At 36.2% G+C, this 254,165-nt stretch overlaps 2 protein-coding genes across 9 annotated transcripts; both read left to right on the top strand.

Annotated features, from left to right (window-relative positions):
- Positions 1-7,880: 7,880 nt before the first annotated feature.
- Positions 7,881-37,128, top strand: LOC149784457 (clathrin light chain B-like). 4 transcript variants are annotated; one of them, XM_089932535.1, is made up of 7 exons: positions 7,882-8,072; positions 11,201-11,259; positions 12,945-12,977; positions 16,952-16,987; positions 24,042-24,156; positions 25,073-25,184; positions 35,437-37,128. In XM_089932535.1, exons 1-7 carry the CDS (start codon positions 7,916-7,918, stop codon positions 35,606-35,608), a joined length of 684 nt encoding a protein of 227 aa, XP_089788661.1. In that variant the 5' UTR covers positions 7,882-7,915; the 3' UTR covers positions 35,609-37,128. The 4 variants fall into 4 exon arrangements, with proteins under 4 accessions (XP_089788664.1, XP_089788665.1, XP_089788661.1 ...); XM_089932538.1 differs by lacking the exon at positions 16,952-16,987 and having other exon boundaries at positions 7,881-8,072; XM_089932537.1 differs by lacking the exon at positions 12,945-12,977.
- A 58,919-nt stretch (positions 37,129-96,047) lies between these two features.
- LOC149784456 (pumilio homolog 1-like) lies at positions 96,048-235,080 on the top strand. Of its 5 annotated transcripts, none has more exons than XM_089932531.1 (23): positions 96,048-96,124; positions 96,337-96,571; positions 112,376-112,432; positions 124,640-124,702; positions 127,669-127,801; positions 129,778-129,884; positions 132,125-132,139; positions 136,107-136,252; positions 145,321-145,588; positions 150,657-150,726; positions 155,356-155,433; positions 162,029-162,253; positions 162,693-162,830; positions 180,035-180,154; positions 184,986-185,147; positions 196,367-196,522; positions 199,097-199,229; positions 203,617-203,751; positions 204,173-204,431; positions 206,589-206,726; positions 208,955-209,202; positions 216,031-216,114; positions 221,641-235,080. In XM_089932531.1, exons 2-23 carry the CDS (start codon positions 96,359-96,361, stop codon positions 221,882-221,884), a joined length of 3,192 nt encoding a protein of 1,063 aa, XP_089788657.1. In that variant the 5' UTR covers positions 96,048-96,124; positions 96,337-96,358; the 3' UTR covers positions 221,885-235,080. The 5 variants fall into 5 exon arrangements, with proteins under 5 accessions (XP_089788657.1, XP_089788656.1, XP_089788660.1 ...); XM_089932530.1 differs by having other exon boundaries at positions 162,029-162,277; XM_089932534.1 differs by lacking the exon at positions 112,376-112,432.
- Positions 235,081-254,165: the final 19,085 nt, after the last annotated feature.

The raw sequence follows: 254,165 nt of genomic DNA, 5'->3' as shown, positions 1-254,165 counted from the left end.
GCTAATTTGTAAAACTCTATCTCTCACTACAACCCATATTACTCATAAGGTCTTCCTCCACCATTAATACTGCCCGCCATGTAGGCCTATAGCCTATCGCGTGCTGAAAAATGGTGTTAAACCCTACAACAACAATAACAACAACTCATAAGGTCAAAAGTCGAAGATAATGTCATTTAAAGAATGCAGGTTCTTACCAACAAATGTGTACACAACTGATTTATGAATTATTATTTGTTACATCATAGTTCGGCTTGGCCCTCAGATTAATGATATATCTCATTATTTTAAATATAAATTTCATACATTTAAGATCGATATGAGTGAAGGAAGTAAAAGAAAGTAACATCGTTGAGATATTTTTAAAAAATTGCTCTACATGCCATACCATAATATAAAATTCAGTGTTTCACTAAGTTTATCGTGATCTTCTTTATATTTACTTATGTCTGCAACTCGTCCTCAACGTCAGCACCAGTGGCGTCACGTGGGTTGGTGTCACCCAGTGCGGTAGCTCATGGTGTCACCCCCATGGTCCTCCTTCCATAACAGACCATACAGAATCCTTAGTAATATCATTTTGGTGTCACCCCCTCTGATGGTGCAGTCCGCACCCCCCGCGTCCCCCTAGCGACGCCACTTCTGTGCCTGCTATTCATGTATTTAACTATGATCGGTTATCCGCTTATGAAATCCGACTAGACCGAGCAGTGTGTGCTCTGTAAAATTTGCAATTTTTCATTTTGGTGTCACCCCTCTGAGATGGTGTCACCCGGTGCGGTCCGCACCCCCCTAGTGACGCCACTGGTTAGCACAAAGAATTTTTTTAATTTAATAATAATAAGAAGAAGAAGAAGAAGGAGAAGAAGAAGAATAGAAAATCAAGACCAGTTATGCACACATATTTTTGAAACTCCATATTATTATTATTATTAGTAGTAGTAGTAGTAGTAGTATACCTGGATTAATATGATAGACTTTGTTTAAATATGAGCAGAAACTATAAACCAGTTTGATATTAATGGTTTATAAACTGACATGGCAAGAATGCAATTACAATAGCAAAAAAATCAGATGTGATATCGGTTTTTGTTCGCGAGTCTCTTTTTTAGTTTTTATATAGGTTTTATGTTCATTTTACGCGAATACTTTTCGGTATACTGTTAGGAAATTACGGTTGTAGAAAATGAAGTAAAATATTAATTTCCAGTCTTATACAGGTACTGAACAATTTTGTCATATATGACTGTGTAAATGGTCTTTTTTTTATATCAGTTCATCAATATAGACGAGACGAAGATGATCACGCTAATCTATACATAAGAGACATAAATCATTATGGTTTGACGAGCTTGGGTACTTTACGGCAGCGAAAGACAAGTAGGTTATTTAATGCCAAGGCAATTGATGTGCATGGACACACCTCTCTAGCTGACCGTGACTCGTCCGATGGTATGATTCCAACCTGCACCCTTTCGGTCGTGAGTAAGGCTCGCTAACCACTGAGTCACCACAGCTCCTAAATCATTGTGGTGACAAAAATCTAAGCGAAACCAATATGAAATAAAACCAACAAGTCAGTCTTTTTTCATTATAATACTCTAAAGGTATATAACATTTTTAGCGGTTTTTTTAAAGACTCCCTTTATGTATACAAAAATTAGAACTAAGCGAAACCAATATGAAATAAAACCAATAAGTTAGTCTTTTTTCTTTATAATACTCTAAAGGTATATAACATTTTTAGCGGGTTTTTAAATACTCCCTTTATGTATATAAACGGTAGCATCACATCTGAAGCTTATAAGAAACATTTTGAAAGAATTATTTATGCTTACTCCTGCTCTGTTGATCACGTACAGATGAATTATTGAATAGAGTATTATAGTAGCTGATGAGATTTTAAACAGAATAATTTCTTATGAGGAGGTCGACTTAGCATTTAGTAAACTGGATTATGGTAAAGCTGGTGTGTGTGTGTGTGTGTGTGTGTGTGTGTGTGAAATCTTTAAGTTAGTGGTAAATTTAATAGCACCTATGTTAATGTTATTGTTCAAGAAACTATTCGACACTGGCTATCATCTAGAAAACGTACAAACAGCTATCAATAAACCAATCCTGAAGAGAGGTGATGCAAAATGAACTTTCATGTTATAGAGGCCAAAATTGTAATAGCTGTACCAAGCCAAGTTCTTAGGTCGATTCTAAGTATTAGCATAAACGAGTAGGAGTGAAACAAAATTAATTAGTTGGCTAAGAACAAGTTGGTTATTCTGCAGTTTAAAATATGATGACACTATATACGTGAATTCATTAGTATTTAAGAAAACAAAAGGGAAGATTATATTCAATATTTATAGGCAATAGAAAAATCTTTGACAGAGTTGAGGGGAAGTAATTATATCATAAGAGTTGTTAAGGCAATCTTTAAGGATGTAAACGCATACGTAAGTCTAAAAATTAAATTATGATGCGTTTGATCTTCTCTGTGGGTGTATGCTAACGCTATGCTTTATCCCCTTTACTTTATCGTCATTTTTCATGCTTTGAACCCCAACATAGCAGGAGGTGTGTGTGTGTGTGTGTGATTTGGATTTTTAAAGTAATTTTTTTGTTAAAAATCATACCAGGAGGAAATGGGAGACTTTGTATTAGAGTCATTAGTACAATATTTATTGGTGTATGCAGATGATTTAATTGTCTTTGCTGAAATTGTGAATCAGTTACAAAATATTTTCAAAGCGCTGTATAAATAAGTATTAAAGTGGAATGACTGTATAAATACTGCTTAAAATGGAAGAACTGTATTAATGTCGTTTTCAGTGGCAGACAACATGAAATATGGACCAACAAAACTGAGTGTATTTCATAGAAGTAGTGATCTCAGAAGTTACGAAATATGGACCAACAAAACTGAGTGTATTTCATAGAGGTGGTGATCTCAGAAGTTATGAAATATGGACCAACAAAACTGAATGTATTTCATAGAAGTAGTGATCTCAGAAGTTATGGTATCATGCTCATATAGAGGCGCAACACCGAATTATTTGCAATTGTCATGGGCACATTTTTTAAGCCATGACATACGTATATAATAAAAAAAACATCTTTAGCTCTGGAATTACTGATGGAAATGCATATTTTGAAGTAAAGTCTTGTCATAATTAGTAAAATGCATGTAACTGCATATTTTTTAAATGTTGGCTTAGAATGCTAGAAATGCTAGCAAAGAGATTTCCAAACAATATTATACTACACAGCTGAAACGTGTATATAATTATAAGTAGGCTAGCAAAGTTATAAAGTTTTTATTTACGTGTGGGTTAGGCAATATTTGGTGCAGTCAGTCTAGCAGTGTTATACAAAAATTTTATGTACGTGCGGATTAGGGAATATTTTGATGTAATCAGGCTAGCAATGTTATAAAGCTTTTATGTACGTGCGGATTAGGGAATATTTATTGTAATCAGGTTGCATTGTTACAAAAATTTTAGTTGCGTGTGGATTAGGGAATACTTTGATGTAGTCAGGCTAGCAATGTTATAAAAATTTTATTTATGTGTGGATTATACATTATTTCAATATGACGATGCAATTTAACCAAGATTAAGTCACTGAGAATGGATGACACTTATCAAAGACGTATAGAATTGTTCGTGGATAACGGTTATTGCTACATAATTACTATGCTCAGAGCGAGTAATTTGCAATTCAGAGGTAATACAGGAAGATTTTTTTTTTTCATGAAAAATTGTGTCAAATTTGTAACGTTAATATTTTTCAAAGCATGTCAATGTTTATTATTAAATTGTTCATATTTAATTTACATTTATAAGCAGTGATGTGGGCCCATTTGTGGAAGACTGGTATCAGCTAACTATATAACCCTCATTTATTTAATATTATTACTCTTCTTATTCTTATTCTTATTATATTATTGGTGTTGTTGTTGGGGGGTGGGTGAGGCCTGGGCCTGACGTCCTGCTCGCCAAAGGAAAGTGAAGCGTCTCTTACAGCCACTCCATCCAGTGATCGCGCGGGACCACTCTCTGGTCCTGCTGGGCAGGAGGTTACTTGCCTATGGTCTTTCCTATACTATTGTGTCCACAATAGCACCTTCACGCGAGCCCCCTGTTTACAAAGAGCGTGCTGTGTGACGCGACCGAGTGCCCGGCGGTATAACTGGGTGGGCAGACTGTGCTCGTTAGCCTTCGCAGTCAGCCAGTCTAAGAGAAGGAAAACTCTGACTCCAAACCCACCAAGTCCCAGCCATTGGATGATGGCTCCGCTGACTTGTGGATATCTTCGGGAGAAGGAAAAGCTACGGGAGTAAACCCAGACAGAAAATCCGGAGTGGAGCCCCTAAGGCGGCCGGGTGTCAACTACGACTTCCTCCTTCACCCGAAATGGTGCCAAATGTCATGCTCAGCATTCCTTTGGACCCCACCAGCAAGGACGAGAGAGGGATCCTGGCGTCTGGGCAGCCCAGGATCTCCATACTCCACGTCCAGGCTTGCGCCTTGGAGATGTCACTCCAGTCTAGCTACTGAGTGACTTAACAACACAAAAGATGACAGTTTACGGGTTATAAGTCCCACCTAACTGGCGCAGGGAAGAGGCGCCACAGGTCAGCTTCGACGGTGGGAGGGATCATCGTGTCCCACTGGCCGACTACCTCCAGCCTCAATTCGGGTAGCACCCGGTCAGTAAGGTGTTGACCAGCCATCGTCTGCCTGCTCCAGTGGGTGTCATGAGCTCAGTGTGGTGTTGCTCAGCATGACAAGCAGACGGTAATTCCACACCAGACAAAAGAAACAAGAAATCAATAAAGATGACTCTAGCTCTTCGCAATCTGGAACGTGCGCACCATGTGCACAGGCATCTCCGACGACCGCAGGGAGGTGGACAACACCAGGAAGACGGCCATCATCGATAGAGAACTCACCAGACTAAATATCAGCATAACTGCCTTCCAAGAAACCAGGCTTGCCTCTAGCGGCTATGTCAGAGAGGAAAACTACACCTTCTTCTGGAAGGGTCGAGAACATGAGGATCCCTTCCAGCACAGAGTGGGCTCTGCCATAAAAAAAACAACCTCCTGGCCTCGGTTGAGCCTCCTACAGGGGAACTGAGCGCCTCTTGTCCATCCGCCTCAACACAGCTGAAGGTCCTATCAACATCCTCGGTGTTTACGCGCCCACCATCACGTCTTTAGAAGTAACAAAGGATCCATTTTATGGACAAATGGACTAACAGATCAAAGGATTCTCCAAAGTCGAACCACTATTCCTCCTTTGCGACTTTAATGCCGTAGTATGCGCGGACCACGAGTCGTGGCATACCTGCCTCGGACATCATGGCACTGGAAAGATCAACGAAAACGATTAGAGACTGCTGAAGCTGTGCACCTATCATGACCTGTGCGTCACAAAACCCTTCTTCAAGTGTAAGCCACAATATAAAGTGTCATATAAATACCCCAGGTCTCATCGCTGACACCAGCTCGACTTGGTCATCACCAGGCGCTCTGCCCTGAACAGCGTCCTCTCCACCAGAACCTACTACAGTGCAGACTGCGACTCCGAATACTCCCTCGTGATCAGCAATGTGCGCTTACAGCCATCACACTATACCGCTCAAAACCAAAAGGACGCCCTCGCATAAACACTGCGCAGATGTCGGTCCCCTCCAAGGTAGATGAGTATGCGTCCGCCCTGGACCAGGCTCTCCAGGACCTGACAGAGCACGATGCCACGGCCAAGTGGAATTCCTTGAAGGGTGCCAGCTACAGTACAGCCATGTCTGCTTGGCAAGAAGTAACAGCCACTCCAGGACTGGTTCAATGCACGTCTATCAAAGATGAAACCAATAATCAAAGACAAACGAAAAGCCTTCATAGCTTACAAAAATGCCCTAATGAACGGACGCTTGCTTCTCTCAGAAGTGCCCGAAGCAACACCCAACGCATCGCTAGACATTGTGCGAACGAGTACTTGCAACAAGTGTGTGAAGAAATTCAGCGCAGTGCCGAGTCTTGAAATATCCGAGGTATGTACAGTGACATTAAGAAGGTTCTAAGCCCTACAGTGAAAGGGGACCCCCCCCCCCGAAATCTCTGACACGAGAGATCATTGACCGTGAGCAACATATGGCCAGATAGGGTGGAGCACTAGTCAGAGCTATACTCCCGAGAAACGTCTGTCACTGATGCGGCCCTTAGCAGAATAAACAAACTGCCCACTATGGAGGAGCTCGGCTAAGTTCCCACCTTAGAGGAGCTCAGCAAAGCAATCGACTCCCTCCCAAACGACAAAGCACCAGGTAGCGACAGCATCCGCCAGAAGATATCAAACGTGGGAAACCAAAATTGCTGCAGCCGCTGTTTGAGCTACTTTGCCTCTGATGGGAGGAAGGAGCAGTCCCCCAAGACATGCGCGACACCACGATTGTGACCCTTTACAAAAACAAGGGCGACCGCAGTGACTGTAATAATTACAGAGGGATCTCGCTCCTGCGCATCGTTGGCAAAGTGTATGTCCGCATCATACTCAACAGGCTGCATCTGCTGACGGACCGTGTGTACCCGGAATCCCAGTGCGGCTTCAGAGCAGGCAGGTGGACGACAGACATGATCTTCTCCCTACGACAACTCCAAGAGAGTAGCAGAGAGCAAGGTCAACCACTCTACATGACGTTCATCGACCTCACCAAGGCCTTTGACCTGGTCAGCAGGAAGATTGGTTGCCCCCCAAAAACTACGCAGCATGATAATCTCATTCCATGCTGATATGAAAGGAACAATCCTGTATGATTGATCCTCCTTAGCCTCCTTCCCAATCAACAGTTGTGTGAAGCAGGGCTGCGTGCTGGCGCAACCCTATTCTGGATCTTCTTCTCCCTGCTCCTGTCCTATGCCTTCGACTCGTCCACTGATGGCGTATATTTACACACTAGGTCCGACGGGAGGCTGTTCAACCTGGCACGACTGCGTTCGAAGTCCAAAGTGAGGTCGGTGCTCATCAGGGAAATGCTTTCTTCAGATGACACGGCTCTTGTGACCCACGCCAAGGACGCCCTCCAGAGACTGGGAGACCGTTTCGCCGATGCCTGCAAGCAATTTGGGCTCACCATCAGCCTGGAAAAGACAAAAGTCAGAGTGCAAGATACCACCATTGCCCCTTCCATCAAAATTGACGGTGTCACCCTGGAAGCAGTCAACAACTTTACTTACCTGGAGTCAACCATCAACAACACTCTCTCACTTGATGTGGAGCTGGACAGAAGGCTTGGAAAATGGCAAACACCATCATGACACAACTAACAAAGAAGGTGTTGGAAAACAACGCGCTCCCAGAGCACACCAAGATCCAAGTCTACCAGGTCTGCGTTCTCAGTACCCTTCTATATGGAAGTGAGACCTGGAGCACCTGCATGAGGCAAGAGCACCGGCTCAATTCCTTATTTATTTATTTATTTATTTATTTATTTATTATTATTATTATTATTATTATTATTATTTCGATATTTAAAAATTTTCAAATTTAGCTCGACTTTAATCTGAAGCAAAATAGGCGCACTATTAAAATGTCAAAATGCAAAATGACAAAGTTGTAGACTTTGAATAGTCCAGATTTCTGAAATCTCCTTGTCATCTTTGTAAAACATAGAATTTCGAAATTCTGGCAATATATTTATGATGTTAATGTTTGATCATTAATACAAATTATCTTTGCTGAGAAATTTGTTTATGAGAGTTTTGTGATTTAAAACTTTTTTCGTAAAATAATGTGGCGACTGATTTATTTTCAACCGACCATAAGATTATAAAGATTGTTTGATTTAGTCCCTAGCCACATTTAGCCGGAAGTAGGTGGATTTCGCCTATTAAACTTCCTGTGACGTAACCAACATTATCATGGCTGATTTCGGAGATGATTTCGCTCCCATGTCCCAGGACTCTCAGTTCCAAGAGGAAGATCCAGCGGCGGCCTTCCTCGCTCGGGAGCAGACAGAACTAGCTGGTCTTGAAGATTACACCTTTGGGGGTGATACAACGGCACAAGATGGACAGGGTATGGAATATTCCTGCCGACATACTTGCCGGTGTTCAGACAATTTATCAGTACAAATATGTAACCAAATTATCCGCCCACTTTTTCTCTCAGATGAACGTTATGCAGATTTGTTGTTGTTTTATTTTACTGTAGGCTTTATTTTTTACCACACGATTCTCACGTGGACTGTTAAATTTGTTTCATTTTTCACCAGACCATTGTGATTTCTTCCATTCTGACGGCGTCATTTATGCGCCACCACCCATCCAGTGGGAGAACAGCCCTTTAGGGCTCAAGGTACTTATTATATGGATGGTATGGACGAATGGGACTCATTCTAGATATGGTTGAATAGAAAATAGAGTATTTGGTCGGCCAGAATCGGTTGATAATGAGGTAAGATTTTAGTAATAAGAATATAGTCTTAACTGAAAATAAAATAAAATGTTTACTGTTGGAATTTCAGTCTGTAATCAGCATTTTACTCCTTGATGTGGACACAAGTGTCTGACGTTTTATCAGTAAAGTACAAATATCTTTTGCAACACAAAATCGCCTTATAGGGACTATAAATTAACACAAGGAGTGCAAGCGTGACCCCAACCATCTGCTTGATTAGACTTTTGTCACATGTCTTTTATCAATTCGAAATCGCAAAAAGACTGAAAAAGCTTCATATATCCATATCAAAGACAATAACTTGGGTGACTGAGAACACATGTTTCAAACACATGTAGAACCAGAAAATGCCACACCTTATATTGTTTTCTATATACAGAAGCAGTCTTCAATGATGTGGTCTGTATTGTCCTAATTTTCTCTGACCCTTGACACCCTGTTTAATATTCTGACAATTATGTTGGTGTGTAGAATCAATTGCCTTTCAGAAAGTTGGAATTAACTGTGGAGTTCGTAGATAGTAGTTGCTTATTAGCAAGGCTAGCTAACTTGAACAACCTTAAATCAACCCATACCTGCACGGAATTGATAGGAAGATTTATTTTCTCAGAAATTTGGAATATAACATTTGTTATTTTTAATCTGCTGACAGATGAGACGAAACTACCATGTTGATGAAATTTGACCTGGAACTTGCTATTTGTGTTGTTAGTCAAATGACAACCCACACATCAGCCTACATGTCCATGACATGAGAGGTCCAGTAGTCATGTGATATCGACAATAAAAATGACCCTTCACTCCAAAATAAATGTCCAGACTTCAAAAATAGGTGGCAAAGGTCAGAGGAAACTCAAGACTATGGTCCATACTGATTAATATAGGCTTGATCAAGAGGATTCAGAATATAAAGTTATACAAATTTTAATATGATTGCTTAGGTTTACTATGGGAGCTGAATTGGCACTCCAAATCATAATTCTGCCAGTTTGAATGATGGTTGTGTGTGTGTTTGGGGGGGGGGGGACAGTGTCTTGCATCCCTAATACATCTTACAATCTTAAAACACAATGTCCTGTTAAATACAGCCAAGTAGTAATGGAGTGGATTAAGAAAAAGTCTTACCTTGCTTTCTGGTGATGGAGAGTAGCTAAACACAACATACTTACTGCAGAGTTGAAGTAATATAAATAAAATTAGCATGGTTTGCTTTTTGTGACCCCAGCAGGTATACACTAAAGAGTTTCATTGAGAAAGAAAGTATATTGGGGCACTGAATTACCTACATAGTTCCTTGCATAAAAATATGGTCAAATTTTTGTTTCCAAATCGAAGTTAGATAACATTAACATACATGCCAGCCATTAAACTGTTGGCATAACTATTATGATTTTGTTTTCACCTAATTAAATCATACACATGCCTTTGATGGATTATACTTTTTTGGTACATTATACAAATAAAAATAAAGCAATGAGAACTTGTGGCCTAGTGGTTAGAGTGTTTGCCTCAGATGTGGGAGGTCATGGGTTCGATTCCCGGCCAAGTCATACCAAAGACTTACAAAAATGGTACTAACAGCTGCCTTGCTTGGCGCTCAGCATTAAGAGGTTAGCGTTAGGACTAGTCGGCCTGGTGTCAGTATAATGTGACTGGGTGGGACATCATGCTACATGTCTGAGGCATGATGCCCCAGTGCTAGACATCACTATAAACTGCCACACTGCAGACATCGTAGAGATATGACTGAACAATTGTTAAAGCTACGTTAAAAATCCAAATCACACACACACAGAACTTGTTTTTTTCATTTTTATTAACATCTTTTTAATCCCACACATAATTTTGAGAATATTTTTTTTAAAAGAAAAGAAGACTCCTACATAATATTGTGAGAGTACATTTGTAGACCAACATGTACTTTTGTTATTGTCTATTTAAAGTAGTTCTGTGTGACTTATTTCCATGAGAACAGATGGGTTTCTTCATTTTGAAAAAAGTATCTAGGTTCATTATATTTTGCTAATATATGTAGTTAGCAGACCAGTATGTACTTAAAAAATGGCACCAGATGTTAAGCAAAACTGGCATTGTTGTTGTGACTGATGGATGTTATATCAATAAAAAAAATGTTAAAGAAGAGGGATCTTTTTAAACTTCAAAACATGCATCAGAAAAATGATAAATCAATAGCACCTAGGTGGAAGGTTACTAAAATTCAGAGGTTGAAAAAGCTTTCACTCATACGTGATGTCCAGGTTTGACTGTTGTGCGCAACAATGCTTAAGTAGGCTTTTAATAACATTACCATAACTGGAATGAAGTTTTAGACTTTTTCTAATAGAGATTTTCTACTTATTGAGGAAACAACTTTGAGACTGCAAAAGAATACTTGTGATTTCCATTTCTTGGAAAAGTGGGAGGTCTGACAAAGTTATAAGAAATGTATCTGCTGGGTCTGATAGGAAATATGACAGGACCTCAGGCCATTTCTATTCGGGTCCCATGTCTGGCATCACATAATATCTTTGTTGCTTGTTTTATTGAATGCTGTAAATAAAATGTATAGGCCCAGTTCTACTGGCACAGCAGGTGACAGCAAGTTTGGTTATGTGTAATTTGCATTTGGACTTATAAATGAGTATAGAAGCTAAGGCAAAAAGATTAAGAAACAAAAGCATGAGAAAATATTCTTTATTCTTTCTTTTCCGACATTCAGATCCATTATTGTGTCATTTTTCTTGCAGGTGACTATGATCCTTTTGGGGGCCAGACAGATGACTTTGATAGGCGGGCATCTCCACAGGTACTTCTGGGAAAAGGGACATTTAGTATTTGGATTTTAAGCATAAAACTTTTTTTTTTTTAATGTTATTGTATGCATAGGATTTTACTTCATATGAACAAGTACACTGTTTTACCATAAAGAAGGGGGGCCCCGAGTGGCCGAGTGGTCTAAAGCGCTCTTCGTTACGGATCACTGCCATCTCACCTCTGTCTGCGTAAGTTCGAGTCTCGGATTCGGCTAATGTGGGTATGTGAGAGAGCTTGCCAGTAGCTTCTCGTGGGTCGGTGGTTCTTTCTGGGGTTTTCCCCGAGTTCTTCCTCCACCATTAATACTGGCCGCCATGTATAGCCTATCGTGTGCTGAAAAATGGCGTTAAACCCTACAACAACAACAACAACAACCATAAAGAAGCCCATTTTGATGCTAAATAACCTACTGTGTTGCTGTGACCAAAATCATCAAACCAAATCGATTATTTGCCATTTTAAAAGGGAAATAAATTGCTACCATACAAGATATTGATAGAAGAGGAAAATGAAATATAGCATGCATTCGTTTGCTTGATAATTGATGTTGTTATTGTCAAGCTTTCTTTACATGTTGTAGCAATCACTTTTGTGTCTGTGCGCTTGTCCATATGTCCAAACGTGAACTTATTCTAGAGTAATGTCAGTGTTAAGTTTGTTTTTGATTATGCTCTTTTTCAAATTTTTTACTTTCATGCTAAGGAAAAGGTCAGCTTGACAAAAGGCTTTCTCTTGTCAGTTTCCCTTGTAGCAAGTGCTTGTTACATACAAAAAAAATGGTAGTTGTAATCTAACAAGTAATATTTTTAATGTCAACTCTTGCAGTATGTTGAAAACAAGTATGTTACAGCAGGGTTTTGAATTTCAAACTCATATCTACTTGATCGCTTCGGTGGCCTAGTGGTTAGAATGTCTGCCTCGGATGTGGTAGTTCGTGGGTTTCGATCCTCGGCCAAGTCATACCAAAGAGTTACAAAAACGGTACTAACAGTTGCCTCGATTGGCACTCAGCATTAAGAGGTTAGTGTTAGGACTGGTGAGTCTGGTGTCAGGATAATGTAAATGGATAGGACATCATGCTACATGTTTGTTGCATTATGCCCCAGTGCTACACATCACTATAATCTGCCACATTGCAGACATCATAGCGATATGACTGAAATTTTTTAAAGCTACTTCAGAAATACAAATCACATCACAACACACATCATATCTACTTGCAGAAAAGTCTTTGTATTTTGATGTGAAGAAAAATCCAATTTGTTAAGAATTGCATGCTTTTTTCCTTGATTTTTGAGGGAAGGATTCGCCAACATTTCTTAGAACCAACAAGGATAGGTGATGCAGATGAAAGAGGGTTTATTCTACAATGCACATTTGTGGGATTGACAGTTATATCCAAATTATCACAACGGAATATCAGCCAAAACTATATAATAAATTTCAAGACTTTTATTTCATTATTAAATTCATCTTATATTAGGAAATTTTCCTCCATTTTTTCATATGGAGGTATGAATTTTCCGCAAAGATTTTCAGACCCTGAAGAGAAAAGAATAATGGTTAGGTGAATATAAAATCAGAAACTATGAAGTAGAGAGTACTGAAAGCATTTTTTGTACAAAATCTATTTAATGTAGATGGAATTTATTGATTTTTCTATCCTAAATTTGAAAGGCCATGCCATGGGAGTCTACAGGAAGATATATGGTAAATTACAAAGTTTTTTTAAAATATCAGATAATGCTTAATGCACTGTAAATGGTAACCTTTGCCATGGGTAATGCTTTATGTTTCAGTCTCTAATCCATGTCAACGGCCTGCCTTTTTATTGCTTTTTTGCTCACTAAGTTCTCTTTTAAGTAAAGTAAAGACTTTATTTCTGTCCTTGAATGCATCCAGTACATGTATTTCTACATGTATCCTTGCTGTACATATACATGTATTCTTACTTTACTTTTGCATGTGTTGCAAAATTAATCAGCTGCCCCTATATCAGTTGGTAATTGATAGAGGACCTTAAATGATTTTGGTATGTTCTTCAATTGTAGTCACACTAAGACAAGAAAGACAGCTAAACATTTATGAAGATTTTAAATTGTAAACATTTTATATATGGCAGACTGATTAGGTTACCTACACATGTAAAAGAGTTGTGGAATTCCTTCTGAATGTTTCTGAGAACTTGATAACATTTTTTTGTTTGGTTGAACATTTGCATTTAATGTCTTTTGCAGAAAAGTTTTTGTTTAGACATCATCATTATTATTATTATTATTATTATTATTATTAATACTTGAAAAACTGATTCTGGTCCTTTTTTCCACACTGTTAAATAATACACAATTTACAGACATAGTTTCTTTAAATATAACAATACTCTTTCATGGATGTGTCTTCAAATGTAATTTTCAGAAATAGTTTTATTTCATCTGCATCACTGGTTTGGAACAGACCATGCTTCTGTGCACTTTTATTTGAAACTGTTCAACTTTTAGCTTAACCTTTAATTAGCTTTACAAGAGGGAGGGGTATGTGACAGGAGACCAGCCATTGTTTTTCCTTTGTTTGAACTCTTCGGATTTTTGTCTGATATTTTATTGCCTTTTCTGAGCACTCACATTCATAAACAGATTTGCTTTGATTTTTTTTCTATCTTTGTTCTCTATGGAACGAAACATGTGAATCTCAAAAAGAGACGTTTAGTGCATAGAGTTGCTTATGACCCAGTTGTACACAACAATGGGCAATCAGCAAAATTCCGCATTATTCCACAACACAGTCTAGAGTTGAGATCATCTTGATTTGCTGATGTGCACATCTTCAGATGATGGCTCTAACAAAAGCTCTTAGACGGCTTTAAGTTGCATTCTATTATACACTACAGTCAGCCTCAATACAACAAGGACGATAACTCTAACAAAAATTGTGTGAGGTCATTAATTTGTTAAGTGTTCAGACAATAACCATGACATCAATGTTTCCTAGCAAATTGGCTTTCCATTAAGACTGAGATATGATACATTCACAAAGATTCTGTCATCACTACATCAAACTCCAGGTCATAAAGTGATACCACTATAAAAATCACAGGATCAAAGCTATTTGCCAGTCCATGTCCCTTCAGATGTTAGACATCATATTTGCAAAGTCTCATAGCAGCCCATTGAAAAAGGTGAGACTAGTGGTATTAACAAGATGCTGCTGTACATCTAACTGCAAGTAAAAAAGAGCAATAACTCTAACAAAGTCACAGTAATGCAGAGTTTCACAGTGATTCTTCAGAAATTCTGGGATTAGTTTTGTTAACTAGATTCTGCCACATATGTTCAGCTACATGACAAAAGTCAGAAAATAATTGTGGCAGAATAGTAATTTTCAGTATACACAATTTAAGATGATCATCAATTTTACAAAGTTTCATGCAGTCCGTTGAAAACTGATTCTCATGACTACATCAGGCTTCAAGACAGGAAAGGGCAATAACTCCTAAAAAAAACCCACAAACACAATGAGTGGTCTGTACATATTCAGATCATACAATTTTCCAGGTTTCATGACATTCCATTGAAATATGTGAGACTAGTTGAATTCCCAAGGTTCATGACAATCGTTTGAACTCAGTTGAATTCCCAGTTTGCTGTCTTGCATTACATCCAACTGCTGAAAAGGGTAATAACTAACAAAAGTCACATTAGTACAACAGTTTTCAGATGATGTCAATATCATGCTTCACAGTGGTCGATATAAAAATCACCTTGGAGTAGTTGTATTCAGCTTGTAACAACAACTTTGAGAGGACAGTAATATATTGTCTTACCTTGTTCAAATGATCATGGACATAGTCTCCAGTCAGTCTGAGACTACATACATTCACAAGACTCTGTCACATACTGCATTTAGCTGGAAGAGAAAAAAAACTCAAACAAAAACTGATTTGTGTCTGTCTATAATCAGGCCAATTTTGCATCAGTGAACATGTGGGTTGGAGTATGGCATTTCAGAATTATACAACTGTTGGAAGATGCAAAATGAAAATAATTTATTTTTAAAAAAATGTTTTGGTTTGCATGTATTCTACCTTTTTGCTTGTATGTTACCGTAACCATGCAGGTTTTTTAAAGGCCTCAGCAACAGTATTAATATCTCATACACCAGCCTTGAAACAAAATAATTTATTTAAGATCTGTGTTTACTGACGACACAGACTCATATGGGCAAGTAAATAATTATTTCAGAAGACTCAGAAAAATCTAATATTTTCTTGCCATGTTTAAATTCCTCTTTCTGTTGAAAACATTAGATAGAGGCTGCTGATACTGCAGAGTTTAAGGATCTTTCATTTATGCCCGTTTATATGAAATTTATAAAAATGGGTCAAATAATTAGGCAGTAGATTGAAATTATTTAAGAAGTTAAATTTTTTAGCTCAAAATGAGTAATAATCTTAGATTGTATATATCACATGAAAAAAACTTACCGCTTCTTGCATAATGGTTGACCTATATATATATATATTGGAAAGTGCATGAAGTTAAGCTTACACTGTACTTTTGTCTTAACATTATCCAGATAATTGCTTACAATTTACTCAACACTAAATGGTTTCTAATGACATTTATTTACTGAACTTCATTGAACTGTTGTTTTTCATGCTGAATAAATACTGGGTACTCAAAGGAGGGTGATAGATAATAGTCGATGGGCTGTAAAATATAAACTTTAATGAATAAATACTGGGTACTCAAAGGAGCGTGATAGATAACAGTCGATGGGCTGAAAAATATAAACTTTGCTGAATAAATGTAATGTCAGCATTAACAAACTAATGGTATTCAGCAAAAGTGCAGATTCAATTTCAGAAGAAAAAAAATTAAGTGTCGATTAAGCAAAATTATCAGTTGCTTATGGGGGGGGGGTAAATGGCTTCTGTCTAGCTGCTTGACCCAGCTGTAAAAAAATTGATAATTAAGTAAACATTAACATGTACAAAGGTGATTAGACAGATATGTGGGCAATTGAAATGTTTGTTAAGTTATATTTGATTGACATATACTATTCTTACTTTGTGTGGGAGATCAGTGAAAGTGTTTGAATATCAGAGAGGTTGTTTAAATAATTTTTTTTAAAGCAAATGTAATAATTTCCTATGGGCATAGTCAGAGAATGATATTGGAATTAATGCAGAAGGAAGTATAGCTGCATTTTAATAACTTTAATGATTCTTTGTCTCTGATTTCAGTTGGTCTTATATCATATCTGCAAGTGGGGGTTAACAAATATGACTGCCAGGTGTAGATATGTATAACCAGAATTCATGTTAAGAAATATACTGTAGTTATCAATGATTATTTAAAGTGTTCAAATTGAAGAATTATATGGTTTATGATTTGTGATAAGTGTCTCTACCAACAAAAACAGAAATGTTTTGCTAAGGAAGTTCTATTTTTGCAACAGTTTTACTTCAAGCTGTTGTATCAACATTCATATAGCAACCACAAAAATAGTGGTACATCATTGAATTATTTTCTCATGGGATAGAGGCATGGCTGAACATTTTTTTGTTGTTGATACTTGAGCCATGGATATTTTTAATCATGGTTTTAGCACTTGGGGCCAGATAAATATAAACAACTAGGATATTAGTATGTTTTACTGTAACCTAATAACTCTTTTGCATTTAGGTGAATGATGATGGAGACTTTGCAGAGATGGCTATGGTATGTTAAGTTTGAATTATCTCCCATGTGGGCACATGCATGTGGTTTCTGTGACTATATTTGTTTTAGAAGGTATAAATTTTTGCACCCCCCAGAAAATGATCTTTTTGTCCGAACTTGTTGGGTTGCACTTCCCAAATCCACAAAATTGGTGCCCAACAAATAAACGTCATTTTGCACTGTATTTCTGTAAATAAACAATCTCTACCAGAGTTAACTGCATTCCAGAAAATTTAGAGTACTGGCAATTACATATACACCACTCCCTCGATAACTCACGCCCGGATAACTCATGATCCTGCTTATAATGCTCCCGATTTTTTCCAAAGAAAATATATTTTCAATATCTGTAAAATATGTTGAACGTGAAAAAATTATGATAAGAATTGGTAAATTAAACCTTGATACATCGATCATTTTATCATCGAAAATGGTGATTAATGCCCGTAAAGATAGAATCCATATTGTGAAATTTGAAAGTTCTAAATAAGATATCATATATTATGTAATTATTTTATGATAAATAGTTGTCAATACACTGTAAAATAAACAGTCTGGTGAAATAGCGATCAATGAAAACTTCTGGTAAATGCTAACAGGTGGCAACAGAGAATGAAATAAACACCAATTAAATGTCTTGCTATGTGAAAGTCACGTTCTAATCCTTTAATTCCATTCATTGTAAACATTATAATCGCAACATATTCTGTTCAGTGAAAACATGAAAAGAGTCAATCGACCATCACATCGAAACCTTTGAGTACTTCTGTGAGAACTTAATTACATGCTGGCTTTGTTTTGATAAAAAAACTTGGGGAAGTATTTGTTGCATTAAAAAAATCAATTAAAAGAGACCTGTCTTGTTTTATCGCTTTGAATATGTCTTTTATATTAAATCAAGCAAGGGAGGTACAAAGAAAAAAATTCAAAGGCATGCAAATCTAAGCATAAGTTCATGTGGTCACTACCGTTATCAAAATTCATTTTATTTGACCAATCGAAAATGGTTTCACATTTTTATATACTTAGCATCATTAAAGTATATATCACCAATCAGTAATTTAACCTAATCATTTGTAAATGTGACCATGGAGAGTAAAGGAATCAAGCAAAAGGCTTACTCAGTGACTGTGATTTATTTTCTTCATTTTTCTATCGTTCGTTTGATTGTAAATTGAGTATTCAACACTATAACCTGCCAACCCCCCACCCCACCTTTTGCCTTTATGTTGATCCTTTTATTGGTTTTGGCTTTTTATATAGGTCCCTTGATAACTCGCACCTCACTTATAGTGCAGTTGATGTTTTTGAACCCCAGTGTGAGCGAGTTATCGAGAGAGAGGTATACCTCAGTGTATGTTGAAATCATTATTTATTGTTTGATTTGTGACCTCTGGCATATCACCATTTTTTAACATGACAGAATCATTTGGCCTATATGGTGCTTCTAAGATGTCAAAAATAGTTTTAAACATGAGTCTGAATAATTGTACATTTCACCTGTTTATATTAAAATCCTGTCTCCAATGTATATAGTGATTCCAGAGAAAGAACTGTAGCTTTTCATCAGTTTTTATTCGCATTTTGCAAGATTTTTGAAGAACTGTAAAATGTTGACATGGCAATATAGCAAAGGACAATGAACTTGATGAGAGGTTGATATATATATTGTTTTAGTCAGATTCACATCCCCTTGAAAAGTCCACAAAATGTTCATCATCTTTAATGCTGGTCATCACTAGCATAAAGGCCATGACAGAGTCCTGGAGAATTGTTATTCATGTCTTAATAAGCACACACACCCCTTGTGGTAAAAACTTGGATTATGTATGCCAGATGTCTTGGATTCCTTTGTCTTGGATCATACCAACACACATGCCTGTTGTCTTGGAACATGCCACCATGCATGCCTGATGTCTTGGATCCCTTTGTCTTGGATCATACCAACACACATACCTGTTGTCTTGGAACATGCCACCACACAAGCCTGTTGTCTTGGATTCCTTTGTCTTGGATCATACCAACACACATGCCTGTTGTCTTGGATTCCTTTGACTTGGATCATACCAACACACATGCCTGTTTTGGATCTTATCAACACACATGTCTGTTGTCTTGGATTCCTTTGTCTTGGATCATACCAACATGCATGCCTGTTGTCTTGGATTCCTTTGTCTTGGATCATACCAACACACATGCCTGTTGCCTTGGATCATACCAACACACATGCCTGTTGTCTTGGATCATACCAACACACATGCCTGTTGCCTTGGATCATACCAACACACGTGCCTGTTGTCTTGGATCATACCAACACACATGCCTGTTGCCTTGGATCATACCAACACACGTGCCTGTTGTCTTGGATCATACCAACACACATGCCTGTTGTCTTGGATAATACCAACACACATGCCTTTTGTCATGGATCATACCAACACACATGCCTGTTGCCTTGGATCATACCAACACACATGCCTGTTGTCTTGGATCATACCAACACACATGCCTGTTGCCTTGGATCATACCAGCACACATGCCTGTTGTCTTGGATCATGCCAGCACACATGCCTGTTGTCTTGGATCATACCAACACACATGCCTGTTGTCTTGGATAATACCAACACACATGCCTGTTGTCTTGGATCATACCATCACACATGCCTGTTGTCTTGGAACATGCCACGATGCATGCACGATGTCAAATTATAGCTTTACCATGTATGTTAGAATCAGTTCTGAATAATTTTGTAATAATCAGATCTAACATCTGTTTTATTGGGCGCAGTCATATTGGGAGAGAGAATCAAAGTCCACCGTCGAGACCTCACAGCATAGATAAAGGGAGCTAGTACATACATAAGCATTTTGTACAACTATATAACCATTTTCTATACCAGAGATTAATATATATAAAAAAGCTCTTGTCAAAATTTATCTTTTGATTGAGCATTTTTTTAACTTTCTACTGTAAAAATGTTAACTTTCTAAATGGGTTCAATGTTTTTGTACATGAAACATAACTTGCATCACATCTTCAATTTTAACTTTTTCAAATAAAATAAAATGTTGAAAGTAATTATTTTACATTTGTGTTTATAAATAAACTCTGCTGCCTTTTGTGTTATAATTAACAGTAAGATGGTTTAATTTTGATTAATTGCAAGAGATGGCTTATTGAAACAGTTGTCATGGAGTTGGGAATTCATTTAAATAATATTTTAGAGGTCAGAGCTACATGCTTCAATTAAAGTTACCTGTATTCTTGAACAGGTGACTCTTAACATGCAATCAAAAATCCCCAAGTCAGCAAATGTTGTAATTTCTCTCACTTAACTAGAAATGGTGGCTGAAATATTTAGGCAGTTGAGTGAATTTTTCAGTTACTTGGCTGACTGGGAAAGTGCTGATTCAGGGCTGACTATTGTTTCTCAGTAATGAAACATGTTATTGTGCAAAATTTGGTGATATTCATTAAAATCTGTGCTATGCTATTTTAAGTTATTCATTCATTGCACTCTGTCTTAAACCCTATTTAACCTACACTTTTCAAAAATTGGTATATGGATGCATCTTCGGTAACTCAGCCACACCAAAAGTTGGTTACTGTGACCCAGTTTGCACACTTTAGCAACATATATTTTCAGCCATTCTTCTTTTGTACAATAAGTATTGTGGACATATTCTGTCTGCATTGGATATTGGTGTGTGGCTGCTTCTCAAGAAAATTAATGGAGCCATAGGAATAGTGGTTTACTGTGATCGAATGTTTAAAATTTAGTGATAGTTACATTTTAAATTATCAATATCTTGGTCCCCTATATCAACTACACACACAATTAATTACACTGCATTAGGGAGAGCAACTCTACCATACTGAAAGTTGGTCAATTTGAGCCAAGTTTCACACCTGAGAACTTCTGCTTTTGAGCTGTTACAGTCTTACCATCATGGACCCGATTTCTCCTGCATGCATGAAAATTGGTATTTGGAGTAACACAGCTAAATGAAAAGTAGGTCACAAAGCTAATTTTCACTCTTGAGTGACATTTGTATTCTCAGCTCTCTGTTGATTAGATCCTTAATATCTTGAACCATATTTCACCTGTACTTATGGAAATTGGTATGTAGGTGCATTTTATGGAGATTGACTCAAATATATCACTTCGACCAAATTGTCCAGCTTAAGTGACTTTGTATTTTCAGCTAAGAACTCAATATATTGGACCCATTTTCACCTACACCTACACTATACTGGTTGGCCTGGTGTCAGGATAATGTGACTGGGTGGGACATCATGCTACATGTCTGCGGCATGATGCCCCAGTACTAGACATTACTTAAAACTGCCACATTGCAGACATTGTGCTGATATTACTTTAAAATTGTTAAAGCCACGTTACAAATCTGTATCATACACACACCTACACTAATGAAAATTTGTATGTCAAAGATAATAACTCATTAATACCAATAGTAGGATAAAGTGATCCAGTCTTCAAGCTTAAGGGACTTTTGCATTTTCAACCATTTGTTGTCACATCTACTGTATCTTTGACTCATGTAGTTAATAAAAGTTTGCTTTGACCCTGTGGTGATGAAACTTTTTATGTTGGTACATCTCACTCATTTGTATATTGCAGTACTATTTCCTTCCTCAGTATTGTTGGCCCAGTCATTTGGTTACCTAGTTTGAATCCTATCCATACATTCTTTGTCAGCTATTGTGGCAGATCTCTATATTAGACACATAATTAACATTTCTCCCTGTAAACGTTATTTCAGAAGTAAATGCAATATATTTAGCTGAAGATTTTGTTATGTTCACTATCCATTATCATCATTCATCTGGTCTTGACTGGTGATAATCAATATCTTTGGGTTATGCTTTTGGGTTTTTTTTTTCAAAGAGTACACTCCTCAGTCTAAAATCAATTGTAATAATCTTATTGTCTTTATTTTGTGAGGTCTTTTTTATATGACATGTGTGCCATACAAGCAAATTTTGTGGCTGAAAGATGACAAGAAAACGGCACTGCTTAAAATTGATACTGGAGTTGACCTTGTATCAGCCATGCATGTCTTTTTTTTTTTTTTTTTACCAGTGGCCTAGTGGTTAGAGCATCCACCTTGGATGCAGGATGTGATGGGTTTAATCCTGGGCAGAGTCATTCCAAAGACTTATAAAAATGGTACTAACAGCTGCCTCCTTTGGCACTCAGCATTAAGAGGTTATTGTAAGGACTGGTCGGCCTGGTGTCAGGATAATGTGACTGGGTGGGACATCATACTAAATGTCTGCGGCATGATGCCCCAGTGTTAGACATCACTATAAACTGCCACACTGCAGACGTCATAGCGATATGACTGAAAAATTGTTAAAGCTACGTTAAAAATCCAAATTGCACACACACACATTTGTGATTTTAAATTTCTCAAAACCTATTACCTAATATCAGCCCAATTTTGGCAAAAACATTCTGAAATGAAGAGCTTCCAAATGTATACAAGTTATGCTAATCCACAATCAAATATATAGACAGCTCCTAAAAGCAGGATTCAAAATACTTCTATTCAGAAACCTTAAAAATTCGACCAAATATGACAAATAGCATCCTAGCATGCAGGGCTTAACTGTTGCTGTCTCCTGTGAGATATAGCTTCCATGAAAGTCGAAAATCCAGTTAAAGGCTTTTTGTTAAAAAGTCATTTAGTAGAATTTGATAGAGAACATCCTCTCATAAAGGCTTTAAAATTTGTACAAATGACGCCTGTCCCTGAATGGGCAAGTAGTCTGAGGTTGCAGATAACTGATATCTCATTTCTGCCTGCATGATTTCTAGTCTTTGTCTTGTCCAAAGTGGGTATGTGAGAAAGCCTGCCAGTAGCTTCCATTGGACCTGTGGTTCTTTACAGGGTTTCTTCAGGTTCTTCCTCCACCAGATATACTGAGTGCCATATATAGCCTATTATGTGCTGAAAAATGACATCAAGCCCACAGCAACAACAACAACAAATGTAAATGCCTGTTAAATATTGCTGCTGTAAACTAGACAAAAATTGTATTGTCTTTTCAACAATGTCTCAGTTTAATTTGTTGAAATTTGACAGGTGTTTTATCTTTAGCCTTTCAAATTCTGTTCACATAATGCTGATCTGTCATAAGCTATGGTTAGTTACCATTACAAAAATTATAATAAAATTACTTTATTATAAATAAATTGATGACAGAATTCGACCACCTTTAATAGAAAGTATTCTGGTATAAATACCTTTCAGTAGTAAAGTAAAGTAATGATGCTGATATTTATAGAAAGTGTCCTGCTAACTGGCTGCTATAACTTAAAGTAAGAGAAAAACAAAATTTTAATGACTTTTCAAAAGCCACTGAACATAATTAGACCACATTTGACAGAAAGCTGCTTGTTGTAAAGGCCTTTTCGATTCTGTAAAAATGAGGCAGTCTGCCAGAGAATATGTCCCCATTGCTAACAGTAGGGCAACACTTCTTACAGAATAGCTGAACAGAATTTGACAGAAAATGTCCTATTGTAAAGGTCTTTTGATTTTATACAAATGATGTCAGTCTGCCATTAAATATGACCACCATTACTATATAAAAAAAAGTCTTTTAAATGACATTCTCAGGAACCATTGGACAGTTTTAGGCCACAAACAGCCCAAGATAGCTGACCTGAAACAACAAAAGTTAGGATTGCAATTTTGTCAGATTTCACTGCCATGTTGGTGAGAAAATATGAGACATAGTTGTTACTTTTCCCGTGCAGGACAAAGCAATAAGTGGCGTCAAGGGTTAAGATTTGTTTTTAGTTTTTTTATATAAAAAAATTCCTGTCTGATATGTTGTGGATACATAATTGCTTGTGAGGCAGCCCAGTTAGACTTAACATTTCACTCAACCCTGGTTTAGGTGTGCAAGTCAAAACCTGGGTGCATTATGAATGTGTGTGTGCAGCCATGTATTAGAAATTTCACCAAGACATCCAGTTTCTGTGCAACACATGGAGAAAAAATGCAATGTTTTTTTTTTTAGACCAATGGTCCTTCAGATGCCTATTCTGCCATTTCTCAAGCCGATCGTATGTTGAATGAACCAGAGAAAATCAGGATCTGGCGGGAAGAACAAAAGAAGATGCTAGAAAAGAAAGGTTTGATTTACGTGTATTAACATTTGGTTACATTTTATATATATCGTCATTGTGGAATTAAGAAGCAGTTGGGATAACTTTAACCATGGAATGTTACATCATTTCAGACATACAGGGAATTTCCACCTCTGATATTTTGTAATGGGTGGGTGGGTAATTTTCACATTTTCGGAGGGGGGTCAGTTTAAGACAATCATACAGATATAATTATTACAATCACTATTGTCTGAACCACTCCGGTTGCCTAGTGGTTAGAGCGTCTGCCTCGGATGTGGGTGGTTATGGGTTCAATCCCCGGCTGAGTCATACCAAAGACTTACAAAAATGGTACTGACAGCTGCCTCGCTTGGCACTCAGCATTAAGAGGTTAGTGTTAGGACTGGTCCACCTGGTGTGAGGATAATGTGATGGGTGGGACATCATGCTACATGTCTACAGCATGATACCCCATGCTAGACATCACTGTAAACTGTCACACTGCTGACATCATAATGATATGACTGAAAAATTGTTAAAGCTATGTTAAAAATCCAAATCACACATACACACAATATTGTCTGTGATAAATAGCTTTTAATAAACAATGATAAACTGTTTGCTTCATTTATTTCATCATGGTGTTATGTTTTATAGATATTAAAATGGAATGTAACAGCAGAGACATAACATCAAAGACTGAATTATATTTCTTTTATTCTTTCAGCACTTTTATTATTAAATATTAGTATTTTGGTGTTTTAGAGAGTTCTATGTATGTTTTAACATTTAAAACATTAAATTGAAATGCCATTTGAACATGGATTTTCCTGATAGCAAATTCTTAAAGTGTCATTTAATGTTTCAGTAAATACTATGCAACTGAAAACTTCAGAATCTTGAAATTGTTTTCAAATGTATATATGCTCTTCTACTGTAGATCAAGAAGAAGAGAAGAAGAAGGATGAATGGATGAATATGGCCAAGAAAGAGATTGAGGACTGGTACAAGCACCATGAAGAACAACTTGTCAAGACCAAGGCAAACAATCGGTAACCAGTCATCAGTTTTCTTTTTTAAGATTAGTTTATGCTGTATATTTAGACTCAGCATTTCATTTACATATTAGTGTCCACACTGGGGGCTTGCTTCAGCTGATATAGTCATTCTAGGTCTGGTCATTTTGCGAGTTTATGGGTATGCTAAAAAAATTATTCTTGGAAAGCAAAGCTGTCTTCAGTCTCCACGGCGACACCTTTTTTCTTCAGTTTAATGCTTTAGTATTTTGAATTCATTATTAAATCTGATATGCTTATCAGTGACAAATCAGTGTAAAAAGTTCTTACTCAGTAAAGTTATTACTGCTGAAAATTTATGCAGATTGACTGGTTGCTTGCATCTTGTATTATGGTTTAATCTGTGAGATTCATGCCAGTAATTCATACTTGAACCTCAAAGTGATTGAGACTTAACACTGTTTAGAATAAATACAAGAATATTACATCTCCATAGAGGCTGTTAGGATCAACAGTTGAAAGATGACTTTATTCAGTGTAATAGTTCCACATGCTAATAAGCATTCAGCTGTCTTATCAAAAGTTGATAATCAGAAAAATAGTGCTTACTTAATGCACATCTTGATTGTGTCATGTTTTGTGAGAGGGGAACAGCTTCTTTAATCCACCTAAATCATTATGGTTTTCATGGAACTTGCCACTGTGCATTCATGGTGTTTCATTGCAACATTTCATACATGGTGTCATTACAACTCAGCATGTGGCCATGCATGCATGGTGCCTCATTACTACTTAACTTGCTACCATGCATGCATAGTGTCTCCTTACCACCATGCATGCATGATGTCTCATTGCAACTTGCCACCATACATGCATGGTGTCTCATTGCCACTTAACTTGCTTCCGTGCATGCATGTTGTCTCATTGCCGCTTAATTTGCTACCATCAGACCTGCCAACTCTTATGCCAATTTGAGTTTGACTCCTGGCTGGAAATATGATTGCCGTCGTCGTGTGAAATAGAAAAAAGAATTTGCAAGAATTACATCAAGTTGAGAGACAGCAACAAGCCACTGAGTTCCAAGGGTTTGGAACTAAAATTTGTGCAGCTGTACTGATGGTAAATAAAATCTACACATACTTTACAAACTTTTCAGTTGAATGCATGGTGTCTTATTACCACTTGACTTAGTGGGCTAATCAGTCTCAGAAATTAACTTTTATGTAAATTTTTATTTTAAAGGGAGCTAACTTTGCTAGGATATACATTACACATTATGGGGACCTTGTTCTTGATATCATTCTGATGAGCTCTAACCACAAGAAATGTTGTTGTTATGGGGTTTAACGCCATTTTTCAGCACAAGATAGGCTATATGTGGCGACCAGTTTTAATGGTGTAGGGAAGAACCCAGGAAAACCCCGGAAAGAACCACCGACCCACGAGAAGGTACCGGCAAGCTTTCTCACATTTCCACATTCGTCATGGCTGAGACTCAAACCCACACAGACAGAGGTGAGATGGTAGTGATATGTGACGGAGAGCGCTTTAGACCACTCAGGGCCCCCACAAGAAATGTACCCATGTAAAAAGAAATTATAGTATGCATTGACCCAGGGTATGTAGTAGACCTTGAAAAGCCTTGAAAAAATTAATTTGTCCCTCAAGTCCTTGAAAACACCTCAAAAATTAAAAATAGTGTCTGGGTACCTTGAAAAGCCTTGATTTTCTTCAAACCAAAAGGAGTTGATAAATAGTTTTCATTTTACAGATTTAAATATAAAAAGAAATGGGGGGTACCAAAAACGATATCTTGCTACATTTGTGCCGGAATGGAAATTTCCATGACTGTCCACTGTGTAGTCATACATTTTGAACTTCCAATTGTTCGAAGCCAGATGTAGCTGTGGTTTAAATTTGAATCATTGGTATGTTTCGAAATGGTTGGCTGCTGAATCCAACTTTGTTGGCTAGACAAAGAAAAAATATATAGTTTGGATGATGAGATCTTTCTCAGAGAGCTTGCAAAATACAAATTTTGCAAGAAGGATATTGATTTGTGTGCAGTGGGAGAGAATGCTCTACTGTCACATGCAGCTGGAAAAAAAACCCACCAAGCTCTTGTAATGGCGCTGTCATTAGCGGCTAATACAGCAAAACAAGAAGCCATCAGCATGAAATCATTTGGACAGAGATTCATGTTTTAATTTGGAAACTGTATATAGTCTTTTTATGAAATTAGTTTGATCCAGCTCTATTTCTGGATCAAGTAGAAATAGGAGAGACAATACAGCTGAGAGGAATATTAATATATCTAATATGAAATAGTTTAAAATATCCATTCTGTTTTTAAATAAGCAATAATATAAAAAAAAACATCTTTGTTACATTATTTTTATTTTATGAGGGTGGGTGGAGGAAAAAGGCAAGTACTGAAAAAGACATTGATACAATGACAGCTGCTGCTGATGACTATGCTTTGAAAGGAAAATTTCTTTTATCAGGACATCAGATAGTTGGAGGAAAAGTGTCAAGGACAAAATAGCTGAATTTGGAACTCGTGAAAAACAGCTTGATAACAAGCTTATAAGAACTGAAAAATTCACTCTTAAATATTTTGGGCTTGTAAATAGTATAGAATAGACAGAGTAAAATGAAGATGTAGGATGTTTAGTATTAATGGGAAGGGTATCAATGATCATACTCGTGACTTCATGTTTTGAGGTTTAAAAAACATTGCTATAAATGTTCCTCATATGAAGTAATACATATTAACTCGTGTTTACGTACAGCTTCATTTATATTCATTTATTAAAATTAATGTAATTTTGAACCTTGAAAAACCTTGGGGAAAAAACATGAAATTTCTGAAAGAAATATGCTACTAACCCTGATTGACCATTATCTGTCAATATTATTTTCAACATCTCAAAACCTCTAAACCACTTTTTACCAAATTTGTCAGGAAGGCTCTTGGCATGTATGATTTTAGTTTTGTACGGATGATGCCACTCCACCATCAGATATGGCTGCCATTCCTCAAAATATCTTCTTCAAAAACCGATGAGCACAATTTGATCAAAAATAACAGAAAAAATTTAGTGTAAAGGCCTTTAAAGTTGATATAAATTATGTCTATTTGCTATTAAATAGAGCATTATTTCCACAAATAGAAAAAACCTGAAACATTTAAATTTTCACAAATAATTCTCATCCTTTGCTTAATATGGCCATTGTTACTCAAATAAGTGAAAACTTTTTAAATGACTTCTCAAAAACTGATAAAGAAAAGTTGATGAAATTTTAACAAAAAGAAACAACCCTGGCATAAAATTATCAGGTTTGCACTATGGATTCTGATTTGTCATACATTAAGGCTGCCATTGCCAAAAAGAAGAACCTTTAAATGTCAGAATGCATCTTACTGACTCTGATTTGTTGATGAGCTTTACTTGGTTTGAGATGCCAAACAAATAGGTGATCAGAGGCACACTTGTGCTTCTTGTTGCATGCACATCAAGACTCTTGCGTTGTGTATGATAATATTTAGTCTCCTAGCATATGATGAGAGAACTTGATGAATGTCAGTTGTCTATTTTAAGAATTTATCAGTTTTTGCATTAAAGTTATACTACAACACTGCAGATTAAAACTAAGAAAGGTCCATTAATTTTGTAAAGTATTGTAACTACTTTGTTCTGATGTCATTTGATTTACAGAGAGATTACAAAATTTGTATGATATCAATTTTGATCTTGCAACTCATTTGTATGCATTTTCCATAATTGTAAGCACTTTCCAATATTGTACGCATTTTCCGTCATTATTAGCATTGTAAACTTTTCTGGCGGGCAAGAGGAGCCACATCAACTGAAAATTTCAAATCAAACATAGACCCTTCACTATTACTCAAACTGTAACCTACTTCCTAGAGGACACAAGATATTACTGTTTAGTTTTACAAATTATCATATATTTATGTCATATAAAGCATAACTGGAGATAGCATTTCATGTTTTTCTGGAATCTCGAATATTTTCATTGCATGGTTTCTTTCTTTGAGAAGTTTCAGGCTTATGCTATCAGTCAGTGTTCATGCATGATAGTGGCAGACTAAATTCTAATTCGTTGTCCATAATGTTATGCTATTTGTATGCCCACTGCAAATATTGTAGAGTTTATAGTGTTGCCTATATCTGTAGGTCTAACTGCTTGATTAAGTTTTCCATTTATGTCAGTTTTTAGGGATCGTGTGGCAGCATTTATTTTCCAAAACTTTTGCACTCTTAACTGAAATACATAAAGAGTGATAGATGTTGATTGTGTAAACTTGATATCTGCCTAAATTAAGCATTTTCATTGCAACTTGTACAAATTTGGCATGGTTCCTAACAGAGAAAATAAATCACATCCATATAACGTCTGATTCTGTTACAATTTTAACAGATGCTCAAGTGTACTTGTTTATGAATATTGCTACAGCGCTATTAGTACAAGCTAAATTATGAACTTTTTTTTTTTTCTACTGGTCATGGAGTGAAAGAGCTTATAGGATGACCTTTGATCATTGTCCATAAATGCTGTTCCCCTGACACTTCTTACAGGACTGCATTGAAACTTTACACACACACATTCATCACAAGGTTTTGTTGGTTATGAATGAAAATTGTGCCACTCAGACACACTATATAGCTGTCACAGTTTTTATGTTAAAATTGTTGTTATCACTACTTTCCTTGAATTGATGGTCATGTTGACATTGGGTTTTCATTAAAAGACTAATGATGTATGGTTGGTCCTAAATAATAAAAAAATACATAAATGACATCCAGTACTGACACAATGCCAGCAGATCTAGTTATTGCCACTGCTGCCATCTTGAAAATCTTGTTATCACTGCTCCTAAATATATGGTCTTATTCACCTGTTAACTTCTTATGATGTCTAATTGGTCTGAAATGAACACCATCCTGATTTGAAGTCCAGTATGCCGTCTTGAAAATATTGTTATTACTACTACTCGTAAAGGAATTATGGATATCTGTATCATATATTTAATTTATAATATAGTTTTATTTAAGTCATTTGGGTTTATGACATTTATATCTTGATTCTTTAATTCACTAGTACTGTAGTAAATTACATATGCAGTACATTGTAGGAATCTAATTCATAAACCAAGGTTGATTGCTCGAGTCAAGAAACAATTATATGGGTCAAAAAATGTCACACATTAATTTGAATGGAGGTCACCATGTGGGTATATCTGAGACGAGTTGAATGATTTTCTATCTGTGATATCAGGTTGAAAGTCACTGGTCATAACAAAAAAATTGTATCTTGCACTTACGGGTATATTGTGAAGGTGTTAACTCTAACATGTAATAAAAAAAATTCTCACCAAATTTGGTATGTTTCACTAAAATAGAAGAAGCTGCCTTGTCTTGGATTTCTGGACATTATTTTCATCCAGTAGAGCATTGGTTACACAGACATACACAATGTACACTTGGTATATTATGTAGTATCTTGTCGTACAAGAATCCTTTCAACTCCAGTCATGCAAGATACTTTACCACTGTCACAATAATATTGGGAACAGTCAATAACTGTCTTGTCATACAAGAATCCTTTCACCTCCAGTCCTGCAAGATACATTACCAGTGTACAGAAGTGTTGGGAACAGTCAGTAACTGTCTTGTCATACAAGAATCCTTTCAACTCCAGTCATGCAAGATACATTACCAGTGTCACAATATTATTGGGGGTGGTCATTAACAATCTTGTTTACACTAAACTCTTTCTCTCTGCAATGCAGCCAAGGACAGTAAGTATTCTTCATTTCAGATAATTAATTTCAGGTTAGTTTATATATCAAGTGTTTTTGTTGGGAACCATGGTGGTTTAGTGATTTGTGTGCTGGACTCCCAACCAGATGGATGTGGGTTTGAATTGTACCATCAGATCTTCCAGGATCAGCTACCATGTTGTGTCCTTGGGCAAGGCACTGTACACTGATTGCCTTGGCACTGAAGAACATAAACATGTAGCTGTTGCATAAAACACTAAACCAAACCAAACCAAACATTTTTTATTTTAATAGTTTGTTATGGTATGTGTGGCAAAGGCAATTATGAGGATGAATGGTTATATTTTTCACCAATCTTGTAATTTGTTACTTTTCACTAGTCTTGGAATCTGTTACACTAGTTACATTTTTCACGTCTTTTAATTTATTATTTAGCATGGTTTATTTGCATGTTTCTTTTAGTTAGCTATTCATTTCAGGAAATATAGTTTTATGCATAGTGTTGCTGTGATCACTAAAGAATATTATACCACCCGATATTTTAGCTCTAAATTTCAGGCAATGCACTTTTTTTGCTTTTTGCCCTGCGCTTATCGCTTGCTGCCTTGAGCCCCACACATCCTAGGGCAAGGCCTGCCAAGTAGTCTAATGTGCTCACCATTATTGATCACTGTCATCTCACCTGTCTGCATGGGTTCGAGTCTCTGGCTTGGCAAATGTGGGTATGTGAGAAAGCTTGCCAGTGGCTTCTCGTGGGTCAGTGGTTCTTTACCGTGTTTTTTCAAGCTCTTTCTTCCACCTTTGATACTGACTGCCATGTATAGCCTATCCTGTACAGAAAAATGGCTTTGAACCCTACAACAACAATGACATATTCTTAAGGTCTAGTTCACTCTCAAATGGAATTGGTGTGCATGCATCTCGCTTGGTTGTTTGTCTTGTGTATTTCCAGTATACACAATGGATGCATTACCACAAATGCTTTTTAGGCTCTACTGGTCATAGACCAGAAGAGCTTATGTCATGGTCTGTTGTCCATCATCCATCCATCGTCTGGCATCCATCCATCCATTAGCTGTTTCTTAATTCTTCACCTCCTAAACTACTTGGAGAACTGACATAAAATTTTACATCCTCATTTATCCTAGTTAGTCCTAAATGAACATGGTTTTACTTTGAGATCCCATATTGCCACCACATTGACCATGTTGAGAATCTTGTTATCACTACTCCCTCTGAATGGATTGTCATGTCAACATGGGATGCTTGCTCAAAGAGTTCTTTTGATATCATACTGGTCTTAATGAGAAAGGGTGGAATTTAATTTGGTCATGACAGCAACAATCATGAAAACCTTGTTCTCACTACTCCTGAATGGCAAGTCATATTAACATGGGTTTTCCACCAGTTTACTTCTTATGATGTGTAGTTGGTCCTAAATAAAACTATTGCTGCTAATGAAATGTAATATTTCCATTGAATTTTTAAATGAAAATCTTGTTGCTTCTGAATCAAGAGTGATATTGACATGATGTTCAACATTTGGTTTTACTGAACAACTTCCTGTGAGGTCCAGTTGGTCCTAATAGTGCCATTCATACATTGAGAATGCCTGCAACAGTGGCCATCTTGAAAATTTTTTATCACTAATTCTCCTGAATGAATGGTTATCTCAAAATGGCATTTTCACTGAAAGATTTCTTATGGACCAAAAAGAAAATAGTGTCCATCTTACTTTTTAATATGACTGCCACAATGGCCATCTTGAAAATCCTATTATTTCTACTTCTCCTAGATTGTCCTATCTGGTTCATACAACATAAAAATGGTGCCAGTTTGATTTTGATCTGGCCACCATGGTATCCATCTTGAGAATCTTGTTATTATTGCCCCACCAACACAGAAATTTATGTCCATTAAGTTAATATTCAGTCTGCCCACCACGACAGCTACTTTGAATTTTGATGCAGTTGGCTTGAATTCCTGGACATTCTTTTCCACCAGTAGAGTGCTTTTGAGGGACACTTGTACTTGAGTTGATTGGGTCCTAATATGTTTTTTAAAAAGTCAAGAAGATAGGTCATGATGGATGATCTATATGGCATAGTCATTATAAAAAATATGTGTAACAAATATTAAAACTAATTGGTTGCAGATTATATATATATATATATATATATATATATATATATATATATATATACATACATACATACATACATACATTGTATGCTTTTTAACATTGTTCTTGTGAGCCAAGAACATATTTTACCTTCCCTTGATATATTAATAATTAATCCATTTATACAGTAGATAAAGATTGATTGCACCTGTGTTTGAATATAAATTAAGTTTTAAGTTTAATTTATTTTGAACCAAAAACAAAAAAATTATCAAAACTTCAAGTACCATGTTGTAAGTGATGATGGTGTAAGAAAACAAATGCAACTCCATGTAAAAGATTTTAAATTTGTTGACTTGATGATTGAGTTTATTTCCTTTCATTGCCTATTTTGAGGTGGTATTTTTTGGCCAGGGTAATTAAATTGCATTAATATTTAATAGCTACAACTTAAAAAAACAGTAAAGGTGATTTAAACTTAATTTAGAGTGCACTTGTACTGCTGTATACCATGCATCGCATGACCATACCTGCATCATAATAGTAATCAGATGGAGAAAGTTTGAATTTTCCTTATAATAGAATGTCTGCATTTAAACAATGGCAATGTTTTTATAACTGTGAGTCGTCCAAGAAATTTAAATCATTTCCTGCATATGGGTATATTTAGGTTGCTGACTGCATGTCAGAACTTATCCAGATTGATGCCATTGAATTTAAGGAGCTGCTTCTTAAAATCAACTCTGAAATGGCAGAATGCATATTTGTGTCACTTTGAATTAATTCCAACCACAGAAATTCTTGTTTCTAGCCATTATTGAATTTTGTGTGATAATATTTTGGTTGTTTAGAGTTTGGGATTTGAGCAATGATGGAGATAAGCAAGCTTGGATATCTCACAGACTTTAAATACTGAAACCAGACTGACATCTTTAATCCTTGCTGAATTACTTTAGATCACACATAATCTAATTCATCTCAGGAAACTTTAAACATCAAGCCAAACTGGCCATGCTGAAAGATTCAGAATAATGTTAATTATTTTGAGCTCTGTAGTATTCCAACCATAATTTATTAATGTCTTTAGCCCTTTCCAAATTACTGTAGCATTCCAACCATAATCGATTAATGTCTTTAGCCCTTTCCAAATTACTGTTGATCATACATAGTCCTGTGATTATTTTTAGGTTTTTGTCTGTCAAGTTAGCCGTTAAAGCGTGATCCAGTTTACTGTCACATGATTACTGGTGTTTTTCTTAAATATACTACATTGGAAGCAAGATGTGAAGGAAAAAACTATTTGGAATTTTGTAAAACAAATAGTTTTGATTACACAGGAGATTTCAGCAAGTGATGGGACAGGAGGCACACCTCAGTTTGGGAGGAAAACCCTCATGTCTGGGAGGTTCACATGTATGGTGCTACTCTGACATGCTATGTGCTCTAGTGGCTGATGTCTTGAAAATCTTATTGCTGCAAATTCTAAATGGAAGAAGTCATAACTACAAAGGGTTTTCATGATGTTACCAGATCCAAACGACACTGAAACCCATCTGACATCTAAGAAGGCCATCTTTGGTGCCATCTTGCAAACCTTGTTATTGCTGCTCCTCCTGAATAGGTGTATGATGTCTAGTTGGTCTTAAATGAAAAAGGTACTGATCTCACATCCAATATGGCCACCACAGCAGATTCTTTTGGAAAGAATCTTGCTATTGCTTAAGAATATCATTGATGGTTTCTGCGGTCTTATTTGACTTCATGGAAATTCTTTTTGGTCTGACAGTTCAGTGTACTGAAGTTTGTTGAGGGTTTGCTCTAAGGTTTGATAGGGGCCTATTGATTTTTGGTCAGAATGTTCAAATTCAGGGTCATTGTGTGTCCAAGAACAAAATGGTTTTGCAGGATGATTTTTGTTCCATGATAAGTTCCTTCACCACACTTTATGGATGGCTTGCACTTATAGTGACAATGTAACCAAAAGAATCTGGATCTAAAGCTTAGATGTCATGGTCACCATATGACTAATTAAAAAATAATAGTTTTTGCACATTATCTTTAGTTCAAGACTGCATATCTTGACCAAAGGTCAGGGTCATCAAGACATCAACTTTCTATAGTCATGCATATCCTGTTAGTACCCACGTAAAGGACTATTGCACAAGTGGCAGATATACAAGTTGCCATTCACAGGGATGGATCTTCTTTGTATAATCATAAGTCCTGACCGCTGGACTGGATAGCTATTGTATTTAGACTGTAGAATGTGATACAAGATATTTTACTTGTTAGCAAAATCAGAAAGTTTAATCACAGTTATACTGATAATGTCATGTGATAAATATTTATCATTTTAGAGCATCTGAGCAAGCTTTTGTGAAGGACAGGGACAAGACAGAACCAGGAGAGGAGTGGGAGAAAATTTGCCGATTGTGTGAATTCAATCCCAAAAATTCGAAGAACACAAAGGACGTATCTCGATTGCGATCAATACTTTTGCAGTTGAAACAGACACCGCTCGTTCGATAAAGTTGCTTATGAAGAGGAATATTAAATTTGATATATATAGATGCATCCAAAAAGTTGTAATTAATATTGATGTTGTCACAGGATGCCTAGGAAATAATGAAGTACTTGATGTAGAATAAAAGTTACTTATGGGAAAATAGGTGAAATGATATGGTAATTTGATCTGGACAAGTTTTGAAATATTACATAAATATGGTTCCCAATAAACTGGAGAAGCCAAAGTGCAAAGCATTTTCAAGAAAGCTTTCATTGAAAGTTGATTGGCATGTTGACCATTTTCCAGGTTCTGTATCTTTTTTTAATATCTTGCATGGAGTTTTATGAAACATTTTCCATTCATTGTTCTGATTTGATTATTTTCTAGTTGTATGCCATGCTGTAAATTTTCTTCTCAGTAAATCTCCTACACGTTTGCAGATAGGATTATATTTACGAAGGCAAATAAAGGAATAAATAGGATGTTATGTTGTTGTGGTCTTTTCATTTTACGGTAAAAAATTAATTTATGGTTGCAAAAAAAATATTTGTAAAATCCATCAGTAATTTTTGCAAGGCTTAATTAAGTGTGAACCAGTCAACTCACCTGTCCAGATAATGCAGATTTTCTTGTACCTGAATTTAAATTTGGCTTTGGTCACAGTCATGCAGGTGTAACATAAAAAACAATTAAAAAAAGACATTTTTTGTTCACTGATTTTTGGACTGATATATTTCTTCATATGTTAATGAAGTTTATTATGGTAAGAAATAGTAAATATTATTTGTTTCAATTTAATTTTTATTTTATACCAAGAAATATACAGATACAGATTGTTTCATTTCTTTGAAATTCTCAGAAAACCAGCCATATGTACTATAAACCTACATCAGGTTTAAAAGAAGCCATGAATTTGTTTAGTTTTATAGATAATGTGCAGTTTTTTTAACAATAAATAAATTATCATATACCACTGTCATTAGAATTAAGACATTTAAACCAGTCATGCATTTCAGTTCTGGTACTGCAGCTGCTATCATACACAACTTGGATCACAATGCCTTGGTTATAAAATCAGATATAAACACAGCTTTATCATCTTAGGTCAATATTTTTTAGTTGGTTTAAATTCATTTATCAGTTTCAAAGATAAATATATGCATAAGGGGATTTTTCTTAAACTGTTGCACTTTGAAATATTTGTCATATTTTAAGTTGTTTTAGAATAAATTATGAGCTCACTGTTCCATAAGCAATCTGTAGTAAACATCTCACATTCACAGCTTCTTGGTTTATTGAAAATTTGTCTTTTTTCCAATAGTTTCAATTGTGAAAGAACTTAATGACAAGTACATAAAGAAATGTTGATTTTACATGCACAACAGTATTTGTCTTTGTAAGTGCTTGATTATCCAACAGAAGAGCAGAGGACAACCAGTTTAATGTCTTTTATACTCGAGTTCATTTTCACGAATCATAGATTAGCGAAACAAGAGTATCTTTGCATCCAACCTTGTTATGTAATAAACAGGTTTTTGAAAAATGGTGTTCCACTTTATTTGTTTCACTTCAGTCTAAATGTTATTTTTGGGGGTTTGATGAAGTATTATCAACACCAGTACCTTTTGGATTTATGTGAATGTCCATCAAACAGTGTTCAGGGAGTTAATAAAGATTTTTTGAGTTTATTATGCAAATAATGAGGTTGATATATTAGGTTAATGACTATTTCTTTACAAGCTTGGATGGGATAAAAGTGTCATCAGTGCTTTTTGTTTTTAAGAATAACAATAATGAGAGTCAATGGAATGGCAAAATTGGACATGAATCAGATATCAGTTGCATGGTTAGAAGGATGAAAGAAATATCAGCCATAGGAATGGCAAAATTGGATGCAATTCAAATATCAGTCTTATATTTCAAAGGATGGAAGAAACATCAATCAGGAATGGCAAAATTGGATGTAAATCAAATATCAGTTGCTTGGTTAGAAGGATGGAAAAAACATCAACCATAGGAATGGCAAAAATTGGACATAAATGTCAGTTGCATGGTTAGAAGGATGGAAGAAACATCAATCTTAGGAATGGCAAAATTGGACACAAATAAAATATCAGTCACATGGTTAGAAGGATGGAAGAAACATCAATCATAGGAATGGCAAAATTGGACACAAATCAAATATCAGTCACATGGTTAGAAGGATGGAAGAAACATCAACCATAGGAATGGCAAAATAGGACATGAATCAAATATCAGTTGCATGGTTAGAATGATGGAAGAAACATCAATCATAGGAAGTGAAAATTGGAGATAAATCGGATATCAGTCTTATGTTTCAAAGGATGAAAAATTGCTGAAAATAAATGTACTAGTTTTAGATGGTCATTCTGTTGACTAGGTGATAACACCTAAAGATATCAAATATAAAGTATTCTAGCAATGTTTTTATTAAAGGAATAAATTAGATCAGTACAACTATTCAGGGGTACAGTGTGACTGATGCATCTTTCAGCCGAGGTCTCTAAATGGTAAAAAGAAAAAGTACATTGAATTGAAAGAATAGTTACCTGCTTGCACATTACATAAGAATAATGACTTCCCAAGAGAAGGGTCTGTGAAAGTCACATGGATGACCAGTATCAGGCGGTTATTGCTGACTCACAAGAATATAAAAATACACAAATGGATATATATTTTGACGATGTTTATTTACAGAAAATTTGCTGTGCTGAAAACAGAAAATGGAGATGACAAATGGTGCTTTTGAGGAATCTTTAAAGAGCAAAACTTGATCAAATTTAGTAATGTTTACAACATGAATGTTAAGGACATTAGTTTCTTTTCCAACCTTTTCAGAGATAAGTTCATCTGTAATGGAAAGTTAGACTAGAATTTTGGAGTATTTCACTTAGAATGAAAGATTTAATTAATACATGTAGTTACAACAGCACAAGAATACGTGTTCAAGTGACTCAAGATTCTTTCTTGCTTGGAACAAATGTAAAGGCAACCTCTGGCCTGATTTGCTGTTCATTTCTCACTCATATGGTTAGAGAAGTTGTGCAACAGCTGAGCAAAGGTAAAGAACCAGTAAGACAAAATGAAGGGTGGTCAGTCCCCCTTGCTACATTGAAACCCTTAATATCAACCTTGAGCTATAACTAAAAGCTGTGACAAAACAGAAGTTGGCTGAGGAAGAACATTGGGAGATTTGCAAAATTTAGGTGTTTTGACATAAAAGGGTGCATTTTGAAAGAGAATGGTGAAATTTTCATCTTTCTTACCCATGTGAGGACCCAAAGCATGGGTTGCTGTGTTTTTTCCCTACACAACAATGAGTAATGTGAATTCCAGTCTTGTGTGCATTCAAAGTAAAAGGAAAATAAAATTCACATTTTAAAACCATTTTTTAAAAATTTGTCTTGTTCTAATTGTCATTTATTACTTCCTCGAATCCACAGTCAGATCTTTTAGTCAAACACTGGTGACTGAAGTCCACTGTTTCTTGACCTCATAAAACCAACGTTTCTTTCCTAACCAGAGTAAGATTCGGTTAAGATGTACATAAATAGAGTGCTCTATCAATAATTTGCAAAAACTTTTATTTAGTTGAAATTGTACTGGAGTAAAATGTTTGCATGTGAGTAAAACAATGGGTTCTTTCTTTTCCTTAGAAAATGCAAGGACGCCTGGAACACCCACAACATCCCTTTGAATAACAATTGTGTTGCCCTAGACTGCTGAATCCCTGGTTACATATATAGCAGTAATATTCAAGAGTTCCCATGATGCCTGTAATGCCATCAAAATTATCTGGGTTATGATAAACGTTAATATAGTTTTTTCCATTTGGGAAATGTGGTCACCAAACGTAACTGTGAATTTTGTAATGCATGTGAATTTTGCAGTTGACATTGTAACACATCAATATTAATTCATTTTTGATTGGGCACATAATTAAATCCATGGCATGTTTGAGTATTCCCGTACTTGAATACATTTCGTGTGGACATGATTGATTCTTAATGGGGTTCTGTTTTAATACTGTCAAGTGAGACTTGTAAATGGTTAAAACTCTGAGCTAAGATGTTGCAAAAACAGTGTTTGAACATGCTTAAAAAAATTAGCATAAGTTGAAACTTTGCAAAGATTGGTTTATTAAGGGAGGCAGAAGAAAAAATCCAACTCTGGAGGGGTGTGTGCTGATAATGGCCTGAATTCTGATTAGACAAGCTGATTGTTGGGGTGTGTTTTCAGTGCAAAGTCTTGTATTTTACCGTAAAACTAGTCAAGTTTTGCTAGAAGGGAAGTTCTTGACTAGTAAGAGTGTACTCCCTTGTACAATTTTCAAGGGAAGTGTAGTTTTGATAGTCTTTGAGAGACATGTAACCGGGGGTGTAAGGGAGGTTCTGCTAAAAGGAAGAAAGACAAGCAAACTTAAAAGCAGAAAGTATAATGTCTTAATTTTACAAATTGTCAATGTTTGATATGAGTCTTAATATAATTGTTTGAGTTCATTTGTCTTCAATGATATATGAATCATATATGCTTAGAACAGGATATTATTAGGTTTCCTTGATTTTTATGATGGTGATATGATGTGATTTGGATTTTTAATGTAGCTTTAACAATTTTTCAGTCATATCGCTACGATGTCTGCAATGTGGCAGTTTATAGTGATATCTAGCACTGGGGCATCATGCCGCAGACATGTAGCATGATGTCCCACCCAGTCACATTATCCTGACACTAGACTGACCAGCCCTAACACTAACCTCTTAATGCTGAGCGCCAAGCGAGGTAGCTGTTAGTACCATTTTTGTAAGTCTTTGGCATAACTCGGCTGGGGATTGAACCCACGACCTCCCGCATCCGAGGCGGATACTCTAACCACTAGGCCACTGGAGCGATCATTGTGATGGTGAATTGTTCTAGTTAGCAAATAAGAAAAGTGAGGACAAGAATTAAATTTTGTTTAGTTCATTTTCATAACTTTGACATGAACTCTTTTAACCTATGAATCGGTATTATTAACAATTGAACAGCATGGCAGGATAAACGGCTATTTAATGTCAGCCATATGAATGCATGTGTCCAACATTTAGTTCAGGATAGTGATAAATAGTTCACACTGCAGGGACTTAACTGTCATGAGGCGAGAGCAAGATATGTTATTGTTTAGTTAGTAATGGTAACTAGATCTATTGGATAAATACATTAATTTCCCTGTACTATGTTAATTGTCTGTGGAAGAGAAAAATCGTGTACGTAGGCAAATACATTGTTGGAATCGAATGCAAGGTTGTGAGCTGAAACCATATTAGCAGATAAGTATCAGTTGTGAAATTTTGTACGGTATTCTGATGTGCAATCAGAGAGGGGAGTGTATTCTGTTCAGGAACAATAGATCGAACAGGAATTTAGTCTGCATTGATTGTATTTAACAGAAAATTATCTTCCACGTCTGATATTAAGTATTCCACAACGGAAATTATTGTAAATGGCTGGAATACCAGTGGATGACCAGTAAGAGGCTGGACGCATATAGAGAGGCCATTAAAGGCAGCAACGCATGAGGAAGCCAGAGGGAATAAGTCTACCCCAATCTACTAGCTTAGTTGACTCTGCAGAGTAACCTGCAACCAGATGAGGTTATGCAGACATGCCGAACAATTAATGTTCAAAACACTCGATCAATTTCATGATTCAACCTGTCGTATCTATGTAAATGCAACTGTTAATTGCATTTTAAGAACCTTCTGTTCATTTATTTTTCTAGTAGAAGTGTATCCTACAATTGTTATTGTACACTTCTGTTATCTAATTTATTAAATTGTTATATTCTATATATTGGGGCTCGTGTTGTTCAATTCTATATCTGCTCAGATCTCCATCTATTCCATCCATTAAATTAATTATTTTTTTTAAATATTCGCTCGATCCGGGCTACAGCACCGAAGCCGATCATCCTCTAGATATGGATAACCACCTTCCATAGGTAATAAAACCACCACACCAAAATACAGGAGCTCCGCGAATAAAGTGAGGGTATGCTTTCAAAATATAAAGAAGATGCCAGCACATTTTTTAATTTTTGCATTTAAGGAAATCCACATGCGATCTCTTTGGAAATGCCTGCTAGCAGTAAAAAGATGTTCTTCTCAGGGACGTCATTTCAACTTTTATCGAGGGATAGGTATCTTCCTACTAAACGCCGCAAACATATTGTTTGGGGTTTAACGCCATTTCTCAGTGCAAGATATGCTATACTTGGAGGCCAGAATAACCGGTGGAGGAGGAACCAGGGAAAATCCACAGGGGCTCGTATCGTTACTTACAATTTACCTGTTGTACATTTACTATATAATAACTATTTTATATTATATTATATTCTCACATACCTACATTGACCGAGCCCGACGCTCGAAACAACGTGGAGAGGTGAGATGGTAAAAACATAACTGATGCGTACAACCTGGGCGGTAGCTGAACGTTTCGCCCCATGGACGTTTCGCCCCACATCACTGGACATTAAGCCCCACCTGGTACAGGGACGTTTCGGCCCAGGACATTTTGCCCCACATCAATAGACATTTCATTTCATACCCCATCATCCATCCTCTCTCCCTCTCTCTCTCAAAAGAACACTATGTTAAACGAGTGATTTTCATTTCTCCCAGCAAGTGTTATTTGGACGTAATTACTGCCAGGTAGCTTCTTTGATCTCCGTAGTTAAATAATGTACTGAATGTGGTATCAAGGTAATTAAGTTGCAGCCAGGGTTTTGAGTAAGTCATGGAAGCTTTTATGAAAAGGAAATTACAATTTAGCACAGATATTCTTGCATTCACTAATAACAAAAACAATGACATATAATTAAAACAACGTTTGATCACAGTATATCAAAATTAAAAAGAATAATATTTATAATGGCTTTTCTATCGTCAAAGGCAAATTAGCGATGTTGTTTATGCCTTCAAACATCAGGCGGATTGCATTGAGCTTTAGGGTGAAAATTATGATTCTTCAAGTGCATTGTCCGACATGTCTTGGTATAGAATCTCGTGCACGAGTATGCTTGGAAATTTATCAGTGGCTCTGTAAATTGCAGTCTTTTCTTTACTTGATACTAATTGTTAAAATGTCTAGTAAATCAATAGATCAAACAATGTCTTCGTGCATTTACTGCAGCAACAAAAAACAGTTACCCATCGTCAGCAAGCCATAAATTGCGATATTTGCAGCCCATGGCAACACAGAGCCTGTGGAAATACTGGTAAGTTTATTTATTTATTTATTTATTTATTTATTTATTTATTTATTTCTACATCATATTAAAATCATTCCGCAACTGAACGTCCATTACAGAAGTTATTTGTTTTGTTTTTTAAAAAAATAATTGTATGTATCTAGTGTCCCTTTCTTGTAGGATATTGTTCATGTTTCAGTATATCCAACGTGTTTGAAAATAAATTTTATCACAAAACGTCGGTGGAATGAACTGAATGATCGGAAGAAAAGGTTTCAATTTACAGGTCTAACAAGCTACAAGTATGGTCTTCTTGGACGTGCTAAGATATCGTTCAGTTTGTGTGTGACAGGTGCAATTCAAAACCGGAGATAAGATCCCATTACAAACAAAATATGTTAAGAATAGAGACCTGTTAAAATAGCTGGTTCTCATTCGTATTCGATGTACTTAGGCTACGGTTAAATACAAATTGCAAGCAAAACGTGGAAAGCTGTCTACTTTCTCCCTATCACAAATGCTGGACGATCAGTAGCTTTAACACCCATCCAAATAAAACATTCCGCCGTAAAAGAAAATCTAAATACATCTAATGATTAAAAAAGTGTTTCTCGTATAAAATATTTCGTTGTTTTTCTTGGGCTACACGACGTTCCATTCTAGTGAACTAGCTCCTCTTGATTTTAGATGTAACACGTTAGCGTTCTTATGTGCAATTTTATAATGCTCTAATATTAATAATGTTTACAGGCAGATGGCTACATTGTCGAAATAGACTTAAGCGCCATACCAAATACATCTTCCAGATTTGAAATGAATAATCGGTACAGCACGGGATAGATGGAGAGCACGAGAAATTCAATGTCGATTTCTATTAGTAAAGATGATAGTTCGGCCAGGTGAATATTATTTTATTTATTAGAATCGTACGGGTGCTTGCATACGTCTTTATGAGTAAATAGCGTATTATGTATAGTTTGACTTGCTTACTGTGTATTGCTTGTATATTTTCAACATTTTCTGGCAAGTTCAGACATATTTATATTTACAGGCCGGATTGAAGTCAACAATCGAAAGACATTTTAGCAAAAGAACAGCACGATGTAGTGAACTAGTTTTTGGCCAACACTGATACTGCATCAACAATTGCAGCCGTTAACTCCTCAGTTTTGACGTACAGCGCCCACACAGATCTTGGACATCAGAAGAAGTAGAAGCGTAAGTTAAAAAATCGAAACGGACAAGAAAGCACATAAATTCGCAACATTGATTTTTGTAATACTGATGTACATAAAGCATTATACAGTCCATTTTCTATTCAAAAGAATGCTCATATTTTACGCGATCTTGTTAGGTATCTTGTAAACATTTAATATTTTACTGATGTATGTACATATTTTTGTCATGAAAAATATTCATTTTTTGATAATTACACACATATCACGATTTTTCTTCTTTTTTCAGGTTCCTTATGAATGAAACTGTTTATGGTGAAGTACCAATGGATTCCGAAGATCATATTATCTTTAAAGTAGTAGCCACAGGATCCACTTGAGGAAACGAAAGTTAATATCTAGTGCTGGATATAGGTTTTTTTTTGTTAAGCGTGAGCTGAAGACTGAAACCATCGAATGGCGTTGTAGTGTGCATGGGAAGAATATGCAATGCCCTGCAACCTTGCGACAGACAGAAGCAGACTTTTTGCCAATATGTAATGCCCTACAACCGTGTGACAGACACAAACACACTTTTTGCCAATGTGTAATGCCCTACAACCGTGTGACAGACACAATCAGACCTTTTGCAATACGTAATGCTCTGCAACCGTGTGACAGACACAATCAGACTTTTTGCTAATACGTAATTCCCTACAACCGTGTGACAGACACAAGCAGACTTGTTGTCAATTCGCAATGCCCTACAACCACGCGACAGACAGAAGCAGACTTTTTGACAATACGCAATGCCCTACAACCGTGTGACAGACAGAATCAGACTTTTTTCCAATACGTAATGCCCTACAACGGTGTGACAGACACAAGCAGACTTTTTGTCAATACGCAATGCCCTACAATCGTGTGACAGACAGAAGCAAACATTGTACCAATACGCAATGCCCTACAACCATGTGACAGATAGGAGCAGACATTTTGCCAATACGCAATGCCCTACAACCGTGTGACAGACAGAATCAGACTTTTTGCTAATACGTAATGCCCTACAACCGTGTGACAGACACAAGCAGACTTTTTGTCAATACGCAATGCCCTGCAACCACGTGACAGACAGAAGCAGACTTTTTGCCAATACGCAACGCCCTACAACCGTGTGACAGACAGAAGCAGACATTTTGCCAATACGCAATGCCCTACAACCGTGTAGCCGACAGAAGCAGACGTTTTGCCAATACGTAATGCCCTACAACCATGTGACAGACACAAGCAGACGTTTTGCCAAGTCATCAGAGCGATGTGTTACCAACAGCCGTAAATATCAAGACCGAGGTATTTTGTATGAACATTATTAACCTGTCTGAATACTGGGTTCATTCTAACAATGTGTTACCAACAGCCGTAAACATCAAAACCGAGGTATTTTGTATGAACATGATTAACCTGTCTGAATACTGGATAAAGTCTATCAATGTGTTACCAACAGCTGTAAACATCAAAACCGAGGTATTTTGTATGAACATTATTAATCTGTCTGAATACTGGGTCCATTCTAACAATGTGTTACCAATAGCCGTAAACATCAAAAACCGAGGTATTCGGTATGAACTTGATTAACCTGTCTGAATAACCTGTCTGAATACTGGGTAAAGTCTATCAATGTGTTACCAACAGCCGTAAACATCAAAACCGAGGTATTCTGTATGAACATGATTAACCTGTCTGAATACTGGGTCCATTATATATGTGTGTTACCAACAGTATATATTTCTTAAATTAGAATCCATTTACTTATAATTAATGTATACTAAATCCAGAAGTATCGTTTTATTATATACATTATATACATTACACGAGACTGTGTTGATCATCATCTTCATACATACATACATACATACATACATACATACATACATACATACATACATACATACATACATACATATTTTGATGTACTATATATTGTTTACTTTTCGTGTAGGCCAAGGCGTTAGGGAAATAAAAATTGTTTGAAACAACCCGTGCATTGGTTAATGAGGTTATAGACGTATATGCACAACCATCACAACCTGAGGCCTCCAGGGCCGCTGAGACGAACCTCGTTAGAATGGTCAACAGGACAGGTCCTTAACCAGCCCAGAAGATCCCTAAGATCTTGCGTTTACTGTCAGTGATTCTTTTTTTTTCGGTTTACAATCTGTGATTGCATTGTATTTTTGTAATTTTTCTTTTTCCTTTGCTGTTATTGTTTAGATAAGGTAGTATATAGTATAGTATGGTATGGTATGGTATATATATATATATATATATATATATATATATATATATATATATATATATATATATATATATTCGCACTCTACGTTTTATTTATTAGTATTTATAAAATTCTGCCTAGTATTATCAAGCATTCTCTTATAGAATCCAGCCAAAGCACTTTCCGTTCTGATTGGTGTATCTTTATAATTCTCTCTCTCTCTCTCTCTCTCTCTCTCTCTCTCTCTCTCTCTCTCATATCAGTGAACCCTTCTTAAGATTTGATGTCGTCGTTGGCAGGAAGCGTCACTTGCTCTTTGCCACTAACAAGCAGCTTGGACTACTCGGAATGTCCAAAACCTGGTATATTGATGGCACATTCCAAGTAGTAACGAAGCCTTTTTATCAGCTGCTATCAATACATGGATTTGTCAGATCCGGTGATGACTTGAAACAGATACCACTGTGTTTTTGCATCATGTCGGGAAAGAAGAAGAGACATAAAAATTCGTGCAATATATTGGAAAACTTTGAAAACATACGAGCAAATAAAATACACTAAACAAAACGAAATAATCATGTCCAAGTATAATTTTACTTTTTCCATTATTTTCAGGTTTTTCAGCCAATCAAAGACCTGTTGCCTGATACGAAAGTCAAGTGTTATGTATATTTCATTTAATTTATATTTGATTTAATTTTTAAGTTTCAAAATCTTTTTTATTTTTTTAATTTCATTATATGTCAAAATAATGTAATTGTGTTAGCTAGGAAGTTTATATTTTCCAGAAATTAGTTTGACCTAAGAGTTAGTTGTAAACACAGAACTTTGTATCTTATGCTGACCAAGTTCCTGGCCTTGATTGACTGTCAAGTAAACAACATTTTTAAATTCATTTTTAATGTAAGAATGGTAATAGTGGGATCGAGACTTACTGGTTTGCGTGCCATTAGACTTGTAGAATCCTTCCAAGCTTTTGTAAAATGTGATCACATGATCCTTATCCGGGAATCTGTTTTACGTCTCAAGTGACTGTATAAACTTTGTTTACAGAGATATTTCTCATTTGGGTTTCCAAACACTGGGACGTAATTGTGTTAGTTTTGTTGTGACAGTTTGGAGTTATAATTTTTATTCAATTTTTTTTTATTCTAAAAGATTAATTCTTTATTCTGGAAACATTTGAGAGTGCATACAGAATTCTTGGACAGAGACATTTATTTAAATTTTATTCGGAAATTCAAACAACGGAATGTTACTGACTGGAATAAAAAAAGAACTGTAGACGATACAAAACCATAAAGGTTACAGAATACGTCATCGCCATCCATTTCGGATATTTCGTTGAAACTCGAAGTTGAATTCATTAAACATTTCATTACCATGACTTCTAAAATTTAATTCGTGGATTATTCTTGGATTATTTTTGGATTTGATTCTTAAAACCGTAAGTTCTTATTTTTGTTTTCATTTTTACAATGTTTTTTTTTTTGTGCAGATTAATATGTGTGTGTGTGTGTGTGTGTGATTTAGATTTTTAACGTAGCTTTAACAATTTCTCAGTCATATTGCTACAATGTTTGCAGTGTGGCAGTTTATAGTGATGTCTAGCACTTGGGTCATGCCGCAGACATGTCCCGCCCAGCCACATTTTCCTGACACCAGGCCGACCAGTCCTAACACGAACCTCTTAGCGCCAAGTGAGGCAGCTGTTAGTACCATTTTTTAAGTCTCTGGTATGACTCGGCCGGGGTTCGAATCCGCGACCTCCCGCATCTGAGGCGGACGTTCTATCCACTAGGTCACCGGCGCGGTTAGCAGATTAATAAATTATTTGTTACATTTTTCAAAGCTTGTTGTTTTCACTCTTTCTTTTGTTACTGTTTATTAGAGCCAAAACAAGTAACATGAGACAAGTCTTCTATTGTTGACTTCGAAAACGGTCTTTGGCAAGGGCACAGAGCAACTTTTTGGAAACCCTGCAAATGCATGGCTGTGCATTTCATTTTGGAGAAAGGTTCAGGAATCGGGATTACAGGTAAACAACTTTCAGTCCACTCCTTTGAGCTGCGATGTTAATATTCATTAGTCTAGGTCCGATTTCTTTAGACTTTGGATAGTTAGTTCAAAACAAATTTCGAAATGCTGAAAATCACGTATAAAGCATACATTTTTGGGAAGTTCATTATCTTGAGAAGTCCAAATCTTAATTCCCCTAAGAAAATGTATAAGTCTTTCAATTTATAATGAGGCAAAAAATTCACATCTGTTCATCTCTATATTTTTAATGTTCATCACAGATAATTGTATTTTCTTCTCCATTTTTAGCGGGTCTATGAGGATAACGACAGTATGTATAAACTTCTGTGAATGGTTTTCGCGCTCCCCCTATTACCAGCAGACGACATACCACCGTCATTTGCAGAGTTACAAAGAAGAGTTGATCCAGAGGGAGTGAATGTGCTGTCATTCCTAAGATATGTGGGAGACAACTGGATTCACAATGACATATGCACTGTTGACTCCTGGTCAGTTTATTGGAGAAGCATCCTAACCAATACTGATGTGGAAGGGTGGCATAATCGTCTGAACAGGAGAACAAGAAAGGGAAATTTGCCTTTCTATCTCATACTTTTACTTGATAAGGAAGCCAGAGAAACTGGATCTGTAGTTTGTCTGTTGCAAGAGGGGAAGATAAGACGACACCAAATGAAACAGAGAACAAAAGTTCAGGGTTGCCTTATAAAGTTAAGGGAGAAGTATGGAAACCACCAAATCAGCACGAACACCTTGCTTAAATGCTGTGCCAGACTATGGACAATGCTAGACATAGCAACAGTAAAGCTGGACTGAGTATTGCTTTCCAAACTGGACATTTATTATCTTCACAAGTAGTTAAGTGGGGCACCCTAGCCTCAGTGGGAATTAGCATTACAGACAGGGTCCCGGCACACTAGCCTCAATGGAAATTTAATATGGGGAATACAAGCCCGGCACTCTAGCCTCAAGGGGAATTGAACATGGGAAAAAGTCTTGGGCAACTCTAGCCTCAATGGAAATTAGCATTACAGGACCCCTTGGGCAAACCTAGCCTCAATGGAAATTTAACATGGGAAAAAATCATGGGCAACTCTAGCCTCAAGGGGAATTGAACATGGGAAAAAGTCTTGGGCCACTCTAGCCTCAAGGGAATTGAACATGGGGAAAAAGTCTTGGGTCACTCTAGCCTCAAGGGGAATTGAAAATGGAACAGGGTCGGGACCCTATTTAAATAGGGTCCCGACCTGATGGGTCTATGGAAAGGGAACATACGAAAATTGAAACAGGGAGGGGTCTCTATTTTTTTTTAAACAAAAAAAATTAAAAAGGGTAGGCAATTGAAAGTCTATCTCTTTTCGAGAGATTGGAGTGGCCCTGAAAAGGGCCTTTGGTTTCTGTTAATACACCCTTAACATACAGGGCATCTGTGACTTCTTCTTGTCCTTAGGCTTCGTCTCACTGTAGGACCGTAAATCAGGACTCTTTTGAGGCATCCTTGCCTCTCCACGTAAATCCTACGTATCCATAGGTTGCTGGCGGTCCTATGGACAACTGTCCATTCGGATCGGACATACATCGGTATGTCCGTCCTGAACATCATTGTTGACACAAGGGTGGAAGATTCAACGTCAGTCCACATGCTGAGGCGACGAGAACAGGTAAATCAATGCAGTGAACTGCGCTTATTTATAGGTAGAGGAAGGATTGAAACGGATTGAGTTCATTGACCAATCCAAACACGCGTTACAAAATTCATTCAGCTCGCATCCAATCCGAAGAGAACAGTCTGTGACGTCACGTGGTCTATATAGATTCGCTAGCGCCTGTGTGCATTCAGTCTATGCGACAGTTATTCAACATGACGGAAACTTAGAAAACGATCCATTGGGGTGCACCAGCAGTGGAGACCACCCAAGGGAACCCGGACTTACTTTCAGAAGAGGTCAACTTGGATTTTGTGGATTTTCTTACCTCGCAGGAATTTGTTCCGGAACCTTCGTCACCTTCTTCATTACCGCACGTGGAGAATTTTAGACAGAGACAGAAGGAAGAATTGGAGAAATTTATACAACGACAAAAGGAAGCGGAACAATCTTTTCTTTTACAGCAACAACAGCAAGAAGAGGTAAGAAAAAACAGAAGAAGAAGAAGAAGCAAAGAAACAAGAGGGTGAAAATCAAACGGTCACGGTACTGTTAGACATTTTAGCGGAGTTAAGAAGTCTGAAACAAATGTATCAGACTTCTTTATCACGACCGAAGAGAATACGACCTTCCCGAGCTAAACACGCCAACCCTGTGACTAAACCTACCGTACCACCCTTAGTGATTTCAACCAAATCATCATCATCAGAAGTAGGCCTCGGCCGTGGCAAAGGCTTAAGGCAGTTAAAGTTGATTGCTTAAACTCACCCCTACACCAAAAACCAGAGGCCCTTTTCAGGGCCACCCACTTCTCTCGAAAAGAGATAGACTTTCAATTGCCAATAACTCAAAAAAAAAAACCAAAAAAAAAATAACTCATTCTACCCCTATAGTACGTGTGTATGAGTGCTGAGTGTAGCTTCTTATTTAAAATCAAAACTCAAAGACACTTACCTTTTTATACCTAATTTATTCTTTTATCAATAGCTACAATCCAATTCACAATTCACAACAGAGCACTTTAAAAAGTTCATAGACTTCTTCTCTTTCTTTGTTTACTCTCTCTGCTTTTTCAATTTCTGCACCGTCACAGTCTTTTCCTCCTCTTCCTCCTCACTTTCTTCCCTTCTTCTTTTCTTCTCCTGTTTCTTTTTCTGCACCTGTCTACTTTCTTCCTCTTCTTCTTCCTCTCCAGAATCCCTCTCTTCTTGCTTCTCTTGTTTCTTAGGGCAATCTGGAGACCAATGTCCTTTTTCTTGACAATAATAACAGGTATCTTGACTTTTGTCTTTTCTAACCCCTTTTTTCTATTTTGACGGTCTGGACACTCTGAAGACCAATGCCCTTTCTTCTGACAGATATAGCAAGTATCTTCACTTTTATCTCGAAAGGAAGGAGAGTAGTCCGTCGGCTGCTCTGAAGAAAATTTTCTAATGACCCCTCGCAACGCTCTGATGAAACGTTCCATCTGGGTAGTCTCTTCCATCGTTGTGCTCGGTTTGAGAGTGAAATGAATAGGACAAGACACATACCCTTTATATACACTGGTCTGCTAGGACTATAAATTAGTCTATGGTGTTTAAATTTGAGTCATTTGACTTTTTTCACTCAAGATGAAACGATCGAATTCATTTGAGAAGAAAGAAGAAGAAAGTAAGACGCAGAAACGTGATCTATCGCCTCGTACCAGAGCTGAAGTCTTGGCACAAATTCATGCCAGTGATTTTGAAGAGGACATGAGTGAACCAGAATCCGAACCCTCTAAACAAAGTTCACCACCCTTAGTTAACCCTGAAAAGTACTATTCCATTCGAGAGACGGAAAAGCTCTCCTCTAGAAAATTTAGAACCACGGCTTACAAATACACGGTGAAGTTTAAAGATTTCAAGTCCGAAGTACCGTTAGAGAAAGCAGAAGGGTTCATCACCGGGGTGTGGGATTCTTTGCTCACCACACTCAAGCGACAATGTCAACCCAAAGAAGACGATCGCTTGAGACTTTCCATACAACACGACGGTTTGAAATCCCCTGATTGGATCGAGTTTAGCACCCCTGCAGAATTGACTGCTTCCAAAGTCATGGACAAAATTCAACACGTACAACAATCCAATGACCAGTTTGACATCACCGATGGTAAAGCCACACTGGACATGACCCACGTCTCTCCTCCTCAAGGGACTGGACGCAAAAAGATGTTATTGGTGGACGAGCTTCGCAGCACCAAAACAAGTCTCGTCCGAATTCACAACCCTCAAGACCAGATGTGTTTAGCCAGGGCCATCGTGGTGGGACGAACCTATGTCAACAAGAACGACACGGTAGAATGGAAAAGAGCCTGGAAAACTATTCGACAATCGGACCGAGCCAAACAACGAAACGAAGCAGAACTCCTGTTACAACAAGCTGGCTTGCCCAAAGACAAAACCATGTGGCATTCCTGAAATGCAAAAATTGCAAGATGTCCTAGCTCCATTCTACACCTTGAAAGTGCACCATCAAGAAGTGCGCGGGCCTCTGTTGTTTAGAAGGAAAGACTTTAAGGATGGAAAATACATTCACCTTTATCATCACGATGACCATTTCGATACCATTACCAGTATCACTGCATTCCTGAGATACGGTTATTACTGTGAGAAATGTGACTATGGCTATAAAAATCGAGAGCAACACAAACATTGCGGATCGAAATGCTCAGGATGTTTGGCCTCTCCACCCTGTCTGAGCGAAGGGCAAAAACCAGTGCATTGTCCAGCTTGTCTGCGCACGTTTATCAGTCCTACCTGTTACCAACAACATCTGAAGACGCAAGGTTCACAGCAGAAATGTGCTTGTCAGCTGCTGAGATTGTGCCCTACGTGTGGACAAGGCATACGTACCAATAATGCCAAGGCACACGTATGTTCAGGAAAGAAAAAATGTCACATTTGTCACCACATCGTGGACTTGGAACACGAATGCTACGTGCAAAAATACCAACCCCCACAAGAGAAAGAGGACGGTTACAAGAAGAAAGGCAATTTCATCTTTTTCGATTTCGAATGCATGCAAGAGACTGGCATTCACGTTCCTAATTTCTGCGTGGCTCATCGAGCGTGCGAGAAGTGCATTCAGGAACCTATCTTCAGTCATTGCCCTCACTGCAGCAAGATTCCTGGAGGACGTGAAAAAATCATTCGGTGACCGAACACGCTAGCCGATTTTGCCCAATGGGTCTTAGACCCCATCGACAAGACGTGGAGCCAAGAGGACATCGAACGTTACGGAGATTGTCATCGTCATGCCACGGTGATGGCTCACAATTTCTCCGGATACGATGGACAGTTTCTTTTGAGATACTATACGGAACATGGCACCGAGCGTCCTAAAGTGACTTTGAACGGAGCCAAAATCATTTTCATGCAAGTGGGACAAGTACAGTTTAAAGATTCGATGAGTTACTTGGCCATGCCTTTGAGCCGAATGCCTAAAACTTTTGGAATGACAGAAATGGCTAAAGGGTACTTTCCACACTTTTTCAATACGGAAGCCAATCAACACGCCGTTCTACCCCATTTACCTGAGGCTCACTATTACGACCCTGACAACATGCGTACCGAACAACGAGAAGCTTTCTACGCTTGGTACCAGGCTCACCTCTCCGACCCTTTCGACTTTCAGGAAGAAATGTTAAAGTATTGTCGTTCCGACGTGAACATTTTACGACGTTGCTGTGGAAAATTTCGAGAATTGTTCATGGAACACGGAGGGGTCGATCCTTTGAAAGAAGCTTGCACCATTGCCAAAGCGTGTTCCTTAGTGTACCGGCAACGATTCATGCCTGAAAACACCGTGGCTGTCATCAGTCCTCAACGACCAACTATGTCAAACGTCAATACTCGGTCAAAGCCCTACGCTGGTTACATTACTTGTGCGACAAGAAAGACAAATGCATTCAGCATGCCCGCAACGGAGGGGGCGAAAAGACCATCGGAACGCATTCGGTCGATGGCTGAGACTTAGAAAACCCCAAGATCGTGTACGAGTTTAACGGTTGCTTATTTCACGGATGTCCCGTCTGTTACCCTGACCGTGGCACTGAAAATCAGTTTTTACAACGAACCATGGAAGACCTGTACCAGACATCTTGTCATCGACGCCTAAAGTTAGAACAGGAAGGATACCAAGTGGTGGAAATGTGGGAACACGAATACGATCACCGTTTGAAAACCGATCCCGAGTTTAAACGCCTCGTGGAAAGTTACCAGTTCATGGACCCGCTGAACCCGAGGGATAGTTTGTACGGAGGAAGGACCAATGCCACCTGTTTGCTGTACCAAGCCGACGAAGAGAAAGGAGAAGAAATCAAATACTTGGACATGTGTTCGCTGTATCCCTACGTGTGCAAATATTGTCGCTTTCCTGCAGGACACCCACAATTGTTCACGGAACACATCGACCTGAAAAACATTCGACAATACGAAGGCTTGATCAAGTGCAAAGTTTTGCCTCCCAAGGACTTGTACCATCTCGTCTTACCTGACCATTGCCAAGGCAAACTGATGTTTCCTTTGTGCCGTACTTGTGCCGAAACGTGCAACCAAGATCAGCCTTGTCAGCACACCCAGGAAGAACGGGCTTTGACGGGAACCTGGCTCACCGTAGAATTGTTCAAAGCTCTGAACATGGGATATCACCTGTTAGAAGTGTACGAAATTTGTCACTTTCCCAAGACACAACAATACCACAAGGGTGACCCCACGCAGAAAGGCATTTTCGCCGACTACGTGGATGCCTTTTTGAAACTGAAACAAGAAGCCAGTGGCTATCCTTCCTGGTGTCACACTCCCGAAGACCAAAAGACATTCAAAGAGAAATACTGGGCACAAGAAGGCATTACTTTAGATCACATCGAGAAAAACGAAGGCAGGCGATCGTTTGCCAAAGTGATGTTAAAGTGCTTGTGGGGTAAAATGGCACAACGTCCGTGTTTACCCAAGACGGAGTATTTGACAGAACCTTCCCGCTACTTTCAGATGATTCACGACAAAACCAAATTCATGAAACACGTGGACGTCGTTCGCGAGGATTTGATCTTGGTCAATTACGAAGAAGAACTGGACTTTGTACAAGACGACCCTTTTGGAAATGTCATCATTGCGGCTTACGTGACAGCTCATGCTCGCTTAAAATTGTACGAAGCTTTAGAACTGTTAGGGGAACGCGTCCTGTACTTTGACACGGACATTTGCATTTACATCCATCACCCGAGTCAACAGCACCCTGAAGGAGACCGTTTAGGAGCCTGGACAGACGAGCATCCCGACGACAAGATTCTAAGTTTTGTCAGTGGCGGTCCAAAAAATTATGGCTACGAATACCGGGACCCACAAGGAGAAGTGCACACGAAGTGTAAAGTGAAAGGAATGACTCTGAATTATCGTACCAGTCGAGTGGTGAACTTTGGGGTATTGAAAGAAGCCTTGCAATCTGGAGAGGATGAACACTTTAAAGTGACCACCTATCAACCCAACAAGATTGTACGTTTACCCACTCACCACATCGTCAGTCGACCCTTGGAAAAAGTCTATCAAATCGTGTACCAGAAGCGAGTGCGACTTCCCAATCATTTCACTTTACCGTATGGACACGTCGGTATTGGTCTGTATATAAAAAGGAACTCTAGGCAAGATCGATAGTTCATTGTGATACCAAGACCAAGCGAACAAGATGAATACTTTCAGAGAAACACGCAACAAGTTCAGAAGGGCACAATTCAAGTTTGGGGGCTCTAAAGTGGAATGCGATTGTGAGCCTTGCGATGGGAACGATGCTGTACGCTGTGACCTTAGCGATGCCGTAAAGCATCATGGGAACTTTGTTCTCACTACCCCTATCGTGGAAAGTGATGCTGTGCGTGTCAAACCTGAGGGATGCGAAAGCGATGCCACTCGTCCTCTTGGACACTTTACTGGGTTTCATTTTAAAGGTGAATGTCTACCTTCACGTCTACCTCCCTACGGATGTGATCCAGCCCTGAGCAAACTCCTGTCCATGTCACCCAACCCTCATTGATACGAACCTGTGAAAGACGAATATTCGTTCCCTGTGCGTTTGTCGGAATACTGCGACTTTGAAAGTCGTCTTCAATCGTTCAAAGGAAAATGGACTAAGTATCTGGGAGGACCGACCCCCGAAGAATTAGCCAGAGCCGGTTTTTACTACTTGGGTGAAGGGGATAAAGTCAGGTGCTTCAGTTGCGGTGTGTCACTTCACCACTGGGAACCGCAAGATTCGGCCTACGTAGAACATGCTCGATGGTCACCGAATTGTCATTACTTACCCTTAGTGGGACCGAGACATTGAAGTAACTTACCATGTCGTTGAAGAAGAAACTAGACTGGCTAGGAGTGAAATGTTGGACATCACCGAGAACGAAGATCTCTGGCTAGAAAGTACGTGTATTGTTTCCGAAACAAAGAGACTATAAAAACAGGCTGCCATGCCACGACTTATGTCACATGTAATTGAACAGATTCCGTGGAAGGAACTCAATGACCATATTCAAACCGTGGATCATTACCATCGATTATTACAAGAACTGTATCCATTCAGTTTGGGTCGACAAGTGGTGTGTGTCTTAGTGACTTGTTTTCTGGGATTTCGTTTACCAGCCGATTCCTTGTGGACTCTTTACGATCAGTACTTACCACCTCAATGGCCTTAAATGGTCACGAAAGACTCCTTTTACTCAAAGCCTTGCGTTTTCATCTGGATACTTCTCGACCTCAACGGGAAAAAAGATTCGTCAACTTTTAGCTACCGAAGACATGTATGACGATGTATGTGTAGCTTGTGACTTACACCCCCACTGGACAGATGTTCATGACTGGAAAAATGGGGGTTTTGAGGCTTGGACCCAAGAAGTGGCCCAGTATGCACGAGAGTTGTTCAAGGAAAAAAGTTACTTTTCAACCTGTGTTAGTGACAGTGCCAGAAGAACCCGTCACCGAGAACAACCACTCGCTTCAGGACAGGACTGTCATGGACATTCCTGAAAGGTCATTCCGGGAGGACACTTGTGTGACAATACCTCATGTAGAGACTGTAAGAACATTACACACTGTCCCTAGGATATCTTGGTTACCCAAACCATGTTGTACAGAGACTTGTTTATATTCCACTTTGATTGTTTTGATGTGTTTTTTATTCCTGTACATAACTATTTGGCTTTTATGTATTTTTGTCTTTCGTGTTGTTGATATTTGAAACATTCAATAAACGTGTCCTGAAAAAAGTATATAAACTCTCGTTTGGTTTGTTTTCGTGTCACAAGTGACATTCCTGACACTATGGCTACCTCTGCTGTCTCTGCTCCCTCTTCTTCTACTGTCAAAGTCATCGACGAACACTTTGATCGTGCCAGTTGGGAGGCTTTGTATCTTCGCCATCCCTTTAACATGCTCATTGCTGGACCTAGCGGTTCAGGCAAGACCGAATTCGTCAAACGTTTGATCGAACATAAACATCATTTGATCGATCATCCACCTCAACGCATCGTGTGGTGTTATAAAGAGTGGCAATCGGCGTACAGCCTCTTGCGAGAAAGTCAAGGCGATTCCATCGTGTTTGTGGAAGGCATTCCTAAAGAAGACGACGGCATCGTCTCTGACTCCCGTCAAACCCATTTGGTCATTTTCGACGACATGTTAGGAGAAGACGAAGAAGAAATTAAACTGTGGTTCACGCGCAAAGGGCATCATCGTAATGCCAGTGTCGTTTACATCACTCAAAATTTGTTTCAACAAAGTAAACCCCATCGCACCATCAGTCTCAATGCACATTACATGGTCTTGTTTAAAAACCCTCGAGATAAATTGCAAGTGCAAGTCTTAGCCAAACAGTTAGGAACGCCTTGGCTGACTCAGGCGTACGACGATGCCACTCAAACTCCACACGCCTATTTACTCGTCGATTTGAAACATACGACCCCCGATGATTTGCGATTTCGTACCCACTTGTTTCACCACTGGTGCCAAGACGGAGGGCCTGTCCTGTACACGTCTCCGTCCTCGACTTAACTTCATTCCACAAAAAAATCTATAAAAACCTTAGACCCTTTTCGTCTGTCTCACACAACGTCAACATGACGTCCCTTCAGTCGCATCTTCCCGTCAAATTGATCCGTGCCTTGTATGGCATCAGTCGAAAAGAAAATCCACAAATACGAGCTCGTGTCTTAGAAGCTAGTCTCAAAGAAGTCTTACGATGGTTCACGGTGACGGCACATCAATTACTACAAGGGATCATTCAGATTCCTCATCAAACCAAACGCTTTTTTGATCGAAACAAAGTCGCTTTGACCCAACTGGCCGATCCCCGCATCGACACTCAAACCAAAAAACAAATCTTTTTGAAACCTAGAGGGAGCGGTACTCTAGGAGGGGTCATCATTCGCTCTCTCTTAAGATGGGATCCTAATGCCCCCAAAGTTCTCCCCAAGAAAAAAGTCAAACAAAGTTCCAAGAAGAAGAAAAAGACCAGGTCCCCAAGGAGACCCGTGTCTCCAAGAACTTCTCCAGTAGCGGGACCCTCCTCTTATCAGACACCACCCCGGAAAAAGAAAAGAAGCCCCCAGAAAAAGAAACAGCGAAAAAGTCCGCAGAAAAAGAAAAGCCCACAGAAGAAAACTAGTCGCAAGAGAGGCACTTCGGCCAGGGCGCAACCTTACACTCGTAAGCCACGACCTGCCACGGTGGTGACTGCGTCTCCGGCAGCCTCAAGTTCATCCACTTCTCCGTTGATGACACCAAGAACTGAAGAGTACTTGGAGAGTTGATCACACCAAGAACTTCTCCGTTGATGACCCCAAGAACTTCCCCAGTGGCAGGACCCTCCAATTTAGTGGCAGTGGCTGCTTTTCACAAAGTACCTTCTCCCAAAATCAAAGTCCAAGAAAGATCGGGCATGTTACAAAGTTTACTGGATTTGTCCAAGCAAGAACTGGCTCAATTTAGTCCGTTACGTACCCCTGCACGACGTGTCATGCCTGTCCTCAAGTTGATACGACGTAAAGACAATCAGTGGCGACGCGTTCCAGTATAATAAAGGTGTGTGACCAAGTAGGGTATCAGTGTTTTGGTGCTCCTGAAGATGTCACCCTCCAGAAAACATCCCTCTTCTAAACAACCCCAAGGAAAGAAAAGGAAAGGACTGCCACCACGTTTAGTCAAACATGGGGACATGTTATCTGTCCTGTCCAAAGCTTCTCCACCCCTACGAATAAAACTCATTCAATCAGCTTCCAAAGAGGTCATCGATACCGTGTGCGAATGTTGTTTGAACGTCTTGAAAGGTACGATCCCTTTGTCCAAACACCAGAAACAATGCTTAGGCAAACATCGTCACGTTCTTCGCCAAATGGTTCAAAAGAAAATCCCCCTTCGTCAAAAGAAGAAGATGTTGGTCCAACGTGGAGCCATTTTATCCCTCTTGTTAGGCCCATTGCTGAAAGGAGTCTTGGGAACCATGTTGGGAGGACTGATGGGAGCAAGATAAATCGGCCCTCTGAAGTCCCAAGATCTCAGAATCGACCCTTGACAACCCCATGGAAGGACGAAAACTAGCTTTAGTGCCTTACAAACGATGGATGGAATACCATCATTGGCAAGAACAACGCACCCCGCATTTACCTCCTAATCCCCATTTGAGCGAAATGTCCCAGTTACAACACGAACTGCAGTCCTTGATGGATCGCCAAGATTTGTCCGAAACAGAAAAATCGCAAAAGTACGGTCAACTCTTGCAACGACTACAACTCTTTCACCAGAAAGCTTTAGACGAAACAGCTCTACCCCCTCAGAAAGATTTTAAGACCTTGATGAAAAGTCCAGCACCATCACCAGTACCACCACCACCACTACCAGTGACCAAGACAGAAAAAGAAGAAGAAGAAGAAGGGTTTCAAACTCCACCAGAAAAAGTACGCAAGTTAACAACACCACATACCTCCAGAATTGGATGGATTAAAAAGATGATGACCACCCTTTCTTTATCACAAGAGAAAAAGAAAGTGAAGACAGAAGTGAAGACAGAAGTGAAACAAGAACTGATATCCCCTGTTCCGACATCCTCCTCTTCGACACCTATTGCTGGTCGCACACGCAAAGCATTGCAATCCAAGAAAGTACCCCAAGAGAAAAAGAGTAGCATCTTCCAAGAGTGGGTGCCTTATTAACACACAAACACAAAATGGAAAAAGTGTTAGCCAGCATTTACTACGACCCCTCGCATCCTGCAGGTTACGCAGGAGTTCAAAAATTGTATCGTGATGCCAAAATGCGACTGAAAAGTCTCCGTTTACCTCAAGTGCAACGATGGTTACAAGAACAAGCTACCTACACTTTACACAAACCCATTCGACGCAAGTTTTCCAGAAGTCGCACCCAAGTGGAAGGCATCGATCATCAATGGCAAGCCGATTTAGCCGACGTCTCTCATTTGGCCAGCTACAATCGTGGCTACAAATATTTGTTTTGTGTCATCGACGTCTTTTCCAAATTTGCCTGGTTCGTACCCTTGACTTCCAAATCGAGCAGCGAGTTAGTGCGAGCCCTACAACGAGTGTTGAAACAAAGCGGTCGTCACCCTCTTCGATGGCAAACTGACAAAGGCACCGAATTTCTGAACCAAGTTTTCCAAAAAGAATTAAAGAAACATGACATTCATTTTTTTACCACCGAGAATCCCGAAACCAAAGCCAGCATCGTGAAACGTTTTCAAAGCACTCTGAAAGAACGTATGTGGAAATATTTTACGGTTCACCACACTCTGAAGTACATCGACATCTTACCGCACCTGGTGCAAGCGTACATCCAATCTTACCATCGAAGCATCGGACGTGCCCAGCAGGAAGTGACTCCCGAGAACGAAGTGCTGGTGTTTGAGCGCCTGTTTGGTACGTCCCCGACGAGGGCTGCCCCCAAGAAATGTGGAGTGTTGACCGTAGGAGATTGGGTACGCATTGGCAAAACCAAACGCACTTTCGACGAAGGTTACTTACCTAACTTGACGACCGAATTGTTTCGTGTCACTGGACGAGTGCATGGCCGTCATCCTGCCGTCTATAAATTGGAAGACATGAATGGAGAAGTACTCAAAGGAACGTTTTACTTACCCGAGTTACAACGTGTCACCAAAAAAGAAGACGACGTGTACGACATCGAAAGCATTCTCGAAGCAGAACCCGTAAAGTGGGTAAACGACGTGTCAAAGAAATCAAAGTACGCTGGAAAGGATATCCACCCAGTTTTGATTCTTGGATCGACGCTTCGCAAGTCATCGACTATAAAAAGAAGTGACCATCATGCCCTTTCACACAGACGCAGCTACGTCGACCACTCCTTCACCCAGTTCTTCTTTGCAATATTTACAGAAACAACCCTTGTGGGTGTGGTGTGGAGAACGTGTGCCTAAAACGCAAATCATCTTTTTCTGCCAAATCTTCGTGGTGTATTGTGTCATCGGTGCAGCCATTGCCAATTTGAGTTTGCAACAAGGAGACAAACAATTGTGGACCATTTTATTGAGCAGTTGCATCGGTTACCTGCTTCCCGATCCCTCCCTGAAATTCTCTTCCAACGGGAACCACGGGAACCTTGTGTCCAGTGCCAGTGTCAGTCACCACTCCAATAACAACAACAACCCTATTTTGGACGGAGACACGCCTCTGACGTCCAGTAACCCCTCGGACAGCCACATAACTCTGGAATTATGAGTCACCAAAACCAATTTTACTTAACCTTACCCAGTGACAGTTCCATGGAGGTGTTTCCCAAGAACACGTTGTGCTGTTACACGGCCAAATTACCTCAGACCATCCCATTAGATCACGAAGCCCATTGGGAAGTGGCTTTAGTAGAAATCATTCACCCGACTCAAGTCCTCAATGTCCTTCCCAATCAAAATTTTTTTGATGTCGAAGTTCATGACGAACAATTGCAACAGTACTTGGATACCCATGGCAAATATGACAAGAAAACCCCTGGCACAAAAAATCAAAAGTACAGCACCTATCACTTGTTCGTTCCCCCAGGCTATTATTTTAGTGGTCAACAGTTGGTGAGCACCATAGCCTCCAGGTTTAATGTCGTGTTTCTGAAAGCTTTGGAAAGTGTAAAAAAAAAGTGTCACCATGGAATACCACAAAGCAGCTCGTCGCTTCTTGATGAAATTTGACGGGAGTAAAATCGTGTCCATTTTATTTTGTCCTGAATTGTTTGACATGTTGGGCGGAGACATGGACATGAGAATGGCCACGATCAAGAAAAAGGAATTGCCAGTCATTTACGACAACGAGTCTTTTAGCAAGTTATTTCGTGCCCCGGTAGAACTGAACCAAGGACTGAATTTGATGTTTGTGTACTCCGATGTGGTGGAGTACAACGTGATGGGACACACCTCTGTGCCGTTACTACGTGTCATTCCTTTCAAAGTGGATTCTGCCACGGCCGCTGACGAGGGAGGTGGAAACACTTATCACGTTCACCGCGAATTTGTACATCCTCACTATTTGCCTGTCAGTAAGTCTTATTTGGACACGGTCAACATTGCTATAAAAGGAGATCTGGGATAAAATATTTCATTCACCAAAGGAAAAGTCACGGTGAAACTCCATTTTCGAAAACGGTTCTCTCACGACTCGTAAGTCATGTATCCAGTGTACCGAGGGGTTGCTCGACAGCGAGGACACGGTTTAGGAGATATGCTGAAATCGGCCTTTCGTTCGGTGGCCCCGGTGTTGAAACCGATGGTGACACGCGGATTGCACGCCTTGAAAGATGCGGCACTGACGCAAGGCAAAGAATTTCTCCAAAATGTCATCATCGACAAACAAAATCCTAAAGAAGCCTTCATGAGGGCAGGCAAAAATGTCTTGCTGCAAACGGGCAAAGACCTTTTGGGTCGACGAGACACACCTATAAATGCCCTGCACGCTACCGAGTCAGGCATTCAGCAAGGACAAGGCAGAAAGAGACGACGAAGAAAACACCCTTTCACCAGACTTCACACGTCTAAAGCTAGAAAGGCAAACAAAAGAAGAACCGTTCGAGACTTAGACGTTTTCGATTATTGAGAAAGAGAAAAGAATGATGTACCGAGAGTCTTGCGCTTTCAGTTTTCAGTAATGGCGGCTATAGGTGGAAGCTAGTAAAGTGGGCTCTGTAGATTTTGGCAGTTATAAGTGGTTTTTTTTACAGTGAAATGGTTCATACTTGTTGGGATTATGTGTGAATATTCAAGGAATGCAGGACATACAACATTATTGGTAGATCTTAATCAGTTTTGAAAAAAAATATGTTTTTCCATTCAAAATTCAAATATGATGGAATAGAGATGGAAGTTTAGTGGTGCAGTTTTGAGACATTCCCTACCTGATCTGTTTGACTCATTTACTTACTTCAGTGTAGTTTGCCTTCAATTGTAAGAATTGTTTGGCAAATGATGAGTAATAAATGTCAGTGTCACAACTGAGTAGTGAGAAAAAATTAGTCCAAACAAGATTATCTACAAGTATGAGTGGAAAGAAAGATCAAGGGAAGCAACAAATAAAAACCAGATTACAGAGTGGCACCCTAATGGAGACATCTGACACAAGTATGAGTGAATCAACCTTGAGTACAATTCAGCTGGACTTGGATGAAATAAAGCAAAGTCTCAGAGGGAGCATTTCAAAAGCAGATTTTACATCTGCTATTGCTGACTTGGTGAAAAAGGATGACCTAGCAGAAATTGTTACAACTGTTGTGAGGAAACTGTTAGAGAATGTGAAGGAAGATCTGAGAAAGGAGATAGTAGCAGAAAGTGAGAGGGTAATAAAGGAGAGGACAGGAGAGTTGATGGACAGGGTGGATTCACTGGAATTTGAAAACCACCAATTGTTAGAAAAATTACAAGAAGCAAAGAAGGAAAATTATAAAATGAGGATTGATATGAAAGATTATGAGAGGAGATCAGAGCAAGCAAGTGCAACTTCAAACCAGTTCGAACAATATTCAAGGAAGCTGAACATAAAAGTTTTAGGACTGGAGGAGGAGGAAAATGAAAATCTGAGAGAAAGAATTCCGAAGTTGGTGAAGGAAGTCACAAAAATTAATTTAGATAACAGGGACATAGTGGCTGTGCATAGGATTCCAGGTCGACAGGGACAACCAAGGCCAGTGATTGTCAAATTCTGGAGTCTGGATTGTAAACTTCCAATTATCAAGAAGCGGAAGGATTTTCTGCAGTACAAAGGAATTAGACTGGTAGAGGATGTAACCAGGCTGAATACTGAACTTATCAATAAATTATCTAGGCATCAAGAAATTGACAGTGCATGGTACTTTAATGGATCTGTGTATGGTAAAACCAAATCAGGAAAAAGGATAAAATTTGACATCTATGATGAAATTGATGAGAAAATTAGATTATAAGTGTAATATGCAATTCTGTGAACTTATGAAATTGACCGAATAGGTATGTGAACTTTCGTTTTTATACTCCTTTTTCTACTCTAATTTGTTTTAATATTTTGTTTATAAGACACTTCTTTCCCTCACCAATTTTATCCATAATTTATATGTCTGATGATTCGCTGGTCCACTGTTATATCTCTCCCTAATAAATTCTCTCACTAGTTTATAAATCATCTTTCACTCTTATACTCTCATATACACATTTACCAAGTTGTTTACTCACTTTTCTCAACATTACTCTTCCATGATAAATCTCTCAGTCTCACATTTTTTGCTCATACATTCAATCACCCACCACTTTCTTGTATGCGCTGTTTCACTCTTTCTTTTTCTTCCCTTTTACCCCTTTTTTCATTCATTAAGTTGTAATTTATATTCTTTTTAATCTGTGCCGTTTGGTTTACAAAACTGTCTCTAGCTCCGGAAAGGTCTGTCAGAGGTGCATAAGAGTTATCGCAAATGGAGTTGTTTCACTTGTTGTCCATAGTATACTGTATCAATGTTAAATGCAGCCAAAGCTACAGCCTTTACTGTAACACCATGGATGATTTTATTATGGATGTTTGTATTCTGTGTGAGTGTGAGTGTGAAAGCCATGCATATGATAAACTCAAGGTGATAATTACTTCATACATTCCTGTACAAGAATATGTATGTGTAAAATTTCTGCTGTTTTCATGGATAATAAAATAAAAATTATATCTATTAATGTTAGAGGCCTGCAAGGTTCAGTCTTAAAACGAAGAGATATTTTTCACTGGGTAAAACAAAAGAATGTATCTATAATATGCTTGCAAGAAACTCATAGTACAAAGAACGATGAAATATATTGGGCAACTGAATGGGGATACAAATGTATATTTAGCCACTGCTCTAGTAAGAGTGCTGGGGTTGCAATATTTTTTAGAAATACTTTTGAATTTATAATTCATAGAGAAAGATGTGACAGTCAAGGGAGATTTATTATTTTAGATATTACAATTAATGGCAACAGAATAACCCTCGTGAATTTGCATGGTTATAATGATGATAATCCTAGCTTTTTTAGAAAGTTAAAGGAGGAGACTTTATTTTTTGAGAACTCATCAATTATAATGTGCGGAGACTGGAATACTGTTCAAGACTTAGATTTGGATACTTATAATATTTTACATGACAAACACCAACAGTCTAGGGCAGCGATTCAAGACCTGAAAAACGAACTGGAATTAATTGATCCCTGGCGAAATTCCAACCAAGACTTAAAGATGTATACCTGGAGGCAAAAATCTCCCTTGAAACAAAGTAGACTGGATTACATTCTTGTATCAGATGACATTCATATGAATACAGCTGATGCATGTATCTTACCAGGGTACAAGACTGATCATTCAGCTATTGTTTTGAGTGTGGCGTTTTCAACGTTTCCAAGGGGAAAAGGATATTGGAAATTTAATAACCAACTGTTGAGGAACATTGAGTATACTGATTTGGTCAAAAAGTGTATAAATGACACTGTAAATGAATATTATGTAGGGGGAAATAAAGATGACTCTCTCCATGTCTCTCTTTCCTGTAATGACCAAATGTTCTTTGAAATTTTGAAAATGAAAATAAGATCTGAAACTATAGGTTATTCTATTAGGAAATCAAAAGAGAAACGGGAAAAATTAAAGAAAATTGAGCAGGAAATAATAGAAATTCAGGGGGGACTGTCGAATAACATAAATGGGGAAATTCTGGAAAATTTAGAGAGAAAAAAAGCAGAATTAGAGGAATCTAGGAAAAAATACATAGAAGGTGTTATATTAAGATCTAAAGCTAGATGGTATGAATTTGGGGAAAAAAGCACAAAGTATTTTTTAAATCTTGAAAAAAGAAACTATGTTAATAAGACAATAAAGGAAATTATTTTAGATGATGGGACAAATATATCTGACCAAATAGATATTTTAGAAGCATAAAAACAGTTTTATATGGAATTGTTCAAAAGTAGAATTGCTCAGCTTGATGATGAGGCTATTCAAGAAACTCGAAATAGATTTTTTAATCACAATATTAAACTTAGTCGAGAGGAAAGAGAATCATGCGAGGGTCTGCTTACAATTAATGAATTTGGTATGTCTCTAAAACGGATGGAAAATGGAAAAAGTCCTGGCTCGGATGGATTCACTGTAGAGTTTTATAAATTCTTTTGGAAGTCTCTGGGGGGATTTATATGTAGATCAATAAATTACGGATATACTGTAGGAAAACTTTCAGATTTTCAGACTCAAGGAGTCATCACCTGTCTACCAAAGGAGGAAAAAGACAGAAAATATTTTAAAAACTGGAGACCTATATCACTTTTAAATACTGATTATAAGATTGCTTCGGGAGCAATTGCAGCTAGGATTAAAAAGGTTCTTCCATCAATAATCAGCGATACTCAGAAAGGATATATGAAGGGTAGATTCATTGGAGAAAACACCAGACTATTATATGATATCATGGACCAACTTGAGAATGAAAACAGATATGGTTTATTATTGTTAATAGATTTCGAAAAAGCCTTTGACTCAATCAACTGGATCTTTGTGGAAGAAGCTCTACAATCTTTTAATTTTGGTGATTCCGTTTGTAAGTGGTTTAAACTGTTTTATAATGACTCTAATAGTTGTGTTATAAATAATGGACATATGTCATCTTTTTTAGACTTGAAAGAGGATGTCGTCAAGGAGATCCCTTTGCACCTTATTTGTTTATCATTGGGGTTGAGATTTTAGCTATAACTTTAAAGCAAAACGTGGATGTACGGGGAGTAATCTTTGACGCCAGTGAATATAAATTGGGTCAGTATGCCGATGACGCTTTTATTCTTCTTGATGGATCTAGTTTTTCTCTTGAAGCAACTATGAATATCTTGCAAGGTTTTTCTCTATTATCGGGACTTAAATGTAACATAACAAAAACAAAAGCTATTTGGATTGGAAACAGGAAATTTTCTAATGAAAGAATATGTCCCGAAATGGGCCTAATTTGGTCCTCTTCTAACTTTACACTCCTTGGCATAGAATTTTCTCCAGATTTACAACGTATGGTGGAAATCAATTATATGAAGAAACTAACAAAGGCAAAACGAATACTGGCAAGCTGGAGTCAAAGACATCTATCAATAGTTGGTAAAGTAATTGTTGTAAAGACTCTTGTTCTGCCCATATTCATACATCTTTTTTCAGCACTTCCTAACCCATCAGCAAAAGTTGAAGCAGAACTAAATCGCATGTTATTTAAATTTGTATGGGGTGGAAAAGTAGAGAGAATAAAACGTGATATACTAGTTTCCCCAGAAAACGAGGGAGGACTAAATATGATACACATATTTTCATTCATTAGGTATATTAAGATAAGATGGGTTAAAAGATTGCTGGAAAAGGAAGATGGAACGTGGCAGAACTTAGTCAATACAACTATACTCAGAAATAAAAAGGATATTTGGAATTTAGGGAGAAGGAAATTAGAAGAATTTAGTAAGTTCATTAAAAACAGTTTTTGGAAAGATGTAATTTTGGCAGTATCTAAATGGAAAGAAGAACCGCAAAGTCCTAACGAGTATCTATCCATGAGTATTTTAAATTTTGTCCACCCTAAAATGATCTATCAATACAAATCCTGGACAGAAGCTGGTTTTGAAATTCTGAACGATCTAGTAGATGTTCACGGTAATTTAATACCTTTTGAGATAATAAAACAAAAAACTGGAAGCGATGATTTCTTGAAATACTTCTCCTTAATATCCAGAATTCCTAAAGCATGGAAAGATGCCATAAAAAACCACCTAGTACATAATAATTTTGATAAGCAGGAGGATAAAATAACGAACTTGCGAAAACAAGATTCACTCAAGTTTGTTTACAAAGATCTTTTACAGGAAGCTAAAAGGCAACACTCTGCGAAGCAAGAAACTTGGATGCAAGTATTTAATAAAAATATAAGTAGTGAGGAGTGGTCTGATATATATAGCCGGGCAAAATGCTGTACCAAGGATACCAAGTTGATCTCTTTTAACTTTAAATTAATCCATAGAATAATCGCTACTAATGATTTTCTTAAAAGAATTAACATATTTGATGACAACAAATGTACTTTCTGTAAGAGTGAAACTGAAAGTGTTGAGCATCTCTTTTATGACTGCAGTATTACTTCACAGTTTTGGTACCGTTTTATTGAAGGTTTTGCACCTTTTTGCCCAAATATTGTACATCTGTCCAAAAAAAGAAACATTTTTAGGAAGTGAACAACTGGACAGTTTGGGTAATTTTCTGCTTATTTTGGCAAAATATTATATTTATACTTGCAGATTCAATATGAAAAATCCTTCTATTTTTGCTTTTAAGCAAATAGTTGCAATGTATAAGAACATTGAAAAATACACTGCTAAGGTAAATAAAAAAGAGGACCAATTTCTTCAAAAATGGACCTCAACAATGAACATTTAACTTGTCTCTGACTTGAGGGTAAACAGGAACAAAATACTGTAATATCACAAAAGCCATGTCACCTAGATTGTGTGCCATATGCATGTGTATATGCGTGTGTGTGTGTGTGTGTTTTTCTTTTTTACTTTCTCTGTAGATTATATTTATTATCCCTAGATTATCTGATAACCAGAAATGTTTGATTGTAAGGTGACCCTGGGATGGTTCCCCGACCCATTGGTCAACCTATTACGGGGTTAATAAAAAAAAACAGAAAAAAAAAAAAAAAACAGAGAGTCTTGCGCCTGTTCCATGTCGGAACTGGATCTGTTTGCCATGCCCCCCACCATGATGACCATGCAAGAATCCCAGTGGCTGAAATTTCATCCCGTCTCCTCTTTGACGGATTCCGCTCCCATCGAGTTTGAAATCAAAGGACAGCCCGAAGATTACATCGATCTGAATAGCAGTTACCTGTATTTGAAAGTGAAAGTGATCAAAACGGACAACACCAATCCAGAAGGCGATGCTAGAGTAGCTCCTGTCAACAATTTCATGCATTCCTTGTTCAGCGAATTGGACTTGTACTTGAATAACAAACTGGTCAGCAGCAGCATGGATGCTTACCCATATCGTGCCTACCTGGAAAATCTCTTGACGTACGGAAAAGAAGCCAAGAATACTCATCTGGATGCTTACGTGGTATGGAAACCTGACACGGCAGGTGTAGGCACGTTTAGCAACACAGTCCTGACAGAAGATGACAATGCTCACAATGTGGGGTTTAACGACCGTCGTAAGAAAATTCTGCAAGGGCGAAGTTTAGAACTGATGGATCGTTTGCATTTGGACATGTGGTTACAAGAAAATTATTTGCTGAACGGGGTGGATATCCGTCTGAGACTGAATCGTAGCAGTGCCGCTTTCCATTTGATGGCCCATGCCAATGAATACAAAACTATCATTCAAGAAGCCCGACTTTACGTGCGTCGTGTGGAAGTGTTACCTAAAGTGGGAAACGACGTCAGTCAGACGTTGAGCAGAACGACCGCCAAGTATCCGATACGACGCGTAGAAGTGAAAACGTTCACCATTCCCGCTGGACAGCGATCTATGATCGAAGATCATCTGTTTCAAGGACAGTTACCCAAGCGTTTGATTGTTGGTATCGTCAGGAATTCAGCCTTCAACGGAACCCACGATCAAAATCCTTTTGAGTTTCAACATTACAATGTGTCCAAGATCGAAGTCAGTCGCGACGGCAAGACCTTGTGTATCCGACCCTTTGAGCCTAACTTTGGTGTCGCGAAGAATTATTTGAGATCGTACTTGTCCCTGTACGAAGCCACCGGACAGTTAGGAACCAACACCAGTCACGGTATTTCGTACGACGATTATGCAGGAGGCTATGCTTTGTGGGGTTTTGATTTCACTCCAGACCAAGGCAGCGACGAGTGACATTTCCACCCTATAAAATCGGGTCAGATTCGTGTGGAACTTCAGTTTGCAAATCCACCTTCAGATCACACAGTGAACGTCCTCCTGTATGCATAATTTGACAATACCATAGAAATCAACAGTTTGAGAGAAGTCATTCTAGACTATTAGAAGCCATGGAAGACTGTTATCCCTCTTTACCTAGTGGAGAAACTTTGAAGATGGAATGTGAGGAGACCGGGGAAGAAGAATCTCAAGACAAAGACGAAGAAGTTATCATGATGAAGTCAAGATGGCCAGAACAAGAAGCCTATTTAGTCTCCTGTTTTGCCAAACACTTGGTCGAAAAAATGACGGAATTGATCAAGAAAGATTGCTATGGATGTCAAAACGATCATCCCAGTCAAATTCAACACGACAAATGTCTGATGTTAAGTCAAGAAGAAAAATTGAACGAGTATCTGGACGAAGCTTGGAGTCTCATCTCGGACGAAGTCGTGTTGCATCAGTGGTATAAAGACTTGCGTGAACATTCTTGTCCACCATTAACCACTCAAGAGATCCATCGTATCGAAGCTCTCCTGAATCAGAGTGGGGAGACGAAGCGAAGAAACGGTTATTTGTCAGACATTTTCAAGCAAAAAGTCAGGATCGAATTGATGATTTATTATTACCTGTGAAGAAGAAGAAAAAAAAAACACACAAAACATGGATACCTGGGAACTTTATTACCTTTTGAACCACAGTTCGTACACGGCTTCTTGGAATCCTGTCGTCTGTGCTAAAGATGAACTCCCTCATCGCAAACCTCAAGACCATCTAGTTTATGTGATCAACACGGACGACAGTCATCTCCCAGGAACCCACTGGGTAGCCGTCTACTTTCCTCAAGAAAGATGTATGGAATATTTCGATTCGTACGGATTGCCCCCTTTGGAAGACGATATCATTGACTTTATGAGAAGAAATGCTCAGACCACCCGATTCAATAATGTGAAATAACAAGGCACATATTCCTTGGTGTGTGGACAATATTGTGTGTATTTTCTGCATCATCGCAGCCTGGACTATTCCTTAGAACATTTAGTGACTCATTTTGATCCTCGTTCTTCTTCTAGAAACGATGTGAAAGTAGATCGATGGTTTTGTGACCATTATGCTTATCTTTTGTATCAAGCTAGGAAACGTAGTGTCCATCAATGGCCTAATGACTTCCATCAGTGGAAATCACAATTTCATTCACAACGTTGTCAACCCTGTTTAAAGTAGAGTGTTAATTGAAAAAAATGTTTGATATTGTTGAGTTATTGTTAAAAAATCTTAGAGTTGTTTGTCAGTGTTAAGTGATTTTGAATAAAAAAAAATGTTGCGTTTTAAAAAAAATGCCTTTGTCTTTTGTTTGGCTATAAGAAGTTTGATTCATGCTCTTTGACTTCTTACTATCCCTCTCATGACACTCATTGAACGTTCCGGCTCGAAAACCGTGGAGGGATGTTTTCCTTCACGTCCGCGCTTTGACTTTAAAGCCGGGGTAGCCTCCAGTCTAACCATCCATTGTGGACTCATCCTCCTACGAAGATGTGCTCCAAACTAGCTAAGCTAAACGAAGCCTACGTAAATTTGCATAGGGTCAGACACAGTCTGATACCGAAGCCAGAAGAGATAGAGAATGTGAGAATGCTAAAAGTCACTGAAGACCTGATAGAAGAGCTCTTCAGAGAAGAAGTGAACAGGGAGAAAGAAGAATGGACAGAGAAGTACAGACTTCAGAAACAGCAGAGAGAGCAGCAACAGCAGCAGCAACCTGAACCTGACAGAGGCTTTGTCGATTGTCGTATCGACACCAAAGAGTTCTTCTTCTCTTTCCGAAGAAGCAGACCTATCGTCAGAAAGTCTATCGTTAGAGGACGTCGCATTCTTAGAAACTAAAAGATTGCCATAGCAAACAAAAAAAAACAGCCCTTTTAAGGGCTACCCAATACTCTAGAAAAGAAATAACAATCGATTTGCCAATGTGTGTATGTAGAGTAGTGTGAATATAAACACTGACTCTTTTTTATAGTGTGAGTGTAATTGTTTGTGTATATGATTGTGTGTTTGTAAGTGCTCACGTACGTTTGTGTGGATAGTAGATTAAGATCATGTTTTTTTTTTTGCTATTTGACGTGTGGGGAGAGTAGATTTGGGGTTTGATTGCTTTGCGTATGTGGATAGGATATTGAAGTGATTAATGAAAATTTTTAAATTAGTAATGGGTAGTATAAAAAAGTGAGTGTTTCTTTTAGGTCCGCGCGTTGTTTGGTCATGATCTAGGTAATATCAATTTTGTTTTAGGGGATGTTTTCCTTCACGTCCGCGCTTTCACTATAAATTGAAAATCACTCGGCAGTCTAGCTCCCTTGTTGATTGATCAACACCAGATTGAACACCAGACTAGCAAAACTGCTTGAACTTCATGTACACCTGGAATATGCCAGGCGTATAGTGAATGACCTGGCTGCAGAGGCCATAGTAGAAGAGGGAAGAATGAAAGAGGAGGAGAGAAGAAACAAAGAAGAGGAAGAAAAAGAGAGAGGAAATTTCAGAATCCCAGAGACAGAAAATTGGGATTCTGAAGCCACTTATCCCGCCTCTGCTCTCCCCCCAAAAAAGAGTGAAAAGAGACAGGGGAAGAAGATGTGTGTGTGGTGGCAGGCCTGGAAGATGCCATCATTAGCCAAGTGCCATGGAGTTCAAAAACAAACAGCCCTTTTCATGGCTACCCAAACCTTTAGAAAAGAAATAACAATCGATTTGCCAATGTGTGTATGTAGTGTGAATATAAACACTGACTCTTTTTTCCGTGTGTGTGTGTGTGTGTGTGTGTGTGTGTGTGTGTGTAAGCGATCACGTACGTTTGTGTGGATAGTAGATTATTGGGTTATGTAAGAGCTTAAGTTGGTTTGTGTGGATAGTAAATTTGGGGTTTGATTTTAATGCTTTGCGTGTGTGGATAGTAGATTTTGGGTTTGTTTATTGTTGATTAAGGTATGTGAATAGTAGATCACATGAAATGAGAAAAGTAGGGGATGTTTTCCTTCACGTCCGCACGTTTTAAGTGATGATCTAGGTAATATAACTTTTGGGCTTTAGGGGGATGTTTTCCATCACGTCCGCGCTTTTGGTATAAGAACCCACAGTATTTGTCGTTCAAACCATTCTACAGAGAATAAAAAAGAAGATGGCTTCAAACCAACTTGATAAAATGAAAACATTGGAAGACGTCCTGGACAATTTGGGTATGATGGAGCAAATGTTAGTGAGGCTAAACGAGGATCACTATTCTTATAGTCCCCATCGAGTGAAGATGGAGATCAACAATTTAAAAAAAGTAAAGGACATGATCAGTGCTCTTATGAAAGAAATAAAGGAGGAGAAGGAGGATGAAGAGGAAATGATAAGGATGAGAGAATGGAACGAAAAAATTGAAAAAGAAGAAGAAAATGAGAAGAGGAAGAAAGAAGAGGAGGAGAAGCAGAAAGAAGAGAAAAAGGAGGAAGAAAAGAAAGAAAAGAAGAGAAAAAGTGTAGGACAGAAAATAAGAAGCTGGTGGAGAAATAGAAGAAATTAGAAGAAGAAACCCAAAGGCCCTTTTCAGGGCCACCCAGATTTCTCGAAAAGAGATAGACTTTCAATTGCCTACCCTTTTTTATTTTTTTTGTTTAAAAAAAAATAGAGACCCCTCCCTGTTTCAATTTTCGTATGTTCCCTTTCCATAGACCCATCAGGTCGGGACCCTATTAAAATAGGGTCCCGACCCTGTTCCATTTTCAATTCCCCTTGAGGCTAGAGTGACCCAAGACTTTTTTACCATGTTCAATTCCCTTGAGGCTAGAGTGGCCCAAGACTTTTTCCCATGTTCAATTCCCCTTGAGGCTAGAGTTGCCCATGATTTTTTCCCATGTTAAATTTCCATTGAGGCTAGGTTTGCCCAAGGGGTCCTGTAATGCTAATTTCCACTGAGGCTAGAGTTGCCCAAGACTTTTTCCCATGTTCAATTCCCCTTGAGGCTAGAGTGCCGGGCTTGTATTCCCCATGTTAAATTTCCATTGAGGCTAGAGTGCCGGGACCCTGTCTGTAATGCCAATTCCCATTGAGGCTAGGGTGCCCCACTTAACTACTTTCACACGACCAGTGCGTCGTCCATTAATGAGTATAGATATATCGGTCTTAGCACCAAGTGCATGCCATTTGTTTAAATAAATGATTATGCCTTTGAACTCTTGTGGACTCATTTTAAACAACATTATCAGAATTGTAAATCGGACGAAACAGAAAACATTAACTTCTTTATTGCAAATGACCATCACCGAAATGTAAAATTAACAAGTTGCAAAAATTATATTGCAGTAGATAGTATTTCTATTTGTACTTCAAGTTCGTTTAGTAGTAACTGATGTTTTACTTCAATAAAGCTTGAAAAATTTTAATCGGCTAGAGAACATATTCATGTAATAGATATGCACTCTGATGTATTTAGTATGCAGTCTTATCTTTATTATTTTTAGCAGGCTTTCTATACTTCTTAGAGGTAAATGAATTTTAAAAAAAGAAAGAAAATCATAGTTACTGTTTAGAAGTAATACTGTTGCACGTAATAATTTGACAGTTCTACTCTGTTGAGATGTAATTTTGATTAGTGATGTGTGTTGATTTAAACATGCAAATACATGCTTAATATTTTGAAAATAAATGTATCAAAGCAGTTTTTATATCTCTTTATTGTTAATTACAATTTTCATTCCTCGCCCCTCATTCAGCTCGATGACCGAAAGTAGAGTCACTCGAACATGTAAAAGATAAAGACGATGAAACATTATTTTGGTGATAATTAACATTAAAGTCTTCATTTTAAAACTTGAAAATAATGCAACCTGGAGTTAAGTGTTACCTACAGAGCAAAAATGTACACCTATATTCTAGTCACGTTTATTTTTTTAAACAATAATGTTTCAATTTTCCTTTCTTTTTCGTTTTCCTTAAGTAATCGACTGGGCATGCTGGTTGCATACTTTTGAGAAAAGATACACATGGTTATTGTCATCAGCTGTGTCCGTGTTTAGCTGTTGTGCGGGCGATCACAAGTCTTTAATCATCCCAGTTTTATAGGTTTCGGGAAAGGAATAAATCTAACTCCTCCATATGTACGATCTTGATATTGACTGTTAGAATTACAAAGCCCCCTTTAAACTCCATTTCACCATTATCAATCAAACAACTTTCACCATTATCGATAAATAATAAAAAAAATCGACAAAACGTTACACAATTTGTAAATATTTACAATAACCAATTCATTAAAGCAACAATCAGCTTGTCGGAAGAAAATGGCGGACGTAAACGATGCACGGAGGTGTGTCTAATTTACGCTCGCTGATTGGGTAAACGAACAGCGTCATTAATAAGATTAATAAGCGGCGATAAGTCAATTTTCTGTAAACGGTACAATGGAGTTTTCATCAGTTTGCGTAACAACAAAAATTAATGTACTGCAGTATTGAAAATAATAATCACTGTAAACGATAGATTAATTTTCTGATCAGTCTTACTACATAAATGAAGATAAAGGGGAAAATATTGTCCGATATAACGGCATGCTCAATGTAAATGAAATGGAGGAGAGATGTGGGAATTTAATGAAATCTTAATGATAAAGTAAAATGAGGACAATGGTGTAATGCTGATGAATTTCTATAAAAGTCCGACATTTCCATTGATGTGGGGTGAAATGTCCGGGGCCGAAACGTCCATGTACCAGGTGGGGCGAAATGTACCGTACATTTAAGCGGTGCAAAATGTCCTGGGCCGAATCGTCCATGGGGCGAAACGTTCATATTTCAACCTGGGCTGCGGACAGGGTAGATCAACTTGGACAAAATTCCGGGAGCCCACGACGGTCCTCATGGGCTCGTATCGTTACTTACAATTTACCTTTCATACATGTACTATATAATAACTATTATTAGTAGAGAAGATTTTTGTTGTTGTTATAATTCATCGGGACCTACTGTCTGCGGCCCTACATACGACGCTTGTTACCTTAGATGTGACATACCTATATAGTAAAATTATTTTACACCGCACTGAGAATTCATACAGGCGTGCATAGTCCTATAATGTAAGACGCCTCCCTTGATTTTTTTTTTAAGTCGCCGTATTACTGACAAAACAACGGTGTTGTGGAGCATGTTTTGAGCCTCAGACTGAGGTAGCAGCAGAGAGGGTGAACAGACCACTTAGGGGAATGGTCACCCTTGTGTTTGACCAAAAAAAAATAGTGACCACTCATAGAGGTCAATTACCACGTCTACGATTATTGTTTGTCCCAAACAGAACCGTAGACGCCCCTCTCTGCTGCTATCAATATTGGGAATCATCATCTGAATCATGGGAATCTTCATCTGTTTCATCTTCATCTGAATCTTCGGAATTTGTTCTATGTTTCAAGTAATATTCAAGTTCTGATGGTGGTTTTTCTATTTTGGGATTTATGTTCTTTCTGTGTTTATAATATATCATCAAACTTCTGTATTCCTCTTCTGCTGATATTAATTAAATTATTATGTTATAATAAAATGGTACATCCAGAATCTCATACTGCAAGAACAGCACGAGAACGATTAGAAGCAATTAAAAAATTTCTTCCTGTCAGGGATTCTTTCAGAAAAAATCTGCAAGCGCAGCAAGAAGCACAAGTTGAGTATGAAGAGGACACTAAAAAACTGTTTAAACCCGTCACTACAGCTACTGAGAAAGCTGCGGCGGCTGCTGAAAAAACTATATGGGGAGATATTGCGGAGGAAGATGAGAGGAGGAAAAGGGGTATTTTTCCGGTATTAGAAAAAACAGCAAGAAGAACTAAACAGACAAAGAAGATTTTACGAGACCTTCCAACTGACATAGCCGCAGCTCAACCTCCACCTGTTGATGAGGAAATACTTGAAGGTATTGAAGAACTTCGTACTGAAGTCGCCGATGTGAGAAAAAAACTTGCATCTAAATCCAAACCAGCAGGAGAAAACGTAGAATTAATTGCAAAATTTAAAGAAGGAGTTGTTGAGGAAATTAGAAAAACTGAAAGAGAGAGATTACCTGAAGCAATATTAAATAATATATCTGATAAATCTAGTATTTTAAAACCCCGTTATGAAAAAACAAATGATGATAATTTCATTAAATGGATATATCGCGTATATTACGACAAAAAACAAGCTAGAGGTCCAGAATTTGAAAGACTTAAAGAAGAAGTAAAAAGACTTTATAGAGAGAGATGGGAACAACCAAAACAAGGAGAGTCCTCCCAGTATCAGCTTCCTCCGCCTCTGCAACAAATAGAACAACAACAACAATCTTCTTCGCCACAGCAAAGGTTGATGTCGGAAATTAAAAAGGCTAAAGAGTCACTTAAATCACCCTCCTCGAAGAAAATTCCTTCACCTTTACATAAAAGTTCTGCACCGAAAATGACATTTACACCGACAGGTTCACCACATGGATTTCGAGAAGGTTCACCCCCGGCCACCACTGAAGTACTTACTCCGGTAATGCAACCACCAGTATTTAAAACACCTCAAGATGAACCTAAAACAGGACGTGGTTTATGTCCTGATAATATCATCAATGACGTATCACGGTTAGAAGTTCTCATAGGAGGAAAACGTGCCGGAAATAATTCACCAGAAATAATTAATGAAGCAGCTGATATTTGTCGGCGACTATTTCAAGGTGGTATCATGGATATTGGCGTTTACCGAGAACTTATTGATGAGCTCGTTGATGACTAGTTGTTAGATAAATGGTAAATAAAATAAGATGATTGTGCATGATAATCATCGTAAACCCACACAGGTTAGAGCGGTAAACTCACGATTACCAATCTATGAAGCAATTTACGGAAATGGACTTGGTGATGTCATTCGAGGATTATTCACGAGGATAGCTCCAAAAGTAGCACCTGTTGCAAAACAATTATCGATGAAGGCTATTGATATTGTTCGTGATAAAGCTCCTGGAGCAATTGTCAATGTTGCTGGTAAGGCGTTCTCGGCGATCAAAGAAAGACTAGCACGATTACTGCGACGAAAACAACAACCACCGGTGAAACTGGCAAGTACTGAGGTGATGCCCGCAGATGTCAGTAAAATAATAAATCAGGCTGCAAATCAAAAACTAGCGGCGATATCTGAAGAAGCGGAAAAAAATATAACGGCAAATTTAATAGCAGGAAGCGGTTTTCGTCGACGATGATCATCATTTGAAAAAATGATAATTATAATAAAAATGTTCAGGCGCGAATCAGACCCAGCATTTGATATGGAGGCACCTGTCCTTAAGTACGAGTCAGTACGTGATTATCAATTTTATTCTTATGACGCAAGACTACCAAATCAGCGGGGGAGAATCGAATTACAGGTTCATGATACAAGTAGATATTTCTTGCCCGCTGAGGCGTTTATTGAAGTAGAAGGTACACTTGTAACGAATGTTGATGCTAATACGGCATATGCTGCTAATTTACGTGTTGGTTTTGTCAACAACGGGATCATGGCATTATTTAGTGGCGCCACATACATGATTGATGGAAAAAATATTGAATCAATTCAGAATGATGTCGACGTTGCTACAACAATAATTGGTCTGGCGAGATATTCTGACGACTTTACAAGATCAGCTGGTCCAACAATGATGTTTGCTAAGGATATCACCGATAACGCTAATCATATCAGGTATGCTAAAATACTGACACCGCGAGCTACTGCAGTTGATCCACAACCAGTTGACTTTGAACACGCAACCAGACCAGCTGCTGATTTTGATATTGTAAAGGGTGATAGCATGACTTTCAACTTAGGATTTTCAACACGCCAAGCATCGCTGTCGGGAGATGATAGAAATTTTTCGTGTGCAATTCCATTATCTCACATCTTTGGATTTTGCAGAAATGTTAGAAAAGTCATCTTTGGAGCTAAACACACAATTGTGCTCGTAAGAAAAAGTGATGATAATGATGCAATCTGGCGAGGTGGTGGTATTGCCGATGGTAAAGTAAATATATCAAAACTTTCATTGTGGATGCCAGTAATGACTCCATCTATTACTGAGGAACAAAAATTACTATCTTTTATGGATCAAGGCGGTAAATCATTGCTATCATGGTTAACAGTAACCACAGATGCTGCTCAAAGCAATATTAATGGTTTATTTACATGGAATATAGCATCACAACAGGGTGTTTCTGCACCACGACATATTTTTATTGCACTACAAAATAATGACCGGATAAATAACCAACAACAATCACATATGGTATTTGATAACCTTGGAGTTAGTGAAGTATCCTTACGGATAAATGGACATCAAGAACCATCCGAGGATATATTATTAAATTATACACAAAATCATGTAGCGCGCGCATATCATCGTTTGATGTCATTTATGGGACGTGATCAAAATATAGATACTGGTTTGCAAATATCACAACTAGATTTTACAGGTCTATATCCGATTTATTATTTTTCATTAGAACATCTTGATTTATCCAAACAATCTGTTGTTGATGTGCACTTTCGAGCTCGTGTTACTAACCCACCAGCTGCTGGTGCCTTTTACAGAGCGATCGCGGTCATACTTAGCGACAAGGCCATGTTACTTGAAGGTGGCAGTGGTCGAATGAGGGTCGTTGATGCACCGGTGGAAAATCTTTAATCGTGTTATTTAGAAAAATATATTTTATATAAAAATGTCGTATCGTCATGTTAATGTTACTCTGACCCCGGGTCAGGTAAAAAAGCTTCAATCAAAAACCGCCAACAAATGCGGAACTAAAATATCACTAAAACGAGATCATATTAGTGGTGGTCCAAACAAATTATCGTTGACAAATAATCAGATTAAACATTTCAATAAAGCCCTAGAATCAAAAACTGGAGTTCAGTTCCATCTCTCCTCGAGCGCCATCAAAGACATGGTTAAAACGGGTGGTATATTTCCACTTCTTGCGGCCATTCCGGCATTAATAGCTGCAGCTGCTCCAGCCGTAGCAAAAGCGGCCGCGTTAGGTGCTGTTGGAACAGCAGCTGGAATGGCACTAAAGAAAGCAGCAGGAAAGGGATACAAAAAAAAGGGACGCGGTCTAAGATTACCGGGATCTCGTTGGGGGAGAGGCCTAAGGCTTCCAGGGTCATTTCGTTAGATGTTCCAGCATCAAATTTTGATTTACTTGATGCTGCTAAAAAATTAAAAATATCTGCCTTTAGAGGTGTTTTTATGCGAGATCAATTACCGAAACAACCAAACAAACTTGAAACAGGTATTATTAATCTTGACAAACGTTCCGGACCTGGTACTCATTGGGTATCATACGCGGTTGATCCGCGTGGAATTGTTTATTTTGATTCGTACGGGTTAGCTCCACCTGTTGAATTTATCAAGTATGTCGCACCACTCCACGCAACAACTAGCGGTTATAAAGTTTGGTATTCAACGCTACCCACACAAACAATGACAGATCCGCCAATATGCGGCCGTGAAGTAATTAATGTACTCGACGCTATATCAAAATCATCCAGGCCACCACATAAAGTCGTGCACGATTATACAAGCAACCGATTTGTTGCGCGTAAAGCATTTTAAACAACGGATCTTATTATAATGGTTGACATTTACGGAAGATCTTCTACTAGTAAGAAAATAAAATCCGACGTTGATCTGTCAAAGTATGCGACTAAAGATGACCTCGCTGATATTATGAACCTTGCTGGAGTTGATCCAGATGAGGTTGTTATTTTTCAAGATCGATATGGTAAACTAAAAACCAGCAATATCAAATGGAATGATATAGTCCGGCGAGTACTTGGTGCAGTTACAGATAATATTCCCGTGTTTACTGAGAGTGGCAAAATCAGAGATTCAAGTATGTCACTTAAAACCATCAGAGATGAAATTGCAAAAAGTGTTGCTAATCGCGTGAGAAACACCGGTGACACAATGATGGGTGAACTCAGCATGAACGGAAATAAAATAGTAGTTTTAAGAGATCCAACATCTGACGAAGATGCAGCAACAAAAAAATACGTCGATGTCAACTATGGCACCGTAGACGGTAAATTATCCACGTTACGGGCCGAATATGATGTTCACGTAACCGGTTTTTTAAGGCTTCGAAGAAATTTTCAAAAGACCGATGATTCCATTAATAAGTTCTTTGGCACTCCTCCAGTCATCAACATGAAACTTTCTGATATCAAAACTGACCTAGACACGATCAAACAAACACAGCAAGACGTCGTAGCGGGAATTCCTGAGATTATCAGTAAAACCAATTTGATTAAAATTCCAGCTGCAATAACTCCCGGGCATATCACAAACATCGTATGCACGGTATCATCTGGATTTGCAACATGGTCGCAGCAAAATAATACTATCAAATATACCGCAACAGTCACTGGCGTGTACAGGCTATCTGTGTTTAGTGCTGCAAAATTTGAAATATTTACAACGTTCCCATGGCGTTATTCCACCGATAGGTTTTCCGGGGTTGTATCTGTTGTATTAAATAGCGGAACCGAAGAAATATTTATTCTGGAAGCAGATGATAAGAAATTAACCGCAACATCCTTCTGGTGGTGTTTGGAATTTGTAGCTGAAACACCTCAATTGGTTACGGCATAAAAATATATATGGACGGTGCACAATACAGATACAATCAAGCGCGTGAATGGCAGGCTGCGCTAAAAGATCAAGTTGATCAATATACAGTAAAAGTAAAAAAATATCGACGACGATTGGTTATCGTTGATGTGATTGTTTATTCAGTATCCGCTGTTGTTGCTGGAACCGGTGTAATATTATCAGCGTTAACAACGATGGCACCAGTAGCTGTAACTATCTGTATTTCAGCAGCAACAACTATTGCAGGTGTTCTTGGTATCATCACAAAAAAAATATGTACTTGTACGAACGAAAAATTATCCGATTACAAAATAAAATTACATACAGCGACGGTAGCATACTCGAAATTATCCTCGTTGTTATCAGCGAGTCTCAGTGATGGAATTATATCTGATTTCGAATTTTCAATGATGACCAAAATATACGACGAAGGTATTAAAGATACAAGTATCAATAATGACAGAATTACTCCAGCAGATCGTGACCAACACAACTCCGCCAAAGATAACGATGATCTCGGTAAGTTCAACCAATCCTGAATTTAGTGTTAATTTTCCTACTGCAATTCCAGTAAAAGAAATAGCACTAGCACAATTACGAGTATATTACAGCTGGCCAAATATCAGATCAAAATCATTTAATGGTACACCAGCAAATAATTCGCTCGTATTTACTAACAACAACAAACCCGATGGAACACCTGACTGGGTTGTTGTTGGAATACCAACCGGCAGTTACCAGATTGAAGAGATCGGTGAGGAATTTGCGCGTAGAATAAAATCAATAACGGGAAAGGAATCAAAAATATCAATAAACGTTCATGAGCCGACGTTGTCCTCGACGGTTGAAATAAACTCGCCTGATTATGCCGTTGATATTTATCAATCTTCAATCAGATCCGTGCTAGGATGGCCTGAAATATCACCACCGATAACACCGATACCACCAGAACCGAAAAAGTCTGATTATGTCACGGATAGACAATCATATCATGAAATTAATCCATCATACGGGGAACACCTACGTATTATAAAAAACTCATCAATGCTTCACAATTTTGTCTTCTTCAGTGGAATTGAGGCATGGTTTTTTTATAATCCGGGAGAAACAGGACCTCATTGGGGTTTTCATCGAGAAACGATTATTAGATATTTTCAGGAAATCAATCAAGAGTGTAAAAAACAACTAGATCAACTGAATCAATATTTTAACGAACATATTTTTGACATATCAGCGTCATCGCGTGAAAAAATCATCACGCGTGTGGAAATATTAAATCAGCTTATATCAGATATGGAATATATTAATAACCGAATAGTTCAGGAGATGCTTAGTCTTTTAGAATCACCTGAAAATTCTGATGCAAAAGCATGGTTAGAAAAATATAAATTAACAGAAGCCGATGTACCAAATTATAAATTTCCCGGGTATAGTGTAACCGAGTTAAGAAAATCTGTTAGTGATGTCATCGACGAGTTTTTTTCTAAACTACTCGATGCATGGAGAAAATTAATTCCACCTCCAACTGTTCTTAGACATGATAATGATCCACATGGCGGCGGAAGACACGTATCTCCGCGGATCGTTAATATAACACCGACGGTCGCGGTCAATCTGGTTTGTGACGTAATCGATGGCAGCTATCAAATAGATCTCGGAAGATCAAATCAAGCTCAACAAGGATACATCCTGTACACGTTCACACCACAAGTCCCCCCTGGAAATTTAATCGTGCAAGAACCAACTAATCCCGTGTATTTGCGGTGTCACAATAATATGTTAACACGAATCAATTTCAAACTCACAGACCACCTTAATCGCTTGATTGACATACGTGAAGAAGAGCTTATAATAAATCTGTATGTAAAGTCGTAAAGACTTCCGTCTTAAGGATTTTTGTCTTAAGGATTTTTGTCGTAGATCTTTATGTGGAGGGTTTTTACACACGAGGATTTCTTAACAGTTAGAAGAACATTTGTAACAGAGATCAGAATCAAATTCGATCAACTTAAAAAAATATTTTATTATTACTGGAACAAATTTGTGTTTGGTACAAATTAATCGGCCTAGGCAACTAAGGCCTAGGCAACTAAGGCCTAGGCAACTAAAAAAGCTAGTCGATGAAAGTAAAATTAAAATTTCTATCACAAAAAAAATAATATTTATTAAATTTCCTGATTTTACAAATTACTTGATTTTGACTACCAACTACCCCCTCAGAAACATAAAAATGCACGAACTACTTGATTTTGACTACCAACTACCCCGTCAGAAACATAAAAATGCACGAACTACTTGATTTTGACTACCAACTACCCCGTCAAAATCAAGAAAGTTCTAACCTTGTCAAATTGTTTCTAACAAATTTTATTTATTATAAATTAATTTTATTTATTAATAATATTATTTTTACTGAGATTTTTATTTTTTTTTTTACTAAAATACAACGAAATTGCTCAATTTTCCTGATTTTGACTACCAACTACCCCGTCAGAAATCAAGTAATTTGTGCATTTTTCTTTGATTTTGACTACCAACTACCCCGTCAGAATCAAGTAATTTGTGCATTTTTCTTGATTTTAGTAAAAAAAAAATAAATCCTCAGTAAAAATAAAATTTATAATAAATAAAATTTATTAGGAACAAATTTGACAAGGTTAGAACTTTCTTGATTTTGACTACCAATACATGTGGTCAGCGTTGACTTGGACCCCAGTTACCAAAACTTTCATTTTCATTATCATCAGTAACGAGGTTACCTTGGATCGTTTCACCAGTAACGAGGTTACTCTGGATCGTTTCACGATCTGACATTATTTTTCTTAATTGTCTTATGCGAGTACTAATCGTTTTCTTTGCCTCATACTCGTGGGATAATAACGACTTAATTCTTTCTACGGCGGTAGAAAGAGGAACGAACTCCTTCACATGATCATCTTCTACGGTAGCTAGCGACTGAAACATTGCCGATTGAATCCGTTTCATGAGCCTGTATTCAGATGATAGTGTGTGTGTCCCCATGGTTTTACGTTCTTGTAAAATCTCAAATTCAGAAACTATTTTTTCAGGATTAAGTTCATCAGATATATTAATTCCATCTTTTTTTAATTTTTTAATAGCGACAATTACATCATTGATATTTTCATGGTTCATTATATAATATATAAATCTTTAAAATAAAAAAAATATCCCTAGAACACCTATCGAGTGTATTAGCGAGTTCGTCGGGATGTTTCAGGGACAGCACAGCCAAGAACTCGTAGCTTGCCACCGCAATCTACCAAGTTCATTAGGCAAATATTCCCTCTACGAGAGCCCCTAACCCGCCAAACAACGGTCTAGAGGCCCAAGAGGGAGGACGGCACAACCCTCATAAACTCGTAGCTTGCCACCGCAATCTACCAAGTTTAGAGGATATACACATAACATATAACTAACTAAGGACAGCACAGTCCTCATTAAACTCGTAGCTTGCCACCGCAATCTACCAAGTTTATCGGACATACACATAACATATATACAATGAATGAAGAGCCCCTATCGAGTGTATTAGCGAGCTCAGATTATGAATGAAACGGTACTAACTAAGGACAGCATAAGGACAGCACAGTCCTCATTAAACTCGTAGCTTGCCACCGCAATCTACCAAGTTTATCGGACACACATATATACAATGAAATGAATGATATACAATGAAATGGTTATATACAATGAAATGAATGATATACAATGAAATGGTTATATACAATGAATGAAGAGCCCCTATCGAGTGTATTAGCGAGCTCAGATTATGAATGAAACGGTACTAACTAAGGACAGTACAAACATATACGCTCAGCAAAATCACACCCACAATAATTAATCCAGTGGGTGATACGAAAATATGTATCAACAACCAGTCAGTATTGTGGTTGTGAATTTGCTGAGCGGAGGGGTTCTTGCGGTTCCCCCCACTATTATAAAAATCGCAATTATGCGCACCACCGACAAATTGTCAGCCATGGGGATTCGATCCTGGACCGCGAGCGTCACAGTCCAATACCATACTGATCGAGCTATCAAACATTGTTACGAACATATGTTTCGGAAGTTAATATATAGCTAAGGAACCAATATTTACAGTAAATAGCGGTTTCTGAATCATAACAGTTTCTGTATTTAACAGTTTCTGTATTTGTAGCGGTTTCTGTATTTATAACAGTTTCTGCATTTATAACAGTTTCTGAATAATAGTTTCTGAATAATAGTTTCTGTATTTATAACAGTTTCTGTATTTGTAGCTGGTTTCTGTATTTAACAGTTTCTGTATTTGTAGCGGTTTCTGGATAATAACAGTTTCTGCATTTATAACGGTTTCTGTATTTAACAGTTTCTGTATTTGTAGCGGTTTCTGGATAATAACAGTTTCTGTATTTGTAGCAGACCGAAAATCAATAATATAGTGGCATTAATGCACCAGTCAAAAAACTTTCCAGAATTGTAAGTTCAGTGAACACACAACTGCAGGTCAATTACAATGAGTAACGGTTTCTGTTTACACACAGCTTCCTACGGATCAATAATATTATCATGTGTTGTATGATGGGAAAATATTTAAAAACCATAAATAATACTTATGAGTCTAATGAGTTAGGTTCGTCGGCACTATACGATGTAATTAGTTAAACTGACTAATTACAATCATAAAAAACCAACCATCTACGAAGAAAACTATATATTACAAAGTAATCTCCCCTTAAATCAAAAATTCAGTAGTGTATGGAGGACCTACTGTGACATAAATTAAAAAAATTAATTCAATGTGGTGATGATAGTTAATAATGTGGTGATGATAGTTAATAATGTGGTGATGATAGTTATTGATACTTAAAGATAATTTTCTGCTTATATTTTTTCGATAAAGCTGTTTTATATATATTTTCTGCGACTTTTTGTACTGATTGCGGGTGAATATCAAAATATTTCGCAGCAGAAGATATTGAACGAAATATATTTTCTTTGCCAGTTTCTATGTTTGAGGAAATTACCGCCCTCTTTCCGATTGTCTTACATCTTCCTGTATTACCGCGTGTATTATTCTCGCTGTGAGAGATAGCTTGTAAATTGGATAAATTATTGTTTTGAGTGTCCCCGTCAATATGATCAATAATAAGACCATCATTGATCAAACCCTTGTGACACTCGTATGTAAATCTATGACACAGATAATGTTTCTTTTCCCCCCCGCATGTGAACATTAGATAACCAGCATTAGTAATATAACCAACTTGTTTCTTCAACTTGCGGTGTCTGATGATACCATTAATATTTGATTCATAGTTTGTTATGACAGGATGTGGGACAAATATATTTTGCTCCATTATAATAATATTATATGTTTAAATCATTGTTTGTCTGAAATCTTGATATATAATCCTTCACGGATTTTATAGCGTTTTCACCGCTATTATTTTTTTTGTCATAATATCTTCTGAGCTCTCTGAACCGTTTCCCGCCACACTTTCCACATAATTCTGTCTTTCCTCGCACTCCAATACCACACCGTAGACATGGTATTGGTCCTAGACTTCCTCGTCGTATGTTTTGTGAGTGCATCCAACAAAATTCCTTTCTACAGGATTTGTTGCATCGATTTACTGAGCCGATCATCAACCATCTGCATTGGGACATTGTATATATATATATAATTTTCTTTATTTAAATATTTGTTTTAGTTATATGAACGAGTTTGAGAGATTATCCCAAACTAGGCCTGTTAAGTATAAATTCAACCTTGACAGATTATCTTCTGACTTGCCAGTACGAGATCTGGTTGATCCGAAAAATAAAAGTTTGATCTCGAAAATTCATGACGCTAAGAAAGAATTTTACACGGATGGTGCATCTCATACATGGTCAACGTTCAAGATTATACGCAACACTGTCACGGACGCTACAATGAATGACAAGCGAGCGGCAACTATCATTAACTACATCGCTGAATACGAGGGCAATCAAAAATATTTATTCAGAGTAAAATTTATTGTATTAACAGAAACAGATAGTTGGATTATCCGTGACAAATATGATCCTGTCCTTGGCAATAATAAAACTATCATATTAAGTAAAAATTCCAGACCGGGTCTATTGACTGGTATTGATAAACCGTATTATGAGCGAGCGTATCCTGTAACAGCAGTTATTTATGGAATTTATGAGATAAATAAAAAACCCAACGTTGATAAATTAGCGCCGATGAAATTATCATCCTTGACCTTGTCAAGGTTAAATTGTGTGGCTGAACGAGTAATAGAACACTTTACAAACGCGATGCGTGGAAATGGATTAACTGATTTAAGGCGTGAAAAAATAAACTCGTGGGCTGATTCAGTTAGGGATACCGGTGCTACAATAAAAGATGTTGCTGAGTTAGGAAAAATATTAAAATTTCCAATAACTGTGGCGACAATAACGGGAGAAGTACTGTACCAGTCGAAATATAAATCGAAAGGAGCTCCAATAAATATTATCGATCATAACGCACACGCATGGACTAACGCAGTAACAATATTTCCACGTGATCGAACTGTTAGATTTTACCCCACAGAATTATCTGTGGCAGATATGGCTGTGGCAGATATGAGTATGTTTGATTTTATTAACGAAATAAGTAAAACCGATCCTGTATCGGTATGGTTATTCAAAAGTAATGAGGAGGGTGAATTTGATCAGTTTGTCAAACCGAACGGTGAAATATATCGCACAGAATCCCTCCATGACGAGATGAAAAATCTTGCGACGTTTTTACAGTGCAAGCACGCGGAAAATACTGACAAATTACTAACTAATTGTTTTACCGTTCCATCTGTTGCGGCTCATTTCGCCAGAGAACGAAATTCATGGAAACCAACACGATTTGATTTACTCGAGGACGTACGCGCAAGTTGCGTCGAATATGGACATGGCGGATTATGGAATACCAAATATAATTACAATGATGTTATTTCGGTTGATATGGTTGCATGTTATCCAGGAAGTTTTCTGGGATACGGAGATTGTTCTACGTACTTTGAAAGATTTGGTCACCCTACAAACGAGATGACGCGAGTGGCAATTAATGGACCATTACCTGATTTTGATCTGACTGGATTCGCCTGTATTGAGTCGTTCGAGTTTAACGAAAATCTTCACAAGATTTGTTATGTTTGGTTTGGCAGACATTTTTGTGAAAAACGTTGGACACCTATAGTTTTGTTGCGATATATGCTAGATTGTGCGATACTGACATCGTTGGTGGTCAGTGAGGCAATTATATCATATCATGCACAGACCAAAGTTTGGTTGCCCATGTCAGATTCTGAAGTTATTAGCGAGTTTAAGGACGATATTCCTAATAAACTCAAAACCGCAAAAGATCTTGGTAGAAAAATTATAGGTAAATTTACTCAAGGTGGTGCATATGATTATAAAAGACATCACGCACGATTAATTTTAGATGATGCCGAGTACGATTTTATAATCGCTGATACAACGGCGAAAAATACATTTGTAAATCGAGAGAGTGTTTATTTATCCGACGGAACAAAATTAGGTACGATCGTTAGTTACATAAATGACGTATCCCCGCAATATACTCATCTAAGATCTTCCATGTTGGCTTATGTTTCTATAAATTTATTATCGATGATTAATAGATTTCCTGAGGCCGCAGTCAGAGTCGCAACGGACTCGTTTTATATTTCAAGTAAATATTTAGAACCTGTTATGAAATTTACAAGTAATGATGAACGATGGGGTTCGTGGAGAATAAAAAAGGAACTATTACACAATTACACAGAATCAGCAGATGTTCCAGTGAGAGATGTTTATCGTGAGGGTAATAAAATATCAGAAATGTCGAAGGCACCATCGTTGAGTGATCCAATAACCAGATATAAGACAGTATATCTCAATGGACCTGGTGGATGCGGCAAAACAACTCGAACAATTAATGTTTTTAGAAATTCAGATATAATCGTGCTGACACCCACACATAGACTTGCACGTGAGATGAAACAGCGGCAAGTACAATCGTGTACGTATCATAGTTTCTTTCGATGGCGCGGGGATACATGGACTCCTGAACGAATGGGAGAAAAATATATACCTAAAATAATTATTTGGGATGAGATATGCACGGTGTCATTAGATACATTAAAAATGTTTCTTGATTGGTTGTTGACGAAAAATACCGCTATAATAATGTGTGGCGATCATGGTCAACCTCCGCCTTTTGTTGGACCATCTCCACATGATTGGTTAAAAAATTTCGTTAATTATTACGAAGAAATAGATGATGATCATAGAGCTCTTGATGCAAATTTGAAGGAGTTTAAAAAATTAATCAGATTACAATCAAACAAAATTCAGTGTGAAATAATACGTGGAGTAATCTCAGAGACATCAATGAGTGATTTTTTGAACTCATGGAGACCCAACGATTTGATCGTAGCAAGTAGAAAAATAATCAGAGACGCTTTACAACAACAGTTATTTCAGCTACATAAAGAACAATATTCAGAACTACCCGTTCCGTTATGTTATAGACCATCAGATACACGAAAAAAAGAATATTAATGTTGATATTCCAGGACCCTTGACAGAGTCAAGGAAACAGAATCTCGTATTAAATGATATTGTCGCCGTTGATATCAGTGTGGTCGAAGATGCATTACGCGCTGACAAATCTCCATGGGTGTTGGGATACGCTATGACAATCCACTCGTCTCAGGGATTAACTATTTCTGATACACGAGTCTGGATTGTAGACGATCGCATCGAGTGGTCAAATTTAGTTTATTTAGCGGTATCGAGGGTCAGAAATATATCTCAATTACGTAGAATCATAATTCCTGAAATCGTTAATAAATTTAACATCATCGATGATGATATAATAAGAAAAAAATTAATCGGATACAAACAATCTGACAAAAAAAATAAACGTGACTTTGATCTTGATGTTGAATTTATTATTGAGTTAAAACAGCAGCAGAACAATCACTGCACCAGTTGTAATTGTATAATGTTATGGCGATATTCGAATAATGATTCAAGACAATTTACCGTAGATAGAAAAGATAATAGTCGCGGTCACACACGAGAAAATACCATGTTAACCTGTCTTGAGTGTAATCGACGTAGAGGCGCTAGCGCCTTGGGTGCTAGTTAAGTGATCGAAATCACCGGAGTGATCGCGGCGGTAGTTGTGTATCCGCGGGAATTATTTGTAGTTGTTCACGTGTAAATCCACGTTGAGGAGCAGCTGAATCTAATCTGTAAATTACAGGTCTGGAAACACCTGCATTTCTTCCAGTGGATCTTGTCACGGTAGATATTTTGTGTGTGGTAACACTCCAAATAGGATCAGTTGCTCTCGCGCTACCACCTTCAAGTTCACCAGGCTCATATAAATATCTGACTGTGACATCACCTAATATTTTTTGTTTTCCAGCATCTTTCCGTTGTGTTAGTATATTTTTTTTTGTGACCGCGCTAATGGGTTTCATGTTGGTTGTTCGTGTGATCTCATTATTTAATGCAGCTATCACGTTTGGTAATCTTGCAACCCATTCACGAGATCTTTTATCCTGAATAAATTCCCTCGCGTATTGATATCCAAATAACCGCTCAGCAAGTGTTCGATTAAATCGCTCAACAATTGCTTGATCACGGTGAATTGCAGTATGACCTCGTCGTATTTTGGTATTATGTTGTTTCATCAACGATGATACTGGACCAAGAAATTCTTTACCAGGATCAACCTGTAGTAGCTGTGGCCATCGTAGACCACCTCGTGGTCCACCACCTCGTTGATAAATTCGTTCAAACGCATCGGCTACTTCAGATGATGTTTTCGCTGATAGCGGCTCTGCTTCTTTATATCTACTTGCAACATCAACTACGGTTAACGCGTACTTGTACGTTTTTCCACGCACAGTATCATGCGGTAAAAACAGAATATCAGCTTGATGAACTTCATTAGGAACACTGACATCGAAATACGAGTACTGAATTTGTTTAGGACGTGGTAGATAAATTTGCCATATTGCTTGTTTAGATAACCACGTTTTAGCAGTAGAATGTTTAACCGATGCTGCATCAGCAAGTTTACCAATTGCTGCTTTGCCTCTCCAGTATCCTCTCGGTGAATAATAAATTGATTCCATTATTAATTACCAGCCCCAATCGCTAATTTACCTTTCATCGAGGATCTTACTAACCAATTAGCTAATGATTCTCTAATATTTTTATTTTTTATAGAATTTAATGAATGAATTAATTTTACATCTGCAATATGCCTATCTTGTAGATTTTTACTTTTATAAGCTACATCATGAGCATGACAAGCTCGATCAATAGCATTTATTGGTTCCTCGCCTGGTTTTGGTTGATCTTGATTATCGAGCCTGATATCGAGTCGAGTACCAGGACCGCAATAATTATATCCTGGTAGATGTTTTTCTCCGCTGTATTTAGCCCATGGAGCACCTGGAAACTTTGACATCAAATTAGCAATATCACCACCACGCTTATTAGGTAAAAATGAAAATTTCTTTCTACAGCATACAGAACATTTTCCACCGTACGCTATTTTTTTATTTTTTGTTGTAACTGTAGCTAAATCAATAGTTGGAGTTTTAACTCTACAACGTAAACAATATAAATTCATGTTATAACATATATGGATATAATTGATTTCTCAGCAACTCGGCAGCGAGAGCCAGTTAAGCATCATCCTGCGCTACCGAATTCCATCAGAATGATTATCATAGGACCATCTGGATCGGGTAAGACGCAATTATTACTTAATCTGATAATGAGATGGTTGAAATGGGATAAATTATATTTAGTAGCACCATCCGTTGATGATCAACGATGTTATGATGTACTTAAAGATTTCAATGAAAACGCGCGATTACTGGATGAAGATACTGATGTTATAGAGTTTATAACCGATATTGATGAAGCACCATCCGTAGATTCCATAGACGGATTTATTAATAATTTAGTTGTATACGACGATGTGATGCTAGATAAACAATCAAATCCAGCCAGAATATTTTCCCGAGGGAGACATAAAAATACAGACGTGATCTATGTTACTCAACGATATACACAAATTCCAAAGGTGATCAGAGACAACTGCAACATTTTAGTTGTGTTTAATGGCGTAGACACACACACGTTGCGAAATATTCATCAAACATGGTGTGGTGGTGACATGGATATAATTAAATTCAAAAATTTCTTCTCACGAGCGCAAGCTACCCCGCATGGATTTATAACAATAAATTTACATGATCCAAGAACAAGATATCGTGTGGGTATTGATAAAATATTTGGGTAACAGGGGTGATGATAAAATTAAATTGAATTAAACAGATATCATTAATATAATGAACAACTGTGCGTGGTTACGTCAAGGAACCACTAACAATTGTAATAAAAAATGCCGTGGAGAATATTGCAAGAAACATAATTATCTTATAAAGAAAAACCCTCATGCTGGTCCACGAGGTTGTGTTGGATGTAACAACGGCGTTAGAGGATTATATCAGATTTGCAAAAATTGCGGTGGAGATCGATACAGAAGTTTGATGAACTATTACAGAAAAAGAAAGAACATAAATCCCAAAATAGAAAAACCACCATCAGAACTTGAATATTACTTGAAACATAGAACAAATTCCGAAGATTCAGATGAAGATGAAACAGATGAAGATTCCCATGATTCAGATGATGATTCCCAATATTGATAGCAGCAGAGAGGGGCGTCTACGGTTCTGTTTGGGACAAACAATAATCGTAGACGTGGTAATTGACCTCTATGAGTGGTCACTATTTTTTTTTGGTCAAACACAAGGGTGACCATTCCCCTAAGTGGTCTGTTCACCCTCTCTGCTGCTGAGGTCGACAAACAACGTAACGAGAAGTCAAATATTCAGGAATATGGACATAGTACACAATTAATTTTACTATATGTTCTCTACATTTGTTTCTCAGTACTGACCTTTCCACTGTGTGACAATCAATGCAAATCATATGTTAATCTAAAATACCTTCAAAGATGACTTCACGGTGAAGTTCTTGTCAAAGGTTGACCTGCTCTTTTTTTAGATCATTGACTTTCAACATAACAGCATGTAACCAGAACACGTATTTCACTTCCGGATCATCACCAAGGCCTTATTACTCACTGTGCACTGTCGCCAAAATACATACAGACAACAACACCCTGAGCTCATATTATCAAGAATAAACAGTTACCTTTAAATCCCTACCAAAACTGCATAAATAAAACTCTTCTATCACCATCAAAATGAGAGAGGAAAAACTGTTCTAAAAATAGACTAGAACTACATTCGTGGGTACTGAACTGGAAGTATTAATTGTGATGTAATTCCTGACATATCTCACTCACTTGGAATAAGTTGAAAATGTTTCTTTAACGAAGCGAATAATATATACTAATATTGAATACAATGCTTATATAGCTTCGTTTCGTTGAAAATACTTATCATCCTTTTTAATTAAAAAAAAAAAAAAAAACGATTTCGGCATTCCCGGGTGTAATATACAGCTACTGATTTTGTTGGTGAAATTTACGAGATTGCCATTTTATCATCCGAGTTCAAACCAACAAAGAATGATATCCACAATTTTGAGATAAGCCTTAATAATAAATAATAGTTCTATCATGTAAATTCAACTTTGGTTTTCTTTGTCTACGTTCCGTATAAGCCTATGACAAATGTTCAATGATGAACATAGGTGATCAGGCTACTTAACACACACACACACACACACACACACACCTAGTTTTGCTCTGTTCTTTTTTCCTGTTTTGGTGTACAATGATCTTAATCAATCCCCAAACCAAACTTCACAATTTCTGTTTACCCCACCCCACTCCTACAGTTCAATCCCGAATTGCGCATGCGGAAGATCATTTGGTAGAATTAGACCAACAAGTATAGATCTCCGGTTTCCTTTTTATCCCCACCCCCCGAAACCCCCAAACATTGCCAGTAATATCAGAGAAAGAAAAAAGGCGGAGACCTTCTTATTGGCATAGACCGCTCCGGTGGTCTAGTGGTTAGAGCGTCCGTCTCGGATGCGGGAGATCGTGGGTTTGATCCCCGGCCAAGTCACACCTAAGACTTACAAAAATGGTACTAACAGCTGCCTCGCTTGGCGCTCAGCATTATGAGGTTAGTGTTAGGACTGTTCGGCCTGGCGTCAGGATAATGTGACTGGGTGGGACATCATGCTACATGTCTGCGGCATGATGCCCCAGTACTAGAAATCACTATAAACTGCCAAACTGCATACATCGCAGTGATATGACTGAAATATTGTTAAAGCTACGTAAAAAAAATCCAAATCACACACACACACACACACACACACACTTATTGGCATAATTGGTAGAATGTTAGACCACGCAAGTCTGACGTTTTATCAATAAAGTACGACGAAATCTCTGACATGATATCACCTTATCGGTAATTATTACCGATAAGGTGATATCATGTTGTCAGAGATTTCGCCGTACTTTATTGATAAAACGTCAGACTCATGTGGTTAGACTCAATACTCGTCTAGGCCAGTCAGGCCAGACTAGGCCAGCCAGGATCGGCTGTGTGTCCTTTTGAACGACATTTAGCTTCCCACTGCTCTTAAAACCAAGAGACTGTTTTGTCCGAAATAGTACCGTTCACATTCAGTATTGATGTTAATCACGTGAAGCTTCGAGGGATAGAGTCATACATATCAATACATATGATAAAATGTTACTAATTCAGTGTTTTCATTTTGTTTTTGTGTGTGTTTCATTTTATGGATGCATTGGATATTAATGTTCATTGTCTTTAACTTTTAATTGTGACCATTCTCAACAAACCGTCAGCAGAATTCTGGCGTACGGCTTCTGCGAAGAGCAAGGGATTCCCCATTTATTCGTGTTTCCCCGGAAAAATGACGTCACCTACTATTTCCCACAATACATTTCGGGGTCATAATGTCGTTTGCCATGAAAAACTGAGATAGGTCTGATGGGTTAGGAAAATCCTTTGTCAGCACGGTAAATTTTAAGGCCATCTGCGTTTTTAAAACATTCATATTCATAAGTTAATTATTTTGTTTTCGTACGAAGCATTTATTTAAGGGATAACTCGCATGTAAGCACTGTAATTATTGCTAGAATAATGAACTTCCGTACCTCCTTTCTCTCCCGCCATTATTGTTGATTATAACGTTGCAAATAATAATAGTATTCCTTTGTGCTCACAACAGCATAGCAAAGAATGCACGGTGAATGCCTGAGCCAATTATGAACGAAACTTCTTGGAACGACAACACTACAATGTTGACAAGGGGACACGAAATGGCGGGGGCTTCCAGGCAAATTAACATTTCCAAAGACGACGCTACTGTTGGTTATGTCTTTCAACGACCACATATAGACAATGAGCTAGGTGGCTATCCCAACAAACGATGGGCAATCGGAGATGACAGTGTCATTGAGCAGGTGAGAATGACATTAATGCTAGGTGTTGTGTGAAGTCGCATATTAACTTGCTGTCAAATGTAAATGAGTGAAAGTAATTTTTTTTGAAAAGGTTGTGCAAAAAAAAAAATTACAAACACCCCAAGCATGTATGTCACGTATGCATATATGCAATTTTATTGCATTGTGTTGATTGGTACTTGGAAAACAGTCCCTTTTCCACCCCATCTTAGTCATACAATGTTAGACATCACTTGATATTTTTGGTGGGTGGGTGGAGGGTGATGGGTCTTACTGCCTAAACAATTGCTTTGTGTAGCATGCTGACGGGTCAGATTTCCAGAACTATCACATACTTGGCAAAAAATACAGAAACTCATCCACATATTTAAGTGTTATTGATATGCTTGCCTTGCTGTTTTTATCATGATGGACTAGGAAATTTGACACTTCATTTTCTGTTGACATACATTTCAGTTGGTTACAATGCGATGGTAGCTGAGGACTGCTGAAGTAGGTTTCAACAAGTCCCTTTTTATTCAATGAAATGGGAGTAATCTTTTATCAAACATTGCCATTATGGTGTATTTTTTTCCTCATTTTTTTGTGGCTATATTGAAACAATAAATAGTGAATGTGTGCTTCAGCTGAGAGAGAATAAACTATTGGAACAGTAAGCAACGTTATGTTTCGTCAAGAAACATATTCCCATTGGAACCAACTTGAACATACTTTGGCATACCTTGACAACGTTGTATTTTGACAATTTCATTTGGATGACAACAGAACATGAAAATGTGTCCATTTGTAAGTGTCCGATTTTGAGCCAACCAGGATGAAGGATTGCTCTGGTGGCCTAGTGGTCAGGGCATCCACCTTGGAAGCAGGTCATGGGTTCGATCTCTGGCCAAGTCAAACCAAAGATTTATAAAAATGGTACTAACAGCTGCTGTGCTTGGCGCTCAGCATTAAGATGTTTGTGTTAGGTTGGCCTGGTGTCAGGATAATGTGACTGGGGGGACATCATGCTACATGTCTGCGGCATGATGCCCCAGTGCTAGACATGCTATAAACTGTCACACTGCAGACATTGTAGCAATGACTGAATTTTTTAAAACTTGTGTTAAAAATCCAAATCACACACACCAGGATAAAGACGACACAAAAAGTATATTAATTACACATAATTTGGTGGAATAGTGGACTGTCAAGTGTGAGATATTCCTGAAGCACTGACTACTTGTTCCGATGTCAAGCAATATTGGTACACATTACAGAAGGCCATTATTTGGGCAGTAAGCTGTAGCACTAAAGCAAAAATAATGTAATACATTTTTTAATTCATATAACAGGATGAAATATAACATGCTACGTATTTGTGACTGGGGGACTCTGAATCTGAGTCAAGATTTCAAATATTTCAGATATTTGTTCAGATGAACACCTCTAAAGTGGGCTTTCTGTTCATTATTCATTTTTTCCCATCAGATTTTAAGTTAGCATCACTACCTGTCATCCATGACAAACAACAAATAGGATTTTATCTGAAAACTACACAGATGGGATTGTACCAAATTAATTTTATACAAATCAGATTCTTTGTTAAGCTGTACATGGGGCTGAAACTTGAGAAAAGTCTTGAAATGCAAGAACTGTGTGCTCATGAAAGACGGTTTGACCATGTGGTTGATTATTGAATTGCCTAGCTAGCATCATGAATTTTCTTTATGAAGAAGATATATCTTTGCTGTATTGGCCTGTTTTGTCTTGGTGCATTCACCCTCAAAGCATTTTGTTTGTAAATCTCTCCCCCCCCCACCCCATTCCAGACTAGTGCCAAGGTTGAAAATCAGCATAGGTAGAACCATCAGAAGGAAACATTCCTGTAAAATGTTTGCAATACATTCTCTGAACAAGATTAAATAGTCTTTTTTTATAGTAGAATTGCTGAATTTTATTGTAGACATGTTGAAATGCATATAAAATAGTATATACTTTGATCTGAAATGGTCTTTTTGATCATCGGCCATATTAGTTTATCTATTTCCAGGTTCAGAATAATTTTTTTAACTTTGTTTGTGCCATAAAAGAACATTCCATTCTTATTTGGAAATGTAAGCATATCTTATTAACTATTGATTTATGTCCAGACATGGGCAATATTTTTATCTTTTTGAAAAAAGTACCCGGAAAAATAATTTTGCTGAAATAAAAATGAGAACTGATTGCCTTTAAAGCTCTGATCGTTCAGAATATATACTAAGCAAATAAAAGAAAAAGTTCTGTCTCAGTGTTCTACACTTGTTTGATGTTGCGGCAGCAATAGCAAACAAGCATTTGTTTGGTCCTTCAAAGAGGGTCTTTAGCAGTACCTTCAATAACACATGCACCTTCATCAAAGCAAGCTGAAGATCTTTGATCAAACGAAGCCATCAACAAACTGAAATAAAGCATTATTTCATTTTTAAAGGGATTGGAACATATTTATTGTTCTGTGAATGTTTTCCTGTTTGCAACAAAACAGTTCATGCTTATGATCACCGCTACAAATGATGGCATAAAAATAAAACAAATTCAAGTTCCAATATTTTTAAACAGTAGATATCTGTCCATCAAGTTAAATGAAGGTGGCAATCTCGCTAAATGTTTGTTAAACATTTTCATTTGTTCAGGTGTTTTCATATCCCTATGAATAGCCTCATCCCCTTGGTAGCCTCAGCATCATGTTAGTTGTCTCTGGCTGACCAAAATCTGGACCAATTTAAGTACATGTAGCATGTAAACGACCTGTTTCAGGAAATGTGTGTTGACAATGGGATATAGATTAAAAGTTGCTGATGATCAGTCACTAAAAATTTCACTTGACTGCTTAATTTCAATTTATTTTCAGCCCCCCCCCCCCCCCCCCTTAGCTAAACATACGCTTATGTCGACAATATGACCTTGGTCCCAAGGATGTTGAGATAAATGGATAGAACTGTCAGAGATCTCGGAAACACTTAATTACACCATTTTGGATGCCAATTTTTTATCTGGGATGCAGAAAATCACCAAGGCGGGAGTCCTCCGTACGCATGTAATAGGTGTGCGGCAAAATTCAAAGACTTGCCAGTCCTGCTTCAGCCACCTGCTTTGTGGGAAAGTGTGTTGATAATTAGCTGTGCTGATATTTATGATGACAACATTCAGTGACTGAAAAACCCCTTGATGTACATACATGTTGACATTATTAGAGTACATCAAAAAGAACATGATGCAATAGCTGGGCGGCAAGTTCAAAGGCTTTGACTGGCGGCCTGATGCGAAAATGTACTGATATTTACAGTGATTGAATTCAGAGTCAGAAAGACCCAGAGATGTAAATGCGGTCATTTATAAAAGTACATCAAATAAACAACTTTAGATTTCGTTATTGTGTTAATTTCCAAATGCATCGGAATAAGTAGTGCACGCGACCTCAGAATCAAGACATTTTGAGACATAAACAAAATGCCATTTGTAAATTTGGATAAGTATTTTGGGGTTAAACAGCAAAGTTACGAAGATTGTAACGAGATTCAGAAGAGTACTAAAACTGCTAGAATTGATAGTTTGGTTAGGACAGTAGCTAAGTGTAAGAAAGTGTGTGATGCCTAGCTTAGTGTTTGGAATAAGTCCTTACATGGATTGACAAAATTCAGTATCACTCTGATGGACGAACAAGAGCTATTTAAGAGGTACATTGACCATACTTTTTTTAAAATGCCCCTCGCCTTAGCTCGGTTAGTTCTAGTGTTGTAGCGAAATGTACTCATCAAGACATCACTAGCTTGGACTAGTTTTGATATCATTTACGTTAACAAACAACTTTTGCCCAGTCACAAGCATATGTTTTGATAGCTGATTGACCATTAACCCTTTTCTGAGTAAGGTAGCAACTACCAGTTTCCTGCATGATATCCTTTGATGATAAAACATACAAACGTGTGTTTTAAGATCAGAATCGGTGATCTGGATATATATATTAACTGCCTCTTGTACACTATTTCGTCATAAAATTAATTTGAAACTATAAGTGAACCAGTAAGCCTGATGTGAAATAATGGCAGACTTCGCTAAGTTTGCGATGTACCAGTTTATTAGATTGTGTTTTGTAAATCGTCGGGCAAATATTTTCAGAAAAATATACAAATCATTGAAAGCAAAGACAAGATATTATTTTATTAAAGTTTTAACTTTAAAATGGGAATTATGTATGTCTGAAACGTATGTGACAATGCAGTGTTGTGTAATTCGCGAGATGTGCTTTAAGGTCTAAGCTGTTTTTTGACTTGACACGTAACTGCGAAAATACGGGAAAAAACAGCAAATCAGATACTAGTTAACCATTGCCTAAAATTACTACAAGGACGTAGACAAATAAACAAACCATACATTTGCAATCCTGTCAATGGATTGTTGTAAGAAAGCTATATTAAAGTGAGTGATTACTTTACGAAAACCTCTCCATCTAAAAATTGATGCACCTACGTCTGTGTAGGAAGGGACTGGCTGCAACTTTTGATGGTGGGACTCCTATTTTTACCAAAATGGGAGTCCTGAACTCCTAGTTTTAAAATCCTAGCGAGACCTCTGACTTTATTATGAAAATGGCGACACTGTTTTGAAAAATGGCAACAAAATATGGAGGTTGGCGGTAGCTTTGTTAAAGCTAGTGCCAACCCTGGAATGCAGATGTAGTTGGAAGAGGAAAAGCAGACATGTATATAGAAAGGGATAGATAGAAAAGATTTTGGAAATTTACATTCGGAGCTGCCAACCCTCGCCAATTTGGCGTGAATTTTGCCAAAAATTCACGAATTCTCCAATTCTCAATTATTTTAAATCTTTAATAAAATAACCGATTTCCCGTTAAGCGCTAGTCGTGATATTGCCAGTTGCTGAAACGGTATGGTACTGCTGGTTGCGATATTAGTAGAACTACAGTCGATTGGTACAGTTGGCCCAGTAACAGGCATTTTTAGCCTATTTTAATCTGTATGTATAAGAGTAGTTTTACAAATGCTTCTGAGAGAAACTGGGGCCTAACAGAATTTTGCTCTGCGCATGTGTCACCAACACTGATTTGAGTTAATGTTTGGCATCACATGTAAGATCTTGAAAATGTCTTCACCACCAAGCAAAAAGAAATGTATTGCACAAAAAGTGAAGTTTAATTTTGAATATATCAAAAATTGGCTGTGCATTCTGCCATGAAACATTGATATACATAATGCTTTTTGCACACAGTGTGACACAAATTTTAGTATTGGGCATGGTGGCAGAGACAATGTGAGGATGCACATCAGTTGCGAAAAACGCGTACAAGTTGGGAAAATTAGGAATCAGCTCTGGAATATTTTAAGCCATCTGTGGAAGACCTGCAGGCTACCAGCGCTGAAGCATTATTTGTGAGTTTTCTTGTTGAACACAGTCTGACTTTATCAGCTGGAGACCATGCTGAATATTTATTCTTGGAAATGTTCCTGGACTCGAAAATAGCTTCCAAATTTTCCTGTTGAAAGACCAAAAGTGCTGCAGTTCCTGTGCATTCCTCACAGCAACAGGGACAGCAAAAGAGTATTTTCTCTAGAGAGGAAAAATAAGACAGACTTTAGGACCTCATTTGGTGCAGAAAATTTGTCAGCAATTTTAGTTACGAAGATCAACCAGCAGGCAAGAAGTGTGAACTGTTTGGAAAACAGATATATGATCAGCAGTTGAGGAAGTTCAGGTATACCACAGTATCATGTCTTGATAAATAACCACAAGGACAAATGAAGTTTATGAATACCATAATATATAGAAATGCAGATATATTTCTGCATATATATAGTGTTTTAGTTTTATATTGCGATCTTGATATAGTGTAGTATTGACGGTCAGAGTGGATGGAGTTATTGTCATAGTATTTTTTCACCAATTCATGTTCAAATTCATTACTTTGTATCCCTATTGTCACTAATTGTGAGCCTGGAAGGTTGGCAGCTATGTTAATTTTTTTTACAAGAATAGACTCATCTTTTTAAAAATTTATTGAGTGAAATTAAAGAGATGATAATACAAATGACAAACACAACTTTTTAGTACTTTATTTTTATAATATTTTTTTTCCTGTATAAAAAAAAAGTCTATATACAGGAGAGCGTAAAATAAGTTTGGGTGAAAGATATAATGATTACATCAAAAGTATATTCTCTAAATACATCAATCCAATTTGCAAATGGCATTTTGTGTAAGACTGCAGGTTAAAGCAACAAATGGTAGTAATATTTATTTTCACAGGATTTTTCTTCAGATTTAATTTGAATCAGCTTATCTTGATTTTGAGGTTACATGCACTACGTATTTCGTTACACGCGAAAACAAACACAAGGCATAATTAATGAGTATGACCTCAGCAGACAGCATAGAAAATTGTTGAATTTTTCTAAGCGCTCATTTGCTGATCTGAATAACAAAATTTGTCAAAGAAAACCATCTGCATAATACAGGGTTCCCACGCTGGGGGGGCGGGGGGAAAGTTGGGAAAAATGATCACTTATTTCCCGACCATGAAAAGTCCTTGAATTTTTCAAATATTGATGAAAGTCTGGGAAAACCTAGGAATTTTCCTCAACTAGATGCCCGAAACAATTATGTTACATGGGTCGTAACTTTACTGTTTGCGAGTTAAATTTATTAAGTTCTAACCAGAATAATAGAGGATGCAGTATGGATCATTTGGTTGCTTGCCATACATAAATTTGTTGAGACAATCCATACGCCCAGTGGATTACATTCATCTGGTAGACTTTGTTTCAGACAGTTGAATATCCGTATATTTTTTTTGTATGGAAGGTATGAAAACCAGTCTTGCATCACCAGAGGCCAACATGGTGGCATTAAAGCATAACCACTTTGCAGATGGGCAAGTAAACTTAAACGTTGTTAAATCGAGTTAAACCTGTATGAAATCGATATGAAAATTATTTTTTCTCTCAGAAATTGCGAGTATTAAAATCGTTACGTCTTTAATCTGCTGAAAGACGATAAAAGTAGTACGTTGATGAAATTTGAGCTGGTACTAGAGATTTCGATTGCTAGACCCTAGAACACACAGAATCTCAAACCATCATTTTCAAATGTTGTAGAATATTTTTAAAATTAAAGTCATATATTGGTTGTAAAAATAATACAAAATGGAAAGAGCACAAAATTCTATATATTTATTCCAAGACCAACTTCGGAGTTTTGTTGTATCACGTGACTACCATGTTGACGTGCTCTCTCACATAGGGAGCATACAAAGCAGGGAGCCAGATTAATCTGCTTGATGAATCAGACTGGCTAAGTTTCCAGTAGTTCTCGAAATCATTATGTTGAGAATTATATCTTTCTGGATTTTACAAAATGTATCAGGCTTTCATTTTCGTCTGCGTCTGCATCACTAAGTCATCTGAATTTGATAATTTATAAAAACTAATTGCTGCCTACATCAATATTGGAGCCTTTACCTAAGTTATTGAATCTTTCATAGTTGTGATTCTAATCGTGAAAACTTTGTAAGTACTGAATGAAATCCTGCCTGTGAACTGTTAAGCATTGCACACATAATGACACTCTGGAATAAAGTCTTCATTCAATGTCTGAGCTTACATGACCAGCCTTTTCCTGTTGGAAATATCACTCATCTGCAAGTAATGTTACCACAGGAGATTTCTTAATTTTAGCAGTTACAGCATTGTTAGCAAACTTGGCTAATGATTCCAGCAGCTCACTGGCAGTCACTGAAGATTCACAATTCATATTACTCTTTCTGAGAATGTCAAAATCTTGAATTCCTAATTCATGTAAAAGATTCACAAAAGACTTAAATTTGTTCAGTGGGATTCTTTCATCTGCCATCCATTTAACAAGCTTCAATAAGACAGTTATGGCTTTGTCTTGATCTGACATGAGCTTTGCTCTACATTTTTCAAAGTTCGTAACGCTGGGGCTATTAGACATAATTTGTGGTCAGCAAGATTGGCATGTCTGGTTAATGTTGAATTTAGAAAATTTCTGTTTTTTGTAATCTTGTTTATACCATTTACCTTTTTGTTGTCTGAAACTGTCGAACTTTTGGTAATTTATGCATTACGCTGGAGGCTGAGCACACGTTTGCATCCTGAACATTAAATTCCATCAGCATGATCAGTGGAATTTGAATTGTGAAACAAAATATCCAGTGTCCTTTTCTTAGGGTCAATTTTCATCATCTTCTTTACGGCATTTTAACTGGAAACATGAGGGGAACTGATGACATCCCATAATAGTATACTGTTAAGGAGTGAGTACCACATGACCGGTGCAAAGATAAAATTTGCCTAGTGAAAAGAAAGTCCTGTTAAACAAAAATCGCAGTAAGCACTTTGTTCTTCCTTTAAAATTTCTTGCGTCCAAAGGAATGCACATATGAAAAACTAACAAGTCCCAGCCATTTTTTGTGCGTGCAGGACGCAGTGGTAGATTAATCGCTTTTAGGGTTTGGCAGCTGTTTGCATTTTCTTTGTCTTTCTGTTGTATGTTGCAATGTGGTATATGATGGTAAATGAGGTGCAACTTCATTGAAATTCCTACTCTAGTTAATTGTATAATCTGCCTGTTTTTCCACCCATTCACTGCTCGTCTGTGTTTAGCAGACACAACCTTCACTGCTTCGTTTCTAGCTGGATCCGGAGCGTGATTGTGTCCCAATGATGACAGTGTTGTCGTTTAACACTTTCATCCTTCTGTGGCAACCATCTTTCCTGCAGCATCTCCATGTCATACTTCCATCAGCATCTTTTTGGTCTTTGCGAAATTTGTAGCCGTCAACCAATAACATAATCGTTCCATTCTGTGATTCGATCTTGTCCATGTTTCTTTATTAATAAACTTTTTACAAATAGTTTGTACTTCACTTTTCACTATATATGCAAAATGACATCATTGATTCTTAGCTTAATAATTAGCCTCTACTCAAAACTTTGAAAAGAAACTACTCTTTATTGCGCTTAATTGTCAGCGCTCTTTTGTCGAGTCACCCGATGCAGCCAGTAAACAATAAAACATCTCTATGAGCACAAATAAAACACTTGTCAAGAATAATCACTTTTGCGTTGTTTTTGTTTGAGTGCTCAACGTCAAAGGAAGCCGACGCAGCCAACACTATGCCAATCGGTTATTAAAGTACTTTTGAATGTTCTCTTACTTAATCCACTGTCCATCAAGTTGTACAATTAGTTCTTTATGATGATCATGGCATTAACACAGTAGCTTAAGAGTGTTAAAATTCATCTTAGACCCTCCTCCGTTCCTGGACTTATAACCTGTCAGAAGCTGCAAAAATGGCACATGTGCTTGCTTTTACCAGGCAGCTAATGATGGCAGTAGATTTGCTTCAAGTCAGGAAGAGAAAGCTAGGAGACTGTGACACTTATAATGACGCTATTACAGAAAAAGATGTTACTGGTGATGTTACGTGCACTGTGTTAGTAAACCTTGCAACCTCATTAATCAAGCCAATTCACGCTGAATGGATAATTGCAGCTCACTTGATGAAAGATCAGACCTAATTATCGGTGGTTTTGAGAAATCTGGACTTGCTTAATTCAGCAATTTGGGGATTATTTACCTGAGAAGCATTTGTGACTACCATGAGACTTGACTGACACAATGTTGATAACAGTGACTTTGTCCAAAAATCTGTGAAGTTGTAAGCCTTAATGCTCTGCTGTAATTATTATATATACATAGTGTTTCAGTAATAATAGTGTTCCAAGAAATGTTTATATTATTTTACAGGATTGTTGTTCTTTTTCCTTAAAAATGCATGGATAAAATGAAATTGTGTTTTCAGACGGATTTAAGTGTTTCAGCAACAGATTTGAATAAGTTTTGAATTTAAATTTCATATACTGTTAATTTGTACTATTTTTTTTCTTCTTTCATTTTCAGTATTACTATTGTTTGAATACCTTAAGCTTTTTGCTCTATTTGTTCCTCTATCTTTACTTACCTCACATATCTATTTAAGGCAGTGAGTGTAAAGTTATAGCTGTTGGATACTTTATCGAACTTGTGCATTGAAACAATATAAAATCATTTATAATTCAAAATGTTAAAATAAAAAAATATAACAAACACGTATAAAAGCAAATATTTAATTATCAGATTACATTATTGACCTTGATTTATCAAATACTAGTAGCTGTGTTAATCTCTAGGAATGAAACACTAAGAAAACGGGGTGGTGTCATCATCCTACATGGCTCATTTTTCATTGGGGATTTAAATTTGTGGTTCAGTGAAACAATGAAAACCACAAAAATTGGTCCACCACGAAAATTGATGATACTACATTACATCATAATACATCGACTTTCAATCGATTTTCTATTAACCGAATACCTAGTTGTGTTAGAAACATTGTTTTTCATTGGCCGTTTCGCTCGCACATGAGCAGAAGGGTAAAAGTTTGTTTGTTTTTGCCTAATGTACCCATCATTTTTGTATCGAGACCACTCTTTATTCCAAATGCTCATCTTATCTTACTTTTTGCAAAGATTCATCTGTGTGCAGTTGAGACCAGTCTTCTGTAGATCTGAGGCCAAAATGTCTGAAATCCAGACACAAAATTGAATTCCGACAATGGGCAAATTTTGGGTGGAAAAAAATTGGGTCCAGACAATGTTTTTTCCTCTTTATTTTGTAGTGCAACTAGAACATGCAGATTATTTGGTATCATTTTAGAGCTACCTCTGTCTACCTTTCTATAACACCACCTACTTAAGTGTATCATACATGACCATGATGCTACAGAGCTCGGCAGTAGGCTACTACATCCTGCTGCGTAAATGTGTCACCAGGGGTTAATGAGTTACTAGGCAGGCCTATGTGTATGGAGTTGAAAATGTAACAGGTGTTCTATTTATAGTGCACTGTACATGTTTAACTTTGCTACTTGTATATCGAAGGGGCCATACATTCTATGAGGTAAAAGGTTAAGACCTTGACTCACTTTGCTTATTATGTAGGGTGGATGTATACGGGGAAAGAGGCCCGGGATGTGATATAGCCTGAAACAAACAAACTTTGTATGATATTTAGATGGGGGGAAAAAAACAAGCTTAAACGTGAATCAAGGCCAGTACATCTTTTTTGCAAATTTAAGTTGAATGGTGTGTTCTACAATTGCGATAATTTACAGATTCTCATACAACACTGTATGACATCTATTTACTGTGTGTGTGGTTTTGTGATATTTTCATCAGGATTTAATGTGTATTTTTAAAGATCAAATCATGACAATACCTAGTAGGAACAGTCCTAAACGGCTTTTGTTGACTTGAGGCAGGAAACTACAATAACATGTAGTGGCTGACTTGAAAAGAATGCAACACATGGCCTGTGTCTGGTGCCAAGTGTAGATTCATGAAAAGCAGGAAAATTTGTTCTTCTGTTCTTTCTCATTTGTGGTTATACTGAATGAAAAAAATGACTAATCAGTAGTATAAAATAAAACACATTCCAGTTTATCTTATTATGGAATAAATTCGTCAACAGTTTATATGCTTTGTTTTCTAATGCTGGCAAATATTGTGCATGGTATATATCAACATCATAATCATCATTGTCATAAGCAGCACCAACAGCACTGATACGCCATCTGTTCTCATTGTTGTACACATGTACTTTGAGTTTCTTATCTGTTTGGGTTGTGGGTTTTGTGGGTGAGGGCAGTGGAGAGAGACATCAGGAAGCCTCAACATTTTTCAAACACTGGGAAAACAGATAGGCATGATCTTTCAATTCACTTTTGATTTTGGCAATTGTTTATAATTGATAGAAAGATTTTTTAATCGAATAACGTGTGATTTATTTTTAATATCCACAATTTAAAATGGCTAGCATGATGGACCATCCATCGTTACGAAAGTCTTGGTTCTTCTGAAAATAAGGTGGCCTCGTACTAGTGGACCTGCACATTGTTGTAGAATAAATATTGGAAAAAATCGTGGCATCCCATTGGAAAAAATTGTGACGTCCATCATTTTTAATGTTGCTTTCAGTGATAATTTCAAAGTGGGTCTATATAATAGTATGGAAATTAAAGGATATGTTTCACAAATTAATAACCAGTACACAAAGCACTTTTATAAAATATCATTTCTTGAGAAGGAACATGGTACTACCTTGTCAGAAAATGTATGTAAATTTCTGCAATTGTCCGTGTAATCAGTCGACAGATATCCACATTCTAGCCATATTCTAGCTGACCATAACCTTGTTGTGGATATGGATAAAATCCTTTACTGTTTCCTTTGTCATGCATATTTTCTTGATGTAACCTTAGCAATGGCACTGATAAATGGTTTTCTTAAATCAAGTGAATTATGAACCTACCCAAAAAATGTTTTTGCCTAAACGGTTTGCATATCATAGCCTAAATTGTTGACATATCATTGCGTAAACTTGATATTTCTATCTTAATGTCTGACTGGATCTGCAATTTTAAAATGTTTGCACAGTCCAAAAATGACACCCCCACCATGTTAAAATTGAATTCTTAAAATCAACTTTTATTTAATTTACATGTTTAAAATTGTGCGGCATTCAGTCAGCTCCAGGAAAATAGGTAAGTATCACCTAAAAGCATGATTGTCCAAGATTCCTGTCTTTATGAAGGTGTTGGATGGCTTAGTGTCAAAGACTTGTTTTTAGATTGCAATTATGGGAGTATTTGATGTACACAGAACATCTTGAACTTGATCTGATAGCAATGTACATTCCTTTACCTCATGTAAGTGCCTTTGGATGCCTCTGCTCCATTCTCATGGAAGTGCCTTTTGGATACTTGCTGTAAACATCAGCCATTTTGATTTGGTTTTCGTTGTGGAACCTTTGAGGAAAAACCTGCTGGATACATTCAGTGATGTGATTGACCATTACCTCAGATAACGTGGTCCCTGTTAAGCTTTAGTCCTAATCAGCTATTTAAGGTATCTAGAGGCAGCACATTTTGTTCAGTACTTTCTAGAGTTTGAACGATCAGAATCGCTACTATGAAAGCTTCAATAACTTGGGTAAAAGCTCTGATATTGGTGTGAGTTTCTATAATTTATCAAATTTAAATTTTTTAATGATGTAGATGTATACAGAGAACTGGTACATTTTGAGGATGAGAAATGGCAGCAGTGATTGGTGAGATAACTTCACTGCCTTGAATGAGCTCTCAAGATTTTAAAACTCCTTAAAAAAATTCCATTTAAAATAATTACACAGCTATAACGATCGGATTTTACGCTTAAATCTTTCTAACATAATACAATTCAGACCGCTCTGGTGGCCTAGTGGTTAAAGCATCTGCCTTGGATGTGGGAGGTCGTGGGTTCGATCCCCGGCCAAGCCATACCAAAGACTTACAAAAATGGTACTAACAGCTGCCTTGCTTGGTGCTCACAATTATGAGGTTAGTGTTAGGACTGGTCAGCTTTGTGTCAGGATAATGTGACTGGTTGGGACATTATGCTACATGTTTGCGACATGATGCCCCAGTGCTAGGCATCACTGTAAACTGCCACATTGCAGACATCGTAGCGATATGACTGAAAAATTGTTAAAGCTACATTAAAAATCCATAACACACACACACACAGAATAATATTCATGTTAAACCTAGCATGTACTACACTTCTTAACAGTTAAGAGGCTTTACTATGGGGTCAAACAGGTGAAAGGTGTTCTATTTATAGGCACTGCGCTGTGTAACTTTACTACATGTATGTTGACTGCCTCGAAAGCTATACACTCTTTGGTAAAGGATTTAAATATTGATTGAATTTGTCATCTTCTGTCCTTAGGGCAGGAGCTATGCACTGACAACTAGGTGCTTAAACTTGTTTTGTACAGTTGAAAAGTGAAAAAATTTCTTTATGCATCTTCAATATAATCAGCTGCTTAAGTCATAAACCCTGAGCCAAACAGCTAGGCATTCCTCTACAGCATAATTGCAGAGAGATCACCTGATATCATGGTACCAGTTGGTTTTTTTTATAGAATTCAGTGCTAATGTTTTGTGAAAAAAATATACTTTCTACCCTACCTCAGCATGCATGCCACACAGTTATAGAGAGCAATGTTAGATTGTCAATTTGACAAGGTCAGAACCAGATACACCATTGCATTTTAAGAGAGATAACTGCTAGAACTTTACAGGGTTAAGAGTTGTCTAGCCATAATAGATGTGTTTTCAGTCATACATACTACATTTGAAAGAATTGTAAAAAATGTAAATATGATCCGTATATGATTTAACAATCTCACATGTTGCCAAGAAGCTCAACTTTTGTTTAAGCCAAACAGAACGTACAACTCATAAAGTACTAATCACAGCTAGGTTTGTTGTCTATTTTTGAATACAATATTCCTTCCACCTTAAGCTGTGCTACCTTGGGTTGTCTAGTTGGTACTATTATACCACCTAGAGCAGTGCCTGTATCCCCGAGACTTGCTGACAGCACTTGGCTTGCAGATTTTTACAGGTGGGGCTACTTGAAGTAGATTTGTTGTTTTTATGTTGAAGATGTTTCTATGTTTGTTTTATGCTGATATTTACAAAGACTGAATTCAGAGGTAGAGAGACCCAGAGATGTATGTGTAGGAGTACATCAAACATGTGCTCAGGTTCATATTTAATACAATTTCACTTTGATTGTGTAACTGATTGTTAGGATTGATGGGTACCTGGTAGCAATTTCCCTAAATTTTGACATCTCTAATCAATATGATTATTTAACTTTGGTTAATCATTCATCTGCACATTCAAAGGTGAAGGAACACAAAAATGCAGAAAATGGACCCTCAGCCAAAACGAACAAGCCAAACAAGGATGAAAAGTACCATGAACACTGCATTTTCACATCTAATGAGCACTGGAAAACAAATAGGCTGTGGGTCAGATAAAATTGGGATACAGGAAATAAAAGTTATGTTCCCTGATTTAGCTGACAGGTGTAACACCCAACACCGTAGTGCAACAAACTTGAAGCTTGATTTGACTTAAGTTGGATTTATTTAGAGTCCTGTAACAGTGAAAACAAAGACAATTTAAGATTACTGGACATTTTCTTTAGATTAATAAGTATGTAACTATGCTTTTGAATTGAATTTGATGTTCTTCAGAACAGCTCAGCAACATGGACCTGTTTATGTGCATGTCGGACTTGACTCCCTCAGAGGTGACAGGCCTTGGACCCGTTCTCCATCAAAACTAATTTTAAGCCCTTTGTTGATTTTTTAAAAAGTTGGATTTCTACAACATTTGTATTTATTTGCAACTTTAATCGTCATTACTTCTATAAACCTTTTGTGTGTGCCTTTACTTAAAATATCCGATGGGGATTGTAAGCCCACTTCAATTAAAATGAAATGTTACTAGAAAAGGAGCTTCATTCAAAGCTGAAAAGAACCAAAAGCAGTTTGGAGGACAATTAAAAAAAAATGCAAAGAGCTGTGTACTGTAAATAGTGCTAAATAACTATGTATGCAGGTTTGTAATGTTTCAAATGAATTTGTCATTCTGGTTTTAACGTGGAATTTTTTTTTTGCTGTTGTAAGTGTCTCTGCTTTTTCAATGAATAAAAAAAAATGTACCCTCTTGTCCCGAATTCCCCTGGCTGGCAATGGGCTTATCTGGCTTCAGTATCATTATGATGTGGGCCATCATTGGCTTTTATAGTATGTCCTCATTTAGTCTCCTGTTGATATGCACAAGACTAGTTATTTGTGATTGTGCTTTGATAGGTCATCCGAAGTCCAAGGGACTTCCAAGAAGACCTGATGATGTTCAAGCAAATTCAAGTAAGTTCAAGTTAATGCTGATAATTACTTAGGAATACATCTACTCGACACATTCACATACGCTAGTAAACAAATAAACCATGGTATTTTTTTTTTAAAATTTTAAATTTAAAATCTTTTTCCGCAAGTTTGATCTCATGCTGATGTTTCACAACATTCCATTTGGTAACCATGTTGGCATACACGACATGTTTTAAACCTGATTAAAGATCATAATATAATTTTATTTGTTATATTCACCTTTAATTTGTAACCGTTTTGTAATAATTAATACAAATATTTTTGAAGTGAATAATGAAAATGTGCTGTAAAGATTCTTAGAATGTCCTTACATTCCTGTCAAAAACTACCGACATAGCAGTATACTGAAAAAGTACCATGGTATGTACCACCAGTATATCAGTAATGCCACACACATTGTACACAGCATGATTCATTGCTCAAGCAATAAAGAAAAAATTTCATTGTTCATGTAACCATAGTGTTGTCAACATTATGGTAGAGAAAACTATCCTGCAGAAGAGGTGCTGATGTCAATTAACATATGACATTAGCAGGTCATTGGCAAAGGAAACTTGATTGCTTCTGTTTTGTGCAAGGTTATTAGTTTGCTGACGATGATCTACCATCAAAAAGTATGTGTGAACCTACATGCATCTAGGATGACTTCTTGTTACCATTTGTGAAAGAAAAGAATTTGTAAATAATACAGAATATATTAGTTTAAATTACAGATATAAAATTTTAATAATTCTCCCAGATACATGTGAAAAAAATGAGACATACCATTATATGCCCATGCACACATGTCTAATTAACCGATTTGGCCCCGATCCTGTCTGTAGGTGTGATGAGGCTGTACCCTACTTCAAAGCCCTGCAGCATCAAGGCCATTTAAGATAGACCAACGTGGGTGGTATTAAAAAAAAAGCAGACAGATATAGCTCTAAAATGATATCAAATAATCTGGAAGTTCTAGTTGCACTACAAAATAGTCAAAAAAAGCTCATTTTTTGGACCCGGTTTTTTTTTTTTCACCCAAAATTCGCTCTAGATTGGAATGCGATTTTGTGTCAGGATTTTAGACCTTTTGGCCTCAGATCTAAGGCATGCCGGTCTTAACTGCACACAGACAGGTGAACCTTTGCAAAAACTAGGATACGGTGGGCATTTGGAATAAATTGCGGTCTCCATACGAAAATGATGGGTCTATTAAGCAAAAAAAAAACAAAAAAAACCCAACTTTTACCCTTCTGCTCATGCACAAGCAAAGTAACTAATGGAAATTGATGTTTCTAATACAACTAGGCATTATTCTCGTGGATAATCTGTTCAAAACCGCTGTATTACGATGTATTCAGAAATAGCACCCCAAATCTCGTTTCTACGCACATTTCAGGCAAAAACGACAAAAACCTTTGGGGCCGAATGAGTTAAGTGCAAAGAAGGCATCTTGTTTCCTACACAATGTAATTCAATATGAGAATGAACTTTGTCATTATCTTTATATTGCTGAAACATTGCATGGTGAGTTAGCTTTAAGGGAATAATTTTCATTTTGTTATGTTCATGCAGGTACTACCAGAACTTTCATAAATTGTAATTACTCCTCTATAACATAGATAGGATGCTTGAAGAAATTCAACATTTTTTTAAGGAGAACTCGTGCATAGGGTAACATGTTAAAGCATGCTTGCAGTTATCATGTACAGTAAACCATGCCTTTTTTATTGATGTCATGTCCTCCACTGTGCAGAATTTTGGAAAAGGTTGTGGTCCTTGGTGAACTGTTACGCTTAAATCACAGAAAAACAGATTTATTGCTAAGATTATGAAAATATTATTTATTCAGTCAAATCTCTAAACTGGCTTGACTGTGTTTGATCCAGATCCAGATTTCATATTATGTTCATTGAGTTAGCCAGTCTTAGGTTTAAGATCCTACCTGAGATGCTGTAAGTTCATATTTTTCATGCACAATGCCTGCATGATTGAACTTGAGCTTGCTGCTTTATCTAGAGATGGCACCCAATTAGTAAAAAATACTTTGAAGACAAAAGGGATAGCAAGCATTTTGAAATGGCATTTGTCTTAGAAATATGATAATAAATATTAAGTTTCTTGGAGGGAAGAGCAGGTTTTATTGATCTGGAGCTGATTGCCTTGAAATTAAAAGAAAGAAACCCCCAAAAGATTGTTAAGCTGAGAGATCCAGCAAGAAGCCTTTGAGTTCTACAAGATTTGGAACTGCAGTTGCTAAAACTACTGTAAGTAATTAAGATTTGAGTGCAAATTGACTTTACATCTTGATTTTTTTACATGGGATGATGTTTCTAATAAATAAACCAACTGTTAGCTATGAACCAGAGTAAGCTTCCTTGGAGTTGATTGCATTCCTCTTTGAATTCCATAATGAAAGAAATGTGTGACAATTGCAGCAAGTACCATTATGTCTTGACAGTGGAAGCAATTTCAATACATGTTCATGCACAAGTACTTCTGCATGTGCATTGGCTAATTTTCAAGGAATCTTGGTTGTATGAACTCTGCTGAATGGTTCTAGGTTGGAGAGAGGAGGTGATTTTATGTTTTGGTGTAAAATGGGGCCATGAATTCTATCAGATTTATTTTTCCACATGATCATTTTTGAAATGGTCAAAAATTCAAGTAGACATTTAGGGGTGGTGGTGGCCATAAATGCACAAAGTCGACATAATCATTTGTCATTAATTTTCATAGCTTATTGCCTGTCCAGTAAAGACCAATTATTAATGAAACACCAAGCATGTTTAGTAACATTCCACTAATCAGTTTTGCATTCATGTTTGTGAGAAGGAAGAAAAAAAACAAAAGATGACTGAATATTTATTCATGATTTAAAATGTGCTGAAAGATGAGTATTTTAATGAAAAACCAGAACAAGGAGTGAAGGAAATTAAAAAAGACATGTAAAGAAATTTTCCTTCAAATGGTTTGAACATTGTGTAGAATTGGTGATGGGTTTACTTGAACCTCTATCAGTTAAATTAGGTGACACCTGACAATTGTGAATTACCGGGACAGGCATTGTGCAGTTTGTGTACAATCCAAATGAATTACAGCAGTCGTGTCTCAGTATTTTTAGAACATTACGTCAGGTCAGCCAAATGTGTCAGTTTTAAAACAAAAACGCTTAAACTACAGTATTGATAAGTGGTTTAATGATTAACCTGAACCATTTGGAGAAGTTACTAGTATCAGTACCTCTGAAGCTGCAGCAGCTTCTATCACATCAAATTGTTGGAATTTTTTGTTTTGCAATCTTTTCTTCTCGACAAGAATGGTTGGCCAATCCAGTTGCAAAATAAAAGGCTGAGAAAAACTTTTTGGTCTAACTACATGTTGGATGCTATACTGCATGTAGGTTGCCAAACAAGGAAGTTACTGAGGAATAAACCTGTAAATCCACTATTTTGAGAAGCTGATAGAAATACTGCAGTGTTAATAACATTGTCTTTGCTGTCCCATATCAGGTAATGCCACCCAAGGTCCACAAAAAGTATTACACTGAATATTGATTCTCTGAGTCGGGCTCTCTAACTGTGCCATAAGAACTTTAAATGGGCCCCTTTAGCATCTTTTAAAGACCATGTCCTACCTATGCATATAGGAAGCTATTTCATTGACACATAAAACAAAAGACTAAAACAATAGGGACATTTGGTGTTGCCATAATAATAAGGTTAACATGCAGACAAAATTATGATAACAATTTTACAATGAAAACGATCAGTGTCGAACAGATTTTATAGACGAATCAGTGGTTCACTTTATGAAGTTACTTTGTTCAACGGTTTGTCTCCTTTTTAAATGACATCTTTTGCACATTTTCTATTCAAATGGCCTTTCATCGCATTATCAGAATTTTGTAAAGTCCTGCTTGCTGGTGTTTTCCTGTGATCCCATTTCCATGGCTTTTCATGCATACCATTTACTACTCATTTAACATAATCATTATACTTTTTTTAAAGCTAATTAACATCTTGCACTTGCCTTCATACGGATACACTTTTCTGGTTCACAAAAAAAATGAAATTAAAAATTTAGGCATTTAATATATAGACAACATTTTTTCTGTGATTGCACTTGTTGCCATTTGTACAGGTAAAACCCGTTATAACGTGATGGCAGCATGGCTCCCATTTTCTTTAAAGGTGACCTCATTTTAACATCCTAAATACACACCCTCTCAAAGGCTGATTATGCGATCCATATCCCTAACAGATTATATATTAAATGTTATATGTTATTAGTTAAAACTGATTAAAATTTAGATAAATATTTTCTATGAAGAAGTTTTTCAATAATTTTTATCATGATCCCGCTTATTTTTAAGACTCTGAGCATCGCATTATAACGGGTTTCACCTGTACTAGCAATAATTAAACTTGAACTGCTCTCATTGGCATGTATGGCTTTGTGATTCAGATAGAGTACACAAAGTGACTTCCTATAGATTTTTTGAAAATCTGTATAGTTGAATGTAGCTTTAAAACGATGTCCCATTTTCTGACTTTTATCAAACTATTTTAAAGAAAATTACTACCATTAATTTATTTAATAATGGGGTTATCAAAAGGTATAATCTGTTGGAATAATGACAGGACACATGACACATGACCTGTTTTTGATGTATTGAGTTCAGGCTGGTCCTATGATTAAAAAAATGAAACATGACACTGATGATGGTTCTTAAGTTTGAATTATGCATTATGATTTCAATTGCATTATATGATTTAAGACTGCTCAGTTACTATAATCACTTTTCAGATGATGGCTGAAAAAAGGATATAAACAAACAATAAATGATGTAGTTGGGACTGGACAGAGGGTATGGATAATACAGTGTGACCCCGCTATAGCGCGCTCTGTTATAAACAAATTCGGATATAATGCGGTGATGGTGTGGCTCCCGAAATTTCATAGACAAGTATGAAAAAAATTTAAAAACTTGATTATCATTTTGGGGAAGAGATCGCGTATGAATAATACAAGACGATTGTGGCTTATTAAAAGAAGTTTATTCTGGGATCGCGCAGGTCTTCGCCAATGTCTCAAATTTGGATTGTTTTTCCTTATTGGTGGCAAAACATACCATGTGGCGATATTTTTTTATTGGCAACGTTGTTGGCAGTTTAAACTTTAATAAACAGCCATTGGTTTGGAGTGCAGAAATTCAGAGGCCACATCAAAGGAAGCTGCAAACTGGATACAAAATGCACTGAAATTTATCAATTGTTACATAAACAAATTCTTTGTCCATATTGGCAAACCATGTAAACGGTACATTGTTATATTATAATCTGCTTATCATGACATCTAGCATCAGTACTGTATGTTGTGAAATATCCGCTTTTTTGTTCTTGACATTTCTGGTAACGGAGATCAACTAGATGAGGTATTATCTCGTAATCTATCTTTCATCGGATTTTTGGCCGCTTGATAGTAATTATATTTACAAAGACTAACATTTATATGTGGATGCTAAGTAAAAATCCTCATTTCATTCAGAATTAAATCCTTCAGAACACAAATTTTCTGTAATACTCCCTGTCATCAAAGCTGAACACCTGCGTCTCTGTCGTCCGTTGACCCTTTGTTAATTTTCAGACGCATGCATGGAAGGCAGCATCAAGCTGCTACCACAAATGTATAAAAAAAATATCTAAAAAAATAAAAACCACATCTTATTCAAAAGGCATGGAGGGAAAGTAACTAGAATGGTCCGAACGATGGCCAATTCCTGTTTAAAAATGTACCCAGATAAAATAGTTTGCTTAAATTTCAAAGGAAACAGATTACCTTTGAAGCACCAATTGTTACGAAAACATACTCGGCAAATGGGAAAAAAATCGGTCTCAATCATGCAGTACAATTATTTGATGTTGCCGCCACAATAAGAAGTGGGCATTTGTTTGGTTCTCCAAAGCTGTCCTTTAGCGGTCACTTCAGTAGCGCATGCACCCTTCATCAAAGAAAGCCGACTACAATCTTTCAGTAAAAACAAAGAACTTTTCATCAAAGGAAGTCAGTACAAAACTTAAATGAAAGGGATGGAATCTGATGAATTTCTGCATTTTCCAACGTGACTGGAACACGTTAACTGTGCCGTGAAAGTTTTCTTTTTTTAGGGAAAATGTTTACGCTTATGAACGGTACCAACAGCGGCTTAAAACGCAAACTAATGTTTACCGACTTGGAATGTACTTAAAAGTAAATGTATTTCATCATTCGTTACGTGAATGTGCTCTATTTTTCCATTGAATTCAGACCAATATGACCTGTGACAAAATTATTGAATATTTTAAAGATGTGTGTGTGCATATTTTCGATGCAATCACTTGTATTGTGGATTCAATGTATATGATGAGGTTCATGGGTGAGTACATAGTGTTGATACTATTCATGCTATACATTAGACATACATATATATATATATATATATATATATATATATATATATATATATATATATATATATATATATATATAAAAACAGCATTTGCGTATATGTACCAATTCGTGGTTCTATAAATAAAGTAAATATTATGGCTTCTCTGATTTCACTACAGGCGTATTTCTCAATGTGCATTGATTTAGGATGGTAACTGTGCCGATGAAGCACGTATTTAAGCCCACATTTATTACCTACACCCCTCCCCGCAATTTTTTGTGTGAGTACATGGATAATTTTCTTACCAAAATGACCTGGTTGCTTATAACACGGTTCGGTCTATAATGCAGTCGGTTTCTATGGCTCCCAACTACCATGTTATAGCGGGGTCACACTGTACCTGGGTATTTACCAGTAGATAACAAGAGTTGATGGAGTATACAAAATTATTTCTTAATTCGTCAGCTTACTAGATAGGTTTCAGAATATTGTAATTTTTTAAAACTTTTTTTTTCAATGAATTTTTTAACTGCCCTGTTAAATATCCAAGTTGACATCAAGTTATTGAATCTTTCATAGTTGTGATTCTAATCGTGAAAACTTCGTAAGTACTGAATGAAATCCTGCCTGTGAACTGTTAAGCAATGTAGTGTATGTTACGTTTAACAGCAGTTTTAACCATTTTTACATTTTTGGTACACATATATTATATGTGGAAAAATTTAAGACTAAAGTCTGATTGTTATAGCTGTGTAATTATTTTTAACGGAAGAATTTTTTATGTGCTTTAAAATCGAATGAGAACTCATTCACTGTCGTGTCAATAAGGCAGCGTGACCAACCGTAGTTGCCATTTCCGATACTCGAAATTTACATGGTTTTCGACTGCGTCTACATCACTAAGTCATCTGAATTTGATAATTTATAAAAACTAATTGCTGCCTACATCAATATCAGAGACTTTACCTATTTTATTGAATCTTTTGTGGTTGTGATTTTGGAGAGTGGAGATTATGACCCAGTTACTTTAAATAGCAGATAGCGACCAGTGCATGAATAGCAACCACGTGATCTGATGTAATTGTCATTCGCAGAAATGAATGTAGTATCTAATGGGGGGTTTTCCCCAAAGGTGGTGCTACGAAAACCAACTCAAAATGGCTGATGTTTACAGCAGGTGTCAAATGGCACTTCTGTGCGAATGGAGTAGAGGCATCCAAAGAAGCTTACATGAGGTAAAGGGTTAATGGACCCATCATTTTCATATTGAGACCCCAATTTATTCCAAATGCCCACCATATCCTAGTTTTTGCAAAAATTCTCCTGTCTGTGTGCAGATAAGACAGGTATGCCTTAGATCTGAGGCCAAAAGGTCTAAAATCCGGACACAAAATCGCATTTTGATCTTGAGTGAATTTTGGGTGGAAAAAAACGGGTCCAAAAAATGAAGTTTTTCTCTCTGTATTTTGTAGTGCAACTAGAACTTCCAGATTATTTGACATCATTTTAGAGCTGTATCTGTCTGCTTTTTTTTAATACCACCCACGTTGCTATATCTTAAATGACCTTGATGCTGCAGAGCTTGGAAGTAGCCTACAGACGGGATCGGGGCCGAATCGGTTAAAACGAAGTATTTTTTATTTTATTTTTCGTATTATGCATTAGTGATTTTGTTAACCTTTTCTGATTCTGATGTGTTAATCAGGAACAAAATTAAGCAAAAAAGAAAAATTTATATATTTCAATGTCTGTTTTACAACAAAAAATTCGTAACTTTCAATTACAGTTTAGAACATAACAAAATGCATTATATTCATTAAAGTTATGGTGTTGAAAAGAGCAGTACTGATTGATTATATTTATACTACGTGGATATCACATTTCATTAATTAACATATATATACATTTTGTTGGGAATTTTAATTGTGGCCATGTATTGATGGAAACAGCAATACAAAATTGCTGTCCCTCAGCCACCCTTAAAATGATACATATTTTACACACAGAAACTAATTGAAAAGGAAATAAAGTAGATACAGAGGAATAGTACTGGTTTCAACACATTCACTTGAAATAGTGCAAGCGCGATAATCAGCCAAGTTATTGAAGTTTTGTGCTTGATGGATGGTAACATGGTCTTGAGATTGGGTATCAGGGTTGAAATAAATAAATGTATAGTAGCAGTGTCATGCTTGCGGTAATCCCACATAACAAGCCATTATTTTAGCTCACCCTTTCCTTTTTCAATATACTATAAATGGGTAGAGTGTGTCCCAGTATTGGCTTTGTGCAGCATCTTGGATGATGTAGTTTTCTGCAAGGTCCAATAAAATAGAAGCTTCAGCCAGAGGTAGATCTTACTTCATTTTGCTTATGTTGCTTGACTGAGCTTAGGCAGTAAAATGGTGCAGAAAGAGACCCATGATATGCATCACTGGCTCCAGGACAGAAACTGTTTGACATGCAGGACGGGTCTTGTTGGTGTGAACCAGCTGCTTTTATACAAATGCATGTCACCATCAAAATCGTGTGAAGGAAATCTGAAAAGAATACAGAAAGGCAGTTTTTCCTGGGCATGATTTATGAAGATGGAGGATAAAGCTGCAGTTATCACTACTACAAACAACTTTTCCGCAGAATATCTTCATAATCATTGTTTAAAGGAATAGCAGCTGTTGGAAGTTTGACATCCAGGATCATGTACACAAATAATGCATTTGAAACTTTTATTTCTTATAGGATATTGCCAACTGTCGTACATGTTACAATAATGAGCAATTAAATCAGATACATTAACCAGTTACTGTTGATAATGCATCTATTCAAAAACAAGGATCACACGTACAAAAGGTGATTTGGGTTCTGTATAATTACTTTTGAATGAAACTAATGTTAGACTCTCTGTACAATTTTATTCTTCTCTCAAAGTATATAGATTTTACGTTATCTTGTGATGTGCTATTTATGCACAGAAAATGGATCTGAGCATTATTTCCATTTCTTTTAATGATGGCGGCACATTCGGTTGTGGTCCACATCACCATAGCAGTTATTTCTTATCCTTTGTGGAAACAGTAATTCTGTTTTTCTAGATTAGTCAAGTTATGAATCTCCACATTTAGACATTTTCCTGTTTTACAAGAAGAATGGACTGAAGTTGTCCTAATGCTAGCATAGTATAATTTGTCATTGACGGCATAATTAGCTTCTGTTCATAATGCAGTATTCTCCAAAAATTATTCCTAGGATATAATGCAATGATTGTGCAGTAGCCTAGAAGGTGTAGAACTGAAACAACATTTAGAGCTGGGAGAAGGTAGCAATATAGTTTTCTAACTTTACAAAATGTTTACTGTATGCTACAAAAGCCAGTGATTAAATGATGAAAGAAAATAATAGGTTGCAAGCATCTACAATGGTGGCTTCCTTTTGACGATACATGTGCCAATTTTCAGTTTTGGTGTTTGCTTGGAATAGGAGGCACAAACTAAATGATTTTAGTTGAAGGTACTGGGACACGTATTTGAAATTTGGCACAAATGCAGCTTAAATATGTATACTGATCACACACAAAATGTTATTATGATAGGTAAAATTGTCAGCATTCTTAAACCAGCCTTTACAATGGCAAATGTTTTGCATTTTGTGACTTGTGTAAAGTTTGAGCCCCAGGTATAGCTTAGCAATACACTTGATTCTGATTAGATTAAAGCATTATAATCCCCAGTTAGTTTACTTTTTAAAGAAAATCATATTTGGTGTTTGTGATGGATGACTTTTTTTAAAATCCATTGAACTTAAAGCCATATTTAATGAGGAAGATAGAAATACCCAAGGTATTGAAAATCGGACTTCAGATTCAGATTCCTCACTTCAGAAATATATAGTATTGTACATGTATATTTCAACCTGATGTCAACTGCTTTGGTGACCCAAGTGGTTAGTGTCTGCCTTGGATTCGGGAGGTCGTGGATTCATACCCCGGCCGAGATGTACCAGAGAATTATGAAATTGGTACCAGCAGCTTCCTAGCTTGGTGCTCATCATGAAGAGGTTAGTGTTAAGAATGGTTGGCCAGGTATCAGGATAATTTGATGGGGTGGGATATAGTGCGACATGTCTGTGGTATGATGCCCCAGTGCTAGACATCGATTAAAAAAATGTGCCACGTCATATATTGTAGCAATATTACTGATTTTTTTAAAACTTGAAAGCCTCACACACGCATACAATTAACCACATGTCTGTATTACAGAAAAAAAAATTTAAAACCATTTTAAGCTGATGAATTTACAAATGAAAAACTATGCTCCCCCCCCCCCCAATCAAGTGGCCATAACTTAATAATTGGATTTTTTTGCTGAAATTTTGCATGCAGCCATCATTTTCATAGATGCACACATGGATAAATTTCATGGAAATGGAAGATTGGTAGATGGTCTCCTGTGAACGTTTTTGGATATAGTCTATTTTGGTATGGAATGACCCACATGTGTATTTCCTTTATATCTGGTTTGACCAAAAATGTTCAGAACGATCCCTTTCAGGCAAAGAGTTATTTATGAACTTTAAAATTTTGAAGTTGGAGATGACATTCTAAGCTCGTGTCTGTGGTCTGAACATCTGCACTTTGAAAATTTGCTTAATGTGAGCTTGCATGTAGGTAGGTATGCTCAGCTTGTGGCATTTATCCAAATCATTCAATTTTGGGGCATTTCCAGTTGCAGGGGAATGTTATGGTTATCTGTTGTCTTTTGCTTCTCTTTTTTATGAACAAGTAGTCGCTTGGATTTTTGTTTCGGTTTTGGCTACAGTGAGGTCACTGGTGAAGTAAATACGAATAGTTTGACAAGGTGCGGAATTCATGTAGTCTACGGAACACATTGCAGTTTAATTATAGAACTTAAAGAAGGCCAGCATTTATATAGAAAGAAAATGTGTATCTTTTATAATTCATCATCGTATCTGATAAACCAAGAAGCTAATTGGTCTGTAGTCTTCACATTGGCATGTACTGATAAATTTTACTAGATAAGAAAATATCCAATATCTTTTGCATTGTTTAAAAAAAAAAAAAAACGTCTTTGTTTCATTGGCCATCTTGACAAGGAGCACTCGTTAATGATTCTGTTTAGGGATTAGGTGCTTTTTTGTCATTGTCCAGATGTTAACGAGCAGCAAATGTAGTAAAGAAAGCACATTAAATGTCTTGGAATTCATCTTTAAATGCATGTGGTGCTTTGTTAGTGACCAGTCTATTAAAAGCATTATTAACGTTAAAGGATGTATGTGCTTTCAAGGGTTTTGAATTGAACGGCAGTACATGACAAAAAAGCAGCAATACTCTTCGATTGTTGCATTTTCTCTGATAAAGATAGCAAGGAAGGACAGAATGAAGAAGGAAAATATGTTTACCAAAACAGTTGCCTTTTACAAAGACGAGATGAAATGCTTTTCTGCATGATAAATAGTAATTTTATTGTGTTTTTTTAATCTCCTTTATTCCTGTAGCTTTTTAATAAAAAGTCTGTTGGCTTCAAGCTATTGCTTTTCCATTATTGAAGACACATCAGCCGTGGGGACGTCAAATGAAGTTACAATGCAGAATTTAAAATAGCTACCATGTCTTTTGCTAGCATGCAGGGGTATGTTTCTGTTGAGCATAGCCTCTGGTCTGTATTTGCTTGTTGTTGTTTGATGCATGTTTTATACAGATCAGAGTAGATATTGTGTTGTGTATGTCAAGTTTATGAATTTTTATTTTTTCATTTAAGGCCAGAGGCATGACGGTGGAGGAGCTTGAAAGAGGATTTCATGGTTTGACTTTGGAACGACAGGTAATGTTCTTGAAGTACTATTTAATCTTGCCGGGAAAAAGCCCATACCGCAGTGCTCTGTTTACTTGCTTGAGATTAGGTTTATGCCTGAATTGGTCTTGACATGTCTCCACTCCTGGAGAAACACTGCATATCACTGAGTGTTTTTAAAAACCTGATCAAAACCCTGCCATAATAATCATTAAGCATTGAAGGTGCAGAGAGAATTCAAGAATTTATACATGAATGATGCTTTATTTACTATGAAACATTTGTACAGCATGCCTTTCTGGGGAAAATCTGGTTATCTTGTATCAATGTGTTTCTGTTCATCCTGCCACACTTTTGTTAGGGTACGTGACTTTACCTGTTCGACGCTATTTTTGACATTTGGACATTTATGTTGGGTTGTATGGGGCAGATTCCATTGCACATATAAAAGTTGGAATTTGCAGTGGCGGTATATTGTAGTCACTTGCCAGTGGGTCCATCAGACTGAAACATCATACCTGCAGTAAGAAGATAGGATAAATTATATATTTTGTGAGAAATTGTGAGTATTGTAATCATTGTCTTTAACCTGCTGATAAATGGGACAAAACTACAGTGCTGATATGTGACTAGTACATGCTAGTACATGCCATTTGCATTGATAGTCACATGGCTACACAACTCTCGCAATCTACATGTCGATAACATCCGAGGTCTAATATGTGATATCATCAAAAAACCTTTCTGCAGTGTTGTTGTTTGGTGTCAGTCTGATGTCCAGCATGGCCACTATAACAGACATCTTGAAAATAATATTCTTTCTGAATGGAAAATCATTGGCAGTGGGTGGATGAAAATTAATAGTTCCTCCTAGACATCCAATGAGGCTGCAGATCTTGAAAATCTTTTTGCTATTCCTAAACGAAAAGTCTTATCGACATGGGCTTTGACCGAAAGATGTATGTCAGTTGGTCCTTAATGAAATAGGTGCCATTCTGACCTCCATTGTCACCATGACAGCCATCATTTAATACTTTTTATGGCTTCTCCTGAACAGAAAGTCTTGTTGACATGGTAATTTAACTGGAAGACTTCTTGTGATTCAGACAGTCAATGTAGACACCACATTGCCCATCTTGAAAATCATGTCGCTTCTTCTGGAATGATTTTTGACCTCAGCATGCAGTTTTCTCTAAATGACTTTGTGTGGTGCCACTTGTGTCCTAAATGAAAATGGTGCTGATCTGACATTTGAGTATGGCTGCCATCTTGAAAATATTGTTGCTACTACTCCACCTCAATGAATGGTCATCTCAGCATGCAGTTTTCACTGAAAGACTTCTTATGAACACTTGTTGTTTTGAATATCATGTCACTGAAAAGAGGGTTTCAGTACTTGATCAGCAAAAGCAAAAATATTTCATACTGAATTTTTGGTCTGTTTCGTTTTGCTACTAGTAACATGTCAATATTATCAAAAGAAAATACTTTTGAAAACTAGTCCTACATTTTTTAAAATGAAATTGAAAGTCTTGAAAAGTTGATATAGACAGTACAGCAGAACAATGCACCTTGGCTTTTTACTGAGATTTACCACTTATTTGAGATGCAAAAACAATGAAGATTACTCCGAGATAGTAATTATTACATGGAGCATTGATAATAATTTTTCTTGGCCAGAAAATAAGAAAAAAGCCCCGATTGTTTCTTTTAGTCATTACAAATATGAGGTTTAACAGTTTTTAAATTCTGATTCAGTCTTCAGCCAGTAAAATTTTATTATAATGACACATTAAAGTGTATCATATTCCATTAGATAAAATCGGTAGTTCTATTCATGGCAGCTGTAGGTACAATGTATATCTTGTATCTTTTCTGTTGGAAAAGACAGCAAGTCCATTTTGCTTACATAGGTGTGGTCAGTTTGAGACAAGCTCAGATATTTTTATTTCTTCCAGAGATAAGGTTTATTTAGTGAGGAATATTAAAACTGACATATACACTGATTGTGTAATTAAAAGAGAAAATGTACATATTGTACCCTTATTTCACATTTCAGAAAGTGCACATGTACAAACTGTGCATTAAGTTCTTTTTGTATTGTCTACTGTGTACATTTGGACCCTGAATTCTGTATAAAAGGTTATGAAATCACAACACTTGTTACTAAAGTTAAAATGTACGTAAATAAAATCTTAAAATTTTGACCTGTTTGTTGGCAACATTCCAGTGAACCTTAGAGTGTAAGACGGGAATAAAGGTGACATCTTTAAAATTTGTTACCATCGTTTTTAACTCCCAACATATCAGGATCTGTTCATGTTGACAATAGTTTTAAGCTCCTGACGTAATTGAGGTATCCAATACTTTGAATAATCCTTGATTGTGACACATTGCCTTAAAGGTTTATGGTTTATTGAATTTGTAAAATGTCTTGTTGAAAAGTCTTAACAAACTTGATGACTTTATCCCCAATAGTCTTGAATTTATTTTCAAGGATAAAAAATAAACCATTAAAACTGATTAAAACATATTGCTCCAGAGTTATTGTTCTTGTGTATTTCCAAAGAATAATGAATAGACAAGTGACAAAATGTGATGAAGTTGTGTGGATCAAATATCACCTAACAAGGGTATTTGATAGATGGGATAGTGTCGTGTTTTGGTGATGCAGTGATTAGTTATGGGTTCTTGGAGTTTACCTTTGTGCCAATTTATGCATAGATTAACATAGTAAATGAGAACGTTCTGTATGAGAAAAATACTACTTAAGAACTTGTGCATGTCTTTGAAAACTCCTTGAAAAGCGACCCACTGAATCTCTATTAACCATGACATCCCTAATTTGCATATGCATTTGAAGTGCTGTGTCTACAACTTTACTAAAATATAAACAATTTCAGATAAGTAATTTTTTGGGATGTAAGAGAGGTATGTTGTAAATGTCTTTTACAGTTGTAACATTTTTAACATAATACTTCTGTTCTCCTTTTCAGCAACATGGGAAGAAGATGTGGGATATGGGAGTTGAGGGAAAGCCTGGTCCTCCAGATGCCAACAAGCCAATGTTTCCTTCTATGTCATGGCACAACCCCAGGGATGATGGATGGAATCCGCAACATGGAGGGGGTAATATATAAAGTGATAAATTCAGTGTTTCTCTTTATGCACATTTGTGCGTCAGGGATGCACGCTGAAGAAAATAGACGCACATATTTTGTTGCCGTGCGTTTTTTTTTACGCAAAGGATTCGCATAATGCGATCAGGATTTATTTTTAATATCCAATGCGTTGGATAAAGGGTGGCATCGTATATACTTCAAGCATAGGCATTGGCTGGTTCCCCGCTTTGTTTACTCCCTGTGTTGGGCTCCTCTATTCGTATAGCGGAGTGGAACGCAGGGAGCGTACAAAATAAGGAACCAGACTAGCATAGGCAATGTTATGACAGAGTAGCTTCCCCTAATCTCGCGAGCTCTCACGCGATTTCCATTGAGCTCAGCAAGATGTCATCTTGATGTTTAACCTCAAATCTTGTTGCACTAGAAAGTGATCTCCAGATTAAAATGTTATGTCCTAAAAATCATTAGCGAAGAAAGTAAAAGAAGCAGAACACAAAAGAGTAACTGTGGATTTAACTTTAATGTAAAATGGAGAAAATAATTCCATTGACTGGAATACAGCACATCCACTAGGATTACCGGTGTGACTTCTGATAGCGTGATTGCGAAGACTGCAAAAGTGAATAATCCTTTCGTGACAGGGTTTAAGAATTTTAACAAATCTGCCCTCGTTCGCCACAAGATATCTGGAGAACACATTATAACCCAAGACATTCTTTCACAACAAAGAAAACAGTAAACTTGCCGAGACAAATGCGTTTAACTGGATTACACAGTCAGGGGGTCATTGCAGATTTTGTTGGTTTTTAACTTTGCTGCAATAAAAGAACGACCCTAAAGTTCAAGTGTAACTTTATAGAAACAAGATGAATCATTAGCCTAATTGATTTTTGGATAAATTTGTTCTAGGACGAAGTAAAATGAAACCAATGATAGTACACATTTTATGACAGGCAGTAAATTGACTGCCATTCGGTTAAAAAGATATATTAGGCTTTTTGTATTGGCTTGTATGTAATATGTTGGTCTATAATATTGCTTCAAAAAGATTATAAGGAGATAGTTAAAAGTACGATTTTAAAAGAAAAATGAACTAATAAAATTATTCTTTGAATGGACAATGCATTTGTTAATTGTACATGTTCGTTTATTTGTATGTTTAGATAGAGAGATTATGTTTTGCAAGTTGCAATATCCTATTTCAAGCTGAAAAAGTACGAGTCGGATGAAAATTTGTCAGTATATTTTTTACCCCCACATTTTTTATTTGACCCCCAGTTCTGACACCAAGGTTTTTTTTTTACCCTCAGTTTTACACCCCTGATGGATACACTGTAAATTGACATCATTGATATGCTTTTTCATAAAGGCAATATTGTGTATATCAATATTAATAATGTTCATTATCACCTTGAGATGTTGTCGATGTTTTCACATCTTGTTTGGCAATTGCTTAATGGCTGAGGTCTTTGAATTTACCTATATATGTTTAGTGATTTTTTTGTTATTCTGTTACACAATCCTAGTATGTTCATTATAGAAAATAAAATTTACTGCATTTAATTTAACTTTTAAAAATCTATATTGTTGAACTCTTGTTATAGAACATTTGCAAGGTTCATTATGGTTTAGGAACTGTCCAAATGTCTTATTAATTGACTAGATTTCATTGCCACTTTTATCCAGTACATTTAGGTGTCTTCAGATTTTAGTTTTTGCAAAATTTGAGAATTGAAGGTCAAGATCTGTAGTGATTTATGGATGTACAGAAATGAATTGTGTGAAGTTAATGAATAGTTGCCAAAAATGAGTTTGGTGATCATAGTACACTGTAAATACTTTAAGATTTTAACTTGTATTGATGTCTTTATAATGAGACTGTTGAAAGTCAGAACTAAAAAAAGTAAGCAATGTGTGCCTTTTTCAGTGGATGACAAGTTAGGAGTTTAATCCAAATAGTCAAAATTGTATGTTTGTTTTCAGAACATGGCACACTAGGGGTGAACATGGTTGAATATGTTCTTGGTGGTGGATCTCCCACTGGAAAAGAGCTGCATCCAAGAATTAATCGCATGAAAGGAGGACCTTATGTGAGTAGTGTCTTTTGTAATTTTCTAATGCATTATAAAATTGTTTTACGTCTTTCGTAAAGCTATTTTTTTAAACACAAACCTTATAATTTGACTAAGAGTTGTTGGAATGACACATTATGGAATAATAGCAGATATTAGGAAAACATTTCTTTTGGTCAAATCTGGATGTTAGCTTGTCCGTGTTTGAACCAGATCTGATTTTTTATTAAAGTAGTTATACCAATTTTAACAGGAGTGCCTTGTATGCTTTAAACTGCCTTATTTTTCATGCTCAACATCCAAGTGATCACACTGTTGCTTACAGCATTTTCTAGAAATGGCATCCAGCAAATGAGAAGACATTATTGGCAAAAGGGATGTTAGGACTCTTAAAAATGTTTAAACAGTCATGACAAAGGTATCAAAAGGAATTTTCACATTTTTTGGAAATAAAGCAATATGTCAGGTTGGTTTGATTACACAGACCTGCCAGCTCTTACAGTTTTGCCGTAAGTCTTAAAAATATTACCCCTTAAAATACAAACTTACTGCATACTAGCAAAAACTACAGATAAATGATCATTGCCAAAAGCTTCTGATAAGGATCAGTGTTTCATCTTAGAATAAGTGAAATTAGTCATGGAACCAGACTAACTTTACAGCAGCACCCCAGACATTAAACTGCACCTATTTGTCCATGAGAGGCATTGGCATGATCAAACTGTTGATTATATAATTTTTTTAAATGGCATCCAGAAAGCGATGCATGTTTAATACGAAAGAGAAAATATGCTTTTGAAAAGTGTTAATAATCAACACAGAAGAATAAAAAGGAGTATTCAGATTCTTGTGAATAAAAGCTGGAAAGGACACGGTTACATTTATTGGACATCACATGCCAATTTGAGTATGTCTTGTGGCAGGAGATATGATTGCCGTAGTCATGTGAAATGGAAAAGAATTTCCAAAGAATTATGTCAGATTGAGAGGTTGCAACAAGTCATTGAGCTGCATAGGGTTTGGAACTAAGCTATACTGGTAGTAAATAAAGTCTACTCATACTTTACAAATTTTAAGTTGAACATAATGTTTATCGTTGATGTGTTAATTATGTTTTCCAACTTTACAATAGCAGTTATTGATATCTTGTTAAACCTTACTGAAAACTGATCAGTCTTAATGAAAAATATCAACTGCCTTACTGAGACTTGTCAGGGTTGGCTGATCTAGATTACATCTTGTGGCATGATTGCCATCTCCATGTGAACTTTAAACCCAAAGAAAAGTCCAGAAAGATTATATCAAGTTGAGATTTAGCAAGAAGCCATGGAGCTCCATGGGGTTTGGAACTGCAATTGTTGAAACTGTACTGGTGATAATTAAGATCTATGTGTATTTTTTTTTCAAACCAATGTAATGTTTGATCATGCTATGTCAGTCTTGGATCGTGCTTCTTGAACTTTTTTCATGCACTTTTCCCAGTTCAGCAAGTAGTATTGCATGATATTTTGTTACTTCTTACTGAAAATAGTTGTAGTTTATTTGAAAAATGTTGATATATGAAGATGGTAGTATTATGATTAGTAAGTAGGTCCTGGTGTGTATGATACAATTGCTTGTGGATTTTTTGTGCACAAAGTATTTCAACAAAAAGGGCACTGATTGGATATGAGGTTTGCCATTATGTGATGTTTTACAATGTAGAACTGTATACATTTTAATATAAATAATACAATACCTGCTACTATACATATCCTTTTTTTTGTAAATATTAGTTGTTGTTGGGTTCAACGACATTTTTTTGCTAAACATAGACATTATTTTTGTATGGAGACCACTCTTTATTCCAAATGCCTATCTTATCCTACTTTTTGCAAAGGCTCATCTGTCTGTCTGCACTTCATACCAGTTTGCCTTAGGTCTGAGACCAAAAAGCCTAAAATTCGGACACACAAACGGATTCTGACCACGGGCGAAATTTTGGGTAGAAAAAAGTTTTTCTGTCTGTATTTTGTAGTGCAGCTAGATATTCCAGATTATTTGGTATCATTGTAGAGCTACATCTGTCTACCTCTCTATAATACCACCCACTTTAGTGTATCATGCATGACTATGACGCTACAGAGCTACTACCTCCTACCCCATAAAGTTGTCGCTCGGGGTTAATGTGTTCATGTTTTCTTTTTTAAATTATACATTTAGTGGTGTGAAATGGACATTGGTTGACTATTTTATTATTTACCTTCTGTCTTTTTCAGATGCCGAAGATGAAGGTAAGCAGACAGTTTAATTCAAGTCTGACATTTGTCAGTGTGGGAGGGTGGGTTGCTAGGATGGGAATTAAAGCCCTTTTTGGAATTTGTGAAACTTTTCAAGTGCAAAACTGATCTTGGAGAAAATTTAAACTGGTTCTAATCAGTGAGTGAAACTTTTATATAAAAAAAATCCTGCATCCTCACTGGACCAGTAACCTATACATGCCAACCATTATGCTTTTTCCATAATCATTATGCTATTTTCCATTAAATTTTGTCTTATGATTAAACGTATGCGGATTATACATTTTCGGTATATATCCCCACTTTAAAAAAGTTGATAATTTGTTTTCTCATTTTTATTAACATTCCATTAATCCCGCAGTCCATATTCCTTGGTTTCTATTTATAGCAGCTATATGGCTTAGTTAGGAGAGAACAGAACTGTTTTCAAATTCTTTGCTTGCAGAAACTTTGTTCTAGTTCATATCTGGTACAGAACCAGTCCGTAGGTATTTGGTGCTAAAAGTCAAGTTAGATTTATTCTAATTGATGCGTTTGATAGAGCAAAAAAAAATTCAAATAATTACGCAGATTAGTTGGAAAAAGACAAAAAACCGATTCAAAGATGAATACATGAATTACATAATACATTATTCCATTCTAGGCAGTTACACGCCCATTGCCAGGTGTGTGGAAAGGATTTTAATATTGATCATGGTGGTAAGCCACAAAAAAAAAAATTGAATTGGCTTCTTTTACTAACTCAAACTAAGGTAACTTTTTCTTTTTTTTACAGCAGAACTCAATTGTAGATACAAATTTTATAAATCCAGAGGAGTTATTTGCTGAGTTCTTAATAGAACATGGACTACCCCTAGCAGTAGAAGACTATGTTGGTCCTGTGTTCAAAAGGCTGTTTCATGATTTCAAAATTGCAGTGAAATATGCATGTGCAGAACAAAATCATCCAATATTGTTTGGTGTTTAACAGAAAATACTTCACTTGCAGAATCCATGACAATTGGGCTGTTTAGTATCGCCACAGACAGGAGTAGTGATTATGATGAAAAAGTTGTATTCCCTCTGTGTTAGAGTCTTTGACAACGAAAAGAGCAAAGACAGAGTGCTCTTCTTTCATTACAATAATTAACAGTAGATTCCATTGGAGAAAAACATTTTTGATTTGCTTAATAATGCTTTGAATAAACACAAGTTGGCAAAACTGTATGGGGTTTTCTGCTGATAGTGCATCAGTGATGACTGGAATTCATAAAATGGTTGCATTCTATATTTTGAAAAATGTCTCCATCAGTATACATGTCTTTTGATGCACCTTGCTGCAGGAAAGGCTGCCAATAAATTAGAAGGAGAACTGAAATATCAAGTTGTCATTCAACCAGACAATGTACTTCATGCGGGTAGAGTTGCTGTGCCATGGAACCTTATTTTCCAGCTAAAAGACCCAATAACTGAAGATATAAATTTCCTCTTCTTTGTCAGTTTATGAAAGGAATATTGGTTCTTTACTATTTTAATCCTGTGAGAGATTGTTCAGTATTGTTAACACAAATAAAACTGAATTCAGATCCAGGTTCAGGAACCTGGCACTAAGTGCTCAACTGGTGTGCAAAACATTCATAGTCTCAGCTGATACAAAGTATTTTGAAATGCAATGTGAGAGTTGGTTGGAGTTTCCTCTGAACCTTGCCACCCCATTTTTTGATATTTGGACGTTTATGTTGGGGTGTAGGGTCAAGAATCCATTTCCTATCAAAAAATTGGAATTTGCCGACACCATTTGGTGTCTGCATGGGGTAGCCACTTGCCAGCCAGCCCAGCAAACGACCTTTCATTATGAAATCTATAGGAATATGATTTGATTTATCAAAAAGCATGAGCATAGCATTCATTATGTGTTTAATCTGCTGACAGACAAGACAAAAGTACATTGTTGATGAAGTTTGACCTGGATCTGGCCATTTGCATTCCTAGTCACGTGACTACATAACTCTCGCAACCTACATGTGAATGACATCAGAGGTCATACAGTCACGTGATGTCAACAATACACAATTTCTAGTGTTGCTGTAGGAAAACAAATCAAACATTTAAATGAAAGTCATCAAGTTTTATTGAAAAATGGAAGAAGAAAAGACGTCAAAATATTTGGCCTGAAAACAAACAAACAAAAATCTGTAAATGTTTGCAGCAGTTTGAAGAAAACTAGAATTACTCTGCAGAGAGCACATGTCAATGTGGCAGTCACATGACACCAACAAACACATCACTGACATGTGCTTGGTACTTCTTGAAAACGTTTTTTTCCCACTCTTTTGCAATACCGACATGTTTCTGGTCATTGTTCTCAGGATAAATATGTTGCGAATTAAGTTTACATTATATTTATTTACAAACATTTAGTGACTTCTGCATGATATGTCCAAATTCTATGTAAACTTTGGAAATTTGTTTATTGTTGATATCATGTGGCTACATGACCTCTGATGTCATAAACATGTAGGTTGCGAGAGTTGTATTGTCATGTGACTAGGAATGCAAATGGCCAGATACAGGTCAAATTTCAGCAACGGTGTACTTTCGTCTCGTTTGGCAGTGAATGACGTATGCTATGCTCACAATATTTGAGAAAATCATATTCCTTTCGATTTCATGCAGGTTATTTTGATAAAAGGACGTTCAAGTGTACTTGGCCGGCTAGTAAATGGCTACCCTATGCCGACACCAAATGGTGATGGCGAATTCAAGTAACACTTTGATCATACAGTTTGTGAAATCTATTAATGTTTGCAACTGAACACATTTCATTTGTGCAGCAGGATCAAATACCCATCACTATCACATTTGTGGCTTAGTGAAAGAGTTGTTACTTTGGAAAAATGTAATGGGATTAAGGTGAATTATTTAGTGGAAGAGGCAGACCTCTGCTTGAAACTGAAAAAGTACATGTATTTGCAGTTTAATACAAAGGATTATCAACTTGAAAACAAAATGCCTGCTGCCTTTACGATTACTAGCAGAAAATTTGTACACAGTAAATTGGTATCCTATGGCTCATTCTATTAACCCTGTTTATTATCAGTAGGTGGGTACCCAAGTACCCAAACATCTGTTGGTATCTTTAATAGTGAAGGCAGTTTAGTTTTAAAGCTTGGAAGTATATCGGATTATTGGAGCTTGGAAAGTTAATGAAGATACCAGTTGATTTTCAACACGAAAATGATGTTGAATACGTTTCTGATGTACATGCTGAATTGACAAAATCAGATGGCATGCTGGGCAAGCCTCATTTCCATGGTATTTTAGAAATTAGAAACGGCAGACACGGAAGCCAGAGTTACTGAGACCTGGCAGGTCTGGCTCACATATTTTCCAGGAAAAAAGAATTAATCCTTTAAGATCTAGGTAATTTGAAATAACTCTGATCAAAGTAATTTAAAATAACTCCAAACAGCACAACATACAACTTCCAGAGTAAGAGCCCAGAGCCCAGCTACCTGAGAATAACTTTTCAAAACAAAGGTTATGTTGTATTCTAAAATGCAGAAAGGAGGTCATGTAATCATGTTCCAGAACTTCGTTGAAATTACGTACTTGTTAAAGATCACATACATCCAGTGTGGCCCTGACGAAAACCAATCATTTTACTTTTTATGCTAGTACAGCATCAGTCCCTTTGAGGGACTCTTGTTTTATTTTGTTCCTCCAGTTACTTCTTGGAGGAGGGAATATTGTTAAGCTTAGGCAGGGGACAAGTATCCTGGATAATGTTGGCAATAAAATAAATTGCACGAGTGAAATTAGCCATCACCCCTTTTACATAAAAGATGTATTAAATAGGGGGAGTGTGTACATTGTACATTTGTTCGCATACTGGCAAAGGAAAAGATCAAAAGTGTTACTTAGACTGGAGTAATATTGTCACAGGCAAGGGAATAAATATACATTTTGTTTTCCTTCATAGTCACAACAAGAGCAACAAATGGTGGATGACAAGAAGAGTAAAACTCCATCACCTTTTGAGGGGGTTGAAGGAGGCGATGATAACAAGGACTCCATGCAGCCTAATGGGATCTTGCAAAATGGCATTGAAGAAGACAATCCTTATGGGTGGGTGATCATTGATGTTCAGTAGGTTGTACTCTTTTTTTATTATAAAATGTACGGTGACGGTACTGTTAGCAAGTTATCCAAAAAAAATTGCCTTCATTGTATGTGCTTTCATATATTTTCAAAGTGTTATAAATTTTTTGTTTTAATTGAGATAAAAAAAAAGTATGGTAATTTGTTTCCCCGTTTTTTATTTTTGTTTTCTTCAAATGATATTACAGCTGTAGTAAGCTTGAAAAAAAAGTTACTGCTCTGATTTGTAAAACTAAAGAATTTCACATGTTCCTCATATTAGTTGAAACAAATTTAATTAAAAGAGGAAAGAATATCTTGGCTTAAAGCCAATTCCAAGCCTCCACCCTCTTCCCTCCTGAAAATAAAAAATGGTTTTAAACCCGCAGCAGCAACAATTTATTTTGCAAGCAAACTTCAGTTTTAATGTTTCAAGCATTTGTGCTTTATTGTAGCCATAGGGCAAAAGCAATTTCACTTGATTGCTTATCAAGATTTAATTAAAGATATTTGATTGCTGAAGGTGAAAAACAAAAAAAAATGTGTGAAAAATATAATTACATAAATTGTTTTATTAACTGTTAAATTGTGTATTAGGTTCTTTCTGAAACTTTTCTGAGGTTAAAATTATAACTGTTTACATGTTTATAATGGCATGTTATATGGAAATGTTGATCAATTGAAAATTTTGGCTACCAGACTTTGTTGTGGCTTGAATAGTTGCCTTGTTGTAGTCCATCAGACACCACACATTAGTGATTTGTTCACCCGAGTTTGAAGGGTTGAAACAGTACTGTCACTAGCATCAAGACAAATCAGATCTCTTTTGGAATCAGTTAGTGTTTTTGCCATAGTGATGAACTGGGAAATGAAACATGAGGGATATTTGAAAGGTTCCGAATATTTCATTATAGCTCGTTAGTTTGCTCAAAAATATTGTTAATTGAATGTAGATTGCTAGACTATGTTCTGTGAAATTGTCTGCATTTTGAATGAAAGTTAAGATTGCACAAATCAGTCTTCCCTGCATAAATGGCGGTGGGGGTGGGGTGGCAGGAGAATGCAGGGTTTTATAACAAGGAGTAATATTTTAATCTGTCTTTTGTCATCAAATCCAGGAATGAACACTTGTCTTTGATCAACAGATTTCCATCACTTTAGGTGTCACCTGGCATGAAATGGCTCCTGATCTGTACTGATGCCAGTTGACTGTGAGCATGCTTAATGATCATAGCTTCTGCTCCTGCCATTACAGTAAAAAAATTAACTTTCCATAAATTCTCACTTTCTAGATCCAAGCTGTTCATTAAGTGTGCTTCTAAGCATCAAATCGTGCCCCCAGGTGATTTGGTTAGATTGGAAAATTCTTGCCCACCAGCTTTTTTTTTTTTACATGTCATAGTTTTGAGGAATTGGGAAGTTCCTAAACTAAGGCGAATGTAAATTAGACTTTGCCACTCCTTAAGCTGGTGTTGTCAACATGATCATCAGAATATATTGACATTGCCTCTTGAAAGACAGTGGTTTAAACAGGAGTTGGGACTGAAATGCTTTAATAAGTGGTTAATTCAGTGTTGTTGACTGTCAGCTTTGATGATAAGCACTCGGATAGAACACGGTGCAAGTGATTGATCATGAAAAATGGTTTGGTTTTTTTTGTGCTCATGCAGGTGGTAGTACTGCTTGAAACATTCACTTGACCATGGTTTGTTGTTGGCGTAGTTTCTTTCATATTTTTTATTTATGTAATCCACAAAATTTAATGCCCAAAAATTATGCAGACTTGGACAGGCAATACCATGAATCAAAATAATCACCAATTTAAAACAAAATTTCAAACCCATGAAATTTGAGACACTAATAAATGAAGCCATAGTATCTTGGTAGAATATAAACTTGCATTAATGATGAGACATTTTTTGAAACAGTTTTATCTTTTTAGCCATGCCCAGTATCAACTTGGTTTTTGAAAAATTATTACAAACTTACCTATACTTCCAGAATTAAATATTTTCAGAAATGCACTTTATGCAATAGAACAATTCACAAATTTGTTTCATATTTTTTTGTATTTTACAAAAAAATTTTTAGTATTTTACAAAAATAAATTTTGTATGTATTGCAGAGATAAACTCTCTCTCTCTCTCTCTCTCTCTCTCTCTCATATATATATATATATATATATATATATATATATATATATATATATATATATATATATATATATATATATATATATATATATATATTTATTGGAGAGGTCAAGAAATAATCTGTATTTATTGTATTTGTGAACAAAACCACACTGTTACAAAAGATTGATGTTCTGATTAAATGCATATGTATACTGTGCAGAGATAAATCTTGCAAGAGGTAGACAGATTGCAAGGTTATTTTAGTATTGTATGATTAGAATTGGTGGTACGAGTAAATTAAAATTCATTTAATATATATAAAAACAGACTTACATGGGACGACAAGAATTAGTTGACTGCATTTATCTGTTTCATACATCAGACTCTTTAGTCAATGGAAATACTGGTAACCGGAAACCATTGCGCTCCATGAAGTTTGAAACTAGTTTCTGAAACAGTACTGGAGGTAATTAAGACCAATATTTACTTTGCAAACTGATTAGTTGGACATATTGTTTGACTTTGCTGATTCACATTATGTACACTCTTGTGGGATAAGAAAGTTTCGGCTGTTGACAGAATTTGTGTGCAGGTGCAAGGTTTGACATAGTTCTTGCCTACAGATTCCTATCCTGAGGGTGAGATCTGGACAAGAGATTGTTCTATCAGGTTGTTGTCTCCTAAATGGTCATTGAACCGTGACTGGACAGCAGGTATCGATCAGTGGGTCAAGAGATAGGCATCACTCATCAGGAACTCGGCAGGATGATAAGTGCTGGTCACTGTGCCTTCTTTGGTTTTTATGTGGACACCATGCTCTGATCCTGGGCTAATAGTATCAGGTTGATGCTGCCTTGCCAATGGTCTGCTTTCTGTAGGCTTATCATCAGTTCTAGTGGTGATTAGAAACAGCTTTTGATATACCATCAGTGGAAAGTGATTGAACAGACATTCCCCCTTTTAATATTTTCCCCACCCTGTGAATGGAGACTGGAGAATTAATCCAAAATGAGAATTGCCCTTCTCTAACCTTCGAGGTCAATAATTCCTACTCCTGAACACTTTAAGCAAGGACCAAAGCAGAACCATGGATCCAAATATGAAACTTCTTTGCATGTCTTTCTTCACCCTGGAGATGTGTGTAATAGCAGCTCACATAAGGTCTTTAGCGGTTCCCATTCTCTGTTGTTTCAGTGACTGATGCACAATGCCCTGAGCAATCAGTGACTCTGTTAGTAGTTCATCATCTAGTCTTAATCCTTAAGTCTGATCTGATCCCTTCTCAGAAGATCTGTCTTGCTGCTTCTACACTTCATCCCCTAGTTTTTATGTGGCATTTTAGGGTCCACTTGTCTTCTACACTGGACACCAGTGATTACCAGGTGAGGATATTGGCTGGAATCTAGAACATAGTCTCCATTAAGTCTCTAAAGGCTATGGAATTTGGGCTTGTATGCTAGTTACCATATCCTCACATGCTTATATTTTAGTGGCTGTGGTGCTTTCAAAGAATCTTCATCAGATCCATAGGAGTTCTCCCATGGATACATCAGAAGTCTTACTGGAGCAACACGAGAACATTTTGACAGTGTTGCCTTTTAATGTAGTTTGTTGTTGGCAGCCTTGTCCCCACAATGACCTCCCAGGATTTCCTAAACATTTTTAAGTATTTTATTGACTGTGATGCACATTGTCTTCATTGACTTGTCGCTGAGTTGGAAGATGGTTCCTAATCTAGGCTTGATTTATTCTTAGAAATTTGTTTACATACGAGCTAATTTCTTTGTCCAGCCTGCTAACAGTATCTCGGGGACTTGGGTGTCCACTTGGTCAAATTGACTTATCATTATAGACCACTGACATCTCACCTTTTGGTGAATTCAAGTTTCTGATTCGGCCAACTTATGTGAAAAGCTCGCCTTTTAGCCTTATGTGATTTATGGTTCGCTCTGTGGTTTTCTAGTTTTCTTCCGTCACCAAACACACTGGCTGCCATATATAGCCTGTTTATGAAAAATGGTGTTAAACTTGCAACAATCAAACAAAAGGACCTTGAATACTATTTCTCATGGCAAGACTGTTTGAGAAGACTTAAATGTCTGCATGCTTCTGTCTCTTTTGAGAACTCTCAGCATGGCAGTGGCCTCAATTCCCACCAGTAGGCTTCAAAGTGGTCTCGAGTTTTTGCTTCTTGCAAACTACATACTTGCAGGGACTGCATCTGGCTATATCCCATAGGATCCAGATGTTGCTATCATCTAACTAGGTGGCAAAATTGGGAGTCTGGAGTTTAAATGTGTAACCCAGATCCTTATTCCATCTGTTACACAAGCACCTCAGATTCAAGCTTGGATACTTGTCTAGAGCCTGAGGGTAGTTGTGCATGGCTGTTGGTTTCCAAAAAAATCTGTATTCAGTATCCACAGTCAATGTTTTTTTTCGTTCTTTTTTTCTAGCAATTCAGGAGTGCATATACTGCACAAAACATTGCATCAGTCTGTAATTATGTACAATATGTTGCCTGTTGGTGGAGGTGGGGCACTGATGCCCTCGTTTTTTACTTGGAAGTTGAGAATCTCCTCCATTGAACAGTTTCTTCAGAGGTTACTCAGAGTCTGCTACATTCCAGGCAAGAGAAAACCTGGAATGTGCAGTCCTCGAGGAATAGTCTTGGAACCAGTTGTTAGCAGAGGCTAGGGTGTTGGAGCCATGATGGCTTGGTGGTTAGTGTGCCAGACTGATGAATGAAAGGGTGCAGGTTTGACTCTTACCTTTAGAATGGCCAGGGTGAACTACCATGGTGTGTTATTGTGCAAGACACTTTACTCCAGTTGCCTCGGCACTAAATAACCTACTTATGTTGCAGTGCTATAGGACACTAAACCAAACCAATTCAATTGTGGGGGGAAAGCTAATGAGGCAGCGGATGCTGTAAGTATGGTTACATCTTCCCACCCACCTTTAAGAATTCTGAGAATAATCCCTCAAGTTAAGAGATGGGATCTCTCATGTTGCAACTTGTTCTGAAAACCCTCTTGTGGACCACTGATGTGGTTTAACAATCTCGACCAGTTGATAGACACCCCTAGGGAGAGAGGAGAGATCTACTGTCACAGAACAATTATTGTTTTCCTGGGGGTGCAGTGGGGGAAGAATGCTTAGTATCTACCTTTATGGACTGTAGGACAACTTTTCTAATAATCGCAAATTCTTGTGGGTTCCATGGTTGAGTCGGATTTCATCTTACTGAACTAATAATATCTCAAAGCTTTAAAAAAAAAAACAAGTTTGTCACTCTTTAATGCCCAAGTGCAAGTTTTCTTGCTTTGGTCATTTACTAAACCTCCTTTTTATGAGCCTTTGAAAGAAGCATGCACCAAGAACAGAGTTCATACGGTCTTTGAAGGTCTTTGACAGTTTGGGAAAAAATGAGGTAGCATTTTCAAGGTCTTGAAAGTTTGGGAAAATCAAGTAGATTACCCTGAGATCTTTAAGTCTTTGAAAATTGAAATAAACCCAAACATTTTAATTTCTTTCCAAGGTTTTAAGATTCAGATGTAGTCAAGTTTTCCTGTTTGCTTTCTATTGGTGACCCATTCAGTTTCATTTCATCATTAAACAATATTGTAGTATTTTGCATTCGTTATTTTCTCATACAACATAACCTGTATCCAAAATTTTAGCGAAAATAGATCATTGAAATCTATGTTTGTGGTCTTTAAAAGTTTGGGAAAAGTCTTTGAATTTATCATTCAGAATTGTGTATGAACCCTGAAGAACCTTACCCTCAAGATGCTGTCTCATCATTTTCTAGCAGTGCTAAGGAGTGCACGCCTGTGGACCCTCTCTATTTGTCTATATATTGTATGGAGGGAGAAAAAAAATGGCAAATTTGGAAATGTGACTTGCAAGAGCCAAATCCAGTTTTGTGATATTTAAAAATACAGCAGTTTTTGTTTGTTGCAAGTAGAGTGAAAGAGGAAAGAAAATTAAGCAAAACGCAACCCACCTATGTTGGCTCTTTATAAATAGAAGGGTTTTGTGCAACAACAGCAACAAAAAAACCACCCTATAAAGGCATATGCTTAGTGTTTCTTTGTCTTCTGTATGTATTGTATGTAGCATCATGGCCATGTGGGTTCGGAAAATAAATTTGAAATGAAATCTCTGGAATAAAGTGGCTGAGGAAGAATCAGCTTGAGTCAAAGAGACGAATACTGCAGTTTATCCCATCATAGAATAAGATCTGGCCATTAATTTCTGCTAGCAGAAAGGGCAATAGTTTTGCCTTCTGTAAACTGTGCTAATCCGATATTTCAATTGAGAGTGGTGGAGAGAATGATATCTTTCACCACATAAAATCAGAGAGGGATAATGGAATCAGCAAGGCACATTGCATCAGAACAGAACAGAGCAGAGGGCATCAGTGGGAGATGACACTTTGGAAGCGTTGATCAAGAAATCAAAATCTAGTTGTCTGTTTGCTTCCCAGCACTCACTGGAACAACTACAGAAGTTGAAAGTGGCTACTATGAAATGAATAAGCCAAGTCAGTGATCCTTGTGTATTATTCATGTAGCACTAAATTTGAGACAATTTTTGCTATGACCTTCTCCATCTAAGCTCAACACTGGTGATCATTAAGAAATTATTTTCAACTGTTGTTTCAAATACAGTCTGACATATTTCATGAGAATTGAGCCCAGGAAATTAGGGCTATTACTTGTCAATTTTTCAGCCAGGGTGCACCCTTGAGGGATTTGTTCAAAATTGACACCATTTCCCACAACAAAAAAACCCGCAAAGATTGAATGGACCAACAGTGGTACAGGGAAAAACACAACATAAGGTGCAGATTTTAATTTTTGCCTATCTGATGTGCCAACCAATCAATAAATCTCTGAATTGCATAGTCATTGTTTTTATGAAAATGAACATAATCTATCAAGTGGTCTTTCTTGAATGCGTAGACTATATTTTCACCCTTTCTTCTAATCCCATACATGGTTAAGCTTGGAGTCATATGGGGAATTCTTTTATAATCATTATATTCCATAATATTGGGAGGTTAACCAATTGAGCTTGAGTAGTCTTTGAAAAGAATGTGAAAGAAATTTAATTTGCCTATAGAAGTAAATTAATAATAATGTGGACTTTGCATACATATAATCTTTAGACACTCTAAGTGCTTTACAGTTTTAAATAAAAACAAGCACATTAAAACGTACACCAACAAGATTACAAAAACAAACACCATGAAATTACAAAACAGAAATGTATTGACACTAATTAATGATATAAATACTGTAAAGTCAAAAAAGTTTAGTTTTAAGAGCACTCTTGATTGAAGTTGTAGTGTCCTGGTGTCTTAGATCTATGGGCAATTCGTTTGATGTACCTGGGCCTCTGTAAGTAAAAGAACATTGTCCATAAGAATTCGTTTGAACAATGAGAATGCAAATGTCAACTTCGACTTCTGTTCTTTTTACATTTTTAAGTAAATCAGAAATGTGTAGCATTGGCAATTCATGTCAAATGCTATGTAGTGCCATTTTTCATTTGTGGCGACATTTGGACCACTGATTTCTTTACCCTAGTATCATTTACAATTGTGGCTTTCGTGAGCAAGCTAGTAAAACACAAAAACTGTGGTGCAGAAAGTCTTTACAAAGAATTGGATTCCACAATAGTGATAAAAAGATGCATGCTCGAGAAAGCGATTGAATGTTGAAACTTCATGCAGACTGATTACAGGGGCATCACATTGTGGATTTCAACTTGTCCTGCGTTGTTAGGACTTACCTTTTAATCTTAAGAGGAGAACCTTGAAGCAGAAATGATCATTTGTTCATGTCATGTAAAATAAGCTAGGTAAATGATGTATCATTTTGAGGTTGGCTTTTATGTTGTTGTTGTTGCAGGGTTTAACGCCATTTTTCAGCACATGATAGGCTATACATGGTGGCCAGTATTAATGGTGGAGTAAGAACCTGGGAAAACCCCAGAAAGAACCACTGACCCACGAGAAGTTACTGGCAAGCTTTCTCCCATACCCTCATTGGCTGAATCTGAGACTCGAACCCATGCAGACAGGTGAGATGGCAGTGATCCGTAACAAAGAGCTCTTTAGACCACTCGGCCACTCGAGGGCCCCCAGCTTTGTATGATCACACCTTTGGCTGCCTTCTTAAAATGAAGAGTGCAAAAAATTAGTGCCATTTCTGTCAAATTTTGCTGTAACATTGCTGTGTATTGAGCCTTTCTTAATCATTCTTTGGATGATGTCAAGAAAGTTCTGGTGGTGTTACTCCATCTTCTCATTGTGCCTTCAGTATTGTTGCATCCAAGGAAAACCATTATTATATTGGGTCCAGTTATATTGGCCCAGTCACCTCAATAGAGTACCCTACTGACAATGGTAAGTTCACTTTGATAGCTTGTTGTTGAGTCAGTAGCATTCCACTAGGCTGGAAAAGGACAGTATCTTGAATAACGACAGTAATTAAGGCATTAGACTGGGAATAAATATTATAAGATCTCTAATAAGTAATTGGAGAAGGGAGTGTCTGTTAAGTTTTGACAGGAAAGGAGCTAGCAATAATAGTAGGCAAGTATTACATAATTAAAAAGTTTTGCCCCACTCCAACCCTAAAACATCAACATTTCACAGCAAAACTTGTTGTAAAATGGTTATAAGAGTAAAATTTGTTTTCTAATACTTAAACTGCAAGAAACATTGCAGATGTTCTTGTGATAAGCATAATGTCATCTGCGGTATTATTGAGTACATGTGCCATATGACTTAAAGATATGGGCAGAATGTATCAAATATATAATAATGAGAATTTTTAGTCTTGCTACATGAAAGAAGTTTGTTTACATGTAATGCTTAGGAACATTGCTCTTTATTCTCTTTTGCAGTGGACGTCGTATGGGAAGTCGTCAGAACTCTCCAACAGGGGATGACAACAAAGGTCCTCTGGGAATGGATGGCAACAAGATGGGAATCAAGAATGAGAACGACCTTTTGGAGGCTCAACAGTCACTGATGCATCAGCAGATGGGCGGCTTTCAGATTGACCCTGGGACATTTGAGCCTGTTGCTATCGACCCTATCCAGTTTGACTACAGTGGTCAGCTTGGTGTGCCTTCGATGGACAGTCCTAATTTTAATATGGATTACTCTCAGGTAGAGTACTTGGAGAACAAAACTTTGTAAACAGCTTTTTTTGCCTGTATCGGCATGCGAGACCCTGTTTATTAGCTCTACTTGTTATGTTCCAGAAGAGTTTACAGGATTGCTGGTCTGTCCACCAATATTCATCTGTCCTACCACAAGTTTGTCCATTACCACCAAAAACAATATAGGATTGCCATTTAATTTGAAACACATTCATTCCCTGGTGTTCTTGTTCCAGGATGAAATAGGTACTGTTCATTCAGAGTATGGCCACTGCATCAGCCATCTTGTAAATCTTGTAGTTCATCTTCTTGAATGTATGGTCATATCAACCTGGGGTTGTCACTGAAAGATTATATATGATGTTGGTTTTAAATTAAAATAATACTGATATGATAGCCAGTATGATTGTCTTGGGAACCATCATGAAAATATTGTTATTGATACTTCGGACGAATTTATGATTTCATAAATTTGTGCTTTTCACTTTATGATAGTTGGTATTTAAAATAATTGTTCTGACAAACAATTTGGCTACCAACACAGCCATTGCAAAAAATCTTGTTTACACCCTGAATAGAATTTTGACAGTTTTTGCCAGATGACTGATATCTGGTTGATCCTAAATGAAAATGGTTTTGCTTGGACATCCAATATAGCCACCATGTTAGCTATCTTGAAAAGCTTTGTATTGCTACTGTGATGGATTTATGGTTTTGTCAACAGGGGTTTTCACTGAAAAGCTTTGTATGATAGTTGATCTTTAAAAGCATTCTGTCAGTCTAACAACTGATATGGCCACTACACAACCATCTTGAAAAATTGCTGTATTGCTAATCCTTTTCAGACCTGCCAACTTCTATCATTTGACCAAAAGTCTTATGAAAATTACTCTTAGAATTCGGACATGGGAATGAAAGTACAGAGTATGGAAATACGTTTGTTGTAGCAAAATCCAGATAGTGGTTTATCCTTGTATGTTTTGGATCTGGGTTTCGTATTAGATTTATTGGAGTTGATCAGGGAATTAGACTGTCTTTACAGGAGTACCTCGGATACATTAAACTGCACATATATATCATCATGTAAAACACTGGAATGATCAAGCTGATGCTTTTAGAATTAAAAACAAATGATGTCCAACAAGCGATACATGTGCAACACAAAAGGGAATATAAGCATCTTAAAAAGTGTTAATAGTCCATGTAGAAGAATGAAAAGGAATATTCAGATTCGGGAAGGGGGGAGTGCAATGGTTATGTTTATTGGGGCATGTGTTGGAATTTGTCATAACAGGAGACATGATTATTGTTGAGTGAAATCCAGTGTATCCCCCAGAGGTGTAAAATTGAGGGTAAAAAAACAACCTTGGGAGTCAAATAAAAAATGGGGGGGGGGTCAAAAATGTACTGACAGATTTTCATCTCTCTAAACATCCAAATAAACCAACATGCATAATTAATAAACAAATGCATTGTCCATTCAAAGAATAATTTTATTAGTTCATTTTTCTTTTAAAATCATACTTTTAACAGTCTCCTTATTATCTTTTTGAAGCAATACCATAGCTGCCAACCCTCACGAATTTGGGGTGAATTTCACGACTTTTTCAGCAATTCACGGATTCACGCCGCAAGCCAAAAATTCACGAATTATCAAATTCTCAATTATTTTAAATCTTTAATAAAATAACCGATTTCCCGTTGAGCGCTAGTCATGATATTCGCAGTTGCCAAAACGATCCGGTACTGCTGGTCACAATATTAGTAGAACTACAGCCAAGTAGTACAGTTGGCCCAGTAACAGGCATTTTAGCCTGGTAGTAAGCATTTTAGCCTATTTTAATCTGTATGTATAAGATAAGTTTTACAAATGCTTTTGAGAGAAACTGGGGCCTAACTGGAATTTTGCTCCAAGCATGCATCACCAACAATGATTTGAGTTACCGTTCAGCATCACATGTAAGATCTTGAAAATGTCTTCACCACCAAGGAAAAAGAAATGTATTGCCCAAAAAGTGGAGTTTAATTGGAAAATATGAAAAATTGGCTGTGCTTTCTGCCATTAAACATTGATATACATCATGCTTTTTGCACTCAGTGTGCCCCAAATTGTAGTATTGGGCACGGTTGCAGAGATGCACATCGGTTGCAAAAGATATGTAGAAGTTGGGAAGATTAAGAATTCACAGATTTCAGCTCTAGAATATTTTAAGCCACCGGTGGAAGACCTGCAGGCTACCAACCCTGAAGAATTATTTGTGAGTTTTCTTGTCGAACACAATCTACCTTTATCAGCTGGAGACCATGCTAAACATTTGTTCCGACAAATATTCCTGGACTTGAAAATCGCTTTCAAAATTTCCTGTTGAAGAACCAGAAGTGCTGCAGCTCCTGTGTATTCCTCACAGCAACAATGACAGTGAAAGTATTTTCTCTAGTGAGGAAAAATAAGATAGACTTTAGGGCCGCCTTAGCTGCACATTTGTCAGCAATTTTAGTTTGCCAAGATCAACCAGCAGGCAAGAAGTGTGAACTGTTTAGAAGGGCACTGACTGGATATGGGGTCTGCCATTATGTGATATTTTACAATGTAGAACTATATACATTTTAATATAAATAATACAATACCTGCTACTATACATATCCTTTTTTTGCAAATATTAGTTGTTGTTGTGGTTGTTGGGTTCAACGCCTATTTTTTGCTAAACGGAGCCATTATTTTTGTATGGTGACCACTCCTTATTCCAAATGCCCATCTTATCCTACTTTTTGCAAAGTCTCGTCTGTCTGTTTGCACTTCATAGCGGTTTGCCTTAGATCTGAGACCAAAAAGCCTAAAATTAAGAAAAAATCGGATTCCGACCACGGGCGAATTTTGGGTAGAAAAAAGTTTTTCTATCTGTATTTTGTAGTGCAACTAGATAGTCCAGATTATGTGGTATCATTGTAGAGCTACATCTGTCGACCTTTCTATAATACCACCCACATTAGTGTATCATGCATGACCATGATGCTGCAGAGCTTGGCAGTAGGCTACTACCTCCAGCCCCGTGAAGTCGTCGCTTGGGGTTAAAGACTAAAATGAAAAAATAATGGTTTGTCAAATTAAGTCTGTTCTTTTTGCTCATGATCTTAATCAAGCTATACTAATCTGGATTTATTGTTTGAATACAAGCATCTATAATTTTTAGATATGCTTTAGTTTTGCAGAAACTGTCGAGGGGTCCTTATTAAATTGTCTCCTTTAAGTGTTATAACAAACTTGAGTCATAACAATTGTATAGAGCATAGCAAGCAGCAAGTTTTATAAATGTTGAAACAGATGACAACCGATTTTTTTATGTTAAGATTGTCTGCTATGGTTGATAGTATAAAACAAGAGGAAAGCTCTCGTGTGTTGATGTGAATTGAAGTCATCTCTCCTATCACTGACATCGAAATAGTCAGTACCTCTTCCACAGCACTTGCAATCAGAGGCTGAGATAAAAAGCAGAAAAGGAACCAAAATTCCCAAGACATGGTTAATTACCTACAACTGGTTCAGGAAAGAACCAAAAAGGAAGGATGTTATGTGTTTTTTGTTGAGATTGTAAGAAAGATGTTGGCCATTTTTAAATCAAGTTATTGTTATAACTATATCACCTATAGTATATGGGTGGTTTTATCAACATGTTTTTGCTTAAAGATTTCTTATAATATCTAATTGGTTCTAAACGAAAATGCTACTGATCTCATGTCCAGTTTGTCCACCTCAGTAGCCATCTAGATATGTTGTCACTCGTCTCTGGTTTCTTTTCTATTAAAGACTAAAATGAAAAAATAATGGTTTGTCAAATAAAGTCTGTTCAATTTTGCTTATGATCTTAATCAAGCTAGATTTAATGTTTGAATACAGTCATATGTAATTCTTAGATATGCTTTAGTTTTGCTTAGTTCTGAGCTTAATTCTCACTGAAAGAGTTGTGATGTCTTGCGAGTCCTAAATGAAAATTGTACTGATCTGAGGTCAGTTTGAAAACTTGTTATCACTGCTTTTCCTGAATGGTCCTATCAACATTGGTTTCTCACTGTAAGACTTTTTGTAATAACTTGTGGAGTTTAAATTGAAATGATAAGGTGTGACATGCAGTATGTGGTCATCTTGCTACCTACTCATCTTAAAGGACAAAATTCTTTTGACATACGGGTATTCAGCAGAAGAGTTCTTACTGTCTGGTTTGTCCTAAATGAAAACGACTTACCTTCTATATGGCCACAGAAATGGCGGTGTTGAAATTGTTATCTCTACTCCCAAAAGTTGGAAATATTATCATGGAATTTTCAATAATAAACTCCTTGATTCCTGGTTGTTCCTAAATCCAAATGGTGTAAGCTTTACATCCAGTTTGGCTGCTGTGATGAGTCTTGATAATTTTATAATCACTGCTCCCATTGATTGGATGATCGTTATGACACAAGGCTTTGACTATAATACTTGTGCTAAATGAAGATTTTGCCTGTCTGACATCATTATTTGCACAACAGTAATTCATTTGAAGAGCTTATCGTTGCCAAAGAATATCAGGGATGGTTTCAACACTTGATTGTTAAAAGGAAGGAATGTTCTTATTTCAAATTTCCAAACATTATTTAAAGCCTGTGATGCGTACATTAGTTCTGGGTTTTTTCTACATCTTTTTATAAAAAAAACTATTACTGGGACGAACATCATGCAGTTGATACATTATTTTTTATTTTCTTCTTGGTGATTAATGTTTACAGTTGCTACATTTGACATGAGCTATGTAATTGTTTATTACAGTAAGTTTTTTAGTTTGGTAGGTCCTTTGCCTTTGAGCAATGCCTTTGGCTGACATTTTTTTGTTGTTGTAAATTCACTTTTATTCTTGAAATTGTACATGTGTTAAACTTCTGTAAAATGGTAGATTGGCTATTATGATAACTGAGAGAGTATTACGTACATATTTCCTATTAGCAGCAAAAGTAATCACTGCAATACTATAAATTGATTTTACTTTTTTTTGTGATAGTAGCAAAATTCAAAATTCATTTAAAGCTGTTTTATACCATTTCAGTCTCTACAGCGACAGCAGCAGCAGCCATTGACCCTACTTGCACAACAGTATGCTTTGCAACAGCAAATGGGTAAGTCTGTAACTTACTAATGTTTCTTTGTAGATATGTCTGTACATGTGGTACAGCCAGCCATGTTTGTAATTTGCTATCCATGTTCTTTCATTGCAGGAGTGAGGAATCAGTTGCTAGCTTGATGTGAAGATTTCTTTACTTAATTACAAATCTCCATCCTCAGTTTTATTGACAAGTGAATTTCTGAATATTCTAACTTTTTATTTATCTTTCTCCCCTCCTCTCTCTCCTGGTCTCACAGAATTGTCGATCTGCATTTCTTTATGATGCTTGAATAGAGTTCTATAAGGTAAAGGAACAATATTTTTTAAAAACATTTTTGTGAGAAATTGTTTATAGTGAGGTGTGGTGATGTGGCATTCAAGGTTCCATTGTCAAGACAAAGAGCAGGAAATTTTCAATTTAAAGTTGGGGAAAGTTTAGCTTGGACGATGAGCAAAAGAATTGTCTTGGTTAAAGAAAATAACTGCTTGCATTTACATACCCACCTTTTTGCAAAAATGTTGGGAACATTTTCTTCACCTTGCCCTCTTTCATTTCCATACTAAAACTTAACAGCATGCAAGATTAAGGGTTTAAACTTGTTGGCCTATTACATCATTATTAAAAGTAGTCGTCACCTACCATGTTGGGGACCTAGATTCAAGGTCAAAGTCACAGCTCATTATTTCAAGTTTTCTGCAACAATTTGTGATCTTGAACTAACAAGTCAGTTGAGATTAAAAACTAACTTTGTATGTTTCTTTAGGTGTGTTGCATACCACATGGGATGGTAGTGTATGTAGTCTCATCATCTAGGCAGAAGAATATTTACTAGCTAAGCATACATTGTACATTATTGTCAAAGAAGTAATATAATATCATTAAATGCTTGTTTTAAATTAGGTCTTTCTAAACCATATAATAATGTTGTCTCCCATCAGCTGACATTTGGCATAGTTTAAAAACCACCCCACCACCAATGATTCCCAGTATCTGGAGTTAGTTTTGAGCAATGTTACCCTCCTAAGAAATTTCTGGCAGCATTTCAGAATGGAGGCAGCAGACTTGGGCAGGTAACAAACACATAACACTGTACCCATACGTGGCAACCATTGCACTTTTGGCATAATTATGCCTTTTTTTAATGCCTGTCTTTGTATGGGTTACATTTGTTTGGTTCATTAAAAAATGAAAATATAAATACAAAGTTTTTTTCATTTTTATTATTGCCTCCTTAATTCCAATCTATTTCAGAATATCCATAAAAGGATCACTGCTGTATAAGAATAGCATAAGAGTGCTTTACTTCCTATTTATGGCAACTGTATATGACACATTTCCAAGAAAATGGATGGGTTTCTTCCAAAATAAACTTTGCCACAATGATTAATTTTATTCATAAGCTTGTTAGTTGGCAGACAAGTCACCAGTATGGTTAGACAGGTCAAATACACAGTTGTCAGCCAGGAGGAGAGACATACCACAGTGTATGGTTCCTGTGTCAGACGTATTGGTATTATTAATTTCATACACTACATCCAACTGTGACATTATGTAGACACATTTACCATGGACCACTCCAGTGGCCTAGTGGTTAGAGTGTCCACCTCAGATGCAGGGGGTCGTGGGTTCGATCCCCGGTCGAGTCATACCAAATACTTCCAAAAATGGTACTTACAGCTGCCTCACTTGGTGCTCAGCATTAAGAGGATAGTGTTAGGACTGGTCAACCTGATGTCAGGATAAAATGTGACAGGGTGGGACATCATGCTGCATGTCTGTGACAATATCCCATAGGTCTGTGCATCACTATAAAATGCCACACTGCAGACATTGTAGCAATATGACTGATTTTTCTTTTTCAAAGCTACGTTAAAAATCCAAACTGCACACACACACATTTACCATCATACCCTGTTTGTACAAGACAGACCCTTTTGCCTCAGCAATGGAATAAACTTGTATGGCTGAGTGGCATTATAGTGAGGGAGTACCATACTTGCAATCTAAAAGTCACAACACAGAACCAGATCTACTGTTGCATCATGTGAGGGCAGACCTGTGCACAAGAGATTATCTTGTGCCAAGATAGTAGGCCTTTATATACCAGCACAAGTGACACTAGGTCTGGGTCTAAGCATTTCACAGTTGTGTGTATATTATACTAAGTAAATATGTACTGGCCTTTGACCTGAGTAAGTTTTTATAGCTGAATATTTGTTTGTTATTGTTGTAGTTGATGTATTGCCCAGTGAATCCATTAATTTGCCTACTATCCAAGCCTTAATAAACCATGTATGCAGCTTTTACCCTTATCTCTTGGCATACTGATAAAAACATCCAATTTCAGGTTTAATTTTTTTTAAAGTAAAAATGTCAGTATTTGTCAGTGATGGCTAAGATGCTAGTCAATCATTAAAATTTGAAAAGATTTTAGAACAAGAATAAAAAAAAAAATGAATGATTTTAGTAAATGTAGATATCAGCACCTTTAAATTTTTTTATATTTGTGGTCCTTTGTTGCATTGAATTATTCAACAATAATTGTCATTGCTTCTTTGCATGGTTAAATTTCTTTTTTTGTTTAATATCTTACACAAAGATTTGAGCACAATAGGAAAGTTTGAATTCATATCTTGTTTCATTCCATTGGACATTGTTTCAGAAATGTATTTTCCTAAGCTAGAACCAGTATATATGGTACAGTTCTTTTTTTTTTTTTTTGTCTCTCCATGCATCACAGTAGGGATGAAGAGAACATGGAGAGTAATAAGAAAAAGTCCGTCCACTGTCTCTCCATGTGTTCCAATCATGCTGTCACTTCTCTTAGCAGAGAATTACTCTGCACATGGCACTTTCTCAGATTTGCATCTGCCATTCACTGCAGAGCTGAGGTATTGTTGGTAAAGTGGGCATGGGTCACTATTTATGACCAGGCAAGCACCATCATTGAGAGTGAGGGGAAATGGTAGGGGCACTAAATTACCCACGACATTGCCCTTGTAAACTAATAGACTCTTTTAATTGATCCAAAAGAGATTTTTGGTAAATACTGATGATGAAGGAACTTTATTTATATTTTTATTCATAAATTTCATGTTTTTAGCTCTTCTGCTCATATAGCCTGTGGTCTAGCATCTTCTGAAGTCTGTCTTTCTGGTGGCACAGGTTGTCACTATTTCTTCTAAACTAATGGGATTGGCATGAAAACACATTCATCTCATGGACTAGTTCATCCTCAGTGAATGTGGTGAGGCTTAGATACTTAATATGGCCAATGCTGTAGACATCTTGAAAATGTAAATTTTGCTACTTTCCCTAAATAGATGGTTGTATTATATTAGCATGGAGTTTTCACTAAATGATCTTAGTATGTCTTGTTTGACTTGTAAAGGCCGCTATGGTGGCCATCTTGAAAAGCTTATTATTGCTACTAGTCAGAACTAATTTTGTCCCAGTCAGTTACTGTGACAGTTTAAATATTTTCAAGAACTAGTAATTTTAGTATCTGATAAAAGTCGGATCAAAATGCAATTTAATGAAGTTCCATGTTCCTGAGAGAGGACTTGAATGCAGAATTTCCAAAGACAAATCATGACTGCATACATTCACTAAAATGTATGAAAGTTGCATCAAACAATCCGAACACTCCTAGTGAAACATTCATTTGGTTTGATTTGGTCTAACATGATGTTTTGTGGTGGAGCACCACATTAACTTAAAATTTAGTGCTATGGCAATTGACGATGGTTGGTATAGGTTAAGATCTATCTATTCCCAAATATTGTATAAAACACGAAGATGCAATAGCACACAAGATGATGCAAAGTGTTTCTTTGATGGGAAATGGCAAATGAATACCCAAGATAGCAGTGTAATTGTCAATGGAAGGTGGAAGATTAAATCATTCAAAGATCTCCCACTTTCTTGATTATTTATGCACAAAAAATTTAATTCAGTTTAAGGAAAATGATCAAACTTTAGTTGTTAATTGCTTTGGTATAATTGGGACTGTTAAATATAATTTGAAAGTTGTATAGTTTAATGTAGTATAAAGTGTGTGGAGAAACAAAAAATATTGTGTGAACTGTACTGAAAATAGCACTGATAGTATAAAAGTTAAAACTTGGCATTCAAAGTTTGGAAGAAATAAAGCATGTGTTGAATTACTGAATTAGTTCTTTAAAATTTCTCTGATAAAATATGTTCAGTTGATCCTCTGCATAGAATGCTGTTGAATGTAGAAACATGTTATTTAAGTTGAAAGTCTCTATTCAGGGATGGGGTAAATTTATTTCAAGTTCATTCCAAGATTTTTTTAAATAATAATTTCGTGAGCAAAGAAAAATATATAGCATAAATGGATATTTTTAAGAATCAAAGTGCAGTGGGTTTAAACAAGATTTATTTTCCACTTTGTTTCAGTGATTCATTGTAAACGATCTGTTAGCATGTAAATTGATCAAGGAATCCTTGTGTATTGAAATTATTTGCATGCCATTATCATTGATTTCTTGTTATTCTCATTGTTGATACAGAACTTTTTATGATGACCGTTCTTTACTATTGTAATTATCATTATTATTGTTATTATTATCATTACTATTGCATGGCTTATGGTGTGTGCATTCGCTCTCTATGTAGGCCTTGGTCCCACGGCCATTCCAACCCCATATGTTATCAGCACGCAGGATCCTTACACTGTGGGAATACCGATTGCAGGTTAGAAAAACGATAATAAGTACATTCATTGTGGAAAGAGTTCCTTTGTAGTTTGTAGGTCTTTTTCTTCCCTTAAAGTTTTCTGTGTTGTTTGCATCAGGTATATGTTCATTGCTTTGCTAAATAATGGAAAAATCAGGGTGCAAAGTGTAGACAACAAAATTATTTTAAAAATTCATGACAAAATGTTACTTTGATATGTTTTGCAATTTTGCTACAAGGAAAGGAGTGTTAATTTGTACATTATTGTCAGAGAGAAATCAAGAACTACTTTGTCTCTGTATTCTTCCTGATGGCATAGCAGGAATCCTTAAAAAACATGAAATTAAACTCTGGATTCCATGGTTTCTTTGCAAAGCACATAACAAGCTGCTTTTCAAATCAAGATAAAGAATAACAAGTTACTTTCTGCATGCCTTCCAAAAAATTGCAGAACTGAAGTGATTTTCACATTTTTACCCATGTATATATTGTCCCATTGTCACTAATGGGAAGAGGTGAAAAGACTTGCCTACTTGGTCTGTCTCCATTTGCCATTATGATTTTCCAATATAATTTTATGTTGATTAATATAATAATTTAACTTAAGTTTCTTGTGATGCCACTGATTTAAAACCCTTGATATAAGCATTTAGGTTCATATCTGTGGACCGCTCCAGTTGCCTAGTTGTTAGTGCATCTGCCTCAAATGTGGGAGGTCATGGGTTCAAACCCTGGCGAGTCATACCAAAGACTAGTAAAAATGGTACTACCAGCTGCCTCGCTAGGCACTCAGCATTGAGAGGTTCGTGCTAGAACTAGTCAGCCTGGTGTAAGGATAATGTGACTGGGTGGGACACTGTGCTACATGTTTGTGGCATGATGCCTCAGTGCTAGACATTACTATAAACTGTCACACTACAGACATGGTAGCAATATGACTGAAAAATTTGTAAAGGTACATTAAAAATCAGACGTGCACTCATGTGTGGAAGGTAAAGATTTTTATATGAATGCCACTGTCGTTTAAACCAGAGCACTATTTTCATGGCACTTGAAAACTGTTGTCATTGCCTCATATAGGATGTGGCCTGAATTTTACAACAGAATTTGAATCTGGACCCTAGTCAAGATTGCTATCCAGAAATCTGAATGGCTGAAGTCAGACATTCCAAGTCCAGATGCAACTTGGATTTGTGAAATTTGTCTTGGAGATTTTCTTGTTCCAAAATTTCGTAGTGCCTACATTAAAAGGAACTCTTTCCAACTTTCCATACTATATACTTTGTTATTCTTTGTTTAATGCTGTATTTGCTCATGTCACATGGCATTCGGATCATTTTAATTCATGGTGTATGATGTAACCACAGATCTGGTTATCATCTGTTCTCAACTGGATGTACATCTTGCATGGGTAAATATGGTATTACAATAAGGATTATGAAAATTAGTTTTCTGCTATTAATATATTAATGGTCAAGCTTATAGTTAGTATTAGCCAAGGTTATATTTTCTTTAGAGATAAAGTTTCATATAAAGTTTGACCAGCATTTTCCCACATGAATATTTTTTTTCTTCCATCATGTTACCAAGGTTATGAAAATTTATTAATGAATTTGCATTTTTATTACATATTCTTTTCATTGATCCCTAAATCTTTGTTGAAATTGTTTTGAAAATAGTATGGTAGAATATGCAGATCACTAGATTCAGAGATGGGTGGGTGGGTGTAATATAAAATATGTCTGAAGCACACTCGAGAAGTTTTTAAAGGCAAAAAAATGTAGACAGGCACCAAAGTGGTTCGGTGGTAAGTGCTGGACTTGTGTTGAAAAGGGTGTGGTATCGAATCCTGCCATTGGATCACATGATTTATACAATCTTTAAATAGCCTTGAATTTTACGGGTTGCCTTGAAAACTCTTATTTCACATTAATTTGTTTTTTCCCTGAAAAGTCTTGATTTTGTTTGAAAACTCCACAATTTTATCTGAGAAAATTAAAAAAAAAAAAAAAAAAGCTAAACAAGCTATGGAACTGTTTCATTATGGATGTTTATTGTATCTATATTGTCTAAAATTAATGAATGAATTAAATGTAACAAGATTTTGGAGGATCAAATGACACGACTCCCACTAGATTACACAAGCAACATGCAGAGAAGGTCCACATTCCACAAGACAAAATACTCCTGAAAAACTTGAGGAAATCCTTGAAATAAGTTCACAAGGGCTTATGAACCATTAAAGTCGATTAGCTGTTGTGGTGTGTCCTTGGACATAACACTGTATTCCATTTGCCTTGGCTCTAAATAACCTACTTATCTTGTTGTGCTGTATGAAAAAAAACCCACCAAACCAAATAGAAATCAGAGTCGATGAATTTGTCCCTAGATATACCTTAAGATATTGATTAATATGCAGACACCTTTGATCTGGATTTTTCACATCAGTACTAATAGAAGTAAGCAGTTTAAATGGTTCATTCCTTCATTTCTTGATGTAGTCATAAGCGGGGCCCCTGAGTGGTCTAAGGCGCTCTCCATTACGGATCACTGCCATCTCACTTCAGTCTGTGTGGGTTTGAGTCTTGGATTCGGCTAATGTGGTTATGTGAGAAAGCTTGCTAGTAGCCTCTCGTGGGTCAGTGGTTCTTTCCGGGTATTTTCCGGGTTCTTCCTCCACCATTAATACTGGCCACCATGAATAGCTTCTTGTGTACTGAAAAATGGCGTTAAACCCTACAACAACAACAGTAGTCATAAGCCTTTTAAGATAAATTACCCCTTTTTCATGGTGCACAATGCTTTTGCTGTAACAAAAGCATGCCAAGCCAGAAATGAAGAAACTGCCTTCCCTTCCTACAATCCTTTGTGTATCCAAAAAGCTTCTTTGTACAGCATTGTTTGTTGGGTACACTATACTCTAAGCATTTGCCAGTTTGTGAGTTGATCTCGAAATATCTTTCATGCCATCTTGCGTGCTTCTTGACCTGCTGTAACTACAGCAAGAAGTCTTGGCTATCTACAAGTTGTGATATGAATGTACATTTTGTGAAAAGACATGAAAAGATGCTTAAATGAACATGGTATAGACTCCATCAGAACACCTATTGCTAATTGTTGCCGTTAAATTAATGGGAAGATTATTTTCTTTTAACAAAGTTTTGCTTTACAAACTACTTTCAAGGAAGACATCCCATTTGTAAAACATTTCTGTACATCATACAGCCAGGTCCTTTCAGTAGACCATTATTGAGGTGGAGTTGCTCAATATTTTGTGTAAATTTATGAATTATCCAGTGTAGGATTATAAAGAAATGAGCAAGTGCATTTTACTGTTGCAGATGTTTAAATGGCAGGGAATAATTGTGAAAGAAAGTGACACTTCTTGAGGCTGACGATAATCTGCTTTTTTGAACTCTTTTGCAAGGATCAGTAAATAAACTTACATTCATTAGTAATCAGGGCTTTGTGGTCATTCCTAAAGGAATTGATTTGTCTTGGGGGAACAAATACAAAGCATATTAAATGACTGGGGGAGGGGGCCATTTCTCATGAAACTATTTTTAATTGAGTGTGACCCTGAATTGCAATTCCACTGGTGCTTGGATCATTTGGGCATAACCTGAAATGGTCATGTCTTTACAGTATTGTTCAATCTAATATTAAAATCTAATTCAATTCAGTTGAAAATTGTCTTCCTGCATGACATGCATTTCCCTGCTTAAGCAGAAACTAACATGACCATTAATGATAATAATACTGATAAGAAGGTTTGGAGAACAATGGCTTTATTTCAGAGATTCATGTTTTTTTGGTACATAATACTGATGCATATCAGAATCTTTGTTTGGGAACAAAGAGAGCTTTACAATTTTCACAAGAAAATTCATTGATTAACTAACGATACCTTTACTGTTTTTTATGAGAAATTTCTTAAGATGCAAACAAAAAAAAATCCATGGTATTGTAGATTTCATTTGTCTTGAGAACTACTGACAAGTTTGACCATTGGGTAAAATACAAGCTTTCAGTTTTCACATTATAGCAATATGGTATCAGAAAATGGCAGTCAACTGATTGTGGTTTTGCATTGGTATTGTGCCACATTGGACTGAATCTTCATCAGGGACTCTTTATTTACCTCATAGTACTCAGTGTTGTCAGTTACATGTTAACTGGTTCGTGCTGTCATTACTCTGATGTTTTTTTCAGTATCTACTTTTTTATTTAATGCAAAAGTTGCACATTGTTGTTTACCTTGTGTCATATGTTTGATTGAATGCAGAAATTGCACATTGTTTATTTACCCTGTTTTGACTTTTTGATTGAATGCAGAAATTACACATTGGTATTTACCCTGTGTCAACTTGAGTCTTTACAATTACATATTAGTTTTCACCCTGTATTAAATCAGTCACCAGAAATTGCACATTGGTATTTAATCTGTGTTACCATAACTTTTTCCTTTTTTTGTGGTGGTTTTCTTTACTTTTCTGTTTTTGCAAGCCCATGTCTCAAGTATGCAAGTTCAAATTCATAATGACATTAAGAGACTTGGACGTTGAATAGTGTGTGCCGACGTGTTGGACTTGTATTAAAGGTTTGGTTCTGTTGTTTTGTGTACATCATTAGTTACAGGTACCAAGTCCAGCTTAAATACTTTTTTCCATGCTGTGTTGTTGGTTTTCATAAAAGTCAAGCGAAACAATTGATTTGCTTTCTCACATTGTGTTTGTCACTTTGTTGTGATAAATAATGTAAACGTTCTCTTTACTTTTGGTGGAACACTACTTTCTTCTGTTGATTTTGAAAAAAATGCACTTCATTGTTCTCCTATGTGGCTCAGCTCTCTAACCAGCAAAGGGCACATCTAAAAAATGTCACTGTTAGATTGTTGTTGCATTTGTACCCTTTTTTAAACATTTTTATGCTTGATTTTTTTTAATAATTTTTTTTTAATTTAACGTCCATGTAGCTTTATCTGTACTAACTGGGTCATTTTCATTTGCATTGATGCTTTTTCATTTCTTAAGTATTTGGTTAATTAATTTTTAAATCTGAAGTGCAAGTTTAATAATTTCTAAGTAATTTCACATAAATGTTACCACATTAAAATTTTTCCTTGAAAACATTAAAAGGTAAATTTAAGAAAAAAAGAAGCAAAAACAAGATGGTATAGGTTTTGCAAGCCACCCACCCCTTTCATGTGTGCTGTATAACATTAGTTGTTCCTTATTATCATTTCCTGATATTTAATCCTTGCCTTAAGAATTTAATCCCATTTGTTCAGTTAGACTTGTAAATTGGTTGTCTGAAAAAGTCAGATGAGAATCAGGTTTGTGGAGAGAGAGATATGAATTTTAGAATGATGCATATTTGATGAAACTGCTTTTTGTAACATGATCCCAGGTGCTAACTTTTCAAGTACAAGAAATAATGCTGAGCGTCTCTCATTGGTATGAAAATGACACTGCCATAAAAGTTGCCTTAAAGTACAGTTTATTAATTGGTACCATCTTTTCTGAATATGATAATGTTTAAGATTTTTATAAATGATAACCGATCTCTATTGGTCACCTATCCATAAAGGACAGATTTGCTACATTCCATTGGGTGTGCATTATAAACCAGGTTGACTGTATATGGAAATACCCCATGTTCATTAAGCACTTTTTTCTGTGAACTTGTTACTAATTGAATAGTAGGAATTTCTGATTTTCTTTTCAGTTTACTGAAAAAGCAGTTATAAAATTTAATTGAAACAGCAGCAGTTCAGATTTTGTTTTTAACTTGAGATTTTTGGCAGAGTATTACATTTTGTGCTCCATTTTATGACTGGAGTTTATATTTTGTGCTTAAAGTTCTTGTGAATCCAATCAACACATTCAAATAGGCTTTGGAAAACATTTGAATTTGTTGAAAAACTTTTTGAATTTAACAGAGAGAATACAAACAGTTAAAAACTGAAATATATTTATTTAAATTCAGAATTTGTTATTTTCCAAAAATTATTTTAAATAAAAAAGATGAAACTGAATGTTTGGAGTTGGTCACTAACATACGTCATAGGTAGTTACTAGATTACTCAGCAGCCTTTATTGTAGAGGCATGCTAATTGAGTTTATTTTTCATCTTTTCTTCCTATTTATGCAGTAATGAAAATACACTGAAAATTGAATTTCCATAAGAAAATGTAGTCTTTGGAAACCATGGCTGTACAATTCATGGGGATATTCTCTTGGACTGCTTGAAATATCAATTGCCAATACTGGAATGATCAGTATCAGTGTGTGTGTGTGTGTGTGATGCCATTCAGTTGTTGGCATCATTTTTATGGTTTAGCAAAATCCTTCATTGTATTGCAGCTTTTATAGCCTCTGAAAGAAATCGCATTTATGGTGAAGACATTGTATGTTGGGTACTTGAGTTTGGTTTGCAACAACTTATTCTAAGATATATGAAATCTATCTCTATTAGTTCCCCTTAAAAAATGATGACTTTGCATGATGAAGAAATGTTTGAATATGAATATTGGGCTAATAATTGGCTTGTGACTGCATCATGTTGTATAATGTGTATACTAATACAAATTGCCCTTTTTTTTTTTTTTCAGGACCAACTGTCATTCCTCAGTATTATGGAGTTCAGACCCCATGGGGAATTTACCCAGCAAACTTATTTCAACAACAGCAGGGCCAGCAGACTCCCCAGGGGATGTCACAGCAACAGAACCAGTTGCTAAGAAGCCAGACTGGTCGACCTTTAACCCCTAATCAGCAGAATGAGAATATGAGTAACAATGCTACACAACTCCAGGCACAGGCTTTGCAAGCACCTAGTATGTCCAATGGTGTCAATTACAGTATGTTAGCAATGTTAAATCTTGCACACTTCCTCTCTCACTCAAAAATCCTGATGGAAAAACTTCTTTATAGTATTATCTGGTTTGACTTTTGCCTGTGAGAGTGTGCGTGTTTTGGCAGCAGTATCACGAGTAAAAATTTGATAAGAACATTTAGGGTGATAAAAGAAAGTATAATTTTGAGAATTTTCATGAAGCAGGAGTCCAAGTATTTGATCAGTATCAATAATAATGGTGCATTATGATTGGTGGGACAGCTTTGCCACCTTCTCTCTCCCCAAAAAATAGACAACTGCGTATGAGTATTCTCAGCAGGTTAGAAATCTGAAAATTGTGCAGATGAGTAGAATTTGTGTACAGATGCCCATGTAGCTTGGCCTTACAAAGTCAAATGTATCTTTTTAATTTGTTCTAGATGCCCCATACCAGATTCTGACTCCAGCTTATTATGATCAGAATGGACAGCTAGTGATGAACACAAGAGGAATTGGCACACGTGTACAACTTGTACCACCAGGCCCCATGCTTGTTAGTACAGGTGCAAATCAGCAAGGTGAGAATTTCTGCATTGTCTGTTTGATATGCCTTGAAAGGCCATAAAATTGGAAAAAAATTGACAAGCACAAGAGGTCCAAAACCGTTTATGCTAATTCGAGTTAAATGATAAGTATGAACTCTGGCATATGCATAATATAATTTTAAAGTTTCTGGTTAAATGGGGTTGGGGGGTTGGGTTGTCATGTTTACATGCATCTGTTGCACCTGCTTGTCCTATCACAAGTAACAGTCAGTAACAAGGCTTAGGTATTATAACATTAGAAACCATGTGCTCAGTGGTAAGTGGATAGGTGCTATGGTCATGGCCATCATGCTGTTACAGGTTCACTCTGTGTAGCAGGCAATCATGTCTTGCGTTTATATTGTTTAATCTGCTGAGCAACATTGTGTGTTAATTCCTCCTAAGTGCTGGACATGGAGCTAATGCAGTATTAAGCAAAATTGTAAACTCTACCTTGAAAATTTCGTTCAGAAGTTTGTCCAAAGATAGCACAACACTACAAGTTGGTTCATACTCATCAGGAACTTGCAGATTTGAAGAAATTTGAATTTTATGGCCAGTCAGGGGACACGAGTATAATTTGTTAACCAGAATTCATGGTGTTGTCCTTATGTTCTGAACATTTCTGTAGGTGTTAATTTAGATGCAATAGCAACTAATATCTTTTTTCTCCCTACTACTACTAAAATTAAGTACCCTTGATATCCTTTGTTCACCTCATCTCATGAAAACCTTCAAAGAATCTAATGTGTGCAGTTTTGTGGGGAAATTGTATGCAAGGGTTTATAATTTGTGGTCATGACGTTCAGAGCAATGGATGGAAAGTCTAACCCTACATCAATGAACAGGGTTGATTATTTTGCTTAACAATATGTTATGCTACTTGTCTTGTATATAATTACACCATAAGAGGGTGGGGTGGGGTGGCAGGTTTAAAATCTTATTAGAAACATCTTGCATGTGTACCATAAATAAGAAAAGTACCCTTCCTGTGAATAGTGGATGTACGTCATTGAATTTGCTAGTGTTCAACTACTGGTACGTTCTGGCAAGAATGGAAAAAGTCTGTACAAGCCAAACTTTGCCAAAAAGATAATAAGCCAGTATCATTAATGCATGGTTTATCATTTGCATAAAGTAGAGAAAATTATTGTAAACAATACTATAGAGAAAAAAATAATATTAATGCATTTCTGACCTTTACAAGAGCTGCGTTCATACAAGACTTCACAAATCAATACCACGACAGTAGTGTAATCCCTAGTCCAAGTTTCCTCTGACTCTTCCTAAACATTTTTACAGTTATGTTAGGATGTGAGGTCAATTGCCTATTGAAAAGTTTGAATTTGCCACAATGGCATAGTGGCAGCAGAGGGCATCGTTGTCACTAATCCACTGACAGATGAGATGAAAACTACAGCACTGATGTAATTTTACATGTTATTCACCATGGCATCTGAGATCCAATAGTCTCATGATTAAAGCTGTACCAATGAATCAGCCATGCTCATAATCGGGCCGATTATTGGAGCAATCTGTATAATCGGTAAAGGCAGAAATAATCAGTGCCAAAGTAAACAAATTTCCAAATATAAATTTAATTTAACATTATCTTGACATCTCTTTAATTTTTAATCAGAATTAAATAGTGGAATTTAAGGAATACACATTTGATTTAGGGGTTAATTGAAAGACAGTATATTCTTAAAAGTAAATACTTTTTGACACGCTTGTTGTAAACTACCACTGATTGTCTGCTCAAAACAAATTATCAGTACCATGCATGCACTCGTCCAATTAATCACAACACACAACCAGCCAATGAGGCCTTGTGTGGCTGTTGAACTTCCAGCAAACACATTACGGGATGGTCCTGGCTTTTAAATAGTTGTCGCAAAAAAAAATCGCCAAACTCAATATTTTGTTGCCAATTTTCAAAACATGTTGCCAGAGTAAGTAGTGAATATTTTTCCAGGACTATTAATGTAAAAGGCAATGAAAATTGAAAAAGATGGGATAGTTATTACTTTGTTGACAACAAACAATACAGCCATACTATTACAAAATAAATCATTACATGACTGTTTTGCACTACTTCCATGGTCTTTGCATTGCGCATCACCGTTAGTGCATAGGTCTAACTGTTGTCACCTGAAATAAATGCATTATCAAATGTAAAATATATACTTTCCTACAGTCTCCCATTTTTTAATAGAAACATCAGGTATTACGCAAATCTATATTATATTATTTTCCAAATAATAGTTTTGTAAGAAACTTTATTTAGATACTGACATTTTAATACTAAAACCCTATGATTGTACTTTGCAATTTAAGATAAGTGACTTTTAATGTGACCGTCAATTTCACACATTAATGAATTAAATGCTCCCCCCCCCCCCTTATTGCTAGCTTTACAAGGTATATCTCAGTCAACTAGGAGTTTAGAAATGTATTTTTGCTGCACTTTACATGCTTTGCTTGTTAGTGAACTGCTTCTTAAATCCCAGTAATGATCACTGAATGCTGTAGATTTTTTTCTTGACAAGCAAATTATGATCTCCATTCCCACCAATGAAAATTACACGAGTCACCTTGACCTGGCATTACCGTACTGTATATATAAGCATTGATTACCATCATTAAATTAAAAGAAGGAATGAAGAAACATCACAGAGCATATATGCCTCCCAATAACTAATTCGGAATAAATATGTTAATTAGTACAGAGTTTTATTTGCATATTTGAGTTAACAATAAGAAATAAGGTGGGATATAAAATGTGGGAAATAGTTATCACATGTATGGTAGCTTGAGACCACTTTTTAACTGTTAACATAAATCCGCACCCATTTTAGGCATTGTTTGTTATAACAAAAATAGGGCATGGTTTACTCGTCAATCAAATGCTTGTACTTTCACTATCTGTAGAACAGACAGTTTCTTGAAATAATCGGTCTCATAATCGGTATCTGCATAATCGGCAAACAGTGACATCGGTACAGCTTTACACATGATATCAATAATAAACCACTTCCCAATTTTGTTGGGCAAAAAACTGGCGAGTATTAAGGAAAAGTCACATAATTTTTGTAAAAAGAACCAAAACATACTTAATTTTCAACTTCGACAAAAACGACCAGAAACATGTAGGTGATGTAGCAACTTGGAGAAGACCTGATTTATCAAGCAGAGAGCATGACAGAGCGGTAGTTGCGTGATCACAATATAAACTTTGCTGACAAGTGCTCTATGCTTCGTGAATCAGACTTTGTCCAGGCAGTGGCCAATTCCAACTTTTCGATAGCCAGTAGGCTCTGACCCCACACATCAACATACAAGACAAAATATCAGAAATGTGGTGGGAAGGGTCATAGAAAACTTATCTCATGTAAACCAATTTCAGAATTGTCCCTCAGTCATCAACTTAATCCACACACAGTTCAGAACCTTGGTTCAGGGTTCACTCGTAAATAGTTTAGGGGCTTACATGCACCGCAGCATGCTTTACAAAATCACAACTGGGCCATCTATAAATTAAATGAAGACAAAATCCAAAAGAAGCTGGTCCCTCAGCAAACAGATGTGGTTATTAATTAGTTTTGAGCATAATGAAAAAAGCTTAATTAATGTCTTTGAAGCAGAAGAATGGGTCCATTAATTTAAGCACCACTAATTAGTGCACACAACAGCACTGGGATTATCTGATTGATGGCTTCAGGCATTGTTTTGACAGCAACTGCCCATGAAACTGACTTTCACTTGTTAAGATGCAGCAAGAGTAATTTGATGTCTAGAGGAACCAGCCTTAATTATAAGTTATCTATTTTAATGGACTAGTGAGGTAGAATTAAACTATCTATATACCATTGTGCTACCTCAATCCATCAAAGGTAAAAGCTGACTCTTTCTATGGTGCTGTTATCAATCACTGATCAAAATCTGCTCTTCGGGGATATGGGACTACAATTAGATGGAAAGAATGGATTGGTTTCTTATAGACTTTAAGGTTGAGATTGTAAACTTTCAGTAAATATTCTGTAGTTTGTTGCTACTTAAATACCAACAGTCTCATTTGTTTATGTCATAGGACAAATTTTACAAATAAAAACCAGCATATACAGGAGTAACAGAATCTCTGGTACATGTTCTTTTAAGATGGACTATATTGAGAGAGAATAAACCACAGCAGCTATCTCAAAAGTCTTGTTATCGCTTCTCCTACGTGGATTGTCATAACTACATAGGACTTTCACTGAAAACTTTCATGTGATTGAAGTTGGTCAATAATGCAAATGGTGCTGAGCTGATATCCAGTATGGCTGCCAGCTTGAAAATCTTGTTGCTACTCCTTCTGAATGGATGGTCATATGAACACTGGGTTTTCACTAAAAGACTTCTTATGATGTCAAGCTCATCATAAAAAATTTGGTCTGACATGCAACTGTTTTCACGTCTCCACTTGAACTTGAAGTTCCAGTGACATTTTTGCCAAAAGATTTCATGTGATATTTAGTTGCTCTTAAATGAAAATGGTGTGAATTTAGAAGTCCAGTTTGGCCACCATAGCAACCACCTTGGAAACCACCTCATTGCTTCTTCTGAATGGAAAGTTGTATCTTGAAAATATTACATCTCCACTCTTTTTCAAATGAAATAAGCTTTCCATCGATAGACTTCTTATGATGTCTTGTTGGTCTTAAATGAAACTTGTGCCAGTCATACAGTCATTATGCCTGCCACAATGAATGTCATAAAAATCTTGATACCACTACTCACCCTGAACTGAAAAAAAATCATCACATGGGGTTTTCACCAAAAAAAACTAACAATGAAGACTATCAGTGATGTGTACCTTGTGCTAAAATTGTGTCAAACTGACATCAGATGCATGTATCACAACAGCTAATTTTACAGTCTTAAGGCTGAAAAAAATCACAGATGGATTATACACTCAATAGTTGAAAGGAAGATGTAGTCTTATCTTGAATTCCTAAAGATAGTTTAATGAAATTTAAGACTTGGATCAAATTCCGAATTTCATGACTTCCAGGTACTAGCCAGTTTTCAGGCATAGAACAAGCATGTCAAGCTTTCATTCACACATTTTATTTACATTTCAGCAAATAAGGGCCAGTTTTTGTTTGGGGGTGTGTGTATTTTTTTACGAGTAAAATGGGATCAGCACCTTCCCAAGTGTTAAAGTGGGTTTTGAATAATTTGGGATGCTATAACGAGGAAGTGGTGTATATAGGAATATGAGCAATTTCACTTAGACCTTTATCTTTTTTCCAAGAGACCCCAAGTGGCCAAGTGATCTAGAGTGCTCACCATTATGGATCACTGCCATCTCACCTCCGTCTGTGTGGGTTCGAGTCTGCCAGTCTGGGTATTTGAGAAGGCTTGAAGGCAGCTTCTCATGGGTCAGTGGTTCTTTCCGGAGTTTTCAACGGTTCTTCCTCCATCATTTATACTGACCGCCATGTATAGCCGAGTGTATCCCCCGGAGGTGTAAAATTGAGGGTACAAAAAACCCCTTGGTGTCAGAACTGGGGTTCAAATAAAAAAATGTGAGGGTCAAAATGCACTGACAAATTTTCATATGACTTGTACTTTTTCAGCTTGAAATAGGATATTGCAACTTACACAACATACTCTCTCTCTTTCTCTAAACATACAAATACACCAACATGCACAGTTAAGAAACAAATGCATTGTCCATTCAAAGAATAATTTTATTAGTTCATTTTTCTTTTAAAGTTGTACTTTTAAGTCTCCTCAACAATATTATAGCCCAACACATTACATATAAGCCAATACAAAAAGCCAAATAAATCATTTTAACCAAATGGGAGTTAATTTACTGCCTTTCATCAAATGTGTACTATCATAGGTTTCATTGTACTTCGTCCCAAAACACATTTATCCAAATATCAAGGAGGATACTGATTCATCTTCTTTCTAACAAGTTACACTTGAACTTTAAGATCTTCCTTTTATTGCAGAAAAAGTTAAAAACCAACAAAATCTGCAATGACCCGCTGACTTTTTAATCCAAATAACGCATTTGTCTCTGCAAGTTTACTGATTTCTTTGTTGTGAAATAATGTCTTAGGTTATAATGTGTTCTCCAGAAATATGATGGCGAACAAGGGCCTATTTTTAAAAATTTTAAAATCTGTCACGACAGGATTATTCACTTTTGCAGTCTTTGAAATCACGCGATCAGAAGTCACACCAGTAATCATAATGAATATTCCAGTCAAGGGAATAATTTTCTCCATTTTTCATTAAAGTTAGATCCACAGTTACTCTTTTTGTGTTCTGCTTCTTTCACTTTCTTCGCTAATGCTTTTTAGTGCATGACGTTTTAATCTGGAGAGCCTTGATGTTAAATATCTAGAACAGCTTGCTGAGCTCGATGGAAATCGCGAGAAGCTCGCGAGATATGGGGAAGCCTCTCTGTCATAACATTGCCTATGCTAGTCTGGTTCATTGTCTTATATGTTCCCTGTGTTGCACTTTGCTATACGAACAGAGGAGTGCAAGGCAGGGAGCAAACAAAGTGGGGAACCAGTCAATTCCTATACGCGAAGTATATACGATGCCATCCATCGTCCAGTGCATTGGGTATTAAATAAATCCTGATCATATTGTGAAAATTCTTTGCGTCAAAAAATGCATGGTAACAAAATGTGTGCGTCAGTTTTCTCCAGCGCGTGTCCCTGACGCACAAATGTGCGTAAAGGGAAACACTGATAGCCTATCTTGTCCTGAAAAATAGCGTTAAACTCTATAACAACAACAACAACCTTTCTTCAAGGTCAGTTGAATTGCTTGTGCATTCTTTGGCTGTTATCTCCCTCATTGCCAGACATGCTAATGCTGAATACAAAAAGCTACAAGTGCATCAATTGTTGCATGTTTTTATCTCATGGTCTTTGGTCTTGCTTAATATAATGGCTATCTTGAAAATTTTATGAAGAATACTTTATATCTTCAAGGATTGCATTAAGACTTCTTGCTAAGACATGTCGAGTTTCATGGCTTGTAGGTTCATTGCCTTTGGTTAAAAATCGTGAATGCTACTCCTCCTACATGGATGGTCATAAAGGTTTTCACCAAAAGACTACTTGTGATGTCCAGATAGTTTAAAATCTGAAGCCCAGTATGGTAACCACCCAGCAATCATCTTGAAAATCTTGATATGGATACTGCTTCTGAATGTATAGCCATATGAACATAAGGTTTTAAAGACTTTTCATGATGTCTCATTGGTCCCAAAAGAAAATGGTGCTAATCTGACGTTCAAATGGGTCTGCACAGAAACCATCTTGAAACTATGATTACTCCTTCTAACATAAAGTCCTTGACATATTTTCACCATTGACTTGATGTCTTGTTAGTTTTAAATGAAAATCATCTTGATGTTACATCTGATATGTCTTTTACAGTTTGAAAATCTTGTCACTACTTTTAATGAATGAATGGTCAAATCAGCATAGGTTTCTTTTTTTTCTCACTAAAAGACATAATGTTGTTAAAATAAAATGATGCTGATCCAACAATTGAAATGATGCTGAACCGTCATCCAGTATGTGGCCATCCTGAAATCTTGTTTTCACTACTCTTAAAGTCATTTTGACATGGGGATTTTGATTAGTTCTTATGTTAGTTCTAAATGAAACTCGCTAACCCTTATTATGGGCACAATGATGCCTAGTTGGCTCAAAATGTACATCCAGTATGGCTGCTGTTACATTTAAGGAGATGGGGTGTGCAATTGTGTCAATCAAACAATTTGTATTAATTGTGCACTTTGAGAGCAGTGATGTATGAGATCTCCCATAAATTAGTTTCAGGTAGTACATAGGGAAACGTTCTCTGTGCAGTATGCAATTTTTATTCAACTTTTCACTCATAAAGTGCTTGTTATGACACGAGTCATACTGATAGAGATAGTGTAGTGTTTGCCATTACATGTCTTTCATGTAGGCAACTGTTTGCACATCTGGGTTCTTCAGCTTGACATGTATAGTTGTTAATCTAAATTTGATTGGCACCTTGAGCCCTGGAACAAGCATTCTGCTGTATTTTCAAACTTGTATCAAGTAAGTTTTACAAATACTTTATTAAAATACAGGCTCTGTAGAAAACCCAAAATGTTTTGAAATATATCAGATTTTTGGAACTGGGAAAGTTTTAGTGGAGATACCAGAGGGTAGGTTTAAGTTTGAAAACGGTGTTAAAATATGCATTTGATGTACATGCTAGATGGACAAAAAATAGACGGCATTCTGGTGACACATGCATCAGCATGTTCAAATAAAATGTAGAAAAGGCCACTTTTCATTTCGTTTCTTAACAATTCGACTCTGTGGGATCGTGTGCTATAAACTATATATCCCTACCAGGTTTAAGATAAATGAAATAAATAAGAATCTGATAATGATATTTAAAATAAGTTACGTGATCAAAATACTTCTAGCAGACTATGGCATTGATGGACTTGAAACGAAACCCAAATGCAGTGTTATGGAACAGATAACATATCAGGTGCAATAGTCACTAAAGCATCGATTCAAGAAAGTGATACTTAGGTAGAGATCATGTATTGAAAAATCTTATTCTGGAGCAGGTGTCCAAAAAACCATACCTATGAGCTGTGTAAAATTGTACACAACAGCCATAAAGAACAATTTCCTAACTTGTTCAAGCTGACTAAGCCTTCTAAGGTAGCTATGTATATACCCCTTCAGTTAGCAGTATGTGAACAGGGTTCTCGGCATAGAACAATATTGATAAACGGGTAAGGAACAGGTTATACCTCAGAAACAGGCAACAAATTAATGCTTGTACAACTAGAGGAGAAATCTTTTGATTTTAATAGAGCTCTGATGGAGTGGTGTGGAAATGATATTGAAGTGTTAAGTAAATATTGAACTTTGGCTGTTTCCTCCTCCCCTTTTTATTCTACCCACCCACCCACTCTTATTTTTGAGACAATGGAGAGCTCCTCCCTTTAAGTAAATTGGACATCATTTATTAGTTTGATTGTCTTATGGCAGGTGAGATGACCATCACCATATATAATTAAAAGAGTCGACTATTACATCAAGTTGAGAGTTGAGCTCCATAGGGTTTGGAACTGCATTTTGTGAAACTGTACTGGAGGTAATCAAAGTTCAAGTTTAGTTTGCAAACCTTTTAGTTGAAAATGTTTACCATCACTGCATTAATCTTGAATAAAAAATTTAAAAAAAGAATTTTGAAAAAAGATTGTTTTTCCAGCTTGACAATAGGAGTAAGTGATGTTTTGTTACACCATACTGAAACTGTTCTAACTTGAGGAAAAAATATTGACTCCTTTACTGAGATCTTTTGCTTGAGAGGTCCTGCCTCGGAATGGATGATTGTTATGACAAGGGTTTACCAAAAACTTGTAATATCAGCCTTGTTCCTAATGAAACGATCTGACATCCATTGTGTGCACACGGCTATTAATTTAACTTGTGTCTGATGAATTTCAGAGATGGTTTCAACTCTCCACTTTTACAAGGAAGAACTATGAAATAAGGAAATACATTTTTCGGTAAATGTTGTACATGAACTGAATATGGTTAAGTTTAACAAATAATCAAGTATATTGTTAACAAGTTGGCAATGAAGAGAAACATAAACTGTTATACTTTCAAGTGTGGGGCAAGTCCACACCAGACCTGCCAACCCTGATGAGACTGACTTGGTAAGGCAGTTGAATTTTTCCCCAAGTTTGACCAGTTTTCAATAAGGTGTAACAAAACATCATAAACCGTTGTTGTAAAATGGGAAAATGTCTTTCAAAGTTTGGTATATGAAACATGCGGTTTGTTGTAAACATGTTCAACTAAAAAGTTTGTATTGTAAGGTACACATAGACCTTATTTACCACTAGTACAGTTGCACAAACTTCAGTTCCAAACCCTATGGAGCTCAATGGCATGTTGCTGTTTCTTAACTTAAGTCCTGTTTGCTTTTTCTTCTCCATTTCACATGACAGAAGTAATATCTCGCGCCACAAGACACACTCAAATTGACATGTGATATACAATAAACGTAATTGTGTCCCTTTCTACTTTTATTCACAAGAATGTGAATATTCCTTTATATTCTTCTGTGCTGATTAACACTTTTTAAAAGGCTCAATTTCCTTTTCATCTTCAACATGCATCGCTTGCTGGATATGTTTTTTGAATTTATTATCAACAGTTTGATCATGCAGATGCTTTGTATGAATGTTTCCATGAGAAAGGCACTTGGTTCACATTGACTTGGCATGATGTAGCCTATAATTTGTTAAAAGTGCACTTAAAACTACCAATCAAAAAAGAAAACGTGCTGAGTTCTTATTTCACAATTTTATCCAAGTCACCCTGAATAAAGTTAAAATCAGCTGGTACAGGTTCACATGGACTTGTACAAAGTTATTTAGTCTCTCTCTCTCTCTCTCTCTCGAAAGGTCACTGGTGGATAGAAGAGAAATAACTTGCATATTGTTCTCCAGCTTCGTGGTCACCAGACTTTTTGGATGACTTTACATTGGGATAAGGGAAGAGTTCAATTTGATTTTGGGGCCAGATGGTCAATATTACTGTGACCGAAAGAACAATGGTTTCTACGCAATAAAAATTCAGTTCCCTACTTAGAACTCTGTTAAGAATGATGTGTTCACCATACTTGATGTTTTATTTTGCATCATTGTTAGCACCTGCCTGAAAAACTTTATTCTCTGTCGGAGCGAAATAAAAATAATGATGCATGGTAAATGCTCCATTTTTTGTGAAATATAAAATTAAATAATTGTAAAAATATTGTCATCGTTCTATAAATTATGAAGGACAGGGTGGAAGGTGACATAAAACACAAGATAAACTAGTGGATGCTTGAAGATGCAGTATATAAAGATACCAGTGACAGTCAACATCATGTCTGTTGCTTCTAGTCTTAATCCAGATACAGGTAAAGGTCATTTTGAACATAAAATGCGTAAATACAATATGTATTTTTTTAATGTATTAAACATTTTGCAGGTGAGTGCTTAATGCAATTCTTTAGTCATTTATCTGTTGTTGATAACGTGTAACAGATTTGTACAGTAGTATAAAATACTTTTATCTTCCATCCAGGATCTTTCTCAAACAGTGCATAAACCTTTCTTTGTAATTTTCTTCATGAGCTGATTAATTTATTGTTATTTTTAGTATGTGTATTATTTGCTCTACTGTAGAGCTTAATGACGGCTTGATGGCCAAAATATTTTCTTGGATGGGTAGTTGTCAATTGTCATTCTATCTGCTTGCACAAATTTGTTATTGTTACTCCTCCTAAACTACTTGGATGATTGCAATGAAACTGTACATGCACATGCAGCTCATAATCTTTGTTGGTCTAAGCGGAAATGGTGCTGCAAGGACATTGAAGAGCATGCTGCTCCTCAGAATGGGGGAATTCACTTGAAGACTTCATGACGTCCTGTTGGTCCTAATGAAAATAGTGCTGATTGGACCTTGAAAATCTTTTTATCACTACCAGTAGACAGATGGTCATACTTTTTTTTTTTTTTTTTTATACACCAAAAGACCTATTATGATTATTAGTTGCTCCTAAAGGATAATGGTACTGATCTGGCATCCAATACATGCCAGTGTTCTTGGAAGCCTTGTTACAGCTACTTCTCCTGAATGGAAAATGATTATGACATCATGAGGTTTTCACCAAAGGATTTCTTGTTTTCTGGTTGATTCTAAATGAAAATGGTTTAGCTGCCACTGTGGCCACCTTGAAAATTCTCATATTGCTCAATACACAGATGGTTTTAACACCAGGAAGTACAGAAGTTGAAATGGACTTATTTGGACTTCAAATTCTTTATAGCTATTAGATCATCACAAATGCATGTCAAACCCTGACAAACTAAGTGTGACTAAAATTGTGAATTTATGGAATAACAGCTAAAGAAAATAAATTTAAATAGGACTTTTGTGCGTGTCCAATGTGGATATTGCTTTGGCCTGGTCTGGTCTGGGTGTGGGTTTTCATATTAAATTTGTCAGGAAGCAGACTAACTTTACAGGAGTATCTTAGATGCTTTAATCCATCCATGTTTTTCATTCAAAATACCTGCATGATCAAGCATTTGTTTTTGGCATAATCAGAAATGTTGTCTAGCGAAATGAAAATGTAATCATGGCAAAAGGGATGATCAGCCCTTTGAAAAGTTCAAAGGTTACCAGTTTTGCTTCCAAGATCCTCCAGCTCTTTGAATGGCTACCCCCGCCTCTTTATTATGTTTCACCATTCTTAGCTGGCATCTCTGTTGGAAAAGGAGCACTCCCTTCTAAGCAGAGGCACATTAATGAGGTTGAAGAATGCTAGAAGTTGGACGTTTATTAATGGAATTTCTTGTTTCAGAGAGTTTGTTGAAAGTTTAGAATCTTGTCTATTTTTCCAGGGTTCATGCATGTCCTTGGAAACCTGCAAGTACTAGAGTTTGGCTTTTTAAGCGCAAGGCTTTGAGTCCCTTAAAATTGACATTTTAAAGTCCTTGATAAATCGTTGGAAATCATTTTATAGAATGCAAGATCATTATTATAAACAATTTTATTTCTTGTATATATTGCATTATATTTTATTGCATCTTTGGATTACATTGTTGTTAGCTGATTTTATGAAACTGGATTATAAACACCCACTGTACAGTATACTTTATTCTGGCATATTTGAGTTCCTGGAAATGTATTTTTGAGGCCCTGGAAGGATATGTCAGTATTTGAGGAAACTACAGGGTATTCGTTAATCTTAACGATATGTTACCTGTGTACCTGATCAAAGGAAAGTGGTATTAAATGTGAACCTAAACTGTATTGTTGTTAATATATGTATAAGCATAATTGTTAATAATACCGGTGGCAAAAAAGCGTAATCTAAGCATGAAAAGAGCAATCTACTTATTACATGCCACACTTTCAGGGAACTATAAAATAAAATAAAAAAATGCATTTATTTTTGCTGCTTACCAGGATCTGCAGTTAAAATTCTTCTCACAAATCGGCTAAATCCATGATAATTATTACAAGAGTTTAGACACAAAACCGATTTAAAATTATTTATGCATAACACACACTTAGACTAATCTACATGTCTACAGTAACTTTTGCAAATAATCACGAAGTCCACAAATGAAGAATGCTGTTATTATCACTGTTTAATTCTTTCAAAATTTGTAAAGTGCTATTGATTTGACCTTGTGTGTGCAATGTATCCCCAACTTAACAAGGTCCCTCTCCTGCAACATTTTTTTGGTCATATACTGTCTGTGAGGAACATTGATGAAACCAGTTTCTATTAATATCTGACACCATTTTTTAAAAATCGATTTAGACTGGCGTACTATGTATATGTGTATCACAACAGAATGAATCCATGACATGTGGTTTCACATTCAAGAAACTTAGCTGTTTTCTTGGGACTTTAATGTAGAGTTACTGTAAAAAGAAAATGAGGAAATCATGAGGTCTGATGATGAATATATAGATATGTACAACAACCAATAGTCCCACAATACGAGTCTTGAACTGTAATCATTATCCTGCATCTTGCCCATTCCTGATGCCTTTGATCTTAAACTTGGAAACATTTATTATTTCTTTTTGTTAATATGGTACCTAGTTGCCTATTTTATTACTCACGTTATTATCAATGGGTGAGTACATTTTTAGGCCTGGACAAGACAGTTTTGGTCAGGAATTCCATCAGGCTAAAGGACTTGTGGTCTAAATGGAACTTGAAGAAGCTTATCATCACATTCCCCCTCTTTCCAGTCGACGGGAATTTTCTGTAAATTTGTCTGGGCTCTTCATTTCATCCTATCTTCCACACAAAGATCCTTCACCAGTGGGTTGATTGTAATTGATATTGGTTCATTTAAGGTCAATAAGCATATTCAGTATTTATGAATGTATTCAGTTGATGCACATTATCCTCAAATGTGGCCTTCTGTGGGATCTGTCATTTGGGAGATGGTGTTTCAGTTGGGCCCAATCCAAAATCCACACAACTCAGATCTTGTCCTTTGTCTGATTTTTATTTACATGGAGACGTATTTTCTCAACTGTCAAAGAACAATCCATATTCCTCCAGCCAGAGTCTTGAATACTTGCTTTCTTGGCATGACCAGACAAGAATGACTGGCTTCTCTCTCCCACTTTCCTAAGGACACTAAACATGGAAATGTTATCTTAATTCTCCAAGAACGTTTCATATGTCACCCATGTATCTCTTATTTCTGTTGAAGTAGAAACTTTAAAAGGACCCCCTGTCTGTTGGAATCCCCTTAGGAGCCCAGTTTCATCACAGTCTAAGCTGGTGGAAAAATCTGAAAAGGTTTCTGCTTAGAGCTTTGATTGCTCAGAAACCTTACATCTTTACAATGACCACTGAGATTCAGGATGGGGGCTGACTTAGAGCTCAACAGAATGATCCTACAGTCCTACTAGTTTCTGAATGAAGCTGAATAATCTAGAAATATTGCATGGATTATTTTGTTTTAACACGTCAAGTATGCAACTGCACAAGGCCTTGTTCCATCATGGTTGATGCAGACAACATGTTGATAATAGCATACCTTAGACACCAAGGGGACACTTGTACCCTTTCTCTGCTTGAATGTTTGGAACCTCTCTGTTGGACAGTTTTCAAGGAGATTACTCTTGGAATTTGCAACATTTCAGCCAAGAAAAATGGTTTGGTGGACAGTTTGCCAAGTCAGAATGGTGTCTATATCATTTGTTTCCATTGTGGGAAAGGCCAGTGGTAAAGTTGTTCGCATCAAAGCTGAACAACAAGCTTGTCTATGTCCAGTTTCGAATCAGAGGCAATGGGCTGTGGACACCTTCATTCAGAGGTGGGATCTATCGTATGCTTAAGCCTTCCAGAATAATCCTCCGGTTTTTTTTATAGCTAGATGGGACTTGAAAGACATGTCTGATCAGTGGCGTCCATAGAGCAAAGTTGCAAAATCTCAGTGATGATCCCAAGACATGACAGCTGAGGAGGGATCATCTTGTGTAAAACAGGATATGCAATCTCAGTGATGATCCCAAGATATAACAGCTGAGGAGGGATCATCTTGTGTAAAACAGGATATGCAATCTCAGTGATGAACCAAAGGTATCACAGATGAGGAGGGATCATCTCAAGTAGAACTGGATATGCAATCTCAGTGATGATCCCAAGATATAACAGCTGAGGAGGGATCATCTTGTGTAAAACAGGATATGCAATCTCAGTGATGATCCCAAGATATAACAGCTGAGGAGGGATCATCTCATGTAAAACAGGATATGCAATCTCAGTGATGATCCCAAGATATAACAGCTGAGGAGGGATCATCTTGTGTAAAACAGGATATGCAGTCTCAGTGATGATCCAAAGGTATAACAGATGAGGAGGGATCATCTTGTGTAAAACTGGATATGCAGTCTCAGTGATGATCCCAAGATATAACAGCTGAGGAGGGATCATCTCGTGTAAAACAGAATATGCAATCTCAGTGATGATCCCAAGATATAACAGCTGAGGAGGGATCATCTTGTGTAAAACAGGATATGCAATCTCAGTGATGATCCAAAGGTATAACAGATGAGGAGGGATCATCTCGTGTAAAACTGGATATGCAGTTTCATGTAATGATCCCAAGATATAACAGCTGAGGAGGGATCATCTCGTGTAAAACAGGATCCCTTGAGCACAGTATTCAGATCTCCACCAGCATTTTAATTATTTTATACAGATGTATGTAAAAAAAAAATCACATGAATTACAGAATGTTTGTTTCATTCAAGCTAATATGAATGTGTTGGAATGGTTTATTGTCATTATTCTGATGAATCTGTATGATGGATTATTTCTTTAATATCATAGAATTCATAAAATGGACCCCTCGTAAACTTTTTCAAATAGTGCTTTTTTTTACAGGGCTTGAAATTGACACTAACAACTAGCATTTTATTTGTTGCAGTACTACTGAATTGCAGGATGTTTTTAGGAAAGAATATTGCAAACATTACAATTTGCCAGTAGTGAGAAAAAAGGAGTTAATTTTGAGGCCATTATGTTTTGTTGAAATGGCTCTATGTGGTTGTGAATGCGTGTAGTTTATGAGTCATAACTTGGAAACAAACAAGATACCAATAGATTATATGTATACAATTTCTTCTCATGAAAAGGTCCTGCAGTGTTAACATTGGCTTTTCGTATATTAATGAAGTCATAGGGTCTTGCTCAATTTTTAAGTGTCATGCTTTGAAACTATTCATAACTGCACCTTAACAGTATTTATGCACTTAACTAGCATGACAATAAGGATTTACTTTGAACTAACCCAGAAAGGCAGTAGGCAAAAAGATGATATAATGTTCTTTGGAACCATAATTCTGCTGCAATACTTCATTTTACTGAAAGTGTGGAAGAGTTCTTGGAGTTGATTATGTTGTTACTTTATAGTTTGTAAATTGTAAAACATGTTCCTTCTTTAAATGTAGGTGCAAATTTCCATATTTTCTCTGCTTTAACTAACAGAGCATGCAGTGCATTCTATACTAAACAGGCATGGCCTGTCTCATTAATAATGAACCTCTGTCCCATTTTGAAAATGTGGCTTAATATGATGCAACATGGAAATGCATATAATAAGGTCATATACCATCAACTTAATTTTGTCAAAGCATCAATTCAAAATTGTTTGTTCTGTACATACCTTTGTGGTAAGATTCAGCATTTGTTCTTTTCACACAGCTTTACAGGGGAAAAAAAATTGGGGCAGTGTTGTGTGTGTGTGTGTGTGTGTATGTGTATATACATATATAATATATATACACACACACAGACGTGCGCATGCATACATTGCATGGTACAAGGAAGCAGTATATTTTATGTCTAAAAAGTTACTGTTGGTTCACTTGTAATGTGGTTGCATTGAGCTTAGAAAAGTGATAAATGAAATAAAGCTGAAGTATTGATATACATTGTTTATTTTATTCATATATATATATCTAAATTTTAATTTATAAGACAATCTGATTCTGTGTTCATATGAAACATGCCATGCCACTTGGGTTGAAATTAACACACTAACACTGGATTTACTGATCACCCTACAGGTGGCACCAGTCTTGGCAGCAATCCCCTGAGACTTTTGACGACACAGCCACAACAGATGCCTACAACGCCCCCTATTGGTTACTCCAGTAGCAGCTCTTCCACCCCGCAAAACTCACTTGGTAAGGTGATCCACAGGTCATGTAGGAGGTCTTGTTTTTTGGGGGCTTTTTTCTAAATCAAAGACAGTATCAGAAATTAATAGCGATATACGAATTTCTGTGTTGTTAAATGTATCTTTTGATTGTTTTTCCTAATCTTCCTATACTGCTGGGGCATTACCATGAGACTCTATACACTTTTCATGTGAAGTTGTAGTTAGTCCTAATCTAATGTAATTGGTGCCCCATAAACATCCAGTATGGTCAGTGGAGACCATCTTGAAGCTTTTTATCCCCACTTCTGATGAACACATGGTTTTAATTGATCTGTTATTAAAATGATCCTGATAAGGAATACAATATGGCCATGATGTTGATTACCTTGAAAATCTTGTCACTGCTCCTTGATGGATGGATTTATCAACATCTTGTAATTAACTAAAAGACATTTTATTTGATGTCTGATGATCCTGCAGTAAAATAATGGCCCTTTAGCATGTTATATGGCCACTATGGCTGCTATCTTGAAATTCTAAAAACATTGTTACTGTTCTGAGTATCTAACTGGTCAGAAATAAAAATAGTACCTAGCTGACATCCAATAATGATGCCACATTGGCCGTCTTATAAATCTAGTCATTGCTCTGCTAGAAATTGATTGTCATGTTCATATGAGGTTTTCACTGAATGACTCATTGTGATGTTTAGTTGGTCCTAAATAAAAACACAACTGATACATTTTCTTGTGATAGAGGGCTAAATGACTTTGTACGATGTTTAGTTTGTTCTGAATGAAAATGGTGCCAATCTAAGATCTACCATGGTCTCTTTCTTGGCAATCATGAAATTATCACTATTCATCTCAAACAGATGGTAATGTTGACATGGGTTTTGTTTCAGATGTACTATTTTGTTTAGTTTCGTTTAAAAATTCCTAATGAAAATGGTACTTGTAAGACTTTCCAGGTGGCCATCTTGAATATTTTGTTACTGCTATTTCGCCTGGTTGGTTGTATCAAAAAAAACATTTTCACTGAAAGATGTGATGCATATTTGGTCCTAAGTGCAAATAGTGCTAATCAGACCTCCAGTTTCACTGAAAGATCTGATGTATATTTGGTCCTGAGTGAAAATAGTGCTAATCAGACCTCCAGTTTCTCTGAAAGATGTGATGCATATTTGGTCCTAAGTCCAAATAGCACTAATCAGACCTCCAGTTTCACTGAAAGATCTGATGCATATTTGGTCCTAAGTGCAAATAGTGCTAATCAGACCTCCAGTTTCATGGCTAGCTACTTTACCTGAATTGATAATTGTAGGAAAATGTGGTTTTCGTGTAAAGGCTACAAATGGTGTGGTTGTTCCTCAATGAATCTTGTTATTGCTACTTGTGGATGTATGTTCATATCTTTTCACGAGTTGGAGGACTTCTTGGGCTAACTGATCCTAAATGAAACGGGTTTTAATAGATTTGAATATAGCCATCTTGAACATCTTGTTACAGCTAATCTTCTGAACAGAAGGTTACATAGACGTTGGGTTATCATTTAAAGACTTCTTTTTGGTCCTAAATACAAATTTTGCTGATTAATATACGCCATCTTTGAAAATCCTATCGTCAATACTCATGAAAGGTTTGTTGAATCCAGCATGGATTTTCATGAACACTTCTCACTATATGTAGCTGGCCGTAAAGGAATATAATGTTAATGTAACCTAGCAAAGTTGAAAACCTTGTAACTGAATTCTCATGAATGGATGGTCTTAACATTTAAAACGGTAACAAACAAGCAAAACAAAAACATTCTGACAGGATATTATTGTTCATGTATTATAATGATGCTGATCTAAACTCCAAAATGGCCGCCTTGACAGCCATCCTGAAGATTCATTATAAGACTACATCACCTGAACACATTGACGTAGGTTCACTAAAACACTGTAGCAATATGTTGCTGATCCTGATTGAAACTTATTATCTGACCTACAGCAGGCAGCATAGTTGCCCAGGGGACCACCAAGTTTTGTTTTCAGGGTACTTAACTACGAGGTTCTTAAACCTACAAGACTATCGCACACATTAGTTTTCTTTTTTTTTTAATAAAAAAATTAATAGCTGCAAGTATACATTGTAGTCCTGCAGTGAAAAACATCAACCCTAATATTCATGACAGGAACAGGTCGAAGTTTTGCTGATTGAATATGCAGTGCTGAACATGTCAAGAGGCCAAAATTTAAAAAATGTCCCACATTTGGCAGCCCATAGTGACACTTTTGCACAGAATCAAGTCAAATTGCAGCAGTCATACTATACTTATTGTAATGCCATTATTCTTATGAAGTATATCCAACAACAATAAGGTTCTAGAGTTTTTCAAACTCCAATGTGTGTCATTTCTTTTGGTTTAAAAAATGATGGTATCCAAAGAATGCCAAAGTCAGTTAACATGCAGTTACTTTGCCTTTTAAATAAAATGAATATGGCTAATAACATTTGACCTGATGTTCTTGGATTTGATTTTGTATTTCATTAAAAATCAGCAAGCAATGCTCTTACCATTCTTTAGATTTTTCTTGAAAGTTTAAGCTTTATTTTTGAAAAAGGAAACTTCATAATTATGATAGATGTGAAAAGGAACAAGATGTACTCTCATAACATGCCTTTTTTATCCAGGTTTAACATACTTTGATTTGATACGTAATTTATTCTTTATTTCTTTCATTATTTTGTAAAAACTAAAAATCAGATTTCTGTTTCTAGTATGTGTAGTTTCTTTTAGCCATTGGCAGAAATGTGTCACTTGACAAAGTTTATATTGCAGATATTGAGTGTTGATTGTAAGAAATCTTTAAAAAAAAACAACAATTACATGAACTAGTTTTTATTGGCATGTTACTGGAAAATATTTATCCATTTAAACAAATATGGGCTACCATAGTTTCCCTTTTGCTTGCCCATTGGACTGCTTCACATGTTAGTGTTTTTGCACCCATGGTTACCATTACAAAAATCATGCTGTGATTACTTCACATGAATTGTGACTTTGACGTGTGGTTTTAATTGAAGATTTTACCATATTTAATTGCTTCAGAATGAAAAGTGTGCATATCTGACTGCCAGTAACACTTTACTGTTGTGAAGGAGTTTGTTTTTGGGTCAAGTCCCAAGTCTTTGCTTCCATTTTCTTTCTTTGAGCTTATGTACACTGTGGCATATAAATATGCAAGTTAATTTTCATCTGACTTTGTATTAGTTCCAATGAACACTCTTAAGTTTAATGTTTAACTTAATTTTATATTAACATTAACAATCTAGTTTCCCCCAAAAATTTAAACCTAGATAAATGGAACTTTCATCAAATTCCAAAATATTATATATTGCAAACCTTTATTGACTTTCCATCAAGTTCTTTAAAAATATATTTTTTTTAAAAAAGTTTTTGGTCACCCTGTTGAACTGGTAGCCCCAGTATAGCAGAGATGCTCCCAGGGGCATAAAATTGGTACAAGCGCACTAGGAAAGTCCTGATGCATAAGAAGTCCCACAAATTAATTTGAAGTCATGCATATGAAAGTGTACTCGGTGCAGTATACAAGTTCTAATTAGCCATTCACCCTTAAAATTCTTGGGGGAAAAGGTAGAAATATTATAGTGCTTGCTGCAGTGTATTTTTATTGCAATTGTTTACAGATCGGGTTTCTTTAGCTTGTCATAAATTTGAATGGCACATTGGACCCCAACAGGCATTGTGTGGAAGTTTGAACCTTGCATCAAGGAAGTTTTACACATGCTTGTTTATAATATGGGCTATCTAGAAGACCCAAAATAGCAAATTCCCAGCGTGGATCATCTTTATATGATGATTTAGTTTGACAAATGCTGGCTGATCACAGTAATGAAGGCAATATATTTTTAAATTTAGGAAGTGCATCAGATTATAGGAGCTGGGGAAAGTTAATAGTGTTGCCAGTGAGTGATTTTGAACCAGAAAATGGCATAAATATAATCCATTGTATATAATGGCTGGACAAAAACAGATGTCATGCTGGTTAACCCCTCATTTCAGCGGTATTTCAAAATTTAATATAGAAAAGGCAGAAAAATAAGCCAAGTTAAAATAGATATTAAAAAGTAGAAAACGCTTCTTCACAATTAGCCCTGTGGGATCATGTGTGTCAAAACTTTATGGCCTAGCATAAAGGTTACAATAAATCTAATAAATAAGAATCTAGGAATGAAATTAAGAAGTAAAGATATTTATTTGATCAAAATACAGTTTGAACAAGTATACTATGGCATTAATGAAATCCTAATACAGCATTATGGTAATGTAATTCTAATCATTAGAGTGCCAATTCAAGAAAATTGGGCTTTGGAAGAGCTTATGTTAGTGAAAAATCTCATTTTGGAGCAGAATTAAACAAAGACATTAACTTTGACCTGTGAAAGCGGGTACAGCTTAATGCTTACAACTAGAGATACAACTCTTTTAAAGATTCTGATTTCAATAGGGAACTTTCAAAGTGGATCAGGAAAAGAGAGATGGATACAGAAGTGTTGGGTAAATATTGAACTATGGCTGTACCGTCCTTTCATTTTGCTTTACTCCCCCCCCCATGTTTGTGATGAGGATGTAAATCTTCCTCTATGATAAAATCCTGTAAGCATCCCTGTATAGACAAGGGCTAGAGATACTCAGTTTAGTAGAAGTGGGAGAAGTGAAGTGCTAGTTTTAAAATTGTAAACTTAACACTAGAGTGTTGTTAATTCTATAACAAGCATCCCAGTTCCAGTGTTTTTCTTAGTAATTAGTAAGTGATGGTTTATATGGGTTGACAACTTCAATTTCAGGCTACACTCCAACTAGCTCCATGGGCTACACCCAGGTTACTCCCAGTCTTTTCACACCCATCAGCACTAGCCTTGGACTCAATCAGCAGAGTGGCTACAATAACAGCAATCTTGGAAGTTTGGGATCCTCTGCTGGCACATTTGGATCTGGGGAACATTTTGGTAAGTTGAATGTAAAGGTATGTCTAAGCTTGTGTGTGCAAGAGTAAGGATTACAGCCTGCATCAACCTTGGATTGCACCAATAGAGCAGGCCCCAAAGCAGTGTGCTCAGAAGTCTTGGGTCCAAACCTTGATGCTGGCTGCTCCTCATTTCCACTCGTCCTGTCTTGATGTGCAACTTTGAGAAGGAAACTAGGAAAGGAGCATAGATTCCAGATTATGGATCTTTTCCGTGCATTCAAGAAACCAAAAAAAGAATAATAGTTGTTTCCCTTTTTCAAGTTTCCATTACAGTGTTGTAGAGTTTAGAAAAAAATGACACAAAACAATGTTAAAAAAGTGAAAATTAAGGATCATGTTCCCACTTTGGTCCTTGTACAGTATAGTTTGACCACATGACTACAGATAAGAAGAGTAGATACAATGCAATTAATTCCGCTGCTTATAATTGACCTGGATTGCTTTATTGTAATTACAAATAAGTAAAAATATTAATCAACTGCCATTAGAACTAAGGTTATTGTTTACTTTTTAGAACTTCATAAAACATTGACCAAGTTCAAAACATTCACATTTCAGTTTTGTATTGACAAGTTAGACACAACAGTTGTAAAGTTGAGGTTACACTCTGATAATGTCAGTGACCACTATGAATTAAACACATAACCCATATGATTTGGTCTTTCTTATTGTTTAATGAAATTTTAGAAATGGGGCAAACAAATTACCTCGATATTTGACCTACCAACTCTTATGATTTGAGTGCAAGTTTTATGAAAATGATCTTTAAAATAGGACTTGGAATAAAAACCAAAATTTGCAGAAATATTACTGTTGCGATAGAACCAGGAAACGAGTTTGTTTCAGATCATGGTTTCATATTAGATTCTGTAAAGTTTGTGAGAGCAAAGAACTCATGTAAATTGATTTAAAGCTGCACCTTTAAAATGTACTCTGGACAGTATACAAAGTTTAATTAACCGTTCACCCTTGAGTCACTTGTCTCAAGCCACACTGCCGGTAGAGGCATCATAATGCCTGTCTTGACATCAGTCTTTTTTCAGGTAGGCAACTGTTTACACACCTGGGTTTTTAGACTTAACATCAGTGGTTTTTGAACTAAATTTGATTGACACATTGGGCCCTAAAACAAACATTTTGTCATTGTTTTAACTATGCATCAAGGAAGTTGTACAACTTTGTGTTAAAAATGTGGGCCACTTAGAACACCAAAATGGCAAAGTCCCAGCAGGGTTCACCTTTAGATACTGATTTGTTCTGCAAATGATGGCTGATGATTGTGACAGTGGTTTTTAAAGTTATGAACTATATGTCAGATTTTTGGACCTGGAAAAGTGTTAACAAAAGTACCATTGAGTGATTTTGAACCCAAAATTGATGCTAAACAAGAGTCATTGTACATTCTGAATGGACCAAAACCAATAACATGTAGGTCAACCACTCTGTTGCATTTAAATATACCAAGCCTTACTAAATGCAATTTAAAAGTAGAGTGCAATTTTAGTTTACTTTCTGAAACATTATGATCATGTGATCCACAACCATAGCCCTACAAAAGTTCAAAATAAATTCAATAAATAGAAACCTATAATGAAAATAAAAAGGGAAGATATTTATTTGATCAAAAATGTTTTTTAGAAGGCTACTTTGAAATTGATGGACTTGAAATCCTAAAATAGCATTATAAAAGAGATTAAAAAGTCTGGCATTATAGTCAGCAAAGCAGTGATTTCAAAAAGTTCAACTTTTACAGCTTTTTTTAAAAGTGAAAATTCGTATTTTGGAGCAGAAATGTACAAAACAATACCCATGAACTGTGTAAAATTGTACATAACCACCATAAAGAACAGTTTCCCAACTTGGTCAACCTGACTAAGCTAGCTGGGAGGGGGGATCTCGGCACAGAACAATATTCACACCCAGGAAAGGCACAAATTTTTAAAGAAAATGGCATCAGATGGAAAATGTTGCAGCAAATGGATCTTTTTCAAACTTCAAAACATGTCAAATCAGAAAAAGGGACAAATCAACACCGCTTTACAGACTTGAAAAGAATAATATGAGACTCGTGTAATACAACACACTGAGCACCTGACCAGGATCATTGCAAAATTCCAGTTTGTGATCATTCAGCAAAAGTTGCATGTGTAGTTTATTTGAAGTGAGTTTTGAATATAACTAATTTTCCAGTGTTTTGTGTTTGGATTCTGGTTCTAATCCATATGGAGTGTGCCTCTTGTGACAATAATTTTGACAGCTTTAATTGTAAATTTTTTATCTTTTTCATATGTGCAGTAATTATGGCATTAATTTATAGATTACACTTTTTACACCCAGATTATGCTTTTTTGCCACATCTAACAGCATTATTACGCTTATAAGTTGGGGTAGGGGGGGTGTTGCAGGTACCGTATTTACTGTATATGTTGGGACAACATAAATTAATTTTAAAAGTAATTTTTTTGTGCACTGTATGTTCTGGGACACATCGTTTTTTTTCGAATCGTAAGTTGTGGGACATCTTTTAAATCATTTGAAAATTATGTCTGAAATTGCACTCCAGCTGAAATTTTATTTAAAAAAATATAAAACTGTGTACTCTTTAATCCACTGCAGCAGCATCTCATCAACACAACCCTTCTGCACACATACGATCTATTCTTTTGGCACATGAATATTTTTGTTTTAGCTTTCTCATACCGTGAAAAATAGAGGCAACACACCACCTGAAGCAGAAACTGCAAGGACGAAAGTCAGATTTGATCAAATCTGCACTAGTCTTGATAATTCTCACACTTTTGACGTCCATCTTATTGTCAGTCCATCCAGGAATGTGATCAAAGTACGCTAGAGTTTCATCCATGTTAATGATCATATTGTCAGTGAAATGATCTGTTTCTCTTCTGACCTTCACGAATTCATCATGTGATTTTATTTTCTTCAAATCTTCTGGATGATGCTGGGTCATCGATGTTCACGCACTAAGCACTATATTGTGCAACTTTAAAAACTGTTCCATTGTTTCGCTTTATTTTCAAAATTTTCGTGAATAAGGGTGAAAAGGAACCAAAGTTAGCTTCCATATCTTGGCTGTCTTTGTATATTCAAAGCTAAAAAAAATAAAATCGGCACACCTAAAAGAATCCATAGTCGGCTTCTGAACTCAGCTAAAATAACCTTTGTATTGATATCCTTTCTGAGTCCAAAGTTGGCTTCCGACGTCTGTTTACTTCGTCATAAAAATAGCCATTGTCTTTGATGTCATGTCAGTAAGTTCAGAGAAGAAGTTTACTGCTGGCTGCCATTTGTGTTTATTTACCACCAGGGCTTCTATGTGCTTGGCATCTGTAGTAATAATTAATACAAAAGGTGCACTGATGTCTGCGGGTAAATAGTAATGATAGTTTTGTAACCCGCGCTGGCGAAAAGATTGTCACTTGCACTCAAGTGAATGTGTTTTTAAATAATGATTTTTATTTGCAAGATAATGTCATACATTTGACCTGGATATAATTCAATCTTGATTATTTTCCACCCAACACTGTGTCATGCCTTTATAGCGTCTTCAAGATATCAGTGGACTATTTCCCTCTTGTTTGCAATTTTGTTGGCTCCAGTTTTCAAACCTTTGAGCACAACCACACACAGTTGTTTCTCAGTGTTCATGTCAGTGAACAATGTGGTGTGTGGTATCGGACATAATACACACTACAGTATGGAAGCTAATGCCACTTACACGGATTTCGTGGAAATATTTTATTCTTTAATGCTTATGTTAAAAAAAGGATTAAATGATAACACAAGGTTAGTTTCTTTCTTTTTATTGTCAACTAAGCATTTTTTTAATCTATTTTATTGCAACATGCAGTGGGGGTGGGGGGCAAGCACAAATGCAGTACAAATTTAGTTAGTTTCTTAAGTCTTGGGACATATCACCAAGTGAAAAAATGTTTCACCATAAGTTCTGGGACGGGGAAAAAAACATTATTTTATCATGTCCCAACATATGCTGTGCAGTAGTCCCCCTCTTGTAAGGCCACCCCTATTGCAGCAGGGAAGTGGACTTATAATGAGGGTGGCAGGGGGATGACAAATGTGAATAGTAAATACATATGAAGAAAGTCACAAATACATTTAATTCTAAAACATTTAATATTTTCATTAAAAAGTCATATGCATGTTGTGAAATAAATGTAAAACAAACTGTCATCATTTTCAAAAGAATGCTATGAATAACCATTGATATAGTTTTAAAACTGTCTTTATAATTATATAATCACATCATCTGTCACTTTGTTGGTAACAGTCTAAAACACAAACCAGTCTCGTCACAATTAAAAATACCCTTGCTGTCATATTCCCTGCATATATCGTTTAGTCTTTTGTTCCAATCTTCAACAGCTTCATTATTAACATCAGCTGATTCTCCACTAAGGACAGAACACTTAATATTGTGTCGCACTTGAAATCTGTGCAACCATCCGTTACTTGCGGCAAAGTCGTCATATCCCAATTCAACTGACAAAATTGTTGCTTTTTCTTGTCATTCAAATCAGGATACAAACGTTTCCTGGCTCAAACAATCTTCCTTTCTCCGTCCATTTCACCTTCCCACTTCTGCAGAATTGTTTCATTATCTTTCACGATATTGTTCATCTGAGTCTTTCCAACATCAGTTTTCTGCAAGGATCCTTGAACCCCAAACCCCCCCCCCCCCCCCCCCCCCCCCCCCGCCTTTTCAGTCAGGTGAATTAATTTCACTTTCTCTTCTAAACTGAGAAATTTTCTTTTCCTCGACATGTTGATCTTTTTGCAGTAAGTTATTCATGTTGCCAACTACAATACTGATAAAACAATTTTCTATGCATCTAAACAAATTGCCGTGTGTTTTTAAAGGAAGTGATCTTGTCACGTGATTCATTAGTCGCAGTCTGGTACCCTATTGTTTTTATACATTTCTTTACACTACGTGAGAGAGGCCAAAATGGCTTTGATATGTACCATTAACATCATGCAGATTTGACCTCGCAGTCATTAGGATTCGTAATTTTGACAATTATTGTCAGTAGTAATAGCCACTAATTATCAAAGTGAACAAGCTCAACATCTTACTAAGGGAAGCCATAAAGGCTATCAAACCATTTTCCTGCTGAATTGGGTATTGTACATTGATACTGCCACTTCTCAGCTGTTACTACTGGACAATAATTGTAATCTTAACAATTATCAGAGTGACTAAACCAGACATCTTATGATAACACAGCAGTAAGGCTAATTGGATTACATGTACTTACCCGTTTGTATGGATTAAAATTTGAGTCTTTCTCGGTTTTTATGGAATAAATTGGCTTCTCGTGAGGCGTAAATGATATAATGTTAACCTTAGTGGTACATGTACTTTACTCAACACTTCCTTTCAGTAACGAAAACCTGACATCGGGAAACAGAAATCGGATTACCTAATACACGTTATGAATACAATACTGGTTCTGGATACATATTCAAATAAAATGCGGCCGCTTGTGAGGGGTAAATTATATATTATTGCACTAATATGCTGGTCGCGTTAGCCAGGTGGCCTTTCGTGAGGGGTACTTTTGAACACAAACTCATTGCTGCCAACGGATTCTGGCCGTAAGAAGCGGGTGGCCGCTGGTCGGGGGAGGGGGGGGGCATTCAAGAGAGGGACCACTGTAAATACGGTATGCTGGTATGCTGTTTACTCTTCCATTTTCTTCTACTCTCCACTTATTTTTTTGACAAAAGGTGAGGTATAACCCTGACAGCATAAGATATGCTCCCAGGGCACATGATTCACATGAATTCATGCACTTGGAAAGCAGTGATGTGCGACAACTTTTTCAAGTTTCAAAATGTGCATATGAAAATGGACATTATGCAGTATACAGTTTTGTTCAGCCATTCACCCGTAAAGTGCTTGTTGTGATGTGAGTCAGTCCACTAGTAATGTAGCACTTGATGCAACTTGTATTTTTTCGTAACTGTTTACAGTACTGGCTTCTTTGGCTTGATACGAAAGGTTGTTAAACTTGATTTGATAGGCACTCTGTAACACATTTTTTTCATTGTTTCAGCCTTGCATCAAGAGGTTTTACAAATGCACATTTATATTACAGGCCGTTTAGAAGAACCAAAATGGGCGATTCCCAGCATGGTTCAGCTTCATCAGTCAGAACGGTTTGATCATAGTGATTAAGGCAACATGCTTTTGAAAGGTTGGAAGTATATGCAAAACAATATTCATGCACAGATAAGGAAAAGATTAAGCTCAGAAACAATCGGCAGATATAAGGTTTAGATTTCGGTAGGGTCTTAAAATGGAGCAGGAAACCAGAGATGGCTATTGAAGTGCTGAGTAATTATCGAACTGTGGCTGTTTTGTTCTACTCCTCGACCTCCTCCCCCCCCCCTTGTTTTTGTGACAATAGGGAGGTCCCCCACCCCTCTTTTAGAGTAAAATCCTGGGATCATCCCTGTAGCATCTCTGATTCAGAAAGGGTCTTAAATGGTCTTAATTTCACCCAGCAAATGGCCCGAAAAAGTTTTTTTTTTTTCTCAACACTTGGTTAGGGGCCATTCATTTAGTACGTATGCATGGAGGGAGGAGGGGGATAACCCAAATGCATACGTTTGCATATGGTTGGGGGTCTACTGATAATGTACGTACAAATAGGAAATGGGGTGGGGGGGTGAAACCTTTATGGGTTCAGTCAGCATTTGAATTTTAGCAGACACTAGACAATCTTTCCAAAAGAAAAGTAATAAAACCTTGAAGAAAAAAAACAATCATTTTACAACATAACTTCTAACCCAGATAACAGATGTAGAGGTGTGTAATCACCAGTCTTGCAGCTGGTACTTTTCACCAGGAAATGTCCCAGGTGTTGAACACTTGATATGGTGATAGTACTGGTCTCCTTTTTTTTTTTTTATTAATGTGCGGCTAAGTGGTCTTAGAAGTTTTATCTACAAATGGCTTCATATAAGTCGATTTATTCAACAAGGCAAAGAAATCAAATCAAATCAAGTCAAAATACAAACCTACGATTTTTATTCAAGCCATTGATCAGTCTTAACTAGTTTTTAAAAATATTGCATTGTTTAAATATACCAAAAAAGATTACTCATATAGCATAACTAAGGCCAATTAGGCATGTTGTTTTTAAAAATATTTTTATACAAGAAAACATCACATTAGGTAGTAGTGACTAGAATGTATTAATCTGACTAGCAGAGAAGAGCTATTCCCACACATCATGCCATGTTTTCAGTGAGGCAGTCTTCTGAATGTAATTCGGACTCTGTAAACTGTTCACAATTAACAAATCATTTCATGTTTTAAGTTCATTGATTCTTCTCTTTTGTTTTCTTAACATTTCTTTAAAGCTTAGTTTACTTTCACCATCAATCTTGATAAGCATTAGATTTCTCTGTTTCTCAATCCCAAGTCTATTCCTAAAGTGGTTAAGATCCTGTTCTTGACAGAATCGACTTTTTTAACATGTAGCCAGCTGTGTTTTCAACTATTGCTGCACAGAATGTTGTTTTATCTTGTGAGTAACTGTTACCTCATCTTGGATGATGTTGGCTCCACTGGTTTGATAACATTGTTATCATTGTTCAGTTGTAAACACGGTCTGAAAGATAATTTTGTTTGTGTTGGATCTTTTCTAAATTTCTTTGCCTTTGACACCATTTTCAGTCAAGCACTGACAGTATCTTGGAACAACGCAAGGCATACAGTTGAGCAATTGGAAATTGTTTCATTACATGACAAGGGTGTGCATTAAAAAAGTTTCTCATGAGAATCACTTTAAAACTGTGTTATTTTCCAGCTCTTTCTTATATGTGGTAATATATAGTTCTAACATTTTGTTGCTACAAATAATCTGATAGTTACATAATTTCAGCTCCATGCTCCACACTCAGTTGTAACCCTATATAGGAGTTAGTGTTTGGAAGAAACTTTACATATGATCCGCAATGGCCATTGTTAAAATCTTGATATAGCTGCATCTTCTAGATAGCTGGTCATTTAAATATTTTTCTTTCACCAACATACTCGTGTTTTATTGGTCCTAAATGGAAATGTTATCAATCTGATATCTAGTATGACCACATTGGTAGCATCTTGAATTTTTTGTTTTTAATGTTACATCTGAATTGGGTTTCCACCAGAAGATTTCTTGTGCTGCCATGTAGGTCTTGAATATAATCTTCTAATTACTAAATCAAAATGTTGCCAATTTGACATTGACTGCAGTTACTTGGAAGATCTTGTCATTTACTAAATGAAAATGTTGCCAATTTGACATTGCACTTACTTGGAAGATCTTGTCATTGCTAAATGAAAATGTTGCCTATTTGACATTGACTGCAGTTAATTGGAAGATCTTGTCATTTACTAAATGAAAATGTTGCCAATTTGGCATCGACTGCAGTTACTTGGAAGATCTTGTCATTGCTAAATGAAAATGTTGCCAATTTGACATTGACTACAGTTACTTGGAAGATCTTGTCATTGCTAAATGAAAATGTTGCCAATTTGACATTGACTGCAGTTACTTGGAAGATCTTCTCATTGCTAAATGAAAATGTTGCCAATTTGACATTGCAGTTACTTGGAAGATCTTGTCATTTACTAAATGAAAATGTTGCCAATTTGACATTGACTGCAGGTACTTGGAAGATCTTGTCATTGCTGAATTATATTGGGGATGGCTTCCACACTTGACAATTAAAAGTGAAGAAATGGTCTCATCTTGAATTCCTACAAGTTCTTTTTGGCCACTTGAGCAGGGGTCAATTTTAAGGATTCGTATTTTAACGTTTAATTCACTCAATTTAGTGCTTTAGTGTTATGACTCTAGATCTTAAAATATGTGACGGAAGGAAAGTTAAAGCAACAACTAGTTCATTTCATTTCGTACAAAGTGACAGCTCAGGAAGAACAATATTATGAATTAAATTGCAAATGATCCTATATGTCCATTTAAAAGGATATATTTTGTTTTAAATACACAGAATGATTGAATGAATTCCATTAGTCTTGGATGTCCACAATATAGATTAAATAGACGTAACAGTGGCAATGATTAGAATTCGTGCTGGTACCAGAAATGAGTTCTTGGAATGCAATGAATATTCTTGAAGTTGTATGAGCCACTTTCAGTTTTTATATAAGCATTTCAAATAAATTTTATTATGGCTTGCTTTATTTTGAGTTCTTTGTAGTATTTTTCACCCATTCACAGGAATAATTTTGCCAGTTTTTAAAAATTCTTCCATTCTAGCAACACTGGTCAAAGAGGAAGAGCTTGTGAGCTTGTGCATGATCCCTCTGTCCATTACTTCATTTGTTATGGTTACTCCTCCTAAACTTTATTACATTGCCCAGAAAATGTCAGACATTCAATATGGCTACCAGAGACCACCTTAAAAAGCTTACAATTGCTACTTCTGAAAAGATGGTCATATCAGTATGGTCTTTTCATCTGTAATGTCTGTATGGTCCTAAATGAAAAAAATTGGGCTGATCTAATGACCGAGATGGCTGCTACAATGGCCTGCTTGAAAGTCTTAAAGCTAGTGCTCCTGAATGGATAGTTCACATTAAGTCCTAACCAGAAGACTTGTGATATCTACATAGTTCTAAATGAAAATTGTGCTGATGGTCATTTTGACCTCCAGAGTGTACATATTGAGAATCTGGTTATTTCTAATCCACCAGGATGAAAAGTAATATTGCCTTGGGTTCTCATTAGAGGACTTGTTTGAAATCCAAGATAAAAATGGTGTCATTATTGTGCTGATCAAGGGTCATCTTGAAAATAATGTCACTACTACTCTTGAATTTGTTTATATCAGCATAGTTTACTAAAAAAAATAGGCTATTGAGTTTGGCCCTAATGTTGTGATTCAGATGTTCAGGATGACTGCCTCAGTGGATATCTTGAAGTTTTGTTATCACTATTTCTTCCAGGTGAAGGGTCATACCAGCATGGGTCTTTCACTGAAAGACTTTTTATGATGTCTAGTTGGTCATGATGTAAAATGATCTCTAATATGACTGGCAAAATGGAAAATATTGCTCTTGCCATTTCTCAGACATGGCTGGTCATATAGATGTGCATTCAGTAAAATGCTTGTGTTGGTACTAAATAGAAATGGTGCCAGTTTGATTTTAAATCTGACCACCATGGCATCCATCTTGAAAATCTTGCCATCATTGTTCCTCCAAGAATGAAGATCTTATCAACATGGAATGTCAGTCAGAAGACATACGATGGCTTGTTGGTCCTAAATGAAAATTTTGCCAAGTTGACATCCAATATGCCCACAACAGCAGCCAGTTTTAAAATGTTTTTACCTCTGAAGATTATCAAAAATGGTTTAAAGACTTTTGAAGTGAAGGGAAGAAATAGTCTCTTCTTGAATTCCTTTGAGATTCAGCCAGTGGAGCTGCATCCATCTTGAATATTTTAATGGATTGTGCACTTGTACTTTACTAATCTATACATGTGGAAAACAAGGTTGAAAATACCTTTCTTTCCCTACATTGTATAAAGTTTGATGTTGGCCAGGTAAGCAGTATCAGGCCCACATGTGCCTCTTTTTAACTTTATTTTTTTGAAACAAAACATCCTTCTGTTTTAGCCACTACAATATTTATAGCCCATATGACCAGCAGTGAACCTAGAGTTTATATGGCAGTGTCATCTAAAAGTCTAGACCACAGATCTGATTAATGCAGTCAAAAGAAGTACTTGTAAGAATTACTTCCCTTCTGTATGCTGTATTACACTGTATCAAGGATCACTGCCATCTTGCCTCTATCTGTGTGGGGGTCGAGTCTTGGGCTTGGCCAATGTGGGTATGTGAGAAAGCTTGCCAGTAGCATCTCGTAGGTCGGTGGTTCTTTCCAGGATTTTCCCAAGTTCTTCCTTCTCCATTTATACTGGCCACCATATATAGACTTGTCTTGCGCTGAAAAACAGCGTTAAACCATTTAACAACAACTCTGTATCAAATAAACATTAAATTAAAGATAGGACGTCTTTGTACTTAAGAACAGCTTATATTTTTAATGTGGGTTCGAGGGAGGGATTGAATCCAAATTGGGTTTTCAGATACATGCCTCTGTCTGTAATATTTTGTAATGTAACTTGTCCATTTCAGGCCTGACCACTGGTCAGAGAAGAGACTCCCTTGACTTCAAACAAAGGCAGATGTCTTCGCTGAATCAGTATTACAGTGCTCTGGGGAGTCTGGGATCACCAGCAGGACCCATGGGGCTGGTTCAACCCGGACAGTCAATGACCCCACCATTAACAGGTCTGTATCTTGGCACTTGAGGAGTGTGGGAGTTTGGGCAGGGTAAGATGCCCTTATGGAATTGACGTTATGTTACTAAGTGTTTCAGATTGATTTGGAAAAGTACATTGGTCAGGGCTCAAAATAAGTGTACGTGAAATTCATGTAAGAGAAGGCACTACATTTTATATCAGTGTGCTGGAGACCACACATTGAGCTGTTTTTTAAAAAAAATAGCTAGCTTAAAAAGGAAAGACTTTTAATTTACTTTCCAAATTTTAGTTTTGAAACTAATTGTAGAAACTTGCTTCAACTCATGCTTAATACTGCAGTTCGACTGTATCTACATCACGAGTTGTCTTGCCTGCCAATATAGTATGCTTGAGGTAGCCAATACTTGCGTTTTTGTACCAGATTATTTCATTTTTCCAGTAATGTTTGACTAATAAGAGACTTGCATCAAACATATAGGTTATCATTTTCTGTTTTAAAAGTAAAAAGCTGTATATGCTGCCTTAGAAACTAAAGGCTGTCGTCACTTTTGCAGTGTTATTAAATTGTGAACTTTTTTTTACATACTGTTGGATCAAAATAAAGTTTTTAATTATCATTGTGAAGTATGTTAAAGAACCATGGAAAATTGGCTGCAAACTTTTGCCAATTAAACTTTATTGAGACTGTCTAACACTGTTAGTAGCAATAAACTTTGTATCTATGTTTTTACCTCTTCCCATGTTACTCAGACACATTCATGAAACTGACACGAAAAAATGCAGATACTAGCTAATGCATACATGCCAATTCTCCTGATGACTGATAGCCTTGAGATTTTGACCCCAGTCTTTTGATCTACCAATTTGCCAACAAAAACTCGGGAAATCTCCAGTCTGCCTGCCAACCATAGGTATTTCCAGGTAGAACAACTTACGCCAACCATAGGTATTGCCATCTAAAACAAGATTCAGTAGACTGTTTACAGTCATCATAATCCATTAATCAAGTTATCGACCTAATAACCAATCAAATCGTGACTTGTGACACATGCAGATGCATTTATTGTACACGTAGCTGCCAAATGTCCCTTTTTTTTTTTTTCTCTCCATATTTGTTCTGTATTTTGGACCTGAATACAGGTGTGTTTTTTGTGCAATAAATGAAGCTAGAATGAAAACAGTTCAGTAAGAAAATCACACAGAATTGAGATCAAAGAAAGTTGGTACATTCAAATCAATAATGATTGGGGGAAAAAAAGATGTGGAAAAGGCTTCTATAAACAGCTTTTGTCTGAGTGTGTTGCACTCATGCACCTTCTGAGTGGGCACCTGAATGGAACATGGTGCCTGTCCAGAAGGTACAGGTGTGCAACACATGACGTCAAATAATTATGTAAAGCACTGTCCTACTTTACTGTTGGTTGTATATGTTGTAAATAGTTACATATGCATTAAAAGTTTTACAAAATATTTGTTCGTGATAATCAGTATTTTTGTTACAAACAGTCAGTATTTTTGTATTCGGGGGGTTGGCAGCTATGTTACGTATATGCAAGTTGCTTTTCACTTCGTTATTTCAGTATAAAGCAATGTCGTGTATAGCAGTTTGCAGGGAACCTGACAAATATAAAATAGACCTTGAACTCTTGGAAATACGATAATTTTGGTACCATGTTGAAATATATGACAATGGATTATAAGGAAAATGCGCCTGTGGAGAAAAATAATCTTTGCAAGTTAAACAGTGCTTTGATAGACGAATTTAAATATGTGAAGCATAGTGATAATAACATACAAGAAAAAAAAAAAAGTGAGTAACTATTCATTTTAGTTTATTTACTTAATTTTGATGTGTTCACTTTCACACTTAAATTTATGACAAAAATGATTATCAAGCTAATCTCCCTGATAACGAGTCAATCTGCCGGATTATGAACACTGATCTCCTTGATTTGGTCCCAGAAGACTTGGCGTATATACTAAAGTGTATGTAGCTGGAACTTGAATCACTTGTGTGGCTGATGTAAAAGGGTTGATGCCCAGGGATCTCCTGGGCTACCTATGCCACAACCTCTGATCATACCTCCAATGGGTTAATAATCTGGTCTTATTTACTTTTTATACTCGCTGCCGTCTCACCTCTGTCTGTGTGGGTTCAAGTCTTGGATACGGCCAATGTTGGTATGTGAGAAAGCTTGCCAGTAGCTTCTCGTGGGTCGGTGGTTCTTTCTGGGGTTTTCCCGGGTTCTTCCTCCACCATTAATACTGGCCGCCATGTATAGCCTATTGTGTGCTGAAAAATGGTGTTAAACCCCACCACCACAACAAACTTTTTATACTTTTTACTGGCTGTCTGAGCAAGATTGGAACCCCCAGGTAAAGGAGTATTCTGACAACTGGGCTGTCACAGATATCCCTGCATAGTTTGAATAGATTAATTTATGGTTTGGGTCTAAGGACCTCTTTACTTAATAACCTGAGATTGATTTCACTGGTATAGACATCTATTTAACTGCATTTTGAATGCACATTTATGTCACCTTGATGTGCAAGACTGTACAGATGGAAAATATCCTTTTTGTCCTATTTTTTTACCCGCCAGGGCTTGGTAACAGTGGTCGCTTATACAGTGCTGCCCCTGGTGCTGAAGCCAAGTTTCGTAATGGTACCATGGGACCTGCAGCCACAGGCTTATTTGGATCCCTCTTCACCAGTAGGAATATGGCTGCTAGGAGGTGAGTACTGATTGATCCTGTTGCCCATGTGTGTGAGCATGAGAAAAAAAGGCATTCATTTACCGAAGGTGGCAGCATCAGTGTTAAGTTTGTCCTAATCTTTTACAGAGGGGTGGGGATACATCATTCCACAAATACAGTGAGCAACAGGGTTCCACATACAGCTTGGATTAGGCTGGAGTCCAGTTTTATTAGCTCTGCTGGTCATCAACCAGAAGAGCCTCTTGGATGGTCCATTGTCTGTCCTACATCCATCTGTTAGCACAAGTTTGTTATTGCTACTCTGCCTAAACTACCTGGAGAATTGCCTTGAAACTTTATAAACATTCATCCCTGGTCTAGTTGGTCTTGTAGTGGCCATCTTAAAAATCTTGTTATTACTGCTTCTCCTCAATGGATGGTTATATCAGCACATATTTGCAAAATTTCTTGTCATAATATCTTGTTGGTTCTAAAAGAAAATGATTCTGACCTAAGCCACTTTGACAACCAACTTGAAAGTCTTGTTCTAGCTGAATGAATGGTCATATGAACGTTAGGATTTCACTATATAAAAAAACTTGTTATGTTTAGTTTGTCCAAAGCAAAAATATTGCCAATCTGGCATGCAGTAAATATGTCATGGCAGCCATATCGAAAATCTTTTTGTTATTCCTTTTGATTGGATGGTTGTATCAACATGGGGTTTTCACTGAAAGACTTCTTGTGATATCTGATTGGTCCAGATGAAAATGGTAACAGTCTGATGTTCAGTATAGCAGCCAGCTTGATAATCTTGTTATCGGTACTAATTAATTGGTTGGTTGTATCATCATGGGGTTTTCACTTAAGATTTTTTATGATGTTGTTCCTCAATACAGATCGTACAAATCTGATATACAATACATGCAAGACCACTCCGTTGGCCTAGTGGTTAGAGCATCCGCCTCAGATGTGGGAGATCGTGGGTTCGATCCCCGGCCGAGTCATACCAAAGACTTACAAAAATGATACTAACGGCTACCTCTCTTAGTGCTCAGCATTAACAGGTTAGTGTTAGGACACGCGCACACGATAACCATTATGCTTTTGGCAATATCATCGTGCTGTTTTTCACTAAATTGCTCCTTACACTTGCCTGTATATGGATTGCGCTATTTCGGTATATCCCCTGTCAAGAAAAAAAAATCAGTTTTGTCATTTCTATTTACATCCCATTAATGTCACATTATATTCTGGAAAAGACAGCTTCTAACATAAGAGTACACTTACCTGCAGACTTGAATGCACTTTCATAACAGTATTAATGTTCTATTTATAGCAGCTGTCCTGTTTCCAAGAAACGCGCGGTTTCTACCTTTAAACTTTTGACCTCGGATTCATTGTTATCATTCATGTTTGTTAGAGAACCAGTATATATATATATATATATATATATATATATATATATATATATATATATATATATATATATAGTAGGCTATATGTCATGTCTAATGGTTTTTGTAGAAGATTACAATAGACCTGCATGTACTTTCCCAACACTAATATTATTCTATTTATAGCAGCTGTATGGCATAGTTCAGACAAAACAGAATGGTTTTAAATCTCTGCTTTCAGATTCTTTGTTCTGATTCTTATTGGAATAGAACCAGTCTGTAGTTACTGGTGCTTAAAGTACAGGCAAACGGATTCTATTTGATACGCATGTTAGAGCAGAAATGTTTCACAAATAATTTCAGATGGATTAGAAAAAGACAAAATACAGAATCCTCCAGAGATGAGTACATGAACGACATAATGCAGCGTTTCATTCTTAGGCAGCATCACACCTTGTCAAAACTGTCTTTATAGTTGATATTACAACTGAGCACAGGGGCCCTGTGTGGCCAATTGGTCTAAAGTACTCGCCATTTACGGATCACTGCCATCTCACCTCTGTCTGCGTGGGTTCAGGTCTCGGCCAATGTGGATATATGAGAAAGTTTGCTGGTAGCGTCTTGTGGATCAGTGGTTCTTACTGGGGTTTTCCTGGGTTCTTTCTCCACCATCTATACTGGCCGCCATGTATAGCCTATTGTGTGTTGAAAAATGGCATTGAACCCTATTACAACAACAACCAAAACTGAGCACTAATAATGTTAACACCTAGTACCTTAATAATATTGGAAGTACCTCCAACTAAAAGAGACCAATTTTAATGCTGGAGAAAATTGCTGTAACTTTAAAAAGTAAAAAAAGAGCAGACCACTCACAAATTGCAGTTTAAACATCAGTAAAAGAAATTTAGGGTGTTTTAAAGGAGAAACGATTCATATGCCAATACATGTACATGTGATATTCAGAGGTAAGTATATTTCTTAGGCTATACAGTCCTACCCATTTATGTCGAGATTTGTGTTGGGGGTGGGGTCTGGGGAAAAAAGTACAAGTTAAATTCATCAGTAAGGGGTGACCTGTCATAAGTGAGTAGCATTTACACTTTGAGAAAACAAATGGAAATTTTGAGTACATGAAGACAAAACCAGTGTGAAATACACTTTTATATTGACAAATTACATTTTAGTTACCTTTATGTAATAAAATCCACAATAAAATATTGCATCGATCACATCCTGATATGAAAAACATGCACTACGATATTCGATGTAGGTTTAAGCACATGGTTGCATAGTAGTTATTTACATGCTTCAAGTACATGTACTTAGATTGTCCTAGATTTTGCTCAGCCTATTCCCATCTTATTGAGGCTACCAAGGGGATGGGGCTATTCACAGGGAAATGAAAACATGTCAACAAGTTGGTTTAAACAGTACATGTATTTAGTTACATAAGTCTTCTTGAAAAGTACATAAAAGCGAATAGGAGATATGCGGCTGATATGATTAATGAAGGTATAATATTGTATACATTGACATATGCTAAATAAAGTTTAAAAGGAAACTGTCACAGCACAATAAACTTGTTTTAATCACCAATCACTTTGGAAAACACAAGAATCTATCAGATTTTATTGCTTTTATTTAAGTCTCTGTGAGAGGCCAACTTTATAGGACCAAACAAAAGCCTGTTTTTTCTTTCTTTCTCTCTTTCCTTCTGACCATGACGTTAAAGCGTGGCGGCAAGATCAACTAATTGTTGAACAAAGTATGGGTCGGAACTGGCAGCTTGTTGAAATAAATGATTAGAAAATAAAGGATTTGTTAAAGCTGGGACCAACGCTTCTGTCGACAAGTACGTTTATTTTTTATCTCAATGTCGACATAAGCATGACAATTTTAGTAGTAATAGTAGATCAAGGGACCGAGACTTTGCTTTTTTGTTGAAATAGGTGGCTTGTCAACATGAGTGATATCGATATAAGTGGGTAGGACTGTATAATTTTGTTTTTAGTTGAACGCATACAAAATTTTAATAACTATTAATAAAGAATAGAATATACGTATAGCGATTGTGGTTAGTTTTCTTTAAATTGTCCAAAAACTGGACCTTGGAAACTGGTTATTTTTGTACAAATCTGTTATGAGAGAGCACCTGTCTTGAGAGACATTTTTCTTTGGCAGAAGGGGCAGTCTCTCATAACAGGTTTTACTGTGTTTGATATATTTAAACTTCAAGAATCTTTGTAAAATTGTTATTAAGGACATCAATATTCCAGCCAAGTTTGCATCTGAGCAGTGCCTGCATATATTATTGCAGTGATCTCACGCCTGATTGCAGAGCTTGATGTAACTTAACAACTACTTTGATTGTATGCATTTTTTTAATTTTAATTTTTAATGGTCATGAGTAGACCTCAATTCCAATGTAAATGGGCCTAAGTCAAAAAGTATGATCTTTTGCATTGTTGTTTTTGTTGGTGGTTCTTACATCGATGATCAGATATGTATTTTTATTTAACACTTTTAATATTTTAAATGAGGCCTTTTTAATTACTCCTGAAAATGTTTTCATAATTTTTTGCCAAATAGATGGGCCCTTGCCACATTACCAAATGTGCAAGAAAAATCCTGCACTGAAGATGCTTAAAAAGATGGTGGCTTCAGATGGCAGGTGCTTGTACACGAATCCCGGATACAATATTTGTGAGCAGGTTTTGATAATGGACTTGTATTTTTAAGCTGTTGGACGAGTTTGATTATAAGCATCATCTTTGCATAAATCTATGAGGTAGTCATGCATTTAATGGGCTTTCCAAGTTATTTCAGAGACAGTTTCTGAATAGAGTTTGATGTAGGTGGTTTGCGTGAGCTGTGTAATTCCAGTCTCGAACAAGTTTGAAGAAGATTAGCAATATCTGCATATTTATGTGAAGTGAATGTATTCAAAACTACAGACAACTGTTAATGATTTTAGTTCCTAATTCACTTTGAATTTTTTTACATAACCATATGGTCTTTCATTACAGTGCTAGTATGTCAAAAGAAGTCACTGGCAGAAGTCGTCTCCTTGAAGATTTTCGCAATAATCGCATACCTAATCTTCAGTTGAAGGATTTGGTCAACCATGTTGTGGAGTTTTCACAGGATCAGCATGGATCCAGGTAATTAATGCTGTTGGGTTTTGGGAAAGTTCAGATGCCATCTAATTTATTTGCCTTTTATTTCTTGAAATTTTAATTTATGTATAAATGATTAAATAAAAAAAATTTAAAGATAGGGATGTAAAAAGGTTTAATATGGATAGTGGGGGTAATCAAAACTCTTCCTAATGTTTTATGTTGACCTGTGCAATTACAATTTGATCAATACTCATAGTTCTTGGAAAAGTGCCTCCAGACCACAACTCAACCCCTGTACATTCAGTTGTCAAATGGCCCAGAAACTGCTATCTACAATTTGCATGTCTCAAATGAATTTGATTTTCGTTTGAAATGGTGGAAAAGTGATATGCATGTTCATTATATTAATGTGTATTTTCTGAAAAACTAGAGATATAGGGAGTTCTTATCTGTATGTTAACAGGTTCATTCAGCAGAAACTGGAGAGAGCCACACCCCAAGAGAAAACAATGGTGTTTAATGAGATCTTAGCATCAGCATACAGCCTTATGACAGATGTGTTTGGGAACTATGTGATCCAGAAGTTTTTTGAGTTTGGGACATCAGATCAAAAGCAAACCCTTGCCCAGCGTTTACGAGGTCATGTTCTTCCCCTAGCCTTGCAAATGTATGGCTGCAGAGTAATTCAGAAAGCCCTGGAGTCTATACCACCTGATATGCAGGTAATCTTTGCAAAGAGCAGTTGAGATAAAATATCCATCACAAGCACAAATATACATACACCATGCTATGTGGAGGGTTTATAGTATTGTTCACCCATCCTTGTGGCCCTAGTATCACAAATTTGGCTTCCATTTGATCACTTTTGACGTACTTAAGATTTGTCCTTACTAAGCAAGTTTGTGTGGTTCATTTTCATAAAGAACCTGTTGTCTGTATAATTAAAATTTTCATTGCAGTTTAAATTTAAACCTTGCCTTGTATCTTGCTCCAAGATTATCTCAGTGTACAGTATCTGTGGAATCTGCTGTTTCTCTGGACACCATTTTGTACAAATGTTTCCACAGAGAATGCTTGTGAATATATCCAGAATAATGGTACATATACAGATGTACTATTATTAGTATCACTCGTGGGCTCAAGATTACCTTCCTTCACTATTGGCTTGATTGTATTCACTTGCATATTTTGTAATATTACATAGTTGGTAGAGTATTCCTATAGGATGTGCAGTTTCATATTTTTCATATGATGTGTTACATAAATAAGCCCATGAAATCCTTGTGCAGTATTCTTTTTACTGATTGGCTGTGGGAATTTTTTTTTTTCACTGTGAACATTTTGGTGGCCGATTTTCAACTTGTCACAAAAGGGAATTGGGGGGAAATGGTCTCGTCAGTCTGAATATGGCCAAGGTATATCCCATCCAAAAACAAGTAAAAAATAATGATATTGCTCAGTTAATAGGTGTTTGGAGGGGTGGGGGCATCATAACTTAAAGATGGAATCTACGCTATATACAATCGTAGGTTAAAGGTTAACATGTAGAAGCAAATAAACTCGATCTCATTTCACGAAGTATATGGACATCAACTGGTCTCCCAAGTGACATAACTTGATCCAACCACATGGTAAATATGTGGTGCAATTCTGACTTTAAATGAAATTTGTCTTGTTTAGTCTACTGTTCAAAAATAGATAATGCAAATATCTGGTCACAAATACATTAAAGTAAACATGGGAATTTCTTCATCCAGTAATAATCCTTTCACATGAATACTGCAACAATATAGTGTTTAGCTGCACAAGTGACACTTAAGGTAAACATGGATTGTCTACTGTACTCTAACCGGTACTGTATCAAACAGTGTCACACCACAAGCATTAAATATTCGCCATTGGAAAATAATTTTTGTCTTTGAAAAATGTTCTATTTATTCTGAAGGACACTTGTTCTTTGGTTTATATAATTTGTCAAAAAAGGTATAATCTACTTTGAAACGTTCAGCTTTATTCGAGTCCATTTTTTTTTTGCACAAGTGAAATTTGGTCAGAATAAATAAAAACAATTTTTTCTTTCTCTCTCAATAAGCTTTAACCAAGGCACGTAAAAGCTGGCAGTTAATAAACTCGTTTCATAAATTTAATATTAAATCGTCGTCCATCTGAGATCCTCTATTTTTTAAATAAAATTTTAACATTTTTCCAAAGTGGGATTTTATTCTTAAAATAGAGACTTTAGGAATAAGGGCATAAGGAAATATGATTGATTGTTTGTGGTAAAATCCAGATACTGGCTTGTCCTTATTTGATTTCGATCTGGGGTTTATATTAAATTCGTTAAGTTGGTCAGGGAACCAGACAGACTTTAGCGGAGTACCTTGTATGCTCTAAACTGCTTGTATTTTGTGATGCACAGTGTCTACATGATTAACATACGTGCCAACCATTACGCTTTTGGCGTAATCATGCTTTTTTGCTACATTAAGCAAATACCAAATGAAGCAATAAAAGGTTGTCATTTTATTATCTTGTTAATTCGACTCGTATACATTTGAGAATATACTTAAAATGTGACTGCTGCATAACAAGAGCATTGAGGGTACTTTGCTTATTTGCTATTTACAGGAACTGTATATGACCCTCATTTCCAAGAAAACGGACAGGTTTCTTCAAATGTGAACTTTCCTAAGTTTTTTTTTTTTACTGAGTCTGATCCTTATTTTTACATCAAGGAGATTTTTTTGTCTTTTGCACCTTGGGGATACACTCTTTATAAAGGATTATTTAATTTCCTAGCTTTCTACTCTTTAAGAAAAATATTTTTAGAAATGTAATATCATCCAATATGTTACTTGATATACTTTATTTTCTTGCAGGTTGAGATAGTTAAGGAGTTGGATGGCCACGTGTTGAAATGTGTAAAAGACCAGAATGGAAACCATGTTGTACAGAAGTGCATTGAGTGTGTGGACCCGAAACATCTGCAGTTTATTATTGATGCCTTCAAGGGACAGGTAGAAATTAAACTTAAACTGTTTTACACAAGTCGCGTACTTGAAAAGCTATAGACCAGGCGTGGGCAACTTCCTCCAGGGCATAGGCTGGACAAGCAGTTTTTAAAGTCACACCCTATATTGTAAAATTAATGAATAAAACCGGATCCAGCTCGAACCATATTTTGCCCACCTCTGCTATAGACCATGAAATGTACATTTCTACTGGTGAAACAAATAATGTAGAATGGTTGCAAATGAAATTTGAATGCATCTTGATGAACATTGAGAGTGGAAATAAGTCAGATTTTATAATGTAAAAATTCATAGTGCCTCCTACCCAGTGACATGTGCAATGACGGGTCAGATGGTCTAGATCTTTTAGACTCATTTTGGGGAACTCTGCTTAAAACAAGCTGTCCTTTCTAAATTCCAGGTCTGCTTGCATTGGGAAGGCAGGAGATGCTACTGAGTATGGGCAACTTAATCTGCCGGGAAGTGCAGCCGATTCCCTCTCAGGAGCTTGACTCTTTCTAACAAGTGTTATTAATCCACCCCACTCTTTTAGTGGAACCAGGCAACTTCCTTTCCTGGGCACCTCATGAATGCACATGACTTCTCTAAATTTGTAAGTGCCATAGACAATTCATGGGAATGGATTGGTCCTTTGGTGATAATCAGGTCACAGCAGGATCCTTCTTCCTTGTCCTATAGTCTTTTGTGACTTTCAATGAATGTCCAACCCTCATTGAGCTACAGATGGGGCAGCCATCAGTGCATACACATGCAATGCATGTTAAACGAGTGGAGTGTACCCCACTTGGTCTTTTAATGCTCAAAATTTCCAACATCTTGAGGCAGATGATTGAGCTTCTGACAAAGCTAAGAAGCAGTTTGCAGGACAGTTGAATTAAAAGAGAAGTTAAAGCTCTACTGCAGAAAACAATTTAGCTGTTCTTGTTGTCTTTCTTGTCTAAGAATTGTACTTTGGGCTTTTATGATTGATCTAGATGACATTACTGTACCCGGTGGCAAAAGATGGGGAAGCAGGGGTGGGCAGTGACAAACAAAGCTAAACAGTTAAATAACATGGCATAATTTGACACATCTTTCATCAAATTGTCAAATAATTATATTATAACTTTTTTTCAACTTCTCAGAAAACTGGGAAATATTGGGTATGCTAAATTTCAGCTAGTGTCCCTCCAGTGTAAATTATATCATTGTACCAAACAATTGGTCCCATGGCTGTTTTACATGTGCATGAAGGACCTAATAAAAAATCTATGAAAAGTATTGCACTGGTAATTTCTCATTTTCCCAGGACCACTCTCGTGGCCTAGTGGTTACAGCATCCACCTTGGATGCATTAGGTTGTGGGTTCGAACCCCATCCAAGTTGTACCAAAGACTTGCAAAAATGGTAATTACAGCTGCCTCTCTTGGCGCTCAGCATTAACAGGTTAGTGTTAGTGTCTGCGGCATGATGCCCCAGTGCTAGACATCACTATAAACTGCCACGCTGCAGACATTGTAGCGTTATGACTGAATAATTGTTAAAAGCTACATTAAAAATCCTAATCACACAAACATTATTCCCAGACCTCTGGATTGCTTTGACAATAATTGCAATGGTTACAAGAAAGTACTTACAGGATGTTGCTAATTTGTTTATCTCTATAGTCATGAAAAGTGCAAGTAGTTTTTTAAAGTTAAATTCTACCTCTGCCATTTGTCTCTTTGTAGTCGCAGTGACCTTTCAACCTGAAACAAAATCAATAATATTTTTCCTTAACCCTCAAGCAAGGCATCTAAAATAGTTCATTTTAACTAAACATAGGCATGTTTTTGAAATGATTTTATCAGTTTTCTGGTGTTCACTTGGATTTTGTATTTGCTGCGGCAAGTGTTTATAGTGTATTGATGGTTTTCAACTGATAAACTGGTGCTTATTGATGTAGCCACTGCATCCTTTCAGTTACCTTTGCTGCGGATGCATGGTGAATATAACATCAATAATTAATTCTTCAGTTTTCCACAAGAGCCCCAAAGTGTAGCAGGCTTTCATTACATTAGAGGATACTTTCATTACTCAGTTGATTAAGTATTCTCACAGATGTTGCTGTCATAACATTTCTTTGAAGACAATATTAATCTTAGTAGTACAACAAAACAGACACAAGTGGTAAAGTAATGCAAGTTGCACTTGGATTCTTACCAGAAAAGTAATACTATTATTTTCTGTTTTAGGTATATCCCCTATCAACACATCCTTATGGTTGCCGAGTTATTCAGAGAATCTTGGAACACTGCACACAAGAACAGACTACACCCATTCTTGAAGAGTTGCATGAGCATACAGAGCGCCTGGTTCAGGACCAATATGGGAACTATGTGGTACAGCATGTTCTGGAACATGGGCGGCCTGAAGACAAAAGCAAAATTGTATCCATGATCCGAGGCAAGGTGCTGTTGCTGAGTCAGCATAAATTTGCAAGGTATTGTATAATGTATGTTTCTTCGTTTCCATCTTACAAGTGGGGGTGGATGGGAAAGAGAAATTGAAGGATACTTCTTCCTTTGCAGCAACAAAATTGGAGCTTAGTGAATTAAATCCCAGTCCTACTAAAGTTCTGATTAAATTCCAGTGGTTGTCGAATTGAGATACAGCACTGAAGGTGTTGTTATGCCTGTAGTCCTTAATGTACCAGTGGCCTGAAGTATGATGTACCAACAGTCTTCAGATTAATCACAGTAATATAATCAAAGATGTCCATGTGTGTATTGACTATAATTCCAAATCAATGTTTCTGTTCAATTTTTTTAAGAGCACTTTGTAATTCCTGTGAATAAATAATCTGAATAAATAAATTCATCCAAATGAAATAGTGAAAACAACAATAAGTCTGATTTCTGCTTCAGATGTTGTTGTAGGAATGAATAAGTTCTCAAGTAAACAGGATTATATAGAAAGCTAAGACACAAGAAGAGCCAGGACGTAGGACTGAAGTTCACCCTAAGTTATAATTAGACAAGGCCTGTTGCTAAAATTATAATAAAAAACATGGTAAACATAATTTCCTTGATATGATGTTAAATTTCCGCTTCATGATGTTCCAGTGCTAGATATCACTAGAAACTGCCACATTACAGACAGCGATATGACTTGATTGTTAAAGCTATTTTAAAAATCCAAATTTCACACAGTTGCCTTCTTTGACCCAGACTAAGGTAATAATCCTAATATTCAACCCACACTCCTTGAGAAATATTAACTATGTAATGTTGTTTACAAAATAAAAACATCAGTGTCTAAAGTCAGGAATAACATGAACTTGATTTTGGACATAAGTCAAGTCTGTAATACAATTATCCATTGCATATAATGAATTAAAAAACACCAACAATATAAATTAAATAATGCACAGGAGCACACACATTCATCCATAGTCTATTTGGCCTTTATCAAAATGATGATTTTTGGATATCCAATATTGCTGCCAACATGGCCATTTTGCAAATCTTGTTATTGTGACCTCTTGGATGGTTGTATCTTGTGCAATTTCACTAAAAGACTATATAATGTCTAGTTGGTCGTAAATGAAAGGTGCTGATCTAACCTCCAATATGGCAGCCATCTTGAAAATCTTGTCCTTGCACTTCTTGAATGAATGCTTTTGTCAACATGGAGTTTTAACTGAAAGACTTCTTATGATGTCTAGTTGATCTTAAATAAAGAGCGTGCCTTTTAGTATGTCAGCCACATCAGCTGCCTTCAGGGTCTTCTCACCACTGTTGCTACATTGATGGTCATGTCTTTTTGAGGATTTCACATGAAGACTTCTTGTGATGTCTGATTGGTCCTAAATAAATTGGTACTTAACGGAGTTCCAATATGACCACTTGAAAATCTTGCTATTCCTGCTCCAGAATGGATGGTCATTATCAGAGTAGGGTTTTTAAAGAAAAACTGATTCGGATGTTTAGCGCTCTGAATTGAAAATGGTATCAATGGTCACCATGGCAGCCATCTTGAAAATTTTCTTATTGCTACTCTTCCTGAATGGATGGGCATATCAGACTCAGGTTTTAACTAAGATGCTTTAGTTGGTCCTAAATAAAAATGATGCTGATCTGACACTCAATATGACCACCATGGTTGAAAATCTTGCCAGAACTCTCCTGGAAAAGTATTGATGTGGGGTTTTCACCATAATTTGTATTATATCCACTTGGTTTTAAATGACAATGGTCTTGATCTGGCATTCAATTTTTCTGCCATACAAATGTCGTCTTGAAAATCGTTTTATTTCTTCACATTAACATGAGGCTTTCACTAGAAGACTGTGATGTCTAGTTGGTCCTAAATGGTGTTTATCTAATACTCAGTAAGTCATAGTTTGAAAATATCCATATTTCTTTTTCTCCTAAATGGATGGTAAATCAGCATGGTGTTTTCACCAATAGACACATGATGCCTAGTTGGTCCTAAATGAAATCTGTGCCAGTCGTACATCTTTTTATGACTGCGATAACAACTGTCTTAAAATTGTGTCACTATTTCCGAATGGATGATTGTTATTGCGTGGGGTTTTCACCAAAATTTGTAATGTCTGCTTTATCAAAAAATGTAATTGGTGTCAAGCTGACAAACAATGTGTTGTTGTTGTAGGGTTTAACGCCATTTTTCAGCACACGATAGGCTATACATGGCAGCAAGTATTAATGGTGGAGGAAGAAGCCGGGAAAACCTCGGAAAGAACCACTGACCCATGAGAAGCTACTGGCAAGCTTTCTCAAATACCCACATTGGCTGAATCCGAGACTCAAACCCACGCAGACAGGGGTGAGATGGCAGTGATCCGTAACAGAGAGCGCTTTAGACTACTTGGCCACTCAGGGCCCCACAAATAATGTGTACTACAGCAGCTAATCTGAAATCTTTTTATTGCTGAAGAATAGATGGATACATGCCAACGGTTACACTTTTGATGTAATCACTATGCTTTTTTTCACCAAATTGTTTTCCATGAGACTGCATATGGTTTACAATTTTTTGGCCTCATTGAAAAGTCAAATAAAAACAAAGCAATAAAAAGTTGTTTTGTCTTTTTATAATCATCTTAATTCCACTCATACAAGTTTAAGAATATTCTTAAAAAGGTGTCTGGTGCAAAAGAATAGCATAAAGAGTACATTCATTATTAGCTATTTATAGTAGCTGTATATGACCCATTTCTGAGAAAACATGGGTTTCTTCAAAAATAAACTTAACCTAATAGATTCATTTTATTGATAAGCGAGTCAGTTTTTGAACCAATCTATATTTGTAAAGAAAATAGTGCCAGATGTTAAGTGAAACACATTGCGTTGAAAGTTGTGGATGTTATATGATGGAAAATGTTAGAGCAGATGGATCTTTTCAAACTTAAAAACACTTCGGATCAGAAAAGGTGACAAATTAACACCACTTTACAAACTTTAAAAGTATGGGCCCTGAGTAGCCAAATGGTCTAAAGTGCTCACTGTTATGGATGATTGCCATCTCACCTCTGTATGGGTTCGAGTCTTGGGTTTGGCCAATGGCCGCCATGTATAGCCTATCCTGTGCTGAAAAATGGCATTAAACCCAACAATAACAATAAAAAACTTTAAAAGAAAAATGGGAGAGTAATTTTAAACAACACTGAACATCTGACCATGCTTATTGCAGAAATCCAGATCACGATCATTCATCGAAAGTTGTAGAGTAGTCGAAGTGAGTTCTGAATATAAATAATTTTTCAGTATATTGTGTTTGTATTCTGGTTCTAATTCATATCGATTTTGCCCTTTGTGACCAGAATTTTCACCAGCTGCATAATCAGGTTTGTCATAAAAATACATCTTCATACATGCTGTAACTCTGGAATGTAATTTATAGATTACACTTTTTATACCCAAATTAGGCTCTTTCGCCACTTGCAGTAGCAATAATTGCCATTATATGAGGTGGGTGGATGTGGCATGTAAAACACTACTGGAGGTAATCAAGGTTAAAGTAAAATTTACAAACACAATGTTTACCATAAGTAGTACATCAGTCTTGATCATATGTCTGTACATTTAAATTCACATTTTCCAGCTTGACACTAGTAGTACGTTACATTTTGTTGCACCTTACTGAAAACTGGTCCAACTAACAGGGAAAAAAAATCAACTGCCTTACAGGACTTGTTGGCAGGTCTGATTTTTTCTGTAAAATTGAATGTATTTAATTACAGTTAGTCTGTGAAATTTGCCCAGAAAGTTGTTTGGAAGTAGAGTGTATGAAGAAGGGTCACTACTCATCCAAAATCCATGTTCCATTTGAGAAGTAAGGAAAAAATCTAATTGTCTTGGACTGCAAATTAAATCTATTCATATGTACCATGCATACATTTTTTAAAATTCAAAGTTGAAAAGTAAATCTGTATCTGCTGTGCAGACTGACCCATGATGCAACTGCACAGTATATATCTAGACCTTGTCCAGGTCACATACACAGTCCAGATTACATACATAGGAGTTGAAGATCTGCCAACCCTTAGGATTTTGCCTTTAATCATAAGAAAATGACTCTTAAAAATGAGGACGAAAGCAAAAACTATGTAAATAAGTTGTTGAGGTAAAATCCGGATAATTGGCTGATCCGCATTTGATTTGGATCTGGGTTTCATATTAGATTTAGTAAAGAGGAAACCAGACTATACTTTGATGATTTAAACTGCACATATTTGTTCATGGAATTGTCTGCATAATCAAACTGTTGATTATTATTTTACATTTTTTAAATGGCATTCAGCAAGCAATATATGTTGAAGACAAAAGGGAAAATATGCATCTTGAAAAGTTTCAATACTCCGTACAGAAGAATAAAAAGGAATATTCAGATTCTTGTGAATAAAAGCAGGTTGAAACACAGTAACATTTATTGGACATCATATGTTGATTTGAGTATGTCTTGTATGAGATAATTGCTGTTATGTGATATTGAAAAAATTTCAAATAATTAGACCAAGTTCAGAGATAGCAACAGTTTAATGAGCTGCATAGGGTTTATAGCTTGAGCTTGTGCAGCTGTACTAGAGGTAAATTAGGCATACATGTACTTCACAAACTTTTAAGCTGAACAGAATGTTTATCATCAGTTCCAAATACCAAACTTTTGTTACACCTTACTGAAAACGGGTCAAACTTGTGGCAAAATTCAGCTGCCTTGCTGAGATGGCCTTGTTACTGTTGGCAGGCCTCGTGTTGTAAAATATCTTTATTTAAATGCCAAGTATATAATTCATTCTTTTAAAAGAATGTGAATATAATGGTGATTTGTAATAAATGGAAAACCACATAGGTCTTTAATTCTGAGTCATGGGAAAGAACTCTGATATGGCATAGGAACGTGGTTTGGTCTGATGGTCTCAACATTGCTAATCCATATCAGACTTGTTCTTTCCATCCACATCACTGCTCCGGTGGCTTGTTGGTTAGAGCGTCTGCCTCGGATGCAGGAGATGGTGGGTTTGATCCCCGTCCGGGTCATACCAAAGACTTGTAAAAATAGCACTAACAGCTGCCTTGCTTGGCACTCAGCATTAAGTAGTCAGTGTTAGGAATGGTCAGACTGGTGTCTGGATAATGTGACTGGGTGGAATATCATGCTATATGTCTGCTGGATGATGTCCCAGTGATAGACATCACTTTAAACTGCCACACTGCAGACATCATAGCAATATAACTGAACAATTGTTAAAGCTATGTTAAAAATCGTGATGACACTCACACAGTTTCCATCCACTGAGCAAAATGCATTTTTATCTATGTATCATACTAATAACATACATAACGTGCGTAAAATTTTATAGAAATCATAAGAAAACATTTACATAAGGGTTGTTCTTTTAAATGCTGCTTAACCCTTCTTGGTTTCAATTGTTTAAGCAGGTGAGTGATAACAGAGATCCTCCAGAGGCAAGTGATCGCATGATTCACACATAATTGTTTTGAATTCATGCACTTGGAAAGAGCCGATGAACGAGAATTCCTGCAAATTAATATCAAGTTGTAGCTATGAAAATATACTCTCTGCATTATATTTTTATTCACTCACCCACGAAGCGCTTGTCACAACATGTATTTGTTCATATCTTTTCCTCATCTGGTTTCTTCAGCTTGACTTGCATGATTGTTAAACTAAATTTGATTTGCATATAGGGCCCATAACTGTTGTTGTTGCAATTGGAACCTTGCATTAAGGAAATTTTTACAGAAGTGCACTTACAATATGGGCTATCTAAAAGACCCAAAATGGCAGTCCCAGTATGGTTCATCTTTATATGATGAATTCCTTTGGCAAATATGGGTTGATCTTTGTGATGAAGGCAATTTATTTTTAAAGTTAAGAAGTATATCAGATTATTAAAGCAAGAAAAGTGTTTATGGAGATAACTGAGAGTGATTTTGAACTCAAAATTGGTGTTATATAAGAGCCTGATGTACATGCTTAAAAGTAGATTGAACTTTTCATTTCTTTTCTCTTCTCAATTTAGAATCTTGTGCTCGACAACCATATAGCCATAGCAGAAATGTTGCAATAAATCTATTACATAAGAATCCAGAAATGAAATTAAGAAGTAAAGCTATTTGTTTGGTCAATATACCGGTTTGAAAAAGTAGACTGTGGCATTAATGGACTTGAAACCCTAATGGATCATTATGAAAATGTAAATTTTGCACAGTCATCAGTAGAGTGCCAATTCCAAAAAAGTTAAACTTCGTCAAAGCTTATGTATATGAAAAATCTTATTTTGGAGCAGAAGTATCTCGAAGACAAAACCTGTGAGCTGTGGAAAATTGTACACAACAGCCATAGAGAATTCCACCTAACTAAGCTATGTATATACACCTTCAGATGGCAGATTGTGAAAAGGGGGTTCTCTGTACAGAGCAATCTTCATGCACAGATAAGAAACATTAAGCTCAGGTACAGTCAACAGAGTAATGCTTATAGAGCTAGAGTTTACACCTTTGAAAGATTTTAATTTCAGTAGCGGTCCTGCAGAATTGAACAGGAAGAGGGAGAGAGAGATGGATGTTAAAGAGTTGTGTAAATATTGAATTGTGGTTGTTTTCACCACCACTCCTATTTTGTTCGTCCTCGCTCCCCCCCCCCCCATTTTTGTGACAAGAGGGGAAATACCCATCATGATAAAATCCTGAGAGGATCTCTATATCGGTCCACATGGGCTCTTGTAGGATCATTTAGCACCAAAGTTGGCCAAATTAATTATATTTAATTCCTTTTTCAGTAATGTGGTAGAGAAGTGTGTGTCTCACTCGTCCAGAGCAGAGAAAGCCATGCTAATAGAGGAGGTCTGCCAGATGTGTGATGGGTAGGTTGACCTTTTGCCTTATTTGTGTTTAGTACAAGTGACCCTCACCAGTGGCCAGTGTCAAGAAGCTGTGTAAAATCTTTAAATATTTATCATATTAAACAGAAAAGAACAAGAATATGCCAACAACAGTGGTTGGTTGCATGAATGGTTAAACTGCTACCATGTGCACAACTCAAACATTAGTGTTTTTTCTCTAAATGCTAAACATCAAATGGAGCTGATGCAGCCAGCAACATAAGCAGTTACAGAAGCATATACCATCAGTATGTTCTGATGATGGTGTTGAGAGTGGTAAGACAGACAGGTGTCACAAGAGGAACTGTCCAAGAGATCTTACCTATTTGCATCTGGCTTTAATAAAGCTGTATCCATACATGTGATTCTACCAGTGGTAGGCGAAACATGCTATTTATAAGGCAGTCTACCCCACGTACTGTTTTATAGTTGAAATCTGCTATATTTGAAAACTGGAAGAATTTTTTTAAAAAGATTATAAACCCAGACATGCATGCATATTTGTACGTGTTTTATTAAGATGCTCAAGATACCAGCCAGAACCAGTTTCCTGGGACCAAACATTTTCCACCAATAGATCAATGATGATGCATGGCAGAGGAGATAAGATCAAAATTGTTAAATATCAGTTAACATGTGTACACACCAAGCTATCAGTTTATTACCTTATTGTTGGACTTTGATGAGTTAAGGGCCAAATGCAGGATATTTTTTTGGGAGTTGTTACAAATAATAAAGGAATAAAAGGTGGTTATGATGTCTTCTGTTTCTTTGATGAAAATAGCAGATCTTTGGCAGTGGGAGATGGAGACCACACAAGAATAAATGATTTTGTCAGACACAATAGAGTAAGTATTTTGATTTTTTTCTTCATATTTAATTGTTTTTGTGACGTCATAAATGATTAATAAGGAATTTTTAAGGATAGCTCTTAAATATTTTATTCAATTCATGGCAAACTGCTTAGAAACCACTAAGAAAAGTTGAAAGTTTAAGAATGCTTGAATGTCAGAATTAAAGCATGTGCTGTCAAGTAATAAAAGCTCTGAGCTTGAATTGTGTTTCAAAGGTATGCATCTTTTCTATTTGAAGTTTTCTTGTACATAAATCAAGTCTTGATAAAATATAAGCAATATGTTAAAAGGTTATTAAGTTTGGGGATAAATGATTTATAAAACCATAAATACACACTGTATTTTCGTGTTGTTTTATTTCAAGTCTAAAGCATAATTTTTTATTTACAATGGTGAAACCTGCCAGTAGATTTTGGATCTGAGCCATGAAGAGAAAGAAGCCTTTGAGGATTTAACTGGAATACATCTTAGTCCAAGTCTCCAGACTTCCTCCAGGGGGTGAACATAATGTTATGGGGTATTGGAGAGCAGTCAGCAATCTGAAACCCAACAGTAGGAAAACTGAAGTTGGAACTTTCCAGCTGAGCATATTTATCCTGGTGGAGAGGATGTTTTCCCTTCTTTGCAAACTGCAAATTGATATCGAAGGAAATCGGGACCAGAAAACTACTGAGAGCCTGTTGGGTGTGAAGCTTATTAATCACAATGTCATCAATGGTCATCAGACAGTGATTTTGCGAAAAAAAACTTGAAATTCTATTGGATGTTGTTAAAATTTAAAAGACAAACTCTTCTTTTTTCATTAATAGACTGTATACTTTCATGAATTATTATTGCAAAATTGCCATCAGAATATGAATCTGTTTTGTGTTCAAACTTGCTGTTTCTATTAAACTATAAAAAGCATGCATACTGTGGCACTTATTTTTTTTCCATTCCCCATGAAGAATGTAACGTTGATGCTGTTAATAAATCTATCATTTTAGAAGTAAATCTACTGATTAAAATGTACCGGTTTGAAATCCTGTTTCTGTGACATGTCTGTGCACCTGTTAAAATTGGCCATTTCAGGATTATCTGTGTGGCAAGACTTTGCCAGATTTGATTGACAAGATGTTCCTTCAGTGGTTTTGCCTTAAAATAATGACAAAATGTTAAGTACTGGACATATATTTAGTGCATATACTCGTATTTAATCATTACTTCAAGCAATAGTACAATATACTTTTGGAATAATAATGTGTGAATAATTATATTTAGTACATATACTCATAGTATTTAATTATTACTACTTCATGCAATAGTACAGTATTCTTTTGGAATAATGTGTGAATAAAATGCTTTCTGGAGGATTTAAATTTAATGAGAAAGTCTGCTATCCATATTTGGTTATATAAATGCTTGCATTTATTAGTTTTATTTACAGACATGATTTTTCTCCATTTTAAAGCAGAAATTTGCTTTACTCCTGACGAGAAAAATTTGATGCTTGATGTAGACCATTTTTTATATCTCCGAGCTGGGTTTTAAAAAAAACGGTCCGTCTAATCCTATTCTGCAATGATCCTTGTAAAGATTCATTCCATATATTATTTAACATTGATTGTTGTAAAGAGTATTCTGATTAGTTGACATTTTATACTCAGCGAGATGGATCTTCACGTAATGGAATCTGATGGAAATAGAAGGAATGAAGCATGCTTGCAAAACATGTAGTCTTGTCACAATAGTCAACAAGAAAACTTAACATTTTTCAGTTTTATACTTTGACCCAGGGATAAGTCAATTTTTTCTTCTAAATTCATCTTATACGCAAACATATACAGTACTGTGTGAACTCTGACATGCACATAAAAATTACTTTAACACTAACATTATTGGAGAAAAAGCATGAATAATGTGAAATTCTCCAAATAAGGTTTGAAATTTTGGTAAGTTTGTTAATTTCTCAAATGATTATTTTGTTATATATTGTAAGATCCACCAGGAGCAGTTTTTTATAATTGTGAAATGTATTTTTGGCCAGCTCCTAGGGCCACAAGATCAGGGGTCAAAACCCCAGTGGTGAAGGACCCCCCCCCCCCAATGGGGGGAGGGGTAATGTGGGACCAAAATCGTGTCATATTGCTAATTGTTCATTCAGATGGAATACAAAAAGGGGGTGGTTAAAGTGTTAAAAAAATTGTTTTATATTTAATGTCAATTTCACTTTCTTGAAACCACTCCAGTGTCCTAATTGGTTAGAACAGCCATCTCGGATGCAGGAGGTCACGGTTTCAAACCCCAGCCAAGTTATACCAAAGATTTTTACATATGGTACTAGCAGGTGCCTCGGCACCCAGCATTTAGAGGTTAGTGTTAGTACTGGTTGTCTTGGTGTCTGGATAATGTGACTAGGTGGGACATGATGCTGATACCCCAGTGCAAGATGTCGCTCCAACTGCCACAATGCAGAAATCTTGGCAATATGACTGGAAAATTGTTAAAGCCACGTTAAAAATCCAAATCAAACACACACACTTCATTGAAGAATTCTTATACATGAGCATTAAATTTAATTGTCAAAGATCATTTCCTTTTCCTTTATTAGGTCACCTCTATAAAATGACTGCATCTGCACATATAAAACATTATACATATTTACATGCTCACTGAATGGAGGCCATTATTTTTTCTTAGGTCCTGGAGAACAGTTGGGTACAACTTTGTACATACATTAGTTGTAAAACTTGGTCACATTTTTTCATTTGCATCCAATTTTTAGTACACTTTATAAAACTGTTGTACCTGGAGTCATGAAATTTGGTAAGAGGTAGAGGGTATTTGTTTATTACACCCTCATCACCAAAAAATAGGGCAGTGATCTTAAAATAAAAAGGTCTATGTACATCTGTCATTCATTTTTGTAAGACTAAAACTATGTACATCGTGTTATTATACTGCCATTGGGGACAAGTCTGTGTAAAACCTTTGTAATGCTTATGACTATTTATATTACTAGTATCAAAATGATTCATTCTTTCATTCATTCCATCAACTGTCTCTGGATGAATAGTTGATTTTCCATAGTTATTACTTTTAACAAGCTTGCAGTTCACTTCATTTTCACTTTCTGCCTATTGACAATACATTCACTTAATCCATATGATAATTAGGATGATCCAAGTGGATTAAGGTTTGCATCTCGATTAGCACCACACCCATACCAGAAAAGATTAATAGAGCATATGTTTCACATTTTAGTTCTATTTGGAATAGTTTTTCACAAAACCTGGAGTTGGGCACCAATTTCATGACAAAACGGTTGCATGTGTAATACATATGCAAAACCAAAATCGAACACACAGGTGGAATGACAAATCTCTCAACTCCTGTACAATCCATCATTACTGTGCAAGAGCATGAGAAAATCCCTGGTACAAGAGGTAGAAATTCTTGTAAAGACGTATCGAATGTTTCAGATCGGCAACCAATGATTGTGGGTATGCTAGTTGCACAGACAATCCTCATCACTAGGAGCCACATAAATCACTTATGACTGCCAGTTTCTTCATTCACTCCTTGTGTCCATAGTGTTGTTTCAGTAAAGGGATTCTTACACATGGCATCGGTGCTTGATCTGCTACATGCTGTACCATCCTACAAGTTCTCATAGAAAATTATCCCGTATGTGTATTTTAAAGTCAAAGAGGACATAAACTTGCACTTGTTCCTTGCATGTAAAGTTGCATTAACAACTGACATGTCTTGCGGGTTGAAACTAGCAGAGGTTTGGAATGATTGATAATACTCATTTACTATATTATTTGGTCATTTTTATCAAAGCAAGATATTTGGCAGGAAAATTTATAATTGTATCTTTTTTTTAAAAATTTATCTTGTTCCTTGTCAGGATTGTATTATACTAACCTTTTTAATCATTTCAGTTTGTTAACCAAAAGACCTTTCTGATCAGGCTAAATAATGCTGCAGATTTTTATTTCCTGCTGTTAGAAGTTCACTCAGGTTGATGTGTTTAGTGTTTGCAAAATCATTTATACAATTATTATATTTAGCCTGTTTTGGTGAAATAAAAAGCAACATGGTTTTATTTTCTTGTTCAGATTTTATAACATGATGAAATTGCTAATTATTACAGTACAGAAAAAAGAAAGCAAAATTAGCATTAGAATAATAATACTGTCAGTGGCCAATATGTATTGATATGCAATACAAACATGCTGTATTGCAATATAATGCAATACATTTTTACATGGCAGTATTCACCACTAATAATCGGATGCATCTGTTTCTCCTACAAATCTTCAAATCGATGTCACCTTTCTGGAAAATGTATGAAAAGAACAAAGCGATTTGAACGCTTTCACCAAGCAGGGCAAGCCACTACCAAGGTCTTCAGTATTGCCAGAGCACAGAGCATCCATTGTATCTGTCTGCCCATCTCAAAATTTCATTTGCATAATTTACCTGCAATCTGTTACAATCTATTATCTACATATTGTTTACAAGTAAGATCACAAAATTCCACAATGATTTTTTTTTTTGTCAGTGCATTATTGGGCTAGAAAATGTTTATGATAAATTTATAAGCACGATAGAAGATCAGAATTGTCCCCAATAATTGATTAACAAAATACAACTTCTCTAATTCCAGTCCTCACAGTGCTTTGTATGCAATGATGAAGGACCAGTTTGCCAACTATGTGGTTCAAAAAATGATAGATGTAGCAGAGCCACCACAGCGAAAGATTCTGATGCACAAGATTCGGCCACACATTGCTACCCTAAGGAAGTACACTTATGGAAAACATATCCTTGCAAAACTGGAGAAGTTCTTCCTGAAGAACAGCTCCGATTTGGGACCAATTGGAATGCCCCCAAATGGGTCATTGCCTTAACTTGCTTCATTTCATATCTATTTTTTCCCCATACATTTTATATGATAATATTTTGGCATCATTAAATTTTCATGAATTTGGTACTCTTGTGAGTTTATATTACTGAAATTTGTGAAAATTTTGTGCTTGCAAAAATTTTGTGACTTGCATTAAGCAAATTTTCCATATATTCAAGTGACAATTTTTGTGAGTATATTGCATGGTTAATGTATTCTGCATGAAATAGTATCACAGTGTAACCTTATTATTGCATAGATTGTTATAAAACTTTCAACCCACATACTAAGTAGAATATCATTGGTAGTTTTTGTGTGCAAATTCTTGCACAGGCTAGTTTATAAACACACAAGTGGTTTGGGTTTATTTTGCACAGCTGGAAACCTGTAATTAATGGATTGCATAAAATTGAAATATATGCTTACTATTTGAGCAGGAAATTTTTGTATTTAAAACAGCAACTGGAAAATTTTCCTACAGGGCTTAAGTGACTTTTCATTTTATATAATAGTGTTTATGGTTCTGCGAAGTTATTTCAAGATAGGTAAAGATTTATGCATATATAAGAAAATTAAAATGAACATTGTTTGGGAATTAATTTGAACTGAACAGATAACATTTCTCTGGGGTAGGAATTTGATTTGTGTAAATGGAACAATACGAAAGTAATGGATAGATCAGCTATTTGAAAGTTTCGGTTAGACTTTTGCTTGTTGATTTGAGAAAATTTTGCTGTCTGTCTGGTTTTACTGGTGGAAATAGAAGGATACATTCATGGCATCACCTAGTTTTATTTTATATGGTGTACATGTGCAAAAGATGAAATTTGTAGACTTGTTGGTAATTAAATGCATCTTAGATATTGCATGTAAAAATCTTGGGATATTTGAACTTAGTTAATAAGTAAATATCTACTGATGGTTTCAGTAAAATTGCAGACAGTGAGTAAATGCACTCGTCAGGGCCAGTATGAATCGTATCAGCAAGAACTGCTGGTCAGTAAACCTTGACTCGTTCACTGTAGGCTAATTTTTATCAATGTTAGTCATCCGATGGAGAGAAAAATTTGTTACCTTCTCATAGGAAATTAAAGCATGATCTGAATTCTTCACCAGGGTTATCTCTTTTTTTTTATACCATTGTGCTTTGGATTCTATTCATTTTTTTAAAGACTGATTATACCAAGAATTGTATTGATCATTTGAATTAAATGTAGAAACTGGATGAAGTTGAGTGACAGGGCAGAAATTGAATCCTGTGGCAAAATCTAGTAGAATTGGATTTTCGTCACTTGCATTCCCAGTAATAATTCAGAACATTTTATTTGGAACAGTTGACCTGGATAGCATTTGTTTAGGTAAGTGTTGATTATTTCATAACAAGAAGATTACTTTTGGACCACAAAGAAAATTAGTAAAATTTAATTGTTTCATTCAGGAAACAAATTTTACATCACATTAAAATCCTTTTGAAGGTAATTCCTGTGGTTTTTTTTAAAAACTTAAGTTTTGTTTCATAATCTTGCAGATCAAAACCAATGGTAGAGTAAACATTGTATTTGTCTGTAACATGGGTATGCACAAAAGCATTAAATGTAAACTAGGATTTTCGTACATGAGCTTGTATTATGTTTTATTTGATGTCCATCTGGAAAAAAACAAAACAGAAATTAACCATTGAATTCTTATTAGAGCAACCACCATTCCAGGAATTACTTTTTTTTTAGGTGTCTTCCAAAATTCAGGACACCTTTAGTTCTGTTGGATCCATGCAGGTGAAATAGTTTTTTCTGCGTGTGCTTTGCTTTTTATATGGGTTAGTGACCTTGTTTCTTCAACTTGCTATATGCACATATATTATTTGTGCATAATACAATGTATATTTCCTTAGTTTTCACTGTTCATTTTTATTTACGATCTATATTTTGAAATTGACTTAAAACTGAACAGCATTTATCATATAATGTGAATGTATTTTGGGGGGGAGTAAAAACAAATATATTTTGCAGTTTCTAGTGCTAACGCAAATCAACAACATTTAGCATGGCAAGTCTGTATAGGTTGGAACATAAAGTTTGCTTCCATTAGTCTCACATCTCAAATTTTGAAGTGAGAAATATATATATTTAGAAACTTTACACTGTTTGCTCTGTTTAATTTGCACAGCTTTGCTGTTCATATCTTGAGCACAAATCAAAAGAATTCAGTCTCCTTGGTTTGAAACTAATTCAAACTTTACTCTTTTGAGACAAAAAGCAGGCAGTATTTAAAATATGTTCAATATTCCTGTTCTTACTAGTTGTAAGTTGACAGCTATTGATGTACTCGTTTTTCAGTACAGATTTGTTAAGATTTGAAGTCTTGAATGTCAGCTATCGGCCTCTCTTTTTTTGATTGTCAGTTATTGGTCTCTTTGTATAGTGGATGATCTGTATAAAAGACTGCAAATTTTCTCCAGTTCTCATACATATGTTAACAAATATTTGCCTATGATTTAAGCAGTGTTTTTGTATGGACCTGTTTACATAATGGATTTTTTTATTTTGGATTGCTTACTTGACTCATCTATTAGTCAAATACTGATGTATCAAATTGACCAGTGGACTGCTGACCAATGCATTGCTATCACTGGTAATGTACTCCCAATTATTTAATCATGATTGCTTGGACAGCTTGCTCGATGATTCAGTTCAAAATTTACTGTGCAAGTTGTTGTTGCATGTACACTTGGAAGCACAGCCTACACTTATTGGAAAGCAAGCGTTATCCACAATTGGCACTGATATTAAGTTTTTAGCTTTCATAACCATTAAGGGCAAGAATAGATAGAAAATTGGATAAAGATATAGTCACTCAATAAGAATAAGTATGGTATAAAGAATGATCAAAAAGTTATTTAAAAAAGTTAATTTTCACAAATGTGAAATAAGTCATTTCATTAAGTTCATCTTCAAGAGACTTGTGGGTTTAAGCCAATTATTGAAAGGTGTCACTTAAATATATACATATATATATATATATATATATATATATATATATATATGTGTGTGTGTGTGTAAAAAATGTGTGGTCCTAGAGTTTATCCAAAAGGGAAAAAAATTCTGTATAATGTCCGAAAAACAAAACTGAATTGAAGGCTATGATTCATTTTCAGTATGGAAATTAAATATATGTTGATTTGACTTGGGTCTTTGTACAACAGAATCTCTAGTTCTGCATGTGATTTGCTATTTCATTTTTTTGATGCATTACAGATCTTTTCAACATGTCTTTTCATTATCTTGGCAGTAGTGAACAATTGAGAAGTTTTCAGTTTGAAAGAATTATTTTAAGATGATGGGAGGATGTTAATGCTTGATGGGAATAACTGGGATATAATGAAGGCAGGTAGTGTTGAAAATATTTTAGGTTTGCAAATGGTTGTAGTGAGGATGGTGGTACGACATTGAAGAAAAAAGTTGAGAAATCCATTTTGGGCAGTTTTATAGCAGCATGGGGGTGGCTTTCTAACCACTCTAAACTATTTACAACATGATAATTCCTCGTACAGTTTTCATGAAATATTTGGATATAAACTAAGAATTCTTAGTTAGGTTTTTTTCCCTGAAGCATTTCTGATAGTTCATCATTAGTATTAATTGCATAAAATGAAAATCTGAAACAAGGATCTGCATTTGAATGTGATATTTTTGTCCTGTAAAGTTGGCACTATATTTATGAGCAAAAATTTAAATTTACAGGGTTGGAACAATCTTGAAATGTGCTTGAAATTAGGTTGATTACATTGAAAAGCTCTAGAATTTCAGGTTTGGTCAACAACAAAAAAAGTAAGTGTTTGAAAATTCTCAGTAGCCTTCAGTTTTGAAATACATTGTATTTGAGAAAATTCCATAAACATCCATAGTGAAAATAAATTAAAGATCCTTCGAAAGTGCTAAAGACCCAGTCTTCCTGGAATTTTAATTCCATAGTGGGTCACTTGCATATTTGGTACGACCTTTGGTTGTTACTTGTATGCTAATTAATACTTCACCTTGTTTTGCTTTGTAATCCCTTTATGATGTAAATAAATGGAAACTGATTTGACTGAAACAATGAGGCAGATTAAGACCATTATTCAGATGCTTGGCAGTGGCAATTGTACTTTCTGACATTGTTTTTATAAAGGCTGTAGACGTAGATTAGACCAAGTACTAAACAAAGAGCTGCATGTTGTATTAGTCTAAATATGTTGAATCAGTGGTAGCTGAGGTTGCCTTGAGTTGTATTGATAACAGGGAACATTACCATCAACTTGTGTCCTGGTCACGGTAATTGAAAACCAGTCAAAGAATGGTTCATATCATGCTCAGTTGCATCTAAAATGATTGGAAAAAAGTTCAGTATTCCTTGAAGAATGTTTCATTATTTTTTATTTAGTGAAGAAATGCTATAGAACTAGCCCCCAAGTGCAAAGATGCCAGGATTGGCAACATGACTGAAATTGTTTTTGCATTTGACATTAGCTCTCAAGTCCCCACCATCAGTATAACTAGTGAGTTGTAGAGCTAAAGTAAGCTAGGTCAGTAAATAAATATACTTTGAACTTTTGTGGCAACTAAAAGATTGAAATGCTGACAAATGGAATGAATTGAAGATGTATATTTAAAAACTTGCAATTTAACTTGTTAGAAACTTTGGGGGGGAGGGTGCTGCTAACTCCCAGATGGACGAGATAATTGTATCTCTACCCCTGTGCCACAAAACCCTTGAGCTGGCATCTTCATCTTGGCCTAGCTTAACCAAAATATTTTGGAGTTGTTGCTTAAAAAAATGAAATACATAAATCTGAACTTTATTGACTTGTACCATATTCGATATTGTTCCCAAATTTATGTGCAGTTAATTCTAGTGCTTGAAAATTACATTGTTGTCCTTGAAAAATGCTTTTGTGATGACATATTAATATGAACAGTGAGTTTAGGTGGCTGCCCAAACAGGTCCCTATATTAAGTGCTATTCTCATTTTAACAGGGAGTTATACATCTTGCTGTTTTAAAACGTTTTGGGATTTATTTTTTCTATATTTTTTAAAAAATTTGGTCATCTTTTCAGTGATTAGGAAAGGAAGTCGAGCAAGAGCTAGTACTAGTCTCTTTGCTATTTCTCCTTCTTTCTCACCCACTGTAAATATTTGTTGACCATGTGAAAAATTAAATGTACATAATTGTAAATTCAATAGTACATCATATTTTGTAAAATTTAGAAAAAATTCTGGTATGTATAAAAGTTTGGCCAGTTTTATGGTTCCAAGAACCACATATCAGTTATTTTGCAAAAAGCTAGATCTTATCGCAGCACAATGTATATAATACTTTTGGTTTCCTATTGCCATATTCTCTCTTCATTTTTTTCTTCTTTTTTCACTACATGCACATATTCTTGTGATGTATGATAGGAAAGAAAATCTATCAAATAGATACAACATGGTTTGAAATGTATGCCTGTATCAAGACACCAGATTTACAGTATTCTGTGTAAAGAGTATTCATTTTTTATTATTGTGTATATATAGTCTTTGATGTGATTTCATCTTGGTGCTGATGTTTGCCTTTGAATTTGGCAATAACCTCTCTGCATACTGAATATTGACATGCAGTTATACTTGTGTACGAAAGATATACATTTGCTAGTCTTGTCAGGAATTTTAATCTATACTTGTACATAACGTATAAAGTTCTGTTTCTGAAGTTTGCAAATAATGTCATATTCTGATGGGGAGATCATATGACTGAAAGTTTTGGGGATGAGACGATTATTATCATGATATGATAAATGTCCTAATTTCTTGTTTATCATTCAACTTAAAATAAATTTCTAATTAGTAATTTTTTTCTCCCTCAGTATATGGAAGAATAGGTCTTCTGTCAAGCTGAAACTTTGTCCCATAGTATATAACATTTAGATGCTAAGACATAGAGATCATCCATCATACATTGTACCCTTAATGTGTATAAATCTTCCATTGTAAAAAAGAGTAATGTATATTGCAGTTTACAATCATTCATGGAGCTTTTTTTTTTTTTTTTCTTTACACAAGCTGTATAAAAAGATTTTGTAAACATTTTTTAACCAAGGATTTGTAATCTCTTTCTAATCAATTTTATATCCTGATCAATAAATTTGTACATTCTTCATTAGGAAAATCGCTGTACATGTCTCATTTTTGTTTTTAAATTGCTAGGAACTTATCCTACGAGAAAATATTTCTTAAAATCATGGTTGTAAAAAGCAAACTGGTGTATAGAGCAATTTGAGTGTATTTATTTGATCAATCAAAACTTTGACGTGTCTTGATACAGTTGCATAATTTCAAACCGCCAATTCTGTAAGTAGTCTTATTTTTGTACTTTAATGGTCAACTGAAAAACAGCATTCATTTGTAAAGAGTGTAATATATCTGTACAATACATTAAGATTGTATAAAACTCCTGGTCAACCTGTATAAAACCATTGTATTTTTTCCTTCCAGACAGAAGGGTGTCTCTGTGTTTGATGGTTGATGCATTCATGTTAAGATCTTCAGGTTTTTATAAAGTTGTTTATATAGCAAAATTGGAAGTCAGTTATAGACCTTTCCTGAAATTTTGCATTGTCCAGTAGAATAGACAACTTTTTTGTGGATGAATTTTGATTTAGTTTTAAAAATGATTCCCAGGCAAACTTTTTCAACATTTATAATTCAGAGAGAACACTGAAAATTTGAAGAAATGCTGTTGAATGCATGAACAGGTGAAATAAAGTGACACCCATTTGTTCATACTACTGTTTATACTTTCATTATGTTGTATATTCCCCAGTGAAGAATAGAAATAAAATTGTAAAGGGTCCATTTTTGAGAGGCTTGTATTTTCACATGTAGAAAAGCATTTTCTGTGCATAGGTTTGGTTTTGAGTAATCATTTTAATAGGATTCCATGAATTTGAAGATGATTTCAGAGATCTTTGTAATTGCCCATGTGTAAAGTGCACCTCACTGCAGTTTTGACAAAGTTCTGCAGTACATAATATGCTGACCGAACAAAGTCTGCTCCATTCAAGACAACAGTATGGACACTAATCTGCCAATCTACAATGACAAAAAACAATTTGACCTACATACTTAAATAAACTGTTGACAGATCAAAGCCTGCTATATTCTACCAGTACAGTATATAGTGGCAAAATGCATAGACCAAGTTCTGCAGTAACATTTACAAATCAGGGTCTGTATGGCAGATTGTGTGTGGGTCTTTATTGGTCACAGTGGGGTGTGCTTTATACAATGGTAATACAGTACTTATTATACTATGTATAATACTGTATGCTGTGTATAATGAAAAAACAAGTCATTCTTAAGGTGAGGTATGGAAGTTTGTAATGTCATAATGTTAAAATATCCTGATTGCACTTTATAGCATCTTTATATTGTTTTACACTTCCTTCTCAAAAATCTTTCTCTAAACTTCAGAGAAACAAGACAAGTTTCATAATTTTTCAGTGTAAATATGAAATTTATACCAGTGAAATACATCTTTCACATTATCTTCACCTCAGCAAGTGTACAGGCAGAAATAAAGACAAGAAAATCCGCAGATTATATACCTGGGCATGTTGGTGCCTCCAAGTTGATACGCTTATAAATGCGGATAGCGATTTTTAATTGTATTAAAATCGAGTCCTTCATGTTCGTGACACACTGCATGCTCCTGTATATCAAGAGGTTTAATTTGTGGTACATGTCATCTCTGAACATAAAAATACTGGTGGTATGTTAAATATTAATGCTTTTTTTCTTCAATATTCTTTTTTTTTCCTTTTTTATATATAAAAAAAAGTGGTTATTCCCATGAGGATTCTATTTTCCGATTTGTTTAGACAATACATAGAAATTGGCGTTTAGGGCTTGGACCTTTCCATTCATGAAGGAATTTGTATTAAATTGTGGGTTATCAGGGCATATATTAAACAAATGCAAATAAGGTGTAAAGGAATTTTTTTTATTTCATACACTATTACAAATGGACATCCTATGTAGGCAACCTCTAAGTCACATTAGCATCAAGAACCTCCTTACATAAGGACTGTTTTATTTAACTAGCATATCACACAAACTGAAATAGTAGCACATGTTAGCAAAGTTGAACAGTAGAGGAAAAATGGTTTTCAGTAAGTATCCTATGTGGGAAAGAATTGATGGACTTAAGATTTTCTGGCACATTAGAAAATGTCAGCTCTAGTTTTGTGCTGGTCACAGAAAGCCAAGTAATTGACATAAATTTTCAGCAGCAGAGCCATGCTGAATTGCAAATACTGCTTTATATGTTTTCCGAATTTTGTTTGTCATTGAATTGGTACTCGAGGAAAAGTGATTGATTCTTGGTTTTGTTCTAATCTATCTCATCATGAAAACTGATTATTTTAAGTTTAGAAAATTCACAAATATGAACATTTCGATCTACAGTTATGGATAAACACAGATATTTTAATGCTGTCTGTTTATTAAATTGGTTAATTTAAAGTATTTCAGTCAATGTTTACAAGAACAACTTGAAATGTCGGGCTTGTAATCTAAAACTAATTTTAAGTGCAAAGAATTTATATGGTAAAAAACAAATATCACAATAGTTTATAAATAGCATGCATTTGTTTACAATACAGAGGTGTTTGTATTTTGTTTCTTGGAGATTACATATTTATTGCTGAAATTTGCACCCATAATTTGTGTTTCTTTGCACTTCTATATTTGTACTTTTGTTCTCAACTAATCAAATTTAACGATACAGAAAGTATATGGGTAGATTATTGTTGTTTCAGTTTTCTCTTAAATTGTGTTGAGTTAAATTCACTAGTTTTTATTTTCTGTGGAGGTACCACTCATAATGCACTTGAATTGGTAGGTGTTGTATATCCCTATTCATAATATGTATTGATATATTCAGACAAGTGTAATTAATGTACAGGTATCTGGAGGTACTGATTGCATAATGTTTTTGTTGTACATACATTGTACAATTACTTTGTAAATATTACTCATTACCATTGATAAAATGGGTGAATTAATGATTTTAATGAATTTTTTCACATGATTGTGGTATAAATTGGGAAAGTCTGTGATCAGCATGTGGGTAATTTCTTGAACTTCAGCTGAGACAACTTGTTTGATTTCAATGATGAGCCAACTGGCCCATAGCCATTATTCATGATAGGGCGTTTATTGCCTTGATTTTACCAGCAATATCATGGGCAGTCTCAGTTACCTGGCAAACTTAAAGGCAGTTTCTAAATCTACTGATTGAACTAGAATTCTTTGGTAGTGCACATAAGCTGTGATGGGTCAGGAATGTATCAAGGTGTGGTTCATACAGCCTTTGAGGAGTTTACTGGAAACTCTCAATTTAAAACTTTTAAAGAGGGAAAATTCACATCATCGGGTATTAAAATGCCTACTGTTAGTTTTAAAGCAAAAAAATGGAGGTATCAATTGGCATTTAATCACAAGCCATTTTCTCTGGATTGTGTTGTGTGTGGAGAAGAGAGCATGTTTTACTAAAATTGTGCAAGGACAAAAGTTGCCTATTCTCATTCCTATTTTGTGAGTACATGTTCATTTTTCAGCAGTCACCAAGTGCAAATTCAGCATATGCATATGTGTTGGTGAATCAGAACCTACACTATTTGTGCTTGTAATTTAAAGCGAACAGTGTAGATACTAATCTGTTAGCATGTCAGTTTACAGCAGAAAGCTTGTTGTTCCCCATTAGGTACACTATGTAAACCAGTTTATAGTGCAACTTTAATTTACTCTTCTAATGTAAATACTTTGCAAAGCTGTTTATTTATGATGAAATGGACCTATGATGCTCAACTTGTAATAACCCACGTGTTGAAAAATATTTTGAAACTTGCCTTTATAGTTTTTGTTGGTAATCCATTGCCCAAGTAGAAGAATATAGTCATAGGTAATTTAGGATCTTTGAAATGTTTAAAGAACATTGTTAGGTGGTTACATTTGTGTCATTTTGATTTTGACAGCTTATATGCATTTTTGTGTAATGTTGTCTTTGTGCACAATTTATGTTATAGCAACTTTAAACTATGCTGACTGCTGTACAACTGTCTTTTCCAAGGTTAGTTTAGTTATTTGCGATTAGTCCATAGAGTTGCTTAAAGTTAATGATCACATGTATTGATGTAATCCTAACTTTTCCAAGGAACTGTTAATGTGTGCATTATTTAGAGCTGATTTTTTTTCTTCTTCCACTTTGTTTTTTTTTTATATGAGAAGTTATGCACTTGAACCATTTAATCATGGCAATTCGTCATGTATCATATCATTATGCTTATAATTCAGTCTTTGTATATTCTATTGTAGGTCTGTATATTGTGGGATTTTTTTAACATATTCATTGTAAATTTCTTTCTTTCCCAAACTGTACATTTTCTTCTCACTGACATCTGCTGATGAGCCATTGCAGCAGTCCATTTCTGATTTGTACAGTAGTGGTGTATAGAAATGCACAAAAATAAATACAGTATTTGGTATGTATCTGTGTACAACACTTTTCTAAATAATAAGATATAAATCTACCATTTTGTATGATGTGACGGCAAATGAGGACCAATCTTGATCACTAGAAATCGTGCCTAGACCTGATAATGTAATTGGGAGCATTTTGCAACAGCAGATCTGGACCTGCACTGTGTTCAGTTGGGTGGGGGTTGTAAAGGAGTGCATCCAGCAAAACTGTACATAAATTTGGCATGCACAACAGCAGTTTGTAAAAATATGGAGCTTGATAGGGTTTTATTTTGCTTCAGTAACTAATATTCAATTGTCAATTTCATAATCGTATAGTTACATCAGCAGTGAGGGAAATGAGGATTTTTACATGCTGTATTCAGTGAGGTTACACTTACAGGTGTAAAATATAGCATCTTCCCCAGTAAATGTGATTGCATGTTAAGATGGGACAAACTTTATGGCAGTGAGGTTTAAAAAGTTCTTGGACTGGATTATAGTATCTGAGGGTATGAAATAAGTTCAACTCTACAGATTGTGGCTTAAAGAACTTGTGGGGTGGCCTGATGTACATCCTCTGATTCTTTGCATAGGTACTACTTCTGAAATATTTGGAGGAATTCCATGGAACTTGACACATTCATCCCAAGGTTTAATTGGTGCAAAATGAAAATGTTGCTGCTCAGACATAGGTAGACATCGCACACTATTCCTGAATGGATGTTTAAATCAAAATGCTTACATCCAGTGTGGCCACCAAGGCAGCTATCTTGAAAATTTGTGTCACTAATCCTAAACAAAATGTATCAACAGTTTTCACAACAAAAAAAATGGCTAATTATGATAGATAGTTGGTCCTGAATGAAACATTTGCTGATTGGACTTGAAATGTGACTACCATGTCAGCCATATTTGAAGTTCAAATATGGCTACACTAACTTTTTGTTCCTAAAAGAAACCAAAAAACACCCAATCTATTGAACAGAATCTTGCCAAATTTGAACAGAACCATAGCACTGAAGCAAACATAGTCGTAAATTGATGTCAGTCTACTGTCTAATATGGCCACTAGTACAAAAAGAGACATTTATGTAACTTTGTTTTTAAAAATGTCACCCAATAGAACTTAACAACTTTGACAGAACACATTTATTGGATAAATGATGCTGATGTGCCATCAACTACAAACTTTAGAAACCTCTGAACAAATGTTTTCATTTGTAATCAACAATTTTGGAAACTGTACAGATTGCATTCTACTGACACAGATTTCTTGGCCAAATGCTTTTGCACTTTGCGCATGTCAGCCAGGAGTGTGATCTCAGCCCCTCTTAAGCCTTTTGTTGGTATGACTAATAGTAATCATTCCGTATGTTGTAATTTGGGTTCAGTTTCATGCAGGAATTTTTTATCTGATAATTTATTGTAGCATTGATGATATAAATTCCAAAAGTACTCCATTTTATTTCAAATGTTATGCAAGTAGTACTCAAACCCATTTTCCATCTGGTAGAAGAACCAATTCATCATAACTGGTATGCATTCCATTATTAGGCACAATGACATATTGTCTGCTAGATATTTTTCTTGCAAGTTTCATTCATTGGGGAATTTGTGTCACTGATTGTGTAAAAGGGAAATCTTGGCAAAATCACCGCATTTACTGTGTTAAATTGCATTGCTTCCTTTGACATTGATTAAATTGTAAAGTATTTTTAAAAAATGGTAAAATTTTGTTAACTTCACCAGATGTACAGGGGGAATAAAATAAACCATAGGGAACAATTGATAGTGAAGTTGTTTAATAATTAGCTGGATTTTATTAAAATGTGTATTATATTGTACATACATTTTCACATCATAAATTAGTAATAAGGAATTTTGTTCCTGATTATTATCCAAATGAACATATTTTCTTTGCTTGTGAATAGTGCTTACAGTAGTGTGATTATTGGACAAAGTGCAGATAATGTGATGTAATTGTAAATATGTATTAAAACTTAATTTTTCAGAGGGTAATATAGCAACAAACAAACCAATTAAACAATAGAAATGGACTGGTGTAATGGTTTTATGGTAAGAAATACTGCCCAAGAAACTATTTCAAAGTTCATAAATCCAGTCTAGCTGCAGAATTGGGAAGTACGATTTATGGACATCATTCATTTTATGCACAATAATATTGGAATGTGCTTTTTGAAAATGTCTACTTGGCACTACTTCTCCCCAACGTAAGATTTTCAGAATCTGGTACTGTTTAAAAATGATAGCAAGTTGATCATTCTGGAGATTCTATCATTCCTAATTAAAAAAGAGGCAGGGAAATAGGCATGTATACAGTTTTGAGTATTGTGATGCTCTGTTACTCAGTCATAAGGACCTTACTGTTGTGGTTTGAATTGTAAATGTACAATGTCTCTAACATTCAATCACAATTATTTCTAACTAAAAGTCCAAAGTTGCTATACCAGACAGCTGCTATACTGGATTTGAACTTGATGGGTGGTATTGTTTTGGGTAGATTTTTCTCTTGATGACTATTGATGTTGTGACGTACATAATTGCTCTTGTAATATAGACTGCATAGACACGAACTTCCAAGTATAACGATGGATTACATTTGTGTTTTGCTAGTAAAAGAATAAAATCTATTCATCAGTGGTATTTTTAAAATTCATTTCCATATTAGCAGACTGTACAACAGGCATGTGCAAGTTTCTCCAGGGTACATACCAGAAAAGCTATTTTTAAAACCACACCGCTTGATGCAAATTAGTGGATACAACCAGGCTGCAAGCTGTAGGTTGCACGTGACTGCTGTATAGGTACAGCATTGAAAAGATCGTATTGCTTTGGTTCAGTTTTCTGTTGTACTGAGAGTACTGTTTGGAATTGTAGGATCCAAACTGGACAGACCCATGTTGAATTGGCATGGGAAAAAGAAAGTTGATAAGGATTATAAAATCAGACAGCTCATATTAGTTGAAGAGTTTAAGAACTGTCCATAATATCGTATCTTGTGAAGCAAAATGTTGAAGGGGCCCCGAGTGGTCTAAAGCACTCACCGTTCTGGATCACTGCCATCTCACCTCTGTCTGCATGGGTTCGAGTCCAAGGCGTGGGTACGTGGGAAAGCATGCCAGTAGCTTCTCATGGGTCGGTGGTTCTTTCCTGGGTTTTCCAGGGTTCTTCCTTCACCAGTTATACTGGCTGCCATGTATAGCCTATCTTGTGCTGAAAAATGGCATTAAACCCGAGAACAACAACAAAATGTTGAAAATATGACTCATACAGCTGACTATTCTTTGACTTACAAAGTTTTGTATTAAAAAAAAACAATTAAAAAACCCCTAAACAAACAATCTCAGTCTCAACCAAATCTCTATCTGGCACAACTTTTGGGAATTGAGCTTCTGCTGATAAGACCGATCAAAAATCCTTATCTCATCCTTGCACTTATTGCAGGAAGAAAAGGCACGTTGTGTCTGATTGCTACAGATTGAAAAATAAGCAACATAATAACAAGCTATTCCAAAATGCTCTAATTTGTAAGCTCGTGTATTGAAAGTAATACATTTGTTGGGTCAAACCAACCATATTCAGAGGTATTCATTTATTACTAGGCAGTGACCTAGTTAGAGATAAGATTGTTGATAATCCACTTGTAACTGATTAGCCTTATTTGGATCAGAAAGTCTATCCTATTGGGCAATTACTACAGCTGAGGCAGAAAAAGTTCCAGAGAATGATGTTGATCAGGACATTATTCCTTTAGCTTACACATTTATGGTGATTCTTTTGATGAGGACACTTGATCAGTAGAGTTGGAGAGGGGCACCATGGTCTGCCATTTTTTATTTTTTTGTTACTGTCTCTAGGTGTGTGTGGGTCAACAAAAAAGTGGGATGAGCCAAGCAACCATTTTTATCCTGGGCGCCCTCCTGGGAGTTCAACACCTGCATATCAGTGTATATAAAAAAGGTGATATTTATGTCATCCCAGATAAAACAACACACTTATCCAATATTGCATATTGATTACTTTTTACTGTCTCTCTGGTTGCGTAGGGGTCAACAGAAAAGTGGGGCCTATGGAACCTTTTTTATACCGGGCATTTTCCAGGGACAGTTGGGCGTCCAACACCTGCACGTCAGTGTGTATATAAAAAAAGGTAATATTTGTGTCATCCCAGACAAAACAACACGCTTATCCAATGCGCATATTGATTATAATGCCTCAGCTTTAAATAGACTGGATTGGGATTGCATCATTCAGTCTGGTGTCCATTCTTTATGTGTCAGTGTCATGTCTGTTTTTTCAAGTAGGAATTGATGCCAAAAGACACGATTAAGAATCTGAGCTCTAATATCTCCTTTTGTAAAATCATTTTAGAAATAAATTTCATATAAACATGGAGACAATAGATTAAATACTTGATATTAAAACTCTAGGAAATGTACACCCATCTTCGTCTAAATCTTACCGTAGGTTACATAGCAGAAAAGTTTGCTAAGATAACTACTGCTAAAAAATTATGGGTGTTGTACACTAATACAACGAGAACACAAATTTGTCAAAAACATTGAATCATCTTTGTCCGAGATGGGTATAGACTTGGAAGAATTAGTTGCATTTGCTTGTGTCGTTGAAATTCGAGCTGAAGTAGAACAATACGAGAAACAAGTTATAAATTGACGTCTTAAATCACTTTAAAAAGTGTGAATGAGAGAACATTTGGGATTATAATGCGACTGTTTTACAACAAAACAAAATGTACACTATAGTAACAATGGTCATAATTTTTATTATTATTATTATTATTTGTTTCATCAGAACAAAATGGTTATTTATTTTACTCTGATGCCCTTATTGTATGTATTTGTGAGTTGAAGCTGTCCTCCTCAGCCAACACAGCGGCGCATTCATCTGCAGTCAGCATGGGGTCAGTGGCTCTCGAATACAATTTTGTATTCCTATATAAACTATTCACCTTTTCATATGTGCATGAAATCTCGTTGAAAATATTTTTCCTTTAGCACTAACAGCTGCAGCAGTAATAGAAAAACTGGCAGCTATTCGAGCAGGGAATCCCCATACCGTCAATGTGGTGGCTATTCCAGTTACACTAATCTTCACCGTGTTATATAGTACATGCGATGTTAATGATTCTACTGGCATGTTTATATTGATGAAGTATTCATTCCTGTTTGTCTCTATCCGTTCGCAGTTGTGTCTCTGTTGTTGATTTTGTTACGTTCTAACTGCTGAGGGTCCATTATATACTTATGTTGGCACTCTAATTATTGACATGTAGTCTTTTCCAGTTTTATTAACCCTCCACTGGGCTTAACGGTGTTTCATGGGGTTGAGGGTGAAGCCATTGGACACTATGAATTTTGTCTCACTATGTAATGTTATTTGATAAATGCCATTGTGTTAATGTAAAAAGTTAAAAACTCATTTCATTCGTACTCGTTCCAACTGCAACTACGCATGGAACTTGCGGATCAAAGCCTGTTCTTGTATTATTAATTATCCTAATTGCCTGCTATATGCCACCACTATATCGTTCATTGTACTTGTGCTCAAATTGAGTCGTGTCCACAGGTGCAGGTAACTGATGATTCATTGGGTTGCCACTAACCCAAATACCACTTTATTAACATAACTATTTATGCTTGCATACACGCCATAATATATGGTTTGCCTGGGTTCTTCCTTTGCCTTTCTAAATCTTTTTTAAACTCGCAAGGACAAAGTCTACCAAACTTCATCCCAAACTTTACTGATTTCCTACTTGATTAAATCAGGATTAGTTTGTAATGATTTTATTTTATCCTGTGGTGTTTCTACCTTGGCTAGATTAATGGCAATATCACCAAGTTCCAATGGAATTTCATTGGGTTTTTTAAAAGAAAATTGATGGTTTTATTGTCATCACGGAAATCATTGATCCAGAATTAAGAAAGCTTAAACAATTAATCAGACTACAACCAAATAAAATTCAGATAATGAGTGAAGTAATCTCAATGATTTTCTGCAAGTATGGAAACAAAATGATTTGATAGTTGCAAGTAGAAAAATAGTTTGTGACACACTTCAACAATTATTTCTGTTACATAAGGAAATTTTTTCAAATATACCTGTGCCATTGTGTTATCATCCAGCAGATACATGACAGCAAAATATCGAAGATGAAATCCTGTTCATCCTCCCTGCACCTCTGTCTGCACCGGTTCGAGTCTTGGATTCAGCCAATGTGGGTAAGTGAGAAAGCTTGCCAGTAGCTTCTCGTGGGTCTGTGGTTCTTTCCGGGGTTTTCCCGGGTTCTTCCTCCACCATTAATACTGGCCGCCATGTATAGCCTATCGTGTACTGAAAAATGGCGTTAAACCCCACAACAACAACAACAACATCCTCCCTGCTGCTAATATCCAAATCAGTACATCCTTGATCAACATGTTCATATCCATATGAACTTCAAGATGTCCAGATCAGGTAACGAAAGGCATGCTGTAGCCATGGAGTTTGCAAATCGCAAAGTGTACAAAGAATCTTGCACAAGTTTTATCTCAAAAGCAAAAAATGACAAAGCAATTTTCTGTAAAACATTTTATTACCAACTGAAGCTATGGTTGGTAAGAGAAATGACTTTACAAATGACGAAACTTTATCCATGAACCATTTTCTAGATCAAACAAAAGTAGATATGAATTTGAAACAATGAAATGATTATTAAAGAAACGTCAGATAAAATCTTGTCAAAAATAATTTCTGAGAATAGTACATGTCCTGTTGAATAGTGCTTTATGTAGAGAACTGAAATGTTTTTGCAAACATACTTTTATTCTGCCAATGACTGACTTTGGTGCCAAAATCAGTTTCTTACATTATATGAAAGGCGTCCATAAAATTGTGCAGAGATGTTATCTAAAAAGGTATTGTAAAAGATAATTCTTTTTCTTTCAGTGACCTTGACCTTTAAATTTTTGACTAACAAAAATCGGTCAAAGTTTCTTGATGCAAGAGAAAGCTATCCAAAATGTTTAGTAATTACAGATGGTCATTTTATTCTGCTAAACCATATTTCTTTTTCAATCAGTGACCTTGATTTTTAAGCCAAATATCAATAGAGTTCTTCCTTAAAGTGCAAGCTACCCATAAACTATGGTAACCAATGTTGTCCAGTACTGAATTATTACTTGAAATATAAAATTGTAATTCTAATAAATTATGTTAAACAAAAGTAGTCCGTAGTTATAATTACTTACAAATTCAAGAAATGCAATGCAAAGTTATAATTACATTAAAATTACAATTTGTTATAATTTGGTTTTAATATGAAAAATACACAAATCCATAAAATTGGGAGAACACAGGCACTACTTTGACATATATTAGTTGTAAATCTTGAAAACTGCCAAATGACTTGATCACTAGCCAAGAATTGTCAAACATGTGACTGGCATTATTTGTAATTTCACTAAATAATCACTGAACAAGCTTAACAATTCAAATACAAGGGGCCATTCCATAATGCTCATTTCTTTGCGACCAATAAAACTAGTTTTACAATTATTATAAATACAATATCTTGCAAGATAAAAAAATGTGAAACACAAAAAGTGTTCAGATTTATAAAGTCAACACAAGTCAATTACTGCATTCTTTGATTTGGAATGCAAAATAATGTGGCATTAAAATTTCAATCAGAAAAATGGCACCCTAAAATGCATCATTATCATTGTCAACAAGTTCACTGCAGTTTTCAGTAATGACAAAATTCGTGAGAAAATTAACCTGAAATGACAGACTGGTTGAGAACGTAAAACTTGTAGAAAGACTATAAACAATTACTCAAATCAAGTTGAATACCATCCACAGTACATAAAATGCTCTATATATGTGAATCCAATTCAGGTGCATCTTCTTTGTCAGGTAATGTGACCCTGACCTTTGGCCATTAACTCAATTACTTATATCTTACCCTATGTGCAGTTAATCAAGAAATTTAAGTTAGGACATGATGAAATGTTATTACACATAAACTACTATTGACATTGACCTTGCAGCACCAAAATATCAATAGGGTCCCATCTACACGGCTGGTAACCTTTGATGATGGAGAACAACACTGATTGTATGGAAAACATTTTCCTTTTCATCAGAGTGGCCATAATGAATGTGCCAGCAGAACGATTTTCACTAAGCTGACCATGGAATGAATGTGTAAACTTTCATGGGAATCCTTCCAGTACTTTAGGAGTAGTTGCAATAAACTTGTAACGAACAGACAGATGACATACATTAGACTGTCCCGTTCTTGGACCAGTTAACCTAAACAGTACCCACAAGTGTATCATCTAGAAAACCTTGGACCAGTAAACCTAAACAGTACTCCCAATTGCATGCTATCTGGATAACCCTGGACCAGTAAACCTTTACAATAATGGTACCCCAATTGCATGCTATCTGGAAAACCTTGGACCAGTAAACCTAAACAGTACCCCCAAGTGCATCATCTAGAAAACTTTGGACCAGTAAACCTAAACAGTACTCCCAATTGCATGCTATCTGGATAACCTTGGACCAGTAAACCTAAACAGTACTCCCAATTGCATGCTATCTGGATAACTTCGGACCAGTAAACCTAAACAGTACCCCTAATTGCATGCTATCTGGAAAACCTTGGACTAGTAAACCTAAACAGTACCCCCAATTGCATGCTATCTGGAAAACCATGGACCAGTAAACATAAACAGTACCCTCAATTGCAGGCTATCTGGAAAACCTTGGACTGGTAAACCTAAACATAAAAACAGTACCCCCAATTGCATGCTATCTGGAAAACTTAAGGCCCTGAGTGGCCAAGTGGTCTAAAGCGCTCTCCGTTACGGGTCACTGCCATCTCACCTCAGCCTGCGTGGGTTCGAGTCTCGGATTTGGTCAATGTGGGTACGTGAGAAAGCTGGCCAGTAATTTCTCATGGGTCGGTGGTTCTCTCCAGGGTTTTCCCAGGTTCCTCCTCCACCATTAATACTGGCCACCATGTATAGCCTATTGTGTGCTGAAAAATGGCGTTAAACCCTATAACACCAACAACAATCTGGAAAACTTTGTTACTAGATGTTTTGAGTTACTGTGCAGAACTAAAAATAGTACCAGAGAGACTGACAGAGATCACCACAACATAATGTACTGGCTTAACATTTCAAACCTCTGTAAATAATCAATACATCTGCACTTACATCCAGCCCCTTCCAAAGTTTAGCACTGATACAAATAACTCAAAATGACACATTAACATGTTTTATGGAAGTTACAATGTTTGGTTTTTTTTTTTTTTATACAGGCTGTCACAATGACATCATTTTTGTTTAGGACAAACTACATACAGATCATTAGTCAAATTACATACACATAATTAGTCAAATTACATACATATCATTAGTCAAATTACATACACATCATTAGTCAAATTCCATACATATCATTAGTCAAATTACATAAACATCATTAGTCAAATTACATACACATCACTAGTTGTTTAGGGTTTAACACCATTTTTCAGCACACGATAGGCTATACATGATGGCCAGTATTAATGGTGGAGAAAGAACCACCAACCCACGAAAAGCTACTAGCAAGCTTTCTCACATATCCACATTAGCTGAATCCGAGACTCGAACCCACGCATACAGAGGTGAGATGGCAGTGATCCATAACAAAGAGCGCTTTCAACCACTCTGGGCCCCCCACCCACATCACTAGTCAAATTACATACACGTCATTGGTCAAATTACATATCATTAGCCAAATTACATATCTATAGTCAAATTATATCATTAGTCAAATTACATACATATTAGTCAAATTGCATACATGTAAGTCAAATTACATACATTAGTCAAATTGCACAACATTAGTCAAATTATATACACATCATTAGTCAAATGCCATACAAATCATTAGTCAAATTCCATACATATCATTAGTCAAATTACATAAACATCATTAGTCAAATTACATACACATCACTAGTCAAATTCCATACATATCATTAGTCAAATTACATAAACATCATTAGTCAAATTACATACACATCACAAGTTGTTTAGGGTTTAACGCCATTTTTCAGCACATGATAGGCTATACATGATGGCCAGTATTAATGGTAGAGAAAGAACCACCAACCCATGAGAAGCTACTGGCAAGCTTTCTCAAATATCCACATTAGCCGAATCCGAGACTCAAACCCACACAGACAGAGGTGAGATGGCAGTGATCCGTAACAAAGAGTGCTTTCAACTACTCTGGGCCCCCCACCCACATCACTAGTCAAATTACATACATACATATCATTAGTCAAATTACATACACAGCATTAGTCAAATTATATACATATCATTAGCCAAATTACATATCTATAGTCAAATTATATCATTAGTCAAATTACATACATATTAGTCAAACTGCATACATATAAGTCAAACTACATACATTAGTCAAATTCCATACATATCGTTAGTCAAATTATATATCATTAGTCAAATTACATACAAATCATTAGTCAAATTCCATACATATCATTAATCAAATTCCATACATATCATTAGTCAAATTACATATATATCATTAGTCAAATTACACATCATTAGTCAAATTACATATATATCATTAATTACATAAATATCATTAGTCTAATTACATACATATCATTAGTCAAATCACATACACATCATTAGTCAAATTAGATACAAATCATTAGTCAAATTACATACAGATCATTAGTCAAATTACATACAGATCATTAGTCAAATTACATACATATCATTAGTCAAATTACATACACATTAGTCAGAGTATGAAATAATAACAATAATAATAATGAGGACTTTGTATAGCTCCTAATCTTTAGAAGCTCTAAGCGCTTTACAACATTAGACGACACATATAACATAAAAAACATACATGTATAAATGATATGATTTTAAAAAAACACCATGAAATTAGAAAACATTTTTAAAAAAACATGCTGAAAATATTTAAGGTAAGAAATATTATTAGGTCTTTAAGTTTGTTCTTGCAGTCAGAATAAGTGAGTTTTAAGAGCATTCTTGAATGAAATCACTGTCTTTGTGTCTAAGTTCAGTGGGCAATTCATTCCACGTTGCTGGGCCCTGGTATGCAAAAGAACGTTGTCCATAAGACTTTGTTTTCATAGTAGGAATAATGAGTATACGATAGTCAGAAGAGGAGCGTAAGTATCTTGCTGGTGTGTAAACATGGGTGAGGTCGGATAGATATGATGGACTGGAGTCCATCAGTGAAATGTAGCACAGAGCACAAATTTTGTGTTTGATTCTGGATCAAATAGATAGCCAGTGTAGGGTACAGAGCAGCGGGGAGATGTGCTCTGACCATTGTACTCTAAGTATGATCCGAGCAGCTGTGTTTTGAACATTTTGGGAGTAGATATTGAGATGAACCAGACAGAACTGAGTTACAATAGTCCAGTCTTGAAAGTACTCATGAACACACAAGTGTTTTAGTGGCATCAACTGAAAGATATTTGCGAATGGAGCTGATGCATCTCAGCTCAAGATATGCAGCCTTGCATATGTTCATGACATGTTGGTGCAATGTGAGAGTACTGTCCAGAGTAACACCTAGGTTTTGTACTGACTGAATTTAATGTTGGTGCTGCTGATATTTATTGTTTGAGGTAAAGGATGTGAACGAAAATGTCTTTGTGTTGTGATCAGAATGGCCTCAGTTTTATTCATTCATCTGCAGCTTGTTACATGTCATCCATGATTTCACATCAGAAATGCACCTCTATACACTTTGGATGGTAGCACCAACTTCAGTTGGGTGGCTAGATTTGTATATTTGAGTGTCATCAGCATACAATTGGTGAGACACTGGATGATGATCTATGACACTTGAGAGTGGGTGAGTGTATAGAATGAAGAAAACAGTTCCAAGAACAGACCCCTGTAGAACACCACAACATAGATTAACGGGGCTGGAGTGTATTCGATTTGCAGACACAATTTGTGTCCTGTTGACCAAGTAGGACTTGAACCACAGTAAGGCTTTATCATGAATGTCAAATACATGCTGGAGACGGTGAAGTAATATATCATGGTCTATTGTGTCAAATGCTGCAGTGTCAGTGGGCTGTTAGCAAAACTGAAGCCAAACAAGTACCACTTTGCTATTTTATGAAAAATGGGGTCCTTATGAGAAAACAGAAACCAACTGAGGTAACCGCTGAAGACAAATGGTCAGCAAGCTATCAAACTATTAATTATAAGTAATATAGACAGGAAATTCTTGGTATAGCCAATGAAACTTCTTTGGCTGGTCATTTAGGGATCAACAGGATTTATTACAAGATCATGAATCATTTTGATTGGCCAAAAATTAAAAGGGATGTTTCTTAATACTGTGGATTTTGTCACACTATTCCAATAGTAGAAAAAAACAATAAAATATACCTTAGGATCATCTGCAACCTATTCCTGCATTTGACAACTCATTAAGCAGAAAAATGGTAGACTGTCTGTCCCATACCAATGACTAAGTCAGGCAATCAATAATTATTGACCATAATGTGTGTATCCACAATATTTCCAGAGGCAATTCCTTTAAGGAATATTAAAGCTAAAACCATAATAAAATCTTTGATAAAGTTTTTTTTATAAAAAAAAACACTTTCTGGCCTTCCCAAATCTGTTGAATTGGATCAACAAGTTATGCATGAATATGGCTTCCAGCAATTTATGTCATCTATCAACCTGAAAGTCAAGAGACTTTGGAAAGATTTCATAAAACTTTGAAAAATATGATTCAGTCATATTGCATTGATATAGGAAAAGATTGTGATGATGGTATTCATTTACTGTTGCATGCTGTTAGGGAATCAGTTCAAGAGTTTAAACTAGTTTTTGGACATAATGTCCATGGACCATTTAAGGTATTAAAAGAGAAACTTCTTTCAACTGAAGATTCAGTAATTAAATTTCTTGTCTATGTTTCTTAATTCAAATATAAGTTGTCAACAGTTTTGGAAATAGCAAGAACTAATCTTCACTCTACTCAGCCAAAAAATGAAATTAAAGTATGACAGAAATACAATTGAATTCTAGATCTCCAGCCTATACCTCAAAATCCTCCTCAAGCAAAGTAGTATGGCCCTTATACAGCTGGATAAAGAGTAACTCAAATATACCATTAACACTTTAGGATGGTGAAAACAAAACCATCTTTCAATTTATTTGTAGGTGTCCCACAGAAGGAGGATTTAAGCAATGGAATGCACTCAGACTATAGTGACTTTGGTGTTACCAATCTTTGGAATTCAGAAATATTGAATAACATGGAACAGAAGCTTTCACATCTACAGCCACTAGCAAAGAGTTAACTTGAACTAAAACAGCTATTATGTGAATATAAGAACTTGTTTCCAGCTGCGTCAACATGAACAACTAAAATATACCATGATGTTGAAATGATTCTACACCTGTGAAACAGCAGTCTAACAGAATTAATCCTCTCAAATGGGAATGTTTGAAAAAAGAAATTCAACATTTGCTGGAGAATGATTTCATAGAACCAAGTAAAAGTTACTCGAGTTTACCATGTATTCAAGTGCCAAAACCTAATAATAATTTCTGCATATACATTGATTACAGAAAAGTGAACAATGTCACCAAAAACATTCATTTCCATTACCAAGAATCGATGATGCATTGACATAATTGGAAATGGAAAATATGTCACCAAGTTTGATCTATTGAAATGGTTCTGGCAAATTCCACTCATTGAAAGCACAATGGAAATTTTGGCATTTGTAACTCAAGATAGACTTTATCAACATAAAGTGAGGCCACTTGATATAAAAGGTTTGTCTTCAACTTTCCAGCATATAAAGAACATGACATCTGGTCTAGATATTTTGCTTACATCAATTACAACATCATCTACAATGACACATGGAAATTATTTGGAAATTCTTTGATCAACTCAGTGATGCAAATTTGACAATTTTTTTAAATGTGAGTATTAGCATGCTTGTGTTACATCTTTTAGGACATATTGTGGGATATGGTCAAGTTAAACCTATTTAAGTTAAGGTCGATGCTATCTCTGTTGTTGTTGTTGTAGGGTTTAACACCATTCTTCAGCACAAGATAGGCTATACATGGTGGCCAGTCTAACTGGTGGAGGAAGAACCCTGGAAAACTGGGGGAGGAACCACTGACCCACGAGAAGCTACTGGCATGATTTCTCATGTACCCTCAAACATTTGGGCCCCCAGTACTATCTCTGAATTCCCTGTGTAAAAAGTAACTGATGTGAGTTTGTGGTATGACTTATTTATTATTGGAAATTTTGCTAAAAATTTTCCATAACTGCTGATCCCCCGACCAAATTACAGAGTAAAAACATGTTCCATTGGTTTGACAAATGTCAGGAAGCATTGATAAATTAAAGGCCATCCTGAAAAGTTTGCCAGTTCTTTCAGCTCCAAATTTCAGTCAATCATTTAAAATGTCTGTTGATGCAAGTGATTTTGGGGTTGGTGGAGTATTGATTCAAAAAGACAAAAATGGTGTAGATCATCCAGTGTGCTATTTTTCTAAAAAAAATATGCACCAGAGAAATTACTTCACAACTAAGAAGGAATGTTTGGCTTTGATATTGGCAACACTTTGAAATGTATATCAGTTCAGCTCCTTCTCTGATTATTGTATTCAGTGATTACAACCACCTTACTTTTATTGGCAAAATGAAAAACAATAATCAGAGAATGTCATGGTGGAGTTTGATGCTGCAGTAATACAATACTAAAATCTATATATATCTAACTGTAGATGCACTTAATGTGTATATAACTACTATACTGCTTCATGTATATTTTTGTGTCATTTATACAACATCACCTTATGCAATTTTAATGATCTGTATATTTGACTAATATGTAAAGAAATTATTTGTATACATCTTTCTTTTTCATCATGAGGGGATGTGTTATGTATATTTAATTTGTATTGTGTATTGGCTTTTCTCCAAGATTATGAATCTAATGGGAAAATGACCCTCATCCTGGCTCTGTTATTGTGTCTTACCTTGTTGTTTACTTCAAAATTACTAATTCCTATCTTAACATCCAAAGTCAATTCAATCTTATTGTTGTGTTCCGTTTTAATCTGAGAGGATTTATTTATTTAAATTATTCATTGAAGTTATGAAATGCTCTGTGACTAAACCACTATTTTGGAATTATTGTGAATTCATTCATGGACAATTTGGATTATATCACTGTGATTTATCAAGACCATTAGCATCTGAACACTATTCACATGCTGTTGGAACATCAGCACATTCAAAATTGGAATTCGTTTGGAATACTCTATAAGTTGGACATGTGATAGAACGTTTAGGACTATTTGGGATTTAATTCATAAGTTCTTCTTAAATTTGTTCTTTGTATTCTAGGGAAATAACTTACTTCTTAAATTTTTAAAAATTTGCTAGTTTTTCGTTTCTTTTGTACTTAATTTAAAATGATAGAGTCATAACAATATTTAATCCATATTTACCCAAAACTGCTACTGTCCTTCTTACAACTGATAACATTAATACTAGATAGGAGTGGTAAAACTTCAATGAAAAAGAGATATTGTATAACTGGAGGAAAGAATTAATGTAATTGACAAAGGTAAAGTTAACTTATGGACAGGATAAATAAATATTCCTTTAGCTAATTTTTGCAGTTCAACTTGCTAATACATGTACATGTGATCTTCAAATATAAATGTGAATGTTTTATAATAGATGTATCTCTATATTGCAATATATTATTTTCAGACTAATACATGCAATATTTTAACAATTAACAACAATTATGAATAAAGAATACAATAATCTAGAATGATTGTGGGTATTTTTCCTTTTTAATCTGTGTTAAATTTTGACCTTGGAAACTGGTCCTTTGCGCAAGCCTGTTATGAGAAACTGCAAGTTTTTTGAGACTGCATTTGTGGGGCTTAAGGTCTGGTGTCTCAAGTGAAATTTTACTGTACGACTTTAGGGAATGGAGTAGCAATTACAAGATTTTCAAGGCAGCTGCCATGGTACCAGATTGATGCCATTTTGATTTAGGATCAAGTAGGCAACATAGCAAGCATTTTAGAAGAAAAATACATGTTGATAAAGGATGAGTACCAAAAACAAGATCTTCCAAATAGCCACTGTAGTGAACATACTGGGTAATGATAACAATATCTTCCAAATAGCCACTGTAGTGAACATACTGGGTAATGATAACAATATCTTCCAAATAGCCACTGTAGTGAACATAATGGGTAATGATAACAAGATCTTCCAAATAGCCACTGTAGTGAACATACTGGGTAATGATAACAAGATCTTCAATATAGCCACTTTTTAGTGAACATACTGGGTAATGATAACAAGATCTTCCAAATAGCCACTGTAGTGTACATACTGGGTAATGATAACAAGATCTTCCAAATAGCCACTGTAGTGAACATACTGGGTAATGATAACAAGATCTTCCAAATAGCCACTGTAGTGAACATACTGGGTAATGATAACAAGATCTTCAATATTGCCACTTTCGTGAACATACTGGGTAATGATAACAATATCTTCCAAATAGCCAATGTAGTGAACATACTGGGTAATGATAACAAGATCTTCCAAATAGCCACTGTAGTGAACATACTGGGTAATGATAACAAGATCTTCAATATAGCCACTTTCGTGAACATACTGGGTAATGATAACAAGACCTTCCAAATAACCAGTCAGTTATAACCAACTACATATTGTAAGAAGGTTTTCAGTTAATTATTCAAAAAGGGTAATGATAAGATTTTCAAGATGGCCATATTTGATGTTCACAAGCAGACATTATAAGAATTAATCACTTGAACCACATCTTGATATGACTTTCCATTCAGAAAAAGTAGCAATAACAAATTTTTTTAGATGAGCAAGCTATACTGGAAGTTGAGAAAGCTATACTGGAAGTCAGATTGGCATCTAGTGAATTTTGGATTTTTAACATAGCTTCATGTCCATGATGTCTGCAGTGTATAGTGATGCCTAGCACTGGGGCATTATGATGCAGACATGTAGCATGAAGTCCCACCCAGTCACATTATCCTGACACCAGGCCAACCAGTCCTAACACTAAATCTCTTAAAGCTGAGCACCTAGATTTGGCACTAATTAAGATTTGGCACTGATTAAGATTTGGTACTAATTAAGATTTGGTACTAATTAATCTCGTTTGATCCCAGTGTGAACAGATGAATGAACATATACACCTAAATGACTACTGTCAATGCTGTTAAGCTTCCACTTGTGTGAATGACACATTATAAGCCCTCCAAACCACACACACACACACACACAAATTATAAGCCCTCCAAACCACATGCACACACACACAAAAGTTATAAGCCCTCCAAACCACATGCATACACACACAAAAATTATAAGCCCTCCAAACCACATACACAGAATGAACAGACTTTCTCCCTACCCTACATGTAAACCATCCAAAAAGCTTGGGTTAAGTTTGTGATGTAGAACTAACGTTGTTCTGTGGAGACACTTTTTCTTCTTGCAATTAATGACCGTAACCTTTAGTGCCCAAAATCAATAGCCTTCTGCATTATACCAAGTGCAAGCCAATCATAAAATTGGATTGAGGTATGTCATGTAGAACTCATATTATTGTGCAGAAATTATTTTTTCAAATTATATTTTATTATATAAGTTATAGTGAAGTTGGCCTTTGATTCCAAAATAGATGGGGTTCTTCCTTACCCCGTGTAAAAGCCATCTTTCTTTCAGTCATACTTGACCTTGTAGTTTTTGATCAAGAGATTTCTTCCTTACCCTATGTACAAGCCATCCATAAAATCTGGTGACTGTAGACAGCAGCCAACTAAAGTTCTTGCATGGAAACTGAACTGGTAACATATAACTTGACATAACTTAATAAACTTTACCTTATGGGTCATATGTTAAAAATAGTAACTACATCTGAAACTACCAGATAGTGAAAGGCAGTTGAACTGGGAATAAAAACAAAACAGAGACTTCATGGAACAAATTATTGTAATTATAATAACATTATAAAATATAATTACTGAAATAATGACTAACAAAAAATCTTGTAAATTTATTCACTGATATTTCACTCATTTATGTGTACATAATAATCAAAGCTTTTCTAAATTGTTATCACAAACATTGAGGTTGATCTAGAATATGGATTGATGAATGGATGGACACAGGGATATCCACATAGATGACAAAGCAATTGCTGTGTCAAGATTCAACCAAGATGGTTTTGACCAAATTCACAGAGTTTTATATTTATATATATTACTTCAGAAAAAATAAATTGAGAACTTTACTCACACTGTAAAGTAGTTTCTGAAATTGATAGCTGTTTTTTTCTCGAATCTATTATCTACAATAATTATAATACATCTTGATCTCCCTCAAGTTGGATTATACCGTCTGGTGTTTACAACATTATAAACATAAGGCACATTGCAGATCTAATTCAGTCAGTCAATCCAAAATACTTTCCATTTTGGGAAAAATCTGTCATATTTATGCTATTTCAACTTGTCAGTATCAATATAATATCAATATCAATATAATATCAATATCAATATAATATCAATATCAATATAATATCAATATCAATATAATATCAATATCAATATAATATCAGTATCAATATAATATCAATATCAATATAATATCAATATCAATATAATATCAGTATCAAAACATCGTTAGAATTGGCCAACATTAACACAATTGATTATTGTTGAATTTATATGCATTTGCTGGAGAGTCCAACTGAAAAATATACTTTTAAAAGACAAATAAACTTGCCATAATGGATATTCATATTTAAAGTGAACCTATATAAGAAGGGATCCTCTAATGAAAATCCACACTGAGGATACCTGTCTAATGCAGACAGAGGACACACATTTATATCCAAATGATCATTCTCACTGCAGGTCAAGAACATCTAAACTACAAAATATCAGTTTTTTAGGGTTTTTTCTTTGGCACTTTAACTTGTTTTTATAAACATGTATCATTACTTGTTTGAATAAGTACATTATTTGGGGCCATGATAATGGACATTGGGTACAAGTGTGTGAATAAGTACATTAATTGGGGCCATGACAATGGACATTGGGTACAAGTGTGTGAATAAGTACATTAATTGGGGCCATGATAATGGACATTGGGTACAAGTGTGTGAATAAGTACATTAATTGGGGCCATGATAATGGACATTGGGTACAAGTGTGTGAATAAGTACATTAATTGGGGCCATGACAATGGACATTGGGTACAAGTGTATGAATAAGTACATTAATTAGGGCCATGACAATGGACATTGGGTACAAGTGTGTGAATAAGTACATTAATTAGGGCCATGACAATGGACATTGGGTACAAGTGTGTGAATAAGTACATTAATTGGGGCCATGACAATGGACATTGGGTACAAGTGTATGAATAAGTACATTAATTAGGGCCATGACAATGGACATTGGGTACAAGTGTATGAATAAGTACATTAATTAGGGCCATGACAATGGACATTGGGTACAAGTGTGTGAATAAGTACATTAATTAGGGCCATGACAATGGACATTGGGTACAAGTGTGTGAATAAGTACATTATTTGGGGCCATGACAATGGACATTGGGTACAAGTGTGTGAATAAGTACATTAATTAGGGCCATGACAATGGACATTGGGTACAAGTGTGTGAATAAGTACATTAATTAGGGCCATGACAACGGACATTGGGTACAAGTATGTGAATAAGTACATTAATTAGGGCCATGACAACGGACATTGGGTACAAGTGTGTGAATAAGTACATTAATTGGGGCCATGACAACGGACATTGGGTACAAGTATGTGAATAAGTACATTATTTGGGGCCATGACAATGGACATTGGGTACAAGTGTGTGAATAAGTACATTAATTAGGGCCATGACAATGGACATTGGGTACAAGTGTGTGAATAAGTACATTAATTAGGGCCATGACAACGGACATTGGGTACAAGTGTGTGAATAAGTACATTAATTAGGGCCATGACAACGGACATTGGGTACAAGTATGTGAATAAGTACATTATTTGGGGCCATGACAATGGACATTGGGTACAAGTATGTGAATAAGTACATTATTTGGGGCCATGACAATGGACATTGGGTACAAGTGTGTGAATAAGTACATTATTTGGGGCCATGACAATGGACATTGGGTACAAGTGTGTGAATAAGTACATTATTTGGGGCCATGACAATGGACATTGGGTACAAGTGTATGAATAAGTACATTAATTAGGGCCATGACAATGGACATTGGGTACAAGTGTGTGAATAAGTACATTATTTGGGGCCATGACAATGGACATTGGGTACAGGTGTGTGAATAAGTACATTAATTAGGGCCATGACAACGGACATTGGGTACAAGTGTGTGAATAAGTACATTAATTAGGGCCATGACAATGGACATTGGGTACAAGTATGTGAATAAGTACATTATTTGGGGCCATGACAATGGACATTGGGTACAAGTGTGTGAATAAGTACATTATTTGGGGCCGTGACAATGGACATTGGGTACAAGTGTGTGAATAAGTACATTATTTGGGGCCATGACAATGGACATTGGGTACAAGTGTATGAATAAGTACATTAATTAGGGCCATGACAATGGACATTGGGTACAAGTGTGTGAATAAGTACATTATTTGGGACATGCACTGAATGTATGGCAACATCTGAGCAAGTCCATGATTTAGGGACATGGCACTGAATGTATGGCAACATCTGAGCAAGCCCATGATTTGGGGACATGGCACTGAATGTATGGCAACATCTGAGAAAGTCCATGATTTAGGGACATGGCACTGAATGTATGGCAACATCTGAGCAAGTCTGTGATTTAGGGACATGGCACTGAATGTATGGCAACATCTGAGCAAGTCCATGATTTGGGGACATGGCACTGAATGTATGGCAACATCTGAGAAAGTCCATGATTTAGGGACATGGCACTGAATGTATGGCAACATCTGAGCAAGTCCATGATTTAGGGACATGGCACTGAATGTATGGCAACATCTGAGCAAGTCCATGATTTGGGGACATGGCACTGAATGTATGGCAACATCTGAGCAAGTCCATGATTTAGGGACATGGCACTGAATGTATGGCAACATCTGAGCAAGTCCATGATTTAGGGACATGGAGTTGGTCAGGATGAAATGAATATTCAGACAGCTATTAGCAATAATGGGTGCAATGCAGAGGACACCACTGTCTTAACTTTGCTTGACAGAGACATAAACTGAGAAATCAATCTTTCTTGGGAAAGCAGAGCCTTCTGGGCCCATTACCCTTCTAAATGACATAATGGAATACTGAAAATGTAAATCTTTCAAGATCAGATAGAGAGGAATGATGAAATCCAACAATTTTAAGCGAAGTTAGGCTCTAGAACTCAAAGGAAGGAGAACTGGCACTCAGGAGCATTAACTCTTTTCAAAGACTTTGTTTGTAACACTGGAAATTAAATTCATGCAAGTTTTTATCCAAAACAAAGATCCATACGAATTTAGTTGAATCCAACA

Source organism: Sinohyriopsis cumingii, chromosome 14 (assembly GCF_028554795.1).
Source record: "Sinohyriopsis cumingii isolate HCF-2022 chromosome 14, ASM2855479v2, whole genome shotgun sequence".
Classification (NCBI taxonomy): domain Eukaryota; kingdom Metazoa; phylum Mollusca; class Bivalvia; order Unionida; family Unionidae; genus Sinohyriopsis; species Sinohyriopsis cumingii.
This window is presented reverse-complemented; position numbering and strand designations above follow the sequence as displayed.

Coding starts and splice junctions, on each gene's coding strand:
- LOC149784456 (XM_089932530.1), top strand. CDS start 96,359: ATGCCTGAGCCAATTATGAACGAAACTTCTTGGAACGACAACACTACA. Junction 199,230..203,616: donor AGGAATATGGCTGCTAGGAG/GTGAGTACTGAT, acceptor CTTTCATTACAG/TGCTAGTATGTCAAAAGAAG. Junction 203,752..204,172: donor CAGGATCAGCATGGATCCAG/GTAATTAATGCT, acceptor GTATGTTAACAG/GTTCATTCAGCAGAAACTGG.
- LOC149784457 (XM_089932535.1), top strand. CDS start 7,916: ATGGCTGATTTCGGAGATGATTTCGCTCCCATGTCCCAGGACTCTCAG. Junction 24,157..25,072: donor GAAGATGCTAGAAAAGAAAG/GTTTGATTTACG, acceptor CTTCTACTGTAG/ATCAAGAAGAAGAGAAGAAG. Junction 25,185..35,436: donor AAGACCAAGGCAAACAATCG/GTAACCAGTCAT, acceptor TTATCATTTTAG/AGCATCTGAGCAAGCTTTTG.